Consider the following 288,358-nt stretch of genomic DNA (forward strand, 5'->3'; position numbering starts at 1 on the left):
CTCACACCTTTATATTATTGGTTTTTTGAAATTCCAAATTCCATACATATTTGATAACTGCAAAGGAAAACCAACTTTACTTACCAGACACAAGAAAACGTCAAAAATACAATAATATACTTAGTGGAAGCTCTATAAGTGTTGTTATTATTAGTTAAGTATCGCAATAGGATGAACAGTACATTTACCTTACACTTTCTAGAAGAACGTAAGTTTTGCGAAGACTTCCTTATAGGTACTGCTATTCCAAAATATATTTACCGGTAAATGTAACATAATAGTGACATTATGTTATAACTTTACTAGACTTTTTATTCTGAGACCATTTTTTTTAAGTAATTGTATACTGTCTTATAAGGGCTGGTTAGGCTAGGCTTCACCCTGCATCAAACCCAGTTACAATCATGTAGGTAGCTAATTTAGTTTGAGTTTGCGACATTTTGAGGTTGGAAATACCTATTTTGTTTAGTAAATGCCAGTCCCTGTGCAACTTTGGGATTTATTTTATGTACATTCATTGTATATTGGCCAATTTAGCCATTGGCTAATAATGTAAGTACTTAGGTCATTTATGTAAGTTTTCATAGAAAAACTCTCTCTTTGGATGATACATTTGAGTGATGGAACTGAAAGTGCTTGCATTGCACTAGTCACTCAACAAACACATTGAATAATTTCCGCGAAGAAAAACTACCTCTGTAAGTACCTAAGTCTATACCTAACTATTACCTACTCCTACTGTACCTAAGTGTTAATGTTCTATTTGTATGTGCTGTTTTTTTGTGTCAAACATAATATTATTCGTATTTAGGTACCTACATCGTAAAAATAACCAGAGAACAACAAAGTTTGTGAGTCTCTGAGCCCGCACATTTTTTGTCATCCCCTAATCTGGGGAGGAGTGGAAATATTTTGAAAGCAAGTTATTTATGGAGTGCGAGGCTTCGGCGACGACAGATGACCTCCACGATGTTGCAATACTTGTAGTCTATTCTACACATGTTTTAGACTTAACCAACGATAGTTTTTTTCTCAATCCATGAACAAAAAACAATCAATGATATATGAAAATCGGCTTCATATTTTTTGACGGAATTCATTTTACCGAAGTTGTGAGTGAACTGAACTAGGAACGTTGCATTTTGTGTGGTTTAATGGTAGTATACCTTTTCTCCTTTAAGTACCTACCACCTCCCTAATTATCGTGAAAATATAAGTCAATAAATATTTGTCATTACGGTAAATTGTAGATTACTACAAGAAGACAACATAAAAAAGTTTTAAAATGGCTTAGTTATAAACTCGTAACCAAATTGAGTTTTATCAGTTGTATGCATAAAATAAAAAAATAGTTTTGAAATTACCTCATTTGAAATACTAATAAATAAATTAAATATGTGGGGTAAAATATCAACAACCAATACCCGAGTACAAATATCTGTCTTCTGCCCCAGTCGGGAATCGAACCAGGGACCTTCGGCATAGCAGTCAGGGTCACTAACCACTACACCATTCGGTCGTCAAATATACTTACCTGCGACCAAGCAACCGGCTGATTCACCGAAAGTACCTATTAAGTACCTACAGAAAATACATAAAATCGACCCAAAATATCCAATCAAATCACCTCAAAAACGCCAAGCTTCCAAAAAGACAAAAATACCCGAAAAATCTTTATCGTCCATTCCACCTCTAAGCTAACCAATGATTTAGTTCCATATGAAATTAAGTTAAAAAAGCCCGTAATAAAAGTAATAAAGGCTGGCTGGTAATTATGATTATATTGCGTAGCCATGTTGGTTGGGCCACGCCCAGCGGTCGATACAAGTTGATGATTTGACGGACATTTTGGCGGGAATCCGGTAAAAAAGTTTGCGGCATTTTGAGGTTGGACATAATTTTGTTTAGTGATGCCAGCCTCCTTTAGGATTTCTTTTTTTAATGACAGTAAGCAGTAGAGCGATCCGGAAAAAACGCAGCACATTCTATTCGATAGTCTATTCGAAAGTGCTGTCAACCTGTCAACAACAAAATGGCGGTGTATAGATTTGCGAAAGTTTGACAGCTATCATTCCATAGGTCATTGTCAGAATAATATTATGTACTCTGTGGTCATTCTTTTCGAAACTCATTCGAAAGGTAAAAAGTGTTCGAAAGTGCTGTCAAGTTGACAATAGTCGCACTCGCATTCGATTCTATTCGTTAGCTCGAATTTTCATGATACGGGTACAGGAATATTAGCCACATTCTATTTAGTGAGGAAAATATGTTTTTTATAAGTACCTACTGACTTTTTCAATATAAGACGTGACGTGAAGAAAAATATGCTTAGTACAAAGAATAAACTATTTAGGTAAATTAACTTGACTGCATATTGGAAACATTTATAAATTTCCATTACGAGTATTTCACTAGGTGTCTGTAATGCTGCAGTCTAAATGACAGTCACAAAATTAAATTTTAGCGATGTCAAACTATAGATTTTAATGTTTCTTACAGATTCAAATGTAAACAAAGAATTTCAGGTTATGACAGCTCTAAAATTCGAATTTGTGACTCGACATCAATACCTAGGTACTTATAATTAATTACAAATGAAACAGCAAGCACACACATCAAGGCGTTAAACCGCAACTTAACCAGGTATTTGTTACAAAGCTACAATACTGCTTAAAAAAACCACAGACAACTGATCGCTCTATAATTGACATGTCATCCGCCGCCATAGAGCTTCCTTTCTTCTTTTTTTTATCCTCATCCAGGGCACTCATTTTGACCATTGTTACGGGGCTTAGTCAAATAATGCCAGAGGAATTAATATAATAATTTTGGATGTTTTAAAGGTGATTGATTGTGATGATTCAGCAATATCGCGCTTGAAGACGACACTTGGTTGAGCCCGCTGCCACATCACGCGTGGCTTTGAAAAAATAGGTCTACTCATAAAATCTTTGTCTATTGGAGAAGTTTTTTCGCAAGTGATTCGAGTAAATTCGCAATAATGTCCTATGTTTTTGGGAGGCCGGTTGTAAAGTTAGTTAACGTAAGGCTTGGCCAGACTTGAACTGCATAATATGTCATGCAGTTTGTACCTTACCTTAAATCATGTCACCATTTGATTATTACAACTTGTTATTTTGTAGATAGATAGAGACCTAGTAAATCGTGGCATCGGAAGTTTCTAAATAATATCTTTTATGTTTTTTAATGACCAGATTGCTGTCCATGGCTCTATTTCCTGACATTGTCGATGGACTACATGACAAGTGAATCTAGATAACACTGAACAAATCAAAGCGTCCATATTACGAATACTTCACATTCCACTCCCCATACGTGTTATCGAAGATCAAAACGTGTCGAGACGCCATCTTGGAAATGATCTATGGTCTGCGTTATGACGACCGAATCTTGTAGTGGTTAGAGAATCTTGCTTTGCCGAAGTCCCGGGTTCGATTCCTGGTCGGGGCAGATATTTGTTTAAAGACAGATAAATATTATTATGTACTCCGGTATTGATAGTTAATTAATAATGTATACAGGGTGTTGCAAAAAGGGCTTAGTATACACTTTTTGCAACATTCTGTATAATTTGTAAGATATACCAACTGTCCGATACACATATTACAGGCTCTGCCTAGCTTGGGGTCTGATAGCCGTGTGTGAGATCCCCACATCTTCAGTGCATCTAGGCTTTGTCACCGTGGATTTGATTACCCAGTCAGAATAACTTTAGTCGGGGACTGACCAAGGTGTGCTCTGGCAGACGTATTTAAAGTACTTACAGATGATGCGTCTAGGTTCCATTGGTGCACGCCGCTAAATTTCAGAAGCCTCCGTCTTGCGACGGACAACATAGAAAGTCGTTATTCTTAGCATCATCAAACATTTCAACCCCAAAAACAATACTTAATATTGCAAATCGCACACAAAATTGTAGACTACCGTCGCTTTGACCACACCTTCATGATCTGTGGGTCTCTTTAGTTTTTTTTTCGACCATAGACAGGCCATAGACAGCATAGAGCAGTGATGGAGATGGATGGACTTGCTTTTGGCGCGTGTCGGTCGATCAACATGCGTTATCTCTGAATTTGGACTAGGAAATCGTGAGAATGTTTTATTGTATACTTACTTATGTAGTTATAAATGTGAGCTGAATTGTTACTACAAAAAAACTTTAACGGGAGTTTTGACACAGTAGGTATTTGACGGATGCATCAGGTATTTGACGGTCCTCTATCAGCAGTTAAACATCTGTTTTACGTGTACCTAGTTTTAGTCGTTTAAGCATCCACCTATCGGTATCGGATCTTTGTTCTAGACTTTCTAGAGCTAGAGAAAAGGGTGGCTGTCTCACCTTATGTTACGCGATATATTATATCTTTAGGGTCTACCTGTTGATGGGCTCCACTAGAAACCTTACATAGGTACTATACTAGCTAGTCACCTACTAGTAGGTACATCAGCTATTGTGATAACTTATTATAAAGTTATATAAGTAGGTACTTACCTAGTTACAACGTTTGTGATAAATACTCATGATGAATGACTTTTATGATTTTACGTTAGGTTTGAAACAAGTAAACAGTTTAAAATCAATCATTTGATCGTTTACACTACACTCAGGAGAAAATATTATAAGTATTCTGGTGATAAGAAGTTAACAAGATCTTAGTACAGGAGTTTATGTGACGTTTAATCACAAATTACGTCGGAAAATACGGCTAAAGTCTAGGCTCAAAGCAGTATTTTAAACTTTACGACATCAAGGTATTCTGAGAGCCAAGGAAGCGATATAAGCCGATTTCGTAATAACTAAGGGTATAATTTCGCAATAATAATAAGATACTGAGACGAGCGAAAGCTGCGGCCATGACACCGGCCGACGCCGCATGTGGCATTCAAATGAACGAGAAAAAACACCTCCGCACATGACGCTCTGGATGAAGATTCCCTCCAAAACACGACGATCTCACGCTGCGTTCAGAAAAAAAAACTATTTCTCAACCTTCCCGTTCCTTTTTCAAATACCACTTTTTTTCTTGCCCATTGTCAAAAAGCAAAGGTCTAAAACTCTACAGAGGCTTTATTAACAAGATTTTTGAATATTCTATTGTCGCTAACACTTTCTATGTTCGAAATTCAAAGTTTTTTTTCCTTCGCCCAGTTTGGGCATTTCGCTTGAGTTATAGCCGGCCAGTGCAGTGAAGAGGTCGTATTCAGATGTTTTTTTGTTCGGCGCAGTTTTGATGTGGGTGAGCCGGGCGCGTGTATAATTGCTATCAGGTAGTTTGGTTCAGAATCTGTAATATATGGATAATTAAAGGAGGGTTTAAAGTGGAATTTTTGTCAAAGTTTATCGTCGTTTTGATTGAGTTTACGAGTAGGTCGTTGCGTTGATCGGGACGACCGTGAAATGGCATCTGTGGTCGTGGGGCGGTAGCTTTATGTCCACATTTAATATTCAACAGGTATCTAGTTTCATTATCGACCGTATAAGCTCGATTTGTCTTGCTAGATTATAGAATCGTAGAAACGGATCGTTATTATGTGAAGATCGTAAAAGTGAAATAGTAGGTATACCGGTGTATGGGGCATGAGGATCTTTAATACGTTTTTTAAAGGCGCATTAGAATTAGGTGCGATTAAATGGATATTAAAACAGTTGTATATTTGACTGCAAATCGACTTTTGAAGTTTTATTGTAAATTTATCGATTATTAAAAATATCGGAAGTTAAAAATATCACTGTTAGTCATTAATTTGTTGTAGGGTTTTGTGTTTCAGTTTACGATCGTGTGGAGCCTATTGTAATAACATCATGTCGTGTCGTCTATTATGGATGGTTTACAATGTAAAGTCTCATGTAAACTTTACATGAGACTGCTAATGTCCATGATGGTACATTTAGGTAAGCGAGTACCTAGTTGTCTGGTGGACTAGTACGGGTTTGCCAATTTACAAAAACGAAAAACGTTTCCATTTCCTTCCGTCATCGGCGTACAACATCTGTCAAAAGTCGATAGTTTCCGAGATATTCGAGAAATCGTAAACTTTTATAGTTTTCGACTAACTATGAAACCTGCAGGTACTAGACGTACTGAATATGAAAAGTTAGAAGTAACAGTTTACACTTTGTAGTTGGTTAACGAATTAAGCTTATCCCAAACTGTGCAATATCGATAAATATAAATTAATATTCAATACACCCACCTACAAAAAATATTATAATAATATATTATATTACAAAATACATGCCAAATGACAATTCTGTGGTCATTAAACCGGACATTTTGTCGCCGAGGCTGCCCCCTCCTGGGCCGAAGGTATTCTGAATTCTTACAACACAGAACAACGAACTATAGGAGATGTGAATTGTCCTGCCTTTGTTCGCCAATAGTTTTTCTACCCGAGCGCGACCCATGAGCTGCAAATTATTTTTTATTTTTATTTATTTAATTATTTATTGCACAAATATAAGGAATTAATGTACAAAAAGAGGGCATAATGCTTAGAGCATTTTCTATCAGCTAACCTACACGTTATCACTGTGGAAACGCTGAGTTGCCGGTTATACGGTTAATACGGTTATAGGCTCCCTATCGCGAACTTGTTTAGACCATTTTCTAATTCAAATTATATTTAATTTGACGCTAATTAGGTACTTCGTAAAAGTTACTTCGTTTTATCTTCGCGATAGCGGCCCTGGGGGCCTCTAGATAACTTAGAACGATGAATCATTTAATTACGCAGTTATTCCGACTTGTTATTTTTCAAAGTAAGTAAAACGCAAGCATATGAAATGTACACTGAAGAAATTCCATCTCGAATCGTACATGGCGAGGCCATATAAGCTATAAATCGCATTCAAAACATATACATCACTTCTCCTGTAACCGTTGTCCACATGGCGATATCGAAGTTTCAATAACTTCTTCTTTCTGTATTCCTTTTTGTCCAGCAATTTGCTTTTCGCTTAATTATGTTGGGGATTAAAAGGAGGACTGACAAATTCATCTTTAAATTACGCATACCCGAAGTTAATTTAAAAGAAATGGACGTCAAATAACTTTGAAGTTTTAGTACATTTTATATCTTTCGCTGAAATTACTTTTTAATTGTTTTTATGTTTACAACTTTGTGCTCAGAAATGCTGAATTATTCAACTACAAATGTACAACTAAAGTATAGTTAATTCAAGATTTACTAAGTTAGCGATTAATATTTCGAGTATGTAAATAATATCTACTTTTAATAGAAAAATATAATTATTTAACAGATTATTACCATAAAATACCTAAGCATCAAATGTAGGTTGTGCAAACGAATGGCGTATTGTTTAGTGACCATGACTACTGAGCCGAAGGTCCCGGGTTCGATTCCCGGCTGGGGCAGATATTTGTTTAAACACAGATATTTGTTCTCGGGTCTTGGATGTGCCCGTAAAATGGCAATAGGCCCGCCCCCTATTACATTGGGACTAACATAAACACTGGCGAAAAGTGGGTGCAACAATGCACCTCTGCCTACCCCGCAACCGCAAGGGAGTACATTAGTACAAGGTGTGAGTGTTTATATCTTATATGTTTATATGTAGGTACATTACTAGAATATGTACTAGTGTACCTACTTATAAGAATTATGCTTATACTATGGCGTGTTAGTTTTAGAAGTTCATAAGTAATTTGAAAAAAAAACCGTGGAACGGAAAAACCTATTAGAACTCCTGATATGAAATATTTTCATAAACTCACGAGTAATGAAAAACGTGGAAAAAATATGGAACAATGACAGGTGGAAATTTTTCATAAGTAATTATATTTATTTAGGGCTGATTTTTCTATGGTCAGATAAACGTTATCTGAGGAATAACATTATTGCTGTCACTGTCTAATACAAATATTCAGATGTGACAGCATCAGAACTATTCCTCAGATAACGTTTATCTGACCATTGAAAAATCAGCCCTTAGATATTATGATGGTTAACTTTTTACGCAGTTCCGAAATCTATTTCGTTAAAATTAAACAGGTGTGTAAAGCTACCGTTTGGGTGTTAAAAAGTGACTGGCTGGTGCCTGTCAAATTTGATATTCGAATTAGTGTTCAGACGATTTGATGGCCTGCAGGCTACCAACCACGATTAGATTACTGTTGGAATATTTTTGTTACTGAATTAGTTTTTTTCTTCGGTGTCACAACGTAATCGTATGTATTCTATGTATACAAACAAACAACATTCATAAAAAATATTATCCTTAAATAATATAAGTAGCTTTTTACTATGGGGAATAAAGTATTTTTCACTAATTTCCATACTTCTTTCAGTAGTTTTTTTTTTCATTCATTTCCAGACGTCTTTCAGTCGATCAGCTATTCAGGAAGCATTATGAGAGCTGAGTCACCCTCTTTGTCGGCTTACTATACCAATTCTACACCACCCTGTAGATATTAAATACTTGAACAAGTTGAATACAGGATGTCTTCATTGAACACAATGCTCACTTAAATCTTAAATCTTCGGAGCAGAAATTAAGTAAGTAATTTGTCTTCTGAAGATGGTCATAACCGTCCACCTTTCGGCATCGTATGCAACGGACGCATCGCATTCAGTATTCTTTGCATAGAAAATTAGAAATTCACTCAAGTTTGGCCTCCACTTGATAGGCGTTGCCTAGATATTTCTGAAACGGTTTGGTCGCTTACCTTTAATTGTCCTATATTTGCGGGGGAATAATACACCTAAGGCAACTGTTTTTTTATGAAAACGGTAGTTTCTGTTTTAATTTTGGCGAATTTATTGAACGCAATTTAAGACACGTACCGAGACGTAGGTACAAAATGCAGACTTGACGTTTATCGACACCTCTATTAGGCGGACCCTGTCTGGGTGAAATAAACGTATCGTCTGATCAACTATATTGCACAATATTGACAATTGTGCAATATAATTCATCGTCTAGGGTTAATATTGAAGATTGCGCAAACGTCATTTGGATTAAAAACTTATTGCACAATAAATATCTTGCACAATATTATTGTAAGTCTAGGGTCCGCCTCACGTACAGAGAGGTAGGAGAGGACGTTTATCGAGACCTCTTTTAGAAGAAGACGTGGTTAAACGGTGGCACTGTCCAACAACAACTAGGTACCTATTGCCGTATACCTACTTTATTCTATAGTTTCTGAAATATCGAGCCCTATATGACAGCTGTCAAATCCATACATTAAATTTGTTCATTTTCAAGAGAAACCAAATCAGACCTTAACTAGATATAAGGATCTGTCAATGAAACGTCTTAAGGCGTATGCTATTTTTATGCCTTACAAAGCACAAAATAAGTACTTACTTCAGTATTCATATATTTTACCAATTGATTTTATTTACTATTTATTTCATAACTTAGTTTTGTGATCTTTGAAGTTAAATGTACTTATATACAAGACAGATTACGAGTTGGTCATCATTTCCCTGCCGCTGCAAGCCTACAGCCTCAGCGGCGGCGGCGGCGGCGCGGCGCGGGCGAGGCGGGGGCGAGGGGCGCTCGCGACGACACACGGCGCACTCGCTATCTCAATCTCCAACTCGCTGTCTCAATGTTGTCTTACATCTTTATCATATCAACCTTTCGTTTTAATAACATACTCTCTGTTTGTCCACTGATCCCCACATCCTCTGTTTGCGCGCGGTCGCTAAACGGTAGCTCAAATATATGACATACGGCTCTATCTTATCTGTGGCCACTTTGTAACATATGCTGCTACACGGCGCCTAATGCATTCAACTCGAAATTGTTAAAAAGGTAAACAGTTTCGCCCTAAAACCGTAATCCATTTGCGCGGACGCCGCGCAAACACAGCGTGCGCTGTTTTCTGCGCTATTTAATTATAAATCTCGGAATAATGATAGCGAACATTAATTAGAGTATAGACAATGAGTTTCAGAACGCTTCCCGGCCGGACAGCTCGCTAATTTCGCGCCCTTTCACCTGTCAATCAGACGTCACGGGCTGCGTAAACGCCGCGCGGAATGGAAATTAGCAGTTGCGAAAACGATTGCAAATTGCCATGCGAATCTGTGGGACTTAACTGCGGAGCCGGGCACAGGGAAAAGGGAAATAAACGCTATGATTTAGTCCGTTGTTGCGCAGTTGAAGAAGATGCTGAAATTACGTTGGTAATTAGCTGTTAAAATGGCGGCTTTGAGAGTTTTGGCGCGGTCATCTGTCACGGTGACAGCGGATGCGCGGGCGTCGCGGTGAGCAGTTTACTGCAACAGTCGTACATCCATCTCACGTCGCATTACTCAGGTGGGATTAATATCGTAAATGATACAATTACGTGGACAATTTGGCTTAATGTCAACTGGAGAGTGGAACGGACTTGGTGAAAAGAGATAAATCCTGAATAGCGACGCATGCGCCTGCGCAGTCCGCGTGCTCGCACGGACGATCGTGTTTTGTATTATTTTGTTACCCGTTGGTAATAATTTTATGCATGGCTTCATGACTTGGGAAACATTTTCATTAAAGAAATCTAGTTTCAGTCTTAGATCAATTTTAAGATGCTTTGACCAACGACTAATATATCTTTCACATAGTCCTTAAATCGAGATCAGACCTAATTTTGTTACCTACATTACCTTAAATAAAATAAAAACTTACTTCGAGTTAATTTCAGGAAATGTATAATACCCATATTTATGTATACTTACATGAAGTCGATTTTTTTTATTATTTCTCTGAAAATATCCAATATGATATTTATCTGAATATCTTCAATGATGGGAAATTTATGCTAAACACGACCGTAACGTGAAAGACATAAACATAGTGAACGGTCAAAGAAGTAAACGGTATCACGAAAAATATATATTTTTCATCACTCATGCTCTGAAAGCAGGTGGCCTGAAAAGATAAATGAAAATAGCTGTTTTTAGGCCCGGGGAAAATTGATTCTTGTATGTAAAATGCCATGAATTTAAAGTAGGTAAACCCTTCTTAAGCCAAGCACCCGATGATATTTACCTTGTAATGGAGGTGAGGGTTTTCACAACATAGACGGTACAATTGGCGGCCTTATTTCTAATAGTTTGCTTACATCAAGTCTAGCTTCTTCTTCTTTCTTTCGACGGGTGAACACACTAATTTTTTATCAGACGACACTTTATATCATATTTGTGACAGTCTAGGGTATAACACATAATTTTAAGCGATATCATAAAAGTAGGACTCTATAAAAAAAGGCAGTTGTTTCATTAACTTAATTCAAAAACTATCTCTCGTCCGGTCCCATAAAACTTCAAACAGATCATGTTATTAACACAAGTTTTACGAGCGACAACTAGATCTGATTTCAAATTAAATTAAATCATTTATAAAATTAAAATTACGAGGACTTTTACTGGGACTATAAAAAGAGTTTTATGTTTTGTCCAATGATAAGACTTGATAAGTAATTTAGTGTAATCACGTTATTAAACTGTTTAATTGGTTCAATTTCATTTTATGGCTTTGTATCCGCAGTGAAGAGATATTAATTCGTATATCATTTGTATATCTACTTTAGGGGGAAAGTCAAAGTCAAAGTCATAAATTTTTATTCATCGTACAAATATAAAATTTTCTGATGAACGTCAATTTTTACAAATTACTCTCCGTTCGGATAAGGGGGGGCTCTTTCTGTCTAAGGAGAAGAACGGAGGCAAGAAACTCCTGAGCCATCTTTTCAAAAAAAGACTTAAAACTAGTTGGTATACAATACATATAAGCTTAATAATAATTATTATAATAATATATGAGCAGAGCTAACTACTTATCACAGCCATGCATTAACGGAGACCGAGGCGATTTTTATTATGTTGTATTATAACATAAGACAGTTGTAACAAATACCTAGCATATTTCTCTGCTCTCCTATCGATTAAATATTCTACAGCATTTTCACTTCGGATACCTATGGAACACAACCCTCGCAAGAGTCGCAAGCTCTATAGAAATATTTACAAATTATTTTGCATTTAAGGCTGCCCATAAAATCATCCTGTACATAAGTATTTACCAATAACATTGCTTTAACACTTGTAATGTCGTCAGCGGTAGCTTCAATGTGTAGCATAATGTCCGACACAGTATCCCGACATACTCCTGATTACTCGATGTGTTCATTGTGACAACATTTAGCACTTTCGGCGCAGGACCGTGTGGTGTGACCTGTCACATACTGATAATGATAACAAGGTTTAGTCGAGTGGCTATTTAGGCAGTAGGTACATAATAAAAATATAGTGTATATTGATATTTACCTTACTTAAAGGCCTTGTTTCACAATGTCTAGTTAGTAGCTACCTGTAGGATAAAATGCTGTCACTGTCAAAAAAATAATAGGTACCTAACCGAGAGTGACAGCATGTATTTTATCCTACAGGTCATCTTTGAATATTTTTTGCATTTGACAACCATGGATCATGGATCTCAGAGTTATCTAAATAAATATTAAGTACTTAATTAGTATAGCAATCTAAAATATTTTTTTAAACTTTTCAGTTCATTGTGCGAATCTGCGTCTTTTAGGTATATTTCAATGATTGTTGAAAACTCACGCTCGGATTGTAATCCCTACATAGTTGCAATATACTTACTTACTTATAGTCCTGTTACTCCCCTGTGGAGCTTAGGGCTACAGACATTCTTCGCCACGCTTCCCTATCTTGAGCCGCCTCCTTCACTTGGGCCCACGATAGACCTGCCCTCTTCATTTCCGCCTCCACGGACCTTCTCCAGCTCTGTACGGGTCTACCTGGTCTCCTTCTTCCACCAGGCTGCCACTCGAAAGCAACTTGAGCATCGATACAGTCGTGTCTTCTCATTGTATGGCCGATCCATCTCCAGCGCCTCATTGCGATTTCTTTCCTCAATGTGGTTTGGTTACATTTTTTCCATAGGTCCACATTAGAAATCGTGTCCGGCCAGTATATGCGGAGAATCGTAGATAGTTGCAATATAGGTTCTCATTACCCGCGCACTGAAAGAAGGTAAGAATTCCCTGAAAAGTGGCTTGAAATCGCCGTTTCGCTAGTTCGCTAGTTTATCGAACAATATATAACTATAAAGCACAGTACAAATCATACACTTACGTACCTATTGGAGTATTATTTACTTGTAAAGTTTTCCCAGGATTTCGTCAACGTCAAAAAGTAACGAAAATACATTAAGACTATGCAAATGCAAAGCGTGTGAAGTGGACTTCTTGTGCGGTTAGGAATGTACCGTGGCAATTATTGGGAATATGCATACATAGGAATTCCAAATTTATGGTCCTGAAGGCATGATAGGTAGGTAATATGTCTGCCTTTCTTCTCATTTCGAAGTACTTACCTATTGTACAGTGAAAAAATATAAACAGGGCAGTACCTACATAAGTATTATGATATTAAATAATAAATTGCAGCTACAAATTCTTAGGACAGTATTTTATATTCTTGTAAATTTTTTAGTAAAAAAAATGAACAAATATTTTTAACTAGGATAAGTCATACCTACAAAGCATGAGTCATTTCTTCTAATTTCCCTGAAACCTGTAGCTGTAAATTTCATAGTAACTACCAAGGCTGCAGTTTCTATATTTCCCACCCAATCCTAACTAATATTATAAATGCGAAAGTAACTGCTGTATGTTACTCTTTCACGCCAAAACTACTGAACTGATTTGAATGAAATCTGGTATACATACGGTCTAGACCCTAGGAAAGAACATAGGCTACTTTTTATCGCGGTATTCCCATGGGGAAACTTTTTAAGGCGAAGTGAAGCTCGCGGGAACAGCTAGTATTGTATAATTTTGTTGATCCAACAAATTACAAAATAAAATTCGTTATAGGTACCACCAACTTAATAAAAAGATCGAGATCGATTTTGTTTTATAATGAATCACTCTAGCTTTTCCCATGAACTTCACTTCGACTTATAAGTTTTTCTTCAACAAGTTTTTCATCTTAGGATATTATTACTTAGTAGGAATATCTAATTGTGAAGTATGATGTTATTAGGTACCTACTTACTTAGATACAATAGTTAGGTATCTCGCCCTACGTATTCTTATTGTAACTTAAACACATTAATAGAATACCAGCATTACCAGCATATTACATTGTTGCAATCAGTCTAGATACTGTTATCAGCAGTTAAATAGACCTAGGCCTAGGTAACTGATAGGCTGGTCTAGGTTTAACTAGCTCTTCAATGTTGCATGCGTCAATATTTAGTTTTCACCAAAGTCCCGTTTCTGCTAAGTAGGAAATTATTATTTAGAACTAGCTGTTCCCGCGAGCTTCGCTTCGCTTTAAAAAGTTTTCCCGTGTGAATTCTGGGATAAAAAGTAGCTTATGTTCTTTCTCAGGGGCTAGACCATATGTAAGTATACCAAATTTCATTCAAATCCGTTCAGTAGTTTTGGCGTGAAAGAGTAACAGTCAGACAGACACAGTTACTTTCGCATTTATAATATGTATTAGTTATGATAGGCTGCATAAATCTCATTTTCCATATTCCAAATTTAACTTTTGACATGGCCAAAAAAAACACATTCACGTTACGTCACGAGCAATGAAAAACTTGCAATCCAGTGATACATACCTAATATAGAAAGGATTAATAGTGTACATAGCTCAGTATCATAGACAAAATATGTACCTATATAAGTACTTATATATGTACATATTTTGGCGTAGTATACCATAATCGATTGACATAAGGAACTTACAGCCGAATTGAAATGCGATCTAAGTAATTGTACGGTCATGTGCAGAGAAACCTGACCCCCCTCTCATAGTAATAATGCCTCTGAGAGGGGTTAGATTTATCTGCCTTATACTGTACTCTTTTTATCCACAATGTTTCCATACTTATTCTGTGGGTTATCAGTTCATGGGTCAATCGAATGATCATCAAACGTTACCGACTCTCTGAAGGTTTCATACTTCGACGGTCGAATGGCGTAGTGGTTAGTGGCCCTGACTGCTATGCCGAAGATCCCGGGTTCGATTCCCGGCTGGGGCAGATATTTGTTTAACGACAGATATTTGTACTCGGGTCTTGGGTGTTGATATTTATATTTCATATGTATCTATCTATGTATTTGTGTAGATATATCAGCTGTCCGATACCCATAACACAGGCTCTGCCTAGCTTGGGGTCGGATGGCCGTGTGTGAGATGTCCCCACATATTTATTTATTTATTTTATTTATTCATACTACGAGCGCCTACCTCAACTTTTACAATAGGCTTGCTGCTCCAATTTACACGGGAGCTAGGCTGGCTGAGTTGAAATAAGGGGGATAAGCACAAAGGTTCCACTCGAGAGAGCCACGTACAGTAGCTTCACCCCCCTCAGAATAGAAAAGAACAGAATATTGTCACAACTTCTGACTGCACTTGCCACATGCGTGGTGTAAGCGGCAGGTTTTTGTTGTAAACTTGTGTATTTTATACTATGTTTTTTTGGAAAATAAACGATATAAATAAATAAATAAATATGCGTGTAGACGTGTCGGTTGCTGTGGCGATGCCGTTGCCGTGTCGAGGCGCTGATATGGATTAGCAGACTTGCCCCCTGTTTGTTTTCAAGGTTTTTTGTTTGCCGCGTTGTCTGTGGTAAAGGAAAACTGTTATCTAGTAAATATGTATGCGATAGCCTAAATACTAGGTATATACGTGCCTACAAGCGTTTGAGAACGTTAAGGTAGTAAGAGTGAATAAACGTCAACTTTTTCGCCATAACCGAGTAATATTATAGAGTCTAAAAATTATGAATGTATGGGTGTTTGTTACTCTTTCACGGGAAAACGGCTGAACCATTTTTTATGAAATTAATTTGGCATGTAATAAGATGACGCCCTGGATTATTAACATATACCTTTGCTACTTCTTATCCTGGTATTCTCATGGGTGAACGAGAGAAGCCGAACCTTTTAGCTCGAGGGAAACTAGTACAATCTATAAGCACTAAGTAAGTTCTTTAATTTCTATCCAAAACTTGTGAAGATTGCCTTATAATGTGAACTCCCTTCCTAAGCTTGGGCCATTCCCATCACGCTGGTCCACTAAAGATTGATTCATCATCATAATTGCATCTACTGTCGGACATGAGCCTCTTGTAGATAGGAAAATTATAAAATTATTCCGTACGAATATAGTCTACGAAGTCATAAAGAGCAGTTACCTGTGTAGGCATAGGTTTCGAGAGCTTGTTTTGACAACGATTTTCGTATTCATAATACACTCACGGGCAATAAAATAGTTCCACTCACAAAATTCCGACACCAAACGACCCCAATTTTATCAAAGATTTAATTTAAAATTTTAACATACTATTCCCGTGTTTAGTTGATAATATCCTGACGCTCTGTTAAATTTACTTGTATGTTACTGAAGGATTCATTAAGCTAGCATTTTCCATTTAGGAGTAATGGTTATTTTCTCAGTGGAACCTTTTCATTGCCCGTGAGTGTAGTATTGAATTTGACTCAAATTTCTTCGTAAATGTTATTTCGTTTTGACTTCGCGATATGGTCCATGAACAACTACGTCGATGCTGTGACGTCAATTTTTTTGTGTATGAAAGTGACTTATTTATTTTCAGGTAAGTACTTACTTCATTTATTTAATCTGACTACTTATTGAAATATATTTCCTTAGACGATAAAATTAAACATTGTATCACATGCCTCATTAAAGATAGCTAACTCTCAAAATAGCGGATAAACATCAGTAGCCCGCCCACATCAACAAAAACATAATTCTTGATTTATAGCCATCTATCCCGACACACCTAATAAATCCATCAAACCTGCACATTAGGACGTGTTAATTTACCATCATAAATCTAACTCAGATTTACGTTATATGCCACGTAAGGCCCGCCATGATGTTAGCCTTCCAAATTCGAAAGTTCGACAAGCAAACGAGGCTGTCAAGTGACACATGTCAGTGTAACTGGCCGGCTAACATCTTTGCCATAAACAAGCCCTGAAAAAACATTCAGCTCTCAAAATAGAATTCGAATTCCCGCGCTTAATTGCACCTCGGCCAATGAGGAGGTAGGGCGAGTGAGCGAGTAATTTGAATTTTAGAACAGGATGGAGCGGCAAGGAGCGTTGGCCACGCCCCTTTAACAACATGGCGTATATTTTGATTGGCGGGCTTTTGTCGGTGGCCGCCTCGCGCGGTGACGTATCGAAGGCGCGGGAAAGCGAAGGGAAATGTCTCCGAGACTGACTATTGGCGGCCAGTGAGAAAAGTGCGGAAACTTCTTGTTATGTTTGTCTTTTTTATGACTATGCTGTTTAATGATTAGGTATTTATTTAAGTAATTGGTTTATATTCTCGTTATTTAGCGGTTATGAATACACGACTGATAAGTAGGTAAGAACTTATTAGAATCTACGTCGAAAATGTTTCAGCGTAAATGCCTGATTACACCCTTGCAAAGAGGTATTAAAGTCCTAAGGTCCATAAAATAAGGTATAACCAATTACTCCAATGACAACATTATATTTTTTCAGTTTTACCTGTAGTCCCGGCCATACATAGGTATAGGTACCTTTTATACAGGGTGTTTCCAAAGTGGTACCTATAGTAAGCCAAAAGGGGATGACTCAGGGTGTCATTCTGTACGACTTATATTCTACATAGGTACAGTGCTCCAAAATTGATAATGCGCATAGAAATCTTTGACAGATCGGTGGTTTTCGATTATGTGACACATGATATTGACTCCTATTTCTTTCGAACAAGGTGCAAAATGCAAGTGTTTTTTTAAGGCTCTTACGATTTAATGATTTGGGTGTGAAGATCTGCATGTGCATTATTAATTTTGGACAAGTGTACCTACGTTGTGCAGTTTTCTCAAAATAAAATATGTAATTTTCTTACTTAGAGTTAGAACCCTACTTAATTTATTGTTAATATCTAAAAAATTAATGATGCAGATAGGCCTTGAAATTACCTACTACAAAACAAGTACCTACTGTACACGGATACAGTCGATGATTTATAATGAATTCAAAATTAATACATTCGAAAACTCTTGAAATAAAATAATTAAGTACTTGATCCTTTTTGCAGGATCCGTACATATTAAAACGGTAAAAGGTTGATTGTAACCTGTGGACCTTCAGCAAAGTACGTAGGTATATTTATCTGCCTAGTAAATCCATGCCGTTAAGAAAAAACGTGCTACCTAAGTAAATTTTTAAAAACAATTATTTCACCAAAATTTATTATTCAATTATTAACTTTAATATTCAGAGAATATTATAAATACGCCTATTTTACGCCGTCCTTCAGGGCTTCAGGAATACTTTTCAACATATAATAATTTATATTCTTTTCTTCTCATCGAGTCTGGTGACAAGTCCAATCCAACCAAACCCTAAATTTATAAGAAGAAGGCTTCCTAGCCTTCTTGCCTTTCTTTCTTCTTTTTTGAAATGAAATTTTCCTTCTATGTGCAAAATACCCACTTGTAGGTAGATAGATATAGAGAAAGGACAAATTTAATGGGTCCACGGAGGGGAACTACGTAGTTCCCCTCCGTGGACCCATTAAATTACTTACTACTGTAAGTACTTATAAATACCTTAAATCTTTACTCAAATGAATAATTACTCCCTGTCTTATATTAACGACTAGCTGTTCCCGCGCGCTTCGCTTCGCCCTAAATAGTTTTCCCGTGGGAATTCCGGGATAAAAGTAGCCCCTGTTCTTTTCCAGGGTCTAGACCGTATGTATACCAAATTTCATTCAAATCGGTTCACTAGTTTTGGCGTGAAAGAGTAACAGACAGACAGACAGACAGACAGACAGACAGACAGACAGACACAGTTACTTTCGCATTTATAATATTATATAGTTAGGAGGATATACAAACGAGATGGTGTGTCACTTACATGTCCGTATTTTGTTTACTGTGAATCTATTTAAAGCTCAACCTAATGGCAACCATTGTACTTACCAATTTATTTATTTCTTGTAATTAATAAAAGTCTTCTGACTTAACTAATTTAAAAATTTAAAATAAGAGCTGTGTTACCTAGAGTGGGGTGTCATTTGACCAAGACGTTTTTTTATGCACTGACATATGACTCTTCAACTTGTTCGTATATTATGTATAGTTAATCTAAGCTTCTGTATACTTAGATTACTTAGTAGGTAGGTATAAAACAAACAGCAGCCTCAGAGCAATGAGCGGTCCTCATGTACTGAGAGTGTGATTTGCTCTTCGTACTTACACAGGCACTGATAGAGGTTCTCAATATTTCTGAAGGCACCAATTTTAAGGAATAGAATAGAATAGAATACTACTTTATTGTCTTAAAAACAATTTACACAAATAACAATTTACAATATAACGCAATAGGCGGCCTTATCGCTAAAAGCGATCTCTTCCAGGCAACCTTTGGGTGGAGGAGGACGACTTGCACAAACATATTAAATATAGATTTAAGCCATAAATGAGAATGGCCTAATCTGACCCGCTTTGCAGCCACTAACCAAACCTATTTCTATTCAATAATAAATGTGTTCTTAATACCTAAGGGTTTTTTTTAGCAAAAACTAAACCACTTTAAAACAAAAAATACTTTGCTTGAGGGAAACATCTAGAACTATGTAGTAGACTTGATCTTTCAGCACCTATCTATATCTTCGTTCTCCCATGCCTCACAATAATAAAATTTACACCAGGATAACTGTAGTCATGGGCTACACATCAATCTATCAAATCATCAATGGCTGCTCTGGCGGGTCCTGGCGCCTTAGAGAAATGGCCATTCTCCAATAACTGTCGAAAGAACTAAGATTTTTGTCTTCAGAATCGCAACACTCTGTTCTCGGGACCACCTCATTCATACACTACAACGGAAAACCTCTCCGTTATCATCCAGTGCGCTAGAGGGCCTCCCACGCTATAATTATGTATTGATACATTAGCCAGTTTGTATATAGCTTCATAGAGCCTTGTCTAGCAGTCTTCCATCAGCTTGTCTTGTGTGTAGGTAGGTATGGCAGCCAACCGTACCGTCATTGTCTACGTATACACAATGGTTTCTGTACTATACATAGGTCTGAAGAACTGACTGTAGGGAACCTAGGCATACTTATTAATAGGGTTTCATATGAGGTGCAAACGCCATTTACTAAGACTTCAATTCACATAATCTTCACAATATTTATTACCCAGACGGCGCAAATTATCTGTCCATTTACATAAAAGTCTATTTGAAATTCATAGCGATTACTTGGAGTATTCGCAATTAGCTAGCTGGTCAGCGGAGTTAATAATTACTAACATATGTACGGAGCCACCTGCTGAGGACCCGTAGGATTGGGATCCACTGGACTGTAAGGTTTGACCCAAGGTATGTCAGGAAATATTACACTTCCCAATCTCTTAAATTGGTAGAAAAAACTTCCGAATCAGCAATTTCATTAAAAACATATTGAGTTAGTATGAAGGTTGCTAGATGGTTAATGTAACTCGGTCCTGAGGGGTGACCCAGATGGTGGCAAGGCAAGTCTATATCGATTCTGAAGGTATAAAAATATAAGTCATTTTAGTAAGGTTATAAACTATAACTTTGGACAGTGGAAAATGAGATTTACGGATTCCCTTCATTGGATTCAAATCGATGATTTTTTCAAGGTTTTGACAGCACTAAAATAAAAAGTTGTGCCTTTATTTAGATTCCGATAAGTATGCCTATTAGAAAATTGTGGCTGAGACTGTCTTTTGTTGTGAACACGGCCTATGAATTATGAATTAAGTAAGTACTTACATTTTATTTTATTCTTAAATGAACTAGGCCCAACCTGCGGTCCAGATGGGCCATCGTATCCCGATGGGGTGTTGGCGATGTGGCAATATATCTCTTTCGTGTCGAACCCCGTAAATGCTCCTGTTTTGACAGTTGCCGCCGCCATTTTGAAACTGCGGGGGGCGGGGTGTGTGTGGTCTGAAAGTCAAAGAAATTGTACTTTTAATTTATTTGTTTTGTAAATTGTTATGATTCAAACAAAGATAACTTATTCAGAAAATATTTTAATCAGAATAATGTTAAACAAATGCAATGGTTGGTAAATAGAACTTGAGTAGATATACTTAAAGATAAAAAAATGTATACTTAACATATATCACACGATTATACCTATAATATTTCAAACACAAAGTTGCAATTCTATAAAACTTTACCAGAGTACGTATCTAGTAGAACTAGAAGGATGAGGACAGAGAGTCACTCCGGGAGGACACAAATCAGCACGCAGATTTGCTATCCCCAAGTTTCGTATTGCTGCACAGCTGCTACAGAATATAATATTTCGATAAGTACTTAGTGCATTTTCATGAGTGTTATATTTATAATTATATTATTCGGTTTAGTTATGCTTGCATTTCAAAGTAATGCACACATCACACAGTTTACTTATGACGTGTTTGTGACAGAATTTATTTTGCATTATTTTTAATTATGCATTAAAATAATCCCTTTTCTTATTTCATTTTAAGTACTTACTTACATTTTATAATAATTAAGTAGGTACCTACCTTAGTATTTAAGTACCTACCTATTATATCAGACAGAATATGTCACATACTTTCTACTTACTTAATCGCACAGAAAACAACAAAGATATTATTACATACAAGTTGCAACCTACAAGTTGAGTTGAATCAAAAATAAAACAGAACACTAGTTTTTAATCATGCCAAAACGGCAACAACTTCATCGAAAATGCATTCACGTACTAAAACAACAACACTACGTCCAACGCTGTATTCTTAACACTTTACTTACCAAAAGCACGAGCAAACCCAGCGATGTACAACGAGCTAACCGGTACAATCACCAACGAGATCGAAAGTAAACGTCTCATAGTAGCGCAGTACTATCACTTGAATGAAAGGTGTAGTATTCTCTGCACTGGTATAAAACAGTTGTGAAGATCAGATTCAACATCAGTCAGCAAGCAGTCGTCAAACCACACAGTGTCAACATGATCGCTTTCGTAAGTTGCAATGCTTGCTATAAATTTATCCCGTTTCCCGCCATCAAAAAAGTTTGCAGATTCCCGCGTATACTCAAAAGTTTTCAGCCTTTTTTGATCAGTATTCTGCAGTCAATACTTTTTTTTCATTTGGGCAAGTGGCCAGTGACTTATAAAATTATGAAAAAAAACTTTGTTGTTATGCTCTGTTTCATTATTTAACATGTGATGTCATTTGGTGCAGTGATGCAAGTTTGGTTTACAAACTTCCGACTTTAGTGGTGCACTGGTGAAGGGCATTGCCACTTTCTGATACTTTTAAAAACACCTACTTACATAAATTGGTTCAATACCGCTCTTTTGCTCTCGAATACCTTTACTTAATAAAAATTATGATCCAGTTAAAGTACCTACCGACTTTTACCTTTCCTTTGCCTTTGCATTTGTGTAAAGTTATTGCAACTCCTAATCCATAACCCTAAAAAAATCCTTTCTTATTCCAAGCCCATGTAAACCATAGACAAAACATCAAAAAAGGTCCACTCTTATTCCGCGCTCCAGCCAAACCGTCATAGACAACTTTTTCTTTTTTTCTCCAGAAGGCAACAACGCTCCTGATGCTGGCAGCCGTCACAGCCGGGGCGCCCTCCGGCGGCGGATGGGAGCCCGAGAACCATTCCCACAGCGAGCACTCCCGCCCGTACCACTACACCGTGGTGAAGCAGATCGGGGTGCCCATCCCGCACCCGGTGGCCGTGTCGGTGCCGCAGTACGTGAAGGTGCCCATCCCGCAGCCGTACCCGGTTCATGTGACGGTGGAGCAGCCGATACATGTGCCCGTTTACAAGGTGAGTTATGAAGATGAAGATTGTAGGCATTCTGCGGATTCGTTATCGTCAATAAAAATCACAGCGCCGTAATTATGTACAATCGCGATATAGTGACGTTTATCTACGTCAAACCCTTGTAGCGACAGCTGAACGCACAATTTTATTTAAGTACTTACAGTCTAATCTTTATTTTTGAATATTATTTAAAATTATATATACGCAGTCGTAAAAACGAATTATGAATTTAAAAATTATAATAATAATACGAGGGGACATCTCCTAGGTACCTATAGTACCTACCTACTTGCTATTTTCATGTTACTGTGGAGGCCGACGTCTTACTACCAGTTTCAATAACTCTATCTACCGATGACTGGTAGTTACTTTCATAGGATTTTGACAGGTTGTAACTTTTAATGTGTCAAAATAGTATGAAAGTAACTACCAGTCATCGGTAGATACTAGATAGAGTTATTGAAACTGGCAGTTATTCTACGTCAAATCGTAAAAGTAATCGTTATCTATTAGCTGTTAGCTTGGGGTCGGAAGGCTGTGTGAAAATAGCTGTATACTGTTCTTATTAAATACTTTAAATTACTTTATCTGTGATGCCTTTAAACCATCTGTCTTCTTTTTCTATCATTGAAAATCTGTTACTTTGTGTTAGTTTCTTTGTTATCCCTTTCAAACTTTTCTTCTGTATTGAACTCTAGTTGTGAAAAACTAGGTTAAAGAAGTAGTAAAGTGCCACAAACTTTTCTGTTCCGGTGACAGCTCACATAAATGTGTAAAATTTCTTAATTCTATAAGATTTTATGTTTGCACGTGTTGTTAATTCGCTCTTGCGGTGTTAATAAACCCATCTAATCTTTTACAATATACAATTCATTAGTAAGTAATGAGATATGGATCAATTTAGTTCACTTTCACCGGAACAGATAAGTTTGTCGCACTATAACAACATGTTTCACAGAGTCTACTCTACAGTAGTAACTATGAATATTCTCGTGCGCAAAAAGCATCAATGTCAATAAAACGCGTGAGAAAATGCAATGGCCACGTGTTTTCCACGATCACAGCACAAACAACCGTGACTGAATGACTCAACGAGTGGAGTAACCAGATCACATTGTCTGTGTGACATAATAATAAATAAAAAAACATAATTGCACCGATATTGACGCAATGCTACTGGCCGCTGAGAAAGTAAAAGTGACAGTCAGTGGAGCGAAAGACGAAGCACCTTTTTACCAACCCATCGTATTTCCCACTTTATTAATTAACTCGCTTTCTCCTAAAGGTTTCAATCAAGGAAACTCCTTCATTTAAAAAAAAACCTTAAATCTAATTTTAAATGTGTTTTGTTGCAGGTCGTACCCCAAATAGTTGAGAAGCCTGTACCGTACACAGTAGAAAAGCCAGTCCCGTATGAGGTAGAGAAGCCCTACCCAGTGGAAGTGGAAAAGAAGGTTGAGGTCCCCATCCCCAAGCCCTACCCAGTCCACGTGCCCGTCTACAAACACATCTACCACCATAAGGGAAAGTACTAAGTAGGTTAATAGGCTTCCAAATTTAAAATTTTAAAAAGAAATGGGGCAGTCAGTGAAAAAGAAATAGCTTATTCTGTAAGCAGCATGCTTTTTCTAGCGACCAGTACTTTTGAATATCGAATAGCCTCGATCGAATGTAAATACAAATTAGGGTTTTAGTATTTTTTGCACCAGTTCTGTGCCGGATGTCAAATAAATGTGATATTTATTGTGTGTTATGCAATAATGTGAATGTGTGTGTCGTTGACTGCGACTGTTGTTGACTATATTTTGTTATTATTGTTGTTGTTGATTGTTGTTTAGGTTTTTAATAAAATATACAATTTTATTGTTTTTCTGTGTCTTTTTCCATCTCACCTCAGTCTCCTCAGACGACTTAAATGATAAAATCATCATGTCATACAATTTATCATTATCAGCATAAGTAATGTAATTTAAATATGTAATGTCAGATATCTGCGTGGCAACGGCAACCCATACCCTTACGTGCAATACCAAAAAATCGAATTACTAAAATGCTTACGCATGACTACGAACCACCGCGCACCGGTTCCTAAGTACTTAACTTGACCATAATGACGGTACTTAGACAAGATCTCTTCCTGTTCTTACAGACATTCACCAGGAAGCAACATCATAGATGCACTCTGGACCGGTGTGGTCACACGTCGTAATCGTGCGACTAATAGGGCCATTATAGTGAAGTAGGATTAGGAAGTATAATGTGAAAATGAAAATAAATACCTGGGTCATTATACAGCATAGGTATAATGAAAATAAATAGGTACCTTGGGTACAATACAGGATGTTGCAAAACTGGCATAGCGAGCCGGAAAATAGTAAGTATATCGGGAGGTCATTCGGAACAACTTTTGATCACCGACTTTTCCAAAATTCACGAATAAAACCTACCTAGGTAGGTATACTTAACCGACCTAATCAACATTTGCTAAGCCCCGACCTAATCAACATTTGCTAAGCCTTGCAACAGGCAGCGGTCAGCTCAGAATCTCAAAGTATGACATTGTCCGCTATTGACATTCATCGTTGACTCACCGACGAACTCCTAACAGAACCACTGAGTCCCTCAACGCTAACTTTGCAACACAAACGCAGAAAAACATTACCAGGGCCAGATTTTTTCTTTGCAATTGCTGACACTGACGTGTTACATACACATCATCATCATTACAGACTATAGCAGTCCACTGCTGGACAATATAGGCATCTCCTAAAGCCAGAGATAATGTCAACCACCTACTTAAAGCACGGCACTGGATGCGATCTATATAGATTTCCGCATCCAATAGAAAGACGTAACACTACGTTCTCGTCTTTCTACGAGTATTTTTCATTCATACATATAGGGCTTCCAGGAAAAAAAACTACTTTTTAACCGACTTCAAAAAAGGAGGAGGTGTTCACCGATCATAACCGTTGCAAATCTAGCGTCAACAGACTCTATCAGCAGTATACTATACAGATACACAGCACACAAGCACTTTCCCGCCACGGGTTCAAACACCGCGGTCGCCGACCTCGCATCTCGAGCTGGTGCGGCGGCGCCATCGCTGTGCACCGCGTGCATTGCTGGCTCACAGTGAAAGGCTACAGGCCAGGTATTCGAACAGCCCGCATTGGATGCAGTGAAATCATTTTGAGTCGCGTTAGTTGCTTTGATTGCAGTTGTAACAGTAACGGTGGACCGCGTGCATTGCTGGCTCACAGTGTAGGCTACACGCCAAGTGTTGAAACAGCCTGCCTTGGATAGCGCAGCTGCAGTTGGATAGGTTTTGAGTCGTTAAGTATTGGAGGTTTTATGAAGGATCGAATTTACAATAAGCTACCGTACCACCACAATGCTGTCTAAAGGATTGTTGATCGCTAATGTTCGGTGGTGGTAACCCCACTAATGATGATGACCATTGTGGCAAACATAAGTTCTTGAGTAGAGACCCCGAACAGGAAAGCGCAACGTGAGACGCCCCCCGGACAGTCCAGTAGTTAGGTACATATCAGACATGTGACCACAGGCTTCGCCACAGAGAAGAAATGAAGTTAACACCTAGGACACTGAATATTGATGGGTACTCTGAGCTCTGTGGTGGCACCTACATTTCAGAATTATCCCCCGCATTGTAACCACACGTAGAAATTGAAATGCAGATCGCATTCGTGGTCTTGTTATCTTGTAATTAGATCCGTTGCGGTAACATTTAGAGAACTTTCAACGAAATGCGAACTTTCATTGAGAAAATACGATAAATTTATCAAATCATCTTGCATTTTATAGCATGGAATTTTATACGTGACCTTCCCGTTGCCAAAAACAGGTAGTAAGTCAATGTCCCTGACATTTATTATTACGAGTCACTTTCATTATGGGACTAATTATACAATCGCAACAATGAAAGGTTATTAACCTGCCTACGGGTTCACTGATAAATTTACACCCTGGATCCTTACTCATAATCCTCATGGGAAACCGATGATATCACACCACACATCACAAGAAAACCAGATCAAAAACTCAAAATAAGAACAAACACAAATAATCATAATTCCATAACCGATCCGATTGGTTCCATCTCAGCGCGCATCTCTCCGGGCGTTCAAATTTTAAACTTTTTGCTACTTTTTTCTTTTATTTTGTTTTTTTTCTCGTATGGCAACACACGCACCTGCCAGCCCCCCGCGGTGACCCGCCAGACCCGAGTCTTTCATGTCGACGGATTAATGCCGGGTTTTCTGACTATTTTTGTTTAAAAAAACTCCGAGGATAAGCCGCGATAATGTGATTTAAAAGCCAGCTCGATATAATTCTTATAATTGCTGTTATAAATTAAGCAGATCGTATACGGTGGGCTTAAATTACTGTGAAATGTAAACGTTACATTACCTTCGATATAATAAGCATGCCTACCTACATAAAAAACTAAGCAAACGTGAACCCTTTCATTATTATTTATTTATTTATTGGCATCACACAACAGGTACATAACACAACATGCTATAAAAATATATAAATTCATATATTATGATTATTATTAGTTTGCTTAATCAATATATTATGATTATCAATCGCTCTACAGGTTGCAAAAGTAGATGTATAGTGAGGTGAAATTCAGCTTTTCATTATGAACCACTTTTATTTTATTTAGTTAATGTGTTTGTAAAGTCTAAATAAAACATTGTAGACACTTTGGACAATAGAAAACGTTTTCTGCTGCTGCAGTTATCCTATATTATACAGTACGAGATTTTGACGTAGATCTTTTTAAAACTAGAGTCACTTAAGACCCAAGAGGAAGCTTGAAAGCATAAATGTAACTTACTTAGGTACATACACTGTAATGAAATGCACTGGACTTATAATAATAATTTTATTACTAATATACTTCCCAACTTACTATTCAATATCTCTACTCTAGTCATAATATTAAAAGCAATTTCTAAACGCAATTTACAACGTTTTAACTGATTTTACGCGGCAAACGAAACGTGCACTGCACAATATTCTGGATTATTTCCCGCGTATTCAAAACAAACATGGACGCTGAAATTACAATCATAATCAACTGAAATGTGTTTTCTGCTGAAGTTTTTAGTGCAATTTTGCAGTAACTCGGGCTAATTACGTCAAACTCTTGTAATGTAAGTATTTAATTATAATTTTTATGACCTAACCTGGATAACCATGCAACAACCTACCTAACCAACATTTTACTGCCTACCGTGTCCTAAGGAAATTGGTACCTGCCTGTCTTATAAAAGTGTTCAATAAATGGTCATAAATACCATGGCTGGTTCAGATGTCATCAACCAGCTCCACATAGGTAACTCAAGAAGGTCTTGCCACAAATAAATAATACGGCTGGGTACAGACAGAAAAAGAGATAAATTCTCGACCCCACCGCAAACAGTTTTATCTGTTTTTAAAGAGTCACCATTATGAAATATTGAATAGATTGGATAGAATTTCAATAATGCCATATCTAACCCGTATCTATCCAACAGTCAGTGTTTATCCAAATAGCTAACAAACACAACACAAAAAGTTTATGTACAAAACACATAGTAGGTACAGGATGTTAAAAAATATATTTCTGTTTCATAGAAAGTACATTATTCGTGTGATTTCTTATTATGAATCATAATTTATTCGAATTTCCAAAATTCTTGTAATTGTAGAATAATGAGCTGAGTTACCCCCTTTTGGCTGACGAAGTAAGCATACAATTTTCAAAAAATCCTATACACACCCACATAAATAAACTAAAAATAATCGAACCCACAAACCATTCGATCCCTCCACAACTCACACACCGGTGTTGCCACATAAATAAGGGAGTAAGTACTCACAGCAATTTTAATTACCCTTACACTAGTCGCGGGGGCGGGGCCTGACGACAGGAGCGCCGACAATTTGCATTTACTACCATTACTCTGTACACCGACAGTATAGTAGCAACCAACCATTGACCCTTGATTTCAGCAGCTGCTGAACAAAACCTGACTTTAAGCCTTTGTTATACAGACGCTTCAGTAGGTCGAAGGTATTGGTTCAAGGGGCCAGGTAAAGTGGATGAGCGGGCAGGCCGCACGCAAGGGTTGAAAAATGGGCCGGATCGCTATCTGCCACCTGTGAGACCAGTATTAATCGGATGTTAGGCGATTAGCCGCGGACGAGAACAAAAACAAAAGGTTTTCCTTCTGGTTTGGTGCCGAAATACGACTGGGAAACAGGGTTATTTATAAGATTGATGTGTTGGTCATTCTGAAATACTTAAGTAAGTAAGTAAGTACTCTTTTCTACGAGAGAAAAAATAAGATTTAACTACCCAATCCATCCATACTAAAAAGTTGCGTGAATTTGCAAAAGTCGTAGAACAAGGTTTTTAGAACAACCCCCTGAGTCACTCCCATTCGGCTTACTATACATTCCATTTTTGTAACATCCTGTACCTATATGTTAAGCTACCTCTTGGACAATTTACCCACCTCTTAAAAACCTTGCACCTTCAAATGGCGCTCTTCGAACGATTTTCTTCAAGTCCGATGTTAAAAACAAGAATAACTGACTGAAAAACAGTCTGAAATCTAAAATGCTAATTTAAGGAAATAATATTATGATCCAAACGTAATTTCTAACGCGAGCCACCCCTCCGCTTAGGTATAAGCTAAACACGTGAAAAGGGGCTGTGGCAGACATTTTGATTAAAGTTATCATTCTAGACAATCTAGCCACGCTCGCCGACGACTAAAAGGTTAAAATCCATTTAAATCAACTCGCTTTTATAATCCGGATTTATGTGCTGAAATTATTGTCATGAACGTATCGCATAAAAATATATATGAATGAATGAATCAAGGTAATATTAAGTTAGGTAGGTATAAAAATAGGGATGCTTTACGTTACACATGTCTCTGTCTGTTCCATCTTAGCTGAATCAAGCGGATGAACCGATTTTGATTAATTTTTATTAATATGTAGTTAATCGTTTAAAAAAATCAATGATAAAATGTCCGCCGAGTATAACAAGTCCCGAAAGCAATGGCTGCGGAGAACATTCCAGAGAGAATATCTCAATCAGTACCCGTCTATTTATCAAGAGGCGGCCATCAGTCGAGGGCGTCCCGCGGCTAGGAATTTCGTGAACTGGCGGTCAAGTGCGAAGTCGCGGGAAATAACTGGTGCTTGCCTTGTTAGGGTTCTATAGCTAATGTAATAGAAAAGTTCTAGGGACTAGAACTAGATAATTGTATATAATTATCGAAGAACTATTACCGAAGTACTTCAGGTCTAACTAGGTAGTTAGACCTGAAGTGATTAGACATTAATACCTATTTAGACCAGATTTTTGTACACTTTGGTGGATTAGAAAAACTTGATTTTTATACATAATATTAGCGTAGACAAAAAAAAAGGTGTCTATTAGATATATTATCTTCATGATTAGCCCGTATTCATCAACTGCTGGACAGAGGACTCTAGAGTCCCAATACTCTATCATCGGCCTTCCTCATCCAGCCGCTTCCTGTAAGTTCGTCGGTCCAACGTTCTGGAGGCCTCCCACGATAATGTTGCCTGTCCATGGTCTCCACTCGTAAACTTGTTTACCCTTTCTCCCTTCAAATGATCAAAAGTGACGGTAAAGCCAGAACTAGACCCAAGAACGATCAAATGCGAACGGAAGAGTCAGACCTAGACACTATTTCATTGAACACTCACATCACAATGCAACATTAATCAACGAAAAATCTAATAAATCCATCACAAGGTTCTAAAACTGTGGTGACAACGCCGCATAGAGCGGCAGACAGCTAAACTACCGAACGCATTCTTCTAAACAAGGGAACATTAGTCAAACTGTCGAATAGCACCGCCAAACCGTCGATGACTCATCTATAATCCTGTCAGACGAATCGGCAGCCGACGAATTAAAAAATTGCTTTAAAAGTGACAGTAAGGGGGATTTTGATGTATTTTGACAGGGTGTCAATAGTGGAGACGTTGATCAACTGTTCCTTGTCAGTTTTGATAATGATGTTGGTGATTTGTTTGTAAATTTATCATTGCGTGAGCTAGCTGGTAATGGAGGGTTGGTTCAGGTGAGATAATACATTGAGATTTAGATGTAAGAAGTAGGTTACTTTAGGTTTATCATCAAGTAATATTGTGTGTTTTAATTGGTAAAATAAACAACGAGGTAGTTATATTTTCATTTCAACATTGTTAATAGATCAAGTAAATACAAAAATTAGCTACCATAGTAAATTAAAATAAAACGCCTAGAGACTTTATAATGATAGGTGACCTAGGTAATAAATTGTGAGGTAGTTTTATATGAAACTTCTCCTAATTCGACCTTTTTAAAATGTCACATTACCATATAACACATTATTAATTACTTCAATAAGGCTGGCCAGTTGTAAGTTTTTATTTTTAACTTTCCGTAAGGTTGTTGCACCTGCAATTTTCAGCGCTCCCTCCATTACTCTTTTTAATTAGCTTGCAATTTTTTTCGCATCAGGCAACCCCGTTGGTTGGATAACCCTTATTTACTTATAGCGCCCATTATTATATTTTTACATACCTAGGTAGGTACTTACAAAACTTCAAAATTACGTCGTTAGGGTTGTGTTAAAATTGTTTGATGTTATAGTGACTAATTTCTTGGAACTTTTGGCCGCCTTTAAAATAATTATTGCTAGGCATGTCCTAGGTATAGATTACGCCCTAGGCTTTGGCCCTCTGGGTCTTAGGGAAATCAGACAGTTAGGTATTTACCCCAGTAACAAAAATAATTTAAATATCGGCCCGCATGTACTAAACTCTTAGGATAACTTCCCCTGACCGTGCCGTCTCTATTCAAAACAAACGATCATTTTGAATGCTCAGCATCTTTTTTCAAAACCGCCCTTTTTTCAAAAACTTTAAATTAGGAACACAGCTTTATCTGCGAGCGACATCTAGCGGGGCTGCAGTAAATTACGTTGAAATCTGGACCGCGTTCCTCATTGTATGCAGATTTGGCGCATCTTTGAAAGAAAGGAGGTTTTGCATACAGTGCAGTCACTGCAAAGAGTCCACATGCTTCGACTCACGAGGATTCATCAAAGTCACGTGACCAACAAAGTTTCTATGGAACATTTCCGGGCTTAGATATAAACATGCTGCACACGTAGATTTCGGCTTAGTATACCCTTTTTGCAACACTCTGTAGATAAAAACTGTTTAAGAAAGAGCTGCTGGACCTGCTGGTTATATGGTGTGGCGACAAGTTACGTGGAATGAGCTGTAGGGTCCTCCCGTCTACATTCATCCTGTGGTATCTGGTTGTCGTAAAGACTTTGGAGACAGTAAATAATAGGAGGATGTGACCCTTCACGATGGAAGGACAGCAGCTCTCGAAATAAAACAGAGAAGGCTCTGAAGTCTGAAATAAGCCCTGAAGGTATTTTGCCTACTATTGTAAAAAAAAAATTATAACAGTTAGTACTTAATTAATTCATCATTTAATCATCAGTATTTAGAAATTTCCTGAAAAAAACTATTACCTTACAAAGTCACGGTGTAACGTTTCTATTCTATTCTCTGTAGGGGTGCACCTGGCTCTCTCGAGTGGAACCTTTGTGCATATCCCCAAGGTCTAAACTGCCTCTAGCTTGGACCATTTCCCCACCACGCTGGTCCACTGCGGGTTGGTGGGTTCACGTACGTACATATCTAGATGTGCTAAATCTAGATATGCAGGTTTCCTCACGATGTTTTCCTTCACCGTAAGAGCGATGGTATATACCTTGTACTTAAATTCAAAGAACTCATTGGTACTTACATGTCAGCGCCGGGATTCGAACCCGCATCTCTGGCGTGCTAAGCGGTCGCTTACCCGACTGAGCTACCACCGCTCTTGTCGTAACGTTTCAAATGTCGTGGAAAATATAACCCCCTTTCGACTTATTAAAATTATGATTTTGTACATATCCTGGTACGTATTGTAACTATATATAATTATTTTTAAAAAGAATATGTAGGTATATTACATGAGCAGTCATATAAAACGTATATACCTAAGTACTTAAATTAAAGGTATCATAATTGTCACCAGAAATATAATAAATCACAAGAATCTCTTTTTATTGTAATCGATTATGAGATCGTTTAATGAGATGCATTAAGTATCAGGTTCGATTCCCGTCCCGGCCCATCTGTCATCATTACGGCCTCAATTATATTAGTATCTACTCGTATTTTATTATTATGCACGGCCACAGAAAAATAATAATATCTTTATGGTGGGTTCCGATGTTTATAAGTACATAATACATAAGTACTTATTGAATTAAAAGCTTTACGATTAGAAGATTTGATAGTTTGCGTGAAATATTTAAAAACGTTTTTAAAGCACCAAATTTAACCTATGAACCACTATTTCTATTCTACACAAATACATAATAACTACACTTAAGTACCCATCTACTACACAAATAATTAGTATAAATTGCACAAATTAAGCTCGTTAAAATATCAAAACAGGCATTATTTATTTACATCGCAACTTACTGAAATTAGGTTGATGTTTTCAACAAGCCTGCCAGTTAGACACCGCGGTAATCTTACTCTTAATTGTAATATTTAAATGAAATAAGTACATAAGTAGGTATATAGCATAGAAGTAATAAACTAACGTTACTTTATGGTATACTTATATAGGTACATTACACAGTCCGACAATATTATAAACGAGATAATTTTAGCTATTTGATACTTACGATATTTTTGTCATTTTTCAATGTTGGTAAGTATCTACTTATGTTATTTTTAAATTAGTGATTAGTGATCTATCTAATACCAGACCCAGTTCTGCTCATGTAGGTACTATTTAGCGACTATGTTATCTGTTAGTTTGTTACTCCCAGAGCCATTTTACAGACCAGAATTTTATAAGACTACAATAAGTAACCTAGACATTTTACAGCCCGCCAAAGCCAGCATTCAGCGAACCTCTTGGATTTCCTTATCGCGAATGCGTAAACGATCGGTCGGCCCGCCAATCCAAAAGAAGAACAAGTGTGAGTGATACTGAAATCACATAAATACTAGCATCTGACTAAACCGGGCCGCATTATGCAGTCTGTCCAAAGACATCCTCTTATTTGTGTCCGAAACGCGTTCGGAAGACCTAAAGCGTCCCCGGTTGATGTATGGGCTCGACACACGCCGACTTTTATATTCAGAACGGCATTCAAATGAGACTTCATTGTCTATGGACGACGGGCTAGCGGGTGCTGCTAACTGGCACGGTTATGAAAGACAAAATCCTGGGCCAGGCATTGCTGACAGGTACATTTTCTGAATATTTCTTAGAATGGAAATCATCCAAGATGGTTCAACCGATCGATCATCTCATAACAGCTCCCGTACCACCACCGCACATTAGCAATCATCCCATAAGCCGCACATTAGATTAACAATCAGCAATCCATAAGCAGCACCTGGTAATATAATTATTATAACTACTTGGGACTGGTTGTCCTAAGCTGAAATTATACCTAATATAAAAAGCCTTCTACCTCCCCTCTAAAGTATAGAGAGTAGAAGTTGAAGAGTGTTGAGTCTACAATCTTGAACGAAGAGCTACTAAGTACCCGGTGTTGTGGTAGTCATAGAATACAGAAAATAATAGAGCAAGCAACTTTAATTACCAACACACTGACTGAAAGCAGTTTAAGATCGGCAGATCTTTGGCAATGCGGCTGAGTCTACAATCTTGAACGAAGAGCTACTAAGTACCCGGTGTTGTGGTAGTCATAGAATACAGAAAATAATAGAGCAAGCAACTTTAATTACCAACACACTGACTGAAAGCAGTTTAAGATCGGCAGATCTTTGGCAATGCGGCTGATAAAGTTAGCTACAGTAAAGATATCTGAGTAATGAGCTGGCCATTGTGATGCCAACAATAGCCAACTGTTGGCCATTGTTTCTGTTATTGAAAATGATAGCTGATAGTGTGGCGTGCTGTCAAATTCATCGCGAGACGGCTTTGAACCGTCTAGTTTCGCGGCTCGGCTGTCGCGTGCGTACAATGTGACAATGGGACACGATTATTATTTCCACTACGGTACGGTAAGTCTACTTAACTGTAGTAAGTATAACATGGTATAAACCACGAGATCGAGTTAATTAGTTGAGCATGTCATAATATTATAGTTACCGTGTTACTTAAATTTTAGAAAATAAAGGATCAAGATTAAGTACCTAATCTAATCTATCGGTAATTGATGGTTTTATTAACTTTTTATTTCTTTGCTGGATTGCGCGTAACTCTGATTCTCAGAAGTCTTAGGGTGGCTTGCACAACAAAGTTAATCAAAATTAAATCTATGACCTCTTGCTCTGACATTATACTGTCAGAGCAAGAGACAAACTATTTACTTTGTTATGCAAGTGACCCTAGGAACAGTGTCGTTTCTCTCATATAGCTAAAATCCTAAACATCGTCCATTATCTTCTGTTTAATTAGAAACAGCAACTGTGAAACATTAGTCCAATTAAATTTCACGGCCAAACGAGGGCCAAACATGAGCATTCCTAATTCGAATTGAGTCATCGTCCGAATCTATTTTATCAATGGACGTAAATAACGGCTGGCCGCCGCCATTTGCATAAACGTTAACGCAAGATGGACGACGTTCCCACAAAAAACAATGTACAATTCTTTTTGTTCGCGCCTGACAAATGTACAACATTAAGCGGCCGAAATTTAATTAACAAGTGATTATTCCGAACCGCTGACCGCTCTGTCGTTCGTTGCAATGATTTTCGGGAGCCAGCGTGAGGTTCCGTCTGTAAATTATTGTTCAAAATGCTTTAGGCAAGTTAGACTTTCAAAAAAAGATAAATACGAGCTTTTTGCACAAGCTTCTAGCCGTTGTCAGGGCATTCCTGAGGAAATTGTTATCTGTTATCTTTCACCCCTATAACGTTAGTTACAGTTTCGTCTGCAAGGGAATATGCACAAGGTTTCGATTCGAACTCAAAGAAGACTGTGATCCCCATCCCGAAAGGGTAGATTCACCTAGTCAGAAATAGCACCACCCACCTTAGGAAAGGAGCCACCACCTGCAGTATATTTGGGTATTGCCGTGGACCAGCAATTAACATTAGCTGTGATATCCACATAACGTTATGGATCTACAAGGCTACATCCATAGAGTTTATGAATTCCTACAAATATATTTTAATACTAACTAAATGGAGTGTCAGTGCAAAATAAACGTCTCGACAAGTAACACCCGTCTTCTACCAGTGAGCTCTTATTTTGAATTAATTCTACTACTAGGTACTACTAAGTACTTACTACTTTGGTTTGTGACTTTATTCATGGTTGTCATAAGGTTGAACTTAAAACGGTGTGGCAGTAAAGAAAATGCGGACAGTTTTTGGCTTTGTTTTTGTATGTGGCTCACCATCTAGTTCGTATATTGTTAATCAAAGTATTCCTACAAGACAGACTGTCGCGGCGCGGCCCCCGCTGCGCTTACAAATGTGGCCGATACATCACGCCGATGATATCTCTTTCAATTTAAATTAAAAAACCAGCACCGCCGGCGAATTAATGAAGCAAAGGTGTAAAAGTACGAGTGGATCGTAGATAAAGCGTGGGGTCATTGCTTATTAGTGGAAGTTGTGTAGTAGGCAAAGTTATGTCAGTAGGTATAGAGTACCTAGATACTTACATGCAATAGTACATAAGTAATAATTGTGTGTATTCGTTTATCAATTATTTTCCCACAACCTTTTATTATCATTACCATCACATCAGTCTGGCTTTATGCTACATTCCTTCTCTGTCTCAGCAGTCCGTCTGTGGAATGATCTCCCTGAGTCTATCAGGAAGGCTCCCAGTCGTGCACTTTTTAAATCCTTAGTTCGGTCTCATTACCTCAACAAGTTATGATATAATTAATTACAGCCTTTTCATGTACCTCTGTTTTAGTGTTTAATATTTATATATATGTGTATGTATAAGTAGTATAAGTATATATAAATGTATTATTATATATTATTAGAATGTTAGGTATAGGTTTATATAATTATTTTTTTTATATATGTAGGTATAATTATGGTAGTTTTTGTGTAGGTTTTTTTTGTGAGATTCATTGATTGATTGTGATTTTTGTTATTTTTTTGCACTTCCCTACTTTTGCTCCTGAACCTCCTGCAGGTTGACTGGTAGAGAATGCTCTTAGCATTAAGTCCACCTCATTGTACATCTACTTTTGTAAATTGTGCAATAAAAGCATAAATAAATAAATAAATAAAAATAGGGTTCGATAGCAGATAAAACATTACAATCCGCAAAATGCATGCAAGTAATTTGCCATAAAATAAAAAAATAAAGTTCCTACTGGAATTTATATTGTTCAAACTTAAAAAATCGGTTCAGCCGTTTGGGAGCTACACTACCGCAAACAGCATATTCTAAAACTTATAACGCCCCTCTGCATCTTGCGGGCCTTAATTCAGCGCCTTTGCTTTACAGAGAGGCAATAAGTTGCGTATTAGCTACCTAAATATATTTACAACATATGGGGCTAAATACTATCATGTAATCGCATCAGTCTAATCAGTAAACCTAATTTCGAAACGCATAATTAATAACAGTAACGATCTTCGACATCTAAAATACACGCCGCCTGTTCTCAGTTTGACTTGACTGACCCGGTCATACTTTGTGACGACAGGCATGGTGTGCACGAAATTTACGACGCCCTGGCGCGGGCACTTGAACATTCGTTGGATATTCCTAGCTGAAGGTGACCTGGAAATTCCTCACCTCATCTCAACCCGCCACTTGTGGCTGCGGCTGAATACCTGCGGGTGTATTGAATCATAACATTTTAAATTTTCCTATGCAACATGCCCTTGCATCATATTATACTGTGGCAACACTCAAATATCTGACACTGACAGTTATAGTGACAGCCCATTTTGGACATCTGTCAAACAAAAGTCAAAGTGTGGCTGGACTGGTGATCGTGCCGTGCAAAACAAAACGGGAATTATTGTAATAAGGCCCCCACCACCAGCTTTCACCATGGTGAGTCGCTTCCAACGTCATTCGTATACCTGGCGGTGTAACACGCACCTGCTTCGTGGGCCGCTTTCAGTTATAACAGTACTTTTTGACAGGGTACCGCGATGTTTGCGAGGGTCTCGTTCTACCCCACTCTCCTGTACAATGTTCTCATGGAGAAGGTCACAGCACGGAGGTGGTATGACCGGATGGATGACACCGTGATCCTGGGAGCCCTCCCGTTCCAGGGCATGACGAGACAGGTCAGTTTGTTTACGTTTTACTGACATACTTTCAGAAGTTTAGTTTTCCTGGTTTCTGAATGAAACTTAAGATGTTCTTGGGCTTTTTGGTTGTAAATTTGATTGGGATTACTGTATGTTTGAGTTGTTGAATGTGTAAGTTCATTTTGATTTGGTAGGATAGTTTTCAGGTTAATATGAATGGCTGAACAATAAATTCCTATATTTTAATATTATTTGATCTTTACCTAATTAAGCTTCAGTAACACAATATTATCTCGGAATGTATGAATGCAATGTTTGGTAATAGATAAATTAATTAGTTTCTAGTAGTCCCCATTAATGTCTCTAATTGTAATCATAATTGTGCTCTTATCACTGTACAGCACATTAAAATCCTAAGTATAACTATTATACAACAGTGCATGAAGCTAATTTGTAATTTATATTATTTTTAAGCAATTACAACTAATACACCACACCACACACCAAAAAAGTTGCCATATAAAAGCCAAGTGGGCAATGGAAGGCTGATGATGATCATGAGGAATTACTTTCTAGGCTATGCAAGGCTGATGTCTTTAGTTCAATAAAAACCCAACTTTTACGGAAGAAACAAGACGATAAAACCACACATTTAATACTAATTAAAACTTATGTAATTATTTCAGCTAATTGAAGAGGAGAACCTAAAAGGAGTGGTGTCAATGAACGAGACGTATGAACTGAAGGTGTTTTCAAATGATGCTGAGGTAAGAATTTTCATTCAGAAAGCACAAGCTCTATGCTTTTAAAAAAAATATATCTTTCCAAAAAGCAGCATTAAGAATCCTCAAAGTTCATTTATAAGATTTTCTTTAAAAGAAAAACATGCAGAAACCTTACTCTCGCGTTTGTAGTAAGAGTGAGATGTCAACCAAAGATATCAAATTATTTGCCCATAAACTAGTTGAAAACCTTGGCAGGAAACCCTAGTATGGAATAATTAAGAAAATTCCACTAGCTTCAAAACATGAGACATTATTTATCGCACAATCAATGGACAGCTATAAATAGAACTAATAACCATATCAATACAGCTCACAATGCTCACACTCAACAAACACTACGATCTGATAACCCAGAGTTATCTGCTGTGCTGTGTCTATGATCTATAGGTGATTGTATTTATTAATATTTAGTGGTAGAACATGTTTTGTTAGACAAACCTTTGTAGTTTTTACATAATGGAACATGACTATATTACTTATTAAACCTGGTTCATATAAGTCCTTTTGCCTTAAAAATATGAATGAATGAAAGGATAGAATAACAAACATTCTAACTATGGTTTACATTATCAATTTATGAGTACCTATCACTGAGTCACTAATTACCTCATTCACAGTCCTTTATTAGAAAGTACATAGAAAGAACAGTGCACTACATTAAGACTATACTTTCAATCTTCCTATGTAGAATTTTTACTAGACAACCTTTGGGTGGATTAGTGCATAAGTAGGGCACATCAATGGTGTCGCGCGGTCGCCTCACCCCACAACTTCGTTGGTACAGTAAGGGGCAGATAAACCTGACCCCCCTCAGAAGCATTGTTAGTATGAGAGGGGGGTCAGGTTTCTCTGCACCTGACCGTACCTAAAAAAGCCTCTTGCGCATTGGCCAAGTTACCAACTTACATGGTTCATAGTGTACAATTAAAGATACCTTTTTTCCACTAAATGTATTATATTTTTGTTGTTCAGAAATGGCGCGAGAACGGCGTGCAGTTCCTGCAGCTGGCCACGACCGACATCTTCGAGGCGCCCGACCAGGACAAGCTGTACGAGGGCGTGCGCTTCATCAACAGGTCAGCTGCTGACACTATGTTAATTTAATAACTTACCAGCTTCTACCCGCGGTTTCTTCTTCAGCCTATGTCTACCCACTGCACGGTGTAGGTAGTCCTCCTATGCTACGCCAATTCCCACGGTTCTCTGCCAGACTCATCCAGTTTGGTCCAGCCACTCAGCTAATGTCATCGGACCAACGGGTCAGTGGTGGCTGACCCACCGCATCGCAAGCGTTAAATACGCTGAAGAAATACAAATAAACTTTCCACAACTTTTGCGTTTATAATAGTAGAATTATTCTAATAGGCCCATTTTGACAGTTATAGAGGAACATAGAATAGAGACAAAGCCGCAACAGTTGTTAACATAACGATTGCCCCTTCTCCTCAGGTTCCTCCCCGCCTCATCCAAGCTGCCTTTACCGGCGGGCGCGGAGGCCCCCGCAGAGGCCGGCTCGGTGTACGTGCACTGCAAGGCAGGACGGACAAGGAGCGCCACGCTCGTCGGATGCTACCTTATGATGGTGAGGCAGATTATGGCATTAGAAACTTTTGACTTAGTCCAAGATTAGGCATCTTGTAATGAGCACCACAAAACGCTTGCTGGAGCTCATCAACATCAGAAAAAACAACACTATCCTGGACCTACCTGGTACTACATGGTAGTCACAAGAGTGTGGTAGCACTCTTCCAAAAAAAGCATTAAAATAAAACTGGATAAGTACTTGTTACTACCTTACGACCATCCATCACAATCAAGAAAGCAACATGGAGACACCCATGGCAATAAAGGGACATGGTGGTGCCAGTGCCAAAATAATTAACCTTCTTAGCGTTTCGTTGACAAACACTTGAGCTAGTCTACGATTTGTCAACATGGTGGTAGGATTATTCAGCTAGAATATCGTTAGTAGCTCATTGCTTGGGGTGCGCTGGACGTATAATTAACAATCTTTCTAGATTGGGACCTTTCCTGCACCGGAGCAATTAAGAAACTACCATGTCTATAAATTCCAGAAAAACGGCTGGTCTCCCAAGGAAGCAGTAGACTACATGCGGTCGCGGAGGCCCCACATCCTGCTGCACACCAAGCAGTGGGAGGCGCTCGCCATCTTCCACCAGAGACATGTGAATAAGTCCTAGTAGACTGTGAGACCCTGGTACTTAGGTAGAGAGTAGGTAATATGGCGTGGTGATACTATGAGTTAGGATAGATTTTTCAATGGTCAATAATCTTCCACTGCAATAAAATTTGCGACGTGGAAATCTGAATTTCAGTCTTGAACAGGCACTAGCGAGCAATGGAAAACTATTTCATTTCTCACGACGTACCTAAATGTATGTGAAATCTGTACACTACTACATCACTTTAGTGTATCAGAACGTTAGCTACCAAATGTTGTAATTAATTTTGATAAATTATTTATTAATATTATAATATGGAGCTATAAAATATAGGTTTAGTAAGTAAGCATTTAAACGAGGTGCTAATACCACTAGCAAACAGATGACTATACTTTTGACCGAGTGGATTTCAAGTTATACTAAGCAAACAAAATCAAGCTGTCTCATTACTATTTCCTACTCCTACTTCTGAAGATATAGTAACTACATTTTCATACACCAACAATACTTAGATATACCCTACTTTTTGTATTAGAATATCATTAAACATGTATTATTCCTATTTCTAATTTCTGTTATTTTCTATTATTTTTGAGTACATATTTACTTTGAGTACTTTCTACTATTTATATTTAGTTGATTGTTATCGTGATCAAGGTCAACAAAGTTTAATGTATAATATTGTTATATTCATTCGAATAATTGCAATTGATTTTAATGACATGTTACCTAATTTAAATATTAAATAACGAACTATGAAAGCAATAAATAGCTACATTTCATTACACACCTTGTTTTATTCGCAGCAAAGTTAAACACATTAATAACTGATTCATCATTTATTAAACTAGAAATAAATAAAATACAGATACATGATTTCGTGTAATTTCATGATGGTAGACTGATGCCAATTAATTAGTAAATAATACTAAAATTTAGGTTTTTTTTCACGACTGATGGCCGTTTTAAGTACCTGTTCAACTTCTCTTAATAATAATTCTATTTCCGATCGATATTAGCAGTAATATTTTATTTGTGCAGTCTGAGCAATACTTATCATTGTTTACATGAAGCTTTCATGTATGTGTAGATTTTACCAAATTCATCAATACATATATTTTATAAAAGTACCTAATAATTTTAATTTGGGCTAATGTACCATAATTCTATTACTGCTAATAAAGACCAAATGCCATAATTTACCCGCCCATCCAATCCATATGACTTAAAAAAACTTGATTATTTTTCAAAATTCATATCTAAAAAAAGAACTCAATAACTCAAGTTTCTCATCACATGAATTGGCTAAAGCGGCAATATTCATCGAGATAGTCTACCAAATATAAGAAATACCTTTAACTTTAGCAACGATTTAATAAACCTTTTAACAAAAGACTAAACCATTACCCAAACCAAGCTATCCCTTACATTTGTTAGACAAGGTTGCACCACTTTACGCTTTCTGCGACTTGACGGCCCACAGTTGAAGGAAGGTGTTAGCGAGGCCGACGTCGTGGCTGATGATGTAGAAGAGCCCTCCCAGGGTCGCGATGGAGATCAGGTAGACCAGAGCGATGGCCACTTTAGGGATGAAAGGACCAAAGATGGCGGCTCGGACGTAGTCCACTGCTATCGCTTCTAGGCCCCTGGAAGATGGGAATTGAGGTTTAATTGTGGGTATTGGTAAGGTGGTTTATAGTAACACATACATACATTAATACACTCACGACTGTAATCCCCGTGGCTCACAAGCGAGCCACCCACTTTTCGCAGCACATTTTGTACTCACGTGATAGGTTGCGAACCATATCGCCGTTTTGGGATAAGTGCTCATAGTACCTATTAAAATTATCGACAGTTCCAGTATCCTTTCTTCCTTGGATTGGCTTTAGAGTGGAAAAACTTTAAAAGTCCAGAAGAGGGCGTTGTCATAGAAGGCAGGATATTGGAAGTAAACGCTCTGTCAGTCAGTAAACTACAAAATGCATAGAAACAACCTACTGAAATTTAATGTTATTAAATCGTTTTGGTACTTAGATGCTTGAACCAGATCCATTTAGCTTTTAACGTAAAACACAAAGCTAACTACAATAAAATACCCTTTGAGAATAAACACATTTTATATTCATAAAGTTAAATACGGAACCCTAAAAACTCTGCAAAACGCACACAAAATCAACAGACGGGAGATTTCTTTTTCTTCTTATCGTCCTCTGAAGTGCCGCCAGCTCCTTCCCCTTCCATCCCTTTCCCATCAGCCCCATCCCCTCCCTTACCCCCTTCATCCACGGGTTCCTTCCTCATATTAGACCAGATCTTCCAGAAAGACGCACTGACGCCTATCCCATTGAAGATCAAGTAGAACAACCCGCCGAGGAGTAAAGCGGTGATTGCGTAGACAAAGACCATGGCCACTTTAGGGACGATGGGCCCGACGACGAGGACTCGTAAATATTCCACCACGCACGCCTGCAGGCCCCTGCGGAGTGGGAGGGGTTAGGGAGGGGATGGGGTAGTGGGTAGGTATATAGGGTAGGGGTTAATTGGGTAAAGGGATATGCAATGCTGGCGGATGGCCGACCAGCTAGTGATGGTGTTCAGGTGAGAATAGGTAAAGTGAGGTGAGGAATAGCTCAATATGACGTGAGGTTAGGGTAGGGATAGGTATTTGTTTGGTGTAAGGACTCCCTTGTAATCCCATGCGCAACTTGTTGTCCAGGCAGGCTACAAGTGGTTTCAGGCTTTAGGGTTAGGCACTGGCCATTCTCCGTAGTACAGCACACTATTGTAGCACTATTTTAGACTAATTTGTTCAGCAGCAGACCTGCAGCTTCCCTGATGATGATTCCATCTATGTATAAAGTTTCTGTACCTATAAACCTGTGAAAGACGCCAACATCACTATACTAACCAGAAGCTATGGGCCGTGATGAGGACAGCTACAATAGCATCAATGATCTTGCTGGGGAAGGCCAGGCCGAGGGGGATGAGTGGCAGCATGGCCACCGTCACCGACTTCTCGATGACCCACAGCTTGGCGTGGTCGGAGCCCTTCTCGGAGAGCCTCGGGGCTGATGTGCGGAATGATCGGACCTGGAATTTACAGATACAAGTATGTATATTATTAATGTGCTGGTCTTATTACTTAATTAGTATTTCAAGTTTTCAAACTAGTGCAGGGCTCTAGCAACCAATATAAAATGCCACTTTAGAACTATAAATAATTTATAATTTATTTAAATGGACAAGTCTGTTGGCTCTGCCATTTCCATGGCTGAATTATTAAACTTCCTCATCCAGCCTACAGTCACTAGTAGATGAAGGTTAAGGACAGGGTGTGCAGCACAGTACTAGTTATGAGAAGTTAGTTTAGCAGTAAACATTTCTTGGCTAATAAAGATGAAATACAGCAAAAAAATATTGCTAAATTATAGCATTACACTTATTGGAAATTAAAAATGAATTAACTTATAGTCCAATTATGTTTAGTAAATAATTAGATCTATCATTGCATAATAATTATTATTATACTGTTGTTAAGTAAATCTTTGGGCACACTTTCCTTGTTGTCTAACTCTTTGATATTTATAATCATTCCTTGTACTCAAATAGGTATATCTAGTTAAACAAACACTTAAAAATGTCTATTATTTAAACATGCCACAGTTACACTTACAGCATCCAGTAGAGGTGTGGTGGTGGTTTGTTTGAAGGCGGGTGCGGCGAGGGCTGTGGAGTTACCGAGGAGCCTCGGGGTCTGCGTGAGGGTCGCCTGCGACGCCATCCGCATCAGCTGCTGTGTGAACACACGGTTTGTGCATGCTGCGGGAAGATAGAAGTTGAGTTGTAGCGGGAAGAAGTTTTATAGTAATGAAAAGTGGAAGTAAGACCCAGTTCTACTATTTAAGTTATAAGACTGGTATTCATATGCTTATGCTTAGATTAACTGCTTAAAATGAGTTAAGTGAAGCACTTAGTAATTATAATAAACATAGAAGTCCTATGGAAATACCTACATAACCTTAATTTGATATTTGCTTATGTTATATATTCAAATTATACATATTTTTTGCATTCATATCTTCAAATATGGTTTGAATTTTCAGATAATTAGTGTATGTAATATATTGGTTCTGAATGGAATCTTTATATAAAAGAAAAATAAAGTATTACATAATATCAATAAAAACATTAAGGTTTTACAGCATACCTGAGTTTCTTAGGAACATGGAAAATGCCATGATTTACCGGCAAAAAATTGTTATCTAAATAAACCGTGTAGATTTAATATTATTCAACAAAACACGCAAAATGCGAGTTTATTCGGGAATATTGCAATTTTTGCAAAATTTACGATAAACGTCAAACACAACAATGACAGATATCATGTCAAGGCACTGTCTGTTTGACGGATCGAGATTTTTGTTGCCATAATAAAAAAATTACATATTTTTTAAGAGCAGGGTAGTATATATTTTTTTCATATGGCATCCCTAAAATTGAATGACAATTCATTTTCGTAAATTGTTTGAGGTTTTGTTTTCAATAAAATACAATACAAGAAAACTAGAGATAAAGCCCAGTGTATTTAAGGCAAAATAGCAAGTTAGAACCATGGCGACCACGCTCGAAGACAAGTCAATCTGGGAGGACGGTGAGGAGGCGCTCAGCGAGGAGGTGCTGCGGATGCCCACCGACGAGATCGTCTCGCGCACCCGGCTGCTCGACAACGAGATCAAGATCATGAAGAGTGAGGTGATGCGCATCTCCCACGAGCTGCAGGCCCAGAACGAGAAAATCAAGGAAAACACCGAGAAAATCAAAGTAAACAAAACCTTACCGTACCTGGTGTCAAACGTCATAGAACTGCTGGATGTAGACCCTCAGGAGGAAGAGGAAGATGGCGCCGTGGTGGACCTGGACTCGCAGCGGAAGGGCAAGTGCGCAGTCATCAAAACCTCCACACGACAGACCTACTTTTTGCCCGTCATTGGGCTGGTTGATGCAGAGAAGCTAAAGCCTGGAGACTTAGTTGGTGTGAACAAGGACTCATACCTGATCCTGGAGACTCTACCGGCGGAGTACGACGCCAGGGTGAAGGCTATGGAGGTGGATGAGAGGCCCACGGAACAGTATTCTGATATTGGAGGGCTGGACAAACAAATTCAGGTCAGTTTTCTATGACAGATCATCATATTGCTTACTATATATATTTTAAGATAATAAATTTGAATGTCTGCATCTCATAATAAGCTTCTTTGTTGTCATCAGGCTAGTTTAGATATCCTATCTATCTACAGGTTACTACAATGGATTTGTTTACAAACACAATAGTTATTCTCTAAGTTCTCTCATTTGCTATTGATCTTCACAAAACCCTTTTACCAATTCCAGGAGCTCATAGAAGCAGTAGTCCTACCAATGACTCACAAGGAGAAGTTTGTGAACCTCGGCATCCACCCACCCAAGGGGGTGCTTCTGTACGGGCCCCCCGGTACGGGCAAGACACTGCTGGCCCGAGCCTGCGCCGCTCAGACCAAGTCCACTTTCCTGAAGCTTGCTGGGCCTCAGCTGGTGCAGATGTTTATTGGTGAGTGTTTGAGTATGGCCTGATTGGTCTCATTAGTAGTTGATCTATGGCAGTTTTGTGTAGTGACAGTTACACTCATCTGTCCAGGGTTATGGAATATAAGCTTATACTTACGCTAGAATTTTTGAGGTAACTTGGCCAATGATCAGCAAAATATCATTTTGTAGATCAAAGAAATTTCATGTTTAAGTTTTGATGGCAATCAGCAGATCAAGTAAGTGGGTGTTACTTCAATAAGATCCACCTTTAAAGTATGTACTAGCATAGCACTCTGTAACCCGTATTCATAAATAGATTGTATGTAGAAACTTAAAAACTGTGTACCAAATAAATAAATGCTGCTTCTTAACTTTACAGGTGACGGTGCCAAGCTGGTCCGAGACGCGTTTGCCCTGGCCAAGGAGAAGGCTCCGGCCATCATCTTCATTGATGAGCTGGACGCCATCGGCACCAAGCGGTTCGACTCGGAGAAGGCCGGAGACAGGGAGGTGCAGAGGACCATGTTGGAGCTGCTCAACCAGCTTGATGGGTTCAGCTCTACTGCTGATATTAAGGTTGGTTGAAAAGCATATTTATTATCTTAATACCAGAAAGAGATAGCTTACAAAGCCTATAGCTGCCATACTTGGAATTAAAAGATAGGTTGCTAGCATTTTTGGATGATGATAAAGATGGTGACTAAAGATGCACGATTATCACTAACCATAATCGAATAATTCGATTATAGACATCATTCAAACTAATCGAATAACCAAGGGCAAGAATTAAACAGTCACGATCATGGGCTAAAAACGCATTTACAGTAATTTGAAATACCTTTACTCAGTACCTATTTCGCATGGTAACATGTTGAGTTGTGTGTTGGTTACTTCCAGCAGAAAGTTCCAATGAAAAATGACAGCTAGTTACTCAAAAACCTCTGTCTCACCCCTGCTTACAATGTATACTTTCAATCAAAAGTTCTAATGAAAAATCTACGCAAGTTACTAAAAGCACTGTCTCTCCCCTGCTCTCATGTCTGCAGGTTACTCAAAAAACTACCTCTTTCTGTCTACTTCCAGGTGATAGCGGCGACGAACCGCGTGGACATCCTGGACCCGGCGCTGCTGCGCTCCGGCCGGCTCGACCGCAAGATCGAGTTCCCGCACCCCAACGAGGAGGCGCGCGCGCGCATCATGCAGATACACTCGCGGTATGGAAGCTGACAGACAACTATTGTTATTACGCTGACAGATAGACTCATCATCACGACCCATCACGTCCCCCACTGCTGGGGAACGGGTCTCCTTCCTTCCAAGGAAGGGTTTTAGGCCTAGTCCACCACGCTGGCCTAGTGCAGGTTGCTTGACTGATTGCTATCAATAATTACCATTATTGAGCCAGATGGAGAAATCTACTCAAGGCCCTTTGTCCCTGCTGAGGGACGTCAGGATGGATGTATGTATGTATGTATGTATTGAGTTGTATTGACAGTCTCGAGGGCGTAAATCGCTTAGCATGTGGACTAAACTTCTGGCACATTAGCAATTTGAGGATGAATGAATCATTATGTAACATCTAGAACATTTATTTTTTATTATATATGTGCTTTCATACTTTGGTCTACAGGCCAGTACATAACTACTACATACATAATTATCTCATAAATTTGTCTGTAAACCGTTTTGTTAGCCAAATAAATAAATAAACATCGTCGTCATCATAGGAACTGTATCATCAACAGGCAACTGTAGCATGGAATGTTGGTTGACTGGATGAGGAAGTCAGATGACAGAGTGTTGTAGTTCTCATAGGGAGATCCGAATGCCCAGAAGTAGAATGCTTAATAGTGATGATAATATTTTTTATCATGAATGTAGAAAAAATTACATAGTTTCTTAAGCGATGTCGATGTCCCCTGCTCAATGCAATACAATCATCACTCTCTGTGCCTGCCTTCATCAAAAACTATGGTATCCTGAGCTTGTTTTCCTTACACGATATTCCTTCACGAGTATACTCAGCCACTCATGATTGATAGGTAACCCATACACTACCTAGCTAATTATGAATCTCCTCCACAGCAAAATGAACGTCAGCCCCGACGTAAACTTCGAAGAACTATCCCGTTCGACAGACGACTTCAACGGCGCGCAGTGCAAGGCGGTGTGCGTGGAGGCGGGCATGATCGCGCTGCGCCGCTCCGCCACCGCCGTCACGCACGAGGACTTCATGGACGCCATCTTGGAGGTGCAGGCCAAGAAGAAGGCCAACCTCTCGTATTATGCTTAGGTTTTGCGCGGCATTTTTGTATATTAACACTATTAAACGTTTATTTTAGGTTTTTTAACGGTGTTTTTTTTAGTTCTATTCTTTGTTGGGTCCTTGCAGTTGCAGACTGTATAGGGTGACATTGTATCAGTGAACTTACCGAGCTTCTATCAATCCGAGATAGATTTTTAATCTCACATATCTACTGAATACCCCAGAATAATAACACCCTCGCTTGTTCTGAGGTTACGAAAGTTATAAAAAAGGATATTGATTTGTCTATGGTAGGTAAAAAAAGGCTGTTAGCTATGGTTTAGCTTACGCAGTTACTCGGAATAATAACAGCATCATATATTTGTAATGAAATTCTCGGAGCGGTCCCGCTCTACACAGACTTCAACGGCGCGCAGAGCAAGGCGGTGTGCGTGGAGGCGGGCATGATCGCGCTGCGCCGCTCCGCCACCGCCGTCACGCACGAGGACTTCATGGACGCCATCCTGGAGGTGCAGGCCAAGAAGAAGGCCAACCTCTCGTATTATGCTTAGGTTTTGCGCGGCATTTTTGTATATTAACACGATTAAACGTTTATTTTTAACCGACTTCGAAAAAAGGAGGAGGTTCTCAATTCGTCGGGATCTTTTTTTTTTTTTTTTTATATATTTTTTTTTTATGTATGTTCACCGATTACTCCACCGTTTATGAACCGATTTTGAAAATTCTTTTTTTGTTGTATTGGGTTGAGCTCCCAGGTGGTCCCATTTTTTTTTCAGAATTTTATCTCACCCCTAAGGGTGGGTAAAGGGGTAAAAACAGGGTATGAATTTCCATTTTGGGCACATATTAACCGATTCTAATGAAATTAAGAACGTAAATATAGTTCTTATAACAAAAAAATATGATGGTGACCTTGAGCTGATCTGATGATGGAAACGGAAGGCAGTCAGGGGAACTCCTCAACGGTATATAGCAACTACTTCGTGTTTAGGCTTGAATGATTCGTATTGATTAGTAGGACTTTTTGGTATCATTTGCACCTTACTTTTGATTGAAAATTATTACAAATAAACTAAAAACTATTAAATAAAATAATAATTAAAAAAATTAAAAAACCGACTTCAAAAAACCACTAAAATGTAAGAAATTATTTAAGGTTTACACAAATTCTACTCGTATGAGACAGTACAAATATACCTAAGCAGGAACTGTTCTTTTTTGAAGTTGGTGCCATATTTCTTCAGATTACTTTGTCACCGCACCAACATCAAAAAAGAACAGTTCCTGCTTAGGTATATTTGTACTGTCTCATACGAGTAGAATTTGTGTAAACCTTAAATAATTTCTTACATTTTAGTGGTTTTTTGAAGTCGGTTTTTTTAGGTTTTTTATTGGTGTTTTCCTTTGTGTTGACCTTGGTTAGGTGTAATGATGCAGACTATAAATTATAGGATGACATTTTATCAGTGAACTTAGCGAGCTTCAATCAATCCGATATATCTACTGAATTACTCAGAATACTAACAATGTCGTTTATTCTGAGGTTTGCTATGGTTTCGCAATTCCTCAGAATAATAACAAGCTCGCTTATACCAAGGACTTTGTATATATTGCAAATCAATATGTTTTTTGATAACTTTTTTAGTAACCTCAGTGTATAAGGACTTTGTATATATGTCGCAGCCGGATCGTATAATCCGCCGTATTACATTACGGCTGGCCGCATTACAAAACAGGGCCGCTTTGTAATGCGGCGGTTCAACGTTTAGCCGGATTGAATATGGCTGAATGAAAATGCGCCGGATTGTATTCGACATCATACGTCATTCAATATGGCTGGCCGTTATGTAATACGGCGAGAGATAAGCGGCCGCTTTGAAAGATTTTAGTTTCGATTTGTTACACTCGTGGCAACAACAACAATAATGGCGTTGGATGCAGATATTTCATGATGATTAAACCGAAGAAATTGTGTTAAAATATGTTAGTAAGCAATGACGTCAAGAATATTTTTTTCGCGTAATTAAATAATTTCTATTCCTATTCCAATGCGGAACAGTAAAAAACGTACAAAAGTTACAACTCACCTTAAACAGCTAAAGTGACCATGGATTCTGCGGGTCGGCGGAATTCCACACAGTATTACTGGGTCAAAAAATATGACATAATGAATGTGGTTGGTGAAGATTATTTGATCTTAAAGAACAATAATTCGAAAGATCCTACAATCCAAGTTTTCAACAGTATTTTCATACTTTAATGGAAGTCCATAAAATTTATTTACTCTATTATGATTATTATAACCACAATAGAGTAAATCTATCTTATGGACTAGGTGGTAAAACTACCTAAACCACAGAATTCCTTGAGCTGTAATTTAATGCTTAGTATGGTCATGGTCACCCTAAAATTTCGGTAGTAGTACGATGCGGCTAAACGTGGGCCGCCGTATTGAAGAACGCATCGAAATGACAATCCGGCTAAACGTTGAACCGGCGCATTACAAAGCGGCCCTGTGTTGTAATGCGGCCAGCCGTAATGTAATACGGCGGATTCTACGATCCGGCTGCGACATATATACGAGATTGATTTGTCTATTATGGTAGCTAAAAAAATTGTCAGTCTCTAAGAATAATAACGGCATGGCATTTTCTTATGAAGTTCTCGGAGCGGTCCCGCTCTACACAGACTTCAACGGCGCGCAGTGCAAGGCGGTGTGCGTGGAGGCGGGCATGATCGCGCTGCGCCGCTCCGCCACCGCCGTCACGCACGAGGACTTCATGGACGCCATCCTGGAGGTGCAGGCCAAGAAGAAGGCCAACCTCTCGTATTATGCTTAGGTTTTGCGCGGCATTTTTGTATATTAACACGATTAAACGATTATTTTAGGTTTTTTATCGGTGTTTCTTTTAATTAGGTCCTTACTATAGGGATATAGGGTGACATTTTATCAGTGAACTTACCGAGCTACTGAATTACTCAGAATAATATCAACCTCGCTTATTCTGAGGTTATGGTAACTATCTTTTGCAATTCCTCAGAATAATAACGGCACCATAAAGAAAAAAAAACAGTTTGTCTATGCTATTTGCTTTGTCTATGGTAGCTTAAAAAAATGCTGCTTGGCTATGGTTTAGATGCGCAGTTCTTCAGAATAACAACGGCACCATAACCTTTTTTACCCGACTGCCGAAGGAGGAGGGTAATGTTTTTAATGAAGGTTTCGGAGCTGTCCCGCTCTATTTCAACAACAATCTAGGCCTAAGAATTATTATTCTAAGGCCTAGATAGGCTTTGTTTTTTTTCTGTTACAGACCAAATTTGACAATTTCATGTGACACTGACAGACGATGCCACAGAGTACTTTTTACAGAAGGGAGGATCTTTCAAAAATCTCAAAATTCTAGTGGTAAACAAGATCCTAATTTTATATTTTAAATGTGAAATTATTAGTGAATATAACTAACTTAATAAGTTCTGAGAACCTTACACCACGAGGGTATTCCTCCAGTGCTTTAATAGTAAGTATGCTTGATATTTTCTCGAAGGTTAATGTTGTTCGTCTGTCTATCGATTTGTTAATAATTTTAATATACTTACTTAACTGCGGTCCACTGCAGTGTACTATAATTTGGCTTATTGTGAACAAAGTGGCGCATTTAACATGCTATTTTAATTGTAACATTTACTAACATTGGTTGCTCATAACACTTAAAACTCTTACTTTCACGAACTTTTAAAATTTACCCGGCAGTTAAATGTCGTGGTTCTTTACACCTACCTACATAATTTATCACATCTGCAATATGTTTTTTTTATATATGTCACTATATATTACATAGTTAACTGTAAGTTCAAATTTTTATACCTTTTATACAAGGTTAGGTAGACCATTCTATATCTTAATTATTAACCTATATTAAGTATGATGTTAACTATATATTATTACTTATTGTGATAAGCCTGAAGGCCATGGAGGGTGAGGAGAGCTTCCACAGGAAACTAAAGGCTGAAGATATTCCTAAAGTCCATACAAAATGCAACAAAACCCGTCCAAACTCCAGGTAGACCAAGTCTACTAAGTATATTTTATTTAATGTATCTTTAATTATTAATATTTTTACATATTTACACAATATATTTGATATCACTTTTATTTCACTTGTAGATTTTACAAGCTACCTTGCTTACACTTTTTCAGATATATAATTATTGATTGCATTTTATTTCTGCTGTAATTTCATACTAAATCAGCTAATGCAATATCTGGAATTGGTTAGATTTAGGGCTCCTTGCACCAACATATTAAATCTAGATTTAGTGTCAAATGTTGATTTAAGAAACGTCATTCCATAAAAAAATTGACACTAAATCGAGATTTAACACATAATCTAGATTTAATATGTTGGTGCAAGTGGCCCTTAGTGTTTAATCTAAATACACGATTTACAATTAAAGTTCTGTATGCTGGCATTTTTTTACAATCAATTTAGTTTTTTTCATAATGTTCCTTATTTCTAAAGCCTGATTATTAGAATATTTTAAATATCATACTATTATATTTATTACTACACAAACATGGTAAACCTGAACTTTGACCATCAAAAAATATCATTCATTTTGCATATTTATGCACTAGCAGACTAGAATCTCTACAGGTAATTATAATTATTGTACTTGTGCTTATAATATCAATGGCATGGGCTGCATCCACCCACTTCTTCATGTTAATTGAGGTAACATTCAACACTGAGGCAGCTCCACCACAAAGCTTCACTGACAGCATTCTGAGAATGGCACCAAAAACTTAAGTCTAGTTTCAGGATTCTCTGATAGATCATTAACAACCCTGTTACATCATTTAGTTCTTGTCTTGACTCATGTGTCAACATCAACAACTACAATGTAACAGGGGTGTTGATAATCTAACAGATCATGGAAAAACTAGTCCTAGGGACATGTATAGTTAACAACCTGTTTGATACTGCTTTAAAATAAAGTAAAATGAAATAAAACATTTTATAAATCCGGTTAATACAATATTACACAAAATAATACACCCTAGGGTGGATTCTGTGAAAATGATGTCCAAGAATGTATTTTTTTTTTACCTATGGCAGAGTAAGTTAAGTTAAGTTACACCCTTGGTACTTTTATTTGTGATTTTTGTACAATAAAGAGTTAAATAAACTCATGCATAATATTATGTTTCCCAGAACCCAAGCTAGAGTGAATTTTCTTGGATAACAGATAGTTAAACAAAATGTAATACCTAAGTAGTAAAAAGCTTAAATCTGGTTAGTCTTATATCTACATCACAACCAGACCTACCTACATAAGTAAAGCACCAATTTGGAATTTGTCACGATTTCTATAATAAAATTAAAATAAAGAAATTGTGATTGACATTGTATAAAGTAGAACACTTCAAATGTTACCTAATCACTTGACGGTTGGTCTAATCTTCGATGCCCGCGTCAAACTAGTAGAATAGTTTTTATTAACATTATTTTTTCTCAATAATTCAATGGCTAATCATTAAAATCGATTCACCCACTCGATACCTCCTGTCTGCCCTAACTCTGCTAACCTCGTCACGATAAGTGACTCATGCACACCCCAGTACCAGTAGACAGTCGAAATCGATACGTTCCCCGCTCCCCGTCCGATTCGCATCGGATCCGACCCCACGGTCGACGTGCGGTGAATCGGCGCCGGGGGGTCACTCTCATCGACGAACGAACGAACGACTAAAGTCCCGCAATCGGCACGCTTAATACAACGTTTTCCGAAGCTTCGGAGTGTTACACGAACCACGGCTCCGTCTCGTAAAATGTCGTTGTATGTCGCGTGCCGATTACCGTGAAATTTTTTGTCAGTCGTCGAAATATACCTAACAGGCTTGTTTGGACAGCTCCAAAATGTATGGGATGACAGCTGGTGTCAAACCTAAATCATTAAAAATCTAAACAATAAGGGCGTCTTGCACAACAAAGTTAAATAAAATTAAATAGTCATAGATTTAATTTTATTTAACTTTGTTGTGCAAGACGCCTTAAGTAACTTTTGGTGATTCAAAAGTTCTTTTTTCTTTCAGCCGTTAAAAAATAAGCCAGATTATGTGTATTTTTATGTATTTCTACTAGTAAATCAAGAGTAAATATAGCAAATTTGTGTAGCTGTCCAAACTGGCCTATTATATTTCGACGACTGTAGTTCGTAAATTCATAGAGTGACCCGCCCTGGTACAGTCGCGTGCGCGCCGCGGCAGTGCTTACCCGACGCTCGCCCGCTCAACTACTCTGTACACTCGCGTAGAAAGTATTTGCGCGGTTTGTCGATCGTTTCGATGTGAAGTAAAGTTTACTTTATGTGATTAGTTTCCGGAGTTTGTTGGATTGTTTGTCTTAGTTCAATTGAGGAAATTATGGGGGTTTGCGAGTGAGTATTTCTTTCTGAACTGGGTTGTTTGAATTTAACTGTACTTATATTTTTGTTAGATTTTAAAACTCTTGCAAGAAATTTTATAATTAAATGCTTGCACTTACATACCGTGCGGATTTGTTACTTCATTTAATTTAATATGTTAAATAAAATTGATACCTTTATTCACTGAAACAACTAAATAAATATTAAGTATGTAATTTTATAACTTACCTAAATACAATATCGAAAGTGCACTACAACAGCCTTAAAATAGAGTCTACTTTAACACACGCAAAACGTTTAACCAAACGCACCGCAATGCAAAATGCGCCTTATTTCTAAAATATTACGATATCAATTCAACAGGACAACAAATGTCAACAATGAAAGATTTTATGTTTGAGCGAAAATAATGATTCCTCTTCTATTTTGGATCGCCACATGTTAAGTTAAATGCAATTAAATGTCTACTGGTTTGCTCTCGCGAATCTAAAAATAAATAAACTAATCGAACTTACAAGAATCTCCGACAATAGTTGAACCGATTTGGATGATTCACTGTCTAAAAAAAATCAGACGTATTCCAAAAAGTACTATTTGCACAACAAAGTTAATCAAAATTAAATCTATGACCTCTTGTCTTGCTCTGACATTATACTGTCAGAGCAAGAGACAAACTATTTAATTTTGATTAACTTTGTTGTGCAAGCCACCCTAAAGGTAGAGTAGGTGTGTATAGGGTATATAGGAAACGGAAGCATTTAGGTTTCAGGAAAATGTCGTTATATGTAGGACGTTACGAAGCGAAACGTTTTGGTCCTAATGGCATGTCCGGCGCAGATTTTCCCCGAACTCAACTGTTTCAAATAAACGTATGTATACGCGTTTAGGTACTTCTCTATTATAAATACTTTTGACTCTTCAACTTAAAACTAACCTACGAGTATGTACATAGATCAAAAGATAAAATATGTACCTACCTAAAGTCTCTTTTTTAATCTCAGATATTAAATTGACAGATTCTAAACACTTCATCAAAAGTCGATTGTTAATTCATGCACCTCAGAAGAAAATGATCAATATATTCCAGTAACTAAATGCCCATCCTCATAGCAACGCCACTTGTTTTAATCCATCAGGGATCGCCCTAGTATTAGGGCATGCAATACCGGAACTATTTTCAATACCGGTATTGAGTTCCGGTATTGCAACTCAATACCGGGATCCCGGTATTAATACCGGTATTAGATTTCCTTGTAATAAATGGCATATATTGTGATTAAAGGTCGTATACGTCAAAATAAAACGAGAAAAAGCAATGAAATTCAGTTTTTTGTAATAGATTTTTACGAGAATTGAGTATTAGAGTTTAAATTTTACAAAATTTATTATTTTTACATCCAGTGTCCGTTTACGCATGATCAACAGTAGATATCAAACGGCCGAAAACTGCATCAAACGGTTGGAAACAAGTGCGCTTTCACAGTACTTTGGAATACTATATCTTAATCGCTTTATTATAGCCTAAAAAAGTCCGATTCCGGTATTACTTCAATACCGGTATTAACTTTCAATACCGGTATTGAAAAAAGCGTGAATTTTGTGCCTAATACCGGTATTACGAATACCGGTATTGCGGTATTGCATGCCCTACCTAGTATTGACGAGGACACGTTTAATTTTTTTTTTGGGGACTTCTCACACACGGCCATACGACTCCAAGCTAGGCAGAACCTGTGATATGGGTGTCGGACAGCTGATATATCTACACAAATACATAGATAGATACATACTAAATATAAATATCAACACCCAAGACCCGAGTACAAATATCTGTCTTTTAAACAAATATGTGCCCCAGCCGGGAATCGAACCCGGGACCTTCGGCATAGCAGTCAGGGTCACTAACCACTACACTACACCATTCAGCCGCCCAATTTGATGTTCTCGGGATCCGTACTGGCCATATAAAGTCGCGAACTCTATTCTGCGAGTTTTCCAGTCTGGTAGACTCACAGAATAGAGTTCGTGACGGTGGTCAGCCCTTAAACGAGCAGGGTCCAGCAGAAGCGACTGCACAAACAAGCAGGCACCTAATGACAACAGCTCAACTCTTGAGCAAATGCTGGTCATTGAATTTTTTCCTAGACTCATTCATTTTCGGTAAGGTTGCACGGATAGACAGGATAGTAAGACGAAGTGTCTCTCCACACTTTCGTCTTCACCTAACGTAAACTCGGTCAACTTTGCGAATAGTGTAGCTGAAGCTTAACTTAATAATTGTGTTAAAAACCAACAAGTGCCCCACCCCAGTGCCCACAGGGCGTGTCTCGTGCAAAACAGCGCTAATGTATGTAAAATAATGCTAGCGTGACGTGCGTGTGCAACGATAATTAATACCAACTAGATGGAGTGTCAGTGCAAAAGAAACGTCTCGACAAATAACACCGCACTTCTACCACTGAGCTCTTATTTTGAAATAGTTCGGTTAGAATATTTGTGGCCTTATTCATTGGTACAATGGTTGTCATAAAACGGTTTGACAGTAAACCATAAATGCGGTACTTACATTGACAAAAGAATAAAGAGGACTTGGCATAAAAATCGGTACTTAAAAATATATCGTCGTCTCTTTTTAACTTATTGGTGTTATCGTACGTAAAAAAGGACAACAGTAGTTTTGTCTTTGCCTAAAATTACAACATTGCGATCGGTCGCCATGTTGATTGACCAAGATTGACATCCAAACACAAGGTACTTCAGCTGTCAAACAATTTGTTTGTTTACATTTTTCAAGAAAAAAGCCGCCATTTTAATTGACACCAAAGTTTAGGTAAGCGCATTTTTTTCGTTGATATGGCATGTCCTCTCTTTATTCTTTTGTCAATGGGTACTTACAGTTTTGTGCCTTGTTGTTATATTTGACCATCTTGTTCGTATATTGTTACTCTAAGGGACGGCCGCAATCGATAGCTGCATGTCTGATTTGTATACTATCGATGTCATAGTAACGCTGTTGTATTGTTTAGGGCTAATTTGTCGATAAATTTTATCTAACTGTTGAAAAATTTGATCCGTTAGGCTACCGGTTTTTATAACCATATTACGTGAGTCATACATGAGCTGAAGTTAGATTACGCGCGCACTTAGTTAATACTTAATACATAGGCCAAGAGTATACCTCTCGTTCTGTAAAAACTTTGAGAACTTTTTTATTGAGGTAGGTACTTACGTATTTGACTAGTCTTTCATTCCACCATTTAAGGCGAAGTAACTATTGATATATATGTATAACTATTGATTGAAGTTCAATAATGTTAAATGAATGAACAATCTGATGGTCGATCAACATATCCGACACACCTACTTCAACAATCAACTCGACCGCAATGTAAAACTTTGCTTATTTTGTTATGTATTTATATATAGATACATATTATAAAGGTACCTGTTAAAATCCACCACAAAAAAATGTTAGGTACATAAAATTTTAAATTAAACTATTTAAAATTGTTAAAACGTTGCGTCGCCTTAATAACAAAAAAATATATGGATACAACTTAGCACCAGCTAAGCTTAGTAAAATGGTTCAAGTAAGTAGGTACTTAAATCTACTCGTCACTTTTTATGCTCGAGCAGTTTCGTGATCGAATCATAACCCGCGACCAATCAATTTTTTTGTGATACTTTTATAACAAAAAGTGCTCACCGGGCTGGCCTGTTGCCGCCTTGTCAACCAAAATTGTCTACTTGATTGTACGTTCCTACTTACGGTAAGTACATTCCAGAATATCTAAGCAGGAGGCATGTTCAGTCATCAACAGCACCGATAAAAAAATAATCCTAATTTTTGCTTCACCGTAGTCGTAAAAAAATAATGTTAAAAATAATCAGAAATAAACAGTCTACCTACTATAGCAGTCCACTGCTGATCGTTTGCCACTCTCAAAGCACGCCACTGGATGCAATCTACAGCCTTCCGCATCCAATCCAAAAAATATATAAAAACTAGCTGTTCCCGCGCGCTTCGCTTCGCCCTAAATAGTTTTCCCGTGGGAATTCCGGGAAAACAAATTATGTTTATTATAAAACATAAGTAAATGAGAAGTCTTGGGTTCTTCTTGTATAATAGCGTAGTTTAATTAACTTTACACATTTTAGTATCGTTTACATTTTAGTTGCAAACAATCATTAACAATCGAACAATAGTAGCCTATATTTTTTCCCACGGTCTAGACCGTATTTATACCAAATTTCATTCAAATCCGTTCAGTAGTTTTGGCGTGAAAGAGTAACAGACAGACAGACAGACAGACAGACAGACAGACACAGTTACTTTCGCATTTATAATATTAGTAAGGATAGTAAGGATAAGAATTAACTAATAAAAAAACTGCATAACATAACAGCAATGGCGGCACTTCCGGTGTCAACGTCCGTCATGACGGCACAACTCCAAATCTATCATTCCTCATCATTCAGTCCAGAGCGTACTCGCGGACTGCATACTGATTCGCTGCCAAAAACTAATGCGAAGATTGCATTTACAGTAATGGTAAATCTACGGTTGGCTGTAGATTGGCTGAACCGATTTTGATCGGCCATCTCTGAGGATAATAATCTTCGTTAGCCGTACAGGGACCCTATTGCGAAGTCGAAACGAAGCAACATTTGAATTTGAATCCGGAAATCGTTCTCGAAACAAGATCGCAATAGGGGGCAGAAGCTTATAAAATGATATAAGTCCCTAAACTCCCCCAGTTCACTTTCTAAAGTAACTAAATAAAGTTCGATAGCAACAGCCATCAATAAATAACTAAACATGTAGGTAACCTTCTAAGGCTAGTTTAATCGATAGTTTGTCACGGTCATGTTTTACAAATGAACCAACTATGGTCAACTATTGATTGAAATAAATGTCCCAAATATAGAACTTTGGACAGCCAGCCCTCAGTTCCCACACTCGCAAGTGAAAAGGTAATAGCTTACATTTTACACCAAGGTTAATTTGTCTATAGGCCTCACCATAGACTAATTTCTATAGCCTCACTAAGTCTACAACCACTAAAATGTTATGTAAATGTACTTCAATGTTGCAGAAGGCGTCATTCCTAGCCTTTTCTGTTCATGAGTAATTTGGTGACGGCCGAATGGCGTAGTGGTTAGTGACCCTGACTACTGAGCCGAAGGACCCGGGTTCGATTCCCGGCTGGGGCAGATATTTGTTTAAACACAGATATTTGTTCTCGGGTCTTGGATGTGCCCGTAAAATGGCAATAGGCCCGCCCCCTATTACATTGGGACTAACATAACACTCGGGCGAAAACTCTGGAACTTTTTCATTGCTTGTGAGTTTATAAATCGTAGTAGGTTTATTCTTTCCCTGGCAAATGACAGACATTGCCATATTGCCTTCCACTTGACATGCCTTCGAAACTTTGGCTATAAATCTACTGTAAGTAGATCAGGCGATATAAAGCATCCAAGCCTCTTGAGTTTTAAACTACTTTCAGCACGATTTTAACTTATTTTGTGTTTGTATTATACCTAGTACAGTCGGCTTTATTAGTAGCTTTACACTTTTGTAAGTACCTTGTCAAACTATCTAACCGCTTATTCTTTCAAACAATGGTGGTTTGTGAGTTTGGCAAGGTACAAAAGTGCTAATGAAGTTGATCTTAACAGTCAGATTCATAAGTATAAATGCACATTAAATTTGTTGTTGCTGAAATTTTAAATCATCTCGCTTTGTCGATACTATTGATGCCAAAACTATAATATCGGTCGTACTACAATGTAGGTGAATCGCTATTATTTTATATTACATAATACATAAATACCTATATGGAAAGAAAATCCACTTTCCTCAGATCACATAAGCGATGGTAAAAAGCGTGGGTTGCAGCCGCAGTGAACGGGTCTTGTAGAAGAATCTGAGGGGTCACTACAGAAATCGAATGAACGGACGAACGAGAGATGTCATGCAATCGGCACGCTAAATACTTACAACGAGATCGTGGTTAGCGCAGCGCTCTGTACGTCTAGTACAGGTTTGATAATTCGTCGAAAACTATAACAGTTTCAGTTTTCTCACATACAAAGTGGGTTTCTAGCGGAAACTATCAGGTGACAGAAGAAAACCAAAACCTTTTTCGTTTACATAAATTGCAAAACTCGTAGCCTAGGCCCTAAAGTTTAGGACTTTAGGAAATACGAAATCGTTGCGATAACTACGACCCTATCTCGTTGCATTAACCGTGCCGATTGCGTGACAACTCTCGTTCGTTCGTTTTCCGATTTGTGTGGTGATCCTCCTCATCTATCTATATACGGTGGGTGTCCAGTTTAGTATGCGCCATTGACTGACCATATGTCGGCCACTTCATTATTGTTGATCTATAGCCGGTTCAAATCATGATGAAATGTTTAGCTACGGTCAGCTAATAACAAAGCAAAGTTAACAAATTCTCAATGACATTCTTACGATAAATTTTCTAAACAAAAAAAAAACACACACACAAAAAAACGCACTCACGCCTTGTACTAATGTACTCCCTTGTGGGGTAGGCAGAGGTGCATTGCTGCACCCACTTTTCGCCAGAGTGTATGTTAGTCCCAATGTAATAGGGGGCGGGCCTATTGCCATTTTACGGGCACATCCAAGACCCTCTCTCTTTCTCTCTCTCAGCCTTCTCTGTAGTCCACTGTTGGACATAGGCCTCTCCTAACGATCGCCACCCCAAGATCCGAGACCCGAGAACAAATATCTGCCCCAGCCGGGAATCGAACCCGGGACCATCGGCTCAGTAGTCAGGGTCACTAACCACTACGCCATTCGGTCGTCTTTTTCTAAATAATGTTAAACTCGTATTTTCACTTGAAATAAGATATTTCACAGCACTAAACATAATTTTAACGTGTGTCAATTTTAAGTGGTAAGAACGTCACTCGTTCCCATGGAAGTAATAATACAACAGGAATGCGCACTGCACCAAAAAAACGAGCCGACAGAGATAGTCAGCACGGAGCCCTCCATCTCTTTCAATTTTTGGTGACCATAATTTTAGGAAATTCATGAGACATCACTTCTAATCTATCATGTCGCGAATAGGTGTCGATGGTCTCAAAGTCACCTATTATTAGAATAATTCGATTGCAATGTAGGTACGAATGTATTTTGGCGATATGACAATTGAGTATACAAATTGGGTGAAGGTAAAATTTGTATAGATGTGTTGTTGCAGCGTAAACTGCAATGTAATATTGATAGATATTCCCAAGGTTTGAACTAGCAACAACAATCTGTCTTTTTACCAAATTCTACTAAGATGGACTGGTTTTAATTAGAGAGTTAGGATTGACATAAATAATAAGATGAGCGAAATCAAACAACACACATTTTTATAATAAGTAATATAAGTATAATACAATGTATCATTAAACGCAACTATGTACCTAAAACGTGTTTACTCTGTGGGTGTTCCGTTTACATACTCGTAGTCTAGTTGATGAAAATCATAAGATTTAAAAAAAAAATATCTCAACCTAGTTAAGTGCTTCCGCCGGTTTTAAGCTTGATAAATTATCTTATAATACTCATATCTATCACCAAAAAATTCAACAGCTCATAACTCTTTACCAGCCTTATAAGATAACAGCCACAATAATACCTAATGATACTTAGGTATAAAATAAAACAAAAAGTTGAATGAAACAGGTCCTAATTAATGGAAAGTGATTCAAAAGTACGAATGAATGGTCACCCTAACCATAACGTCTCTCACAACAGTATAAACGTCATCCGTCATCTTGACAACTTCGGTCTTGTCGTAAAGTATTTAGAAAAACTACCAATATTTTTTATGAAATTATTATTCTTACAAATACCAAATATTTCATTAAAATTACATGTTTATAATGATTTATTATAAATTTGTTTTTGAAAATGATATGATATACAGTAGTCTATGAGTTAATTTAATATTTTTTTTGCATAGCTCTCTTCGAAAAAATCTACTAAAGTTTACACAACTAAATCCTGGCAATTGTTAGAAAGAGAGGAAGGGCTCTGTGGTAACCCTCTCTATCGGCTCGCGGCCTCTTTCACTTCAAATATAAATCTTAAGGTTAATTCGTTAGGTCTATTTTTGTTTGCATCATTTTGGTGAGTGCGCATTCCTGTTGTATTATTACTTCCATGCTCGTTCCTTCTTAACGTCCAAACCTAAGCTACTCAAACTAATAGGGCACAAATTATTATTTCACTTCAAAATTTGCAATATATTCCACTGTATTTGCCAAGCTGTAGGACTGATGGCATGGCCGTTATGGCTGAAAAAAATGTCGTGTGACACGCCACAGAGCTTTGGAAGCATATAAATAACCTCTTATGGAGTCATGTGCATAAACGTTCTACCGACACTGCTCGCCGATTCCTCCATTCCATTCTCTTCATATTTATTTATAAGCTGTTATACCATTGATTTCGCCTTCGCACGAAGAGAGGTTAGAAAACGTATCAATGGAAACGACTTTGGTATGAATAAATCGCATTTTGATGCACGGTTCGATAACGCTATGCAGCCACACAAATGTTTATCTGAAAGTACCTTACGTATACTTACAATTCTTTTATTTTGTTTAAAAAAAGATTCAGCTGGTAGGGCTGGCTCTGGCAGTCATTCTGACCAACTTTTGGCTAGTCCTGTACCTGTACCTGTATTTTCATAAATCGATTTAACCCGCCAGTGCTCGCGTCAAATTTCGTGACACAAACAGTCGCATGTGGGTCTTTTAGACCCGAAAGTAAATTGATCTATTTTCTCGAAAAAAAAAGAAAATTTAGATATTATTGTACATCAAACGTAAGGTTAGTAATAAATCTATATTCAAATCAAAATTATTTATGAATTTATGGATAAAAAAATATGTTTTGACAGTTTCAAAAGTACTATGCTTCATGTTCTTATTTATCTACATAGGTACATAAATTACAGCTTATTTTTATTAATTTTATATTTATCAATAAAAAAAACTTAGTTTTATCTAAACTAATAACCATTCTTCTCAGTAACAAAAAAATAATTAACTTTTTATATAAAAAAATAATCAACAATCAGCCTTCAAAGTGAACATAAATTTACATACAAAATTACTTCTTCCTTGTATTGACTAAGTATATAATTAGGTATTTTCATCGGTATTTTCACATATTCGGATTACAATTAATGCATAAAAATGCCGTGTGATCTCTACAAAGATCGTCTAAAAGATTACGTGACATTTCTGAAAAGAAAAAATAATAAAATAAAAAAAAAATGAAAAAAATTATACTGACACAAAGCGTCGCTCATGGGTCGAAAAGACCCATACTCACTTTGAATGTCCATCCTGTCCAAGTGCCGCGGGCAATCTGGTCGGGGTGGGGAGTGCGGCTAGCCTATATGGTAACTTAAAGGTACTAGGCACGCCAATTAGTAATATCAAATATTTTAAAAGTTATCGAGGTATAAATAGAGTGCTGGGTCTTTTCGACCCACGCGCGACTATCCGCGGGTTAAAAGAGTTTTTTTTTTTTTTTTTTTTTTTTTTATTTGCTATCTGTACCCAAGCCCAAGGTAGTAAACTATTGCGAAAATAGCGCCACATCGAATGCAACGTTCTTTTGTCACGATCTATGCATCTCTGTCACAATCAGAGTCGATACTTACCAGCATGCTCTAATACACAATGTAAACTATGTTTAGATCTAGACATAGACTAATAATTGGTACATACCTACGATTAGTCTATAGTCTATGCCATAGCCTTACACCCGAATGTCTTTCCTTAGCTATAGCGACCTTTCCCCACATTATAAAAGTAGTTACATAAAAGTCACAGGAGCTTAAAATATACATAAATATTGCGCTGATCATTTTGCCAATAGCAATAGTTCTATGCAATATTCCACCTCAAGCTTTACACGGCTTGACTCCATGTGCCAATGGCGTGATGCGGCGGGTGAAACAAGCTCACTAAAGAGGGATATATACCTACGTCTCTTCAACTCCTCCTATCCAGGGTCTCGTCATCACGATCCTCAAGGAGTGCCACAACATTGCGCTCTGCTTTCCCCATCCAGCAGTCGCTACACGGGTTCATTATCGACGTTGCGTCGATAAAATCTTATAACGTTTTTAACCAATCACAGCGCTGTATTTATGGCGAACCACGATATAGTGACGTAAATCGACGTCGATAACGAACTCGTGTAGCGGCAGCAGCCAGCCACCTCAGCTTTCCACATCAAGCCGACCAAGCCATATGTCCTTCCAACTAACAAGCCCACTAACACATAGCTCCCGTGTTGCAGTCCACATGTATTACCAGACGCGCTGCCCGCGTCGACCTCGGGCGAGCCGGCTGCGGCTGAGGAGCCGGCGAGCATGAGCCATGCTGCGGACGAGCATCCAGGTGAGGTCATCATCAGGCATAGATATAATTCCTCTAAATGGGGCATAAGACTAGAAAATGTGAGCCCAGTCATCAGTCAACAAGGAAAGTATATGTAATATCGCTCATCACCATAACCTAAAATTCGTCTACTGCTGGACATAGCTGCTATGTGCCTAGGCCTCTCCCAAAGAGCGCCACAACAATCTCTCCTCCAAAAAACTCTTCCCTCATAAACCCCCGTCCTCAATTAATTTAATGCAGGACTACAATAACTTCATTCGTGGCTTAAATAAGCACCACAAACATAGTCCGTTAAAGCATAACATCTCCACTCTAACGCGCACTCAACCCCTCACTTAACCATTCATCTTCCCGCAGGCAAAGAAAATGAGGGGTCCATCAGTGACTGGATCACGGGCGGCCCGCTCGGCTCCAAGAATGCCGTCCTGCTGTTCAGAAGCTGCGTCTTGGCCCCCAAAGCCTCCGTGGAATCCGCCACCAAAACCGTAGCCGTCGGCCAGAGCAATGGCACATCCATACTGCTTAACAAAGCAAAGAACATGGCCAAAAGACTGGTTGCTGAACCCCACTCGTTCAACATGAGACCAAAGCATATAATGCACGATGTGATAGAAACGTTTGGGCCGAATAAGTATGCTAATCAGGCGTTTGTGGTGAAGCATGTGAGTGACAGTGACGTGCCTGAGACGGTGTCGGAGAACGAACAGGGCTGTGAGGTGCACAAGAGAGATATAGATGATGTGCTGAGTGATTTGGATAAGGTGACGCTGAAGAATAAGAACCTGAATATAGAGAATACGACGGCGAACATCAAACCGCCCGCTGACCCACCGCCGGCTAAAGGTAAGCAGTTTTTTTTAAATCTTTTATCGTGACCTAATGTATTGTCTAGATCGTTATTATCTGCCAGCACACGTCCATAACTAGACATATGTATGCCTCTTCCAAAGAGCCTTGCAACACTCTTTCATCTGCCTTCCTCATCCAACCGCTACTGGCTAACTGTGTAAAGTTGTCTGTAAGTCGGTTTGCCTGAACGTTTGTTAGATCTACCAAAACAGATCAGTCCACACAAACATGTTCCAACTACACCCACTACAAACTCCCCACTTCTGTTCCCCAGAAGTAACCAAAGAAGACAAGAAGAAGAAGCCCAAGAGCACAAAAAAGGACAAGAAGGCTCGGCCGCGGCCGCCGTCGCCGTCCGCGCAGAGCGACGAGTCCACCAGCCTGCTGCTGCGAAGCGTCGAGAGCATTAAGGTCTGGATAGCTTTGTTTTCATCATCAGCCCGTCATCTGCCTTAGCTGGACATATGCAGAAAGGAACTTTGCGCTTATGTCTGCATTAAATCTATGTCTGTCTCCTACAGTCAAAACAAGGCAACTATACATTTAAGATCGACATTAGATTAAAGTGACTTTCTGCAACTCAGTGATAGACCTCTCCCAAGGAGCGCCAAAGCACTCTGTCTTTGGCCTGTCTTATCCAGACAGTACCGGCCACCTGTCTAAAGTAGTCAATATTTATCGGTTGGTCTAAAATAGCACACGCTTTAGAAGACAGATCAGCTGGTTTAAATTAATATATCTGATGCAGCGTTTCTTCTTCGATTGACAATATAAAACGAAAACAATTTCCCTCCCCAGGTCCTAGAAAGCAGCAACATGCCAGCCCGCATCCTCAAGATGACGTACAAGCTGGTGAACACCGAGACCAAACTCCTGCACCGGCTGCTCCAAGCTCACGGGCTTTCTGAGGCGCCGCCCGACGCTCGAGGGGTTAACCTGCTGTGGTCGGGGCAGCACCCGAAGCCTGACGTGTTGAGGTCGCTGGCTCCGTACCAGAGGGTTAATCACTTTCCTAGGTAATGATGAAGACAGGTATCATTGTGATCAAACATTTTTTATTTACTTATATACACTTTATTGCACACAAAAAAATAAATTATCCGTAGTTGTCCACTGCTGGACAAAGGCCTCTCCCAATGAGCATCACAACAACACTCTGTCCTCGGCCGTCCGCATCCAGCCACTACGGGCTATCTGTCTAAAGTAGCCAGTTCAGCTGGCCGATGGCCCTCCACTCCTGAACTTTTTTATACCACTGGTCATTGGTTCTTCGGCATATGGCCGGCCCACCGCCACTTCTGCTGGCAGATTTTAAGACCTACGTCGGTTACTTTAGTTCCCTTACGAATTACCTCAATCCTAATCCAGAAAACCCCCGAGCATAACTCTTAGCCCCTTCTTCCTCTACGCGACTCTCAAGTGACGCGACTGCGACGCAACCCATGATCGCCTATAAAAACGGGTTTTCAACGCGTCGTTGACCCGTTAAATATATGCGACTAAGGTTTGCGGTTGCGTTGCTTGAGAGTCGCGTAGTGGGAGAAGGGGTCTAGACACACACAGACACACGGCAAACGTACAACCCCTCAGGTCGTACGAGCTGACGCGCAAGGACAAGCTGTTCAAGAACATCGGGCGCATGCAGTACGCGCGCGGCCTCAAGCACTTCGACTTCATCCCGCTCAGCTTCCTCATGCCCACCGAGTACAAGGTACAGTCGGAATTATTATTATTAATACATTTATTTTCAGATAACAAGATCCATAGTACATGCAATGTCAATGAAATTAAAATTATGTAACTGGAAAACCAAAATGGCGGCCATTTGCGCGCGAGTTGCGTGTACAAATACTCAATACTCAATTATTTATTACAACCATAAGTTTTACAGTTTTAAAATTTATTTCGCGTTTGTAATATTGGCGGGAAGAAAGATTGTTCTTTAATATTGTAGTAGTTACTCATTATCTTTTTGAACACTTAGGACCAAAGAACGTATACGCCAAGAAAGCTGGCCACCCTTTATTTATAAAAAAAATACTAACAGTTCAGTGCTATAAGTTTTTACATTAAATAAATAAATAAATAAATATGTGGGGACATCTCACACACGGCCATCCGACCCCAAGCTAGGCAGAACCTGTGTTATGGGTGTCGGACAGCTGATATATCTACACAAATACATAGATAGATAGATACTAAATATAATAAAATACATTGTTATGTTATGTTAAGTAATTTTATTATGTTAAGGCCCTGTTTTACAATGTCTGGTTAGTAGCTACCTGTGAGATAAAATACATGCTTTCACTTTCAGTAATTATTTTAGAGAGTGACATCATGTATTTTATCTCACAGGTTTAGCCACTAACCAAACATTGTGAAACAGGCCCTATGTCTAACTTGAGCATTAAATAACCAAAATATTTGAATTAATTCCAGGACCTACTGACTGCCCACTACCGCACGAAGGGCCCGTGGATCGTGAAGCCGGCCGCCAGCTCGCGCGGCCGCGGCATCTACATCGTGCAGACGGTACTGTACCACCTCATATATCATAACACATCTATTGTAGAGAGATTAAATACGTCTTCTTGTACGTGAGGCCGTGGGTTAACATCCTGGCCAGTACTAATGAATTACAACACTATGTGAATACAATAATTATACATACTTCATTTGCACCGAAAGGAAATAATACAAAAAACAACTTATAAACAAAAAAACAGTACAAAAGGCAGCCTTATTGCTTAAATTAATCTCTACCAGAAACCTTGATTATGTATCTAAATTTGGCACATTGATAATGTGTAAAACTATTAACCAGCAATGGAATTGAGAGGTGCAAAGGATGCCAGCTTGAGTTCTATTCTTCTTTACCCTACCTTATTGTACCAAACAATTATTTCACATTCACCAATCTAACCCCAACCCTTCTATTCCAGCCCGAACAAATACCCAAAGGCGAAAACGTGGTTGTCGCGAAATACATCGACAAACCACTACTCATAGGAGGGCACAAATGTGACCTCCGCCTGTACGTGTGTGTGACCTCTATTGACCCCCTGCTGATATACTTGTATGAAGAGGGCCTGGTCAGGTTCGCTACGGTCAAGTACGACACCAGCAACAAGAACCTATGGAACCCCTGCATGCATCTGTGCAATTACAGCATTAATAAGTACCATTCGGATTATATCAAGTGAGTGTAATTGATGTTGTTATTTAAATAAAATATACATATGGAATAATAAATTTTAACATCTTAATTCTTGACAAAATTTTGAAAAATCGTGATAAACAAAGTTTTGTCACAAAAAAAAATCAAAAGTCGTAGAACAAACATTGTTCACAATACCCCTGAGTCGCATCCTTTCGGCTTCTTATAACACATTTTCCACACCCTCAATAACAAACCATGCCATTTCTATTATCTAATTTGTAACTCCTGATCAAGCTTCTCTTCCATTTTGTCCCAGATGCGACGACCCCAACGCGGGTAACATCGGCCACAAGTGGACGCTGTCCGCGCTGCTGAGACACCTGCGCAAACAAGGTGACTATCGCAAACCTATCCTAACAATCGTCCTCAAACTTCCTCGTCTAGCCTCTATGGGCTATCTGGCCCCCTTTCCGCTTATTATACAATTTTTGTAACACCCTGCGTAATTGACATCTTTCAGTGTTAAATATTACCTATCTATCATCTTTCATTGATAAGAATATAGCCTAAGTCATGAAACAGTTGTTACGTGCAGTTGAAGTGCACGTGACGGCACTGCCTTTCACTATAAAAGACCGGAGCTCAGAGAGTGCGAGCTCATTCTGTCGGCAGCCGCCACAGAGGCAACATCTCTGCTCTGATCTGATAGAATACAATAGAAATATTTATTTGCTGAATATGGGTTTACAATATACACTATATAATTATTAAGTAACATTGATGTCGATTCTGAAGGCAAAAATTCTAATTTTAACGCTGTCAAATTAAAAAAAATGCTAGCATAAAATGTCATTTACGGAAACAATCATAGAGTCGAATTTTAAACAAAGAAATTAAGGTTTTGACAGCACTAAATTTAGAATTTATGCCTTCAGAATCGACATCATTATATACGTAAATTTATCGATCCTACGCAACAGAAGCCTTTTCATGGTCCTTCGAGCCGGACCCAAGTTGTATTTTCTTTTTAACGAGCTATCCCTAAACCTCGTATTCTTGCCCTCAGGTCGCGACACCCGGACTCTAATGGCGGCTATAGAAGAGCTGGTGGTGAAGAGCGTGCTGAGCTCCGCGGAGACCATCGCCGCCGCCGCGCGCCTGTTCCAGCCAAGCCCCGGGAACTGCTTCGGTAAATAGATAGTTATGTAGTACATAGTATTATGTGTTTATGGTGTAATGTTCGTTATACGTTGCTAGAGCTCATTAGCTTCCTCGCTATCACGTCCGGTGCATCGGTAACTAGACTACATCCGGCGTTGATTATATCGATTCGACGCTATAAAAACGCAATTTGGACACTGTAGGCCGCGCCGCGCCGTACCAAAAATGTCGTAGGCCACTGTCTCTCTCGCACACCAGAAGCGTAAAAAAAACTTACCAAATTATCATACGATGGAACGTAGAGTGAACTAATCCATCTAGCATAAAACGCTATAGGATGAATCGTTTACCTAGCTATGGTCCCGGTATTAAACGCTATAGGACAAAGCAAATACCCATCTATGGTCCCGGTATAGAACACTATAGCACTGGGTGGGTACTAGATACGTCTCCGCGGCGCCCCCTGGCGGCAGGTCGCGACACCGGGCGCTAATGGCGGCGGTAGAGGAGCTGGTGGTGAAGAGCGTGCTGAGCTCCGCGGAGACCATCGCCGCCGCCGCGCGCCTGTTCCAGCCGCACCCCGGAAACTGCTTCGGTACACACACTGTTATATAGTACACTAGCTGTTGCCCGTGAGCCTCTTACCCCAATCCCCATCCCCATCCCCATCCCCATCCCCATTTTGTACCCTAATTAAGTTGCAATTTGTTATTCCTATGATTCTTTGTTGGTGTGCATATAACGCGTATTCTATCTATCTAATTTGGATACTTCCGCAGTCTGCACCAAAGCTCCCTGTGCTCACTGAAGCAGAATAAATAAGAATTGATTATTTTGTTACAGAATTGTTCGGCTACGACATTCTAATAGACGAGATGCTGAAGCCGTGGCTGTTGGAAATCAACCTCTCTCCCAGGTAAATTGAAATTATTTATGCAGCTATATTTTATTATTGTGTATGTTTTTTTTTTACACGTCATGATCGAATCTTGGTTCTTCGTTGTGTCCGTTATGCTTAACATTTTTAAATAGCGCTTTCTTTACTAGATTGCGGATGAAAAATTGACTAGCGTGGTCTCTTTTTATTTGCTAAGATTGCTGGCCAAAATTTTTATGTACCCAGATTCTTTATTTTATTTCTGTGCTACCTTAACTCACATAATATCATAATTTCTCACCTGCAGCCTCGCGTGCGAGTCGCCTCTGGACGCGCGGGTGAAGTCGGCGCTGCTGGCGGACACGCTGACCCTGGTGGGGCTGCCGGCCCCCGCCCCCGCCCCCGACGCGCCCCCCCGAGCCACAGCTGTGAGTCACAGTATAACAGATACGGAGTGATATTAGGATGATATACTGTGTAACGTCACGTCTCGCTACAGAATCGAAGAAACTGCAGCATAAAAACGTGCTTGGAATTTTTTCGTTAAAAAAATTAAAGACTAAGGCTACGTCCGTGCAGGCAGAAGGTTTGCCTAGCGAGTCACCAAGTGAATACATAGCTCAGTAAAAGCTCTAGAATCTTCATGAACGGCAGCATTGATAAAATAATCGCTAAGCAAACTTCCTGCCTGCGGACGTAGCCCAATATCAGTATTTAGTACTTACCACAGCTCGAAAAGTGACTAGTCATCACAATACTAATTCTAACCTACTCCCGCAGTGCCGGCGCGCCCATTCCTCCGACACCGACGCCCCCCCGCGCTCCCCGCCCCGCCCCCGCTCGCCCCCGCACCCCGCGCGCCCCCCGCTAACGCGCGACGAGGCTCGAGTGGTGCGCACGGCGAGGGAACAACACGCGAGGAGGGGGGGGTATGTGCGCATATTCCCGAGTCAGACGTCGTGGCAGATGTACTCGCAGTATTTGGGTATGGTTTGAGTAATTTTGATAGCTTTATACAGGGTGTAAAAAAAGGTTATACTAAGCCGAAAGCTACATGTTCAGCATTTTGACATTCTGATTTAATTTTCGGGCTTAAATATAACATGGTAGAAAATGCTTTTAGCATTAAGTCCACCTTTTGTACACTTATATTTCATATTTGTGCAATAAAGTATCAAATAAATAAATACTTAAATAAATATAGCTTTCGGCTTAGAATACCCTTTTTGCAACACCCTGTAGATGATTTACGCCTGCTAGGTAATGTTAATTTTACTTTAACAAGACCTGTAACTAATAAATCCAAGATATTTAAGTTCCTGTTCTGTTCTCTCGATTCAAATTTAAAATAATTCAAATCAAATCAAATATATTTATTTGTAAATATGGGTGGTTACAATTACAACAATCCTTGGCATTAATGTGAAATTTCCGTCTACAAAAGACACTTTTCTTCAATCAACCACTGCTCACTGTCCACCTCTACTCTAACCCAACCTAACCCCAACAGACCCAGTCACCGGCATCCCCGTCTGCTCGACCTCCCCCAGCAATAAACCGGAGTGCGGCCCCCGACACAACTACAACCTGCTGCTGCACGCGCACGCGCTGCCGCCAGCAGCCCGCGCCGCCGAGCACGACAGGTAACTAGCCGTACTGGTGACTAGCCTTAATAGTCACTAGCCTTAATAGTCACTAGCCTTAATCGTAACTAGCCTTAATGGTAACTAGACGTACTGGTAACTAGAAAGAAAGAAAAACTTTATTTGACTAATACAACATGATTATAAACTAAGAAAGAGACTTAAACTTAACTTTAATTTATTTATGGATAGTTGTCTCAAGGATATGAAAGATGACGAAAGAGGTTTGCGAATAGGAGAGTTGCTTCTTAAGTGTTTGCTGTATGCTGACGATCAAGTCATACTTGCATCGTCGGTAGAACAGCTGCAACAACAAGTAACTCTCATGCATGAAAGTTTTAAAAGGAAAGGAATGAAAGTGAATGTTAATAAGACGAAAGTTATGGTGTTTGAAAGAGAGGAAGAGGTAACTGAATGTAAGATCATGATCGAGAACGAAAAAGTGGAGCAAGTGAATGAGTTTGTTTATTTAGGTAGTCTGTTTACGAGGGATGGGAAATGTGAGGGGGATATTGAAAGAAGAGTGAAAGCGGGAAATAAAGTAAATGGGGCCTTGCACTCTTTCATGAGGAGTCAAAACGTGTCTCAAAAGGCTCGTTTGGCTGTGCATGGGGGAGTGTTGGTCCCTACACTAATGTATGGAAGTTAAAGCTGGGTCTGGCAGAAGAAGAATGAAAGTAGGGTAAATGCTGTTGAGATGCGCTCTCTAAGAAGTATGTGTGGACTGAAACTGAATGATAGGATAAGGAATAGTGTTATAAGAGATCGAGTTGGAGTAAAAGAAGACGTAGTGACCAAAATTGAAAAGGGAATGTTGAGATGGTTTGGTCACATTGAAAGGATGGATGAAAGAAGATTGACGAAAGAAATTTATTGTGCGGAGATGTATGGTTGTGTCGGTAGAGGACGTCCTAGGCGAAAGTATGTCGACCAGATAGGCGACATACTCAAGAAGAGCCAAATTAGGAGTTTCCGAAACCGACGTGCGTGTATGAAGAGACTTATGAATGTGGAGGAAGCGAAAGAAGTATGTCAGGATCGTGGCACGTGGAGATCCATAGTCTCTGCCTACCCCTCTGGGAGACAGGCGTGAGCATATGTATGTATGTATGTATGTAAAGAGACTTAAACTTAAGACTTAAATTAACTAACTAACTATGGTAAAAACTACATAGAATAGGTAATATAATAAATTTGCTGTCGTCGCCAAAAAGGATGTCCAATCAGCTAATGCAGCGCCTTTGGCTAGCTCCAAGGACACTGCGCTTGTATTTCTATTGTACTGGTAATTCGCTGTACTGGTAAATAGATGTACTGGTAACTAGATGTACTGGTAACTAGCTGTACCGGTAACTAGCCGTACTGGTAACTAGCTGTACTCGTAATTAGCCTTACTCTGGTAAATAGGCTCATTTCTACTGCACTATCATGAACTCACGAGTTTTCTTTCGTATTTTGTATTTCACACTGAACATGTTGTGTCGATACTTGTTGGTTAAGTTGTTTACGAGGTAGCTATATTCCGTAATTTATTCATCTATAAACTCCCCAGATTACAACGCTACGAAACCGTCACCATTACATCAACCGCGCCGGCGATATCGCTGGGCTCGCCAACCCACCAGCCCGCGTGCGACCGACGCCGCGCCAAGCAAGTCGTCAAGCAGTGTCTGGAGGACGGGATGACGCTGTCGTGAGTACATAGCATATAGTACATCAAGTATATAGTAGGTTTTTTATTTCTGATTAATATTCTGCTTCACTGCCGCTGTTAGGTACATGTGTGACGACCGACTGGCTTATATGCTGAATGTCCCGAGTCCAATTCCCGGCCGGGCAGATATTTGTTTAAAAGGCAGATATTTCTAATAACCCCTCTTCGGTAGCATTGTCACTTGAGGGGTCAGGTTTCTTTGCTTTGTACTATAGGAGACATAATCGCTAATACCCGGTATTCACGAGGCTAGTCTTTCAAGCTAGGATAGCAACCTAGTGGTAGTAAGCTTGCAAGCTAGTTCGGTCAGCTGAATAAGTAGCTATACACTTTTGTACCTTGTCAAACTGACTACATAACAAACCAATCAATGTTTGAATAGACAGTTTGTGACTTTGACAAAGTACGAAAGTGTACAGCTACTTACAGTTCCCCAAAATTGATAATGCGCATAGAAATCTTCGCCATTGTTCGGCAACGGTCGCATTTCCCGAGCGCCAGAAAACGATATGTATTTAGAGTGGTTAAGTGCACTTTCTTCATGCATTTTTTTTTTAGTTTTATGTGTTTGGGGCTAAAAGAGATATTGATTTATCAGTAACGAAATTTGAGTCGATAATTCATAATATTGTCATAATATTAAAATTTACTTCAAAAATGTTACAGTACTGTTCAAATGTCTTACTCAAGCTGGTGTAAATATGGATGAAATAAAGTTTGAATAACACAAGGTTTATGTTAGAAGAAGAAATATGGATTTCAAACACAGGTTTACATTAAAATCTCAGTTCAAAAGTATCGCTGATCATTCACAATAATAATACAATTACAAACTTGGTCTTTTGGGTGTGGCTTTATTGGCAAAGTGAAGTCTATCAATGTGACGTATATTTTATTCTTAAATGTGCCTCATAATGTGGCGTCGTCAAAAATAATTAAAGTTGAAATTAAATTCACATTTGAAAAAAATAACAAGAACGTTGTGTAATTGCAGCTCTTTATAATTCCACAAAAGTAATATTGATCTTGACCTTGAGACCTTTGACTGATCGGTGACAGCCACCGACCGCCCAAATTGTTTTCGATTATGTGTCACATGATATTGACTACTATTTCTTTCGAACAAGGATCAAAATGCATTTGCTTTGTTTAAGGCTTAATGATTCAATGATTCGGGTGTTTCCGGGAATACGACAGTTTGCGAAGATTTGCATGCGCGTTATTAAGATGGGAGAACTGTATGTAGCTGACTGTACTTCTTCTTAGTACAAATGAAGATTGTTTTGTCTTCATAGGCCATTGCTAGCTTACTGAGGCTACTACACACAATGCCGGCGGCCTTAACACTAGCTAGACAAACTAGCCTCGTGTATCCCGGTGTTAAGAGCCACAGGCAACCTGTCTAACCCCTTATAATTAATTCTCTCCTCCGAGGTAGTCTGGAATAAATTACTCTTAGTAATAAGGCCGCCATTTGTACCATCTATGTTGTGCACTTCCTTTTGCAATTTCTGTTTGTGTGCAATAAAGAAGTATCTTTAACCCCGTGTCTGTCCACAGGCCAGTAGCAACCCGCCGCGCCTTCGGTCTCTTTCTCTCCCATTTGCTGCGGCGGCTGTCGGGCGGCGGCGGCGGCGGCGCGCAACACGCCGCGCTGTTGAGCCGCCTGCTGCGCCGCGCCGCACCACAAGGCTCGGTATGTACTTAGATATACAGAGTGTTGCAAAATTGGTATACGAAGCCAAGGAAACTCACAAAAAAAAATCCATAGTAAAAAGTCATGTGACCAACAAAGTTTCTATGGAAAATGTATTTTTTTTTCGCGAATTTTAAAATTCTGATTTCAGTTTCGGGCTTAGACATAACATGCTGCACATGTAGGTTACGGCTTAGTATACCCTTTTTGCAACACCCTGTAGAGGCTAGAGATGAATATTAGTATGAAATTGTGTAAATCTTCTACTGCATGTTTTACACTCGTAGTAGCGCCACCTCAAAATCCATCGTATGTTTCTATATACCATAGATTTTGAGGTGTTATCTAGGCCTATCGCCTTGGGTCTATTTAGTATCTCAGGGGGCAGAGGTGAGCAACAAAAGATAGGAACAGTTTCGGAAATATTCTACCGCTAGTTTTACACTCGTAGTAGCATCTTGCTTTCGGCCTCTTCCTCTCGCTCCTGCTGCGGCGGGGGCGCGCCACAAGCCGTATGTAGATAATAATATAGAGGCTTAAGAAGATTAGTAAGTGATTGAGGAAATCTTGTCCTGCATGTTTTACACTCGTAGTTGCGTATGTGTGTACGCGTCGCGCCTTCGGTGCGTCTATGCGCGCTGCTAAACCGCGCCGCGCCAGTTGCATCGTATTTAGATGCATAGGTAAAGAGGCCAGAGTTAGACAAAATTAAACAAGTTTTTGTATATTTTGTACTGCAAGTTTTACACTCGTCGTAGCGCTGCACCGAGTTGCACCGTATTTAGCGTACAGTCAAGTGCAATTAATCCTGATCCCCTATATAGCTATAACTACAACCCTCCCACATAGGCGCCACCTATGTAAAATAACCTTGAACTACATACACCTTGTTTCGTTACTAAGACTTCTGTATGTGTGTTAAAATATGGCGCTAAATATCGACTTTTATTAATTTAAGCGCCATCTTAAATCAAATATTGGAACTAGCTTCATAAAGTTCATGCCAGAATGTTAAAACCTGTGTTGTTCACTTTTAACTATTGCAAGCCAGCTCAGTGTGATACGAAGTGATAGCATTTTTCACCAGTTTTACTACTTGACGGTGTGGTGTAATCGTTAAGGTATTCGGCTTTCAATATGGAGGTTCAGAGTTCAAATCTCTGGGAGGTGTGACTTTTAAAATTTATTTTTATGTTTTACTTTGTTAATCATTATAGATAGGTTATTTTAGACTATCTTTATCAATATGAACAGGAAATAAAATAAAAACATAATATATAAGAAAAAGAACTTTATTTCACTAAACAAGTAAATATTATTAGTCTGTATGCAGAATAATTATGAACAAAAGTAAACAAATTCAAAAATTGTAGAATTACAACAATGAGAACCAACATGTTACTAAATTTCACAATTTACATCTCTTGTTGTTTTCTACAATTAAATTATAAATAAGCAACATTTTTATTACTAAGTAGTTACTTATAAATATGTAATCAATTATCTTAACAGTATGAACAAATAATTATCTTACTACTAAATAAATTTTACTCATTTTTAAACTGGGGACCCGTTAAATACCTACTAAACGTATAATAACATAGTTATAATGTTCCATTTCTTCTTTGCGAGTTGTGCTGTTATCGTGTAGAAGATATTTCTCACGCAATGCAAACAGCAACCATAATATCATCCTTAAAATTCTCAAATTAAATCTTGTCATGCGTTAGCTATTTTATAACAGTTCTTCAGGGCCCATTATAGGACATCCATCTTCGGTAACCTTTAAAAACAATAATTTGATCATGCCTTAATGAATATAATAATTGTGACATTATTACTATAGCGTAAAAAGTATATTATGATAATCTATAAGTAAAATAAATGAAAGCCAATAATATATAAAGTAACCAATAAAATTATAAAGAGAAAATACGAACCCAATGTTGTCCTGGCACTTAACTCAATTAATAATGATGACCTTGTTAATAAATTCGTTTGTCATCGTTACAAATCAATAATTTTGATTATATTATAGGTATAAATATAAATCAGATCAATCAGATGGAATTAACAAAACCCATCTCAATGCAACAAAACATTCTCTTCAAGTCTACAATTTCAAATGAGAAATAAATTCAAAATACCCTCTGCGCTTATAATATTTCATATTGTAAACAATTATCACTATTCACTACATAGACTATACTTTTGCTAATGAACCGCAACATATTCACTATTTTGCAAACGAGTTCAATAAGCTTCGTGGCGTAGCGGGCAAATGGTTGGTTTGCGAATAATTGGGCCGCGGGTTCGAGCCCAGATGAAAAACAAAAATAATTTAAATTTTGTATTTCATAATATTATTGTTCTATGAATTCGTTAGTTTGTGTAAATGATGGATATTATCTAAAATCTAAATGATGGATATAAATAGGAGAATAGTAAAATAGTTCTGTGTCTGTCTATAGACACGAGCACTACCGCAACATACGTCACACCGACAAATTGGCTTTGCGTAGTTTTAATTTCTATTTGAAATGCAGGGGGTCAGGTTTTTCTGCACCTGACTGTACATGTAAAAACAGTTAAGAGTTAACGAATTAAATCAGAAAGAGATTTCGAATCTTTTCTGCGAGAAGCACCGCCCCAAAATGCCTCGTATAAGAGTTAAGCTATAGCAAGAGTTCCGAAAAATTCTACGACTAGTTTTACATTCATAATAGCGCCGGGTCCTTGACTCGTCTTGCATTTGCTCTGTTCTTCTCTAGCCTGCTCTAGCAACGACTCTGAAATGCCATACGACAAATAAATTATTAAAAACTTAGCTGCTTACTGTAAAGCTCGCTCCATATTCTCTACAAGAGGTTTTATCTCGGGTCTCGATAAAACCATTTAGTACTAATACTACTGGCGAGCTCTGCTGAAAAGGGCCCTCTACACTCTCGTACTCGCTGCGTATCGTTTAGCTTTTTCGAGAGTCCGGAGTGCGCTTAAAACTGCGTACAGACCGGCCCAACGAACGCCCAATGATGGATATTTATCATACATAATACAGGGCAGATTGCAGCAACGAAGGTCAACGAAACCCATTCGTTGGCGTTCGTTTAGCCGGTCTGTACGCAGCTTAAGCTGAAAAATAACTGACATAACCCATCTCCCTCCCCCCACAGACGCAAGGCCCCACAGACAAGATGTGCGACAAGGACAAGTGCGCGCTCGTAGCGAAACAACTCAACGACTTCCTATACGACTACTACCGGGAGACGGACGGTCTGGTCGACAGCGGGGACCGGCAGGGGCGCGTGCCCGACATGCACGCCGCGCAGTTCCTGTGTGCCGCCAGGTGAGACCATAGACATCACAAATAGACACTTGTGTATTGGCAGCTCGATTCGATGGCAAGCAATCTATAATCTAGCGACATGAAAAAACGATTCCAACCCCTAGCGTCCAGTAGCAACAATAGACGGACACAAGGACGGATACGTGCCCGACATGCACACGGCGCAGGTCTTGTATGCTGCCAGGTGAGATATACGAGTACGATGCGTGATGAGAAACGTGTATTCTGGTTTCAAGGAACGGGCCAGTTAACTAAAGGCTTTGTCAAACAGAGCGTGTTACTAGCGTCAAATATGGTAAAATGCGTACTGCTTGCGCTGGCACTCTATTAAATTCCGCTCATGGGTTAAATTGTTGTTTAGTGGTGAGGTAGCCTTCCTTTCATCACTTCAAATCCACTTCTAACAAACCTTAAATCTTTTCCCCCGCAGCGAAGCGGACCTCGAAGAGATCTTGCTAATGGTCCTTCGGGCCAACGACTACGTGGTCCCGTGGCTGTCAGAGAACCGCCCCCTGGTGGTGGACCTGCCCCCCGCGCGCCTCGCCGCCCCCCCGCGCCGCGCGCTGCTTGCCTACCTCGCGCATCTAGCTCCTGTTGCTGCTAGGAGGTATAGGTTAGTGCAATGTGTATAAACAGTTCCGGAAACTGCCGATAGATGGCAGTGAAGCGAATTTAGAAGAATGTGTATGGAAATTACCGATAGATGGCAGTGAAGCTAAATACGCAGAGTATGTATGGAAGCTTTATTATAGTTACAATGGAGCCCTATATCGCGGTATTAGAAGAAAATACCACCTCGAGCACCTGGCGCCTGCCGCCGCTAGGAGGTACAGGTTAGTAGACCGGAAACTGCCGATAGATGGCAGTAAAGCGAAATACGCAGAATATGTACGAAAACTACCTATAGATGGCATTGAAGCGAATTAAGAAGAATATATACGAAAACTACCGATAGATGTCAGTAAAGCGAAATACGCCGTGTATGTATGGAAGATAGCCCACGTAGTCCAACGTCTGTCTGTCTATCAACAACTATTCCACGACTTACAGGATACCTAAACCTGCAGCCAACTTTAGTTCAATATCCGCGTAGCATCAGGATTCAGGATATACGAAATTATTAGCGTAAGTTTATTACAGCAGAAGGTGAGACGCGAAATCAACGCGCCGCTATCAAGCATACTGGTGCGCGCTAAATGCTCAAGACTCCATATCGCGGCCATCTTGCCATTTTACATTGTTCTCAAACTTAAACGACATCCTTTTCCGTCGTCGTCCTTCATCATCCAAATAACATAATATTTCCTCCTCAGGCCAGTGGCGGAGTCTAAAGAGACATCCATGGAGGACGCCCCCGCGCCCCCCGCAGCCCCCGCGCGCCGCCGCGCCCCCCCGCCGCAACGCCTCTAGCGGTCAGTAGCCGAACTAACACTAGATTTTATTATTGGTAGTATTAGTCCCTTTTGCATCGAAATATCTTTCAGCCCAAAGGTTGGAAGAAATTGCTTTAAACGATAAGTCCGCCATTTGTGCATGTTTTTTAGATTAAGTTTTTTGTAACTGTGTCAGTATTTTTTGTGTACTTACGAACAAAGAATCTCTTATCTTACTTATTACAGGCACATCTGTAAGATAATTTGTTCATTGAGGGCTTTGGGGGCGATGAAGAAGAAACCCATTTTAAACGTGGAGTCGTCTGTGTATTATGCAAGATAAAAAGTTTAAAATGAACATGAGACAGAGTTATAACCAAAACTCTAAACATGAATGATTTTTATTTTATTTTTATTTTATTATTATTAAGGAAACATACAGAGCAGATGGATGCATTAAAGTTAAATACATAAGTAGTACTTTTTCCAATAAAGTTTCCATTAATATTTAAAGACATTTTGGTTTTAAAAATCCACAATACACACTAAAAACTTAACACACACAAAAACATGGTTACACACAGCAATTATACTACAAAATTAACAGAAAAATTACAAAGGTCACAGAGACTATGCAAAATTGAAGATACTACAGGGCTCAATATAATAATCCTTATAAACCTATTCACAAAAGGTATTCATTAGGTATTTTTTAAATATACACATTTTAGTATGGAATGGATCAAGTTTGCAGAAGTTTTTATTAAAAGACGTACATGCACGTGATATAAATTATACATTATCAGCATACTTGGTTCGAGTTGAAGGTACATGGAATAACTTAGGTTTTCGACAAGTTACCCTAGGGCAGGGGTCGGCAACCTTTTGCTGTAGCAGGGCCACTTAAGTTGCCAGAGTTTCAGTGCGGGCCGCACTTATTTTTATATCTATAGGTTCGGGCATGTATTTCAAATAAAACGCATATATCTTCATACAGTCATGTCTATATTAAATTACTATACAGATAATAACTAAAACTAACAAATAATCATAAATTAAACATAAAAATAACAACTAGTGCGATTTTTGCTGCTGCATTTGACTTGCAAGTTTTTTAACATCTGCTTTCATTTTAGTAGTAGAAACGCGCAGTATCGCTTCTAAATGTTCATCCGTTAACCGCGAACAATTCTTATTTTTGCGGTAGTTGAGTACTGAAAAAGTCTGCTCACACAAATATGTACTACCAAACATAGTTATTATCTGCTGAGCAAACTTTTTCATTTCTTTGAAGTTTTCAGAGCTCAAACCTCCATAGAATTGTATCAAGTCTGTGCTTTCTTTAAATGCAGTTTTAAGTTGGCTATTACTTTGCAAATCTACAATATTCATTTGCAAGTAGCTTGGTACCTCACTAACATCAATTCCAAAAGGGTTTTGGAATATTTCCATGTTAAGGGAGCTCTTTTTAAAGTCGGTGAATCGATTTACAAACTCAGTTTGTAGTTGTGCTAACACGTTTCTCATTGTGATATTTTCCCACACAAAGTTATTTCCAGCTTCTTCCACGGCTTTCTTGCAATTGGGAAAATGGTCAAGCTTTATTCATCAATATGCTTGATAAACAGTTTCAGTTTCATCTCAAATGACTTGACATCTGAATACATGTCGCAAATCAATTTATTTTTTCCCTGCAAACGTTTGTTGAGCTGGTTCAGTTCCTTAGTCAAATCAGTTAAAAAACCAAGATCGATAATCCACTGTTTGTTAGTAAGCTCTTCCACTGGCTTTCCTTTCATCTCCATGAAGTTTCCAATTTCTTTTCTCAAATCAAAAAACCGTTCTAAAACGGCACCCCGACTCAGCCACCTCACTTCACAGTAGTAAACCACGTCACCATAATCAGCCTCCAGATCTTCCAAAAACTTTTGGAACTGACGGTGAGTGAGTCCATTTCTTCTTATATAATTAACAGTGGATGTTACAGTATCCATTTTTTCCTTCCAGGATATAACTTTGGAGCACAATGCCTCTTGATGGACAATACAGTGGAAAATCAATGGCACAGTAGATCCAGAATCTTTCACTTTGCTGATGATTCTCCCAACAACACCTTTGTTTTGACCGCTCATGTTCTTGCCTCCATCGGTAGTGACACTTGTTAACTTTTCCCAGCTTAATTGCAATGAGTTCAGAGCTTTTTCCACATGGTGAAATAAATCTTCTCGTGTAGTCGTACCTTTTAAACTGCACATTTTCACAAGCTCTTCGTAAACAGTAAAGTTTTCGTCAATGCCGCGTACAAATATGAGTAGCTGTGCTGTATCCGACACGTCCGTACTTTCATCCATCGCTAAAGAGAAGCAGTCAAAAGACTGCGCCTTGTCCCTGAGTTGTTCACACAAATTAGCACCCAAGTCTTCAGTACGTCGGGTGCAAGTTCTCGCAGAGAAACAAAGATTTTCAAATATTTTTTTTGCTCTGGGCATATTTCTTCTGCGATAGCTAAGGCACACTCTTTTACTAATTCACTATCGGTAAACGGACGTCCACTTTTTGCTAGAATCTCTGCTACCCTGTAACTGGCACGAACATTCGATTCGCTGTTGTCTGCCACAACTTTAAATATGTTTTGTTGACTTTGTAATGACGATTTCAAAGTGGAAATTTTTCTTTTTCGTATTTCTCCTTCAAGACAGTCAAATTTAGCTTTGTGCTCAGTGTCGTAATGTCGTTTCAGGTTATATTCCTTTACTGCAGAAATACTCTTTTGACAAATCAGGCATAACGGTTTTCCTTTAAACTCGATAAAAAAGTATAATTCTGTCCATAATTCGTTAAAAACTCTTTTTTCTTCTTCTATCTTCCTTTTCCTTGAAGCCATGTTTATATAATTATCCTGTAACAATAATGAACAAAATAAAATTCGTTGTAAAATTATATGTTATACTTAGTTAGCACCTGCAAATTCAACTCCATATTCATAACTAATAAAACATGACATACTCGTAACTAACCTCATGTCATGTTAACCGAACAATTACAGATTACAGAAGCAGTAAATAAAATAAAACAAATTCGCGAGTGCATATTATAAAGTACTTACCTCATACGTCGTGCGTGAGATGCTGAAGAATGGTGAAACGAGAAGCTAGCAACCAGATGAGACGTGAGTTTCCGGAGAATTTCCACAACCGAATGAGGCGAGAGCTGCACGCGCGGCTATTATTTCAACTAAAGCCGGTCGCTTTGAATTTTTCGCCGCCGCACACCTGCGTCTAATCAAAGACTGCCGCCGCCTATTGTCTCAAAGAAGCCGCCTGCCTGCCACCGACGGCCACGTGCGGCGGATAAACGCAAAATAATTTTCCAAGAATTGAATAAGTACAGCAAATATATGAAATAAGTAGTTAGGTACATTTTTATATTTTTATTACCCCCAGGTGGGAGCGAGCTTTCAAGAATCTTAACTATATGGCTTAGTATAATATGGCCTTTTGCTTTGGAATTTTTTCTTACGGACCTCAGGCTTGCGGGCCGCACTGAGTTAGTCCACGGGCCGCATGCGGCCCGCGGGCCGCCGGTTGCCGACCCCTGCCCTAGGGCATAAAATAGATAGGTACTTTAGAAAGCAAGTTTGGGGAGTCAATTTTATTATTAAGTAATTTGTTCATAAACATTTGATCAAGATAATTGCGCCTATTTTTAAGTGATACAAGTGAAATGGAGTTATCGGATTTGTGTTTGTTAGTATTTATTCTATAAAATAGGTGTTTAAGAAAAGTTTCTTGTATTTTTTCTAGTTTTCCCACATATACAGCGTACTGCGGGTTCCAAATAGTCGACGCATATTCAAGGAGAAGACGAACAAGACTATTGTAAAGAAGCAGCATGGTATCCGCTTTTTCGAATTCCTTACCAGTTCTTAATATAAATCCAAGCATTCGGAATGCTTTGTTAGTAATATAAGCTATATGTGAATCAAATCTTAGTTTGCTATCAAGGAGAACACCTAAATCTTTTACTTCATAGACTCTAAGAAGGACCTCATTATTAAGTTTATAATTGTAATTTATATGAGTCTTCTTTCTTGTGAAAGATATTATGGCACACTTCTGCGCGTTTAACCCTAGCTTATTATCTGTGCAGTAGGTACAAAGACGGTTTAGGTCTTCTTGTAGCGATATACAATCATCTACAGTCTTTACTATTTTAAATATTTTATTATCATCAGCGTAAAGTAAAAAAGAGCTATTTAAGAAAACGCATGATATGTCATTTATAAAAGCTATGAACAATAAAGGTCCCAAATGAGATCCCTGAGGGACGCCGGAAAACACTGGAACAAAGGATGATGTGAAACCTTTTACGGTGACTGCTTGTGATCGATTTCTAAGATATGAGTCAAGCCAACGCAAGAGGTCGCCGTGCACTCCGAACTCCAGCAGCTTCTGAACAAGTAAATTATGTGATACTCGATCAAACGCCTTGGAGTAATCAGTGTACACGGCGTCCACCTGGTGGCCAGAGTCAAGAGCATTGATCACAATATCAAGAAATTCGTTCAAATTGCTTTCTGTGGATTTTTTTGGCATAAAACCGTGCTGTTCTGGTATAATGTATGGACGGATATGTGGGAAAATTTCATCAAAAACAATTTTTTCAAACAACTTGCCTAACACAGATAATTTTGGTATAGGTCGGTAATCTTTAATATTATGTCTGTCCCCGAAGCGTCCGTAGTCGAGCGGGCCTCAGTGATCGTAACTGATCGCTGAGGTTAAGCAACAACTGACACGGTCAGCCATTGGATGGGTGACCAATTTCAAGTGGTGCTTTTCTGGACGCTTCCGTGCTTCGGACGGCACGTTAAGCCGTGGGTCCCGGTTGCTGCTTCGGTAGCAGTCGTTAAGCCTAGTCAGAGGCCTTCGGGCGGCTTAAAAACATCTGACAGTCGGGTTGCCCACTTACCCGACAACTCTCTCAGCACAAGCTTGCTTGTGTTGGGGTCCACCAACCCGCACTTGGCCAGCGTGGTGGACTAGGCCTAAACCCTTCCTTCATTGGAAGGAGACCCGTGCCCCAGCAGTGGGGACGTAATGGGTCGTGATGATTATGTCTGTCCCCAGATTTAAAGATAGGAACGACCAGGCACTTCTTCCATGAGTGAGGAAAAATGCCCATTTTTAAGGATAAATTAAATATTAAACATAAAGGAATCACAAGTGTCTTGGAACACTTCCTGATGAACACCGGATGAATACCGTCCGGACCATATGTTTATGCTCTTTAGGTAATTAAAAACTTTATGATGACTAAGAGTAATAGTACTTAGATTCAGGGGTGAAGAAATAGGTGGGGATCTGAATGTATGGTTAACTATGGGATCAGGTACAAACACTGATTGGAAATATTTGATGAATGATGATGATGTGACATAACTCACAAATTTCTAAACATGTCAATTTTATATTAAGATCTAACTTCGTTTCTCCAGAATCGACTACTTATTCGCAATAAAATATAAAAATAACTTATAAAATGTATTGTTGTTGCAGAAAGACGGCGAGACTGCGTGCTGATTGATCGACGGTCGCGTTAGCTAATGATCGCCAAAGATGAAGCCTTATCTTAAATTATAGTTATTATTATAGCTTTGCAATGTTTTCGTATTGCCTTTAATAGCAATACTTTCTTACATTCTTTATAGACAAACTGCTTAAATTTTAATCCAAAGACGTTTTATGTCCTATTTACCTCATGGCATTGACTGCCTTTAAATAAGTATAGATAGGTGTATGGCTTTGTCCGGCTGAACACATAGACGTAACGGAAGTATGGATTTGTATCCAAATAATACACAAAAGACCTAGGTATTTTAAATTGGCTAGTACTTAGACTACACGTTACGTTTTTTATCTATTAGTATAATCAGTACCTGTATGCTAAGGGGTGCTATAATTAGAGTTAATAGTAGATATTGCAATATCCCAATAGCTTGATCTGAGACACATGAAGTGCAACAGTTGTTTAACACATTTTAATGTATTTTGACCCATCTGTAACAGATATCAAGCTATATTTTAAATAATTCGAAATTTATGTGTATTTTTCTACTCAATAATTAATTCAAAGCAATAACGGTTTATAAAAAGGGTCTATAATTATCTCCATAGTATGCGGATATATTTTAAATCTATGATTATTATATCTAAGGTCATACATTTTCATGAATTTGATAATGTCCTCCTAGTCGAATTTGACCACGGCGACCAATTTCTTTTGAAAGCAGTCATATGATCATTATATCATAGGTCATAAAGTAATAACCGTAGGGTAGATTGATGACCTAGTCAAAGAGATACATCTCTGAAGTTTTAATAACCTATAAAGTAATACACTTAAACCTATGCCAAAGATGTGATTATCTTTGAGATTTAATGAAATAAGCCTGAACCAAACTCTAGACGAAAGGTTCCGTAATTTATAATTATAAGTTTGATACAGGACGAGCCAGGCAGATATTCCAGTTTAGAGTTTAAATCCGGCAGTGAGACACCATTATGCCTTTATTAATTTTCTCACTATGGAAGCCCCTGATTAAAGCAGTCTATTCTCAGAGGGGGGAAAGGGGAAGGCGCTGTCGAATGGAACATTTGTGACTATCCCTCATCTGTTGCAGTCCTATGGCACCCCAGAGGTGCAGAGGGTCTCCACTAACATCCGCCACTTCCGCCTATCTTCGGCTGTACTTTTGGCCTCGCTCCAGCTTAGTCCGGCGGCTCGCAGCTCGTTTTCGACGCTTCGGCGCCATGTTTGGACAGGGCGTCGACGGGAGCGCTTGCCATTTGGTGGCCTCCAGTCAAAAGCTATAGTTGCGGCATTCGTAGCTCCTCTTCGTAAAGTGTGCCCAATCCATCTCCACTTTCGTTTCGCAATTTCCTTGCCGATGGGAGATTGTCGGCACAGCTTCCATAGATCTTCGTTACGTATTGTCTTCGGCCAGAAAACGCGTAGGATCGACCTGAGGGACTTATTGACGCCCCCGAGATCCCCCAAGGTCTAAAAACTGCCTTATTACAAGGTTACCAATAACTTACCTATATCTTTCTTATTTAAAAAATCATATCTTCAATAAAACGCTTATTAGGTATTTAGGCAATATACGCGATCGGTCCTAACGTGGTGTCTTGAATTGACAGTAAGATAGGTAGATGCGAAATTCAATAAATTTTCATGAATTTGATAAACAAGAAAAATTAAAAGCCGCACATTTGCGCCATCTTATGTGAAATGTACTTAAATTAGCTTAATGCGGTAGTTAAATTATAATATATTATAGTAGGTAATAATAAATTAAGGTGATGCAAGCATGCTAGTCTGCAGGGTAGAACCCGAAAGCGAATGGTGAATATTTTATCAGAAATTCTATTTATTTAACATGTTTTTTTAATAATACACATAAGTAATATATTTTAAGAATGGGTGAATGTTAATGCAGCCTTAATTTAATGAAGCAAATGTCTTTTTCTATGACCATATCGATAAAAGCTAGCGCTGAAGTAAGTATGTATCTGTGTACTTCCTAGCTAGCTACATGCAATAAAACAAATTAGGTACAACGTCATATATATCTGGGTACAACGATTTTAACTTATTACAGTACAGTATTATGGCCGATGGCCTGGTACTTAAATGCACCAGTATTTTTAATTTTACGACTACCGTCCATTGCCAGTGTAACAAATGAATTGTACCTACTTAAATTTCTTGTTCCTTGTTTATTATATGAATTTAGCTTTTTAAATGGGCCGCAAAAGTATTCTTATTTTAGGATTATGTCAAAGGCAACGTAGCGTAGGATCTGATATTCAAGAAATATTTTTCATAGTAACTTTAGCAATGACAATAATTATATCGACACTCACCTTGTCGAAGTTTTATGTACTTACGTAAGATCTCTCCACTTTCAGGTCAGGCGCTGTCTTGAATATGACGATTACCCATGGAAGTAATAAGTACATACTTACGTACAAAAGTACTTATTACTTTCATGCGATTAACTTAGTTTGATTACTGAATTACCTAGATATCCTATAGTGACTCAGTCGCAGACCTGCAGGCCTTCATAGCCAATTATATTATATGCCTATCTATTTAGCACAAACGAGTCGCAGACCTTACCTGGTCTCCCATTGGTAATTAACTAAGCTTAGTTCAATATTTTTGTTACTTTTATTTTTACGATTGTTGAAGTGATCTATAGTCTAAAGTTACTCCTAACTGCCACCTTGTGAAAGCAATTAATTGATTGATTACTATAAATGAATAAGTTATCATTGTGAAATAATTTATTTTTAATACTTAATAAAAAATGGTTGTAAAATGCTTTGCTTGAGTACAAAGTGTATAATTTTATAAATATTCGTGAATCCATTGCAGCTAGACTTGTCTTAAAATGTGAAATAAACTATTTTCAATACTTATGCTGAAATTGGCTTTCTTATTTCTTCTTGCATTTATGCAAACCTGGGTATTACTATTCCAATAAATTATAAATTTAAAATCTACAGTTTGTCAAAGGGAAACCACAAGATAATATCAAACATCAGTGTATTTATTCTTCTTCATCGTGTAACATATTACAAAGCCGACAGGGCGGTAAGTATCTAGAAAAATAGACACATTCACGTTAAGTCTTCCATGAGGTTCCTTCTCTCTTCATCCAGGCAGCCAGTCCCTGCAGAACAAACACACGTTAGTAAACATGGCACAGAGCACGACATGGAGCTCACGATCAAAAGGTTGTTTTAGTGATGGCGAATTAATTTTTGGCGCAAACGATTCCTTGCAACATTAACTTTTATGTTATGATGACGCAAACTGTTACAACGAATGCCAAGTCAATGAGTGCCGTTTCGCAATAGATTGAATTTGATGTAAAAGCGTTTTTTTATATGGCTCCAATAATTTCCGTCCATTGAACGATTGAGAAGCATATCGAGTGCGCTACCGAGCGCGTTCAGTGACGAACGTGTGCCGAGGTGGCCGTACTTACGCTTGCTGCTGCCGTCTTCATGCTGGCGCCTAACTGAGACCGCTCTAGCGACGCGCCGCCGCTAGCCGCGACCTACTGATCTGAAAGGACTACACGCAACGGAGGCGGCACTTTCGCATGAAAGTTGACGCACGTTAGATATGTTATCACAGGGAGCACAGATTACAGAGCCGAGAGCGCCGTAGAGACGTGAGTGAGTGCGTACGAGCTGAGCGGTGGACATCGGGACGCCTACTGGAGGTGTCTACCTCACGCTTCGTCCGTAGCCGCAGTCTTGTGTAATAATCGTCCGCTTTCGCAGTAACCGTCTCTGTACTTTTGCACTTCGAAGTTTGCAATCCGATACGAATATGTTTGATGTCTGAGATTCCAGTCGCAAGCGTTCTTGACCGCAGCTCGTACGCATGTCGCATGGAACCTAGCACTCGTCCACTTGTTAAACACCGCGTGCTCTGTAATCCACGTTGTATTAATAATCTGAATTGGCTGATAGTAATGATCTGAGACGGGGCAGCGCCCGCCGGCGCCGGCTGCGGCTCGTGAAAGCAAGTCAGAACATAAATTAAACATGCAAGATAAAGGATAGCAGAGGGAAGAAAAACTAAAATGTATGGAAAGGAATTTAATTCAAAAGAATTAAAATAAATACAGCTTACTCATGATATTTTGTACCTTAACATTATCCTTAAGGAAGGGATATCACAATTTGCATTTAAATTATAATCTTTTAAAACAGTCCAAAAGTTGAATGTGGATGAAAAGAAATTTCAAAGTAATAGAAATAATTCTCATTTAATTAAAATTATCATGTGATTTACAAACTAATATTCACTCGCACGGACTTACATGATCTACAATCATCAGGTCGTGTTTATTGTTTACGCTTAGAGCCCTACAGAGAGAGCCTCCGCTCTGGCGAACGCAACGTGTGTCGAGCCGTGTCGCCGTGTGTGGCGGGCCGTGTCGCCGTCCGGAAGACTATCTGAGTTCTGTTTTGTTCATGTCATGTTACAACTACGTTAACGCTAGGAGCCGCCGAGGAGTCGCTAGTAGCGGCGAGGGCCCATGTCCCGCCCCCCGCGCGCCGCGCCGCCCGCCCCGCTGCCGGACAAACGCACTCTCACCCACCGCCCACCGCAGCATAGCGCACCGGGGTCTACACTCGTCACATCTTTATACACAACCTTGCATCGTGACCAATTAACTCTGTGACGAATGTACAACCCCGCACCGAGTGCCCCCCGCCCCTCCCCTGTGAGCCTCACAACAAACGTGCACAATTTCAGATCAACCGCAACGCACACTTGCAAATTTACATCCGATCAATGCGAGCCTGATGCCGTGTCGACGCTAGTTCACCGCCTCAGGGGGGCACTTCGAATGTTCTATGCTGAAGGTGGGCTGATAATATACACAGTAAAAAGGCACAGAAGATATAATTGAGTGATATCAAGTGAATTTCAGTATTTATTGTATTTTGCTTTCTAACAAGCAAGTTAATCCCACACAAGGCATTGTTTAGGAACTATTGTGTGAATAAAACGTATACTGTGAATGTTACTCTTACGTAATGGAAAACTTGCAGCAAACTGCCTCTTATTAGTCATTGATAGGTGCAGAAAAGTTATATGAGTCATTATTACAGATCATTATCTTGGTACATTGACCTCACGTTTTTGTACAGATTGAATGATTTAATTTATCAACAATATATGTAGATGATTTTAGATATTATAGTCTAATGAAATATTTTATTAGTACTTACAGTAGAAATGCTTTACATTGTGGGAAGAGATTGTCTTAAATAGAAATGATATTCATACATAACCATGTATGAATATCATGTATGTTTGTCATATGAATTAATGTATTTTTCCATTCAAAGACTGACAATGGATAATGGATAATAATCACATTCAATCCTTACAAGAAAGTGACATCAGTGCACTTATGTAACAATCTAACTAAACCCATGATTAAATGTATTGAACACAAGCAACAACTGGCAATCATTATGAGAACTATTGATAAATATGAATCCAATACACAGATTGCCAGTTGCTGTGGTGCATACTATGGACACTCACCGAGGCATGGGCGGGTACTGCTGGGCGTAGGGGTCGCGATCATAGCCGCCTGCTGCTGCTCCTCGCCTGCAAGTTTACAATCAGTTTTGAGCTATTTGTATATTGTGATACTGGCTGGACTTTTGGAAATGAGGTTCTTATGAGGATCCAAATGATGATGAAAAGATGTAGTAGTGAACTTACATGGGTGATCTCCGGCTGAACATGTCTCCGTTGCCCATGGGCGCGGCGCGGGGCGCGCGGTCGTAGCCGGAGGACATGGGCATGGGCGCGGGGCGCAGCGGCGCGCGGCGCTCCATGAGGTCGCGCTCGTCGGGGTACAGCGGCGCGGCGCGGCGGTCGTCGTACATCGGCGGCAGGTCGTCCAGCGGCGCCGCCGCGTAGCCGCGTCGCTCGTCCGCGTACATGGGCGCCGGCGCGCCGTACGGGTCCGCGCGCCCGCCGCGCTCCATCAGCGCGAAGCCGCGCCGGTCCTCGCCTCCGTAGCCGCCGTAGCGCTCGTCGGCGTAGCCGCCCATCTGCCGGTCCATGCCGCGGTCGTAGGGCGCCCCGCCGCCCATGCCGTTGCGCATCCCCATGCCGCCGCCCATGGGCGGGCCGCGCATGTCCCGCATCTGCCCCATGGGGCGCGAGTCCCGCATGTAGGGCGCCTCGCGCGCGCCGGGCGGGCCGCCGCGCATGGGCCCGGGCCCGCGCCGCTCGCCGCCGTTGCGCATGCCCCCGCGCATGCCGCCGCGCCCGCCGCCGCCGCCGCGGCCCCCGCGCTCCTTGATGCGGCCGCGCTCCACCGTGATGACGCCGCCGTTGAACGTGGTGTTGTGCAGAGCGCGGATGGCCGCCGCCGCCTGATCCTCGGTCTGCATGTGCACGAAGCCGCATCTGTTCATGATGTCGCACTCGGTGACGGCTCCGTACCGCTCGAACAGTTTGCGGAGCTCCTCCGGCTTCGAGCCTTGCGGCAGGCTGCCGATGAACACTTTTGTTTGCTGAAAAATAACGGATATCGTAAAATTTTTGCACATTATTTACGCATATTAAGTTAAATAAATAAGAAAGCGCAACTTACCGGAATCATTTTGAGGTTCTATCCAATTATTACACTTTATTACCACACAACCTGACTCAACGCGAAAGACGCTAAACTTTTCCTTCAAAATGGCCGGCGGCGCGGCGCGGCTGCGCAATAAACAAATGTCAAAAAATTCCACAGACTAAAAAAAAATGTTTTACCGGAAGTTTGTGCTGCCATATAGAAATATTATTTTAAGCCGTAGCATTATTTATTATTCTGAGATTTATGTCTTGCTTGTGATAAACCTACATAACAGCCACAGGGGTGGCCAACCAGTTGGTCTTGATCTTGAATGTTTACTGTTACTTATTTTTTCTTCTTCAGTTAGCTGGATTTTATTATACTTTTACAAGGTACAAAAGTATAGCTACAACTTATGAAAGCTAAAAATTAAGCTGACCGCAGGTACAATTCGTAAGGTTCTTGATTTGAACCCAGATTACAGAGATGTAATGACCGCTTCATTATCTGGTAGAGAATAAATATTAAAGGAAAACAAAAAAAGTAGGTACTTATATAATATTTATTCCAATATATTATAACATAAATAGGTATAAAATTATAGTTTAAATTAGGACTCTTTGGTACCTACTCTAAGTTTCCCTATAATAATGAGGTGCAACCTCTAATAGCCAATTTTTTTTAATAACCATTAGATCTCTCATGCAAGTCTTATCACCAGTGGTCTGCACACTTGCAAAGACCACCCATTTGGGTTGCTGTAGAGTGTACAGACAGCTGTCAGTACTGATGTGCAGCGCCGCGCCGCGCATGGACCGGTAGCTGCCGTCGATGGACAGATACGCCGCTTGAGGAAACAACCCCGACAGCACACACTTCATTATCCTCTCACACTTAGCTGTCCCCAAATCAGGGCCCTCAAAATGCTTATTTTCAATTAAAAACTTATTTTTGATCAACTTTTCTAAACTGCTTCTTATTTCGGAAGCCTTTTCCAGCACTCTATGGTTGAGGAACATCTTGCTGCACCAGTCTTTGCAGGCTTTTCTACTTCTTTTCTCATCTTTTATCGAGGATTTGAGCCTCAGATAGGAATCAAAGATGTTTAAATACATCAGTATGTCACCTTCAGCCACTTCAAAGTTATTTCTTCTGCACACTTTTGCTGCCATATTCATTTTGCCATTGTGACCTTTAACAAATACATTGTCAACTTGTAGCATGGATATTATGGTGAGTGCTTCATCTATGCAGCCATACTCCCCGCTGCTGCACAGGATCTTGGCCAGCATGGGCCTCATGGGCAGCTCCGCCATGTGCACGCCAAGCTCTTCAGTCAGACTGCCATCTTTGTCTATAGCATTTAGAGCAATCAAGGTTTCTAACCCGGCCAGCAAGGTCTTGGCTGGAGGTGCAGTGGGGAATGTGAATCTGAGTAAATTGTTTATTCCTAATGCCTTCAATTGTAGAAGAACTGCTGAAAGATCACTTCTGGCAACTTCTGGAGGAACACATGGTGGCAACCGGTCAAACTCCTCTTCAGTGTACAGCCGGTAGCAACTGCCCTTGTTGTTCCGGCCTGCACGGCCAGCTCTCTGGATAGCATTGTTCTTTGACACAGGACAAACAGTCAAACATTCCACTCCAATGGCTGGATCATAATATGGCAACTTGTGGAAGCCACAATCAATAACATAATTAATTCCAGATATAGTCACACTTGTTTCTGCTATGTTTGTAGCTAAAATAACTTTTCTTACATTCTTTTCTGCCATTTGAAAAACTTTTATCTGTCTGTACAAGGGTAAACTGCCGTACATGGGTAAAACAGACATTTCAGCAGCCTTGATTCCGCTTGCATAGGTGTTGCGGTATTTATTCTTTTCCTTATTATCTTCAGCATAAGTTTCCAATATTTCTAAAGCTGTCAGAATTTCTTCCTGTGATGTCAGAAAAGCAAGAATATCTCCAAATGGTTCATTTTCATGTATCTTTATAACTGTGTCAACTGTGGCCTTCACATAATCAGGCACAGGCTCCTCAGAATAAAACACTTCAATTGGATGTGTTCGTCCTTGCATTGACATAATAACTGAGGTGCTCGCTCCATCTTTTCTGCTCTTGTCTTTCAAGTCAAAGAAGTCTTTCAAGAACTCAGCATCCATGGTTGCAGAGGAGATGATAATCTTTAACTTCTTTCTCTTTTTAGCAATTTTCTTAAGTAGTCCCATAAGAACATCTGTCATTTGAGACCTCTCATGCACTTCATCGAGGATGATGCAGGAGTACTGCATGAGGAGCGGGTTGGCGAACATCTCCCGCAGCAGGACTCCTTCCGTCATGAAGACGATGCGTGTGTCGGGGGAGCGCAGCGCGTGCATGGCGGCGCAGCAGCCGACCTGCGCGCCGAGCGGCGTCCCGCGCTCCTGCGCCACGCGCGAGCCCAGCGCCAGCGCGGCGGCGGCGCGCGGCTGCGTCACGCACACGGCGTGCCCCACCTCGCACGCGTACTGCGGCACCTGCGTGGACTTGCCGCACCCCGTCTCCCCGACCAGCACCAGCGTCTGGTATCTCTCCAGCAGGTACAAGATGTGGTTCCTGTGCTGGAACACGGGCAGCCGCTGTCGCTGGGCGTCGAGGGGGAGGTGGTGGTAGCGGTTGTACACGAAGCTTGTCTTGGCGTCGGAGTCGCCGCTCAAAGCGGTGTCGGCGTTGGGGTTCACGAGCGTCTCCACAGCGCCCTCCCGGTTCCTGGCGGGGTACAGGGAGTCTTCTCCGGGTTTCACAAACTTTGGCCGCTCCCCTCCAAACATGGTTTGAATAAATAGTCTACAGACTGTAAAATTAAAAATAACAAACGTTTTATTTATTTATTTGATATTAAGAATTTGAGGTTATGTTATGACTTATGATTTTGAAGTCACTCAGTGACAAACAGCTTTTATGGCGTCCGTCAGACGCAACATACTCTGTTACCCCATTTACACTCTCGCACGAGCGGCGAGGCGAGCGACAAGGCGAGGGGCGAGGCGCGAGTGTGAACAGACGCTCGTGGCTCGCCTCCTCGCTCGCCTCGCCACTCGCGGCGCTCGCGTCCGGAGCGGTTTTTGGGGCACGAGTCAAAGGAGCTCGCGTCGCACGCGAGCGGGTGTTTACACTCTCGCGTCCGCTTCATTCTGGCTTCTACATCGTGCCGCGCAGGTTGTGTTCGTCGTCGTATAATTATAAGACGAAACATTTAATTTCATATTTATAAGTAAATATTTCAATAAAATAATAATAAAAAAAAAACACTAAAACGTAAGAAATAAAAGCAGTACTTACCTACTTAGATATATTAGTACTGTCACATAGAATAGGTCTAAACCTTAAATTATTTCTTACGTTTTAGTGGTTTTTTGAAGTCGTTTTTTTATCATTATTTTATTTTATTACTTATTTATACTTAGTTTATTTGCAATAATTGACAATCAAAATTAAGAAGCAAATGATACCTATAAGTCCTACTAGTCAGTAGTAAACACGAAGTAGTTGCTATATACCTACCGTTGAGGAGTTCCCTTGACTACCTTCCGTTTCCATCATCAGATCAGCTCAAGGTCACCATCATATTTTTTTTAATGTTAAAAATATAGGTAAGTACCTATGTACTTTCTAAATTTCATTAACTACAATCGGTTAATAGGTACCCAAAATGGAAATTCATAGCCTGTTTTTAACCCTTTACCCACCCTTGGAGGTGGAATCAAAATTTGAAAAAAATGGGATCTCAACCCAATACAAAAAAAAAAGAATTTTCAAAATCGGTCCATAAACGGCGAAGTAATCGGTGATCATACATAAATTCTTTATTGTTGCGGCTAAAACTTCGACGTCCTCCATCGTTGCTAGCTCAAAGACAACTGAACTCTGCACGAGAGTGTAAACACCCACTCGCGTCACACGCGAGTGGGTGTTTACATTCGCGCCTCCGCACGAGTGACGAGGCGAGCGAGGAGGCGAGGGCCGAGGCGAGAGTGTAAATGGGGTATGTGAATTTTTAAAAGCCTTATTCTGGAGGAAAAAATTCGCCTAAATGCCTTGCTTCAAACGAAAATCAAAATATCATATTTTAGGGCTAGGCTAGCCCATTGCCATCCTTCCAGAACCAAAACCAGATAAATCTTATATAGATCACTATCCTGCAAACTTGATGGTGGGTAGGTCCATAAATTAACCAACATCAACATCCTGTCCAGACGGCGCACCACCCGCTTGGTTGGTAGTACTTCTCTAACGAAAAAAGATAACACGTAAACATTAAATAACATATTTAATTATTAAAAGTGGTACAAAGACTTAAAGTACAACAAAATAACAATGACAAGGATTCGTGGAAAAGGATTTGTGGATTGGGGCAAAGAAAACCTGACCCTCTCAACTCAAAGTGACAATGCTATAAGTAGCGGTTTCTTTACCTGACTACCAGAGCATGTACACCACTATAATATACAAATAATACCAATGTCCACATTATTCCTGATCCTCACACACAGAACGTCGTTTTTTCTTTTTCTTCCCTTTTTTTCGCGGGCTTCTTTCGGATGACCCATTTTCACGCTCTGACTGTGGTTCTATCTCATTTTGCGACATTGTTCCTGATTCGTTTTCATAGCCTAAAAGCCTATTTATCTTATTTAGTTCCTTTTCACTTGGGGTATGTGCGGCTGAGTCATTTTCAGAGTCATGATGTTTTTTCTTTTTCTTCCCTTTTTTCCGCGGGTTTCTTTCGGGTGACCCATTCTCACACCCCGACTGTGGTTCTATCTCATTTTGCGACATCAGTTCTGGGTGGGATTCGTTTTCATAGCCTAAAAGCCTATCTATCTTACTTCGTTCCATTTTCCTTGGGGTGTGTGCGGCTGAGTCATTTTCAGAATCATGGCGTCTTTTTAGTTTCTTCCTTTTTGTGACTACTTCATTTTCGCGCTCGGATTGTCCTTCTTTATCTTTTTGTGTTATGGTTTCCGGGATGCACGAGTCGAACTCAAACTCCAAAAGCCTCTTATGGTTTTCTTTTTTTCTAACAACAGTTGCACCCGATTCATTTTCAGAGTCAACGCGTTGCTTCGACTTCTTTTTACTAGAACTATGTGTGAGCGACTTATCCTTGGAGTCAGAATAGTCTTCCATGTGATTATTTACTTTTGCAGGAGTATTTGCGGTTGTAGTAGGTTCGTTTTCGGATTCATGACGTCTTTTTGATTTCTTTTTCTTCTGGCTGCTGGCAACTGATTCTTCTTCAGACTTCTTCTGGCTGCTGGTGACTGATTCTTCTTCAGACTTTAAGTTTTCTATCGTTGGTGTGTCAAGTCTGACCATCCACGTTGTCTCATAATCACGAGCAGAAGTACTTTCTATTTCATTTACTTGTTTTTCCCTTGAGGTGTTGTTGATGGTTGGTTCATGCTCACGGTTTGGTGGTGGTTTTAATTTATTTTTTCCTGGGCTACGTGCTGTTGAGTCAATTTCGGTGTCGGAACGCCTTTTCAATTCCTTTTTCGTTGGGCTCCTAGTTACTGCTGACTCATCGTCATTATGTCGCTCCGTATCACGTTTCGGTGGGCTGCTTGCAGATGATTCCTCATCAGTTGAAGCCAAGAACATTTTGAACCTTTCTTCCTCAGAGCTCCGTCTTATCTTTATTTCTTTATAATTTTTCCTTGGGCTGCTAACAGACGTTCTACTTTCACAATCAGAAGCTGGCTCAACATGATTTTTATGTTTCTTTCTAGGACTGTTTACGGCTGATTCTTCATTATAATCAGAATTCTGTTCTACACTATTTTGTCGTGGTCTATCTGTGTCAGACCCGCGTTCTTTCTTATCTTTTTTTCTCGGGCTGAGTTCGGTAGACCCATTCTCACACACAGACCGACGCTTCATCTTTTTCGGCGAATCAGAAATAGGTTCAGATTTAAGTGAATTACCATCATTGTTATCCCCAGCGTTTCCATTTTCCTCATTTTCTTTTCCTTCCTCATCATCATCAGTGTCAGAGACCTCATTATCCTCCTCCTTGTCCCACTTCACTAGCTCATTCTTCTCGTTCAGCGTGAGTCTCCTCAACCTTTGGTCTCTTGTGTGTGTAGGGTCTGTGAGCTTCGCCACCAGCGCTCGGTGGAGATGCAGCTTGTGCAGCTTATGCTTGCGGAAGGTCCTCTCCGCTATCCGGTACAGGAACTCAGCGGTGCAGCCCCGGGGGAACTCTTTCACCAGCTCCTTCCACCGGATGTCTCTCCATGTTTTGTACTCATCTTGTTTCTGCTCCAACCTGCCAAAGGATTTTTATGGTGAGTTTTTTGCACTTAAAAATTTCTGAAGGATGTTATCAATAATAATAGGTTCAATATTCGCGAAATAATATTGCAAGCAGTGGCCGTGATGTTTGCCTTATACTATAATCTATATAATGATTGAAATCACTACTTACTTGTACAACAAATCCTCTCTTATCTGACTTAGTCTTAAACTGTGGTCTACAAATAATTGGACATGGAGTTTTCCATGCCAAAATACTTTTAAATTGGAAATGCCCTGATTCATTTCTTCGTCGATCTTAGCCCATACTTGGTGGTCTATGGTCTTGTCTCGCAATTGTTTGAGACTAAGACCAGAGTATTGAATGAGTTTATTGACTAACATTGTGGCCCTTTCTCGTGTCCATTTTTGTGGTTTCCTCGGCTCCTTTTTACCTGAAATTATATAGATACTTTATTTAGATACTTTATTTTTTTGCCATAGCTTATGGGATGTTTATGTTGGTATCCATACCTATTTCTATTCCTATTACTTGTTACTCAGGTTTTTTATAGATTAACTGGCTATTACACACAGGATTATATACTATATCCTATAGTCAGATATGCACATAAGAGCGAGGCCCCATTGCAGCGGTGCGTCGGCGCGTTGCGTTGTTTTCCATATATTTTTCAGGGTCATTCATCAGGCAGGACCAGAAGAAAGGAACCACTCACCTTTACTGAACTGTTCTATTTTAAGGTAAACAGTCCTGGGGTCCCGGTTCAGTACATAGGATGCAGTAACTGCCGCTGTTCTTGGCTCAAAATTGTAACAGATCATTACCACTTTCTCTTCAAGCTTTGTGTACGGGCCTTTTGATGAATATGCGTGTGTTACAATGAAATACTTGAAGACTTGAAGCAAACATCGCTGCAGGTTTTGTGCAAGGAAGGCGGTTACAAAATGACGGACTTTCTCATGAGGTGAATTGGGACTTTTGCTAGAACCTCTTGAATTTCTCCATTTGGCAAAGGATTTAGGTTGGTCTGGCACATCATACATCTGAAAAAAGATATTACATATTTGTGTAAGTGAAAAAATTTATACAAGCGTAAAAGACAGCTTACTATAATTTTGGCAAAATAGGTGTGTAGAAATGCTCCAATTTCTTGAATAATAAAAATAAAACCTAGATGTTGATTTTATGTGAATTACCTCAACAAACTTCTTCCAATTGTTGTCAATAGCCTCACCCTCAGCGGTGCTGATGATGCCCTTCCGGAACGGTTCTGGACTGCCCTCTTCATCCGGGTCGGCCTTCGGCAAGCGCGTGACACTGCCAGTCTTCTGGTACCATGGCCGTTCCCATGTTATTGTCATGTAGTCCAATTTGCTAATTAGTATCTGAAAAATGTAATATAATGTTTTTTTTTTTATTCAATTTAACAAACTTCACCAATTTCAACCGATACACTTCAATACTTTTACTGTTACTTGTGTTTGCTTTGCTTAAGCCTTAATAAGGCATGACAATAAAAAACACATTGGTTTTCACCCTTAAATCAAACCAAAGTTACTAGAGTTTCAAATAAGGCAGGAACTATTTTTCCCTTGCCCTATTAAAGGTTAAAATGTTTTTTATCTATAAAGACTCCCATCCCAGTACTTTTCCATATTTACTGACCTTTTAAGCCTTTCATAGACTACACCATTTATACATAAATCTATCATGGCTGATGTCCGCAGAACTACAAACACACATAATATTTCTGACTAAATGATGAAACATGCACCTCAATGAAATCCTTGTTGTCCTCTTGTTCCCTCTCCATGGAGGACTTGATCAGCAGCAGACTGTCCGGGTCACTCTCGTCCGCTTCTTCTATCAACTCCTCCAAATCCTTGTTCATTTTGGTTTAGCTGTAAAAAATTATTTAAAGAATATTGTAGCTTACCCAAGGATTCATTCAAGTAATGTTAGTCCCACTCAGGGATGCACGACCTTCTGAGAATAGAAACTGATACGAGGGGATTATTACCACAATATGAATTTATTTTTGTTTTACTGATAGGCAAATTATGTTTATTTTACAGATAAAAGTATTATTTAATGCTACTTGGTACTTGCCTGTTTTAATCCAGTGTAATATTGTACAATATCTAGAATATCGACTGAAATATATCTTAATGTACTTTAACAGTAAATAAGTCTGCTTATTAATATAAATAGAAACTGAAGGCATGAGAAACGTTGGAAAATGGTTGGAAATAACCTAAAAATTTGTAAATTTTTGTTTTGTTGCAATTTTTACTCTGTGAAATTTTGACGTTTGTTTTGTTTGCACAAGCCTCAGCACAAGCCAAGCACAGCACAACTCAGCACAAGCATGTTTCAAGGCGCCGACACATTAGCGGACGCGGCTGTCAGCCTCGACTGATAGTGTGCACGGTCTTTTGGGTCAGTTGGTGCCAGATCGCTCTCGGACGTAAGTCGCGGACGTAACCTTGGACTGACCTTCAGCTTTCAGACGTCCGAAAGTGATCTGGCACGAACTGACCCAAAAAGACCGTGCATACTAAGGCAGCTACAGCCGCTAATGTGTCGGCGCCTTGAAGATAATTTTAAACATTTTTTTTTTATTTCATAATCTGTGTGCCATAGGATGCGGAAGTCATAAGTACTTGCCGGAAATAATACTAAACTAAACTTTCAAAATAAAAACCGCCGCGCCTACAAAAGTGCTATCAAAACGGTAAATGACCTATTTTTTTCATTTAGGTAACTATCTCGATGTTTATGTGAAACAGCGTGTCGCACCAATGCCGTTGGGTGTAGCCTTGTGCGGTGTTGCCTTTAGCCGGCAATCGAACCCAGATCTCTCGGAGAAGTAAGAACCTACTGTTTAGGCACGTAAGGTTCAGTTTTGTTTAACGAGGATTGATGAAATAGAAATACGTCTTATAGGTGTCACTCTTTATTTGCTACTGAATTTGCTTATTACTTGGTACAGTTAAAAAGGTGTTCGACATTCCGCCCACCAAAACGAAATGTTTTCAACAAAATTCCTACGATATTAATGGACTGTAACATTATTTGAATCTAACATACTTAATCACTCTCAACTAAACCAAATTAAATACATGCAAATTACAAAAAATACTTTACATTAGAAAGCATTGAAAAACTACATAGTCCACCGCCCACCATGATCTAACAGTTTTCTGAATTAGGTAACAATATTAATTTAGATAAGGGCCTCTTCACTTCTGTTTGTCCCTTGCATTGTACAGTTACAACTCGAACTAGATTGTCTGCTCCGGGGTGGACATTTTTTATGAATCCTAGAAGCCATTTTGTAGGTGGTAAATCATCTTGTTTTATAACCACAATATCTCCGATTCTAGGCGCCGGTACTCTCTCTTGCCATTTGTATCTTTGCTGCAATGTGTTTAAATATTCATTTTGCCATCGACGCCAGAAATCTTGAGTCATTCTTTGAATTAATTGCCATCTGGTCAATAGGTTGACATTCTTGTCTTCATAGTTCATATCTGGGACAGTGATCATCAGGGGCTCTCCAATAAGAAAATGTCCAGGTGTGAGGGGTGTCAGGGTATCTAGTGTATTGTCCAGCTGACACAGAGGACGCGAATTCAGACATGCCTCTATCTGTGCCAGTAAAGTTGCCATCTCTTCGTAGGTCAACTTTGTATCACCATTCACTCTGGTAAGATGTCTTTTCGCTGACTGGACTCCGGCCTCCCAGAGTCCTCCGTAGTTTGGCATTCTCGGTGGTATGAAATGCCAAGTTGTGCCATCATTAGCCAGTAGTTCAGCGACTTGCGTACTCATGTTAGCCTTGCCCTCTTCGAACAGCACCTTCAACTCTTTAGCACTGCCGACAAAATTGGTCCCGTTGTCGCTCCATAGATGAGCGCAATGTCCTCGCCTCGCCACGAAACGACGGTATGCATTCATGAATCCTTGGGCTGTTAAGTCCGTAACAGCTTCTAGATGTATGGCTCGTGTTGCCATGCATACAAACAAGCATATGTATGCCTTCATGGTTTTCTGACCACGACCCTTTGACATTCTTATATGTACCGGACCAGCATAATCTACGCCACTGTTCAAAAATGCTCTGTGGGGGCGTACTCTTACTGCAGGCAGCTGTCCCATAAGCTGTTTTCTTACTTTAGCCTTGTCAATTATGCAGGTTTTGCAGCTACGTACGTGGTTTCTCACTGCTGCTTTCAAGCCAATAATCCAGTATCTACTGCGGATGTATGTCATCATCAATAGGTTGCCACCATGGAGTGTCTTGGGTCAATTCAGACGTACCACAACCACACGACAACCACAACCACACCACAACCACGCGGTGTGGTCGGGCGTATATTTTGTATTGACAATGAATAATCCAATTCACACGTGCCACATTTTGTCGTTGTTATCGACCACCTGTGTAATACGACCACATCGCAACCACATCGCAACCACAACGCAACCACATCGCAACGGCAACGCCGCCACGCGGCGGCGGCACCGCGGCCACCTCCTCTCCCTATTAAATGCACACGACGACGTGGTTACCACATCGCAATGACAGCGACAACGCAACCACATCGACATTTTGTCGCTGCCACAACGCAACTGCAAAAAGCCGCTGTCACACAATTCACACGTAACCACAGCTTGACCACATTTTGTCGCTGCGACGTGGTGTGGTTGTGGTACGTGTGAATTGACGCTTAATGTGTGATTCTCTCATTATCAGATTTGTAATGTGTACACCTTTGGGGATGATTATTGGGTGTTTAGCCGTTACTGCTATCTCAGCGTTTTGTAAACGTCCTCCAACTTTCATTATGCCATTCTTATCTAAGAACGGTGAAAGTGTGATCAACGAGCTCTTGTAATTCTAACCTTTCCCATCTTCTTTAGGTCTTTTCCATATACTTCATTCTGATAATATCTTATACATGCTTGCAATATATCTTCCATTTCATCTGCTGTTATGTTTACATCTTTGTTTTCCTTTCCCTTTGGCTTCGCAAATCTCTTACATAAAGCGAGCACTCTCTTCATTCTAGTTATATTGGAAAATCTTTCCCAAATTGGACTTTCTTCTTCGTGTGTCTTGTCTTGTCTTGTATAAAATGAACTCTTTTCTTCTAAATCTGTAGCAGGTACTGTATTTGTAACATATTCTATGTCGTTTGACTTTAGCCATTCAGGCCCGTTCCACCAAATTTTGTAATCAGGTAAGTCAGCTGCTCTGATACCACGACTAGCGATGTCTGCTGGATTTTCATTTGTTGTAATATGTCTCCATCTTTCATTGTCTATAATTCTTAGAATCTCTGCGACTCTATTCGCGACAAATGTTTTCCAGCGATTCGGATGAGCTTGGAGCCATGCTAGTACAACCATGGAATCGGTGTATGCAAATATGTTGCCATGTGACACTTCTAATAATTGTGACACATCAGCTATCTGTTCAGACAACATCACAGCAGCACATAGTTCCAATCTTGGAATTGACAGTTGTTTTATAGGAGCCACCTTCGTTCGGGATGCTATCATCGTGACATGTACGACGTCATGTTCATCAACCACTCTGAGGTAAGTTACTGCAGCATATGCTGAGCTGGATGCATCAGCGAACCCGTGGATCTGGACTTCTTTACAGCGAGGAGTTGTTTGCAGCCAACGTGGGATTTCGATCATTCGCAGGTCAGTAAGATCTTCTCTATATTTTAGCCATTCTTCACACAAGTCAACGGACAGTTCATCATCCCAACTGAGATTGCTAAGCCACAATCTTTGTATCATTATCTTGGCTGTGATGACGACTGGTGAAACCCAACCGAATGGATCAAATAGACGAGCAACATCTGAGAGGATGGATCTCTTCGTTATTGGATGGGGTGCATCAGGTAAGTTGACTGTGACATTGAAGTTGTCATTCTTTCTATCCCATGTCAGGCCAAGAATTCTTATAACCTTGTCAAGCTTTATTTCTATGGTATCTTTCGTATCATCTCCTTCTTTTAGAAATTTGAGTAATTCTTCTTCATTACTTGACCACTTCTGCATTATAAATCCTCCCTTGGTCAATATCTCTTTTATATTTTGGCACAACTGTTTTGCTTCTTCGACATCATCATGTCCTGTCATTAGATCATCCATGTAGAAGCAATTCTTTATAGCATTCGTCGCAGCTGTGTATTCTGGATGTTCATGACCTTCATCATCAGCTAGTTGGTTCAATGTACGTACTGCAAGGTATGGGGCTGCAGCCGTACCAAATGTGACTCTCGTGAGTTTGAAGCTTTCTATATCTTCATCAGGGTTGTCTCTCCACACAATGCATTGTAAATTTGTGAAATCATCTGCAGTCTTCACCATTCTGTACATTTTCACTATATCACCCACTACGCAAACCTTGTGTTTTCTCCAACTTATAATGAGGCTGCGCAGGTCAGGTTGTAATACTGGTCCAACCATCATGGTTTCATTCAACGATCGTCCATTGGATCCCTTAGCCGAGGCATCAAATACCACTCGGACCTTGGTTGTATCTTTATCATCTCTGATTACTGCGTGGTGTGGTAAGTATATTAGTTTGTTGTCTTCTTCATTTTCAATCTTTTTCATATGATTCATGTCAATATACTCATCTATCACTTTGTTGTATTGTTCTTTCAGGTTCTTGTTTCTCTCAAGTTTTCTTTCTAATTGTATAAATCTTTTGATTGCTTGTTGTTTTGTGTCTCCTACCGTTTGTATCGTTTCTTCTATTGTTTGTTTTAATGGTAGGTGCACAATGTATCTACCATCTTCATCTCTCTTTGTTGTATTTTTGTATATTGTTTCACACTCTTCTTCTTCTTTTGTCAGGATCTTCTTTTTGTTGTATAAGTCTGTTTCTATTTCCCAAAACTGTCTCAATAAATCATTGTTTTCTCTTACTAATAAACTTGTTATTTTGGGTTGCGTTTCTTGTGTATTGTTTGTTCTTCCTGACAATATCCACCCAAGACACGTCTTTTGTGCTATAAGTCCATCTTGTAATCTGACTAATCCTTCTTCTATGATGCTTGAAAATATGTCAGCACCGAGTAGTATGTCAATTTTACCCGGTACGTGGCATGTAGGATCAGCCAACTTCAGTGATTTCAGTTCAGGCCAGTTTATGTCAACTTTCTTTGCTGGGAGCGTAGATGATATAGTTTTCAGAACGTAGGCATCGACAGGAATGGGCATTTTGGATTCAGATAACACTGACAGACTAACTTTGTGCTTGAGTTCATGTTTTCTTTCTCCCACACCAGATACTGTGCCATTGATTTTTGTTTTCTTAAGTCCCAACAACTCTGAGGCTCGTGCTGTCACAAAGGAAGCCTCTGAACCTTGATCGATGAGCGCACGGAAGACGTGTGACTCTCCAGAACTTGATACCACGTCTATCAGTGCTGTAGCTAACAAAACTGTTCTGTTAGTTGTTTCTTCTCTTGAGTAGTGTGACGTAATGTTGTTATCTGTATCTTCTTGACTTTCAGTTGTCTCTGTTCTACTTGGTGTGTTGTTGTTTTCTATATTTGTTTTATTTTCTTTATGTAGCAGTGAGTGATGTTTTCTTCTACAAATTCTACAAGACGTTCTTTGTTTGCACCGGAACACAGTGTGGTTTGGAATGAGGCAGTTGAAGCACAAGTTACTTTTCTGTACGAATTGATGTCTATCTTCAACTGTCAGTTTAGAGAACTCTTTACAATTGTACAGGTAGTGGGTTCCGTTGCAGAAGGTACATGAAACTTGCGTGTTTGGTTTTATATTGTCGCAGCGAGCGTTACTCTCTTCTTTGTGATTTGTCATAACGTGGAATGATTTGTGTGGGGTCACTCTATCTTTTGTTGTTGTTTGTGACGTAGGAGCAATCATTTCTAATGTTCGGAATTTTGATTGAAGAAACTTTTGTAATTGATTCCATTTGGGGAGCTCATCAGTGTTTTCGTTATAAGCATGCTCCTCCCACTCTTTGTGTGTTTGCATGTCTAACTTCTGAACCACTAGAAATACTATCATCGGGTCCCAGGAGTCTGTTTTTACACTAAGGTTCTCAAGGCTATTTAAACACTCAGTGGTCGTATCCATCAGTGATTTGATATGGGGCGCAGACTGATTAACGATCTTCTTTTGATTAAATAATCGTTTAAGAAGTGATGTTGTTACTAATCTTTTGTTTCCGTAACGATCCTTCAGCATATCCCACGCTTGTTGATAGTTACTCTCGGTTATGTTGATGTGACGTAATAATGCTTCCGCTTCCCCCGATACACTAGTCTTCAAATAATGCAACTTCTGTACGTTAGATAAAGAAGTGCTGTTGTGTACGAGAGATGTAAACAAATCTTCAAAAGTCGGAAATTCATCATATTTGCCCGAGAAACACGGTATTTGTATTCTAGGTAACTTCACACAGGATAATGCTAAGTCCGAGGCGTCCATGGAGGGCTGCTCAGGTTGTCTCTTCAACAAGTCTAACAGGTCCGCCTTGATGCACAGGTAAAGATCTTCATATGTGAAATATTCTTCATTAAGGAAGTACGGTAATATGCCGCGTTGTTCCCGTGGTGTGATCTTCGTTAGACTTTGATTAGTCTCATTGAATGTCTTCTAATAATCTTCAATACATTGTAAACGCGCCTTAATGTATCCCTGAGTAAGTCTCGCCTTAGGACATTTCTTAAGGTTAGTCTGAGTTTTAGTTATCATAGCCGCAACATCCTCCAATGTAGTTAAATAACTCGCTTGTTCCGGAGTTGGAGGCATTTTTACTTATTTAATGCAAACACAACACTTTTAGAATAATATTCAACACGTTATAAACACGTAATGTAAATTGTTTTGATTAAAATAGCACAGTTTTATTCACTTGCAATGTCTCTTATCGCATTGGAATGCGGTCCTTTTGTTCTCGCTCGCCGGCCGTCTATTCAATTCGTCGTAAACAAAATATTAATCCGGTTCGATGTAGGCCATATGTTTAGGCACGTAAGGTTCAGTTTTGTTTAACGAGGATTGATGAAATAGAAATACGTCTTATAGGTGTCACTCTTTATTTGCTACTGAATTTGCTTATTACTTGGTACAGTTAAAAAGGTGTTCGACACCTACCTTGTGGAGAAGTAAGCAGATGATTCATGATTTTAGGTAGGTAAGTAGGTACCTGAAATTTCTAGCTACACCATCCGATGTTGTTCTTAGTTGCAGGACTTGCAGGATGGGAATAAAACTATTGAATCATAATTATTCACATTCATTTATTAATTAGGTAAGTAGGTACTTAAATAGTTATCTAATCTTAGTTACATCTAAACACGCACTCACGCCTTGTACTAATGTACTCCCTTGCGGGGTAGGCAGAGGTGCATTGCTGCACCCACTTTTCGCCAGAGTGTATGTTAGTCCCAATGTAATAGGGGGCGGGCCTATTGCCATTTTACGGGCACATCCAAGACCCGAGAACAAATATATAGTTACATCTAGCCTTATCTTATTGTAATAAATATGCATAGGTGAGTTTCTTCAAATTACTTTATACCTTTTTTATATTGTTATATCCTAACCCTTTATTTAAAAAAAAAACAAGATTTACCGCGGTCATTTACGAAAATGGATGAAAATCCATCCGAAAGGCACAGGACGAATGAAATAAGCTCCATCTAGCGGCGCCTCAGTGCAACAAACGTTATCTCAGCGTTTCTATAAACAGCGATGCATTATGTATAGCCCTAATAAACTTGGCCGCTTCAAAATGCACTAATGTCTTAATAAAATCGTGCACATTATAGTTCTTCATCGTGCCACAGTCGGCGCAGTCGCTGTGGAATATTTCGATGAGTTTTGCGGATATTTTCTCGGGGTTGTTGATGTGGATGGTCTTGGGAGAGATCCTCTTGGCCTTCCTGTAGAGGAGGTCTGTGGCGGTGGTGAGGTTGGAGGTGATCAGGTCGCTGGAGCGCCGCGCCTCCATGCGAGCCATGTTGCCCAACACGTAGCCTGGAAGATAAATTTAACGATTAATCGTCTTGGCACGCCACAGCTCAGCGCTACAGATACTTACACGCGTTTTTAATGGCCGTGTACTGGTAGCAGAAATTAATTTTCTTACTTTTGTCTATAAAATATATTGTTATAAGTACCTACTTGAGTTTGAAGTATCCATCAGTCTGTGATTGTCAGCATAGATCTCTATTTAGGACAGATTCTCTAACGTAAGAGTCTCGTAACTAGTATTTTTTATCAATTATTTTAGAACTAAATTAATCACCGGTTTATCTTTGTTTCAACAAACTCGGTCCAACCTCCAGTCATTTAAAAGTTATGCGCTCATTAGGCATGGTATGTTACAACTTTTATGGAAAATTAACTCACATGATTGACCTATTTATTTTGCTGTCTCTACTTAATTTAATAGTTGTGGGAGTTGTTGTGAATGTTTATTGAAATAATTTTGTTTGTTACTAACTTCTTTTTCAGATTTGTAGATAATTTTTGACAACTTTTTAAAGTAGTTTAAAGGATACGGTATGTATTCTCATCCTATCTAACTTAAATTACTGTATGGGTTAGTTCCAGCTGAAAATTGTAGCCCTTGACTAACAGTCATCATCACTGAGCAAGGTTTTTTAAAGTTTTCATCAACAAAAAACAGCAAATAAACTCACCCAAACTAGTGCAAATGACTCCCACAAACACCACGATAGCCAGACACAGTCGCTTGCTCACATGCGGCGAAGGGACGCTGGACATTCTTCTACCCTCCATCTTGGATTTACACACAAAAACACTGCTAATAACCACTAGTATTTACTAACAACTACAAAGCTTAATGAAACGTCTTTCCGTAGCACAGACGCGGATTTGTTGATGTATTCCGGTGGGAGGAAAACACAAGTGAGGGAAACGTGGGTCGTGTTATTTTTAGATAATAATGTGTCAACCGTCTAGGAATTTTTCGAGAGAATATGTTGTGTGGGCGGACCCTTTTTGTTGGGTTTGTGGCGGTCAGTTGTTTCACTCTTACCCTCAAATGGAGTCAGATGGGTGGCATACGTTTGACATTATAATTTTGATAACTATCTGTAACGCATAAAATATTTAAACGAAAGCCTACTAAACTAAATCAAGAGTTAAAGACTAACCCCGTTATTCATAGAGAAGTTACAAAACGTTTTAACTAATAAACTGTTTTGTCCCTCTCCAACAAAGAACAATTTGTTCTTTGACAGAGAGGGACAAAACAGTTTATTAGTTAAAACGTATTGTAACTTTTCTATGAATAAGGGGGTAAACTTGTATACGAAAACGAATAGAGCGATACTTTGTGGTATGTTCTCTCTTACAAGTTTTAATTTATTGCATTTCTGTGATTCAGCCAAATGTAGGTCAGCGTACCTACAAAGCGCAGTAAACAGGATCTACCAAAAATAAATCTTCATTCGCAAGAAAATTTCCTCTTATAAAAAAAGGTAGTAAGACTGGGTAACTACCACTACAGTGTGATATTAATAAAACAGAGATATTTATAAACTGCTATTTATTAAACATAATATAAAAATACAAATATTTCGTTAATTATTAAAATCTTATTGGGAAAAATATCGTAATAGTAGTATTAAATTCTTCATTTCTAAATTCAATAATTGCATTTGTCACGATTAATTACCTTATTTATTGTTTCATTTTAATAGTTAGGAATCTAAGTTTAAAAATATACAAATTAAATCTACTTGACATGCAATGGAGATCTGGTATCAGAACCGTTGTAAATATTTAATTAATAGATGTATCTATAGTATGATGGTGGGAATTGACCTCGTTTCAAGTCGACCACAAATAAAATTACACCCTAAAATGCTCTCCATTTATCTTAGTTTTTATTTTTTCACTAATGTAAGGCAATTTAAATAGGTCACTTTTGACAGATGTGATTTACGCAAACTTAGGGGAACATGACTGTAGCAAATTCTCAACCAGACACCTTCAGGGTTTCTACACACGTACCACAGCCACACCACGACCACAAACTTATTTCAACCATAAACCATAACTATTCCCCAATTTCAGACTAATTTAAACAAGATTCAAAAGTCGTGCGATGTAGAATCGGAGCCTTCCATTTTACTCTGTCAAATGTGACTTCTTTCACGAGCTCTACTCGACTATACATTTGTACTGTAATCTCTCCAGCTTCAATCTAAGACTAGGCACTAGACTACTAATTTATTAGTGTGCAGAGTCATTTAGTGACTACATCACTTGCTATTGGCTAATTCAGTAACTAACAGTTACAGTGTACTTACAGGTGTGTTAATTATCTAGCAGAGTATGGTGAAACTAGGCGTAAACGTGTCTTTAGCAAATAGCAAGTCACTAAATTACTCTCCACTCGACTAAATGACTAGCCTAGGCATAGTTATTATTCTGTGTCCTAGAGCTTCAACCCTCCAGTGGGTCTCACGCCTGCCCCATATTAAACAGCATCTTCAAGTCTTCAATGCTGAGCTTGCTGGCGCCGTTGTGCCGCGCGCCGGTCAGCACATTCTCGGCCACCTGAAGTTTCATCTCCTGCAGCTTGCGGATGCTCTGCTCGACCGTCTCCACGCACATGAACCTGGGGGTGGAGGGTGTTGTGAATTCATGTTGTAACCCTGAGGCGAAATGTTTATTTGTCTCTGGTGTCTTGTAAAAGTGCAAAAGTGGTATAAGCACACTTAAAGGGAGTCTGCTTAGGACCATTGCTAGAATGGAAACCACGGACAGGAAAACTTTAGGTACCTACCTTAGACGTAGACAACAGCCATACTACTGCCGGCAATAATACCAATAGAGCCAGGGCTCCTTCACGCGATACCTACCGACATGCAGTGTGTCTTCGAAGACAGAAGAGTGATTCAGAGTGGTTCGTTGTACAATATTAGTCATTCGGCTCGGTGTAGTCTACTACTTCAGCAGGTATACCTGTATATGAGCACGTGCTTGCGCTGCCCCACGCGGTATATTCGGTCCTGCGCCTGCTGCTCCAGCTGCGGGTTCCAGTGCGGGTCCAGCAGCAGCAGGTGGTTGGCGCCGCACAGGTTCAGACCGACGCCGCCGGCGCAGAGGGATAGGAGCATCACCTGCGGAGGGGATAGTGTGTAAAATGTTTGGTTGTGCGGGGTGTTCAAGCGATTAATAATCCATAGGTTTTGTGCTGATATTACGTTTATTTACAAAGAAAACTGAATATAATACAATTTATACAGATGCGTATCGTGACGAGTTCAGATTGAGAAGTGAAAATTTTACAGGCCTCTTTCAGAGGATTCTTTCAGTTCTTTTGTTTTAAGTTTCCGCCGACCGCCACCAGGCGGCGCGGCGGTCGCGGCGCTGCAGTCGCGAACATACCGCCGGCCTTGGAAGAACCTACTTCCAACATCTAGGTCGTAATCGTAGGTGAAGCCGTTGATGATGATGAAGAGGGCTCTGGCTGAAGAGGCAGTGGGCAGATCTTCGAGAAGGCGCGGCGTACCACGCCCGTGGCGGTGCGTATGTCTGCCACCCGAGCTACTCCGTCCGTGCCCGGGAACAGCTGCACGATTCTTCCCAGTCGCCATCTCAGCGGTGGAAGGTTGTCCTCTTTTATCAGCACCAGACTGTTCATCGTGAGTGTGTCGTGGTTGATTTTCCACTTGGTTCGTATTTGTAGCTCGGAGACGAATTCTTTTGACCATCGCCGCCAGAAGTGCTGACGAAGTTGTTCGACTCTGTCGTATCTGTTGAGCCGGTTGGTCACGGCTGCTGTCAGGTCCTCGGCTGGTGGGGCGGTCAGGGGGCGCCCGATGAGGAAGTGTCCCGGCGTCAGCGGTGAGAGGTCGTTCGCGTCGGCGGAGAGCGGTGACAGGGGGCGGGAATTTAGGACGGCCTCGATCTGCGCTAACACAGTACTAAATTCCTCAAACGTTAATCGAGCATCACCAACTATTCGCCTCAGGTGACTCTTGCAGGACTTTACTCCCACTTCCCACAAACTTCCAAAATGAGCAGAGTAAGGAAGGATAAAATGAAATTGTATACCCTGATTAGCCGAGTGATCAATGACCTTTCGTTTATTTTTCTCACAGAGTAAGGGAAATTGCGTTTCTACGCCTACAAAGTTTCTTCCGTTATCTGAAGTAATCGAAATTTGTTTACCGCGTTCACTATAGAACCGAATGAGCGCTAGAACATAATCATTTGTTGATAAACCGCTTACTAGCTCCAAATGAATCGCTCGCGTCGAAAGGCAAAAACGTAGCAAGTAGGCAGCTATACGTTGTTTAGTGAAGTCAAATAACTCATCATTAGGCTGCGTACTCACTAAGCTCGTCGTATTATTTGTCGGTTTCATTTCAGGCAGTGACTCGAAATGAACTTGATTCGTCTGACTAGCTGGCTGGCAATCTCCGAGAGATTCAACTGGTTCGTTTACTGGCATTCGTACTGAAAAACTACCACTAGCTTCCCGTATTGTCGTACTAGTAAATAGATCCTCGCATTTTTGTTCGTCTAATGTAAAACTCGGTTTACTGTTAGGTACTTCCTCAAGTTCCCAAAACTTACGTAACTGTGAATCAATCGTTTGAGTGAAGTTGCACTGAACTTGATAATTCATGCGCAAGTCAGTGTTTAGAATCGGCCCTGAAACTAACCATCCTAACTTAGAATCGATTAAGTAGGTACCGCTCGATAATCGTATTTTTCCTGATTCTATCAAATCCCAGAATAAATCAGAACCGATCAGCAACTCGACTTCTGAAGGAACGTGAAAACTAGGATCCGCTAATCGTATATTTTCAGGGATTCGTATATTTTGCACATCTACACGGGTAGATGGCAAGTGTGAGGTAATGCTAGAAAGTACAATACATCTTAAAGGTGTACTGTAATCCTGTACCTTTGATCGCATCGTTATATCGCATAAGTGATTCGTATTGGTGTGCTTGTTGCCTACACCTGTAACGTTTAGAGTGGACTGTATTAATTTCGTATTTAATCGTTTACTTAATTTCTCCGAAATGAAATTGTGTTCGCTGCCATTATCTAATAATGCACGGGCGGTGTGATACTCATTATTATCACCGGCGACTTCGACTAGCACGGTGGACAATAAAACCCGGTTTAACAGCTGATCGTTATACTCCGTATTTGTGTTGCTTGGTTGCGACCCTAGTGTGCTAGACAATGACACCGACTCTTGAACCTTGTCGGGTAACACGCGGGTACTGCTATCGTTTTGATTCGTATGAAGTAGACTGTTGTGTTTCTGTTGACACTGCCTGCATGGCCCGAATAAACAGTCTGCTACAGAGTGACCTGCCCGTAAACAGTTCACACATAATCCGTTTTGTTGCACAATTTTAGTTCTTTCACCTACTGCAATGTTAAGAAAGTACGAACACGTAAACAAAGGATGACTTTTGTTACACATTACGCAGCTCCGTGGTGAACGTTTATCTGTCGACTTATTTTTATTAGTGGAGACGTAACTGTGTACATAATTATTTTGTGAAGATCCTTTCTTTTCGTGAACTACTTTGCTTTCGGTTGTAACTTGTTTAACTGTGCTTTTTGAGTTAGATTGGTTCGCATTAACCATTTCTAAGAAGTCTGCCCTATTGCGAAGAAACGTCATTAAATCGTCTAACTTTAGTTTATTTGACTCCGAATTAGAAAGTAAGGTACCCTTGTGCTGTTCCCACTCTCGCTCTGAGCTCTCATCGAGTTTAGTAACAATCAGATATATTAATAACGTATCCCAATGGCTCGTGGGCTCATGCAAGGTTTGAAGTGCACGTAGGTTCCTTAACACCGTATCTATGAGCTTCCGTAACTGCCCAGGGGACTCCTTACTAACCGTGTGAATGTTAAACAGCGATTTAACATGATTGTGAACAAGTAGCCTATCGTTATGAAATCTCTTTTCGAGTAGCTCCCAAGCGTGCGTGTAATTATCCGCTGTAAACTCTAAAGCACTAATAACTTGAGAAGCGCTACCAGTTAGTGACGATTTTAAGTAGTGAAACTTCTGAATGCAATCTAAATCAGTGCGTTCATGAATCATCGTTACATATGAGTTTCGAAACTCAAGCCAGCGATCATAGCTACCGTCAAAGGAAGGGAGTTTAATGTCAGGCAATTTTATATTAGCGAATGGAGCGCATTTGGCACTAGAACTAGGCGATTCATCGTCAAGCAAGCATTTAGCAATAGCTATGAGATTAAAATATTGTTCTTCAAATGTCTCGCGGTAATCCAACTGCAACATAAGCTCATTCTCATCGGCTAATCCTTCTATATCGCTCTGAATAGCATTAAAACATTTATATGCATCCTCCATCGATTGAATTCTAACGCTAACTTCGGTTTTTTGTAATTTATCTAACGTACTATCTTTAAATTTTGTAACGTACTTTTCGAATATAGTTAATCTGCATTTTAACGTACCTCTCTGTTTCTTAAGGTCGCTAATACGTGGATTACAAGGTGACCTACTCCTACTACTAGTATCCTCTCTGCTCATTTTGTCAGTCTATAGAAGGCAAGAGTACTCACAGTTATCCTGTGCTGCGCGCGCCACGTGAGCCGAACAGCAGGGTCTCGTATACTGAAAATGAGTGCACAAGCTATGTTAACACAGATCTCTGGCAAAGGGCAAAGGAATATGTAGAAGGAATGTCTTGACCGTGTTCTCGACGCCGCGCTGACTGCGTGGAGACCGCCTCGAAGTGGTGGGATTCTCGCTCGCCTCAGTGGGACATCTGCTTCTCTCGTATATTTCTCGTTTCAGGATGCTCGTCCAGCGTATCTGGCGTCTGATCCGATGATTCTGACTCGTCGACTTCGTATTCGCCGCACGTACTACTGGATTCGTCGAAGTAGACGTGGCTCGATGACTTGCATATTGTATTTTCGAATTCTTCAATTTTCTTGTTTTATCCGGCTCCGGAGGTCCAAATTTATGTTCAAGCGATTAATAATCCATAGGTTTTGTGCTGATATTACGTTTATTTACAAAGAAAACTGAATATAATACAATTTATACAGATGCGTATCGTGACGAGTTCAGATTGAGAAGTGCAGGGGGGGGTCAGTGGCTTAATGGCTGAACTTTTAGTAGAAGGTAGTGCCATCTCTTTATATTACTCTTACTACCAAAAAAGATGTAAGATGGCGTTATGAACAAGACCCTAGAACAATAACAAGACACATAGATAAGTAGTATTTGAATGTTAACATTGTCATGATCTATGGCTTTTATGAAGAAATTGCGTGTCAGTGTCAGTTCAGTTGTCTTACAATGTCTCGCAAATAACATTTTTGTAATAAAAGCCTATACTCTCGGTATATCGTTATTTATAAATTTTATATACCTACAAATAAAAATAAACATGGTGTGTCAAGAAAAAGCATCTTTATCCGCAAAAAGTGTTTTTATGAAATTCTTGTGACCCGACAGATTCCATATGGATCCAGGTTCCATGTGGTTCCACGGGAACCGAGCTGAAATGGCGGCACTGGCAAAGTGCGATCGACATCTTCATATCCGCTGAAGATTAAAATACTATGTGTACCAAACTGATAAATGTCGTCAAATATTTGCCTCGCGAGGATAAATGATGCACTATTGGACGAAATGACTTTATCACCACAAGTGACAAGATTTGCTTCTCTTGGGAAACATAAACTAGCAAAACATGAATTGGTTTTCATGGTGAAAAGAATACACACACCCACTCGCATATTATTTTACAAGTGACATGAACAAAACTGAACTGAAACATTGTTATATGCGAGGTAATAAAGAATTATATAATAATTTGTTTTTTATTTATTGTTGCATGTAGGTAGGTACATAAATAGATTGAACTTAAATTTAGCTGATAAATGTAATAACTGTTGTGTGGTGTAACTACGTCAACGCAAATATGTCTTATATCTTTATAGATTGAAGTTAATAGCCGGATCCCCACCAGACGATCCAACGCGATCCGATCGCGCGATCCAAGGAATCTTACATATTAAACTTCTTGGATCGGGCGATCGGATCGCATTGGATCGTTTGGTGGAGATCCGGCTATTAACTTGTGATAACAATATCTATATATACAGGGTGTCCCAACAGGGCACCCTGTATGTATGTACAATGAGGTTGAGCAATATAAAGAGATGGCGTTGTAGGCTCAGTATGACGTATAGAGTATGACAAAAAACTCCTCCAGATGGCACTCTTTACACAATTGTTTATTTTTTCTCTATGGAGAAGTGAAAATTTTACAGGCCTCTTTCAGAGGATTCTTTCAGTTCTTTTGTTTTAAGTTTCCGCCGACCGCCACCAGGCGGCGCGGCGGTCGCGGCGCTGCAGTCGCGAACACGGGGTTTTTATATGCGAAATGGTTGAGGTTCTTTAGTGCTTTTTGCAACGCTAGAAAATTTGCAGAGAATTTGTTAAATAGGCAGCCGCCGGTCAGAGTGGAAATCTACACTTTGAGCCCCTTTTTACGGATCCCAGGACCTGAGGACCTGATAATGATGAAGTTATATATATTATATTTTTTCATAGCTGTTCCCGCGCGCTTCGCTTCGCCTTAAAAAGTTTTCCCGTGGGAATTCCGAGATAAAAAGTAGCCTATGTTCTTTCCCAGGGTCTAGACCGTATGTATACCAAATTTCATTCAAATCCGTTCAGTAGTTTTGGCGTGAAAGAGTAACAGACAGACAGACAGACAGACAGACAGACACAGTTACTTTCGCATTTATAATATTAGTTAGGATTAGTTTTTCTTAATTTTACTACCTTAAAGTTTTTAATGACAAAATTTACATCAATCTCAGAATTTCACATCTATCGTGTTCTTACGAACCACTTCTTGACCTTGGATATATCCTCACCTTGACCTTCGAATTGGGGTCATTGAGCTGCGTGATGAGCGCGGTCCGGGCCGAGACCGGCACGCTGCCGCTCAAGGTCACGCTCTGCACCTGCAGCTTGTCTAGCTCTTGTTCTACGAGACGCAGGACTGACGTCCACTGGGACACCACCACCGCTTTGTCGCCTGTTGGGGGAAGAATAGGTATGTTAAATAGGTTTATTTAGCGAACGAAAACCTAATGGTATAATTCAAAAGCTACCCTTTTTGGGCAGTCAGCCACTGACAATAAGCTGTCTGCACAATACTTTCAATGCCCTCTTGAATAGATCTTAAGTGTGTCACCGACGCTTAGAAGAAGTCGTAGAAGATCTTTATTTCCAAGCGTAGAATTAGTAGTTGAGGAGACGCTTCAAAATGTACTGTCTTGGCACTATATCTCAACTTGAGCGGACATCCGCAGCTTATACCTGTCACCCCGTTTTGTTTTCTTCTGAACCGAGCGTCGGTTTATATGACTTTTATATTCAAAGTGTTTGCTCTGGGTCGGTAGGGGAGCGGGGGGCTAGTTGTAACAATTTTTGGTTTCTTGGCTATGAAAACTTACTTGTTCAGTATTCAGGAAATCTTGCAATACTATTCCAATTAACAACTATGCATCTATCAATTTCAAAGAAAATTTTAATCAAAACTGTCAAGACTTTTTGTAAAAACGTTTTTGAAAAAAAACTGGCGGCTGTTACAACTTACCCCGTGATTGGGGCTAGTTGTAACGAGCTGGGGGCAAATTGTAACATTGGGAATTGAAAACCAGTTTTAGACTTTATAAAGATTAATTTGACATAAAAGACATCAGACACATAACATTTTAAATGTTCAATTTAATTGAAAAATATTACAAATTATCAAATAATATATTATGTTCTTCCTTTACTTAAACTAATTAGAAATTTAAGACTTACAGTCATGTATATCTTGACTAGTAGGACGAGGAATTTTAAACCAATCTGGTCCAGCTGTTTCATTTTCACACCATGAAGGAGGTATGTTTTTCGCTGTAATCATAATAGCACACTGTTGTGCTAACTTTCTGACTTCCAAAAGAAGCAATCCAAAGTAAATGTTAGAGCAAGTACTCAGTTATTTTGGCTTCTTGTTTCTCTTGAAAAACCAATCTGGGTTTGACATAGCCGACTGATAAAGATTTGTTTCTTTTTCCCATATCTATATAACGAAACATGACAAAAATTAAAAGATTTTGCGGCTTTTCAAGACTTTAGCAGATGCCAGTTCGTAAACATCTTGACTTTGGGTATAGCATGTGTAAATTTTCTTTTGTAGTGTCTCTCTAAAATAAAATTAAAGAACTTAAACGAAAAACTATTCAAAATACTAAAGGGGCCGTCCATTAATCACGTGAGGTCGTTTTTCTCATTTTTTGACCCCCCCCTCCCCCCTGGTGATATTTGGTGAGGTTTGGGACCAACCCCCCCTCCCCCCCCTGGATCACGTGTATTTTTTTTAAGTCTATGTAAAGGCAATTTTTGACTAGAAAAAATATAGGTCATACTACAAATCGTTAAAAAATTTGCGTCGTCCAAAATATTGGTTCAGAAATACCTAATTTCTGACAAAAAATTAATACACGTGATGTCTAACGAGAACCCACCCTCCCCCCTCGTGATGTTTCGTGAGGTTTTCAGTACCCCCTCCCCCCCCCCTTTGAGCCTCACGTGATTAATGGACGGCCCCAAAAGAAAAAATTTAAGTACTTACATCCGCGAAATTTCATAACTAATATACAGGGTGTTAACTAGAATGCGTTTGAGCGGGAAATGGGGGTTAGTATTAGTCTAACCAAGCACGTTTCTAAGAAAAAAAACATCAGAATCTCGAATATTTATGTTTAAAGTCTAAAGTAAAGTGGAAAGTTTTACCTTAATCAAAAACATGGTCACCCTACACAAACACATAACCAATGACGACCGAATGGCGTAGTGGTTAGTGGCCCTGACTGCTATGCCGAAGGTCCCGGGTTCGATTCCCGGCTGGGGCAGATATTTGTTTAAAGACAGATATTTGTACTCGGGTCTTGGGTGTTGATATTTATATTTAGTATCTATCTATCTATGTATTTGTGTAGATATATCAGCTGTCCGACACCCATAACACAGGTTCTGCCTAGCTTGGGGTCGGATGGCCGTGTGTGAGATGTCTCCACATATTTATTTATTTATTTATTTAATGAGACATTCGATTGCAAAAGAACACACACTGTAAATTTGTTATCAACTTCACTTTTCATAATTTATTTGATGTAACTATGATTGTAATTAATTACACAGTAGGTAATAACAATTATTAAATAAAATTGAAATTATTCATGGTGATTAATGACATACTAATCAACAATTAAACAGCTGATTGTCATAAAGTTTGATAGATCGTACAGAATATAATTTATGACTTTCTAGGAGCTCAGAACAATAATTAAACCTTTTTACTCAGAATAAGGTGAGCGTTTAGTATTGACCCTTGATACTCACCACATTTTATTTTTCTTTTATTACCTAAAGATGCGTACAGACCGGCCCATCGAACGCCCACCGATGGACATTTATCATACATAATACAGGGGCAGATTGAGCAACGAAGGTCAACAAAACCCGTTCGTTGGCGTTCGTTTGGCCGGTCTGTATGCAGCTAAAGATAAAAGACCACAATGCATAACAGGATGATAACAGGGTCTACTTCAATGACGAATTGGTTTACTTACACTCGCTCATCTCGATTTGTGTTGTGTACTTGCGATTGAGACGTCTTTGATGACGAATAGTACGGAAATCCTCATAATAAGTATGGCCTCACTTTAAATACCAGTAGAATAATAACAATCTCGCGTATCATAACCATCGAGTATTTATGATAGTCATTACCTTCTCTGTGGATCTAGTCTGTCAGTCAGTCATTGTTGTTTACTTGTTTACAATCATTTTTTACAATTATTACCTAAAAGGGAAAAGGTACCTACAATTCTATCTTTTGATTACCAAGCCTTGTTCCTCATCTCGTTTTATGTTGTGCTGTGCTGTGAATACGTGTGACCTATGTTATGAAGCATAAAATGAAACTGTTCTGTATTCATAAAAGATAATTGTGTATCAATAAAGTGATACTTATGGAGTAAAATGAAATGTCTACAATGGATTGGGTACTTTGAGTACCCAAAATCTCGGTAGGTACCTTGACGATGTGGCTCCAAGTGTGGTGCTGATGCACGCATACTTTTTTATTGACCTTGGCTTTGAATTTTTTGGCCTTGATCTTGGCTTTCAAGTTCATGGTCATTCTGTCAAACGTACCTAAACATGAATAGGGTGACTATGATATTTTAAAATGTACTAAATAAAACTGTTTTATGTTGGTCAGCTTAAAGCAAATAAAATACGTTTTTTAATGTCTTATCGTGTTCAGTATCATCAGCTGTATATACCATTTCCCGCTCCAACGCAATCAAGTTAACACCCTGTATACATAATGGGTAAGTTGTAACATATTACAACTAGCCCCGTAAAACTGTTACAACATACCCCATAGGATAGTTTTTTAAAATAATTTTTTTTTTAAAAAAACCGCTCAATTTTTATAAAATTAAAATGAATTATAATGAAACTAAACAAATTCTAAATATATTTTTATTAAACAAAAACTGCTAAGCAATATGAATTTAATGCTAGGCAATTTCGTATAAACAAAAAAAAGTCCGTTACCTGGCTATTTTGGAGCGCCTGCACAACACGGCTTCCTGTGTCGGACGGAGGGATGCTGACCACGCTTAGATGATACATTACGTATAAATAGTACATTGAGATGATAATCAAATGATTATTCTTCTATTAAGTAGGTAAAAAATGCTTGTTACTACTTGCCCCTGTTACAACTAGTGTTGCCACGAATAGTGAATTGGCCGAATACCGAATACCGAATATTCGGCGACGCTGCCGGCCGAAGCGCCGAATATTCGGCCGCCGAATATTCGGCGCTACAACCTGTTTTTTTGTTCCTGGAACTGTTTTGAAGAAGTCGCTACAGATTATATGAGAAATGCTAATTATAAGGAGGCAGAATGCTGTGGCAAACGAGTTGAATTTTTATTTGATAATAGTTCGCCTAGATCGGATGGCCGATCCTTACAAGTGGTGGTCAGCAAACAAAAAACAATACCCAAAACTTTTGAAATTTGCAAAAACTTATCTTTCTTCACCTGGAAGTAGCGTTTATAGTGAGAGGTTATTTTCTGAGGATGGTTACAATAAAAAGCGCAATAGTGGGCTACCAAAAAATGCTGAAATGCTCGTTTTTATCCAGCTCAACTTACTACTGATTAATTTTAAGTACTAAAATGTTGTGATTTGGAAATAAATATACAATTTTGATTAAAATAACAAGTAATTTTTTACATGATTTACTATTCGGTATTCGGCCCGAATAGTACGCACTATTCGGCCGAATACCGAATACTGAAAAAACTGGCCGAATAGGCCGAATACCGAATAGTTGCCGAATATTCGTGGCATCTCTAGTTACAACTAGCCCCCCGCTCCCCTACACTATTATCGGTATATTATATATTATCGGTATATTATATCTTGTTGATTTTACCTTTATTAACGAAGACCTTTTCCTGCAGCGTCTTCATGACGGCCTCTATCTTGGAGCTGCGCCTGGTGAGCTGGAACACGGGGTTGCCTGGAGACAGCACTGAGCGGATCGCCTCGGCCGCGGTTGTGCCCTCCAGATTGAACTCTGGCTCCGTTTCTTCGTCGGGGATCTTGTCCTGTGGGTAAATTGTGGAAAAGAATCAGTGTAGATGATCTGTGATGGTGAAGGTGAAGTTTAATAAGCGAAAAGGACGTCAAATGGACTAATAAAAAGTAAACAAGTTTATAAAACTCTGGTTGTCAACCAATTTTAAGTTTATCAATCATCTGCTGCTCGGCACGGGTTCGTTATCGACGTAGATAAACGACATATATCACGATTCACCATAAATACGGCTCTGTGATTGGTAGAACGCGCATTAAATGAGTTTGCGCCTGCAGAAACATTTATTTCTTTATAAATATTTTTGGTTGGCAGGAAATGTAACCAACTTAGCAAATTCACTCTTCTATAATAACACACACGTTTCAAGTCACGCACTACGCACATTACGCGCTATATTTTATAATCCACTAGCTGTTCCCGCGAGCTTAGCTTCGCCTTAAAAAGTTATCTATAGCCTATGTTCTTTCTCAGGGTCTAGACCGTATGTATACCAAATTTCATCCAAATCCGTTCAGTAGTTTTGGCGTGAAAGAGTAACAGACAGACAGACAGACAGACACAGTTACTTTCGAATTTATAATATTAGTTAGGATAACCCACCTTTTGTTCATCCAGCGTCAGCTTATTCAACTCCTTCAAGAGGTCTACTCCGGTATCTTCAGGGGGTCCCCCGGCGTCCTCCAGGTCCTCCCCGCCCAGCATGGAGGCGATGAGGCCGCAGTGGCAGCACACCTGCCGCAGCCGCAGTAGGAGCACCAGGATCTCGTGGGATTTCACGGGCTTTCCTCCTGGAACACGGTTGAAAGTAGATTAGAGCAGTATGGGATAAGCTTTCAGGGTTAATATAATGAACAGGGGATGCGGGCTCCTCCAAAACCAACTAATTGTGTGTCTCAAAATTAGTTTAATGATCAGCTACACAAATATTTCAATTATTCTGTCACCAGTAGAGCTGTGCACTACCTGAGGTATGCAAGCGGCGGAACGGCTGCTGCGCTCTGTCACTTCTCTATAGCTGTCTCTGTCACGCTCGTGGCGGCCTCGCCCCGCCCCTCGCCGCGCATGCCTCAGGGAGTGCACAGCACTAATGGTCACACTATAATCTTATTGTTACCTTGTAAGGCGACCATCTTCTTGTGCATGCGGTCGTAGGCGGCGTGTCCGAAGCCCCCGTCCGCCTGCTTCTCCGCCCGCTGCTGCAGGAACTGCGCGAACAGAGTCTTGGAGAACACCAGCACCTGGAGACAACACCTGGTTAGAACACGATATCGAGAGGATTGGAGAACTCCAGCACCTGGAGACAACACCTGGTTACAACTAGAACAGCCACATAAGAGCACATAACAGAGTGTATCAAGAGTCGCTGTTGTCGGATACGACGAAGAGGACATCATCCTCAGAACTAGTAGAAACTGTGGAGAGGATGCGAGGTATTTTCATAAAGGCTACAGTTACCGACATGTTCAGAAAGAAATAAACATCTACTTGACACACTGACAACAACAAATAATACAGAAAATAATACAAAACAAGCAATAGCACAATCGGTTGCGGACGCTGCGGTCCAGATCGTCAAAAAAGCACCAGCTCAGCATGTGCTGTGGACAATAAGACCACAGTGCTAGTTTGCAGTGCAGTTACACTATCTGCGCATACTAGCGTTGACTTAACATGCATTATTTTTCACATGTACATACCCTTGCTACACCTACCGAGTAGAGTGGCGAGACAGTATTCTCAGCAGCTCCTCGACAAATGAACGGATCGCAATTGACCGAGTGTTCGGCCGAGGACACTTCTCGGCCACTCTGCTCGGTCGCAACCCGTTTGATCAACTACGTGATATATTTATCGATCATAAACTACAGGCACTATAGCTTCAGCCAGACAACAGTGGGACATCAGGGATTCATGGAGCTAGTCGATGCAGCGAGCGTATAGCCGCAGTACTCTCACGGTAGGTGTCAGGGTAGTATGCTGACCTTCTGGTAGACGTTCATCTCTGGGGGCTGCAGGGTCACCGCCACCTGCACCTCGTCGCGCGCCGGCAGGCACTGCAGCTGGCCCATAGCCTGCAAACAACACACTCAAACTGAAAGGGCTTTACCACAAAACTTTATAAATCTGTCTAATTAATGCCCAGTTTCACCATACTCTGTTAGTTCATTACAAGGGATTAGTTGTTGAATTTTGACACATCTGTCAATAATTTTATATGGAGATGACGTACAATTGATGACATTACAATGTAACAGGGGTGTTATGTTAATGATCTAACAGACTATGGTGTAACATGGGCTTAGTGTTCAACACTTGTTAAACAATGTTTAAAGTTTTTGTGGTAGTACTGAAAGGCTTTTATTCATCGTACTTACATATATTTTTTTCTGATGAACGTATTTTTTTTTTACAAACTAACTGCACTTCGTTAGGAAAAGGGTTATTTGTCTTTGGAGAAGAAGGGTGACATGAAACTCTTGAGACTTCTTTTCAAAATACAAATTAAAAGTAGTACACACAGTAAAAACATACATGACTACATACATCTAGATGTGTATCCTAAGTGCATTGTACTTATTCCAAAACGGCGATATGGTTCGCAACCTATCGCAACAAATGTGCTGCAAAAAGTGGGTGGCTCGCTTGTGAACCACCTCTGACTACCCCTACGGGCATTAAACTCAAACTCAAACTCAAATTTTTTATTCATCGTACAAATATAAAATTTTCTGATGAACGTCAATTTTTACAAATTACTCTACAGTCGTGAGTGCATATATGTGTCGCAGGCATCTGGTTTAATCTCTTTTTTGATTGAACCACTAGCCCGTTCATTGGATGGCGCTATTCAGTCGTATGACTAAATGACAACTCGTCAAGTCAAGTCGTTGATTGTAACGTTCGACGTCTTGACTGAACGCCATTCAGCGAAGTCGTTGAATGTGATATATTATAGCAACTTTGTAATGTCTGGTTACGGTGAACATGACCAGACAAGAGTCAACAAAAATACTATGTTATACCCCATCCACACGCTCGGCGAACAATGGCAAACAGCAAACAGCAAACACTGACGTGTGGATGGGTGTTTGTCGTTGTTTGCCTGTTTGTGTTTGTGTTCGCCAGTGTTCGGCATCGGTGTCGGTTTTTCTTGCCAGATTTAAGGATGTTCGGCAAACAGTTCGCTACGTATCCACACGTCTGGCAGCGGTCAGTATGCGCGCTAGCATTGCGGGAGGCGGACGTATCAACTTGCTACACTTTTTCGTGTAAAGCGTAAAAATGTCTGATTGATCAGCACCTACGATTCTGTAATTTTTGGAGGCTTATCAAAATAAAAATATAAAACCAATTAAAGCCCAAATAAAGCAGTACATTGTACGATTTCTATGTATTTTTAACCGACTTCAAAAAAAGGAGGAGGTTCTTAATTCGTCGGGATTGTTTTTAATGTATGTTCACCGATTACTCCGCCGTTTATGAACCGATTTTGAAAATTCTTTTTTTGTTGTATTGGGTTGAGGTCCCAGGTGGTCCCATTTTTTTTTCAGAATTTTATCTCACCCCTAAGTGTGGGTAAAGGGGTAAAAACAGGGTATGAATTTCCATTTTGGACACATATTAACCGATTCTAATGAAATTAAGAACATAAATATAGTTCTTATAACAAAAAAATATGATGGTGACCTTGAGCTGATCTGATGATGGAAACGGAAGGCAGTCAAGGGAACTCCTCAACGGTATATAGCAACTACCTCGTGTTTAGGCTTGAATGATTCGTATTGATTAGTAGGACTTTTTGGTATCATTTGCATCTTACTTTTGATTAAAAATTATTGCAAATAAACTAAAAACTATAAAATAAAATAATAATTAAAAAGAAGAAGTCAGTATTTAATTTTTTTAATTATTATTATTATCCCACCATCGTCTTTGCTTTCTTCTTATTTTCCTTTTTTCTTTCTCTTGCTTTAATTTATATAATAAAAATATGTCAACCCGAAAGTAATAGCTCGTCGTCCGCCGTGTTTGCCGATTCGGAATGTTATGAGCGTTCGCCGAGCATGTGGATGGCTGTTTGTGTTCGGTGATTTTGGTTGGTGTTTGGGACTTTGTTTGCTGTTTGCCGTGTTTGTGACAAACAGCAAGCGTATGGATGGGGCTTTACAAAGCTCTTATCTCACAAATTAACTAAACAATAACAATAAACGTACCTTCATATTGTTGTTCATAATTATCCAGTTTCGCCACAATTTTTTCTTTGAAACTATCCGCCCGCGGCGTAATAATAGGTAAATCCATGTTGTCACACAATTTTAACACAAATAACGCACTTTAAAGTTAATTTTTTTGCAAACAACTAACAATATAGGTGCTTTTTCTTTCAGCTGCTAGATTAGACGCCATATTTTGTTTTATACACCACCTGACTGATTTTAAGTCAGCTAACTAGTTGGACGTTTTGTGACGCTTGTACAACGTTCGGCCTAGACATACAATTTAGTAGCGCCATCCAATGAACGGGCTACTGGTTCAATCAAAAAGTAGATTAAACCAGATGCCTGCGACATATACATATATAGACATACTTAATGATTTTTTTGTGTTTGTTATGGTGCTCATTTAAAGTAATATTCTAACATACCTGCAGTTGTTGCTTGCAGCGGCGCAGCATGACGCAGCGCATGATGGTGGCGAGCCGCTCCTGCCCGCCCGCGCTCTTGTTGTCGATCCACTTCTTCCACATCTGCAGGGGAAATTATCACGTTATTGCACGCAAACACTCTTGGGCCGGAGTCAATGGCAAGTAAATAGGGATGAAATCGGAGGCATTAAGGAGGTAAAAAACTTTTATAAAATGGAGAATGTCAATTAAAGTTAAATTACAGATGAACGATTAAATACTGTTACTTACGGATTCATAAACGCCGCTTACTGGTGAAGCGGCATTTTTGCGCATCTGAGAATGCCATAAACAAAAATTCGCAACGCAAGACTTCCGGAAGCACCATAGTCTGGTGGAAACCTAAGGAATCCTCACCGGCAACTCTTCAAACGGCGTCAGCTAGAAACTTCAGCAGCGCAAACACATCTAGATCCTTATTCTGCACGAGGGTGCCGGTGAGCGCCCAGCGCCGCGCCCCCCCAGGGTGCACACCGCCACTGACGTCGCCGACTTGTGGCCGCTTATTGAGGGATGCTTTATAATAGCATATATCTACTTTTATAATTATATACGCTACCGACTGTGGCCTTAAAGGCGCATCAAACATTAGATTGACAATCGAATTTATAATTGCCACGATTACCAACTGTTACTTTCGGAATGACAAGCAGCGTCGACTAGGTTTAGCGCATTGTAGAATGCCCTAGGCTAGATTTCGCGAAGCGAAAATAGCAGACACGTCCTAAAACTTGTACAAAACAAAAAATCCTCACCGGCAACTCATCAAAAGGAGTAAGCTTCAGAAACTTCAGCAGCGCAAAGACATCTAAATCCTTATTCTGCCCGGGGGTCCCGGGATGTTACATTACAGATAAACGATTACATACTGTTACTTACGGATTGATAAGCGCCGTTTACTGCAGTAGATTAGTGACGGCTATACCATTTTATTTTATTTTGCGTATCTAAGAATGCTATAACGAAAAATTCGCGAAGCGAAACTAGCGCATAAAAGCCCAAGCCTTATACAAAACACAAAAAATCCTCACCGGTAACTCATCAAACGGCGTCAGCTTCAGGAACTTCAGCAGCGCAAACACATCCAGGTCCTTATTCTGCACGGGGGTGCCGGTGAGCGCCCAGCGCCGCGCCCCCCGCAGGGTGCAGACGGCCACTGACGTCGCCGACTTGTGGTTGCGGACGATGTGCGCCTCGTCGAGGATGACCCGGCGCCAGCGCATGCGCAGTAGCACGCCGTTCTGGCGAGGGTGGGAGCAGGTTTTTTAGTCAGATAGTAAATCTTACTTATACTTGGGAGCGATGAAAATGTTCCATGGACATAGGGCTAAATTACATTTAACATCAGCGCATCAGAATAATACGTACTACTAAAAACGTAATTTTTTTATTAAAATTTTAATTATTATTTGTTTAATTCGTGAAACTTTTTCAAAGCTCGTGAGTGTATTATAATCATTACAACATAATAAATATTTTGAAAGTACAAATCGGTATTTGTTACTGTTTCACAGGAAAACGGCTTTGTATTTATAATTATATATTATATATTTATAATATGGCTATATGAAAACTGGTATGTAGGAAGCTTATAATTATGCTTTCTCTAATAAAATATAGGCTACTTTTTATCCCCAAACTTCCACAGGAAATCTTTTTAACACAAGCTACGCTAATGAAAACAGCTAGTAAACATACAAACATAAGTAACTCAAAACTTCTCACCTTCTCATTATCCTTCTGCAGTATATTATAAGTCGTCACCACCATGTCGAACCCGGCCAGGCGGCTGGGCTGCGTGTGCCTCTGTGCCCCGTGGTGCACGTGCACCGTCAGCGCGTGCGGGGCCACGTGGCGGGCCACCTCGCCCGCCCACTGCTGCAGGAGTGATGCACAGCATACCACGAGAGTGCCTCCATGGACCGCTGCATTCAAATATATACATATTACTAGAAGAGAGGGCCCACCGCTCAAGAAAATAGTACGCTTGCGCTGGCCCTAATTCTAATATATATCTGTGATAATTTGTTTGAATTAGGGCCAGCGCGCGGTACACATTGTCTTTAAGCAAAGCACATTTTGATCTTCCGCGCCGGATAGTTATAGTTCCCTTTCAGTCGGTTTGAATTCGCGCATGTTGGGTTGTAAATTGTACATATTTTTTTTAACAAAACCAAACACCACTCACCTTTACTGCTCCCCTTGCCCTTCCACCGGTCATCGTCTTCCTCGTCCTCGTCATCTTCATCATCATCGTCCAAGGTCTCCTTGTCGGTGAGCACGAGCGCGATCATCGTGATCGTCTTGCCGAGACCCATGTCGTCCGCTGACGGGGGGAAATAGGGGATGGTTAGGAAATATGGTATGATCAGTCGGACTAAGGCCAGATGAATGCATATTGTACTTACATACATGTTTTTATAATAAGTACCATAATAATGAGTAAAATGAAAATTATAACTAAGCTTTTCTGTTGTTTGTAAACTTATTAATGTCCGATACTTAAAATACAGCTACAGTACCACAACTGCCACATTTGCAATTAACTTTCCATAAGCCGCGTCACTCGCTTGATAAACATCTGTCAAATCCGTACAACTTACGTCAGATTTGACAGGCCAGCAACGACGCTGCTAAAGTATTGTTTATTGCTAATTTTTGGTGATGGTTCCAGCCTTTCGATACCTATCATACAGGCTCCGCTAGCTTGGGGTCGGATAGCCGTGTATGAGATGCCACTCACCGAGTATGCCGCCCCGGGGCTTCTGCTGCTCCCGCCACGCGAGCCAGGCCAGCGCGTGCGCCTGGTGCGGCATGAGCGTGGCCCGCAGCGAGGGCGGGGGCGGGCGGGAGGCGCTCTCGGGCGGGCGGGAGTCGAGGGCGGAATGCAGCGCGCGGAGACGGTCAAGGATTAAGTTGCGTTCGGCCATGTGGGTTGACATCGCTGTGGGAGGAGGTTAGGTTAATGTTTGGCTGGGATACGATAGGAATTAACTACCTACTATCCATTTTATTAAAAGAATGAAAATTATTATTTGGCTAAATCGATAAACAGAAAATAAACCAACAATCTGAAGCAAAGTACTCGTAACAACTTAAACCTTAATTAAACTTTGTAATTTCTTCAGGCCTACAGCTGCTAAAATCTGTCGAAAACTTAATTTCGTGTTTGTAAAGATTAGGTATGTTAAAATATTATAGCCAATCTTTATGGTGGCTAGAGAATAACGAGGACTAAGTGATGTGCTCGTTGGGTCTATAATTATTTGTAGTATAGGTAGATTAGGTAGACTATGATGATGAATCTGAAGTGGACCCACCTTGTTTCCCGAACAGTCGTGGCTGCACCTGGTTGCTGGCCTTCTGTATGTCGTCCCACGTGAGCCCCTGCTGCTCGAAGCCATCCTTGGCAATGTCCTGCGCCGTTGGGTTTTCTGCGAATTGTACATTACTTTCATTAGATGTGTAGTGTGAGTACTTACATTTTACCATATTTTAGTTTGCTTAGTTTTAAACCATAATCATAATAATTAAGCTAACCACTTCTTCAATTAGACTATTTCATTGTCTTTAGTTGTTTCTTCTCGTGCTCGGGAGTTTGTTCGAAGCAGCGCGATCGAACAGATCAGCACATTGCAATAACGCAATAACGAAATTACCTAGTTTGTATAAAATAAGTTCAGTGCACTTTATGCATGAAATTGTCTTTCTAGGCCAGTACACGTTTTACCACCGTCGAACTCACACCATTGTACTCATACTTATATCCTCCTTTTAACCCCTTTTTTGTAACCAGTTTTAACTTGTGTAACAGTGACAATATATCTACTTAAGAACCATAATTAAGTATATCATTAAATCTACCCCTTTTAACCATCACCAAAGAAAGTAGCTACGCGACGGGTGCTAACTTTCTTCAGTGGTGTTGTAAATCGATTTAAACGACTAAAGGTGGCAGCCTAGGCACTTCCAAAACTTTGCTGATAACTGGGTCATAAAGATTAATTCTTTCGTTTTGGAAATTAGAGCGATTAAAGGACCTTAAAAAAGTGGGTAAGTAAACGTGTCAACGACTCAATCTAGATCTGTTTCCAGAATCTTGATCTTCACCCCTCCGTCCTCGTGGGATGCAGGTCCAAGCTCTATCACTGACCTGGCTCCAGCACTGACCTGGCTGCAGCACTGACCTGGCTCCAGCACTGACCTGGCTCCAGCACTGACCTGGCTCCAGCACTGACCTGGCTCCAGCACTGACCTGGCTCCAGCACTGACCTGGCTCTAGCACTGACCTGGCTCCAGCACTGACCTGGCTCCAGCACTGACCTGGCTCCAGCACTGACCTGGCTCCAGCACTGACCTGGCTGCAGCACTGACCTGGCTCCAGCACTGACCTGGCTCCAGCACTGACCTGGCTGCAGCACTGACCTGGCTCCAGCACTGACCTGGCTCCAGCACTGCCCTGGCTCCAGCACTGACCTGGCTCCAGCACTGACCTGGCTCCAGCACTGACCTGGCTCCAGCACTGACCTGGCTCCAGCACTGACCTGGCTCCAGCACTGACCTGGCTCTAGCACTGACCTGGCTCCAGCACTGACCTGGCTCCAGCACTGACCTGGCTCCAGCACTGACCTGGCTCCAGCACTGACCTGGCTGCAGCACTGACCTGGCTCCAGCACTGACCTGGCTCCAGCACTGACCTGGCTGCAGCACTGACCTGGCTCCAGCACTGACCTGGCTCCAGCACTGCCCTGGCTCCAGCACTGACCTGGCTCCAGCACTGACCTGGCTCCAGCAGCATGTTGGCCACCTTGTCCCCCTGCCGCCGCGCCGCCTCCTCCAGAGCCGACAGACGCTCGATGATCTTCACCCCGCCGTCCGCGAGCGACTCCAGGTCCATGGTCTCTAGCAGGTACTGTGGAGGAAATGTTGCTGGTTAAAGTTTGGAAAATTTGTGCTGCCTAATGGCCTATTCTGTGTCATGAGTACTCATGAGGCCAGGGCCTGAATTGGAATGCAAGTCGGAGTACTACTCAGAGAAGGTATGTCTTATAAACACAATACATAAAGACCGATATATTTGTGCAAATAATAAAGTGATCCAGATCGCAGTTGAATGGAAGCGTACTTGAATAGGCAAGTTTTTCATCTCGGGTCTTGGATGATGGGCATTACACATTATTATAGCCAAGAGCCTGGCCTATATCATGTAGCTTCGGTCAAAATAGCATAGTACCTAATTCCATCAGTCCACAACAACACTTCAAAATATGTATTAATACCTAGTACGCTAAGTTAATATCCTGCTACTCACCCTAACATTCTTCAAATCCTCCTTCAGCCCATTCAGCTTAGCCAGTTCATTTTCCCGGACGTGTTTCTTGACATACACGACGCCCTGGCCGGGGTAGCTGGCGGGGGTCAGATACTGCCTCAGGGTGTTCTCTTTAGAACCCTTTGACGAACCGGGGTCCTCTGACTTTATACTAGAGATCCTTTTGGTAGATGAAGGCGATTTCTTCTCCGGTTTTGGCTGGAATGCGGAGGGTTGTTGGGTTAGTGATGTTGGAATGATAAATGGGTGACAAGTTATAGGGGTTGTAGACTCGTAGGAGCGGTAAACGAACATACCACGATTGGCAGTAGGGTTGTATGTAACTCATTTTACTAATTATCTTTCCGTATAATTGCTGTGTAAGAACGAATTCAGAACACAGTTTTTTCGATGCGATCGCGTGTGATGAAACTGACGTAACAACAAATAAACGGAAGTAATAAAACTTACGCTGACTTTTTCGAACTTGAGTGTAGCTTTCGGCATTTTTACAATTAAATATCGCACATGAAATCGATAAATATAACAACTATAGACTAAATAAATAAATATGGTCAATAAATTAAAACTCTTGGAAGTGCATTGATAAATAAATTTCTTTACAGTTGACTTTAAATAAAAATATATATTTCTACCCTCCTCTAATATATTATATTACGAAACGTTTCGTTATTGCAAACCAAAAGCATACGTGAATGAATTAGGTAAGTACACATGAGAATATGCTTTGGCTAGTGAAGTAATTAATAATGTTTTTTTTTATTTTAGGGATTTGAACCTTATTATAATAAAGCTACATGTCTGCAAGTAGACACTATGAAGTTATCTAAACACACATACAATGTGTCCCACAGCAATTATAAATATTATAATTAAGATAAATTCCCATATGCCTATTTATATATTTCCATGAGGCGTCGCCGTTGGACACCTTGTAGCATAATTAAATCAAAGATAGGCATAAATAATGGCAATACTAACCTCATCTTCGTCATCACTACTAAGCGCTATGATCTCTGGCTTACTGTCAATGATCGTTACCTCGTCATCATCATCAACTTTCTTCAACACCGCACTCTTTCCCACTCTACCGTAATCATGATCATTGAGCGTCAAATCTATAGATTCATTTTGAACAATAGACTTCTTTACTTTGGCCACAGTGTCTTGGGTCAAGTCAATCTGTTTTGTTTCATCAGCCTCCTTTACAGGACTACCAAAGGTAGAACATGATAGCTTGGAATCATCGAGTTCCTCTGCCTCTTCATCAGGTGGTTTGTTGGTGTTGTGAGGAGTGTGGTGCAGCGAGATGCCGGCATCAGGCAGGGAGTCGAGGCTCTGGATGGACCCGGCTATGCTGTTGCGAGACATGGTCTCCCGGGCCTCGGGGTTGTCTTGCAAGTTCAGACTGGTTGTGGAGCCGTTGATGGTGTCTGCGGATTTTCTGTTGCTCTGAAATAAAGTTTTAATAAGTAGTCATCAAATTATATCTTATTCCATTTTCAAATAGTTTTGATAGTGACTAAAAAATAAATACCTACGGGATATAAAGTGGGGTTGTTGTGATGTGTAACACCCGTTTCTCAAAGATCGCAGGACGCACCCGTGGAATGAATCTTGTCCACAGTAGCACAGGCAGTTGCGGCATACATAATAATGTACAAAAGAAATATTCAATTATGCAACATACTAATACAAACCTCATCAGACACTATGAAGTCGGAGTCAGAGTCATCACTGCCTTCGCGAGGAGCCACTCCCATGATGCTCATCCGCGTCGCTCTTGACATCACCATCTCATCTTCATCAGGACCATCGTCATCATCATCATCTTCATCAGGACCATCATCGTCATCATCATCTTCGTCAGCTTCTCCTGAACTTTCGTCAACTTTGGCTTTAGATTCATCATTGGGACCGTCGTCATCATCATCATCATCTATTTCAGCTTCTGCAGAACTTTCATCATCTTTGGCCTTAGAATCTTCTGATGCTACCGATTCATTGTCACTATCATTGGTTACTTTACTATCATCAGCATCATTCGTTACTTTGCTGTCATCAAGGGACATATTTGACATGTCTACAGGGTTTAAATTCTCCTTTCCATATGGACCAGGGTCAATTTTAGCTGGAGTGTCTTTTAAGCACATCTGTTTGGTATGCTTGTCATTCTCTATGATTATAGAGTTGTCAGTTTCTGAGTCGGTGAGGATCATTCGCTTCTTCACTCTGCGGATCAGTGGGGAGTCTGATGCGGTGCTGTTCAGAGACTTTTGTCTCAGTGGTGGTCTTCGTCTGGGGACTAATTCTGGTGATACTTCTTCTGAAATAAAGTAAATTGCATTATGGTCATGATAAAGGTATTGAGTTTGATTTCTGGTCAAGACAGATCCTACTAGCAACACTAAATTGTCATGCAAATGTATATTTATGGTAACAAGCTGCATGTCTTACCATCTTCATCAGAACTGGAGCTCAGGAGTACTTTGTTGGGAGATGATGGAGACTGTTTCCTAATGCTGCCTCTTTTGCTGGCATCTGGTGACAGAACATTTACTATCTTAAGATGAGCCATACAAAGTATAATTGCACACAATATCTTTTTTCTAATTACCTTTATTCTATGTTTAGCTAAATATCAACAAAAAATAATAAAAGAGCAAAGAAAATATTGTCAAATTACCATCATCACTGCTGCTGACCACATGGTGGCCGGCCGCATTACTCCTGCGAGCCACGGACTTGCTATTATCCATCTCTTGCTCGTCATAACTCTCTGTCTCCTCTAGAACCATAGAAAATAGAGATACATACTTTACATAAGAAATGTAGGGTAACTAGCCAATATTACAAATAAAGCAGCAATACAAGCAGCAGAGAAGTGAGAGGGAACCAGAGGGAAAGGGAGGGAGCAGAAGGAAGGGTTCTTTTGAGTGCAGCAGTAGCTTATTGCAGATACCTAGATGAAATTTATTATTAAAACTTCAATGAAATATTAAAAAGTAACAGTAAAAAAATGTTGTTACCTCCTGAACTAGATTCCTCAGACTCAGCCACGAAAACTGTTTGATTCTTTTTCGCGCTCGGGGGCACACTTTTCAGTATCCTGAAGGATTCGTCAGCTATAACACTGTCGTCGATAACCCCTTCGGAATCGGACCCCACCTTTCCGGTGTCATTACGGTACTCAAAGAAAGAACTCTCCATCTTATCAGATTATTTCACTAGTTTATTAACATTGATTCGTGAAATAAACAAATCGAAGTTTGATAAATGTGACCAAAACAAAACAAATTTCAAATTCTGATTTCGTTTAAACGTTTTGTTTTTGCTTTGCAGTATGATCATGGTATTTTCTTCTATTCTGCCCCCGTATTTTGTAACTTTTTAAGAGTTAGCAACCGGTGATAATTGGTATCAACTTAGAGACTTATTAACCGAAAACACCAAAAATCTTAGTGAAAGAAATATGCAAGAAGCCTACCAATATATCCTTACATTCAACATAAACGTTTGTGAAATCAGATAAGTCAGTAAAAAGTTATTAATTAATAATGCTCTAAGTTGTCAGCCATTTTATACCAACCAACCCCACTCGGAGTTACATAATACGGGGGCTGTGGTGGATTGTGGTGATGATGATAAGGTTGATGGTGATATTTTGATGATTATGTTTATTCAATTAATGATGAAATAACTCTTAAATAAGGAAAAAAACAAAAAATATTATCTGTAAATCACGATTTATAACTTTTGTTAAATTAATTATTTGATTAGACTAACAAAAACAAAACGCAAGAAACTATACTTTAATCTGTGATTTTTCAAAAAGTGACAGTTGTCAGATAGTATGGCCACAGAGTAGAAAACTAGAAACAAAACGCCAAAATGCAAACATAGCATCAACAACATATTTTTATTTGTTGTTTCTATTTATTCCAAAAAAACTAAATAGAGTTTGTGAATAATTTATCACAAAATAACATTGCTTTGTGCTGTAGATTATTTCAGTACTATCAAAATGACGGAAGTTCAGCTACAAGAGTTCAAACTCGATCCCGACTCCGAACTCAGATTTGAAGTCGAATCTAAGAACGAGAAAGTGGTTTTAGAGGTAAGAGGCCCCAGATTCATAATTAAACTTCTATTAAATACTATATTTGTTACCATAACAGCGTATATACTTAATTTTATGAAAGATAAAGGATGTTTTATTTTTATAGGTTAAGAGTGGTTACGCGGAGCTATTCGGCACGGAGCTGGTGAAGGGCAAGGCGTATGAGTTCCACACGGGCGCCAAGGTGGCGGTGTTCACGTGGCACGGCTGCACCGTGGAGCTGCGCGGCCGCACCGAGGTCAGCTACGTGGCCAAAGAGACACCTATGGTAAGAGAAGTCTGCTGCTACTTTTAACGTTAATTAGATTGTTATGAGATAAAGCACGTAATAAAATACTTTCTGTGTCTATACCAGTTTTGCAACGTACGTTTTTAACTAACTAACTCCTTATCTAAACCAAATAGACCCACCATATCTATATTTGATACAACAAATTTTCTATCCTCTCCATTTATGGTTCCAGGTAATATACCTGAATGTCCACGCGGCGCTGGAGCAGCAGCGGGTGGCGGCGGAGCAGGAGGGCACGCGCGGGCCGGTCACCATGGTGGTCGGGCCTGGCGACGTTGGCAAGTCCACGCTCGTGCGGATACTCCTCAACTATGCTGTGAGGATGGGAAGGAGGCCTATATATGTGGACTTGGATGTTGGACAAGGGTCTATTAGTGTTCCTGGGACTATTGGTAAGTGGTTTTGGTGTGTGAAATTAATGTAGTTATGGTTTAGTGTACATTGTATCACAGATATTTGAATAAGGCAAGATTATTTGTAAATATTTCAAGTAATGCGTTGTAACCTTGTTCAAATACTGTTTGCTACAGCTAATAGATTCATCATCCACAATAGGATATCTTACAAAACCTAACATCATAAACCTTTTCAACATACCCCCAGGTGCCCTCTTGGTGGAACGTCCAGCATCAATAGAGGAGGGCTTCAGCCAGCAGGCGCCGCTGGTGTACCACTTCGGACACAAGTCTCCCAATGACAACCTGCAACTCTACAACACCATCGTGTCCAGGCTCGCCGAGGTCATTACAGAGAGGATTGACTCTAATAAGAAAGGTATGGGTAGGAAGGATAAAATAATACATACCGTGTCTTTAAAAGCATGAAATCCAACTTTTTTTGTAACAAGATATCCCGATTTGCCAAAATACTTCACAAGAGGATACCTAATCTGCTTATAGTTCTTGTAATAGATAAATGTCCTCTCATCTATATCACCTCTCCAAAATCGACCAAACCTCTAAGACTGCATAGCTAAAAAAGTGCTGGAATGTTCATTAAAGCTCTGTTCAGCACATTCACATTTTGACACAGTCTGTTACTTATATTTTTCAGCGTCAACATCGGGAGTGATCATCAACACGTGCGGCTGGGTGAAGGGGCCCGGGTACAAGGTGTTGACACACGCAGCACAGGCCTTCGAGGTAAACACAATTCATTATTACCTTTATCATTAATTCCTAACTATTCTATGCTATCTAAAATCTGTGTGCATTCCAAAAAGAGTTTGCAACCTATCTCCAATATACTCATGTGTAGATAATTCTTATCCGGTAATATTACATTATGGCTAGTCGTATTACAAAGAGGCCCGGTTTTGTAATACGGCTAGCCGTATCGTAACAAGAAAAGTGGGTGATTCGCTTGTGGTTCTCCTCTGACAATCCCTTCGGAGATTTCTTATCTTCAAAACATATAACTTTACAAACAGCCCAATTTTGCACTTTTTGAAAGCATCAAAGCACTATCAGCTGATTATAATAATTTATTTGATTTCCAGGTGGACGTGATTCTAGTTCTAGACAACGAAAGATTGTACAACGAATTGAAGCGAGACATGCCCAAGTTTGTCAAAGTGGTCTACTTACCAAAGAGTGGTGGGGTGAGTATGTAATTATTCAAATTCATTCTTCTATGGCTGTTTTTAACAGCATGCGGATTTCATCACGCACGCGGGATTGCACGCCATTTTCCCGCGTCCCGCGTGCATTTCCCACGCGTTACAATGGACACTTGTATGAACGCGTTCGGCGCCATCCCGCGTGCGGGATTAAATCTGCATACTATTAGCCTAGTCACGATTAAAACTCAACGGTCATCGGTCATTGGGCAGGAGGTAGTCCCATCAATTTGCACTATGCGACAGCCACTAGCCACTGAGTAATTTTAATGATACTAGCGAGTAGTAGCGATTTTGTGCTATGGAAACTTAGTATAACAACTACAAAAATAAATATAGAGTCTTATACATTGTAGTATCTGAGTATAACTACGCCTTATGATACATAACACAACCTCGACCCTTATGTAATAATAATACACGCACTCACGCCTTGTACTAATGTACTCCCTTGCGGGGTAGGCAGAGGTGCATTGCTGCACCCACTTTTCGCCAGAGTGTTATGTTAGTCCCAATGTAATAGTGGGCGGGCCTATTGCCATTTTACGGGCACATCCAAGACCCGAGAACAAATATCTGTGTTTAAACAAATATCTGCCCCAGCCGGGAATCGAACCCGGGACCATCGGCTCAGTAGTCAGGATCACTAACCACTACGCCATTCGACCCTTATGTATTTATATACATAAAGCATCTATCTCCCCTTACTTACGTGTACTGTCGGCGGCAGGTGGTGGAGCGCACGGGCGGGCAGCGCGCGGAGGGCCGCGACGCCCGCGTCCGAGAGTACTTCTACGGCAAGCGCACGCCCTACTACCCGCACTCGTTTGATGTCAAGTTCAGCGATCTCAATATTTATAAGGTGAGTGGATGATGTTGTTATTGTTACTCTGTGTTAGTTTTTGGTAGGCTAGAAATAGAAGAAGTGGAAATATAGGAAGAAAATTAATCCTGTAATCCTCGTGGCCTTGAGATGGAGTTTTGTACATAATTAGGGGCCGTCCATTAATCACGTGAGGCTCAAAGGGGGGGGGGGGGGGGGAGGGGGTACTGAAAACCTCACGAAACATCACGAGGGGGGAGGGGGGGTTCTCGTTAGACATCACGTGTATAAATTTTTTGTCAAAAATTAGGTATTTCTGAACCGATATTTTGGACGGCCCAAAAATTTTAACGATTTGTAGTATGTATGACCTATACTTTTTTCTAGTCAAAAATTCCCTTTACATAGACTTCCAAATAATACACGTGATCCAGGGGGGGGGGAGGGGGGGTTGGTCCCAAACCTCACCAAATATCACCAGGGGGGAGGGGGGGTCAAAAAATGAGAAAAACGACCTCACGTGATTAATGGACGGCCCCTTATGTAAATTTTACCAGTTTATCAGTCTACCTGAAATTATTTTGTTTCTTTTACCAGCGCGTTTACAGCTTGTGTAAACTACTGTTATATGTATCTTTCACCTCCAAAACGTACAACAGAATCTTTGTAACTATAAAAAACCTTGTTTAAGCGTTTAGCATGTGTCTTAAGTTTTAATGGTAAGGGTAATGTTTAAATCATTTTGTGATCACATCTAAGGTGATCAGTGTCTTATATCTCTTTTTTTACATTACCAAGTCGCTAAGCCTAGTCAGAGGCCTTCGGGCAGCTTGAAAACATCTGACAGTCGGGTTGCCCACTTACCCGACAACTCTCTCAGCACAAGCTTGCTTTTGTTGGGGTCCACTAACCCGCACTAGGCCAGCGTGGTGGACTAGGCCTAAACCCTCATTGGAAGGAGACCCGTGCCCCAGCAGTGGGGACGTGATGGGTCGTGATGATGATGATTATTTGTCCCTCCCCAGGTGGGCGCGCCGTCGCTCCCCGACTCGTGCATGCCGCTCGGGATGCGCGCGTCGGACGCGCTGACGCGGCTGGTGGCCGTGTCGCCGTCGCCCGCGCTCGCGCACCGGCTGCTGGCCGTGTCGTTCGCCGCCGGCCCGGAGGACCATGTGCTGCACTCGAACTTAGCCGGGTTCCTTTGTGTGTGAGTAGAGTGTGTATGTTGTTTTTATAAATATGTGGTGACATGTCAGACATGGCCATCCGACCCTAGACTAGACAGAACCTGTGATATGGGTGTCCGACAGATAAAAGGCTAGTACGGGGCGCATTTAAGACGTGACAAAAGTTCTCCGTCGCGCTCGCTCTTCAGGCTGCGATGTGAGTGAGCGCGATGCAAAACTTATGTCACATCTTAAATGCGCCCTGTGCTACTAGCCCTGATATATCTACACAGATACATATTAAACAGATAAACGACAACAAAGCCAACCCAAGTACTCACCTCACGAGTGTTTGCACTTGGAGGGATTAGAACCCGCGGCCCCTAAGCTTCGGAAGCAGCATTACTACCGCCTAAGCTACGGTGCCGTCAAATTACATAATGCACATGACTGACTGTTTGTCTGTTATTTTAACAGACAAACAGTCAGTCAGTAAACCCGAACGGAAAAAGAGAGGTGTTATAAGTTTAACATGTCTGTGTGTGTGTAGTGTTTGTCTATCTGTGTATTTGGTAGCTATTTCTATTTCTTGATATTTAATTTAATTTTACCCCGAGTGTTCTTAGCTATATTTCATAAACATGGGTTGAACCATTTAAATTTTGGGGGTTGTTAACGTTGGTTAAGTTAGGTTATTTGTGTAAGTATAAAGAATATGTTATCTAAGATAACTTACCTTACATTACTCTAAAATACAAACTCGTTAAATAAAGCCTACAATATTGTTACATCACTATGAGAGATTTTCCACCATAGACAAACAACCATAGATTATAGATGAATTCATACTCAACAGCACTGCATTTTTTTTTAGCCGGCATCTAAATTATCTATGGTTGTTTGTCTATGGTTGAAAATCTCCCATTGTAATAACATGTGTGGCTTGTAATATCATTGAAATAAATGATTATTATTCTTATTCTCTGCTCCCCCAGCACGGCGGTGGACATGGAGCGGCAGACCATGACCGTGCTGTCCCCGCAGCCGCGGCCGCTGCCCAACACTGTACTTCTACTGTCAGAGATGCAGTACATGGACAACCACTAGACGTCGAGCACCTCCGCACAGCCGTTAGACCAAGGATTGCCGCTACACGCTGAGTTGCAGAAAGGAACTTTAAGCTAATGTCGGCATTAAATCTATGTCTGTCTCTTTCTGTCCGTATACTGTCAAAGCAAGGCAGGTATACATTTAAGGTCAGCATTAGCTAAAAGTTCCTTTCTGCAACTCAGTGACAGCCATTTAGAACAAGACAATAAGGACCTCTCCGCCTACAGCCGACGTCTGTTGCTCTAAATAAGACGTCCTCCAAGTCTACAGGTTGTTGCGAAAAGGCTCTACCGGGGACGAAAGTAACAGCGGGTAGAAAGTAACAAAGACTCTGTGGACTTCCCCAATAGCCTTAACGTCCCAAGCGACAGCTGGTAGTCAGCATGCGATGCCCCCCACGCATGATATCATTTTCCGTGCCCGTGCCGCGGTGCAAGGTTGTTTTAGTGAGCATTTCGTGATTTTACACACCCAAAGTAAGTTTTTTGGTGTTTATTCATTTAGTGTTTACGTAGAATTAAGATGCCAAGAACCATATGACTATTTGTTCATTGATTCATTATAAGATTGTCTGTAGCATGTCATAAATTGTTTTCGAATAACACGTGCTGTTTTAAAGTTATGTCGCCTGATATTTCAAAAATGGGGATGGGTACAAAAGTAACAGCTCGCGGCAGGACAAAAGTAACGAATAACTTACGTACAGTTCTCCCATATTAATAATGCGCATGCAAATCTTCGTAAACTGTCGTATTCCCGGAAACACCCGAATCAGTGCCTTAAACAAAGCACTTGCATTTTGATCCTTGTTCGAAAGAAATAGTAGTCAATATCATGTGACACATAATCGAAAACAATTTGGGCGGTCGGTGGCTGTCACCGATCAGTCAAGGGTCTCAAGGTCAAGATCAATATTACTTTTGTGGAATTATAAAGAGCTGCAATTACACATCGTTCTTGTTATTTTTTTCAAATGTGAATTTAATTTCAACTTTAATTATTTTTGACGATGCCATATTATGAGGCACATTTAAGAATAAAATATGCGTCACATTGATAGACTTCGCTTTGCCAATAAAGCCACACCCAAAAGACCAAGTTTGTAATTGTAATATTATTGTGAATGATCAGCGCTGTAAATACTTTTGAACTGAGATTTTAATGTAAACATTTTTATTAATGTGAAATAATCAGTGCTGTAAATACTTTTGAACTGAGATTTCAATTTTTTTATATAAACCTGTGTGTTTGAAATCCATTTCTCCTTATAATATAACCTTGTGTTATTCAAACCTTCTTTCATCCATCTTTACATCGCTTCAGTAAGACACTTGAAAAGTACCTACTGTAACATTTTCGAAGTAAATTTTAATATTATGGAATATTATGAATTATCGAATCAAATTTCGTTACTGATAAATCAATTATCTCTTTTAGCACCAATTACATAATTATACTAAAATTTCATGAAGAAAATGCACTTAACCACTCTAAATACATAATAGTTTTCTAACGCTCGGGAATACGACCGTTGCCGAACAATGACGAAGATTTCTATGTGCATTATCAATTTTGGGGAACTGTAAGTTTGCCATGTCACATTATAAATTTTTATTTTCTGTTGTTTTGATTAGATATTTGTGTCATAATATTGTATATTATGGCACAAATAAAACAACTTCTTATCAAATAGTCAGTTTAAATGATGGATCTCATTTACAGTTTATATTAAGAAGTTTTTTTTAGTTTTGTCAATAAGTCATAAGTTTTTTTTAGTTTCGATAGTTTTTTAAGAAGTTTTCTTAACTAAATAATTTTCTTGTTTTTTTGTTCTTTCTTTTGAATCGTATTTATAACATTGGGCAGAATTTATGGGTTGTTACTTTCGACCCATGCCTTGTTACTTTCATCCTGACTATGGGGTCGAAAGTAACGATTTCCCTTTTTTTTGAGGCTTTAGAAATGCTAAAATTCGAGATGTATTAAGTAAAGTAATAATGGATATTTGTAGACTATATACGAAAGTTTTATGTGACTATATTTATTTTATCGTAAATGTTATTAATTACGAGAAATCAGACAGAATCTACAAACTGTTACTTTTGTCCCCGGTCTCCCCTACTAAGCCGAAACCTCCATGTGCAGCATGGTATGTCTAAACCAGAAAATGAAATCAGAATTTCGAAATTCGCGAAAAATAGTCATTCTCCATAGTAAAAAGGCACGTGACCAACATAGTTTCTATGTAAAATGATACATTCATGCTGCACATGTAGGTTTCGGCTTAGTATAGCTTTTTTGCAACACCTGTATAAGGACCTCCGATGAGCAGAATCTGTCTAGGTTGCACCGCATGGTTATCGAAGTAGATAAACGTCACTATATGTAAAGCGATTCTAGATAAACACTGCACTGTGATTAGACGGGTTTGTCTACGTCGGTAATTATGCGGTGCAACCAGGTCTGGAGTGAAACGGTCTCTAATAGGTCTGTTGTCTCCTTATTTCTGATGGCTGGATGTTCTGCTATCAAATGTGAGCTATTTATGTGTTGGCGATTATGGTTTGGTCTTACTATAAAAAGGTAAATTACAGGTTGAATTAAACTGTTGACCCTTGTATGAAATTTTTGTTTTGTGGTAAGCCCAGCCTTCCAGTGCGAGCGTAGTGGACATAATTTATTTCGCTTTCACAGTGGAAGCCATGCATAAATAGTTTTACTCTCTATGTACAACTTAAGTGAGGGTGTAATTATAATTGCACAACAAAACTGATTGTATTGTATAATAGTTTGGGATATGGATGAAGTAGAGTGATTAATTCGTAAGATATTGTACATTTTTAGATTAGGTAGGATATGAAATGAATACAAACCGATTATTTTATGACTCATTCTGTTTTATTGTCTTAACATAATTCCTTGTAAGATTTAACTAAATTACTAAATAACAACTAAAAAAAATAACAGTAAGTATATAAATTTACAAGATATTTTAGTTCAACATATAATTTAATTCCATTTTAACTGTTTTCAGTTGAGTAAAATAAAATAAAATGTAATTGATAAAACCTTAAAAAAATTATTGAACTGAAAACCGTTAATTGCTATAACAGTCGGACTACATTCAAATGCTGCCAGGCAGTTACAGTTTTCGATACATACATTTCGTATATGGTGTAAATATGGTACTAAAAGAATAAATACATAAGTTGCAATAATCAAAGGCTACAATACTTATAAATTTCACGATTATGCATATTTTCTTTTGCTGATACATTGAAAGGGCTATTTTCTAAGTCACTTTAAACTACTGTCAGACTCAGTTAGTGCTGCGAAGTGGCAGTAGACTGGGGGTCACTCTCTAATCGACGAAACGAAACGGTGTGATCAAATTGCAAGGTCAAGGAAATTGGAATATGTGGAAAATTCAAATGACAGTTCTGCTAAAGGGACCTGTACAGGTGTATGGTACTAACAGTAGGAATTTGTGATATAATTAATAGGTTTTTATTTAAAGTAGTGCCTACAACTTCTAGTGCCTACAGAAATAGCGTGATTTGCTTTTAGCATTAAGTCCACCCTTTGTACACTTATTTATATATTTGTGCAATAAAGGATTAAATAAAATAAATAAATAAATAAAATAAATTGTGATCTAGTGCCTTTGTTTACCACATTCGACTTCTTAAGATAACCACTGTATATATGTATATGGTTAAAAAAAACGATTTATATTAGCAAATTAAATTATTCTTCAATGGAAGAAATTATTGGCAGATTTCCTAGCTATGTACAAGGCCAAAAAAATAGCATAGCAATACTAAACTAAGCCAGAAAAAACTTCTTCTCGTCTAGGTTCTTAGGATTATTACGCAGAACAAAATCCATAAAAAAATATTTTCAGGCCTTGTGAACGCACCATTTTCGTATTTGTATATTTATAAAATGTCACAAGATTTTATTTGGATCTATTCGATCGAAGGGTGTTTTTAATAATAACCCAACAGTTTTGCATACCTATAGGAGATTAGCAATTGACGGAGAAATAAAATTCTTTAAATATCAGTGGAAACTGACGGACGTACTACTAATCGACGCGTAAGCGGCTTAGGAATGACCTACAACCCTCGTCTCAACCAGGTAAGAGAATAATAGTAAACCCCGACCTCGCGTCTGCTAGCATACAGACTATTTACACGCACCCGAGTCTCGAAGCCGCCAAGCTGTAAGAATACTCCATGTACGGGACATTGAGCACGTAAGAAAAGAAAGCTCTTCGGGAAGTCCAGCTTAGGGCTATCAAGTTTAGACAGTTCCTGTATAAACAAAAAGTGTCTGGCATCACCAGAGATGGTGTCAAAATGACAGGCCGTAATCGAATTACAGTAGAATTATTTAAGTCTGCAAAGGCAGCCAACGATTTTATCAACCACGCAGCACTGACATCAAACAAATTAGAGGCTATTATCCTAACATACCATATGCTTCCACAGATAAAAATTGTCCTAAACAAACCAGGAAAAAAATTGATAAAAGTCATAATGTCACAGGACAGCATTTGAACAGCTGAGGCTGATGCTAACAGAGGAATTTCTCAAAGGGATATACAGACCTGAATGGCTTCCCACCTCACGAGAGAGTAGTTGGAGTTTGTCCTAAAGAAAGAGAAGGTAAAATTAAAGCGAGAATGTTTGGTTTCCTGACTTTACACAATAGAATGTATGTGGTATTAACCGAGGCACTAATTTCCGAACTCATGCAACCATATTTTCACGAGGTCACAATGACTGATGAGGCTGTGACGCTCACAAAGACGCAGATAAAATTCACCAAGGATTCAAAGAAGAAGGCTAGGAAAGTCTTTGGAAATATCCGTTACTCTAGTTTGGACTTTCAAAAATGGAACTCTAACATGAGGAAGGCTGACACTGAGGGAATTTTCCGGATGATCGACACTCTTTTTGGCTTACACAGTTGTATTTCCAGGACCTATGAGCTGTTTGAGAAGTCCTTCATCTATCTCGCCGATAGTTTTATCTTACCTGAAGTAGTAGGAGATAATTTTGCTAAATCTCCTGAAATTTAGCGAGAACATTTGGGTGGAATTGAAGGATTACGACAAAAAGGGTAGATGCTAACGAGCCAGGGGAAATCTATCGTCGTTGTTATCATCGTTGAGCCGCGACGAGTGTTCCACCACCGCACACACCTGCCGCCGAACAATCCCGCCGGCGGCGCCCCGCCCCCTCCTTACGAGCCGCCCGCCTCCATACACTACGTCGTGACCACCTGCGGCCGCGTAGTGCCCGTCATCGACCTCGGCAACTTGTTCATCTCACAGGCTACATGTCAGATGTGCTTTCTCTATTACTTGCACACTGAACTAGAACAATAAACATTATTCTCCCTAAGATGTGCACAGGTCTTCTTGTGGATGTGGACGTCTTGGTCAGTAAGAAAATACCTGATTAAGTATACATTAAGTATTCTATGGGAAAGACACTTGCTGTATACCGGCGCGTAACTATAAGGCGGCGACATTATTCAGAAATAGGTATACTGAAAACGTTCAAGTACCCTCATGAATATGCCACATCTATTAAGGAATCATTGTGGATTTTATTTGGATCTATTCGATCAAAGGGTGTTTTAATAATAGTTTTGCTATAGGAGATTAGCAATTGACGGAGAAATAAAATTCTTTAAATATCAGTGGAAACTGACGGACGTACTACTAATCGACGCGTAAGAGCCTTAGGAATGAACTACAACCCTCGTCTCAACCAGGTAAGAGAACAATTGTAATCCCCGACCTCGCGTCTGCTAGCATACAGACTATTTACACGCATCCGAGTCTCGACGCCGCCAAGCTGTAAGATAACTCCATGTATAGGACATTGTGCACGCAAGAAAAGAAAGCTCTTCGGGAAGACCAGCTTGGGGCTATCAAGTTTGGACAGTTCCTGTAAAAACAAAAAGTGTCTGGCATCACCAGAGAAGGTTTAAGTCTACAAAGGCAGCCAACGATTTCATCAACCACGAAGCACTGACATCAAACAAATTCAAGGCTATGATCCTAACATACCATATGCTTCCTCAGATAAAACTTGTCCTAAACAAACCGGGAAAAAATCGATCAAAGTCATAATGTCACAGGACAGGTCACACTTGGTCAGTAAGAAAATACCTGATGATACATTAAGTATTCTATGGGAAAGACACTTGCTGTATACCGGCGCGTAACTACAAGGCGGCGACATTATTCAGAAATAGGTATACTGAAAACGTTCAAGTACCCTCATGAATATGCCACATCTATTCAAGGAATCATTGTGGATTTACAGAGGAATCTCCTACATGACAAAGAGCTCTGGAAGTCATGCTTCCACGGATAAAAATTGTCCAGAACAAGCCAGGCAAAAATACCTACCAGTACTAATAACGATAGTTAACCAGTCACTCCTCCCCGCGACAGAGAATGCAACTCCACTAAGGCGCTTTACACGCACCCGAGTCTCAAAGCCGCCAAGCTGTAAGATTACTCCATGAACGGGACATTGTGCAAGTAAGAAAAGATTTATCTTCGGGAAGTCCAGCTTAGGGCTATCAAGTTTGGACAGTTCCTGTATAAACAAAAAGTGTCTGGCATCACCAGAAATGGTGTCAAAATGACAGGCCGTAATCGAATTGCAGTAGAAAACCACGTAACACTGACATGAAACAAATTGAAGGCTATGATCGTAACATACCTATGCTTCTACAGATAAAACTTGTCCTGAACAAACCAGGAAAAAATCGATTAAAGTCATAATGTCACAGGACAGCATTTCAACTGCTGAGGCTGATGCTAACGAGCCAGGGGAAATCCATCAAAGTCATAATGTCACGGGACAGCATTTCAATGACTTCCAAAAAGCAAGAAACTTCATGGCTCTTCTCTAAACAAATCTTACAAAAAGACAGTGTTCACTCCCCCGCTTCCCCGAAATGGCGGACATAATTCAGCAATAGGCATACTGAAGACGTTCAAGCAACCTCATGACTATGTCATACCAAGTCAGGGATTTACAGAAGAACCTCCTACATGAAAAACGGCTCATTCTATCATGAGTGGGTATTGTATGTATATGTATGAGTATTAATGACCAGAAGGTCAGTGAGAAAATCCTGTGAAAAGTGGTAGGTATTTACTATGAAATGGAAAAATGTTTGGAAATGCTGGGTCATAACACTCACCAGTATTATGAAATTGAAAAATGTTTGCATGCGCGCTTGTTTATATATTTAATTCTTTCCTCCATATGACTAATGGCCTATTCATTATATGATCGGAAATTGACTAAGGAAAACGGCTGACACTATTCAGAAATATAATAGGTGTACTACTTATTGAAAGTGTCCTAGTACCCTCATGAATATGCCACACCTATTTTCAGGGAATCGTCAGGGATTTACAGAAGAACCTCCTACATGACAAAGGACTCATTCCATTATGGGGAAATTATTAATGACCAGAAGGTCAGTGAGAAATGGCATATTCTTGTATAAATTTTAACCTCGAACAGCGCTTCACGCAAAAATAATCTATTGTAATCATCAATTAAAGTCAATACACGCACATAAGTGAAGACTAAGCTGTTTTAATTGAACCTGACCAAAGGATCCCGACCAATATAGCCGCCGTTACAGATATAACTTTATTATATTAGACAATTTATTCAACACGCTAAATGCGAGCATGCTGACCTTTTTGCCAAATGGCAAAATTTATACATCCATAAAGCCGATACTACTGTACCATCAATTACAAATTTTATTAAGGCTATAAATATGAATTTTTGTCTGGTAAATATAAATTGGATGCCATGTTGACCAGAAATTTGAATCAGGACCCATTAGAGAATTTGTTCGGGAACATCAGGAGTTATGGGGCTAGAAATGTAGCACCGAACTCAGTTGCATTTGAGAGGGCACATAAAGCACTCATCTTAAACAACTACAGCACGCCGCACTGAAGAGGGGCTAACTGCGATGAAGACGTGAATGAGTGTCTGCAAACCTTAGAATTTTTCATAAAGGAAAAAATAGAAGCCCCTGAATCCCCTGATGTTATCGATCGATTGGAACAAGAAAGAAATTTCAATAAAGAGGGTCTTAAGAAATGTTTAACTAACGTTATAAAAATTTACAACAATGCAGAAAAAATGTATGGGAGAACAGAGCATCCAATGAAAACAATACATTTATAAAAGCAAAATAATACCAAAACAAAAAGTGGCTTTGCTATCGTAATTGACAACATTTCAAATAAAATGCTCACCGATTTTATTTTATTTTCGACGAGATATCACAAATTTAGATGACCCGTATTTTTTTATTTCTTAATATTTCTATGTTTTAATATATTTTTTTGATTTCAAAGTTCAAAATATTTTTAGTATGAGTGACGTCACGTCGAGGCTTGGGATAAAAATATTTTCGTTGCCTGCCTAACCTAAAAAAAAAAAGTTGGATGACATTAACTTGACATGAACAAGGACCAATCAGCTTCGACTTCAACTTTATTTTGTGGCAAGGACCAATCACGTACTTCCGTCATTGACAAGGACACATAAAAGTGACAGACATTTGAGTGATGTTTGTCATTGTCATTGTCAAAGTGACATAACATGTTTTTTTGTTGTTTATGTTTTAGAAGTAAAAGCCCGTTTAATTATTATGCCACATCGTGGTGTCACGAATGATAATTTAGATTTTTATGTTTTTCTCTGAAATAAATCAAAAGAAAAATCGGAAAGATTTTTTTTTGTGAATATTAGAGCCATATCTCTAAATGGTTTTCGAATTTCAACTGTATAAAATTTTGAAATGTTGTCAATTAGGAAATAGAAAAATATTTTGAGGAAATACAAACAATAGCCGTGTCATTCCTAAAGAGCAACATGTCAAAAAAAATATAAAGCATGACATTATTGCGTTTGTTGAGATATTTGTAGACTTGTCTTTTAAATGTACAAAACATAAAAAGAATTACAAAAGGGTTTTTTTTAAACACAACTATAAATGTTTTAATATATAGTTGGTGTAGATCGGTGAATCGTATTTTAAGCGGTAAAATTACATATAATGGTGATGACGAGACAAAACTTGCTGCCCAATCATATTTTAATAAATACCGGCATTACAAGAATAAAAAAAACTGTAGAATATGTTGACTTTATGGGTTTAAGGGTCAGTTTAGTGACTGAGTTAAAAACAGGCTAAATTACTTCAAAATCCATAAATATTTAGGTGCTTCATATACTATAGGTAGGTATGAATATAGCATGCATTAGTTTCTGCCTCTCCGAGCGAGGCACAGCGACCATCCTGCTCGGGCAGGACAGCTGCTGCTCACACACGCATTCAAGTCGGGCGCGCGCAGACAGCCTGTGGCGTCACTCACCACGCTCGGGTGGGAGCCACACGGCGCGTAGTGCCGGCCGCCGGCTGTGCAGCGCGTTCACCACCTCAAAGAAGAGTCCATAGAAGCGATGATGATGGACAACTTCGCACTCGACTCGCTGTGCGTCGAGAAGAATAGGTCTTACACGGAGGCCGAGCGACGCGCGCTTACACAGTTACAAGAAAACACGCGCGCACTACCGGCGGGAGGCTACGAGACATGCCTCCTGTGGAAAGAAGATGACACTCGGCCACCCGACAACTACTGAAGTACATTGAAACGTCTCGAGTTACTCGAAAAGAAGCTCGACAAAAATGAACAAATGAAGACGAGGTACAACGCGCAGATGAAGGTGCTGCTCGACAGCGGCTACGCAGAGGTGGCGCCGCGCGAGAAAAATGAGAAGAAGACCTGGTACCTGCCTCACTTCGCCATCATCAACCCACACATCAAGAAAGCTGAGAATCTTCCACGACGCATTAACTTGTAAAAGATTATGTAAACTCCGCTAACCATGTCTTTGGAGACCACAAAAATTGTGCTTCTTATTATTGTAAGCCTGAGAAATATGTTGGTGATACAAGTTTGGCGCCCGACCGCCAATCTTGTGGAATATAGACAGATATTCAGCAGTATCTTATAATTTTATCATCAAATACCGAAAGTCTTATTTTTGTCCTTACCAATAATACAGTACAGCAATATAATTGCTAAATTTATCGGAGGCAAAAAGTAAATTACATGAGAAGAGGTTCATATCAGGTTACTGGAAGGCATCAATGCATATTTGGCATTTGGGCAGGAGAGAACATACCTTTGAAAGTTAAATATATTCAATAAGATGATGAGTTTTGGAAATTGAAAATAGAGCCCAAATTGATTTTATTTTATGAGAAATGTTTATTGCCTGAAATAATAGATCCACATCACATGCGTGGTATGCCTATAAGAATCATACAACTTTCCGCAGATAACAAAGAAAATATGGTACAGTAAAGAAATTTGCCTTGACCAAAGATACTATGTTTGTGGCTGGGTCCTAAAAAAATGTTTAACTATCGTTACAAAAAATTGTCAACAATGCAGAAAAAAAATATTGGACAACAGAGCATCCAATGAAAAAATACATTTATAAAAGCAAAATAATATATATATGAGACTGTTGCTAATGGCGGCAAAGGAGACACAGAAGTCAGTAGTGCCACCACCTTCCATTGACACATCAACCAATTATGTCATGAGCGTGGATTGGGGTATCAGATGGCTTAACCTAGGTGTTTCCAGTGCACCACGGACCTGCTTAGTTGTCTAAGTGGGAGGGGAGGTGAACCCCTACGTGGCGCGTCCCAGGTGGCGGATAGGGAGCCTCGGCTCTCTGCTACTACTACGCTCGTACTAGTCGCAGTGAGCCGAGGTTGAGTTTAACTCTCGCGGACCAAACACCAAGGAGGAGGAGGTTTTGAATCATGGAGGTACAAAAAATAGATAGTATTGTACCCCAGGAGGGTCCCGTAACTGGAGAATCCCTCCCCGAGCCAAGCGGCTCGGGCTGCCCCTCGTATTCTGGGGGGGGCAATTTGCACCTTCATGATTTGAAACAAAAAACAGCGAACGATAATTATACACGTAACGAAAACGAATTTGCGCGCCCATTGGAGCGCTCGTCTCAGCGCAGAGACAGTGTCGGGTCGGACACGTCGTCGGTGGTGTCATTTATCTCAATGACATCATCGGACGTCGTGTCTAAACGGCCCAGGAAAAGGGGGAACCCGGGAGCCAATAACAGCCCGCCGGGTTCAAAACGCCGAGTGCTAAGGCGCTCGGTTAGGGATGGAAGTGGGGAGGACGATGAGATTCTTGGCCAATCTCTCACCCCCTCCAACACCGCGTGTTTTGAAACTATACAAGGCCAGAACGCACCCATAGTGTACTAGCACTGTATAGTTTCAAGTGAAAAATAATAATATTTCACTTGAAAATATACACGATTTGTGCGTACTAATCGCGTATACTTTCAAGTTGGGATTTACTGAATCGTTCTTGAAAATATACATTGCTATTACGCACATTGCTTGATTGGCGTACTATTGTCGCATATAATTTACACCTACATGCTGATTCTGATTTACTTAACTATTTCGGTAATTGTACATGACTACAATTTACTTGTTCTGCCTGTCATACCTATAGAATGTTAATAAATAACAAGTAAGAATACTAATACCTTATTATTTGTATGAATTAAGAGTAATACCTACTACACTCACGAGCAATGAAAAAGTTCCAGTGACGATAGCTCCTGAACGGAAAAGACTAGCTTAATGGCGCCGTCGGAAATATTAAAGTACATTTAACAGCGTATCAAAATATTATTATAACCAACTAAAAACGTAAATATTGATCAAATCCTAAATTAAATGTTTAAAAAAATTGGGGTCCTTTGGTGTTGACTTTTTGCTATTTGGACTTATTCATTGCTCGTGAGTGTAGTAGGTATTACCCTATAAACCTATTACAGATATATTTTTCATCAAGTTTTGAATTCACCGTAATTGTCTTTTATGAATTGTTCTACACCCTCTTCTGAGATAATTTTTACTATTTAAAACAGTTCTACAGTTTAATTTAAATCAATTTACTTCTTAACTGTACGATGTAATGTAAACAAAAAACACGTTACGAAAACAATGCCAAGTGCGGAATGATAATGCAATGTTTAGAAAGCAATAGACTTAGGTATTACTATTTCGCATGAAAGAAAGAGAGAGCAACAATTCAGAAGGGCAACCTGGTAACTAATCACGTATAGTTTCAAGTGCTCGCATAGCCGCTTGGCACTTGAAAATATACACGATTAGTACGCAGTGGTAACTGCTGCAGTATATTTTCAAGCCATAATTTTGACCCAACTTACTTGAAAATATACGCGATTAGTGCGTAATGGCTTTGTATACTTTCAAGTAAATCATGGCACAATTTTAATTTGAAAATATACGCGAGCAGTCCCACCCTCTGCGTTCTGGCCTTGTATAGTTTCAAAACACGCTCCAACACCAGGGCGAAGGCCTCACTACCAAAGGTGGATGACCTGTTGGCAGAAATGCAGGGACGACCGACAGCTGATCTGAATGCTTTTATTGCAGCTCAGCTGTCCACTGTCGAAGGGGTTGCCGACAGGTCGAGAAATTTGAAGGGCACCTTCGTCCACAGTCTTCGCCTTGCCGCGAGACAGGTGCAGGCCGCCACCACAGAGCTGGTTGAACGCACGGTGTCGGGCCGGAACGAGGAGAGGCTGGAGCGGGAGAACGCAGAGCTGCGCTCTCAGGTAGCCGCCCTCAGTTCGAGGCTGGAGGACTTGGCCAAGGAGGTGGCAACTCTCCGGCAGACTCAGGACCATGTCACAGAGCCGGTTTCGCCTGCCAGGCCTTCCCCCGAACCTTCGGGAGATTGGGAGCGGCGCCTGATGGAGCGCATTGGGAGCTTGATGGACAAGAAACTGGCGGCAGTTGCGTCCATTGCTTCCGCTCCAAAGACCCCACCTCGTGCCGGCTCCACACCGTCAGCCGGGCACAATAGGCCAGCAGTTGGGGCAGTCCCAGGGACACAGCCCAGGCCTGAGGCCAAAAAAAGGAAGAGGAAGAGGAAGAAGGGGGTCGTGGAGACACCAGCTCCGGTGGCTCGGTCACAACCAGTGCCTTCTTCTGCTACTCCGGCAGCGGGAGGAAGCACCTGGGCCACCGTAGTGAGCAGGAAAGCCCAGAAGCCGAAAGTAGCAGTCACTGCATCGCAGCGGCCGGCACAGACGAAGAAGGTGGTTCCGGCGAAGCCTCCCTCAACGGCAGCTATTGCCGTCACAATTCGGGAGGGCGCAGACGTCACATACGCTGCTGTCATGGCAGCAGCGAAGGAGCGTGTGCGCCTGAGTGACTGCGGCATTAGCACCGTCCGCATGAAGCGAGCCGTGACTGGGGGCCTCGTCCTAGAGGTTTCTGGCGCAGAATGCTCCAAGACGGGTGAGGTGCGCGTCATGGATCTGGATGAGGCAATCTCGCCTGTTCAGTTGGCTGCGGCGATTGCGAATGCGGGAGAGTGCCAGGCTGCCGACATCAAGGTGGGCGAGATCCGACAAGCACGGTCGGGTTTGAATTCGGCGTGGGTCCGGTGTCCGCTCTCTGCGGTGCGCAAGCTGGCAGCAGCGAAGCGCATCCGCGTGGGGTGGGCATCGGCAAGAGTTGAGGTCCTGGCGGCCAGACCAATGCAGTGCTACCGCTGCCTCGAGACTGGCCACGTCCGCCGCCAGTGCCCCAACTCTGCTGACAGAAGCGACAGATGCTACACTTGTGGGGAGACCGGTCATCGCGCAAACCAGTGCAGGGCGGATAGGCCGAAATGCCCTCTTTGTGCCGACCTCGGTAGGCCATCAGACCACCGGCTGGGCAGCAAGAGGTGCACTCCTCCAAAGGGCCGTAAAAAGAAGCCGCAGGCTTTGCCTGCCAATCCCCGAGCCGATGAACCGGCCCCAGCCAGCTTGCCGGTTCCAACGGGCAACACGGGCCCGAGGGAGGCAATGGAGGTTTCCCATTCGCAGCCATAAACTTGTTGCAAGGCAACCTGAATCACTGCCGAAAGTCACAGGACTTGTTCCTGCATACTCTGGCGGAGCGTTCGGTTGCCATGGCAGTCGCGTCGGATCCTTACCGAGTGCCAAATCACCCCCGATGGTTCGGCGATACCGGAGGATTCGTCGCCGTTTATTGGTGCGGTGGATCGGGTGACCCCCCGTGCACTCTCCTCGAGCGGGGCTTGCGCTTTGTGGCGGTTCAGCTGGGCCCTATGGCGGTAGTGGGCTGTTACCTGTCCCCCAACAGTCCCCGTGCAGAGTATGAGTCTCACCTGGATGCGGTAGCGCTGTGTGTTCGCAGATGCTTGCCTCGCCCCGTGCTTGTCCTGGGCGATTTCAACGCCCACTCTAAAGCCTGGGGCGGGGAGGCAGACGACGCTAAGGGAGACTCAGTGCTGGAATGGGCTGCTGGGCTCACCTACGGCTCTTGAACCGGGGGTCCGTGCCCACGTGCGTGCGGTGGCAGGGGGAGTCGATCGTGGATCTTTCATGGGCAACTCCTCCTGCTGCACGTCTTGTGTCTGGATGGAGGGTGGCTGAGGAGATGGTAACCCTGTCGGACCATCGACACGTCGTGTTTGAGGTGAACCTCCGGCCAGCTGGCCATACCATCCGCACGGACACTGCACAACGCCGCTGGGCATTAAAATCGCTGGACCGGGATAGCCTAGTTGCTGCTGCAACGGTAGCGTCATGGGCGGGAAGACCGGCCGAAGGCGTCAGCGTAGAAGAGGAGGCCAATTGGTTCCGGGAAACGATGACGTCCATCTGTGACGCGTCGATGCCCCGGGCCAAGCCATCCACGCGCAGAGGGGCGTACTGGTGGTCAGAGGAAATTGCGCAGCTGCACGCGGTTTGTCTCCGCAGTCGACGCCAGTACACCCGAGCACGGAGAAGACGCCAGGCAACGGAGGCCGAAAAGAGTACCGCCTATGACGCCTATCGGGAGGCCAAAAACGCGCTTCGTTTCGCGATTGCAGACGCGAAGGCTCGGTCCTGGAAGGAGCTCCTGGAGGGTCTCAACAGGGATCCATGGGGCCGACCGTACAAATCAGTACTGGGCAGGCTGCGTCCGTGGGTCCCTCCGTTGACCGAAACCCTGGAACCCGCTCTGGTAGAGACGGTGGTCAGCACACTGTTTCCCAGGGGCCAGGAAGGTCAACAAGACCCTCTCCCGTTAGACCCGACCACGTGGTCTGATGAGTTAGGAGTGAAGGATCCGGAGCTGGAACGAGCAGTCAGGCGTCTCGGAGCGCGGAACACCGCTCCCGGCCCCGATGGCATACCAGGACGTGTGTGGGTGCTGGCGCTCAGGGCTGGTTTATTCAGACAGTTCATCTGTCTGCTGAACCGCTGCCTGAGTGACGGCGAGTTCCCCACCGACTGGAAGGAGGCCACGCTGGTGCTCCTGAAGAAAGAAGGCAGGCCCGCAGACTCTCCCTCTGCGTACCGACCCATCTGTCTGCTGGACGAGGCTGGCAAGCTCTTTGAGCGAGTCATCGCCGATCGCATCCAGGCACACCTGAGACGGGATGGTCCCGACCTTTGGGATAGTCAGTACGGCTTCCGGATTGCGCGATCGACAGTGGATGCGATACTTCGCGTTCGCTCACTGTCGGAGCAGGCTGTGAACCAAGGGGGAGTTGCGCTGGCTATTAGCCTAGACATAGTTAATGCGTTCAACTCCATCCCTTGGGGAACCATTAGGGAGGCTCTTGTGTACCACCAACTGCCTTCCTACCTGCAGCGAATAATCGGGTCATACCTGTCGAACAGGTATATCAAGTACCCGGGCAGAGAGGGTATGTTTTCGCGGAGGGATGTCAGTTGCGGAGTTCCACAGGGGTCGGTGTTGGGCCCTCTTCTGTGGAACTTGGCATACGATGCGGTCCTGCGAGTTGAGCTCCCAGATGGTGTTAGCACAGTGTGTTACGCCGACGACACACTGGTAGTTGCTAACGGGGCCTCCTTCGAGGAGGCTATACCAAGGGCGGAAGATGCTGTGGCCAGAGTGATTGGCAAGATCCACCAGCTGGGTCTCAAAACAGCGCCCCACAAGACCGAGGCGCTGTGGTTCCACAAACTGCCTAGGAGCAGGGAACCACCTGACCTAGCGGTGCAAGTTGGTGATGCTCGTATCGCCATAGGACGGCATATGCGCTACCTCGGCCTAGTCCTGGATAGTCGCTGGTCATTCGAGGAACACTTCAAAAGGTTAGCCCCCCGGATACAAAAAGTAGCTAGTGCTTTGCACGGGCTGCTTCCGAATCTGGGGGGTCCTCGCGAAGGAGTCCGCCGCCTCTATACGGGAGTCGTGCGATCCATGGCCCTCTACGGAGCACCTGTCTGGTCGAAGAGACTGACGGGTGTCCGACGCAACCGAGCACTGCTCAACAGCGTCCAACGTAAGATGGCCATCCGCGTTGTTCGCGGATATCGCACGATATCGTACGATGCGGCGACTTTGTTGGGTCGCTTTCCGCCACTCGACATCTTGGCGGAAATGGACGCTCGAGTGTACCAGCGACTACACAATGTGGAAGTTGCCGATGCGGAGCCGGCATCAGCCGTCCGGCGATACGAGCACCAGGTCGCTCTGGAGCACTGGCGGGAGCGGTTGGAGGAGCCGAGAAGTTGCCGGCAGCGAGCTGTCGCAGCCGTACTTCCGTGCTTCGACGCATGGATGCAACGACCGGGCAACCTCACGTATCGTCTGACGCAGGTGCTGACCGGGCACGGTTGCTTCGGTGAGTACCTGCACCGGATAGGGCGTGAGGTTGCACCGTCGTGTCACCACTGTGAAGGCAGCCTGGACTCCGCGCAGCACACACTTGCAGTGTGCCCAGCGTGGGAGTCCGAAAGGCAGATCCTGTCTAACAGGATCGAGCCGGATCTGTCACTGCCCTCAGTGGTGGCAGCCATGACTCGAGGCAAGGAGTGTTGGAAGGCCGTGGTCTCGTTCTGTGAGACCGTCATGGTCCAGAAAGAGGCCGCAGAGCGAGATCGGGAGAGGGCCGATCCAGCTCGGAGGCGACGGCGAAGGGCTCAGGCCAGGTGAGCCCGTCGCGTCCCTGTAGCCCGGGAGTAAGAATAAGGTTACGGTATCTCCTGCCCGTCGTAGAAGGCGACCAAAAGGAGGTTAGGGGCTGTGGGCGGTGAGGACGGGGGTCCGAGCCGCCGCATAATAGCGGCCCCGGGAAGAGCGGCTGTGCATGTGGCCATGTACAGCCGCGCAGGCTGCGAAGAAGTTGGGAGACCTTGAGTCTCCCGGAGAAGAGCTGCGGCACAGTGCGAGGTGACTCCGGTGCGTTCCCCTGGAGATCCCGGAGCACCTACCTGCACTGATGGTGGCCACCGAGGGGGTTTTAGTGGGTAAAAATCCCACATATCCCGCCTTCCTCCCCCGAGGTCGGTGGGAATCTTTCTGAAGATTTCCCCCTCGTAAAAAAAAAAAAAAGGTGTTTCCAGTGCAAGCTTATGGGATGTAGCAAGGACAATAATGGGCTACACACCAGCAATATGGACAACTATAGATAGCTGGATGGGACCTGGAGAGGCAATAACAGTGGCTGCCACGAAATCATCTAAGAAGGAGAAGGAATTTGAAGGGGGAGCTGCAATCTACTCTGACCTTTGGTGGATGGTGGTGGCCTACGAGATATTCTGTAACTGGTGGACCGGCAACATGTTTAGGCTACTTATGGTAACAACCTCTGTGGCACTGACATGGTTCTTGTGGCAGAAGATTGGCAAACGAGAATGGATAGGTAGAGGACATGCCGTAACAATCACGAACACAAGAGCTGGCTTCATGATGGTTTTCGGACAGGGACCCGTAGGCCTGAGGTTGTTGGTGTTGAAGGTTTGCACAGCTGGAGCATGGTTGTGCCTGCTGATAACGCACCAAAATAACTGGACGGCTCTAGCGTGCATGAGTTTGTGTTACTTCATGCAGAGTGAAAGGGCATCAACAGTAATGCTTGGCATTGCTAGCTTCAACCCTCCAATGGTTTTCAGCGGACTTAGGAACACCAGACCGCTTACAGAAAGCCTGGTCCAGTCAATGACTGACGCCTACACACCGGGGACTCGTGAACATGACCCAGGATAACATTATAGCCACATTAGATTAATAGATTAAGTTTAACTTAGTTAGATTAGTTTAAGTAAAAGGGCTGTCGGAGTAGAGGTTAACTGCCTCTGTGGTCTAGTGGTAGAAGCTTAGCTTCATGGCCCAGAGGTCCCGGGTTCGATTCCCGGGTGGGACCATCAATTTGTGTTTCTAAATTGTGGTTCTAAGTTTGGTTAGGACATAGAAGGCTGATCACCTGATGTCCGAAACAGTGAAACGATCCATGCTGTCGGATGGGCATGTAAAGCAGTCGGTCCTGCGCCTAGCTCTCTCCAGTCGTGTCGGTCAATCCGTCCCATTGGGCTATGAGAGTGATGGAACAGAGAGTGCTCCTGTGTACTGCGCACACACTTGGGCACTATAATCTACTCCTGCGTAGATGGCTGATCTCAAATGAGATTGGCCGCCGTAGTCGAAATTCGGCTAGGAGGACATTTTTCATTTTAATAGTTTAAAGGACTCCTTAAGAGACCAGGGCAGACCTGCCACTTCTTTGTGGTACCGACAGTGCCTGGGCAAAGATAACCTTAACATGGTTAGACCTAGTGCACCCACTTCACTTAATTGTGCGGGGGAAAATCACTGGTAGCCTCTCACCAAGGTTCAGATCGAGAGGATTGCGCAGGAAATACCCTGACTTGCGGAATTAGTAGAAGGGTTAAGGCTCCGGGCAATAGGAGCACGAAGAAATGCTAAGATTGATCTATTTTTCTCATTTTCAGATACTTCGCCGCATACTGGCTAGCATACGGAAAAGGGACCACGTCCGCCGAGTGATGACGCTGACGACGAGGGATTGTGATATGCGACCGTCCAACATAAACGCAATACAAAACGGGTTGTACGAATGTTGTCCAGATAATTTTGTTGATGGAAATGAGGTCCAATCCTCAGAGAAAAACGTTGAAGTTGTCCTAACGGCTAAAACTATATTGCCAAAGCAAGTAGGTATGACGAAAATACCATTTATCATTACTCATATTCACCCATTATTCATACCCATCGAATTGAAAATCAAGTCGATGGGTATGAATAAAGCTCACATAACCTTTGGAAACAAGACAGATGCTGAAAATTTATTGGTAGCGAGGTACAGGTACAACTAAAATACAAATGCTAATTCATTGATGATGTTAACTATACATATGGTATTGTGAAAAGTTACGGTCAGAAGCCGACCAAAACCCATGTAATATAATATAAGCGAAATTTTGGTAGTTATGACAATCCACAAATAATTGTAAAATGTTATGTCGAATAAACAACATTTTAATTTAACTTTGTTCCATAAGGAAATTACGAGGAACTCGGAAAATCAAATAGTTATTCTCCATATTATAACTTAGACTATGTATCTACCCTGCGACTTGTGAAAATGGCTGACATTATTCAGAAATAGGTATACTAAAGAAGTACAAGTACCCTCATGAATATCCCATGCCTATTCAGGGGATCGTCAGGGTATTTACAGAAGAACCTCCTACATGACAAAGGGCTCATTCCATTATGGGGGGTTTATTCATAACCAGAAGGTCAGCGAGAAATGCAGTCAATAATGGAACTCCTGAGTGATCTTCCAGTATCTGGACCTAGGGGATGACGATTTATATTATTGTCTGCATTTGTCTCCATATGACCAAGGGCCCACTCCGCTATGGAGAGCCGATATTGAGGGATGCCTCAAGTAGGACCTAATGGAATCAGATCACTTTCGTCGTGTAAAAATTTAAAAAGAGATTGTTTTTTATCCATATAACTCCGGCTACGTTTCGCCTGGGAATTGACTTGTGAAAATGGCTGACATTATTCAGAAATAGGTATACTGAAAACGTTCAAGTACCCTCATGAATATGCCACACCTATAGTCAGGGAATCGTCAGGGATTTACAGAAGAACCTCCTACATGACAAAGGGCTCATTCCATTATGCGGAAGTTATTAATGACCAGAAGGTCAGTGAGAAATCCTGTCAGTTTTTAGTTTTAAATGATGGTCCAAAGATAATGACCAGGAAGCGGAACAAACTTGATAAACAGTCAGTTCATCTCCATATAACTATTTTACCTACAACTTGTTAAAATGGTTGACATTATTCAGAAATAGGTATACTGAAAACGTTCAAGTACCCTCATGAATATGCCACACCTATAGTCAGGGAATCGTCAGGGATTTACAGAAGAACCTCCTACATGACAAAGGGCTCATTCCATTGAGATTGTCGGATGCGGCCGCTACAGTAGGAATCGTAGGGCAAATGTACCAATTTCGTGATAAATCTTCACTGCAGAAACCAGTGGAAGGGTAAAATATGTTTAACATGACAAACTACCGAATGATCAACAGTAGGTATCATCGTCAGAAACGGGAAGGGGAATCATTTTCGACTAAGTACAATCGCGATGAAATTTCGTATAAAAATCGTCGATAAATACGACATGACCTCAGCTGCGACATCTAGTGCTGAGGGGAATATTAGTACCTATATTAATTATTCTCAAAATGGTCGGTATGGGAATGACCAGGGGAATTGGAACTACATCAAATTCGAGCTTAGTTCGAAATGCAAACAAATTGAAAATCGGAACTGGGAATAAATATAAATTCGGTCAGGTGACCTATTAGGACAAAATTCAGAGTCGTATATCAGCAATTGCTTGCTTGTCTTTGAATATTTTTCCATATGACTAAGGGCCCATTCCGTATAGGGATATAAATGGAATTTAATAATTGTTCAAATATGCGTACTTAGAATACATTAAGAAATTGTTACTTAGTAAGTACTTCAAGGAATCGTAAAGACAATTTCGGTTATGAAATGTCCATGTGGGGAATTATGCTGAAATTAATAAATAAAAACTAGTTACCTGTTCAAGGACAAAATAATATCTTGGCCAAAGAGTCAAACTTTTGCCGTAAGTCAGACCAAGCATTGCAATACGAGTGGCAGACGAGCAGACGTAATACCCACAAGAAGATCCGTGTATACTGTATACCTCCCAGAAAGGTTGGTCTTCATATTCCACATTTATTAAAAGGAATCAAAAACAACTTACTAACCAAAAACAAAAAATACAAAATGAATGGAGAGGAAAATGGTGCATTTTTTGCACCGTAAACACAGTAAAGAGCTAAGAAAGGCAGTAACAACACAAAGTACAGCTTCAATCGCGCAAAAAAAACCAAACTGCTTCCCACCACAAAACCAGGAATATTTAGGCATAATTTGGGACATGCATTGCAAACCAACACAAAACCATAGACAGAGTGAAAAAACTACCAATAAGAAATTGTCTTGTTGGAACTAGCATAATTTGTAAACACAGGACTCATCAGTCTTTTGTTTTTCTATGGTTCTGTGGACAACTTTCACTGTCTGTTTTCGTTAAATAAAATTAATCTCAGTATTATACGTCCGACTTTTGAATTACATGCCTGTATTTCATCATGTCTCACTGTGCCTATAGGAAATTGTGCACCGGCAGATATGTCCATTGTCCAGCCCACTACCACTTCTGCATGCTTTGTCGTCTAGATGTGATCCCTTAGTTCATTTTATATATGATTCCATCCATTGGTGATACGATTCGCGACCATCTACTAACCGGGTGAGCCAATTTTTTTTATTAATAAGCGGGTGGCTCGCATTCCATCCATTTACTGAGAGTTAAAAAAAATAGTTTTGAATCTAATTGCAATTTTATGTAAGTATGTATTGTATGTTAAATTAACCATAAAATTCGGTAAATATTCAATTAAAAAATTAAATAAAAGGACTGTAACATGTGCCCGAGATTTATGCGTCACTTTTACACCAGTGTGTTCTACTATGAGCAAATGTTATCTTATTATTATTACCTACCGTCAGTCGGTTGCACCAAGTGTTAACTTAACTGCAGTTGTTTTATTCACAATACATTACGTTATTCGATAGCCATCTGTATTAACTATATCATGTCATGATTACTTCATGTGCACCAACACGCAAATAAAACCTAAAGCTAATCGTTCTGCACTTATAGCGCCATCTTCCGGCCAGTTAAATATATTTATGTAACAGGTGGCCTTAAAATTATATTGAAAACCGAGAGGAGTCACCCCCTTTCTTCAACTAACTTGTGACTAGCTTTTACAAAAGTTGACCTGTTAAATCTTAACAGCACAAATTGTCACCCCATTCCGGCGTAAAATACCGCTTTTGCATCCCTAAGCGTATTACAAAGATCCTGCCTCGCTAGCGCCACCTAGCGCTCAGTAGGTGCGTCGGTCCAGCGCGTTCCCTGCGCATTACGGATGGAGATATATGCTCACAGATATTATACCACTATGTATGTATTACTACATGATCCTGCCTCGCCAGCGCCACCTAGTGGTCAGTAGGTGCGTCGGTCGCCGGCCACTGTGCTGGCGGATGTAGACATAATGCACGTATACATAGGTGCCCATAGAATAACATTGTACCACTATGTATGTATATCAGATGGTCCTGTCTCGTACCACTATGCATGTACATATATTACAAAGATCCTGCCTCGCCAGCGCCACCTAGCGCTCAATTGGTGCGTCGGTCGCCGGCGGTGCGCGCGGGCGTGCGCTCGCCGGGCTCCGTGCGCGTGCTGTGCGCGTGCGCTTGCGCGTAGCGGATGGCGGCGCGCATCGCGTCTTGTACCTGCTGCTCGCAGTGGATCAGGCTCACCTACGGAGAGGGGGGATGTGATGTTAACAGTTTCAATAACTTTATCGATCGATAGCTGACAGTTACTTTCACAATATTTTGACAGAATGCTATTTTTTAAGTGTCAAAATCGTATATGGTAGTAACTATCAGCTATGGAAAGATAGAGTATTGAAACTGGGAGTAAGTTGCTAGTTGCTAATAATAATAAACCTAAATAAGAGAGCGGTGGTAGCTCAGTATTAGAGCGGTGTTAGCTCCGACTACCTATCACTCTAAAAAAGCAAAACAAAAATCGTTTAAACCGTTTGAGACCTACGTTACCACAGACAGATACACACACATTTACTCAGACTTACAGACACGTATAACACCAAAAATTTTAACAGTGGACAAAATAAAAAAGCAGAACTTACCCTTTTGGGCTCCATCTCTGCGTAGGTGTCGGTGTGGTCGCCGGGCCCGGGCGGGCGCAGCCGGGACTCGAACACGGGCAGCACGCAGCTCAACCACTTCGCCGCCGTGAACTGAGGCGTCACCATGCTCTGTGGACAAATTTATATTAGACTTACTTATTTTAATTTTATCTGTGACGTTCATGTCGCTAAGTCAATGTAGCCGACTTACTGAGTAATTTTAATTATGCTTCTAACTCTGAAATCGAGTCATGCCAGTCAGCTACTGATACTAATCTGACTGGCAAACAATTTCACCAGTAGATCTACTAGTCCACAGTGTTTGTTACCGTGGTCTACTACTAGAATAGACTCTAATACCGCCTACCTTTGTAAATTGTGCTCCATGGCGATCTACAACCGACCAGCCAAGCGTAGAAATTTATATCTATAAACGTACTTGATAAACCGTCTTAGAATTTTTAATGTACCTGATGATTCAAGAGCGCTCGCGACACAAGATTAGTCACGCCTTTCGCTCCGTGCTAGGTATTTAGTTTTATATTTTAGGTACCTACCTATCATACCTTAGTGTGCTATGTCCATTTAAGTAATGTCGCTAATGTTATTTATCTTTTTAATATTGTAATTTGCATGTTATACCTAGCTAAACTACATATATTGTTTTATAAGTTACTTCAGGCAGGCATAAATAAATAAAATCATACCTTAGGTACATTAGCAGCAGCGGCCAGGTCCCCGCCGGCGCAGGCGAGCAGCAGCGCGGGGCAGCGCGCGCGCCGCGCCGCCGCCACGGGCCCCGCCGCGCACAGGTACGCGGCCCGTAGGAAGTGCACTATGAACTTGCGCCCTGTGGACGCTAGTTGGGACTCGAGCTCTAGTAGTTCCGCTTCCGCTATGGCGCTGGAAGGAACAAAGAAATATTTTTTTTTTTAACCATGGTACCTATTTGGAGAGGTAGGTGAACTGTATTGAACCATTTGTCTGCAGATTCTGATAAAGACATAGTGTTAACAGACAGGTGGCAAGTAGGAAGTGTACTATGAATGTGTTGTGTACCCACTAGTACCCAGTGGAGGCTAGTTGAGATTCTAGCTCGAGCTTTTGTGTTTTATTTGACAAACGCACTTAAACTATTTAATAAAAGTTATTAATAATTTGAGGATACTAAAATCGAATTTTATTGTATTTATATTATTTATATGTTTATACTATTCCAAATTACCTGTGCTATAGTCCTTGCCGGCTTGAAAAGAAAAATGAGACATGAATATTTTATCACTTTTTCACCTAGTACAGTTGATGCACAATAGCAGATAACCATGTACCTACTTTACCCTAATGTTACTAAATTAAACCGTGTGTACCAACAATCTCTGTGAGTCTTGTTACTTGAATAAATGAATTTATAACCTCAATACTCACCTCTTCATTACCTATCCCTAGTCAGATACCAGTCTTTGTGTAATATAGCACGAGTTGTTTGATTTAGAGATGCTTATGACTGGTAAATTGTGGTTTTTTCCATAGAAAACTAAGGGTGGGTTGCATCAACATCCCGGTTATCGTAATAGTTAAGGTTAAACTTAGCAATGACAGAGTCGTTACAGTTAATATTTTACTGTAACGTGTTGCACCATCAAGTCGTCGGTCATTGTTAATGTTATTAGGGTTGCTATTCGTTTGAGACATAATTATCCCCAAAGTTATTGTGGGAATCGTTTTTATGTAAGGCAATACCAAATCTAGCTGTCGGACTGAAGCCGTCACAGAGTACATTGTAGCCGTCATTCTCTGTCAAAGCACTCAAAGTCAACATGTCATAGGAACTAAGTCTGTTGTTCCTCCAAATATTGACCAAAAGATTATCATCAATAAAACCCGCGACAAAGTAGACTCTAATAAGCCTTTAGTAAGAGCGGTGGTAGCTCAGTCGGGTAAGCGCCCGCTTCTCACGCCAGAGATGCGGGTCCGATCCCGGCGCTGACATGTACCAATGAGTTCTTTTAACATAAGTACAATGTATACCATCGCTCTTACGGTGAGGAAAACAACGTGAGGAAACCTGCATATCTAGATTTAGCACATCTAGATATGTGAACCCACCAACCCGCAGTGTACCAGCGTGGTAGAGAAATGGTCCAAGCTTTGGAAGGCAGTTTAGACCTTGGGGATATGCACAAAGGTTCCATTCGAGAGAGCCAGGTGCAGGTACTTACACCCCCAGAGAATAGAATAGAATAGAAGCCTTTATTATTAATTATCTTATTAATTAATTCTTAACAAGTTGAAATAAAAACTAACGATGTAATCTATTAAAATAATTATTTATTGACATCCTTCGATTATGCTCATCATTCCTGTTAACTGCATAGACAGGTTCCTCTTCATCAGATGATGAATCATCATAAAAAACCTAGCTGGTGGTACAGCACAGGGTCTCTATTTTGTTTACATAATATATTATGCAGCTATGCCGTAGCCACTATAATGGGCGGCACTCTTCTTAGTTCTGTCCTTATTTTCATTGATATATTTCTGTATTTGAGTGATTGCAAAATTTCTGAAAACAAGGTTATTCAATTAAAGAGTTACGTAGGTTACTTTGATATTAGATTGCTGCGCTGGACCGGCAACCGGCAGGTAGCCGGTAGTGGCTGGATAAGGAAGGCCGAGGGCACAGTGTTGTTTCGCTCCTTGGAAGAGCCCATAGCTAGAAGTGGACGCTTATTTGGTGGTGAAGATGATCATTACACCTACAACATAATAATAGGTGCACTTACTTCGTCGTTGGAGGCAGTAAGAAAGGTTCTAGTTTTAAAGCCAACACACGAGCCACATTTTTGAGACCTGGAACCTGCGAATCTATCAGTTCTCTGAAAGTACACCTTTCTCTTCATATTTCGTAAGTTCCGTACTTACTCCACCTCAATCTCAATTTCTGAGGAACTTGTTTCAAGCACTATTTCACGTAGAAGCGACATGATAAGAATTATTGAATATTAATATTTGTACGTAATACTGTTACTTTGAGGTTATACAACGGGTTTGACAGCTACCTGACTTTAACTTTAACAGTAACCGGCCAACATGGGGTGGTTATGGTTATCGTTAAAGTTATGACGTCATTTTAACCATAGTTGAATGGTGCAACCAATTTTTGGCTTAACCGATGCTTTGACAGACGATGTGACGTTTGTAATAGTTAAAGTTAAATGGTGCAACGCACCCTAAATACTATGAATTTGACATCTGTCTTAGAGCCCATGCTATATTTTACAAAGTACTTAGGTATAGTCATATCGTGAATACTCACTCGCTACGGACGCTGTCTATACATATGCGATGCGAAGGTCTATACTATAACATAATTATGCTCTGTCTACATATACTATTGCATATCATACTCACTCGAGCGACACCTCTCCATTATCCTTCGTCTCTCTCTCAAGCCGGTCCAGCGTATCCAGACACGTCCTGTAGCTTGCGTGCGGCGCGCCCGCGGTCCCACACAGGCTGGTCAGCCGCCGCCGGATGCCGTCGGCTTCTTCCTTCATGCGTGTAGGGGAGATCAGCTCGGTCACGTGCCGGATCTTGTCGGCTCGGATGAAGAGCTCGCGCGCCTGAGGGGTTAATGGGATTGATGTTAAAGTTAAGTTAAGTTAGTAAACTATAGCGGTGGCTTTGCACTACTTTGTTTCGTCTGTTAAAGTTTTCTCGTGGGAATTTAGAGATAAATAGATAAAACAGCTTATTAAGTATCTACCTATGTGTAAATGTTAATAAGTGCAGCTACGTTCCAAGATAATATCAGCCAGTTGTTAAAGCACGCTTATGTCGCTCATGTCATGAACGATTAGAGCACGTCCTTGCCGCAATAGACCAATAGCGATCGAGTACCATAGCAGGCACGAATCACATCGCTCAACCTTATCGCATCCTACCATACCCCACACCTCCAAGTAGACCTAAAATGCTTTAAGTATACTGTACAAAACCTTTCTACGTTGAGTGTCTAAAACGTGGCCTGCCAATTTCACGAAACAAAACGTCATAAAATAAACGTTTTGAAAAATTAAAATAATCCTTCTGCAGATAGGTTAAAGATCTAGAATCCAACGGTACCTCCTTAGCAGCGTCGCCGGTGATCGCATGGACGGCTGGCGTGTGGCTGCCGGCGCCCTTCACCAGCGTGATGCAGAACTCCTCAAGAACCCCTGTAGAGGGCAGGTGGGTGCCGCAGCATAATTCCCTAGGGAGGAAATGGACTGTTATTTATTTAAACAATGATTGGATGGTGTAGCGATTAGCACTAGTTAAATCGCAGGAGCTAGTAAGCTCTTGGTAGATAGATATTTTGTTTACAAACATATTTTTTAAACAGATCTTTTTGTGCGAAATACAGAGAGATTATTTGTGTACTGTCTACTGTGAGATTTCCGAGTGCTGAACTGTCAGACCTTATACTGATGCCATTGATGATCATTGGCTAAACTTCTTCTTAGCATGTCCGTGACAAACACCAGAGACAGACTATGATTTTCCACCATCGTGAAGGGATTAGCCAGTCAGATTAGCGTCAGTAGTAAGTATATATGGAACAGTTGATACACCATTTGAAGAGCTTCCATACATTGGCTAATGATGACAGTAACAACCACTGACCTGGACAGCAACCCCGGCCCGCTAGCCTCCAGCACCCGCAGCCCTGCGTCCGGGTACGTCTCCCCGGGCACCGTGGTGACATCTGTCACGTTTATGCTGTCCACTATGGACGTGGTGATGGGCACGTTGCTGGTTATTGTTTGTCTGGAAGGATTGTATGGTTAGTTGTTGTGATGTTGGAACTTAAACAAGTAGCTGAATCACTTTATGAAAATCGCATTTGCAGAGTAGTGATGTAATTCAAAATTGACATGATCCTTTAGGTCATATCTGTTGAGGAACTGACAAACTGCCTATGGGACTTTATGAAGAAATTTTAATCCCGTCTTGTGGGAGAGGCATATGTCCAGCAGACTGCGTTTGGCTAACATCTGCATATGACTTTATGTAAGTACTCACCTAACTAGTTCTTGAGCATCCAAAACAGCCTTTTGCGATAGTTTCTCTCCATAAACCGACAAATTCAATGTGCACCCTTTGTCAGTAACTTTCGATCCTATCGGACACACAACACTATTTGGCAGGGCTTTCCTAATCGCTGCATTCAACAGATGTACACCAGTATGGTTCCTCATTATATTTAGCCTTCTTTCAGTATCTAATACTAATCTCACTTCGCTTTCACAATTAACGGAATTATTTTTACTAGAAGTTAATTGAAAGGTGCCTTTGTGGAAAACAAAGTCTTTGATTTTGAAAACGGCTTCGACATTTAAAACTGTGTTTTCATTGATAAAAATAGTTCCTGTATCAGCTATTTGGCCGCCTTCTTCGCAGTAGAAATTCGTATCCTTTGTTACTAGGTAGTAGTGTTTGTTTTCGCATGGTTCAGTATTATCTATCCAATATCCATCTTCATTCAGAAATGCAACTAAATTGGTCTTCAATGGTTCGATGACAAGTTTTTTGTCTTCAACTGTGTAATCGTATTTGTATTGATCGTTGGTTCTTTCCACGCCATTTTGTTTTATCTTGTCTATGGCTTGTTCGAACATGGCGGCTTTCGAATCAGCTTGTTCTTTGAAAGAAGTTTTATGTCTACTTCTGTGTTGTGCTAGAAGTTGCTTGAATTTCTCTTTGTCAACTTGTAAATTGTTTAATTGGGCTATTCTATCTATGTGGTCTTCTTGGAAACCGTGCGTGTCGTACAATTTAAACACTAATTCCCCTGGTATTACTGTCGAATTCAGCTTGGCTACAGTCTGAAAATTAAATGCGATGTTTATTAAAAGTTATTAGTAGATTTTGATGAGTTTTCTTGCTACATAATTTATGGGAATGACTATACAAGTATACATATGACTGTAGGTAAGAATCATTGGTTTATATTATTAAACATCAAAATCAGCATTTAAAAAACTAACCTCCTTAAATTCCTTATATCCATTAGCAAAACCAGTTAGCTCAATATCACTCAAACTCTCCACCTCCGGATAAGCTTTAGCTAAATCCTTCCATTTCTTGGCCAATGTTGACCTCAACTTCTTAAACGATTCCTCCTCATACTGCAGTATCAGATGAGCATCTTTCCTCTTGGAGACCAGCTCTGGGTAGGTGGGCCCGAGGGTTTCAGCTACTACGTCGTATAGACGAGGCAGCATTGATGGGCATTTGAATACGTCGGAGGATATTCGAAGTGACTTGCGCAGGATTTGCTTGAGGTTTAGGCTGGAAATGAATTTTGTGATTAGGTGAAATGTAGGGTAAATGGTTTGGAGGTTAGGGAGTGTTTGTTTCAGTCAACAGTAGATACGTAATGTGATGAATGGCGTGGGCGGAAAGATCAACTGTATTCTTGTGAAGGTCTGCTATAACATTACAGTGCGTAGCATAAAGGCAAAAGATGTTGTGTCAGCTTTACCCAAGAGCTATAATCTAATTTCTATAAAACTTGAAAGTACCTCTCATAAACCTCACAGTGCCTACCTGGTAGCGGGGAAGGCTCCGTCCGCCAGACACACGGCGATCATGCGCGCGTGGTCGGCCAGCCGGCGGTAGGCGGTGCAGAGGGCTGCGTCCGCACCGTACCTACCCGCATAGGGGTCGACGTCTTTTGCGTTCTGTGGGAGAAGAGTAGGTAAACTTTAGAATAAGAAAAAACCGTTTAATATTATTATGCTACTACTAAGTGGTATGAATAGATCGGTGTCACAACCGAATTATTGCATCTGAAAAGTTGCATTAATTCAGTCACCCTGACTAACATTATTCATTGAAAAGAAGGACCTACCTAGTGGGGTCTGAAACTTTGATATCACCATTGACGTTGATGCCAATGTAAGTAGGTGATAAAAGGGCTGATGATGATGATGCCCTGACTAGGAACTGTACAGAATGTTGTAAAAGCTTCTTTTTCAATTATTGCGGGGTTTGTGTCGTGTGTGTCTATGTGTGTGCACTCACCAGCTGCACGGCGGCGACGAGGGGCGCGAGCAGGTCGCTCCGGTAGTTTTGTGTGTGTATGTGTGTGTGTTTGTGTGTATGTGTGTGTGTTTGTGTGTATGTGTGAGTGTGTGTGTGTGCAGTTGTGTGCGTGTGACTCACCAGCTGAACGGCGGCTATGAGCGGCGCGAGCAGGTCGCTCCGGTAGTTGTCGGGCGCCCGCTGCAGCAGCGAGGCCGCGCGCTCCAGCCCCAGCCCCGTGTCCACGTGCCGCGTGCGCAGAGGCCGGAGGCTGCCGTCTGCTTCTCTGCAGGATAGTGAGGTTTATGAAACAAAAACAGCGAGATGGGAAAATATTCCAGCCAGCCAGCCAAAGTCTCTCATCACAACTGCTCATAGTACATATACTGATCGCATGTTTGCAAAATCATAAAAAAAAGGTTCTAGCCAGTATCCTCCTAACTTAAGTCATGGGCTGTCAGCAAACGAGTATAGTCATTTTATCATGTTGATAAATCAGGCAGATTGAAAAAGCAGCTTTAACAGTTGGTTTCTCATTGCAACAATTCTGTACAATTGATTCTGTAGAGACTTGATTGAAAGTAGCCGTAATGTATCAAAATGATGATTCATGCTTTAGCTTATACATGCTAAACAATTAACACAAACCTGTTAAACTGTATGAACACAAGGTTCCATATCTCGGTGAAGGTTCCATCGGTGTTCACATGGTGTATCTCGGTGCAGGGGCCGCAGGGGCCCACTAGACCCATCTCCCAGAAGTTATCCTGAGCTCCTAGTGGCTTCAGGCGGTCTGATTGCACCCTGGGGGGTTACAATTAGTGGTAATTAATCTTATTCTATTCTATTCTATTCTATTCTCTGTGGGGGTGTAAGTACCTGCACCTGGCTCTCTCGAATGGAACCTTTGTGCATATCCCCAAGGTCTAAACTGCCTTCCTAAGCTTGGACCATTTCCCACCACGCTGGTCCAATGCGGGTTGGTGGGTTCACATATCTAGATTGATGTGCTAAATCTAGATATGCAGGTTTCCTCACGATGTTTTCCTTCACCGTAAGAGCGATGGTATACATTGTACTTAAATTCAGAAAAGAACTCATTGGTACATGTCAGCGCCGGGATTCGAACCCGCATCTCTTGATTGAGAAGCGGGCGCTCACCCGACTGAGCTACCACCGCTCTGGTAATTAATCTTATTACATCATAAATAATTTAAAGGTTTACTGCTAAAATTTCAACCACAGCCAATCAGTTATGTCAGGACTTTAAAACAGTCCTCTAAGCCCTAAATAAGCCATGAAATTCTCAGAATGAAGCAACCAGTATAGAAGCTAAACTTACCCAATACCTTTCCAAATGTCCCTGCACTCCTTGTCCTCAGGCAGGCCGAGTGTGGGATCGCCACCAAAGTATGTGACCACCAGGTGTTCTGGCTTCAACCGGTATGGACCCAGGAGCAGGTCCCACGCCATCTGACAAGCTTCTTTCTACAACAAAGGAAATGTTGTAAAGGTCAGGGAAGACGTACAGTGAGTTTCATTTGGTTATGGTTTCTGGTTATGCGTGCAAGATTAGAGACTCCTCAAGTGATGTGTCAGTTAATTTATCAACTGGCTACATAAAAATATAGTCAAAATTTTGTAGGCAGATTAAAGCTGATCTACATAACTAGAAACTTTATTCATCACAACAACAAAACCAGTCAAGTTCTACTGTTTTGCATATTAATAAGAAAATAAGAGATATAAAATGACATACCTTGTAATAGTCACCAAAGGACCAGTTGCCAAGCATTTCAAAGAAGGTGTGATGATGGCCATCAGTGCCGACCACATCCAGGTCATTGTGCTTGCCGCCCACACGGATGCACTTCTGGGAGTTCACTGCCCTGGGGCATGCAGGCTGCACTTGGTCCAGGAATATACCTTTGAACTGGAAATAGTATGGTGGTTGGATTTAATAAGCCAAAGCTGTTAAAAGTAGAGGAGTAGTAGGTGCTAAGTAATAAAAATAATTAAAGGTTTTTATTGAGGTTATAAATTTTACTTGCAATTGACATAACAAGAGAAATTGCAAAAGAAAACCAACCATGCAGTTACAGAATAATAGCAGCCATTGAATAAAGTATTGATTCCTTACTTAATTATGTAAGTCACTACAAATTTTACAAACTTTTTGTTAACAAGCTTACATTGAACTTCAAAGACCCTGTTTTATCCAAAGGACTTCAGGGAACACCCAAGTTCAAGGACAAAGGGACAACAGGTAGCCAATAAAAGGCTGACTTTGGACCAATTTTAAAGTCAAGGGTAACAAATTAGTTTACTTGTCTCACCTGATTCATGCCAGCATTAACAAATGGGACAGTGGGGTCGCAAAGCGGCACGACGGAGCTGGATTTAACGAACTTATGGCCATGACTATCTTTGAAATAATCAATAAAAGTACTACGTATGAAACTACTGGATGTGTAAAGCCGGGTCGAAGCACTGCTGATAGTCTTGCTTCTAACCGGTATTCGGAACATTATGAACAAATTTAAGCTCACTATTCACTGTTTAAGTTGTTGTTGGATATCTGGGATCTATCAGTAAAAAATAAAACTCAAGAAAAGTAGAGAACGGAAAATTAAATGAAATGAAAAAAAACCACGCAGCCGCAACGCGCAACAGTTTTATTGATTTTCAATTTTTTTATGCTACTCTGTGCAAATTCTGACAGGGCAGACAAAGGTTACGGCGCATTTTCCTACGCAACAAGGCTTAGCTCACAGATTGCCGTTCATTTTGACAGTTTTGTATATTGACATTTATTATCAATCACTGTAAATTTTCGAGAAAATATTATTTTCAATTATTTACAGAAAAAGTACACAAAACGCTATCGAAACATCACGAATTAATGAATTGAGTTTGCCTGCAACTTACGTGTATATTTCAGGTTGGTTAAGAGTGTTGGAAAATCTTAACTTGGCTGTTAGTTCAAAATTCTTGCGCAGAAGTGATACACAAATTCGCGTAGGGACACGTAAGTCTTAACGCTACCGGTGCTGAGATACTGACCAAGCTTGTATTCTTTAATAGATTAGTTACGACGGAAATGCGACTGAAATTGTTAGTTTTACTGCTGTGTGTGGCTTTCTCTGTGGCCGAAATACTCGGGCCTGATGCTGCTCAGAGTGAGTCGAAGACTGAGGAAGAAGAAGACGATGACGACCCTCTAGTCACCACGAAGAAGGACATAGACGCCGACGAGTACCTCAAGAACTTGAACAAAGTGGTCTCAGAACAAATTAAACAATTTAATGAGTATGTGGGGACTAGGGAGCCACTTGATAAAGGTAAATTTCATAATAATTAATTAGTGAATTAATCTACTAACAAAATAGCACTAGGAATTTATTACAGGCATTCAATTATAAATAGCATTTTTATGGAGGTTTTATTCTGTAATACAAAAACTAACCATCCTTTATGAAATCTATTGGTCTACTTAACTTTTTTTGGAACAAAAAATATTATATCAGTAATTCCATAGAAAAAAGAACAAAAAACCCATACCAAATCAGTACAAAACTACAAAACCAGCATTTCAACTCAAATTTCATACTTTAGTAACTAATTCAAACATGTAACACAACATTCCAGACTCATTGAGTACGGAGGAGTACCTGGAGAAGTCTGCCAAGATCCTGGAGCAGATGAAGGAGCGCATGGACCAGCAGGCCGGCTGGGTGGACACCATGCTCGACCTCAAGGAACCCAGCCTCAAGGTACAGTGGGAAATGGGTTCTTTGAAAAGTTTATTAGAAAGAGTCTAAAGCTACTCAGAAAGTAGTCCAACACTTAGTTCTTTATACATACATTGCAGATTTTAAAAACTTAACATGTATGACTACTAATGTACTAAGAATAAAAAATCTGTTTAGTACTAATTCCATGTATGACTACTAGAAATGAAGGTACAGGCTAGAAATAGTTCAATTTTTTTATTCATTTTATAAAGGCAACTTTACTATAAGTACCATCAAAGTAATTCAGATTCTTGAATTATTTATTGTAACAATAGTCTCAGATGATACAGAGTTGTTCTCAACAGGGTCTGGACAGCCTGCAGCCAGCTCCCGAGGAGCAGCCAGAGCTTACACCTGAGGAGCAAGAAGGTAATAGTTTCCTTTTAAGTTAGAACTGTAAACAAGACATTTAATATGGTTATGGTTAAGAGTAACTCTATTAACAACTTTTTCATGGTTGAAACACAATTTTTTGTATAATATAAATTAATCAAAACATAGAAGAAGTTGTAATAGCTGAGGAGTGTACTCGAACAACTCTTTATGTTACATCTTTGTAATGAAGGAAAAATTATATTATTGCAGCACTTTAAATAGCATATGTATAGCAATAGTAGCATTGTGTGAGCACACTCCTCAGTTTTTGTATTTTTAATTATAAAACAGTTTTATTTCTCATTAGACCTATATACATGTTCATTTGGCGATCTTGCCTTTATACCCTTTTAAAAGATTTTCGTATCCCCAATGTGAAATGATGGTAGAGTAATATTATTTTTTTCCACAAATAATTGTAAAATTCTTCGAATAAACCATATTTCATTTCATTTCCATCCCCAGCGGCGGCGCTCTACTCAGCGGGCATGTCGCTCCTCAACCGCCGTTCCAGCGACGTCACCGCGGCCATCGCGCTGATCCAGCAAGCGGCGGCGCGCGGCTCCGCCCCCGCCCGCCTCGCCCTGGCCTGGGCGCGCGTGTACGGGGAAGGAGGTGCTGTGGACGTGGAGACCGCGAGGAGAGAGTTTGAGGAGCTGGTGAAGGAGGGGCATGCTGATGCGCATTCTGTGAGTAGCTTTTGTTTAATGCGCTTGAAGTATCTCGCTCGACGCTCTTAAATCTGGAAGCTGATATATATATATTTTTTTTTTTTTGTAATGTTATCTGCAATCAACCCCTTGGTTATAAGCAGATGAGTTGTCCATAAACTCACTGTATTGAAGTAGTCCTTCATCAAGGAAAACTTCATTTGTTTATTAGTGTTAGGGGTGGACTGTATTTGAAAGTCTTCTTCAGTTTTCTTAGTTGTTTATTGTTCCGCTTCTGTTTTCTGAATGACAAATTTTCATACAAATTGGGCCTATATATATAGTCAGAATTAGTCACGCAAGCGATACCTGTCTGAGTGAGATACCTAACTCTAATTTACCTACCAATGAAATCAAAGTATTTACATCTTACAAACTATGATTACGAAACTATTATGTACATGCTATTTCTAAGCTAAACTTAATCTAATCTTCTTAGCCTAGGTATTTTCGTCGTGAACATTCTCCCGCCGTCGCTATCTTGCGATTCTATTGGCAGCACGACGATCCTCTTCGTTGGTCGACGCAGCACGTGCCCGTTGCTCGTAGTGATGTCGACGACTCGCACGATGTTGTCCTTCCCTGGGTAGACAGCTGTGACTCGTCCTCGGGGCCAGGTGTTGCGCGGGTTGTTGGAGTCGCACACGATGACCAGGTCGCCGATCTTCGGTTGGCTGCCTGTGTTGTGTGGCTCCCGCCGGTGTTGGAGTAGCGGTAGGTACTCCTGCATCCACCTCTGCCCCCTGTTGAGCTTGCCTCCAGTGCTGTCGTGCTCTCCTGCTCTCGTGCATTCTTCCACGTGTGTCCGAGCGACACGACGGCGCAGCTCTCCTTTTCCTCGCCGGTCTTGGGTACTGGTTCCTTGTTCTCCGTGGCCCGGGTGTTCTTCAGAATGCCGCAGGAACTCGGGCCCGTTGAACCAGCGGTGTTGCGCGTCGAAGTCGTGCGGCGTGGCTCGAGTTGCGTCGTCGGCGACATTTTCAGCGGTAGGTACCCATCTCCACTCGCTTTTCTTCGTTGACTCTTCTATTTCAGCGAGCCTGTGAGCGACGAAGGTCTTGAATGTGCGTGGCTCAGCACGTATCCACGCCAGCACCGTCCGTGAGTCGCTCCAGAACACTCTTCTCGTGATGTCTTCATAATCGTGTTCTGATCGAGTTGTGTTCGAGATGCGAGTCCCGAGTACCGCAGCCTGTAGTTCCAGCCGCGGTATCGACGTAGGCTTGATTGGTGCCACTCTGCTCTTCGCCATGGCTAGTGTGATCTTCACGCTGCCGTCTGCTCGTTGTATTCTCCAGTAGGCGGCTGCGACATATGCCTCTTCACTTGCATCGACGAATGTGTGTAGTTCTCGCGTAGCAGTCGGCTCGTAGTCGTAGCACCTCGGAATTCGTAGCTTTCGTAGCGCTCGTAGGTTGGACAGCCAGTTGTGCCATCTGCTCTGTAGTTCCTCGGGGATAGGGTCGTCCCAGCTGGTCCCGTAGCGCCATGAGTCTTGCATTATTCTCTTGGCCGGCGTAGTCACGGGCGAGATCCAGCCGAGCGGGTCGTAGAGCGACATGATCACGCTGAGTGCTTCTCTCTTCGACGGCGGACGGTCCCCTCGTAGCACCTCAGCCGGCGTCTTATGAGTGTTAAGACGAAAGCCGAGATTGTCTTCGTGTACGTGCCACATGAGGCCGAGTGTCTTCTCTATTTCGCTCCCGCCGATGTCGATCGTAGCTGTCTCGGCGTCGGTGACGAGATCGCGTAGTACTCGTCGCTCGTTCGATGCCCATCCGCGTAGTTCGAAGCCCGCTTGTCGATGTATCTCGTTGACTGTCTTCGTGACGTGCTGGGCCTCCTCCACCGACGTGAAGCTTTGCAGGTAGTCGTCCATGTAGTGGTTCTTCTCGATTGCTCGGACGGCCTCGGGGTGCGTGTCGGCGAAGTCTCTGGCGTTTCTGTTCTTGATGAAGAGTGCTGTGCACGGTGATGATGATGCGCCGAAGATGACGGACGTCATGCGGTACTCGTCTGGTGTACCCTCCCGCCGGTTGCCGCGCCAGAGGAAGCGCAGCGCGTCTCGGTCGCACTCCTTGATGCGTATCTGCATGAACATCTCTTTGATGTCCGCGCTGACTGCGTAGGGGTGCTGCCTGAACCGCATGACCACCCCAGGGAGTGACTGAAGCAGGTCGGGGCCGGTCAGCAGCATGTCGTTCAAGCTGCGTCCATGTGACTTCGCTGCGGCGTCGTGCACCAGTCGTATCTTCTTCTTCTCGGGGTTGCAGACGGCGAAGTGCGGCAGGTACCACGTTCTGTCTTGCGTCGGGAGTGTGGTGGCGGGCTCGGCGTATCCGGACTTCAGCATATTCTCCATGCGCTCTTCATACTTCTTCTTGAGTTCTGGGTCACGGTCGAGCTTGCGTTCGAGGCTGCAGAGTCGTTTCAGTGCGTCTTGACGGTTGTTAGGTATTTTCTCATTTTCTTGTTTCCATAGCAACCGAGTTTCGAAGCGACCATCGGGCAGCCGGCGACTTTCCTCTTCCAGTTTCCTCGTGGCTTGCTCTTCTGGATCTGTCGTCGGTTTTCTTGCTTCGATGCCCAGGGACTCCAGCTCGAAGTAGTGCTTCATCATTTTCTCCATTGATTCTTCAGCGCTCGTGACGTGTCCGCAGAAGTTGATTGGTTTGCTCTGTGTGGTGCGGCAGCCGTGCAGTACCCAGCCGAGCTGTGTGCGAGATGCCACAGGCTGGTCGCGGCGGCCGTCTCGGACTTCCCTCGAGACAATTAAGTCCCAGTTGTCCTGGCCGATGAGCAGCTTCGGCGATGCCCCCTCGTAGGCGAGTTCTTCTTGGATGTCGCTCAGGTGGCTGCAGTCGTCGACTTCTTCTTTCTTCACCGTCTGAGTGATGAAGTCGAGCTTCTCGACTGTGCGTGCGTCTTCAAGCTTGAACTCTTCTTGTGCGTGCTTGCCCCGTATGGTGAAGTCGACTTTCTTGCTCTTCGAGTGTCGAACTTCTTTGCCGCTGACTCCTTGCACCCACATCGGATCAGTGGGTCCGTCGAGGCCGAGAGTGTTGGCCACGTCTGCGTCGATGATCGTGATGGTGCTTCCCTCGTCGAACAGTGCGTAGGTTTCTATACTGGAGTGAGGGCCAGTAAGTACCACGGGCGCTATTTTCAAGTAAGCGCGGCGGCGCTCGCTCTTGTTCGCTGCGACGGTCGGCTTCTCTGTCGTGGACGCGGTGACTTCTTCGTGCTTCTCTTCTTTCTTCGCGGCTTCATGATGTAGGAGCTTGTGGTGGCGCAGGTTGCAGCCGGAGACACCGCAGGGCTTCGCTTTGCACGTGAAGCGGCGATGTGTGCTACGTAGGCAGCGGAAGCACATCTTGTTCTGCTTCGCTGTTTCCCAGCGCTCGTCAGTCGTCTTCTCGTTGAACTTCGTGCATTCAGGTAACTTGTGAGCCTGTTTGCACATAGGGCAGCCGTCCTCTTCTTCCTTGTGTGTGTTCTCGGCGGCGTAGGTACGTTCCGTCTTCTTTTTCGCAGCTTTCTCCCTCGCACTCACGGGTGTAGGTGCGCTGTTGTTGATCTGCTCGAGCGCGGCGTATGGGCCGCACTTGTCCGCTTCGTGGTTCAGGTAGGTGGACAGCTTCTTCAAGTTCGCTTCTTCTCCATGTTGCGTGAAGTTGTACTCGTACCATTTGTCACGAAGAATCGGTGTGAGCTTCTCTATTGCAGTGCGCTCGATCTCCGGGTTGTAGAGGAAGTGCGGTTTCTTCAGTGCTTCGATCGTAGCTACGATGTTGGCCAGCTTGCTTGCGAAGATGCACAGGTCGCGTGGGCTCTCAGCTAGCTTCGGTAGTTTCTTCACTTTGTCGAGCTCGTTGAGTATGAGTGCTTCTGGCCGCCCGAACCGTCGTTCCAAGCCCTGTATAATGACGACAGGGTTCGGATCGCTGATAAGTAGACAGCTGACGGCGTCGAGGGCGGCCCCACGCAGGCTTTTTCTCAGGCGGGCGACGTTTTCTATCTTCGTGAAGTACTTCTCGGTTTCATGGTAGGCCGCACGAAACGGTAGCCACTCGCTGCTGTTTCCGTTGAACGTAGGTAGATCTTGAATGTACCGTGGCGGCTCTCTGTAGCCGCCACCGCTCAGCACACTCTTGAATAGTGCGGCGAGCTGCGTGACGTCTTCACTCGACGACTTTTCTTGTTGGCGCTCGGGAGGCGCGCGCTCTTCATGCTGCGGCGCCTCGACGACCTGTGGTGGTTCCGTAGGTATCCACGGGGTGGGAGGGGCCTGTGTCTGGCCCCTCACGGGGGACGAGCCTCTTGCATGGCCCGCTGTGAGAGCGAGAGCAGGGGGCGGGGGCTTAGAGGATTGCTCCTGCACCCACTGCTCGATGCGCTCGCTCTTGTCGACGATGTCTTCGTCTTCCTCGTCGGACGAGTCCTCCGCTTGTATCCGCATGAGCTTCACCTTCGCTAGTTCGGCGGCGGCTTGTGCTTCCTTCTGTTGCGCCTCGGCCAACCGCTCCTTAGCCTCCAATTCCGCGAGGAATCTCTTGCGGGAGGCTTTGGAGTGATGTGACCGGGGCCGTAAGGTAGCTGGCTGCGATGTGACTTGACGCACCACAGTGACCACGCTCGTTTCCTGAGGTGGCGGCGTCGCAGGGCGCTCTGATCCGGTAGCGCTTGCGTTCGCTGCCGACGTGGTCGTGGCGGATGTCTCAGTCGCACCGCTTCCCGTAGTCGTAGTCGTCGTCGCGGTGTTGCTTGTGCAGACCGTGCTTGATTCGGCGGTACTGGACTCTTCCTTCCGGCTACTGTGGCTTCTAGTAACCGGCATGGTCGTTCTTTATTCCCGTTTTCGACACTTCGATAGACCAATGTTCAGTAGGTCTGCCAATTTCTTTCTTCTTATCCGGCTTCTCGAAGGTTCGATGTCTTCTGATCCGTCTCGTAGGACCAATGTTAGGGGTGGACTGTATTTGAAAGTCTTCTTCAGTTTTCTTAGTTGTTTATTGTTCCGCTTCTGTTTTCTGAATGACAAATTTTCATACAAATTGGGCCTATATATATAGTCAGAATTAGTCACGCAAGCGATACCTGTCTGAGTGAGATACCTAACTCTAATTTACCTACCAATGAAATCAAAGTATTTACATCTTACAAACTATGATTACGAAACTATTATGTACATGCTATTTCTAAGCTAAACTTAATCTAATCTTCTTAGCCTAGGTATTTTCGTCGTGAACAATTAGGCTACTGCCTTTCTTTTATATTTAATATGCATCGTCGTTTTAGGCGCTTTGTGTAGCTTGGCTGGAGAAGTTGTGTAGCCAGTGGGTTTGGATGGTTCACTAGCCGATCCTTGTATGACTTTTCAAATCTCTTTATTTCCTCTTTCACTGTAGTCATTTGAAGATTATCATGCAGCTCATTTGTAGTCAAAAACCAGGGTGCATTTGACACACTCTTTAGGATAGCATTTTGGGCTCGTTGTATGATGTTGATATTGGATATTGAAGCAGAGCCCCACAGCTGTATCCCATAGGTCCATATCGGCTTGATGATAGTGTTATACACAAGGAGTTTATTATCCAAGGACAGCTTAGAGTTCTTGCCAAGTAGCCAGTATAGGCTTTTAAATTTTTTGTTCACCTCATCCCTTTTGGCTTTTATGTGTTTATTCCATAGTAGCTTACGGTCCAGTTGCATTCCTAGGTATTTAACACTATCTTTGTGAGGAAGTATCTGGTTTCCAAGAGAGACTGGTGGGCAGTTTTCTTTTCGAAGAGTGAAAGTTATGTGAGTGGATTTGGACGCGCTTGCACTAATCCTCCATGTTTTAAGCCACAGGTCAATACTGTCCAGTGCTTCTTGCAGTTTTTCTGATGCAACAATGGGGTCTCGGTCACTCGCTAACAGGGCAGTGTCATCTGCAAATGTTGCTGTAGTGACTCCAGGTGTTTCAGGCAGATCAGCTGTGTAAATTGTGTAGAGCACGGGGCCAAGTACTGATCCTTGGGGAACACCGGCTTTTAGTTCGTAGAATCCTGACGTGCAATCAGACTCTCTAACCTGGAACAATCTATCTGACAGGTAAGATTCCAGGAGGCCAAAAAAGTTATGTGGAAGCATCCCAACAAACAAAAAATACTCTCATAGTGGCTTATAATGCCAAAAATAATTTACTTATAAAAGCCGTATTATCGCTAATAAGCGTGCGTTTGGGCACAAAATACAAGGACAATAACCTCAAAGCCCTCTTATAATTGTTTTATTGTTAGCTTATTTTTCTTATACGTGCTTTATTATAGCAAGCAACAAGAGAGTCAAACTAATAAAAGCAAAAGGATTGCCCATAGAAAGCCAATAAACTTGTAAGAGACATGTTGAAAAGCGTTAATAAAGCCAACCAACCTTATACGTGTTTTATTATGGCGAGCAACAAGGGAGTAAAATTTATAGCGGTAAGATAAATTCTATTAGATAGCTAATCAGTGTATGAGATTCTACAGTAATGTTTTCCTGAGTGATTTTTGACAGTTTGACAGCGTCAACAAGTATTATAAAGACAGATGACAAGAACCAAGTACTTATAATTAATTTAATTTATTTTTTAGAGAGTATTATATTCTGCTCATTTATGTGAAAACTGTTTGGGAATTCAAACGTATGGTAAAATGAGGTACAAAAAGTGTAATTATATCAACGGGCCCTTGAATTTGAGTAGTTTTACGGTAAAAATGTGAATAATTATTGAGTCATGTTTCTTTATAACGCTTTTACAAGGGTAACAGCAGTCGCACATCGTCTATAAGAAATCTATAAGATTATAAGCTCTGTAATGGCAACACTTGTTTCATAAGCTATCGCCATTTTATCTATCGTTAGGGTTCCTTTGACGCAAGTATTATGCCTACCGTAGCTATATTAATAATTATTAGCTATACTTATTACTTTTTAGGTAGTATTGCAATGGTCATCAGAAATACATTATACTTTACTTTATTACTTTTTTTTCAGATTTTTTAATAATGCCGTACAAAATAGTAAAAACATTCGAAAAGGGGAAATCAAAACTATCTGCAGTTCCAAGCAATTGGGAAATCGGAGACCACACAATCATCATCAGAGGGCCCTTAAAACACCCTTTTGTAAACATTGAATCAGCCCTCGTATTGATTAATGCTTCTACTGATAATCACCAACATGGTGACTGAAAAAAAAACGTGATTCTCAAATATTTGTTTTATTTGATTTTCCTTCATAGATTCCCACCACGTTGAGTACATAAATATTTCGATACATTTTTAATTTCTGACAGAATAGGGAATATGCAAGAGGTTCAAATAAAGGTCAAATATTATTTATAATAAACTTTGTTATTTCATAACTACGCCTCCATCAATATTTTTGATTATAATTTATTTTTGAGCAAGTAAATGAAGTTGAAAAGTACAAAAAAACTTCGGTAAATTCTAACTTCAGAGAAACGTCACCCATTTTCTTAGGGCGGATGTGACGTCAAAATTCTTTATATATCAATCTCAGAATAATAACTTCTTTGTGTTTACGGCGGAAGTTAAATAAATGTCAAGTGTAAACAAGGAAATGTTAATGTCACCGAGTGTTTGTGATGCTCGTTGTGATCAGATACGATGGATCATATAAAAATTCTTCCAATAGATCCTAGCCTCCTATAACCTCTCCACTTCTTGTTTGATATGCTTGTTTGTTTGCAAAGTTTAGGACTTTTTATATTTTTTGTTGGTAGTGTATGGGCTGCCACTAGTTGTTCTTTTGTAATGAGGCGTAAACAGCCATTCGCTAGTCAACGAGCCACTCAAATATGCTCCATATTGCAACACAATAAAATTAAATTTGTATTGTAAGTATTATGACATGAACATGACACAAGTTGCTCTTTCTACTTTTAGGTTATAATGGCAGTCGTTAGTATATTTCAAAAGTTGTTATTTTTTTCTAAATTAAGTTATGGAAGAATTCTCGTAATCAGAAGAACTGGACACATTAAATTTATTACGCAGTATGAACGAGTAAACTGTCTGCTGCGGAAAAGTTTTTATTATAAATAAAAGATAATATGTATGTTATACGTTATTATTTTTGTAGAATTAAATTCGGGGATAATCATGTAGCATGTGAAAGAAAACATCGTGAAGAAACCTCAATATTTAGATTAAGCACATTTAGATATGTGAACCCACCAATCCGCAGTGGACCAGCGTGGTGGGAAATGGTCCAAGCTTAGGAAGAGGGTTTAGACCTTTGAGATATGCACAATGGTTCCATTCAAGAGAGCCAGGTGCAGGTTCTTACACCCCCACAGATAATAGAAAAGAATGACCCACTAACCCTAGCCTCTCTTACTGAGAACCAAAGTTACAGTAAGTACTTACATACAATACAAATATTACTTTATATTCATATTGCCATAATAGCGTAATATTGTGTACAAAGGTCCTCTGGTTTGCGCGATCCCATTTCAAAAGAGCTTCTAGTAACTATTTACGAGCTCCCATTACAAAACAGCCACTGGTCACACTTTATTACCATTACAAAACAGCCACTCATCACACTTTATACACTTCCTTTTTCGTTTGTTACCATGACAACATTGGTTTGTTGAAAATACAAAAGTACTCTGTGATTACTTGATTAGGTAAAAAATCTATGCCGACTGACGGGACTCATTATTCTGAGCCGTGAAATTAAAAGATTATGACGTCACACCAGCCCGCCATCCTGACGGGAATTTCAAAGTGGTCGTGATGGTTGTAATTTTTTAACTTTCTTTAAAATACCTTAAATTACTTATTTTGGCGTTGAATTTTTTTTTACTATAATAAAGCGATGTAAAACTATCCAATAAAAGTATTAAAAATTTTTATGCATATTCCCTATTAGCCAAAGTTGATATCCCCATGAATATCCAAATCCATCTCATTCAATAATATCTAGTTCACTACCGCTAAGTACTGTTATAATCTTCCTCACTGATTAGACATAGTCATGTTCCATAAAATCATTTACGGGACCATCTAGTGATTTGTTGGTATCAGCTTGGTAATTTTGTGGCATTATACTCGTAGCAGTAGAAGTGGTGGGTATCTTTTAATATGACCATCTAGAGAATAATACATTTTTAATAGCTATGTAAGTGAATATGGATTGCTTTCATTCTTATAAAGATCATATAAAATGCTGTGAATTGTTTGTTGGGTAGACATTATATAAAATGCTTCTATGAGGTTAAAAGTATCATAGTTACCTTATGCATTACTATTATAAGAACAATTAGCCAAATAAATAGCTTTTATATGGCTTTTGAATATTATATGGCTTAAAAGCATTGTAAATGCTCTTACAAGTATAACACATTTTCAATCCTTATTGTAACCATGTAATTTGGACTTGTTATGGTTAACCCAACCAAATTATAAGAATAAAGGTAATATTAGCCAAATCTTCTTATGTCATGCGATTATAAGGAATATTGTTATAATGAAAGCTATTTTAAAACAACTATAAGAGATTAGACCTTATACATATAATTTTATAAGAGTAGATTGTTTGTTGGGATCATCTTTATTTTGCATAGCAAGCCCTTGTGCCACACTCTATCGAATGCTTGCTGGATATCTAGGAATGCAGACGAACAATATTCCCTTTGCTCTAGTGATTTCCTTATTTTGTCACACACTCGATGCACTTGTTCCACCGTAGAGTGGCGTTGGCGAAAACCAAATTGATGCTCCGGGACAATTTTTCCTTCTAGTATTGGTCTTATTCTAGATAGTATCAGCTTTTCCAGGAGTTTAGACATAATAGGCAGCAGGCTTATAGGTCTGTATGATGCAGCTTGATCTTCTGGTTTTCCATATTTGTGTATCATAATGATTTGAGATACTTTCCAGTGCTTAGGGAAGTATTCCAAATAGAATATTCTGTTGAATAGCACTGTCAAGAATACAATGGCCTTTTTAGGCAGCTCTAGAAGGACTTTTTTGTCAATGAGGTCGTAACCTGGTGCTTTCCCGTTTTCCAGTCTCCGTATTTCTTTCCTTACTTCGGAGGGAGTAGCTGACTTGACTGGTAGCTCGAGTTGGAATTCATGGCTCAGTGTTTCATTTATGATGCGATCGTCATGACTGGGGTCCGGCCGATTTGGTACGAACACTGCAGCGAGGTGTGCAGCGAATGCGTCTGCCTTCTGTTTGGAGGTTCTCGCCCACTGGTTTAGTTCATCCCGTATCGGTGGTTTCACATTATGAGGTTTATTGTAGTTTTTGGTGGCTTTCCATAGAGAATAGTTTGTATCTGCCTTCGCTGTTAATGATTCTAGTTTTGATTGGAATGTTTTGTTTTCTAGTTCTGTAATATGTTCTTTTAGCTCACGACTCATTTTGTTAAAGGCGGTTTTGTCGTCTGGATGTCGGCTGTTATGCCATATTCTGCGAAGACGTCTTTTTTCAAGAATCATATTTTTTATTAACGCCGATAGATTTTTGGACTGTTTGTGTACTCTTTCAGTAAAGTGAGTAAATCGCCAGCATGCATTTTGGATAAGGTTGGTTATGTATCTTGTCGCTACTTCTATTTCATCACTGTTTTTGAGTTTCATTTTGAGATTTATGTTTTCTTCTATGTAGTTTCGAAAACCGTCCCAGTCTGTCTTTTCATTGTATAGTATTTCAGCAAACTTGCGGTTGGTTATGGGTGTGTTTAATGTAAGAATTACTGGCGTGTGATTAGATGAACCATCTAGGCTTGATTCTGGTTGAAGGTGTAACGTGGACAAGCCGCGAATTACAAAAAAATCAATGAGATCTGGTCGCTTATTGGGGTCTGTTGGCCAGTGAGTTGGTTCGTTTGATGACAGTGTAGTTAATTTTAAACTGTCAATAGATTTTTTGAGTTCTCTCCCTCGAGTTGTTATCAGTCTAGATCCCCAGTGAGTGTGTTTCGCGTTCCAGTCACCTCCAGCTATGAAGCGAGGGCCGAGGGTAGTAAGATAATCTTTAAACCTCGATTCATCGATTTTGTGCTTGGGAGGGCAATATACAGAAGATACATTGAGATATCCGCCTCTCTGTTGAATAGCAACAGTACTAGCCTGTATTTGTTCCGTGCAGAATGACGGCAATGGGTAGTGCTTGATGCATGACTTTATTAGGACAGCTGTACCACCATGTGCTGTTCCATCTGGATGGTTTGTATGGTAAACATTAAATCTCGGTATGGAAAAGATAGTATTTTCTTTAAAGTGAGTTTCAGAGATCAGCAATATGTCAATATGGTTAACGTTTATAAATGCCTCCACTTCTGATTTATTTGGTGTGAGGCCATTTATGTTCCATGTGGCAATTTTTAGAGCACTCATTTTGTCATTTGTTGGACGAGCGTGGCTATAAGACCGACTAGGGTACTTATCTGTTGAAGGAGGGCATCAATCTTTTCAGATTGTTTAGCGATGAGTTCATGTAACAGGTTTGATGTTTTGATGTCTTCAGTTTCGACAGGTCTGCCTTTAACACAGTCCGAGTATTTTTTCTTATGGGTGCTGGGTGGTTGGTCTTCAAGTTTTGAGCCTGATTCAGTTGTAGGATGATTGTCTTCATGATATTCGCGTCTATTAGTTGTCATTGCTGGTGGCTTTACAAATTCAGCAAGAGCTGGTTGATTGGGCTTTTTTAGTCTTCTTTTGATAATTTCTTGGTAAACAGAACATCCCTTAAAGTTCGCCGGGTGGTCACCTAAGCATAAGGCGCATGTTGCTGGTGTGTTCCGGTCCTGTTTTGTACACTCTGATGTTTTGTGATTCTGAGCGCACTTGACACAGCGGTATGGCCTAAGACAGTTATTTTTACTATGGCCGTACTGCTGGCAGCGCTTGCACTGAACTACAGTATTTTGTTTTCTTGGTTGTTCTATGGACACTACTGTTCGGGGCCCAGTGCCCTGCTGATGTGGTATCCTAGTATTCCTAGTGTCCTATCGAGGGAGTCCTGGGGTTCCAGTAATGAGAGAGTGGACTGTATTTTTATGATGGTGTATTCTGGTTCACAGTAAGAGCCGCGTTACAATATTTCGGATAAGTAGATGTGTTCTGTATGAGATCCAAAAGGTAAGAGAGCGAATTTTGAATGGTTTTGAGTGAAGTTATACAAAATGAATGAATGTTACAATGCGATACAAATTGAATGAAGTAAATAGTTGAATGAATGATTATTATGAATGATTATGATGACGCGGTGCTCGAACATGCTCCCCGGGTTGAACGCTGTGTTCAAGAAGTTGGCAGCGGGCAGATGTTGTTGTAGGCTCGCTGTATGGTGCCCTTCTTGGTGAGGACGTCGACGACCCTTGTGATGCCATCAGTGCCCCGGTGGACCTTGATGATGCGTCCCAGTGGCCAGAGTAGTGGTGGCATCGTTCTGTCCTTTACTAGGACCAGCGTCCCTTCCATCAACTGCTCTGGAGAAGACCGGTGCCATTTGGTTTTCTGCTGTAGCAAAGACAAGTACTCGTTAGAGAACCGGTTCCAAAAATGTTGTCGTATCTGCTCAACCCGCTGGTATCTTGGCAGCAGCTTTATGTTTGCATCTGTGACCTGCGGATGAGGAACTGACATGAGAGACCGTCCAATGAGGAAGTGAGCGGGGGTAAGGGCTGTGAAGTCATTGGAGGGATCTGAAGGGAGCGGTGTTAGGGGACGAGAGTTTAAAATAGCCTCTATTTGACTTAAGCAAGTTGACATCTCCTCATATGTCAAGTGAGCTAGACCTAGAACTCGTCTCAAGTGGAATTTTACTGATTTGACAGCTGCCTCCCACAATCCTCCGAAATGAGGTGTATATGGTGGGATGAAGTTAAATTTGATACCGTCATCAGCAAGTTGGCCAGAGATATCATCAGAGGTATCTCTTAAAAAGCGTTGTAATTCGTTAGAAGCGCCAACAAAGCTGGTTCCCTGGTCGGAGTTCTAGGTCTAGCTCACTGCTGATGTGGTATGTATTGTATATGTAGCGTATGTCCTTCACACATTTGTTATTTTTGCTGGGCTCTAGGTTTACGAAAAACGTAGAAGTTGGTTTTTTATCTTGGCCTACACGGGCATTGATGACAGGGCCTCGCACCTTGTTCCCAGTTTTTTCAAGTTCTTCCACAATTGCATCATGTGGGGTAGAATGATGAAGATTTTTTATTACTATTCTGAAGCACTTTTCTTCCTTTCTTGTGAATGTATGTCCGATAAGGTTGTTAGCTCGGACCACTGACATGAGGTTTTTGTAGGTTTCGACTGTGTTACAGGTTACTCGCAGCTGGTTCTTAGTGATTGTCTTAAGGTTGAAGTCACTTCTGGATATTACAGATTCTATCAGGTCAGACAATTTTCTGATATCATCTATACCATATAGTATGAGTGGAGGTGGTCGGCTTTCCCTCATTGGGTTAGGTTTTACACCTGCGGCTACTTCCTTAGCATCAACAGGCAAATCAGTAAACCTATTACTTGTAGGTGTTGTTGGTGGTGAAACGGAATGTGAGATTCTCTTTCGCTTTGTTGTTCTCAATGGCGGTACTCTTTGCCATTCAGGTTGCTGAGTGGGTATTTCTTGTACATCATTATCCATATCTTCAGTTGATAGCAGTCCTTGAGAGATTCCTGACATTTGTACTTCCATAGATTTAGCTGCATTGTCTTTAGGCATAGTAGTGGAATCACTCAAGGTTCTGTTTTGTGTATTTTTCAACAAACTTGGATGAAATACTTGTTGCACAAGTTTCCTATGAGAAGGTCTGATAGGGGGGTCCCCATCTGCATCCCCCGGGCCCCCTGCACACGACATTTCATTTTTTTTTTTTATTAGTGAGATTTAATGTTTTGGTAGATTTTTATTTTTCTAGGTTGGCAACATTATTTTATTTTTATTAAAAAATGTAGGGTAGATTGACAGAATTAAATGTGGGTAGAAAATTAATTTGGCACTGTTAGATGTCACTCGCGAAATTATTTCACTGTATTTTTGTCGAAAAACAATGATTCACTCGCGGATAACAATATCAGATGGTTTCCAAATGTTTATTTCCACTTTCACACTATTTACAGATCAAAATATAGCTTTTTGACACAAAAAACTGAAATAAAATGCACGCGCAAGATTGCTTGTGATGACAGTTGACAGACGAATCGAAAATAGCTTTTGTTTAATGCGCTTGAAGTATCTCGCTCGACGCTCTTAAATCTGGAAGCTGATATATGTATGCTGATTTAAGATGATATGTATTTGGACCGAAGGACCAATAATTGGTGGGTAAACTACATTTCTAGAGAAATTAGCGTAACAAAGCGTTGCGTAACGAAACGTAGCGTAACGAAACATACTATAGCAGGGACACCCTCCAGCCCGTCGCAGCTTAAAAACAAACCCGCTACTATGTAGTACATAGGTTCAGACTGACGTCACCGCCCGCTACTATGTAGTACATAGGTGACGGCCGCCATCGCGCTGCTCCAGCAGGCGGCTGGCGCTGGCCTGGGCGCGCGTGCACGGCGAGGGCGGTGCTGTGGACGTGGAGACGGCGAGGAGGGAGTTTGAGGAGCTGGTCAAGGAGGGACATGCTGATGCACACTCAGTTAGTAAGATAGCATTTGTTTTGCTCTTAAAATGCCATCCTGATAAATACCGAAGGACTGATAATTGCTGAGTAAACTAGGTTTATAGAGGAAGTAGCGTATTGAACCGTTGCGTAACACAGCGTAACAAAACGTTGCGTAAGAAAGCTTTCTATAGCACGGGACGCTCTCCAGCCCGCTACACCTTAGACACGCACCCGCTAGTATCTACATAGTTGGTAGGTAAACTAGATTTCTATAGGTAGTAACGTAACAAAGCGTTACGTAACGTATCGTAACAAAACGTTGCGTAATACAGCGTAAGAAAGCATACTATAGCGTGGGATGCTCTCCACCCCACTCCACCTTTGACACGCCCCCGCTAGTACCTACATGGTGTAGTCTGGGCGGCTGGCGCTGGCCTGGGCGCGCGTGTACGGGGAAGGAGGTGCTGTGGACGTGGAGGCGGCGAGGAGGGAGTTTGAGGAGCTGGTGAAGGAGGGACATGCTGATGCACACTCGGTTAGTAGTTTAAAGTATCTCGCTCGACGATCTTAAAATGTGCAGGTTGATATATGCCGAAGGACCGATATTTTGGTGTATCAAACCAGTTTTCTAATGGATACCGTGAGTGCCAAAAGCGTCTACCAGCTGAAGTGGCAGTGAGCTGACCATCACATCCTACTAATATTATAAATGCGAAAGTTTGGGAGTATGTGTTTGTGTTTGTCACTTCTTCACGTCACAACGGCTGAGCCGATTTAAATGAAATTTGGTATGGAGTTAGCTGACATTCTGTATAACACATAGGCCTTCTATCCCGGAATTCCCACGGGAAAACTTTTTAAGCCGAACTGAAGCACGCGGCAACAGTTGGGATGCCATATTTCCTATGACAAATTCCGTTTCAATAATTCTTTCTTTTCCCGCAGGGCCTCGGGTTCATGTACGCCACCGGCACCGGGGTCCCGGTGTCCCAAGCTCGCGCGCTCGTGCACTACACCGCGGGCGCGCTGGCCGGCAGCACCTACTCGCAGGTACACTAGTTGTTGTATCTACAGGGTGTTCATGTACGCCACCGCCACGGTCTATGAAAGATGACCGAAAAATAATGTCTAGAGTAGCAATGTCATATTATTATTACATATTTGACTTATATGGCAAATATAAATTCATTTGTCATGCTTTTGTCTGATACTTATTTAAAGCAAATAAGGTAGCGCCAGAAATTGAAAAAAAAAACACAACTAACTTTTGTTTAAAACCGTTTTTCTTAAAACTGAATGCAGAAATCTATAGCATTCAGAACTTGTTTAAAAAACCGCAAAAAGTGTAGTTCCTATTAGATATGAAATTAATTTCCAGATTTACAGTAATTTCTCTGCTATGTTCTTGCTCCCTTTACCTCCAGATTACTGCCAATGGTGCCGTCACTAAGATCATAGTATACAAACAGTGCACTTATTTCCGATTGTTTCCCGCTAGATGGCGCTGGCGTACCGCTACTGGGCGGGGCACACGCTGCGCGCGAGCTGCCACGACGCGCTCACCCTGTATATGAAGGTCGCCGCTAAAGGTAAACTAAATCCACAGACTAACCCTCTTGTTCATAGAAAAATTACAGGACGTTTTAGTTCTTGAACTGTTTTGTCCCTAAATTGTTCTTTGACAGTTCAAAAGATAAAACGTCCTATAACTTTACTTTTCTATGAATAAGGGGGGTAATGTATAATACCTATTTGAGGCCATTTATATTCCGTGTTGTAAGTTTCATTTGCATTTCTATTTCTTTGCTTTGAACATTTCTGTAAATAGACTCGGTCATAAATTATGTAATCACACCGCGCAAGAGACCTGTCGGTAGATAAAATAATTTCTGAGTCAAAGGCATATCGGAACTCTTGATTACACTTGAATTTTTAAGTGTAACCAGTTTTACAATGGGGAAGAAAACCAAGTGAAACTTTGGCAGTACTATCGAGTGTGTCTTTCAGGTTCTGACCAATTATATTGCTGGGGAGAAAAAATTTCGACTGATCCAACCAATTGGAACTGGGGAATCAGGCACAGTCGCTTAAGGCGCCATCTGTAATTAGCTTTAAGTTTAATTTTGCACTTTTGTTATGAATCTAGTACCTGCTTATAGTTATTGTAATTGGTCTGTCTCCAGTGGCGAGCTCAGTAAGCCTAAGCGGCGGCCCGGCCATCCAGCGAGTTCGACTTCTCGAGGAGGCGGAGGGGGGCGCGGGGGGCACCCTCGACACCGACCTCATCGAGTACTACCAGCTGCTGGCGGAGAAGGGAGACGTGCAGGCGCAGGTATGAGACAACAACACTAGGGGGCACGCGGGGGCACGGGGGGGCACGCTGGACACCGACCTCATCGAGTACTACCAGCTGCTGGCGGAGAAGGGAGACGTGCAGGCGCAGGTATGAGACAACAACACTAGGGGGGCACGCGGGGGCACGGGGGGGCACGCTGGACACCGACCTCATCGAGTACTACCAGCTGCTGGCGGAGAAGGGAGACGTGCAGGCGCAGGTATGAGACAACAACACTAGGGGGGCACGCGGGGGCACGGGGGGGCACGCTGGACACCGACCTCATCGAGTACTACCAGCTGCTGGCGGAGAAGGGAGACGTGCAGGCGCAGGTATGAGACAACAACACTAGGGGGGCACACGGGGGCACGGGGGGGCACGCTGGACACCGACCTCATCGAGTACTACCAGCTGCTGGCGGAGAAGGGAGACGTGCAGGCGCAGGTATGAGACAACAACACTAGAGATGTATGTACAGTCAGCTGCATAAGTAGCTATACACTTTTGTACCGTATCAAAACTACCTACTAAACAAAACGTTAATGTTTGAATGAATGAATAGGCAGTTAGTGAGTTTGACAAGGTTCAAAAGTGTATAGCTACTTATGCAGCTGACTGTACGTATGAGAGAGACAAGAGACAACTGTAGCGTAGTGATGTCACCCTTCAGTATTTTTGCAGTCTTTTCATTTACACAAAAGTCCGTTTTGTGAAGTTATCGTATTAAATTTAAAACATTTTTATTCTTAGCTTTGGATTCCGTATACTGTGTAGCGATTACAAGATTTTCGAACCTCCGTTTACCTTGCTTATCGTTAACTGTCAAAATGTAAGGCAAATTTGTTAGTTCCAAAAGTGACTACGTTGGCGCTTATTTTTCCATATTATTATGTTTGTGTATTATCGAAAATAGTATTGAATTGCCACGTTAGCCCGTGATAGGCCCTCTATAATTTGTCAAGTCATACAACTGGTTCTTTCATCATCATCATCAGCCAACAATCACTCGGTCCTCGGCCTTCCTCATCCAACTACTACCCGCCACCCGCCTAAGGTCGTCAGTCCAGCGGGCAGGAGGGCGTCCCACGCTGCGTTTGCCTGTTCGTGTTCTCCACTCGAGAACTCGTCTACCCCAACGGTTATCGGTTCTTCGGCAGATATGACCAGCCCACTGCCACTTCAGCTTGCATATTTTGACAGCTATGTCGGTAACCTTAGTCCTCTGACGGATAACCTCATTTCTGATACGATCCATCAGGGAAACGCCAAGCACTGGTTCTTTAAATACCTTTATTTCTTGCTCCCCAGGTCGGCCTAGGCCAACTCCACTTCCAAGGCGGGCGCGGGGTCACTCTCGACGCGAGCAAGGCGCTCCACTACTTCCAACACGCGGCCGCCGCCGGCAACGCCGTCGCACACGCCTTCCTCGGCAAGGTACAGTGTCATATTCGAAAGCTATTAAATGGCTGTTAGATGATTAAGTGATAAACACGGGAACACCCAAATATTCCGAAAAACTTTTTTCCGAATTTGATAACCCCGAATATGTAATTTACGAAAAATTGCAATACCGATTTTTTTAAATACCGAATTATAATATTCACGAAAATTATAATTTCGAATATTATAATCACGAATATTGTTATTACGATTGTTAAATATACGAATGTTAAAAAATACGATTACTTTAATATACGAAAAATAAAATACCGATTTATTATTATCACGAAAAAGTCAAATCCCGATCGGAAATATGATAATTCGTGATTTTGACAAAAAAACATAAACTTCTTTAAACATTAGAACCAAAACCAAAAGATAGGTGCGACGACGAGCAAAGCGAGGAGGAGCGTGTTAGGTGCACATAGATATCGAAAAACAAAGCGGAGCGCAGCGAAGCGGAGCGGAGCGTTTCAAATATAGAGCAAAACAATTGCTAGGATTTTTATGGTGTTTAAACTTAAAAACCTTAGGACCTAAACCTAAAGATAGGTGCGACGACGAGCAAAGCGAGGAGGAGCGTGTTAGGTGCACATAGATATCGAAAAACAAAGCGGAGCGCAGCGAAGCGGAGCGGAGCGTTTCAAATTTAGAGCAAAACAATTGCTAGGATTTTTATGGTGTTTAAACTTAAAAACCTTAGGACCTAAACCTAAAGATAGGTGCGACGACGAGCAAAGCGAGGAGGAGCGTGTTAGGTGCACATAGATATCGAAAAACAAAGCGGAGCGCAGCGAAGCGGAGCGGAGCGTTTCAAATTTAGAGCAAAACAATTGCTAGGATTTTTATGGTGTTTAAACTTAAAAACCTTAGGACCTAAACCTAAAGATAGGTGCGACGACGAGCAAAGCGAGGAGGAGCGTGTTAGGTGCACATAGATATCGAAAAAAAAGCGGAGCGTTTCACATAATATAGCTTAAAAAATATTGTTTTTATACGCATTATGCTGCATTATTCATATAACCATTTCTTGTTAACTAAGAAACATTCGGGAATTTGTATTTTCGGAATATTAAAACTTCGGGATTCGTAATTTTAACAATTCGATATAATAAAAAATCGTACTTTTCAAACATCGTAATAATAATATTCGGAAAATTGACTTTCGTCATTTTAATAAATGTGTTGTTTGAAATTTCGTTTATAAACAATTCGTGATTTTCGTTATTCGGAAACTTAAAATTCGGGATTGTGAATTATTCGGAACTATGAAATTCGAAATTTTAAAAATCGTTATTTTCATATTCGTAAAAAAGTAATTCGGAATAATGTAGTGTACCCGATAAACACGTTAAGATGGAAATAGGTTTTCCAATCCGAATAGAATGAAATAAATATAAAGTATTACCTTGTGGATGGTCTTTTTAACTAAAGTATAATGGAAAACAATCTCAGTCACGTATGCCTAACTCACCATCTTATTCCAGATCTACCTAGAGGGTGGTGACGGCATCAAGGCAGACAACGAGACGGCGCTCAGGTACTTCAAGAAGGCGGCGGAACTCAACAACCCGGTGGGGCAGAGCGGCCTCGGGATCATGTACTTACAGGTACTATACATTAGACATGCCAAGGAACGCTAAATATTCTGTTTTTAGTATAGATACCTAGTTATAACGCTGACGGCTGTAGGCACATAGGTGAAAGCAAAAGATGGCGACGGATGTGGCCTAAAAGCGAAAATTATTGGTATTCAGCGGTTTTTGTTTTGACAGAATAAGAGTACGCACGTCCGAATCACTGTTTCAATGCTCCTCGTTAATTTATAAATGAACTTACTATCACTTCTGCATAGCGATCACGAGTGTTGTCCACTTCGATAGTAATTCGATAGGCAAGTCACTGGAATTTGGATGCGTTCTATTAGTTTCTAACGTTACCGACAGGGGCGCTGATCAAGACGTCATACAAATTATCGACTTGAGTCGCCAGTATTCGTGATCGCTATGCAGGAATCATTCAGTAATTATTATCATATTTTATTTATAAATTCGTGCAGGGTCGCGGAGTACCCAAGGACCCGTCAGCAGCCTTCAAGTACTTCACGATGGCGGCCAATCAGGGCTGGGTGGAGGGGCAGCTGCACCTCGGATTCATGTACTTTGGTGAGAACCCTCATCATCATCAGATATCTTTCTTAAAAATGCCACAACCATGGTCCCGCTGCTTATAGCGGCAGCGTTTATCATGAAGCGGGGGCTTTATCCATTAAGATTCAGAGTTTGAGACCTTCATGTGATATCCCTAACTCATGCTAACTCTTTTTCGGATTACTTCGTTATTTATACGATCCAACTAGCTTACTTACTTAGCTACTAGGAAGCTTTTATAAATCAAGAGTTTCTAGTACTTAATTGTATACTAGAAAATTCTGATTTACAGAAAACTTATCTACGGAGAGAATAAGGTGATATTTAATTATTTATGTACTTATGATTTCCCATCAGGCGGCATCGGAGTCCGGCGCGACTTCAAGCAGGCCAACAAGTACTTCTCCCTCGCATCTCAATCCGGCCACGTGCTGGCGTTCTACCACCTGGCACACATGCACGCGCAGGGGCTGGGCGTGGCGCGCTCCTGCACCACCGCCGTCGAGGTATGGAATGGAAGGGAAAGGAGAATGGCCATTTCTCTATGGCGCCATGACCCAGAGCGGCCATTGATGAAACATACACTGATGTGTAGTCCGTGACTACAGCATATACTGGTATTAATTTTATTATTATGAGACATGGGAGAACGAAGATATAGGTGCTGAAAGATCAAGTCTTTCTACTGTACTAGATGTTACCCTCGAGCTAAAAATTGATTTTAAAAGTGTTTCCGTGGGAATTCCTGGCTAAAAAGTATTTTATGTTACTTCGGGATAACGGGAACTTGAATAGAATGAAATAATTTTTGAAATTGGTCTCTTTATAAAAATAGGTTTCTGAGTGTGAAATGTGCAAAAAAAATTATGATATTATTTGCATAAATAAAATCATGTAATACATTTTGTGATGCGCTATGAATTGGGAATCCCATGATTTAGATTATAAAACTTATTTGTGCGTGTACCATTCAGCAAAATCTTATTTAACGAAAAAAATATATTTAATTAATTTACTTTTGAACCCTAATATCTCAAGAACCCCATGGTTTAGATTTTTTTAAATATTTTTCCCTGATAATAGACATTTTTATCAATAACTTAAAATAGGTTTGGTGAGTGGCTGCTAACTTATGCAAAGCGGGTCAGGTTTCGCCATTCTTCTTTTAATACCAACGGTAAAGAGGGGTGTTATAAGTTCAACGAGGCTGCTTATCTGTCTGTGGTAGAGTAGCTTCCGAACGGATTTTAGTTTTGTTTTTTAGGGTGATTTATAAGTATATTTTATCAAAATCGGCTCATGCGTTCAAAAGTTTTCTCTTTTAGTGTTACCTCTTTTTCTTCAGCCTGTGTAGACTAAATAGAATTTAAATTTTCATACCATGGAAACTAACACTGTCCACCAATCTGTGTTAGACCAGCGTGGTGGTCTGGACCTAAAACCTTTCCTTCATTGGAAAGAGACCCGAGCCCGAGCAAACGAGCCCGACTTTGTTGTGATGATACCATGAAAACTACCCTTTATACTCATATGGATTTTTAGTGTTACCTCTTCTTTTGCAGCCTATTTAAATTAATTCATGTTTCCATTTTCATACCATGGAACTACCCTATTCACTCGTATCACCCCCCACAGTTGTTCAAGAACGTGTGCGAGCGCGGCCAGTGGGGCGCCCGGCTGATGGCGGCGCACGGCGCGTGGCGGGCGCGGGACGCCCTCTCTTCCTTCCACCAGTACCTGGCGCTGGCGGAGCAGGGCTACGAGGCTGCGCAGACTAACGCCGCTTATCTGTTGGATAATGGTATGTTTGTTATTGATGCTGCTATGTATTTAGCTAAGCTAGATAATAATATGTGAACCTGTCAACCCGCTGCGGACCAGCGTGGTGGGAAATAGTCCAAATCCAAGATTAGGGAGAGAGTTTAGCCAGGTGCAGGTGTAAGTACACCCTCACAGAGAATAGAATAGAATTGCTGATATTGATTTAAGATTACCAAGATTGCAGCAGACGACGACGTGTCACAACGCCACTACACTATATTAGTTTCTATGGGCGAAATCCCGTAGAAATACATAAAAATCTATAAACTATCATTGAGGGCCTATGGAAGGCCAATATACAAATTGTTCCATAGTCCATAGTTCATGGTCATGACGATGACGCCAAATGCTTCAATTCAACGTTCAAACCCCGTCACATTTAAATCTAAACCCCCCTCTTCTCTCTTCCAGGCGAAGTGACCCACTTCCCGGAGCCGGAGCGCTGGCGGCGCGCGCTTCAACTGTGGTCCCGCGCGGCGGCGCAGGGCTACTCGCCCGCCAGGGTCAAGCTCGGTGACTACCACTACTACGGACTGGGCACTGTGGCGGATCTGGAGGCCGCCGCGCACCACTACAGGTGTGTCTGTCTGTCTGTCTGTCGCTAGCTGTGTGTGTCTACCACCACTACGGACTGGGCACTGTGGCGGATCTGGAGGCCGCCGCGCACCACTACAGGTGTGTCTGTCTGTCTGTCTGTCACTACAGTCGTCGAAATATAATAGGCCCGTTTGGACAGCTACACAAATACATAAAAAGACACATAGAAGCAAAGTGACTACGGGTGGATGAAAGTAACCCCCTTTCAGCTCACTATACCACTACCGATTTTGCAACACTCCTGTTCAAATAAGTTATTTTACCAAAGCTTTTAGCTGCATTCAGCCGAAGCTATAGCTAGACAAAGTTTCATTTTCCCACATTTTCTTCTTCAAGTTTGCGAATCCGAACTCTGCTTTGTCTATCAGAAGCAACCACATTACTAATTCCTCTGAATTCCCCACCAACAGGATAGCCTCCGAACAACAGCACAACGCGCAAGCGACCTTCAACCTGGGCTACATGCACTCCCTAGGGCTAGGACTCACTCGGGACCTGCATCTCGCCAAGCGGTGCTTTGACCTGGCGGCGGATACTGCCCCGGACGCTCGCCTGCCGTCGGCGCTGGCGTTGGCGGCGTTGGGGACCGCTACTACGCTTTACTCGGCGCATAAGGTGAGTTCGATGTTGAGGGATTTTTAAAGATTAGGGGAGTAAGTAGAGATTTTATTCGAAATAATTGACAACATTTCAAATAAAATGCTCACCGATTTTATTTTATTTTCAACGAGATATCACAAATTTAGATGACCCGTATTTTTTTATTTCTTAATATTTCTATGTTTTAATATATTTTTTTAATTTCAAAGTTCAAAATATTTATAATATGAGTGACGTCACGTCGAGGCTTGGGATAAAAATATTTTCGTTGCCTACCTAACCTAAAAAAAAAAAGTTGGATGACATTAACTTGACATGAACAAGGACCAATCAACTTCAACTTCAACTTTATTTTGTGGCAAGAACCAATCACGAACTTTCGTCATTGACAAGGACACATAAAAGTGACAGACATTTGAGTGATGTTTGTCATTGTCAAAGTGACATAACATGTTTTTTTGTTGTTCATGTTTTAGAAGTAAAAGCGCGTTTAATTATTATGCCACATCGTGATGTCACGAATGATAATTTAGATTTTTATGTTTTTCTCTGAAATAAATCAATAGAAAAATCGGAAACATTTTTTTTTGTGAATATTAGAGCCATATCTCTAAATGGTTTTCGAATTTCAACTGTATAAAATTTTGAAATGTTGTCAATTATGCGATATTTAGTGTAGTAGAGGAGAACAAGTTATTTTATACAGTGGAATCGAATAGAAGGGGACATAGGCTGCTTTTATTTCGCTATTCCGTCGGGAACCACGATAAACGCAACCAGTAAAAGTCTATTGAAAAAAAAAAATCTTTCTACGATTATTTTATACAGTGGAATAGAATCGAATTGACCTTTAACTTTGTCAAAAAATAAAATTTATCATGCTTCCTATATTGTTGTTTCAAGCGCACTAAGTAACTAAGAGCGCGTTGTGCTTAGCTTTAATTAATTTATGGTCATCCTGAAATCTGCATTGTCCTTTTGTCCTGTAGTACCAGTGCAGTAGGCCGATTATCTGGTCCTATACAGGAAAAACAATTAACGTTTTCATAACCAATACACCCATACAAACCTTTCAAAAGACAGCCCACCGTAAGTAATAATCCATCAGAACCTCTTGCAGAGCCCACTCGGAGTGATGTTCCTGTCTGGAGACAGCCTGTTCCTGTCCAACTGGGACCTGTACCTCATCACGGCGCTGCTCGGCGCGCTGGGCGTGGTGGTCTACCTGCGCCGCCCGCAGCCCGCACAGTGAGGGGGGAGGGAAGTTGTTCCAGCATTTGGCCGGCCGCGTAGTTGAAACTGTTGTGGAATGCTTGACGTTTTTTGTTGTGATTATTTATTGTTTCTATAACCATCATGTCACATACTTACATAGTTTATTATGATTCGTAAAAAATGGTATTTGGTTTTATCTATTTTTAAAACATTATGTCAAGCGTTTCATAGTGAGAATTTCATCAGCAAATATTGAAGGAGGTTAGGGTACAGACAATGTTTGTTGGTTATTTTCATCGTTTGTTTTTTGTTACATCGTCTTATTTTTGAAATATTGTACGTCCGACTTTATAGTTTAATTGACTGAATTTAAATTTCTTATATTTTTTGCACATATTTTTTTCTTTCTATTCACTTGTATCTCTAAACTAACTACTGTTTCTAGGAACTACCTATTATTAGTAAGATCATAAAATATTTTTTGGCATGAGTTTAAAAGCATTGTGTGATAATTGATTTCATCGTAATACATAAGTAAGTAAATGGAAGAGATTATACCAAATTTGCAGTTGGTATTAAATTTAAAAGTTTGATATAACTTTTCCACATAATTATATACAAAAGAATAATTTATTATATTTCCTTCTTTTATAACATACAACAAATGATATCAGATCGATTCCTTGTTCTGTATAATATTCAAAAGCATCAAAATGAATGATACGTAGTTTATTTCACATGTAAATAAATGTCGAAAGTTTTTATATATTTATAGAGTAAATGTTAGTTACTGAACGTTGTAAATATACACTTAATAAACGTATTCATTTAAGACACACAAGAGTATTATTTTATAACCCTTCAAAAAACGGGTAAAAGGCTGGGTCACTAGCGTTTCCGTGATGTATATGAAAAAAACTTATTTAATTATTCCTTCATTTATTTTCGTATTCCACTAACGATTACATACCTACTTAGATTAATTCATTTTATTTACAATACAAAAACTTAATGTAGTTAGGTAATTTATACCACAAAGCTCTTTTTCGTTCGCTGTATTTATATGTTTACAACTTTTCAATAGGAAATACCTAATTAATATGAAATCTAGTGGTTCAGCGGTACTCAAATGAAGGACAACTGTGCTTCTGAAGCAAAAAGTATCTTTATCTTTTCATGGTGCAAAGCGGAGTCACTTTATCCTACGAAAAACTAAGTTCCAAACTGGTGCTGCGCTAACCACAACTCTATATCTTTACAATAAAAGTACCGATTACGTGACAGCTCACGTTTGTTCGTTTTTGGTGAAGCTAAAGTGAACCCTCTGCATCTCTCTCTAAACATTTCCCTCTCTCTCCAGCTGCTCTATCTTCCTGTTGATGTCGTCAGCCGTGAACGTGTAGTCGATGGCCGCCTCGTTCTTAATGTCGTCCTGGTACACGTCCCGGCCTCGCCCCTGTGATAATAATAAGCATTGCATTAAAACACACGCCATGTTCTTTACTAGTTGACCATAATAGGGGCTATATTTATGAACGAATGATAAGATAGGTTTTGGAATGCATCCTTGCCGCAATAGGCTAATAGCGACCGAGCATAGCACGAACCAAATGGCGTCGCCGAAAAACTATAAGAATGCTGCGGATCAGGTAACGTGATTCCTATAATTTATACTTAGCCTAATTTGTGGCGAATTGAAGACCTAAGAACTAATGTCTACCAGGACCCCAATTCTCGACCACTAGTCTTTAATGTCTACTGTCAGTGGCGCGACGTAACGCCTTGTAAATAGTAACCATTTTGCAATGAATTCTAACACTAGACATTAAAGACTAGTGGTCGAGAATTGGGGTCCAGGAATCCAACCGGCCCGGTAAAAATGACATGAACAATGACATCATGATCATCTGAAATCCTCAATATCCTTCCAAACGCTAACCGCTCACCCAGAACATGGCGTACTCGGGCGCCAGCGCCTGCAGCGCGGCCAGGCGGTCCTCCAGCTCCTTCAGCCGCCGGTACACGTCCCGGCCCACCGGCGCCAGCTGCAGGCGCCGCTCCAGCGCCAGCACCCGCGGCGCTATGCCGGGGGGGAGGGAGGGGTCGGTGTCTAGTCTGGGTGGGGTGGGGAGGGGCGGCCGGGAGATTTGGGGGCCCCACTCGTTGTGGACTTTGTGGACTGTGGAATAACAAAATATGAATACAGGAAGTCGTCACAATGAAAGAAATAAAAATGGCGTCTGGCGAATGATAAAGCGGAGATTCAGAGCGCGTTCTTGCTGAAAATCGGTCGTGGGTCATAACGCGGTCTTAGGGTTGACACATTAGGTACACCTGGACCTCCAAAGGAACATAAAGAGTGTCAGTTTCTGGTCAAGTTACATGCTGAATGCTAAAGTATGAGAAAACATGTAGGTAAATTCATAAAAGAATAGGTAGGTAGATTTATCTCATACTAATGGCCTACGCACACCACTGGCAGTCAAGTTTCGTGATATAACCATGCAGGACGACATGGCTAGGGATTTTAATTTTTACTAATGGATTTTCAATACTATACTTTAAAAGAAAAAAAAACATTTCCGTTTTTCTGTAACATTACGGTAAAATATCCATTAGAAAAAAATAACATATGCTAGGTAACTACAGTAAGGATCCTACGTTTGAAAACTTCATAGATTCTTACTCTTGAGATGTCCCTTGCAGTCCTTCCGCCGCATCAGCACGGAGCGCACTCTTGCACACCCCTCCTCGGCGGGGTCTCCGGGGGCGGCGGGGGCTGCGGGGGTGGTCCCGGGCACGGGGGCGGGGGTGAAGTCCAGGATGTTGCTGATGTTCACCTGGAGACGGGGGGGTTTGTAGTTAGGTAGAATGTTGAGTAGGTATGTCAAGTTAAAATTGTATAGCGCTTATAGGAGATAGGTGATGATAATAGTCAGACCAAATAGTTTTTCATCGAGAGCTTCCAAAGTTAGAGCTATTGTCTATTTTTTTCAGTAATATATATGTAGGTATACCTAACTACTTCAGCAAATACCGTTAATTAACAGTTTAAAATCCCACAAGTGTCGTATTTCGTAATTTTTTATGCATGACAAAATGATGAAAACACAAGTGTAGGTTGTTAGTTCCACTTCGCTTAACATTCTGATTACATTGCGCCAACACAAATAAGTAAGTTCCTGTAGTGGAGTTGTTGTTTAAATGCCAGCCTTACGTCGCACGAAATAAGGGCGATATACTTACAGTGTTACTATTTAGCCATAGTCACTTCTAACTGTACCAAATAAGTAGTAACTTGCTTATTTTATATCGACACCTGTTTCCGGTATGTAGTAGTAGGTTGTTTAAGTGTGATGTTTGATGAACAAAATTTAGCATAGTAGGTAAGGAATTTGACACTCATCTTTACACTCCTACCTTTGAATAAACCAGTGTGGAAATGGAATCCTATGCTGTGGTAGATAGGCCTGACAATACTCCATCTCATTATACTTACCTAATAGCATGGTTTTTAATAGCGCTGTTTATCATAAACGGGAAAATTACATTTAATTTAGCAGACCATTCAAGCACAAGGGCATTTTTTTTTTGTCAGGAGTAGGATAAGGTTTGATAGGTGACCACTAGAGGCGCATCATTCTATGCAAACTTACACTATACGTGATGGTAGTTTTGGTTTCAGATAATAGGATATCTACACGAAATAGTAGGATAACTATATTTATTTACCTGTTCTCGTTTCCTCTCGATAAAGTTCTGTATCCTTTTCTGTAGCTCCTCATTGGACACGGTGATCTGAATCAGACTCTTGTCTATGGTTTCTTTCTCTATTCTTGGTTCCGCTCTTCCGTCACCAGATGGCTCTGTCTTTATTCGAGCTTGTTTCGGCTTGGATTCTGAGGTGTCACCTACAAGATGGGTTAATGTTTTAGGAATGATACACACGACACGGTGGGTAGCGGTTTTTGTACTATGTCAAATTTAATAGGAACTGACAATGTTTGGATGAATGTATAGGCAGTTTGTGAATTTGACAAGGTACAAAAGTATTTTGCTACTTATACAGCTGACTGTACATTCCTGGCCATGTTTTATAATATTTGCTTCGGTATGGGATCTATCAAACATACCTCTTTTCAATTGTGTAAGGCTCAGCTTTTAAAATACCTACTATCTACAATTCAACAGCCATAAACATATACTGTACTACCACAAAATACTTTAAACACTGTTTAACATAAGTGTATAACAAATGTAGTGTTTGACAAATTCCGTAGGCGTTTGACAGTGAAACATCTGTTAAATACTGTCTAAGTTTTTGTGGTAAGGCCCATAGTAATTATATTATGGAGGACATCGAGATTACTCAGTAGTTTAGTTCAAATTATACTTTTAGGCTAGTCCTCTAATGGCTGAGATATGTGACCTCCGACATGGAATTATTACATCTGATAACGCACTCATTATAAATAGAATAGTTCAAAGGTCGAGTTATGGGTCCTTTACATGAAACTTCGAATGTAATAATTATGCAACATCAGGCATAATATGCTATGGAGCATTTTTGTAGTGTGGGTCTGTACCACGTCTGTACTTAGGTATGCATGTTGGTGTGTATAAAAATAATTTAAATAAAATGTTACACCTAAGTAAATTAGGTTTACACACTTGTTATCATATCATTATCCATGGTATTATACGAGTATATGATAATGATTTTTCCAGTCAATATATTGAGTTTTATATGCATTTTAACATCTGTTTATATACTATGAACACTGTACGGATTTTTTAAAATACATGACAACACATGATTGGGAATGAAAAACTGCAAAACTAGTAATATATCAATTTATTAAAATACGTAATAATGATAACACTATGTATATATCTACTTTACAGTCATATATTTTTACTACCCACAGCCCTAAATCAACATAACATTTAATATTACATTTAATATACTTATTTACTTTTAAAGTATTGATTTATAATATGTTTATATTGCAAATATATGTAACTACATATCAATAAAAACAATATAATGCACAGGCAAGAATATAACAGAAAAATAACTGCTCCAAAAAACTAACTAGTGCAACTTTAGTTACACAAGTACTTTTCTTTTAGTTACCTACAGTATATACCTACCAACACAAACATCAATTTTGCATTTCCCATGTTATTATGCATTGTTTAATAGCATTTGTGATTGAGCTAACTAATTTAAACCCAACAATATATCGTTCAATCTACCTACTTCAACAAATGGTCCAACCTCCGAAACCTTGTCTGAACTTTCCTCCTGACCTTTGTGGATCAAAAGATAGTTACTTTCTCCACACATTTTAAATGCACAGAGTTAAAAACCATACGTATAAAGAAACAATATTAAAATGGCGTCTATTACAAAAATGAAACTAAGTAGGAGTGAGACAGCATGATACGTTCACAATTTTACAGATTATTTCATTATACGTACGAGTTATGTGCTCGAGATTTGCATATGGGACAGATAACTAGGTAATTCTTTAGAAGAATGCGTCCAAACAGCCTCCCCGAAAAAGCGGATCAGTCTAATACTTACCCTGATTATACCTACCGATACTATCTCGCCACTTTACTCGGTAGGCGCAATCAGGGTATTACCTCAAACTCCCAACAACCAAGCATAGACTAGCAGCCATTACTCTTAACATTAGAACTGGCCCACGCACATTCCTTGTTCTCCTTCCACACGGCCGGCTGGTCGGAGTAGACCTCCTTCTTCCAGATGGCCACGGAGGCCTTGAGGGTGTCGATGCAGTGCGCGACCGCCGCCAGCGACTCCTGCCGGTGCGGGCTGCTGATGGCGATGACCACTGACGCCTCCCGCGCGGGAACTATGCCGAGCCTACAATTTGAGGTTAGGTTTAGGGCGTGATGCGTGGGAGAGCAGGTTAAAGTTTGCAGCGGTATTAAAGGTTTTGTAGGAATTGTAGGGTGCCTATGTCGGTCTGAAAGGTCTAATTTATCTGAGTTTATAAATATTGGGAGTGAAAGAAGGACAGCGATACGGCACATGACCTATCACGTGAGAACAAAATGTACTGCGAAAAGTGGGTGACTGAGCATGTATGAAAGAAGGTCAAACAATAATACTAGTATAATGAGCAATTATTAATGATACAAATAGATAAAATTATAAAAATAATGTCATTTAAATACTAATTACTTGTAGGTGGTAAATAAGTTGTCCCACAAGTTGGAAACATCTTATGAAAAGCATTGCCACCATAGGGATTTATAAATGTCAAATAAACTCCCATATCATGAAATAAATACACAAAAATAAAACTTGGAAGCCTGCTAGGCAAAACGGATGTCAGCAATTTTACACTATGCAAGCATAAATTGTACCTACAAGTGTATGTGTATGAGTACTACCTATGTAGTATTATTGTTAACAAGGTCAATGAGAGCTGTAATGTATAATCTGAGTGAATATGTGAGTTAATATCATGTTTGTACATCTACAATCAGATGATGATAATGATAACCCCCCAATATGTATGATATAATGTAGATATCTACTGTACCTATGATATTACTCTTGTTGTATAAAATTTCTAAATATTCTTTATATGTTTAGGTTGAGGACTGTTTCATAGCATTCTAAAATATTCTTTCTAACCACATTAATGGACAAGTCATATCTAACCCTGCAATTTAGAATCTTGAATAAAATACCTGTGATAGATGGCAATGCCATGCACACTGCTCCATTTTCCTCTTATTTCTTCACATATTGATTTCAAAGCCTTCAGTGCCATCGGCTCGTAGGCTTCATATTCCAACTTGGTCACCTGGAAATATAACCATACCATAAAATACTTTTCTATACTTTGCCATGCAGCAAAAACAATACTTAATTTACTAAATTATGTTATCCATCTTCATGATTTTTTGGGCTAAGCTGATTTTTTGATATTATGTATTATTGCATTATATCAACAAACTTCCGTAGTCGTAGGAAGCGTCCGTAGTCGAGCGGGCCTCAGTGATCGTAACTGATCGCTGAGGTTAAGCAACAACTGACACGGTCAGCCATTGGATGGGTGACCAATTTCAAGTGGTGCTTTTCTGGACGCTTCCGTGCTTCGGACGGCACGTTAAGCCGTGGGTCCCGGTTGCTGCTTCGGCAGCAGTCGTTAAGCCTAGTCAGAGGCCTTCGGGCGGCTTGAAAACATCTGACAGTCGGGTTGCCCACTTACCCGACAACTCTCTCAGCACAAGCTTGCTTGTGTTGGGGTACACCAACCCGCACTTGGCCAGCGTGGTGGACTAGGCCTAAAACCCTTCCTTCACTGGAAGGAGACCCGTGCCCCAGCAGTGGGGACGTAATGGGTCGTGATGATGATCAACAAACTTTAAAATATGGGTAAATCTCAGCTTGAAAATCACTCTCTGTCTCAACATTTTGCACAAATACAGTAAATAAGTGTGTGTTCAATTATATCAGTTACTGATAACTCTTATCACAATGTTGTTTCTTTAACAACTCTTAATTTCATTGACAAAGCCCTGACATGATGTAACTTTATTAAAACATACGGACACTTAAATTATATAAGAATTTACAAACAAACCTGTTTCCCTTCAAAGTTGTCTCGAGTGGTGCCAATAAATAATGAAACTGCCCCACAGCTATCATCAATCACTAGGTTACTTATTTCTTCTACGCTTAATTTGTCTACTGTTAACTTCAAGTGGTCCATGTTGACTCTAGTTTTAGATTGAATGATAAATTATTTTATCCTCCACTGAGCGGTGGGATTACAGCTATGCTATCTCTTTCTCTCACTTCTATGTCCTGGGTATCATCACAGATTTCTTCGTTTTTCGCTAATAGAATATTGTTTCTTATTGCTTGTAAGTTAAAGCTCTCAGTAATGATAGTTAGTAGCTGGTTGTAGCTCAGCTTCTCCGGGAGACGCACTGAAGCTTCACGAACTCCTGCTAGGTCTTTAGACTGAGCAAAGAATAAGATCTTTACAGTGACTTCATGCCCAATTTCCATAATTCATTCTGAAAGAAATAAACATTATCTTTTAAAGAACACTGGTTTCAGTTGTAGATAGAAAAATGCAATTCGGCTAGTTAACATTTTTTTAAGAGCGTTTCTATGAAATTTTTTCAATTTATTTATTTTCCAATTACCGGACTGAACGTATGGAAAGATAAAACACCGACGATAATATTCTGTACTTAAGTGTGAAAAAATTGTTTTAGTTAAAGCACGCAAACTTGGAGACCCACGACCAATGCCTACAGCTACCGCGATCAACTGAACTGAGCTGAGACTGCGGCCAAAGGTTATTAGACTGCCATTTATATAGGAAAAAAACAATTCAAAGATGGTATAGGTTATGATAGCCTTGTAAACAACAGAGTTTGTGAGTTGAAAATTACTTTGAATATATAAAACGTAACAAATATATGAAAGTCAGCGTTAAATTTTCATAGATACAGTTATTATTACTCACATTTACCCTTGAAATTAATTAGATTATTTTAGTTTTGTTTATTTAGCATTTATTTTCTTGATCTTAATTGACATTTTATCAAGTGTCAATTTCAACTTACGACGGTGAGAATCAAATTACTTTATCTAACCTGTGGACGGCTATGCTATTGCTACCCCGTTATTATTCTAAGAAACGAATAGTGCGATGGACTGTGTCTTCTCGTTATTACATTACTCTGAGGAGAAGAACTACCATCCCAGTTGTCTATTCGTATTTGAAATATTCGTCAAACGTATTTCCGTATTTGCCTACATGTTTGGTATCTTAAGTACTTAGATCCAATAATAAATACGAATAGCCATAGCGTGCGTAGCCTGCATAAGCTTTTAGCAAGGACTTTGTATGCTTTTACTGTAATATAAAAGAAAACAGAAGCGAAGCTCGCGGGAATATTAAATACTAGCTGTTCCCGCGCACTTCGCTTCGCGCTTCGTGGGAATTCCGGGATAAAAAGTAGCCTATGTTCTTTCCCAGGGTCTAGACCGTATGTATACCAAATTTAATTAAAATCCGTTCAGTAGTTTTGGCGTGAAAGAGTAACAGACAGACAGACACAGTTACTTTCGCATTTATAATATTAGTTAGGATGTACCTATCTATCTATGTATTTGTGTAAATATATCAGCTATCCGATACCCATATTACAGGCTCTGCGGCTCTGCCTAGTTTGGGGTCGGATGTCCGCGTGTGAGGTGTCCCCACATAATAATATTATTGTTATAATGTTTTAAAAAACCTCAGAACAATGAAGCTACACACTGCTACGCAACAGGTCCGTACACAGAACCATTATGGACCCAATAAAGTGACAGACATCAAACTTCAACTTCAAAAAAATTTACCGGACGGATTTCAAACGGTTTCTCCTGCGCCAGAGTGTTTGTATTTCAGTTCAAGTTTCAACTGTTTTTTGGCAAGATTCCCTTGTCTTAGGCGCGCGCGCTTGTAACCATAGAATGAACGTCGCACCGAGTTCAGCACAAATAGGATAAAAATAGACCTTCACAGTGAGTTGCGTGTTCTTTACCGATACCGACATTTTTGATTTGAAATGACATACATACATTAGCGACGCTGCGCTGCGAACGCATTAGAAATCTAAGTGAAACTATAAACTGAAATCGGTTAAGTGTAAACATTGGACTTATTTTTTGTTTGTATCTGTCTTCAGATTGACGTTGATTGAAGATAACAGTGGAACGGAGTCGTCTGCCCTGACTGGATTTATGGCGTGACATGAAACATTAATTAGTGTATTGTGGTGCAGTGTTCTGTGAACTAAACCTGCGCGATGGCTCATCACGCAGAGCCGATGGACATCGACGACGAGGGTGAGTTTGACAACAAGGAGAACAGTTTCCATCACAACAATGTGGCCCGAGCCACCGAGAAGGGATACGAGGAGCTGGACGTCTCCGAACTCAACATGAAACTGAGGTACTCCTTCACTCCAGCTTCTTCTCCTATGTCTAAGAGCTACACGGCCAACTGTTTAGATAATAAAAGTTTAGAATCCGATGATTTGAACAACACCGCAATTGAAAACAACCTGAGCCAGTCATTCAATTCTACCATAACCAAAGGTGACACTTTTGTAAAATCTCCCAAGTCACTCCCTCTTCAGGCACTGCCTTCAGAGCACTTTGCTGATGGCACCAGGAACTCATCCATTCTGAGGCCCTTAGATGGAACAGTGACTGTGGAAAATTATGATAATAATGTAACAGTGACTGTCACCGGTGCACATGACAGTGATGAGAACATCTCACTGCCAAGCACATCATCCTCGCCACCCTGTACTCCTGAAGCTACCACTCCAATCAAAGATGTCCCCAAGCCGGGTGGCTCTCCAATATTGAGGGGCATCAAAAATGTCTTGAATATGTTCCGGCCATCTCAAAGTCCAATACCAAATGACGAATTAGATGGAATTAATGTTGCTCAAGAAATCTTAAGCCCTACTGAAGAGTCTGACACCTCTATGAATGTGAAACCTGAGTCAGTCCTGGCATCTACTCCATTAGCGTCTAATATAAGACAAAAAGAAAAAAGTAGTCCTATGAAGGAAAGTTTAGTTTTTAATGATGATTTAGAGAAAGAGCTGCGATGGAAAGATGAGACAACTATAATATTCAGCAAGGAAAAGATACCAATACACAAGCTGTTCTTTCAAGAAACAAGGCCTTCTACTTCTCCTGATAATAGCAATGCAACTTTTAGCTCAGGGCAAGATTCTATGGCTGCTGAAGTTGATGGCAACATGAATACAAGTGTAGAACCTATGGATATATCACAAAACGATTCTGTTTTGAAAGACAAAACCATGACAGACACACACACTGCTGCAGGCCTACCTCCATCTGTTAATGAACTCAAAGACATTACAATGGGTACTGACAAGGATGAAAGTGTATTTTTAGACTGTGAAACAACATTTTCCATGAGTGAATCTCAACTTTTAAATGCCACTGAAGATAATGTGCCTATTGATAAAATTACCAATACTGAGGAATTAGAAAACTCTAATAGTATAGCTAATGTTAGCAATCTTACAGTAACCAATGTCAAGTTAGATGGAGATTCAACAAAGTTAGAAGATACTATGTCACTTAAGTCAGCACTTGGTGACACTCCAAAGAAACCTTTTACAGTTGCAGAATACATTGTTGCTAATAAGCCTGTAACATCTGAAGATTTGTCTCTTGAAAGCACACAAACAAAATTACTAAGTCTTGAAGATACTCTTCAACATAAATCTTTGATACTTGCAGAAGATGAACGAACAAAGGATAGTGAGCATCAAGATACAAATGCTCAGACTAATATTGTAGATGAAACTGTGAATGTTAAGGAGTTAAGTACTGATAGAATAGTAGGTAATATACCCGATTTGTTAAGCAATACTATTGTCTGTCCCAATGACCTTCCGACTTTACCATCAGATGATGAATTTGATGATGCTCAAGCTAAAATAGATACTAACAATATTCTAGAAAGTTCTAAGTTACAAGTAAACATGACCAACGATAATGATTCTACTCCAATAGTGCCTAATGTATCTGACAAACACCAAAATAATGTGAATTCTGAACATGCTATCGAAAAAATTACACATAGTGATATTATAGTAATAGAAGATCATAGTGCGTCTGTTTGCATGTCTAAGGAAATCAATAAAACTCAGGATGGTTTAGAAAAAGCAGAAGAAATTACCTCTGCTTTGAGTCAAGCTGAAATAAGTTATCAAACCCCTTCAAAAGATAATGGAAATAATGAAGAGTCTTTAAATAGCACAGTAGATGTTATTAGTAATATTTCAGATGTTATTGCTGAAATGTCAGATTCTAAGAAAGATGATTATGATTTCACTACTAGCCAGCACATTAATGATGATGGTAAACCAAAGGATGTAGTAGTTAAAGATGCACTTTCTAGAAATAATGATATTGAAATAATTATGAACTGCGAAGCACTTAATGTGACGACAGAGAGTGAAACACTACTAAATATGCAAAAACAGCAACCAACTGAACATAATATTTTAGAAAACGTGAAAGTCGCAGATCACAATATCAGTAAAATTGTAGAAGACAATGAAAAATGCCATATGAACAATACACAAGTAATAATAGATGATAGTAATCTATGCGCTGATGGGCCAGTAAGTGTAAGTAAAGAAATACTAAATTTGAATGAAGTTAAAGTTACACCAGCAGAAAGTATTAAGCCAGTATCTGAAACAGGACCTGATGTCGAAAATCTAGAGGAAGAATTGATTATATCTGAAACTAATAGTCCTTATGTTTCACTGAGTGCGCAGAACGATACTGTTTCAATGGTAGATAATAAGTTTGAAGACATTACGATTGCGGAAAAAAATGAAAGTCCCTATGGTTCACTCGGTGTTAAAAACGCTACCGTTTCAATGGTAGAAAATAAGTTCGAAGACATTGCTATTTCTGAAAAAATAGAGATGCCTTATGTTTCACTCAGTGCACAGAATGAAACTGACTCCACAGATATTCAAGGGTCCACACATATTAAGATTGAAGATATTACAGTTTCTGAAAAAGAAGAAACATCATCATCACCTCCCATTTGTTCCAAAGGACACAGCATGGATGTTCAAGATAAGCTTCAAGATGCGTTAGAACATAAGCAATTTGAAAATAAATCTATGTTAGATGAGGCTAACAGATCCTCATCGCCTCCTATATGTTCCAAAGGATATAATATAAACTTTGATGAAATAGAAAATCCGTTTGCTTCTAAAACAAAAATTAGGTTGTCTCCGCCGCCTGGCGTAAATCTAGATCAAACTTTCGAGTCCACAAACAAACCAGGTGTTAACACATGTCAACAAAAACTTAATTTTTCTTCTGACGACCCTGAACCTGTAGAAGTGATAAGTACTGTGGAACCTAGCCAAGCAGATATAACTGAATCTGAGGAAAAAATATGCAGTAACATTGTTATGAAAAACATACTGCCTGAAGTTGAGAATAATACAAAAGAACCCGTTATAAATGTTGAGAAGTCTGCTGAAACTGAAGTACAACTTAATTCACAAAAAATAAATGAAAGTACTTCAGACAATGCAGTTGAGCAAGATAACCTGTCTAATAATTTACAAGACGTTAATAGCACTATTTCGATAAGTGATCCAACTACGAGTCACCATACACAAAAAGCTGACACAAATGAGAAAATCGAGGAAGAAGAAACGAATTTTGTCAAAGAAACTGAAAGTTTATCTCTAGCGTCCTCATTGGACCTAGTTGCTAAAAATACGTCTTCATCAGAACAATCTGCATATTACTCTGCTGGTGCTTCCTCTAGTGAAACTACAGAGCAGGCATCTATATACGCCTTACCTGACTTTGATGACAATAACGTGGATCCATTTGTGACTAGTAGCAAAATGAGAAGTTCCCCTATTACCGTATCCGATGACAATCCATTTGTTACAAAAAACAAAATGGCGTCATCACCAGTTACTTCTTATATCCACGAAAATACAGAATCAGCTACTAAAGACTCTACCCATACCGTGGACGTGAAACCGAGCATAGAGTTTAAATCGCCCACTGATGAATTCAACCTGAGTATGCAGAAAGACATAACCCAGAACATGAATAGTTCAGCATGCTCTGAAAGTTCAAAGGCTACTGAAGAAAAAGATACAACAGTTCGAGAAGTACACACTGAAGATGAGGAAACGATGGAGGGACCCTTTATCGAAGCACACCTTGAAAGTGATATCGGCAAAAGTTGTGATATTGAATCTGAGAAAGTAGAACTTAATGACTTTACCGACTTGCCAGTACAGGAATCTGACGAAAACTTTGAGGGTGGAGAAATGTTTATTGACGCCGACGCATTCGATTTCCTCATGAATCAAAATAAAAGTAGCGAGGTGGCTGATAATGGAAAAGAAAGTCTTTTCTTGAAATTTGACCCTCTATTTGCCAAAAGAGTTAATTCAGATGGAATTGTGGATGCATTGAGCAAAATTAAAAGGAGGCAGAGCACGCCTAAGAAAATGCGGCCGCCGCCACCACCTCAAGACTTGATGTATCTCGATAAATCACCAACCCCTGGACCATCAAATGTTGTGTTTGCTGGAGCAGATTTACCATCAGACAGAATAGAAGATTGCAATGTCACTGTCCAAAAGCCAACAATGGCGGTCCCTCCAGCCGTAAACCCAGAGGTGACACCAAGAAAGAAAGCGACCACTCCAACTAGAACTACCAATAGGCTATCCATGAACTTTACGTCACCTGCAATGGCAGTTATTGATAAATTACTATCATTAAGTGGTTCGCATTCTCCTGATAACCGCGACAACGCCTTGCCGCAGATGGCCAGAGAGCACCAAGAATCGGATCGAGCGCTTATGCAGCTGAGGGAACTTTTAGCGGAAAAAGAATTGAATGTTCATCACTTAAGATGCGAGAGCAAGGAGCTGAAAGAAAGACTCGGTGTTCTTGAAACACAGATGACTACTCTGGAGAAAGCTAATGAGAAACGACTTGAAAACATTAAGGATTTGAATGAAAAATTAGCTGAAAAGAACCAAATAAACAAAAACATGTCAGCTGTTGTCGAAGAGTATGAAAAGACCATAGCAGGCTTAATTGCAGGTATTGAGGATGACAAAAAGCGACATGCAGAAGAAAGAATGCTTCTCATTAAAGACAGGGACGAGCAAACCGCGCACCTGGCCAGCATGGAGAACGCTTTCAGTGATCTCCACAGCAAATACGAGAAGTGCAAGCAAATTATTCTGTCTTACAAAGCTAAAGAAGACACTTACAGGAACTCAATCAAGGAATTCGAGGAGAATCTCTTAAAAATGCAGAACAATTACGAATTGTTGAAGCAGCACGCCACTTCGAAATTAAACCACGCCAATACCGAGCTGGAGAAAATAAACAGGAGTCATGAGTCGGAAGTGTTGAAATTGAACGCTATGATCAAACGTAAGGACTTGCACATTAGCTCTCTCGAGGAGACATTGGCTCAGAAAACGAAAGCCAACGAGGAGTTGACCGCCATTTGCGATGAACTAATTAACAAAGTAGGCTGAACTAATTTTAGATTCAATCTTACGTACATACAAACCTACACCTACATTACATTTGTCTGTACCCTGTGATTTAAACTTGAGATAACGGTATTGACATAATATTCGTATTTCAGTGGCTGTTGGCTTTTGCGCGTATTTTGTGATAGGCGGCATTAAGTTTGAGTCACTGGTATCCTCTATTAGCTAACATTAAATCGTGTGTGCCAAACTCATGTTTCATTTTCATACCTATAAAACATGTTTACTACCTACTACAACTAGGGTCCTAGTAAAATTTAAGACTGTTTCAAATTGTGATAATTTTTCCGATAATCATGTAAGATCAGTCGATTTGGTTATTGTGTGATGGAGACTGTAACATTTTTGTTTTTTTCTGTTATGCTGGACATAATAAAAGAAACATGTCAAGCATATTTTTAACATAACTACATCAATAATTTTAGCTGTATGTATATTTTTGCATTCATGTTACATTTGTTTCGAAATATTTAGGTCTCAAAACAGTTAGTAAGACGTGGTAAAAACTCAATATTTACGACTATTTTCTAAAAAAAAATCGGACATACTCATATTTTTATAGATATATTGTTCCTCAGAGTGCCTCAATAAGTCAGTTTTTATATTTAGGAAATTAGCATGACATTAACATTAATGTTTTAGTTGTAACGTTTAAAGATGATGTAGGTTCTAGATTAAGTATTTTAGAATAAAATAAATAGGATTAAACCTATTTTTGTAAATTTTAGTCACTATTTTTTGTGGTTTTTAATTTTATACTATACGTTTGAAACTTCTGGACTAATAATGTGATTATGTTAAAGTATAAGTACGTGACATTATTTCTGTAAACTTATTTTTGTTCTCATTTCATTTTAAAAGTAATTAAATACACACGGGTTGTTAAATCAACTATTTTTGTATCATAATAGTGGCAGATTTATATTTTAGTTAATAAAGTTATTGACATAAAATTCTAATGATGTTTAATTTATTGAAGTCCTCCGTCAGGTTTATTATTGACAACTCCATTCTAGATCATTCGTTTCATCTCGCCTCTCCGGTGGAGACCTTTATCTTTTGTGTAGATTGATTCAAATGAAGATCGATGCACCGCCCAAAGCGAAGCTATCCATACACCTACTATACAATCTACAACTTATACTTTTAGTTTTTACTTATTCTTCACCAACATCGTTCAAGTCGGCGATATCGTAAACCCATTTCTCACACAGTGTCTGAAAGGGTGGCGGGCTGGCAGTGCACATTCAAAAATGCAATCGCAAGCATCGCCAACCCGCCACCTCGCCATGACATAAACTAGCGCGTTGCCATGGCAACCAGCGACAAACACTGCCAGACGCTTTGCGTCAAAAGTGCCAAAACAGACGCGGACACCAACGAATATGCCGCGATGTACGACGCGACCGTCCCGGTGCTGAACGCGAGGGAGGTGGAGAGCCCCCCGGAGTCCGGAGACGAGGTGCTGGTCGCCGCCATGGCCAAGTTCACGCCCCCCGCGCGCCCCGCCGGCCCCGCCAGGCACGACTTCGACTCCGACAGCGAGAGCGACTCCGAACCAGAGAAATTCTTGAACAACGCCACTGACGAAGACTTGGTAAGACGTTGTTATTCTGTGGTAAGACGAGCCGGTGAGAGGCGCCCGTTCAGCCGTGACCAAGTAAAATGAGGGTGCTACTTGTGACTAGAGATGTAGGTACCTATAGTTTCGTCGATATCGAGACGAGTTGCGTAACTGCGCAGTAGCACGGCTGGATGTTTGAACTGTAAATGAATGCGCGCCAGCCGGCAGCTATTAAAAGAACAATGCAATGAATTCTTCCTAATCGGTCGAGCTATCTAAAGCCCGTTTCATCATCGTGATTAGGCATGGCTAAAGGCTGAACTGGTCCATTTAATTTCATTTCACGGACGATTTATTCAGGAAATACCTCTTCCGAAGGGCTTCTAACTTGTTGGATAGCGATGTCTATCGAAATACTCGATGGCAATCAATCAATACTAAATATAACCCCGCATGTGCCAATCTTATTGGCAGTCTGCCTTCTACTTGCACTAGATGCTTCCTATCAGGAGGTATCACCATAAACTAAATTTAGTTGACGGGGAAGATAAACAAACTCTTTAATTCCGTCGGTTTCGGGTAATGACCCTGCGTCTATTTTAGTCACCAGACAGGAAGTCACCGCGGGGTCGGGAGCCCAAAACTGAAATGAGCAGACAAAGCTCGAAGGATGGCGCGAAGAGTCTGTCCAAACAAGCGAGTCAGCAGATGGATTCGTCAGATAATTCTGGTGAGTTCACTCGGTTATTTTTATTGACACATATTTGAGATGAATAGAGTTACTTATAAGTCATTTCCGCAAACTTCATGAAATCAGATTCGTCAGGAATTCTGAAGATAGGCATAGCATTAGATAAGGCCACAGAAAAAAAAGTTCAGTCTTCTCGCAATAAAATACAGTTTGTTGAACTGGCCGCCCGGCGACTAATGTAAAATTGTAAAGATTAAATTACTCGGATGCGTGTGAATATGAAATCACGCGTGCAACATACGGTCTCGCCATTGACCGTTACATTCGAATTGATTCATGAAAGTACCGTGTATTTATATGTATTAGGATGACTTTGCAATAATGGTCACGATACTCTACAGTATGGTAGAAGACTTATCATGTATAGGAGTTAGATGCTTGCAGCGTGCTTGAATCGAACCTATTTCGTACGCCGTAAGATATAATTTAAAACTACAAATTGCGGTCAAATAGTCTCCTTTTTACCTATGTACAGTATGAATAGCCGTAGCAGATATCATTATACCGTCAGTTAATATACCTATAGGTAGCTATTACGAGTACGATATGATCCACTTATGACAGTTAAATGCGTCTTCATCCGAAGCCCACGCCAATTACCTTGACCACGCGCGGTTGAAGATGTTTTATTTTAAGTGCCCTGGATACTGAAATAAATTATTATACTTAGATTATGGCAGGTGGTTGGCAAATCTGGCTCTTCTTGTTTATGTTTTAAAGGATTGTACTAAACTACCTATTAGGTATAGTAGTTATTCCCAATATTCATGTAGGTAGGTATCCCAGCGGTCATTAGCTCTTCATCCAACTGATATCAGCAAGCAGATCTGAAGAGCTATCGTCACCGCTGTGAAATAATTGGCCAGTCGGATTAGCATTAGGATACCTAGGCTTTCTCTTCCTCTCCTCCTCTTTGAAACCCTCAGGACCAATCACGTCCCCACTGCTGGGGCCCGTGTCTTCCAATAAACGAAGGGTTTTAGGCCTAGTCCACCACGCGTGCCTACTGCGTGACTCTGCAACCTTACAAAGACAACAATGCTACCAGCAACCCGCACTAGGCCAGCGTGGTGCACGAGGCCTAAATCCCTTCCTTCATTGGAAGCAGACCCGTGATCCAGCAGTGGGGACGTGATGGGTCCTGAAGGTTTTAAAGAAAAGAGGAAGAGAAGGACCTCAGAGAAAGCCTGGGTACCCTGCTGACTGGGTACCCAGTGTACTCTGCCTAGCCAATTATTTTGCAACGGTGATGATGATGGGTCCCCAAATCTGCTTGATTATCAGTTAGCCAATCATATTGACTGAAGAGTTGATGACCGCTGAGTGGTGATGAATGCTTCCAGACTCCGACGACAACTCGCTGGAGGCTGCGCGCGTGCCGGCGCTGCCGAGCGGGCGGCGGCGCGCGGTGGCCGTGCCGGCGGAGGGGGCCTACGACCCGCAGCAGTACCAGGGGCTGAAGGTGCCTGCTGACATGGAGAATGTGTTCCAGTATATCATGAAGTGAGTTTTTTTTTAGCGCTTTATCGGTGGTGTTATTCTGCCACAGCAGGCACAAAAAGGTAATACAAATACAAATACAAATACAAATACAAATACAAATACAAATACAAATACAAATACAAATACAAATACAAATACAAATACAAATACAAATACAAATACAAATACAAATACAAATACAAATACAAATACAAATACAAATACAAATACAAATACAAATATCTTTATTGATAGCCAAAACATTGAAACAATCTTATAATATCCCTAACCCCTACACTAGGATTCCCTGTGTCGTAGGGATTAGTCTCTTTCGTCTTATGCTATACAATAAAAAAAAATAATTATAAATTAAGAATGAAGGTTAGTAGTAACACAGTATTTATACATTTTTGCGACAAGACAATTCACATCTCTGAGTCCTCTTAGACTCGGTTTCACCATTGAAGAGTAACACAATTCCTAATAGAGAGAGAATAGCCTTATTATTTATTGTAAAAGCGGGCCTTATAATAGTAGTTATAGGTTGAAAAGCCGAGACCAGAATTTTATGGATGTAGAACTCCTTGGAAGATGCATAATATCATGGCCAGCTGTGGATGATTACAGGCCACATACACATATATAAATTAATATTATCAATGGATCTTATCGTTGCTTTATCAAAACTGGCTAAGCCGTTTTTTGTTTGTGTTGTTTTATGCAAGTATAGGTAGATACATATCACTAAAGGCAGATAAACGTTTCTCGAAACAGAAATGGGAAGTGCGTTCTCGAAACGCAAACATCAAAGAATGTGAAGAGGTTTGGAAACATTAAGGATGTCCCTAATACCGAAATAGCCGATGTGACCGAAACAGAGACACTTTCACATGCGAGTAAAGATTAATGGGGAGAGGGTGGGAACCTCATCATGTAATTAATGAATACCTATCTCGCTAATTGGGGAAACCTGGTAGTTCGTATGTGCTAGCTCTTGTTTTATTGTTTCCGGAAAGTTGGTGCTAACAATAGGATCAGTGTGAGTTTTGTAACGATAACTGAAAGTTACCTACTGGCGGGTACTGTCGTAAAACAAATGAAGGAAGGGGGCATATTGCCGTATGCAGGCGATAGTTTTTATAGTTTCCGTAAATGTCTATAAGCAGGTACATGGTACAGTCAATCTATAAAGTAGGAAATGGTTCCTAACTAATTATTTAAGCCGGTATTTAATCGATGTATTGATCTGTTAGAATATAGATTAGCAATCGTTATTCAATTTTAAATACGCAGGTACTCTAAGTAAATTACTGACAATAAATAAAAATCTTTCCAATAAAAAACTTTCATTACCTACTTATTTTGTAATGGACTTCGTAGAATATAGCTGGCGTTATTCTTAAATATCAATGCCTATCTTGTGGTCACTATGATGAAGTCCGCGGTAGACTATTATGTTTCGTTTGTTTTAGTTGCGGCTCACATTTCTGGACCTGTTTCTTATCTTATTGTAATTATCCTGTGGTGTGCGACGAGTGGCATGCCGACACAAGTCGCTGCCCTAATGACCTATAAATATTTACATTAAAGAACTAACTAAGCTATACAAGTTTAGATACCTAGGTTATTGTTAGGAATATATAGGTAGCATTGATTAATCAGGCATTTACCTTACTTGGGCTTATACTTTTTAGATGAGTCAGGGTTATTCGATATCTGAAATCACCATCTGCTAAGAAATCTAGGAATTCCCACGGAGAATAATGCTTGAGACGGAGTTAAGCGGCTGACCCACTCAATCTCCGATAACCTTTTTCACTTGTTTGGCAAATTCTTTAACGATATTTGTGTTGTGTTTCCAGATACACCCCTCAGAAGATCGACATAGAGTTCAAATTGCAACCGTTTGTGCCTGACTACGTGCCGGCGGTCGGGGACCCCGATGCCTTCATAAAGGTATCATCATCATCATCAGCAGACTACAATTATCCACTGTCGAATATAGGCCTGAGCGCCACACCACTCTGTCAACGGTCTTCTCCATCCTTCCACCGGCTACTAATACTGTTGGTCCCACGGGCCTGTTCATGGACACATCTCTTGTATAGTTTCTCTGCTCCGAGGTAGTCTGGAAGAAATTACTCTTAGTAATAAGGCCGCCATTTGTACCGTCTATATTGTACATTTCCTTGTGTAATTTATGTTTGTGTGTGCAATAAAGAATTATCTATCTATCTATCTCTGTACAATATTCACGAAAATATACAAAATGCATACCTAATATTTAATTGTTAGCCATATAAATAAATATTCATTGAATTGTGTCTTCAAATATGTTTTTCTAACTTGCAGGTGACCACGCCGGCGTGCAACGCGCGCGGTAAAGACCTGGCCGAGAACGTGCTAGAACACATCGATAACTTGGGTAAGATTAAGTACTTAAATTATACTCCTGCAACGTTCATTTTGGCCATATAACTCTAACAAAACATATAATTCAACTTATACGAGCGTTGTTGCGCTGCCGGTTCGAACGGCGTAATGTGGCAGGCGTGTAAGCTCGTATGCTGAAACCAGGGGCGTATTTAAAGATTGCGCGCCCTGGGCTCCTGTAGTTTTCCGCCCCATCAAGGAATGAAAGATAACAAAAAGAGCAGACAGTGTAGATTACATACCGACCTACATAATATGTATAAGAAAATTGTGGTGATTTGCATAGATAATGATATCACACACACACACACACACGCACCCACGCCTTGTACTAATGTACCCCCTTGCGGGGTAGGCAGAGGTGCATTGCTGCACCCACTTTTCGCCAGAGTGTTATGTTAGTCCCAATGTAATAGGGGGCGGGCCTATTGCCATTTTACGGGCACATCCAAGACCCGAGAACAAATATCTGTGTTTAAACAAATATCTGCCCCAGCCGGGAATCGAACCCGGGACCATCGGCTCAGTAGTCAGGGTCACTAACCACTACGCCATTCGGTCGTCCGTCGATAATGATATCCTCCGAACAAAAAAAAGATTCTTCTGGATTGTACTCGTCTATCCAGAAAAATCTTTTTAGAATGTTTAGAAATAAACTTGGGCAGGGCAACTGAGTGAGGCAATTTTTTTTTTTAGATTTCCTTAAAAAAATACGGAGGCGGAAAAAAATAGACTATTCCACCGGTTCAGAAAAGAACAATAGCCGGCCTCATACTTAAAAAAATCCAGCACTGCTCGTAACGAAAATACCTCGGAGTGACCCTGGATAGATCCCTCACGTACAAAACCCACTGCCAAAACACCAAGAAGAAAGTCAGCTCCCGAAACAACGGTTTACGTCTACCAGCTGGGCGCCTCACCGCAAGTTCTACGAACAAGCAGCCTAGCACTCTGCTTCTCAGCTGCTGAATTTGCCTGCCCCATATGGGCAAGATTCCCATTCCTCAGAGCCTAAAGACAAGTCTTCAACCAGTGCGTCCTGCCAGTGATGACGTATGGTGCAGAGACGTGGATACTGACGGTAGGACTGGTCCACCGATTTAAAGTCGCTTAGCGTGCTATGAAGAGAGCTATGCTTGGGGTTTCTCTGATGGATGGTCAGAAATGAGGTTATCCGCCGTCAGAGGACTAAGGTTACATACATAGCTGTCAAAATATGCAAGCTGAAGTGGCAGTGGGCTGGTCATATCTGCCGAAGAACCGATAACCGTTGGGGTAGACGAGTTCTCGAGTGAAGACCACGAACAGGCAAACGCAGCGTGGGACGCTCTCCTGCCCGCTGGACTTAGGCGGGTAGAACCGGTAGTGGTTGGATGAGGAAGGCCGAGGACCGAGTGTTGTGGCACTCCTTGGGAGAGGCCTATGTCCAGCAGTGGATGATTATTGGCTGATGATGATGATGATATGGGCAAGATCCGCGCATGCTAGAGAAGTAGATTTTGCTCATAACGACACAGTTCGTATAGTAACGGGATGCCTCAAACCGACACCGCTCTACAAAGTCTACTCTCTGGCTGGAATAGCACCCCCTAGCATACGGCAAAAAGTGGCATGTTCTGTTGAAAAAGCCAAAAAAGAATGCTACTCCAGACATCCATTTTACTCACATACTGCCGCACCTTCCCGCCTTAATTGCCGCAAAGCGTTTCTAAATAGTGAGGTGTCCTTAATGATGAAAACCCACAAAACGAAAAGCTAAGGCCCTGGGAGGAAAAAACAGCCCCAGGATCCTTTCATACGTTTTGAGGAAAAACTTGCTCCCGGTAACAGTCTCCCCTGGCACATTTGGAAGACTCTAAATCGGTTGCGAGCAGAGCTAGGCTGCTGCAAGGACAATCTTTGCAAGTGGGGCTACACCGTTGGTACGCCTATGCGACTGTGGTAACGCCCCCTGGAGCATTTACTCTCCTGTCCCTTGTGACAATCCACCTGCACTCGGGAAGACTTACTCCAGCCCAACCAGAATGCTATCAAAGTTGCTTCTTTTGGTCTGGCTGGAAGCATTTAAAAATTCGCATGTTTTCTGACACAAAAGAAGAAGTCTAGAGTACTTACCGACCTACATAAATGTATAAGAACATTGTGGTGATAGATTTGCATAGATAGATAATGATATCTTCCGAACGAAAAAAAAGATCTTTAGGGATAGACGAGTTTACATGAGAACGTTTAGAAATAAATTTGTGCAGGGCGACTGAGTGAGGCAAGAAAATAATCTTCAAAAGATTTCCTTCAAAAAAATACCGAGGCGGAAAAAAAATTGACTATTCCACCGGTTCAGAAAAGAACAAAGGCCGGCTTTCATACTTTAAATCATATTTCTTAAGACATGAAATCAACATGTGAAAAGATGTCTCAGGACCGTTCTAGGCGTATGTCCTAAAATATTTTTATATACTTTTTTAATCCTCCAACCTGAAGCCCAAGGGCGGCCTGCCGGCCGCCCCTGGGCCGCCCTTCGCCGCCTGCCGCCCCGGGCTGTAGCCCTTTTAGCCCTAGGGTAAATACGCCCCTGGCTGAAACGACCGTATGTTGATGTTGTTGCAGTCCTATGGCACCTAAGACTTGAAGAGGGTCTCCACTATACTACCGAAAAATACGCTATTCTGAAACCACTCTAAACAATAGGGTTTAATTTTAACTAAAAACTGTTTGCTTGCCTATCGCATTGGAGTAGCTGTAATGATAGGTTTTAAGTTATTAAATAAATAAATAAAAATAATCTGTCTATCCCAAGGTCTGTCGCTGGTGGACGAGCCGGCGGCGCGGCAAAGCGACGCGGCGCTGCTGCAGCTGCAGCTGCGCGCGCTGTCCAAGACCTCCAGCGCGAGGCCCGTCACCGTGGTATGTACCATGGGGGGGACGATATATGCCCGGCTCACCCTACACACGGGGACGGCCGACATACACCCGGCTCACCCTACACTGGGCAGTCAGTTGGGAGTATAGACCACTCGCGCCCGGCTGACCTTAAACTGGGTAGCCTGTGGGAAGTATAGATCACACACGCCCGGCTGACCCTAAACTGGGCAGCCTGTGGGTAGTATAGACTATAGACCACATACGCCCGTCTGATTATACACTGGGCCGCTTGTAGGCAGTATAGACCACACATGTCAATGTCAGACCTTAGACTAGGCAACCTACGGGTGTCAGGCAGCTGATACACATGGATATGGACAATCGTGATGATAGTGATCATCAATCAGAGCCCGCAAAGGTCCACTGCTGGAGATAGGCGATATTCTGTGTAGGAGTTATTGTAAATTCATTCGGAGTATGATTGCCAGATAACATGTCGGTTCTTAGTGAAATATACCTCTAGGAACGTAGATAGATACTAACACGCATGGAAATTTTTAAATTTTTTTTTTTTTGTTTACCCAGTTTCCGAGGTGCGTTATCTAGCTACCTAAAATAGCCGGTTTCGCTTTCGCCTACCAGCACATTAGTATAATCAATAATCTATTTACCTTGTTATTATTCAGCCGGGCGCCGCAACAAGCGCGCAGGGAACGCTAGGATCGTGCGATTCCCGCAGCATTTATTAAATACTAATTTAGACACTTCTTGGCAACAACAATAACATTGCTAAGTACAATGTTATATACAATTTACAATGCAGGGGCATGTCTAGATAGATTTTTTAGTGGCTAGATATCAATTTTTAATTTCTTATATTAACAGAATCGACACATCTAATAGTTTTTATAGTTTCGGATATAATAAAAGGGCTAGATTAGGGTTTTGTCAACCTGTTTCTTAACTGGAGATTAAGAAACAGGTAATATGTAATTAAGTATGTGCTCGGGGAGGCTCCTTTCGAGAACTTCAACAATCTTTTACATTTTTTTTGCATTTTCGTTGGGTATTGTGGGCACATCTTGATGTAATATGGGTATAAGACCGCTATTATATCAACGCATTCACATTGGTTTAAGTATGTATGCTTTGTATAGTATAACCATAGACTACCTATACCTATTGTATATTTTATAGGCCTACACTACATCGCAAATCAGCTGTTTCACTTATAATTCACTTGTTTCTCAGATGACGAAGAAGATCGACGACGCGGAGAGGAACCCCAAGGCCATCGACCGGTGGATCCGCGACGTGAGCGAGCTGCACCTCGCCAAGCCCGCGCCCACCGTCACCTACACCGTGTGAGTACACACGCAATCACGGAGGGCCGAAAGTGGTGATTTGTCGATAGCAGCTCGTAGGATATGTAAGAATACAGTGGATGTAGAGGCCCAGAGATGTAGCCCATGTCACATTGCTTTTGTTCATGTATCTGCTGTTGGCTGAAAGAAACAAGCAGATTATACAGAGTATTTAAGTGACACAGTAAAAAATACTAAGTTAACTGGACTCTATCTATTCAATCTTATTATATCTTGTAGAAGATGTATGTACCCTTGTACAGTCCCCTGTGTCAAACCATAAATCTGTCTGGAACTATACTTATACAGTGTTTTTCCTACGGTTCTTCATATTCTGGCCGAAGTTTTATGATAGTTTCCACTGGGGGCGCCACTTTGTATGCACAAAAGTGCACTATTATATTTTTCCAGAACTATCCAAAACTATGCTACAGCTAGATAATATATACCTTCCTCTTAACTTACCTAACCCTCTTATTACTATTCCAGAAAGATGCCCGACATAGACAGCCTGATGCAAGAGTGGCCAGAGACAATGGAGGAAACACTAAACGACGTCGGATTCCCTCCAGCCGACCTCGACTGCTCTCTGTCCCAATACGCCGACCTGGTCTGTGGTCTGCTGGACATCCCGGTGGCTGGAGACACGCTGAACGACAGGATCCAGGCGCTGCATATGCTGTTCAGTCTGTACTCGGCGGTCAAAGCGTCGCAGCTGTACGCTGAGAGGGAGAAAGAGAAGGCGGAGAATTTATAGTTCAGGGAGTTGAAAGGGTTTTGATACACTGAGGGTGGGGAGGTTGGTGGATTTATCGTCGTGGTGCTGTGTGACGTCTCATATCGGTTAGGTGAACAGGCCTTAAGCTATGTAAGATGTAGATTACGCAGAGATCTAGAAGTATAGCTGAAGTTCTGAGGCTGTATTCGGCGCGATTAACGCGGAAAATTATACAGCCTAAGATGTTAGATGGCCATTTAAGTATACTTTTAAGTGAATAATAAAGTGTATGTTTATATTTTCTTTTGTTTTTACTGTTTATGAAGCCTTTGACCAAAATCCTAACTGTCTGTTACTCTTTCACGCCAAAACTACTGAACAGATTTGAATGAAATTTGGTGTGCATATGGTCTAGACCCTGAGAAAGAACATAGGCTACTTTTTATCCCGGAATTCCCATGGGAAAACTTTTTAAGGCAAAGCGAAGCTCGCGGGAACAGCTATATATAATAAACCAACTTTTGTAAGTACCTTTTTCAAATTAAAAACAACGTGAATTACTTTGGCAAATCTTATATTAAACATTAAAATTCATATAGGTCTACACAAAATATACAATTTCAACAAATTTCGTCCCCGTTGCTCAAAATAATACTAGCCTCTTACAGAAACTAACACAGAGTTTCACTAATATACGTTTACCATTTTTATGACTAACAAAAATCGTAATTCAGAACTTTCCCACATATTATTTATCAATACATGTATAACATTGTACAATTTAGGGCTTGTTTCGCAATGTCCTATTAATTTGTTTTCATTTTATTAGGAAATATCCAATAAATGGTATTATATCATTGTGTGTGCCTTAAATGAAAGTTTGTTTTTCAATCAAATACACGCAAAAATCGTCTAGTTGCATAGTCATGAAACTTGTCTTAGGTTTATAAAAACACTGTCATATTTACCTGGACGGCCACATTTTGGGGTTATACCACTCTTTTCTAAATAAATAAACGGTCACAAGAAATGTTTACAGGAAAGAAGACATATTTAGGGCCTGTTCCACAATGTCTGGTTAGTGGCTACCTGTCGGATAAAATACATGCTGTCACTCTCTGTCATTATTTTTTAGACAGTGACAGTATGTATTTTATCCGACAGGTAACCACTAACCAGACATTGTGGAACAGGCCCTCAGTTATGTATTTTAATTTGAAACATCGAAATACATTTTAAAGATCAATTGAATAGAATAGTTAGGTATATCTCCTTTTAAATAGCTATGAAGCCGTTTTTATTTTTCCCAAAGTCAAGTTGAAAGTAAGTAACAGATTGAATGAAGCAGGTAGGGAATAGTTCTACATTTTCACAGGATGAGAATGGTTACAAACGATTATGAGATCTAGAGCATTACAACTAGGGTACTAAATACATTGGAAGACTACTCGGGACAGAAATATATTTACAAAAACCTTAGGGACAAATTATACGGACTCGAGAATTTTAAGGATACTTACCGCCCGATTCTGAAAGACTTTTAAAAAATAGCCTTAGATTTAAAATATTTATAAGGGCCTTACCACAAAAACTTAGGACAGTTTTAACAGATGTTTAGCGCTTTCAAACGCCTAGAAAATTGACAAATTTAGTTTTAAACATTTGTTAATCAATGTTTAATATTTGTGGCAAAAAAATGTTTTAAATCTTAGATTATTTTATAAAATTCTTTCGTTAACTGGCTGTTAGTGGTTGTTAGTATATTTTTATATTATGCAGTTGAGCGCTAATTTTAACTACAATATTTGAAAAGGTTATTGCATAGTAAGTGTCTTTTTATTGTTTATTAATTGAAGTAACTACAGTCTACATTGAGATAAGAAAGTGTCATACACTGTAAGTTATCGTAATATTCATGTACTAAAATCTATATTTACACAAAACACACTCATCATCCATATCACAGTCTATTACCACAATTCACATAATTATGTTTTTGCACCCAAAAAATACATATAGTTATACAAAGGTAAATAAAACATCTAAATAAATAAAACGTTATCGGGATAAGGACCCACAAACATCTGATTCGTCAGTTTGATTATGGAATAACTAAATAAAAATATAAAACCAAAAAGCTAACTATCACATATCACACTCATTTGGTACGATGTGCTAAGGGTCCATTAATTGTTACGAAACATATCTGTGCCAAGCGATGTCCACGTCTGACACAACGTGATAGAGTAGAGTTCGACGTGGCCGAGCTCCAATGTCGTTATAGTGTAGGTTTTTTTCTCACACATACCTTTTTTTTACTTACAAGTTGTTAACGAAGCGACAAATAAAGTTAGCCTCTTTTTAGTGCCTGAGTATTTTAACAGAACACATAATTTTTAAGCATTTGAAATTATATCCATATTTGATTGAGGTAACAAAATATCAAACAGTACACATTTACCGTGATACTAGTTACTCTATCGATTCATAACGCTGCCCAACCTCATAATACAGTGTTCCTGTCGTCACGTCACTTACAACTATTTTTTCTTGGAAGGCTATTCCCTCCACAACACAACCGAATACTAATGTTCACACTACTGTGACTAAGTGCAAAATCCTCTCTTTACCCCACGCAACCCAAAAAGTCTCACTCGAGAAGTCTTTCGAAAACCGAACTTCACTTCCAAACTGAGTCCAAAATCGATTCGAAAATTCACTTCCGCACACATTACACTTGACCCTACCATCCGTCGCTAGCTCCCTCTAGTGGTAGTGGAACAGGTTGAAGAGTCGTCGGTTGAGGAAGGGCGGCTGCTTCAGCTCCGACAGCGGCTCCTCGTCGTTCCTGATGCAGAAGTAGCTGCTGATCATGCTGCGGCAGATCGGGCACTTGTCCAGTTTCGCTGTAACGGGAGATAGATGGCGTTAGTGTCTGTTGTAAAAGATCGATTTTCTTTTTTTTTTAAATAATAGTGGTGCAATAAAATTCAGTGTTCTGTCAAAAGCTTTTGCCTGATAATCGCACTCATTATCAACCTAATTAAACTAACCAATTTTATCAACCTAATGGGTTTTATTTACCTTAACCTTTCAACTCTTGCTTGCATTTTAATTAGAATATTCATATGTCTAACCCAACCTAAAGGTGAGTTACCATAAACCTACCAAGAGATATCAAAACAATAAGATAATCGTTTATTTAGAGGTCACAAACAGATACAATCATGTTATGATCATGGCCCTTAATACGTGACCTAACTTTATATCATTTATCCTGTCCTTATACGCAATGTATACTATGTCACAGATAGTATGGATTTTCCCGTGTAAAAACCTGGCTAAGACCTTTGGCACTCAGCGTGAAGAGTAAAACCTAGATGTGTGAACATACCAACCAGCAGTGGACTAGGGTGGTGAGTAATGGAAGGACTTTCTATTGTATAGAGGTATGCCGGAAGGTTTTTCGTTTGAACCTAGTACATGAATTCCTCACAAAGTTCCAATACCTACAGTTCGATAGCAGCGAGAGAGAGAGCGTAGCTTTTTATGATGTAGGAGTAGGTTTGTTGTATATTTTATTCAAGGTATTGTACACATCTAAAGAGTATTCAACGGACTGAGAGCTTAGATCATAACAAAACTACACTTCCAATATTTACTTGAAATTAATTGAATTTTATGCCTAGTGCTGCAAAAGGTCAGATAGCAAAGTAGATAGATCTTACCATAAAATTATAAACTTATCACGTGATTTGCCTCACGTGTATGATTCAATCTCAGTAACAGTAATGACAAAACTTAAATAAAATAATTGGGGTTAACAGGTGTTATGTCAGACGTAATTGCTGGTTAGTTGTTATCACACTATCTCTGTTACGCTCACTTAAGTGCCATGTTGTTGTCATGTATTTTAATTGTTTAAGGGTTTTCGCAGATTTACAGTACAGTGCACAGTACGTACCAAACCTGCTTTTACTGAAATCGTCACAAAAAATTGTTAATATCTTGGCGTTCCTAACTGTTTAGGTTCAAAAATATTACCTTGTTATCAATCACATCTCCGAAAGGGTTGAGGAAAGGGGAGTTTTTAGGGGATATTTGTGAGAGGGCTATGCCCAAAGTTAATTGATGGGTTTGTGCTCTGCTAGGTAGATGCTTATGCAGCAGTTAGCGTATACATATGAGATAATTACTTTGCAATATATTAACGAAAAAAAACTGTATAAAAGTTCCTTACATACATTGAAGTGTGACTTAAGAGTAGAGTATAGCACTTGCTCGTCCATACAAAAAGAGAAAACGTTTTACTACCCCTAAATATTATCCAATCTCCATGATTTTTTAATATGTTATTGACACAAGGAATAACTAGGTTTATAGGTTTTCCTTTTTTCAAAATTTTCTATAGATTCAAACTTATAGGCACCTCAAATAAAGTTTTTTTTGTCATTGCGACTTTGTTGAATTAAGCCGTTTGTGGATCAATAACAACGTATTTAAAAAAAAAAAGCGAAACCTATAAACCTAGAATATATTAAGCTGAAGCGATTGACACTAAAATCAAAGAGATTGGTTGATATTTAGTTAGTGTAAAACGTTTTCTCCCAAAACCAGAATTTCATCAAGAAAAGTACCTATTGTCAGTCCCGAGCTGCAGTGCTCTCTATCGCACGATTGAGGGTCGGGGGGGGAAGCAAAGCACACGTACGATAGGGATGTCCATAGTGAAGTCGATAGTAGAGATGGGATCCCGCCTGCGTTATCGATATCTATAGATATACAGGATGTCCCATGTTAAATTGCACATCCGAATCATAGTGACACAACTCGTCATTCTAAACATCTTTTGTTTTAAGACTTTTGATTGTTTGCGAATTTTATTTTTGCTAATTCATATAAACTTTGTTGGCTATGAGATTTTTTACTATAGACATAGACAGTAGATTTTTTTTCACGAATTTACAAAAGTCGTAAAACAAAAGTTGTTTAGAATAACAAATTAAGTCACTATAATTTGGATGTGCACTTTAATTTGGGACACCCTGTATATAAAAAGATGTGAATAGGAAAAGTTTAAAGTACTGGTAGGTTTTCAAGCAAAAAAATGACTAGTGACTATATTATATTTAATCCTCACTCAACATGGATAAGGTTACTTAGGAAATTTTATTTACACACATCTAAACTAACATAGTTACTTACATACTATAAATTGACTTGAGGCCACAAAAGCAAATAATAAAATGTATTCTATGATATAATTACTTAGGTAAGTATACTAAGACATCATCAGCCAATAATCATCCACTGCTGGACATAGGCCTCTCCCAAGGAGCGCCACAACACTCGGTCCTCGGCCTTCCTCATCCAACCACTACCCGCCACCCGCCTAAGGTCGTCAGTCCAGCGGGCAGGAGGGCGTCCCACGCTGCGTTTGCCTGTTCGTGGTCTCCACTCGAAAACTCGTCTACCCCAACGGTTATCGGTTCTTCGGCAGATATGACCAGCCCACTGCCACTTCAGCTTGCATATTTTGACAGCTATGTCGGTAACCTTAGTCCTCTGACGGATAACCTCATTTCTGATACGATCCATCAGAGAAACCCCAAGCATAGCTCTCTCCATAGCACGCTGAGCGACTTTAAATCGGTGGACCAGTCCTACCGTCAGTGTCCACGTCTCTGCACCATACGTCATCACTGGCAGGACGCACTGGTTGAAGACTTTGGTCTTAAGGCTCTGAGGAATGGCCGAGGAGAATATGTGACGAAGTTTCCCGAATGCAGCCCAACCCAGTTGGATGCGCCTTGCAGCCTCCTTGTCGAAGTTGCTTCTGCCTAGCCGAATAGTCTGCCTGAGGTAGACATATTCTTGCACAACTTCGATTGTTGCCTCACCAACGGCGACCGGCTCCGGTTTGATGTGAGCATTGTACATGACTTTCGTCTTGTCCAAGTTCATGCCGAGGCCAACACGTCGGGAAGCAGCATTTAGGCCACTTAGCATCCAGCTGAGTTCCTGCAGAGATTCTGCCATAATAACGATGTCGTCCGCGAAGCGGAGGTGTGACATTTACTCGCCATTTATACATATGCCATGTCCTTTCCAGTCCAACGTCTTAAAGACATCTTCCAATGCATTGGTGAACAGTTTCGGAGATATCACATTCCCCTGTCTCACTCCACGTTGCAGTTTGATAGGTCTTGTCTTGTGGTCCTGTACTTGGACAGTCATAGTAGCGGCATTGTACAGACATCTCAACACCTCGATATAGCGCCAATCGATTTGGCATCTCTGCAAGGATTCCAAAACTGCCCAGGTCTCGATGGAGTCGAAGGCTATTTCATAGTCCACAAAGGCTAGACACAGAGGCTGATTATACTCTTCGGTCTTCTGTATAATCTGCCTTACTGTGTGGATGTGGTCTATTGTACTAAAGCCTTTTCGAAACCCAGCCTGCTCTGGGGGCTGAAACTCGTCTAACTTTTGGGCAAGACGGTTCGTGATAACCCTTGAGAACAGCTTGTATACATGGCTTAAAAGCGAGATCGGTCTATAGTTCTTCAGAAGGGTTTTGTCACCCTTCTTAAAGAACAATACCACGACGCTCTCAGACCATGCCTCCGGTGTAATGCCATTGTGAAGAACCGAATTGAAGAGCCTCTGGAGCTGTTCGAGGATTGCAATACCTCCAGCTTTCAGAAGCTCTGTAGTAATTCCGTCTTCACCCGGAGCCTTGTTGTTTTTAAGCTGCTCAAGGACTATCCTAATCTCGCCTATGTCGACGTCAGGGATGTCGTCAGTGTAGTGGCGTATTAGTGGCGCTCTGGAATCGGTGAGCTGAGCCACAGACTTCTGCGCGTGTGAAGCATAAAGTTGTCCGTATAAACGTTCGATTTCGGCAAGAACCTCCGGCTTAGAGACAACGATATTACCATCTGCAGACCTCAACTTCGTCAAGTGGCCTCTCCCAAGTTGCTGAACGAAGACTTTTGACCCCCGATTTTGCTCAATTGCTGCTTCTATGGCGCGTGTGTTGGAGCGACGGAGATCTCTTCGAATCAGCTTCTTTATACGCTTGTTGAGTACCCGTAGTTCTGACGAAGTGTCACCTGCCGACGGAAATTCGCGTCTCTGCCTCATAAGCTCGAGTGTCTCGCTTGAAAGTTTAGACTCCTTGCTTTTGCTTCTCATGCTAAAAGAAATAAATACTAAGACAACTTACTCAACATCTATAAACAGCCCCGAAACTTTGTTAGTAGGTACTTACAGTCTCTACTGCTCCCAATTCTCGACTACGCTGACGTAAGCTATCTTGACCTCACTGAAGAGCTACTCAACAGACTCGAACGTCTCCAGAACTTATGTATCCGATTTATTTTTGGATTACGTAAGTATGATCACATTTCAGAGTATCGTGCTCAATTGAAGTGGCTCCCAATTCGCCTTCGCCGGAAAACCCACATTCTCAACATGTTATTCAATGTTTTGAATAACCCTACTTCCCCCCAATATCTCCGATCTAAGTTTTCATTCCTATGTTCCCACGGCCGAGCGTTGAGATCTACAGAGAACAAGATGTTGAGTGTGCCTGACCGCAACGCTGCTTCTTACAGTGACTCGTTCGCTGTGAAGGCGGCGTGTTTGTGGAACACCTTGCCCGTAGACGTGCGACTTTCACCTTCACTTGCTACCTTTAAAAAGAGCGTAAAGGATCACTATTATAAAACCTTAGGTTGGTAAATAATATGTATTATATTATATAGTTATATATGTATTTATATAAATATAGCGGATATATATTAAGTCTATTTTGTCATTTAGGTATTATGTGTATTTGTATTATTATTATTTATGTAAGTTAAATAGGTAGTTAGTTTGTATTTTTCGTTTTTATCTTAGATATGTTTTAGTTTAGGTTCTTTCAACATTGTTTTTGTATAGCTTTTTATTGTATTAAAGGAGTTTAAAAACTTTAGTTTTCCACCAAACAAAGGTTGGTTGGAAGAAATTGCTTCTTGGCAATAAGCCCGCCTCTGTATATACTTACTACTTTTAAGTCCATTTTTTTAACTGTTTTTATTATTATACGATAAAGTGTTTATAAATAAATAAATACTTATAAACTTATATTTTTACAAAACTATCATAATGTTTTTTTTAGATTCACTGCATATATAGATCTAAATAACCTTACATACAAAATGATAGTCCAAGTACCGACAAAAGGTCTATTTTCCAATCATCAAAAATCCATTTTATGTACTTACCTACTAACTCGTTACTAGGTTGGTAATTACCTACATAATAAAATACTTACTCACATGAAATTATCACTAATTACTTATACTTCTTTCTATTTATCTTCAATAATTTCAAGTTTTGCTCACAAGGTCACAAGTCACAACTCACAATCACAACACAGAAATAATAATATGAAGGTAAGACGAAGACACTCCGTGTTTGGTCGCAATTTATCGCCAACCGGCGCGGCGGCGCGGTGGCGCGGTGGCGGCGGTGGCGGCGCGGCATCGGCAGTGTCCATCGATGTGTGCGTGACGCTACTTGCATGTGTGTGTGCGGTGCCCGGCGCGGGCGAGTGCACGAGCGACAGCAATACTTTTCCTAAATACCTATTTCGCTAGGATCGCGAAGCTATACTCTCCTCTTAATAGATTGACGTCGTAAATCTTCATAGGTATCATCATCATAAACTGTTGTTTTTTACCAATTAGTATTTCTATTGTAAAAGATTTATGCATATCTTTGACCCGGCCTTGACATTTGTTTTTTTACTAGTACGTTAGTAAAAACATTAAACCATAAAGGGGTTTTTATGCAACGAGGTCAAAAGTGAACAATGACTTTGTTATAATTAAAATTAAACGTCTGTGTACGCAGGCTGTGACAACTATGGTTTAACCAATTGTTAAATACTGCTATTATAAGATAAAAGATATAATTACCTACTAATTATTGATGTTATGATAAGTACCTAGTTTTCATCTTGGAACCATGGGACCTTTGGAAGGAGTAATAGGGCAGAAGCCAGCATGCAAACCTTTGGCAAAATTATCTAAAGTTTACCTTAAATTCTCAAATCAAATCAATAATGTTGTGAAGTCGACGAAAAACTTAACAGTTAATTGTCAATAGACGACCGAATGGCGTAGTGGTTAGTGACTCTGACTACTGAGCCGATGGTCCCGGGTTTGATTCCCGGCTGGGGCAGATATTTGTTTAAACACAGATATTTGTTCTCGGGTCTTGGATGTGCCCGTAAAATGGCAATAGGCCCGCCCCCTATTACATTGGGACTAAAATAACACTCTGGCGAAAAGTGGGTGCAGCAATGCCTAAACACCTCTGCCTACCCCGCAAGGGAGTACATTAGTACAAGGCGTGAGTGCGTGTTTTTTTTTTTAATTTTCAATACTTTGTCATAATATTACTGTACCATCATTACACAAAGGCCCTGTCACTAAGGAGAAGAAATAGCAAAATAAACTCCTTAAGCCCCTTTTAAATATGCACGACAATTCACATGCATCAACGGAAAACTAAGATGATCTCAGCCATAATTTTATTGTAAGGGCGTAGCCTTAATCAAAGCGCTTGGCATTGGTAAAGGTCGCGCTTAAAATTCTGGAAGTGTCCTACACTGCGTATGCGACGCACCTAGCATTGTTATAAGTCTCTTTAGAATCATATAGTACTTGGAACTGAATTTTCTAGATGCTTTTTTGCCAATAATTTGTTTTTATACAGTAAACTGCTACAACTTGTCCTATTGTATACAAAATTTACTATATATTGAACGCTTACAGAAACTTGACCACACTAATTTTGATATATCGTCAAAAACCTAACCAGTTACGATAGTTTATTGTGATAGTTCTTAGTATTAACATTGTCATCACCGTCAGTTAAGCGAGCAAGGATCAACTTATTGACCAGTGTGAAGTTGGCAGCCTAAAGTTAGCAGCCTAAGTGTAGGCGACCAAATTATGAAGGTTACGATTTGTACCACACATATTATTCAAAATTAAGGCTAATTTCATATTACTAATAAATACAAATGTATTAAATAATTAAAATTTAAAACATCGAATGACCAAACCGCAAAATAAAAAGCAAAATATTTTTTTAAAAATCTATTCCCCATAAGTGGATGACGTTTCAACCACGAAGGAGTCGGAAAGCCACGACCAGACCTAGTTTAAATCGAAGGCTGGTTAAGTAACACCACCTGAAAGAAGTTTCATCAACATTGAAAGAGGATTACAGGTGTCAGTAAGAAGAAGAATGCTGAAATCTGGGGAAAAAATACATATTTCACAAAGTTTTTTAAAAATTTCAGCCGAAAATGCTGATAAGAACAATACGTCTGCTGGTTTATATGATCGGCAATGATGATTACTGAAAACCGTTTTCAGGATTTTCAGCTCACATGAGTACCTCTTCAATTATAGGTAAATAGGTATTTAGCGGCCCAAGTCAAAATAATACACTCATACCCTCAGATACCCTAGAAGCAGGTGGAAAGCCACGACCAGACCTAGTTTAAATCGAAGGTTGGTTAAATACCAACAGCTGAAAGAAGTTTCATCAACATTGAAAGAGGATTATAGGTGTCAGTAAGAGGAAGAATGCTGAATTCTGGGGAAAAAATACATATTTCACAAAGTTTCTTAAAATTTTCAGCTGATAACGCGCATAAAACCAATACGTCTGTTGGTTTATATGATCGGCAATGATGATCACTGAAAACCATTTTCAGGATTTTCAGCTCACATGAGTACCTCTTCAGTTATAGGTAAATAGGTATTTAGCGGCCTAAGTCGAAATATTACACTCATACCCTCAGATACCCAAGAAGCAGGTGGAAAGCCACGACCAGACCTAGTTTAAATCGAAGGTTGGTTATGTACCAACAGCTGAAAGAAGTTTCATTAACATTGAAAGAGGATTACAGGTGCCTGTAAGAAGAAGAATGCTGAATTCTGGGGAAAAAATAGACATTTCCCAAAGTTTATTGAGATTTTAGGTGGAAATCCTCATCAATCCCCTAGAAGCAGGTGGAAAGCCACGACTAGACCTAGTTTAAATCGAAGGTTGGTTAATAACCAACAGCTGAAAGAAGTTTCATCAACATTGAAAGAGGATTACAGGTTCCTGTAAGAAGATGAATGCTGAATTCCGGGAAAAAAATACACATTTAATAAAGTTTATTGACATTTTAGATGGAAACCCTCATGGATCCCCTAGAAGTAGTTGGAAAGCCACAACCAGACCTAGTTTAAATCAAAGGCTGGTTAAGTACCAACAGCTGAAAGAAGTTTCATCAACATTGAAAGAGGATTACAGGTGTCAGTAAGAAGAAGAATGCTGAAATCTGGGGAAAAAATGCATATTTCAGAAAGTTTTTTAAAATTTTCAGCTGAAAATGCTGATAAGACCACAACGTCTGCTAGTTTTTATGATCGGCACTGATGATTGCTGAAAACCGTTTTCAGGATTTTCAGCTCACATGAGTACCTCTTCAGTTATAGGTAAATAGGTATTTAGCGGCCTAAGTCGAAATATTACTTTTATACCCTCAGATACCCAAGAAGCAGGTGGAAAGCCACGACCAGACCTAGTCTCAATCGAAGGGTGGTTATGTACAAACAGCTGAAAGAAGTTTCATCAACATTGAAAGAGGATAACAGGTGTCAGTAAGAGGAAGAATGCTGAATTCTGGGGAAAAAATACATATTTCACAAAGTTTTTTAAAATTTTCAGCTGAAAATGCAGATAAAACCAATACGTCTGCTGGTTTATATAATCGGCAATGATGATCACTGAAAACCATTTTCAGGATTTTCAGCTCACATGAGTACCTCTTCAGTTATAGGTAAATAGGTATTTAGCGGCCTAAGTCGAAATATTACACTCATACCCTCAGATACCCAAGAAGCAGGTGGAAAGCCACAACCAGACCTAGTTTAAATCGAAGGTTGGTTATGTACCAACAGCTGAAAGAAGTTTCATTAACATTGAAAGAGGATTACAGGTGCCTGTATGAAGAAGAATGCTGAATTCTGGGGAAAAAATAGACATTTCCCAAAGTTTATTGAGATTTTAGGTGGAAATCCTCATCAATCCCCTAGAAGCAGGTGGAAAGCCACGACTAGACCTAGTTTAAATCGAAGGTTGGTTAATAACCAACAGCTGAAAGAAGTTTCATCAACATTGAAAGAGGATTACAGGTTCCTGTAAGAAGATGAATGCTGAATTCCGGGAAAAAAAATACACATTTAATAAAGTTTATTGACATTTTAGATGGAAACCCTCATGGATTCCCTAGAAGTAGTTGGAAAGCCACAACCAGACCTAGTTTAAATCAAAGGCTGGTTAAGTACCAACAGCTGAAAGAAGTTTCATCAACATTGAAAGAGGATTACAGGTATCAGTATGAAGAAGAATGCTGAAATCTGGGGAAAAAATACATATTTCAGAAAGTTTTTTAAAATTATCACCTGAAAATGCTGATAAGACCACAACGTCTGCTAGTTTTTATGATCGGCACTGATGATTGCTGAAAACTATTTTCAGGATTTTCAGCTCACATGAGTACCTCTTCAGTTATAGGTAAATAGGTATTTAGCGGCCTAAGTCGAAATATTACTTTTATACCCTCAGATACCCAAGAAGCAGGTGGAAAGCCACGACCAGACCTAGTCTCAATCGAAAGTTGGTTATGTACAAACAGCTGAAAGAAGTTTCATCAACATTGAAAGAGGATTACAGGTGTCAGTAAGTGGAAGAATGCTGAATTCTGGGGAAAAAATACATATTTCACAAAGTTTTTTAAAATTTTCAGCTGAAAATGCAGATTAAACCAATACGTCTGCTGGTTTATATGATCGGCAATGATGATCACTGAAAACCATTTTCAGGATTTTCAGCTCACATGAGTACCTCTTCAGTTATAGGTAAATAGGTATTTAGCGGCCTAAGTCAAAATGTTACACTCATACCCTCAGATACCCAAGAAGCAGGTGGAAAGCCACGACCAGACCTAGTTTAAATCGAAGGTTGGTTATGTACCAACAGCTGAAAGAAGTTTCATTAACATTGAAAGAGGATTACAGGTGCCTGTAAGAAGAAGAATGCTGAGTTCTGGGGAAAAAATAGACATTTCCCAAAGTTTATTGAGATTTTAGGTGGAAATCCTCATCAATCCCCTAGATTCAGGTGGAAAGCCACGACTAGACCTAGTTTAAATCGAAGGTTGGTTAATAACCAACAGCTGAAAGAAGTTTCATCAACATTGAAAGAGGATTACAGGTTCCTGTAAGAAGATGAATGCTGAATTCCGGGAAAAAAAATACACATTTAATAAAGTTTATTGACATTTTAGATGGAAACCCTCATGGGTCCCCTAGAAGTTGTTGGAAAGCCACAACCAGACCTAGTTTAAATCAAAGGCAGGTAAAGTACCAACAGCTGAAAGAAGTTTCATCAACATTGAAAGAGGATTACAGGTGTCAGTAAGAAGAAGAATGCTGAAATCTGGGGAAAAAATACATATTTCAGAAAGTTTTTTAAAATTTTCAGCTGAAAATGCTGATAAGACCACAACGTCTGCTAGTTTTTATGATCGGCACTGATGATTGCTGAAAACCATTTTCAGGATTTTCAGCTCACATGAGTACCTCTTCAGTTATAGGTAAATAGGTATTTAGCGGCCTAAGTCGAAATATTACTTTTATACCCTCAGATACCCAAGAAGCAGGTGGAAAGTCACGACCAGACCTAGTCACAATCGAAGGTTGGTTATGTACAAACAGCTGAAAGAAGTTTCATCAACATTGAAAGAGGATTACAGGTGTCAGTAAGTGGAAGAATGCTGAAATCTGGGGAAAAAATACATATTTCACAAAGTTTTTTAAAATTTTCAGCTGAAAATGCAGATAAAACCAAAACGTCTGCTGGTTTTTATGATCGGCACTGATGATTGCTGAAAACCATTTTCAGGATTTTCAGCTCACATGAGTACCTCTTCAGTTATAGGTAAATAGGTATTTAGCGGCCTAAGTCGAAATATTACTTTTATACCCTCAGATACCCAAGAAGCAGGTGGAAAGCCACGACCAGACCTAGTCACAATCGAAGGTTGGTTATGTACAAACAGCTGAAAGAAGTTTCATCAACATTGAAAGAGGATTACAGGTGTCAGTAAGTGGAAGAATGCTGAATTCTGGGGAAAAAATACATATTTCACAAAGTTTTTTAAAATTTTCAGCTGAAAATGCAGATAAAACCAAAACGTCTGCTGGTTTATATGATCGGCAATGATGATCACTGAAAACCATTTTCAGGATTTTCAGCTCACATGAGTACCTCTTCAGTTATAGGTAAATAGGTATTTAGCGGCCTAAGTCGAAATATTACACTCATACCCTCAGATACCCAAGAAGCAGGTGGAAAGCCACGACCAGACCTAGTTTAAATCGAAGGTTGGTTGCGTACCAACAGCTGAAAGAAGTTCCATTAACATTGAAAGAGGATTACAGGTGCCTGTAAGAAGAAGAATGCTGAATTCTGGGGAAAAAATAGACATTTCCCAAAGTTTATTGAGATTTTAGGTGGAAATCCTCATCAATCCCCTAGAAGCAGGTGGAAAGCCACGACTAGACCTAGTTTAAATCGAAGGTTGGTTAATAACCAACAGCTGAAAGAAGTTTCATCAACATTGAAAGAGGATTACAGGTTCCTGTAAGATGATGAATGCTGAATTCCGGGAAAAAAAATACACATTTAATAAAGTTTATTGACATTTTAGATGGAAACCCTCATGGATCCCCTAGAAGTAGTTGGAAAGCCACAACCAGACCTAGTTTAAATCAAAGGCTGGTTAAGTACCAACAGCTGAAAGAAGTTTCATCAACATTGAAAGAGGATTACAGGTGTCAGTAAGAAGAAGAATGCTGAAATCTGGGGAAAAAATACATATTTCAGAAAGTTTTTTAAAATTTTCAGCTGAAAATGCTGATAAGACCACAACGTCTGCTAGTTTTTATGATCGGCACTGATGATTGCTGAAAACCATTTTCAGGATTTTCAGCTCACATGAGTACCTCTTCAGTTATAGGTAAATAGGTATTTAGCGGCCTTAGTCGAAATATTACTTTTATACCCTCAGATACCCAAGAAGCAGGTGGAAAGCCACGACCAGACCTAGTCACAATCGAAGGTTGGTTATGTACAAACAGCTGAAAGAAGTTTCATCAACATTGAAAGAGGATTACAGGTGTCAGTAAGTGGAAGAATGCTGAATTCTGGGGAAAAAATACATATTTCACAAAGTTTTTTAAAATTTTCAGCTGAAAATGCAGATAAAACCAAAACGTCTGCTGGTTTATATGATCGGCAATGATGATCACTGAAAACCATTTTCAGGATTTTCAGCTCACATGAGTACCTCTTCAGTTATAGGTAAATAGGTATTTAGCGGCCTAAGTCGAAATATTACACTCATACCCTCAGATACCCAAGAAGCAGGTGGAAAGCCACGACCAGACCTAGTTTAAATCGAAGGTTGGTTGTGTACCAACAGCTGAAAGAAGTTTCATTAACATTGAAAGAGGATTACAGGTGCCTGTAAGAAGAAGAATGCTGAATTCTGGGGAAAAAATAGACATTTCCCAAAGTTTATTGAGATTTTAGGTGGAAATCCTCATCAATCCCCTAGAAGCAGGTGGAAAGCCACGACTAGACCTAGTTTAAATCGAAGGTTGGTTAATAACCAACAGCTGAAAGAAGTTTCATCAACATTGAAAGAGGATTACAGGTTCCTGTAAGAAGATGAATGCTGAATTCCGGGAAAAAAAATACACATTTAATAAAGTTTATTGACATTTTAGATGGAAACCCTCATGGATCCCCGAGAAGTAGTTGGAAAGCCACAACCAGACCTAGTTTAAATCAAAGGCTGGTTAAGTACCAACAGCTGAAAGAAGTTTCATCAACATTGAAAGAGGATTACAGGTGTCAGTAAGAAGAAGAATGCTGAAATCTGGGGAAAAAATACATATTTCAGAAAGTTTTTTAAAATTTTCAGCTGAAAATGCTGATAAGACCACAACGTCTGCTAGTTTTTATGATCGGCACTGATGATTGCTATAAACCATTTTCAGGATTTTCAGCTCACATGAGTACCTCTTCAGTTATAGGTAAATAGGTATTTAGCGGCCTAAGTCGAAATATTACTTTTATACCCTCAGATACCCAAGAAGCAGGTGGAAAGCCACGACCAGACCTAGTCACAATCGAAGGTTGGTTATGTACAAACAGCTGAAAGAAGTTTCATCAACATTGAAAGAGGATTACAGGTGTCAGTAAGTGGAAGAATGCTGAATTCTGGGGAAAAAATACATATTTCACAAAGTTTTTTAAAATTTTCAGCTGAAAATGCAGATAAAACCAAAACGTCTGCTGGTTTATATGATCGGCAATGATGATCACTGAAAACCATTTTCAGGATTTTCAGCTCACATGAGTACCTCTTCAGTTATAGGTAAATAGGTATTTAGCGGCCTAAGTCAAAATGTTACACTCATACCCTCAGATACCCAAGTAGCAGGTGGAAAGCCACGACCAGACCTAGTTTAAATTGAAGGTTGGTTATGTACCAACAGCTGAAAGAAGTTTCATTAACATTGAAAGAGGATTACAGGTGCCTGTAAGAAGAAGAATGCTGAATTCTGGGGAAAAAATAGACATTTCCCAAAGTTTATTGAGATTTTAGGTGGAAATCCTCATCAATCCCCTAGAAGCAGGTGGAAAGCCACGACTAGACCTAGTTTAAATCGAAGGTTGGTTAATAACCAACAGCTGAAAGAAGTTTCATCAACATTGAAAGAGGATTACAGGTTCCTGTAAGAAGATGAATGCTGAATTCCGGGAAAAAAAATACACATTTAATAAAGTTTATTGACATTTTAGATGGAAACCCTCATGGATCCCCTAGAAGTAGTTGGAAAGCCACAACCAGACCTAGTTTAAATCAAAGGCTGGTTAAGTACCAACAGCTGAAAGAAGTTTCATCAACATTGAAAGAGGATTACAGGTGTCAGTAAGAAGAAGAATGCTGAAATCTGGGGAAAAAATACATATTTCAGAAAGTTTTTTAAAATTTTCAGCTGAAAATGCTGATAAGACCACAACGTCTGCTAGTTTTTATGATCGGCACTGATGATTGCTGAAAACCATTTTCAGGATTTTCAGCTCACATGAGTACCTCTTCAGTTATAGGTAAATAGGTATTTAGCGGCCTAAGTCGAAATATTACTTTTATACCCTCAGATACCCAAGAAGCAGGTGGAAAGCCACGACCAGACCTAGTCACAATCGAAGGTTGGTTATGTACAAACAGCTGAAAGAAGTTTCATCAACATTGAAAGAGGATTACAGGTGTCAGTAAGTGGAAGAATGCTGAATTCTGGGGAAAAAATACATATTTCACAAAGTTTTTTAAAATTTTCAGCTGAAAATGCAGATAAAACCAAAACGTCTGCTGGTTTATATGATCGGCAATGATGATCACTGAAAACCATTTTCAGGATTTTCAGCTCACATGAGTACCTCTTCAGTTATAGGTAAATAGGTATTTAGCGGCCTAAGTCGAAATATTACACTCATACCCTCAGATACCCAAGAAGCAGGTGGAAAGCCACGACCAGACCTAGTTTAAATCGAAGGTTGGTTAATAACCAACAGCTGAAAGAAGTTTCATCAACATTGAAAGAGGATTACAGGTTCCTGTAAGAAGATGAATGCTGAATTCCGGGAAAAAAAATACACATTTAATAAAGTTTATTGACATTTTAGATGGAAACCCTCATGGATCCCCTAGAAGTAGTTGGAAAGCCACAACTAGACCTAGTTTAAATCGAAGGTTGGTTAATAACCAACAGCTGAAAGAAGTTTCATCAACATTGAAAGAGGATTACAGGTTCCTGTAAGAAGATGAATGCTGAATTCCGGGAAAAAAAATACACATTTAATAAAGTTTATTGACATTTTAGATGGAAACCCTCATGGATCCCCTAGAAGTAGTTGGAAAGCCACAACCAGCTGGGTGATTTTCTATCTCGGGTGTCATGGACTCGCGATTTCCAACCGTATAAATCTATGATGGGTTTCTGACCATCTTTTGGCATCGGCTATCTCGGTCATGATCACTAAACGAATAGTGGGTATGAGATTTATCGATACACTAGAGGTTGCAAAATTTTTGTGAAAATATTCTGTGATTTGGTTAGCCGACTAAATGAAAACTTCATTTCACTTCAAACTACGACTACTGTATTTATCAAATCTTTAATTTGCCGCATTATTTAGAAAAATGGCGATACTGGAAGCTATTGTCAAATGATTGTCAAAACAAACTACAAGGAACCATCCAAAACAGAGATTGATTTTGGTGTGTGTTTTTAAATAATTACCTGAATCCTGTGTTTTAATTGTTCATTATATCTAAGGTAAGTACATAATTAACGTATTACTATTAAAATTTTATATTAGTCATACACAGAACGAAATATGGGAAATTTTTACAAAGTCGTGAAAAATGAACATTTATTGTTCTTAATAAAAGCATTGAGATCAATGATTTCTAGTACGATACGCTAGTAATATAAGTCGATGATTGAGATCTAACACTTGGTACTGGGAACTCAGTTATTAAAAGTAGATTGATCACTGAGCCATTAAATAATCTTCACATTTGTGCAGGTTGTGCTTGTTAGTAATATTTTTGTGAGGCATATCATGTGCCAAGAAAAAAGATTGAATAGGACATTAATATTGTATTTTATTTCCAGGATGGCGCCTTTAAGAAAAGTCTCAGATCGACAAATGGACATTTTGTTGGAGTTCGTTGAAAGACATAAAGAGCTTGCTGTTGGCCGGTACCCTCCCGGCCCATTAGGCATACAACCAGCACGTTGGCTATGGGACAGTGCAGCATTACAATTATATGAATTATATTCAATAGGGTCTGGAGTTACAAAAACTGGTCAAAAATTCTGATGGGCATTCACATGTAAAGTGGCAATGTGCAATCATAACTTAAACAAGGTTAAAGTAGAAAAAATATTTTAATAATGATTATAGTAAGACTGGTAGAAGCAAAATGTGATAGGAAGTTATGTGATTTAAAATCAAAAATAAAAGCCATTAATATAAATTGTGTTTTTTATTACTAAATTATACATATACAGCAAAAATCAGCCTATCAGAGTCAGGTTATTTTAGTTCCTTGAAATTCACAGCCTCTGGACAAGGTTGGTCCTCATTCGCCCTGCATCTGCATCAGCAGCACCATAAGCCACGTTACCAATATGCTGCACCCAAATGTTACCAGCAGCAGGTAAGATGTCGTCACTGGTATATTGTGTGCATTTGCTATATTGTGTAGTACACAACAGTCATTTACTGCACACGGTGTGCCAGCAAACATCTCCAGGGTGTTTTAAGGGCCCCAATGCACCGCTCCACAGTATTTCTGACACGGCAGTGTAGATCAGTGTACTGTTCTTCTGGGGATCCTACAGCTGCATTGAGGATAGGTGTTAATATCCATGGCCGTAGAGCATAACCAGAGTCCCCTGAAACCAATTTTAAAACAACAGTTAGGTACCTATACTTACTGAAAAAAAACAAATACCTACTGAAATAATTTCCTTCTAAATAATTACTTACTAATTATGGAAGACCAAAAATTTGCAAGATTCACAAAACAAACATCAAAGAAATATTATTTTGTTCAAGACAGTTCAAGATCATAAGAACAAGAAGACTTCAGCGTCACAATTTAAAAAAAAAACGTTATTTTCTACATTCTATGGTGACTCTATGGTTTAAAAGCTACTATTTACTAGTTGCTCAAGACAAGACGGTTGGCCAACCCAAATTAGTACTTATGATTCCAACTATCCGATACAAAATACCAACCTCGGGTTTCGATAAAATATTCGCATACAAAATTTTAACAAGATGGCGGCCGGTGGGTATTGAAGCCCATACCAACTATGACGTCATTATTCGACCCCAACCGAACATACACAATACGAATAGTGTCAAAATTTGCTTTTTGACAGTAAGATCACGGTGAAGAGAGTTATCAACGAGATAGAAAATAGCCCAGCAGACCTAGTTTAAATCAAAGGCTGGTTAAGTAGCAACAGCTGAAAGAAGTTTCATCAACATTGAAAGAGGATTACAGGTGTCAGTATGAAGAAGAATGCTGAAATCTGGGGAAAAAATACATATTTCAGAAAGTTTTTTCAAATTTTCAGCTGAAAATGCTGATAAGACCACAACGTCTGCTAGTTTTTATGATCGGCACTGATGATTGCTGAAAACTTTGGGAAATGTCTATTTTTTCCCCAGAATTCAGCTTTCATCTTCTTACAGAAACCTGTAATCCTCTTTCAATGTGGATTAAACTTCTTTCAGCTGTTGGTACTTAATCAACCTTCGATTTAAACTAGGTCTGGTCGTGGCTTTCCACCTGCTTCTAGGGTATCTGAGGGTATGAGTGTAATATTTCGACTTAGGCCGCTAAATACCTATTTACCTATAACTGAAGAGGTACTCATGTGAGCTGAAAATCCTGAAAATGGTTTTCAGTGATCATCATTGCCGATCATATAAACCAGCAGACGTATTGGTTTTGTGCGCGTTATCAGCTGAAAATTTTAAAAAACTTTGTGAAATATGTATTTTTTCCCCAGAATTCAGCATTCTTCCTCTTACTGACACCTGTAATCCTCTTTCAATGTTGATGAAACTTCTTTCAGCTGTTTTTACATAACCACCCTTCGATTGAGACTAGGTCTGGTCGTGGCTTTCCACCTGCTTCTAGGGTATCTGAGGGTATAAAAGTAATATTTCGACTTAGGCCGCTAAATACCTATTTACCTATAACTGAAGAGGTACTCATGTGAGCTGAAAATCCTGAAAATGGTTTTCAGCAATCATCAGTGCCGATCATAAAAACTAGCAGACGTTGTGGTCTTATCAGCATTTTCAGCTAAAAATTTTAAAAAACTTTCTGAAATATGCATTTTTTCCCCAGATTTCAGCATTCTTCTTCTTACTGACACTTGTAATCCTCTTTCAATGTTGATGAAACTTCTTTCAGCTGTTGGTACTTAACCAGCCTTTGATTTAAACTAGGTCTGGTTGTGGCTTTCCAATTACTTCTAGGGGATTCATGAGGGTTTCCATCTAAAATGTCAATAAACTTTATTAAATGTGTATTTTTTTTTCCCGGAATTCAGCATTCATCTTCTTACAGGAACCTGTAATCCTCTTTCAATGTTGATGAAACTTCTTTCAGCTGTTGGTTATTAACCAACCTTCGATTTAAACTAGGTCTAGTCGTGGCTTTCCACCTGCTTCTAGGGGATTGATGAGGATTTCCACCTAAAATCTCAATAAACTTTGGGAAATGTCTATTTTTTCCCCAGAATTCAGCATTCTTTTTCTTACAGGCACCTGTAATCCTCTTTCAATGTTAATGAAACTTCTTTCAGCTGTTGGTACATAACCAACCTTCGATTTAAACTAGGTCTGGTCGTGGCTTTCCACCTGCTTCTTGGGTATCTGAGGGTATGAGTGTAATATTTCGACTTAGGCTGCTAAATACCTATTTACCTATAACTGGAAAGGTACTCATGTGAGCTGAAAATCCTGAAAATGGTTTTTAGAAATTATTAGTGCCGATCATATTAACCAGCAGACGTTGTGGTTTTGTGCGCGTTTTCAGCTGAAAATTTTAAAAAACTTTGTGAAATATGTATTTTTTCCCCAGAATTCAGCATTCTTCCTCTTACTGACACCTGTAATCCTCTTTCAATGTTGATGAAACTTCTTTCAGCTGTTGGTACTTAACCAACCTTCGATTTAAACTAGGTCTGGTCGTGGCTTTCCACCTGCTTCTAGGGTATCTGAGGGTATGAGTGTATTATTTTGACTTGGGCCGCTAAATACCTTTTTACCTATAACTGAAGAGGTACTCATGTGAGCTGAAAATCCTGAAAACGGTTTTCAGTAATCATCATTGCCGATCATATAAACCAGCAGACGTATTGTTCTTATCAGCATTTTCGGCTGAAATTTTTAAAAAACTTTGTGAAATATGTATTTTTTCCCCAGATTTCAGCATTCTTCTTCTTACTGACACCTGTAATCCTCTTTCAATGTTGATGAAACTTCTTTCAGGTGGTGTTACTTAACCAGCCTTCGATTTAAACTAGGTCTGGTCGTGGCTTTCCGACTCCTTCGTGGTTGAAACGTCATCCACTTATGGGGAATAGATTTTTAAAAAATTATTTTGCTTTTTATTTTGCGGTTTGGTCATTCGATGTTTTAAATTTTAATTATTTAATACATTTGTATTTATTAGTAATATGAAATTAGCCTTAATTTTGAATAATATGTGTGGTACAAATCGTAACCTTCTTAATTTGGTCGCCTACACTTAGGCTGCTAACTTTAGGCTGCCAACTTCACACTGGTAACTTATTGTAAGGTCATGGGGCTCCATCACATACTCTGTCCTCATCCTTCCTCAGTTAGCCACGGTCTAGCCGGGGGCGTCCCACTACCAAGGCCTAGTAATTTCTACCACATACTACGTAGATATTTATCATGTTGTTTATATTTTAATTTGTGAATTGAGGCTCAAATCAGATTTATTGACGCCATGAATGAGTTTTATCAATGTTTTATTTATACTGCGCAATTATTGCTGCAACTATATATGTATTTGAATTAATAGAACATTATCATGAAACATACTTATAAGGTTATCCGATTAAAATACCTAAACAAAATACAATATGAACTGAAAACTGTTCCTAAATTGTCAATATTTCGTCTCGATCACTGATAACATCTCACCCTGTACCTACAGCTAAAGGTCGAAGTCATTGACTTGTATCTCCACACATTACTATTCACCTAACGCAAGAGTACAAGGTTACTACCGATTAGTATTCGGATCACATCAAAATGCATCGAATCTATAATCGCTCACGATGTTGCATACAAACGAGAGAATAGCTTTGATTGAGTGGTATGTGTTAATTGAATGGGGAATATATTAATAAATGTGTTGATTGTGTTCAACAATATTGCACTCATATGACACATAACCTGTCAAGTGTAATATAAAGGCCATTGCATAATGGTCCATTGCATTCCTTAAGCTTGGATCATTTCCTATCACGCTCGCTGGTCCACTGCGGTTTGGTGGGTTCACATAATACTCATCCAGATGGATGTGTTATATGTTTGTTTCATACATCAGAAGGAATTTTGCATCGCACTCGCTCTCGAAGCCGCGCGGTGTGAATCGCATCGTCCGCAATCTACCCTGATTACCTACCGAGTAGAGTGGCCGAGACAGTTTCCTCGGCCGAGCACTCGGTCAAATTGCTAGGCGTTCATTGGTCGAGGATACTGTCTCGGCCATTCTACTCGGTAGGACTAATCAGGGTATATTGGAGATTCTGTATGCGACAGACACAATCTCTACCAGGCAACAGTCGGACACAACTCACGCAGACAGTCCTCGCAGAGACACGCGTGGCGGCACGGCAGCAGCGCGCGGGACAGCGGCCGCGAGGTGCACACGCAACACACGGCGTCGTCCGACACGCGCGCCGCGTAGCCGTCGCAGCCTTCCCCGGACACGTATAGGCGCTGAAATGTAGATAAAAAGAGATTTATTTTTAATTATTTATTTGGAAAATCAACAGCGTTACAATGGTACAGATACAAGGTAAAACAGTAGGTATAACAAAAGAAAGATATGTTAGAATGAAGTAGGTATTAGGTACTTGATTTTGAGATATACGAAAGGAGCATTCTTGAGTGACGGACGTATGTAACAGCAGTTCCTTCCTAAGTGATGCTAATCTAACTGGCTTGCTTTTATCATGGTGACACTAATGAATACGGATAGAGCTATCTAGGGTTGAGGTGGGATGTCTCTGAAGGAACGCATCATGTTTAGGTAATTTTTCAGTGTACTAACATTACCGACATAATGTACGTTTCAATCTGTAATTTGGAGAGACCCAATGAATTGGGGATTGAAGAGCCGAAGGAAACGGTGGACAGTCGGCCGCTAATATGATGCTATGGATGGTGTGACGATTCTTGCAAGAGTACTATGTCCAGCAATAGAAATTTATCGGCTGATGATGAATGAGGATAATCCATAGGTAATCTAAATTTCTAGACAAGTAAACCATTCTAACATCTTAACAATACCCTGCACGCTTTAACTGTCTCAATAGCCCACATTCCAATATTTACCAATACCTACACATTATAATCCGTTCTCACGTGTTCGACACAAATCATTCCAGACCGATAGCCTTGCGTGACCCCTCCATCTGTGGGGTCACTCTATATGACGAAATACTAAGTTTCAGAACGCTGCTGCGCGAGCCACGACTCTATCTCGTTGTAAAACGGACCGATTGCACAAAATCTCCCCGTTCGTTTGTTTTTCGTCAGTATAAAGTAACCCTCCTGTAGCAACTAGCAACTCACTGCAATAGCACGACTCGTGATCGTCGCTTGAGCAATAATGTGTAACGAATGTGGCTGCTAACTTCGAAACTGTACTATTGATTGATAGATCTGAGATGAGACTGGATGAAGGGAAAGGAAATGATGAGCGAGCATTGTCAGCAGTTTATGACTCAAGAAAATACCATCATCTTAATTATACCTATCTGCTGTATTCTCCGTAGAAAGTCTTAGTTTTGAACACTATAATAACTCTCTCATCCTCCTTGGAGGGTTTTGGAAGGCTCTTGATTATAAGTTGGCTACCTTAGACCTTAGATAGTTTCCAGCTAAATGGTTCTTAGGCCTGGGTCTCCTATTTTATGCTATATGCGGCGTCCGAATTTGACGTAAACGTTTCGATCAACTTCCTACGGCCTACCTACGGCGTCTACGCGCCAACGTCGGCGTGTGAGAGAGACCGCATCAGTACATTTCTATAGTGAGCATCGTGACGCGGCCTACGGCGTGACGCTGGACGCGACCTACGGCGTAAATAGGAGACCCAGGCCTAAATCCTTGCTTGTAGTATTGCTTCTTGATCACTTTTATCACCGACGCAACGTCAAGTACCTATGTAATTATATATCAAAACGTTATCGAGCTGATGAAAGTTGGATAAAGAGACCAGACTTAGAGACAGCCAACCTTCAAATGTAACCGACATTGACCGACATAATATTTAGACACGTTTGATTAGACCGGTTGTTGCCATTCGAACACACACACACTTATGGGAGGAAAGAGGTGAAGTTTAGAAGATAACTGACAGTATCGATCTTGAGTGATGGAGATGACCTTCAAAGTACATGATAGATTCACAGACAGAGTACCTAACAGGTACGTTATTGGCTGATGATGTGGTGGCTATACCTTTCTTCTTAATTCATTTATCCATCATTTACCCGTTGCAAAGTTAGCGTTCTCGGGCTCTAAATATTTCTTTTCATCCTTTAAATATAATGTTCCGTAAATAGGAGAAACAGTTAGGAAATGCAAAGATGCCATTGCAATGCGTCGCGCGGTAACCGGTTCGAATCTGTGTCACTCACGTGAGGACTCGGGCTAACTTTAGAACGTATAATCGTTATTGTTTACCAACGATATTATAATACGAACCAGATGGAGTGTCAGTGCAAAATAAACGCCTCGACTAATAACACCCCACTTCCACCACTGAGCTCTTTTATTTTGAACTAGCTGTTCCCGCGCGCTTCGCTTCGCCTTAAAAAGTTTTCCCGTGGGAATTCCGGGATAAAAAGTAGCCTATGTTCTATCCCAGGGTCTAGACCGTATGTATACCAAATTTCATTCAAATCCGTTCAGTAGTTTTGGCGTGAAAGAGTAACAGACAGACAGACAGACAGACAGACAGACACAGTTACTTTCGCATTTATAATATTAGTTAGGATTAGTTCGGTTAGAAGATATGTGACTTTATTCATTGGTGCCATGGTTGTCATTAGGTTGAACTTAAAACAACAGTAATTAAAATGCGGTCAGTTTTTTGCATGGTTTTTGTACGTGACAAACCATTTCAAGGAGCGGCAAAACGCTCTATCTTCATTCACCGGCTACATGTAAAACCACCTTAACATAATATATACCAACTGACTTACCTACTTATGCTAAAAAGGTGAGCAAGAGTAACACGGTAAATTTGAAAGTTAATAACTTTTTTTTATAAACAAATAGAAACGTCTTTACACTGTTTTTACGGTAAGTACATTAAAATTTGACCTACTGGTCATTGTCATGGATCATTAAACTCCACTCGTAGTACGCACTAGGCCACAGTTTAATGTAAACAAGGTAAAGTGGCTACCGAATCTAATTAACTTTGAATGGACTTGAAAATCTATGTGACTTGATAACGGTATAATACCAGTTAGTAAAATTTTATAAGGGAATGGATTCAGAATAATGGCTAATAGTCACCTTTACTAGGAATAGAGTTGATACTTATAAAAGTTACTGAGAGATCATCGTAACAAATGGCCAAGAAATAGTTTTAAATACTAACCTAGCACCAACAATTTGTATCGACAAAGCTTTTAGAAGCCCAACAAAACATCTCTCTAACTCTCTATTTTCCATCAACGGAAACAATATCTTTTGTTAATAAGAACAAGAGCGGAAATGAGACAAAGGAGCTATTCCCAGTGACACACACACTTACAGACATGTCACATCCGGCGAGAGGAAATGGGACGTATAATACTCACTTTGTCACAAAGCGACAAAGCTTTTTCGACATAGCGTTGTAGTCGAGATAAGGTTTGTAACCTTTGGAGGGCTGATGAAGCACGGAAATAAGGAAGTAAATAAGTTGAAAGGTGACTTGCCGGTGAGTCACTCTCGTGTCCCCTGCGGCTTGCAGTCACGAACTTGTGCTTTATGCACTTAACATAACTTTATTATAGAGGGTGTTACAAAAGTCATATAGCAAGCCTGGGTGATATATTTTGTACAACTTTTGTTTCATCTTGCATTTTCAATTTCTAATGTCGTAGAACAAAATTGATTTCCTGAGTCACTTTATTTCGGTACTTACCTACCATTTTTAAACATCCTGTATAAACGCCCATCCTTTGTCAAAAACAGTCTGCCTCGACCGGGACTTGAACCCGGGACCTTCGGCGTTCTCGCCAGTTTAATAACCTTTGCAGTTGTTACTTGAGAAACAATGGATCTCATTTTTAAAAGTCAAGCGGAACGTGTAAATAAATCATGAAGTGATTTACACATATTATTATAGCCTGCCTCTGTTTAGGCTTTTATTTATTTATTAATTAATTTATTATTATTTACTTTTACGATTGCAGTAAGGAAATGCAGGCCTGCGATTGTTAGATTAAACAACTGAGCTATACTATTTACTATACAAGTATATTGGACTCAAGCAAGAAGATGTAACATAAAACTGGATATAGTTAATCTTATAAGACAAAGGATTCAACAGATTTAACCAGAAGAACAAAGTAACTTAAAAGGTTATATGCAATGAAATATACAGGCTGTTGCCAAAGTATAGTAAGCTGAATTTCCAAAAGTCGTAGAACAAAAGTTGTTCAGCGTGACTCTCTGACTCACCCCTACTGAAGACTGTCATCGCGCTTCTTGGGAGACACCAGCACAGCATATTTATACTGATGATGATGATGATGAAGACTCACCTTCAAACAGGAGAGGTTCCCATTGGCCTGCTTCAGGTACTGCGCGATGACGCCGCTGGGCAGCGAGCACTGCTCGTCCTGGATGTGGATCACGCTCACCAGCGCCACCTGTGGGGGACAATAAATGTTGGTTAAGCTTGAAGATCTCTTTAGTTACTAAAGACTGTACTAAAGTTAAGTAAAATCTGTGACCTGTTTGAGCTTAGTTCAAGACTTTTATCAGTAAGGCCCGGGTCTCCTATTTACGCCGCAGTTCGTCACGCCGTAGGCCGCGTCACGATGCTCACTATAGAAATGTACTGATGCGGTCTCCCTCACACGCCGACGTTGGCGCGTAGATGTAGTGAGCATCGTGACGCGGCCTACGGCGAGACGCTGGACGCGATCTACGGCGCGTAATAGGAGACCCGGGCCTAAATAATTCGAGTCTACGTTGGCTTTTATAGGTACATGAGGATAGAACCTATGTAGTAAAAGTGTGCATGCTGAGTTATACGAATGGTACATGTGTGTAAACTTAGGTCCCCAGCGCAGCGCTAGTAAAATATATGGAAATTCGAAGCTGCCTATATAGTGCGTGGTTGCTATACAACGTTACATGTTTTACTAGCTGCCGCAACCCTGGCTGTGCAACCAGGGTGCCTTAGCTACACTAGTGTACAACTGTGCACACTTAGCTACACCAGTACTAGCTAACTCACCGTATCATCAGGCCGCAGATGGTCATTATCACGCAGGTCCCTCGCCAGGATCACCACCAGCGGGTAGCAGCTCCGGGGCGGGCCGCCCAGCGTCAGCGGAGGGTTGCTGAGGCTCAGCTGCCTCTCCTCGTGAGGGCCGCTTCTGTGGGACACCGGGGGCGGAGTTAGTAAGGAGAGCCTACGGAAAGGAGTCTATTGAAAGTTCTGTTGCACAAGTGGTATGGTATGCCTAAATGGGGTGAACCTGGAGGTCGCTTTGAACAAGTTTTCTCGAGGAGTTTTGGAAATTAGTGAAAGCCATGTATAATTGAAGTAAAAACTTTGAAAGTCGTAATCTTAGGGTTTAGTGGGAGTCTTAATACAGAAAAGTGAATAGGGTAAAAAAAATGTAACTCCTATTAGTCCCCCTGAATGAAGCTAATCTCTGATTTTTAATTGGAAAGAATTCTGACATTTTATAAGTGATGCTACTAAAAAAGTTCTTTACCGAAAAAATGAAAAATTGCGATCCATTTCTGGGCAATAATTTTTTCTTAATATTTTTATACAAAAAGATAAATCTAAATATTTACTTGCTCAAGTAAACTAATACAAAAATAACAAATATTTCAATATATTAGCTGTTCCCGCGAGCTTCGCTTCGCCTTAATAAGTTTTCCTGTGGGAATTCCGCGATAAAAAGTAACATATGTGTTAATCCAGGGTGTCAGCTAACTTCATTCCAAATTTCATTAAAATCGGTTCAGCCGTTTTGACGTGAAGAAATAACAAACATACACACATACATACATACATACATACACATATACACTTACAAACTTTCGCATTTATAATATGAAGTAGGATCACGACTCACGAACCATGTATCGAATTAATTTTAATTGCTTTATTTTATTCTTTAGCATGGCATCACTTCCTACTAAATTCAGGGATAATAAACCTTTTTAATCAATTTCAAAAAAAGATTGCCTATTCGGTAAGTACATATAATATGTTCGGTATGTATGTAAGATTATTGGAACTGCACCATATTGACATATGACAATATACGAGTATTAGGGCTAATAAACAAATATTCAAAATTTTATAAATGTTTATGTACCTATGTACGTTTATATGCTTGTTGGTATGTATGTTTGTCCACGCATATCTCCGAAACGATTGATCCGATTGTCACTATTCTTTTTGAGGGTTCCGTACCTCAAAAGGAAAAAAAGGAACCCTTATAAGATCACACTTTGTTGTCACCACCTTTTTTCTCGGAAACGGGTAAAGATATCAAGCTGATATTTCGTATAGATGTACATAATTATGATGAAATTAAAAGGAAAACTACCTCAGGTAATTAAGTATACTTGTACGGAACACTCACTGCGCGAGTCCAACTGGCTCAGTCGGGTAAGCGCCCGCTTCTCAAGCAAGAGATGCGGGTTCGAATCTCGGCGCTGACATGTAGGTAACAATGAGTTCTTTGAATTTAAGTACAATGTATATTATGTATACCATCGCTCTTACGGAGAAGGAAAACATCTGTGATCATATGTGAACCCACCAACACCGCAGTGGACCAGCGTGGTGGGAAATGGTCCAAGCTTAGGAAGGCAGTATGGAGATGCTGGAGGCGGGTTCCGCTCATCTGGCATAATCTTTATTGACCAAAACTCATTTCGCATAACTCGTATGGTCTAAACTTTTTTGTTCGAACCATCACTTTGCCAAGACTTATGTGGCATAAGGCTCGTTTCGTCTAAAACTCTTTAGACACAATCTTTAAACACCTAAGTTTCGTTTGCTCAAATTTATGTTCGTCTATACCTATGTATAATCTTGTTTCTCCTAATGTTATCTTAATAAATAATATATTAAGTATGTAGTAAATGTACAAATTGTGGTATTTTTCTCCTACATCCCGAAAATCACGATATTGTATGATAAAAAAATCGAAAGTTAACGACCAATATAATTATTACAAACCCCATGAGATCGAAGCCTAAAAATAGGTGCGACGACGAGCAAAGCGAGGAGGAGCGTGTTAGGTGCACATGTTCATCAAAACCAAAGCGGAGCGCAGCGAAGCGGAGCGGAGCGTTTTCCAAACAGCGGAAACAATACAAGGCACCAGTTTGCGCTATGTAGGGAGACGCTCCGTCAAAGTTAAAGCCAAACGAATATTATTACTTTGTATAAACCTATGCCATAGCATTATTAGGCTATTCAAGATTTGGCCATACCATTATTAGGCTAAACAATGTTATGCGAAATAACTTTTTACTAAACGAGATTTATGCCATACGATTTTCGGCGTAACGAGACTTTGACCAAACGTTACTATGCAATACGAGATTAGGCAAAAAAATCTTATGCCAAAAAAGGTAGAATCTCTTTTTTTTTACCTCTATTCAAATACGAACGCAACATCGCCCTGACATCGGCGCGGCTACCGTTTCAAAAATAATTACTAGTTGTTTTTAGATATATTTTCTACGACAGTGATAATTATATAAGATAATTGAGATTATCTTTAATTGTATTTTTCACTGTTTGTAATATATTTAGGTAGGTACGGTAATTATTTCTCACCGTAGGTAAATCCCCTTTTAATTTGGAGCGCCGCACTTAATAAAATGGATACAGGGACTAAAAAAAATATATTATAGTCTCAGATGTCCAGACTCGTATTGAAAAAGTGCCCAGCCCAAAAAGGTTTGTGATCTCTGATTTGTCTAAAATTGATAACTGTCAGAATTCCGTAAGATTACTAATAACAGATAAATGTCAGAAGTAAACTGTTTTTAATCAAAGATGGCTAGGAAAGCACTGGATAAGCCACTTCACAGATATAGATATACCTTCTTTCGAATTTTAGTCCATCCTTCTTGGAGTTTCGTACACGGAAAATTTATTATTAATGGAAAATGGGCGAATACCTAAGTGAAAACGTTTCAAGGTCTCTTAACCTTTTAGGTACCTTGACGACAGAGTTATCCTTAAGAACCGCTGCCAGGAATTATCTTAGGAAAATTTATCGACGATAGTAGTACACTACTTACAGTCTTACCCCCTTATTCATAAAAAAGTTACTGAACGGATTAACTATTGAACTGTTCTGTCCCTCTCTGACAGAGAACAATTTGTTCTTTGACAGAGAGTGACAAAACAGTTCAATAGCTAATTCGTCCAGTAACTTTTTTATGAATAAGGGGGAACATTCTAAATGTACTTAAGTATTTATCGAAAATTTTACTTTAACGTACATATTTGCGTTTTCCTCTGTCATCTGTATACATTTTCTACCACCTTTTTGATTATCTCTTTTTCATATTCTTTTTTTATTTTTTATTTCTATTACATATTTTATATTTTTTATATTCAGATAAACGATAAAACTAACTACTTACTACTAGCAAGTTAGAGTGCTAGCTTTACTAGTAATTTCGTTCAGATCTTGAGCACGCATATGCCACAGATACTGCAGCTCACTCCACCGTACTTACACTACGTATGTCCTTGAAGGTTAGACGTTACGACAACTTAGGTCGGTAAAAGGTACTTAGGACCTGAGTGTTTCATACCTGCCTAAGTCATTGCAAAATGCGTGGCGTTACAACGCTGAGATATACGAGCTTCATTTTGGAATTAATTTATTTAGACACAGTACCTTATTTGGGTAAACTTATCTAAGCATGAACTTAAGTCTTGCTCAACCAGGATTCTGTAAATTACAGAGCATCATACATAACTCAAGTTCCGCTTAAGTTGACATTCTCAACAATCGGCAGTTAGTGCTCTGGTTAAAACTATTGTTATAGGCTATACAAAACTCACAAAACAATATATTTAGACAATAATAAGCCTAGAATAATTCATTAATTATTCATCCAGCCACTACCGGCTACTATTGTTTAAAGTCATAGCTCCAGCGGGTTTGAGGGCGTCGCACTGTTTTCCATTCGTGTCTTGTTTATTTACAAACAAGTTCTGTTATGTTTGCGGATTCAAATTTTCCGGTAGTAAATGTATTCAGTGATACGTAAATTTACGTAATATACTCCTAAAGTATTTACATATACAGGAAGTATAGGAGTATGTAATAGGAACCTGACGTTATTTATTTGTATTGGATTAGCAAATTTAATTGTTTTGTAGCTACTTAGTTAGTTTGTAAATAGGGTAATTTATGTGGTCGTTGTGAATGAATTAGTTTAACGAGTTGGGATGGTTTTCAAAAACAAAAAAAACTATTTTCATCATGTTTTTTAAAAACGTGGCTGGCTATTTAATCTGTCTATATGGGGAAAAAACTTTTCAGCATTGGACGATTATTCGCTAATAATTATTTTTTTGTCAAACCTATCTCCATCAACATAACAACTGCTATAACTTGTATTGTATCGTACGAGCTACAAAGTTTATTTGTACAGGTGTAAAGAACTTTAGTTTTTGCGAGTAAACAAATACAATGCTAACATGAATCACCAGTTTGGACACTTCTTAGTTTTTATTGTAGGTATTCAATACTCAACACATACATGTATTGTACTTATATTCTTATTTACTTTAGTTTACTACCAATCAAGGGTTGGCTGGAAGAAGTTGCTTTTGACCAATAAGTCCGCCTTTGTGTACTTACTATGTTTAACCTTATCCTAATACTAACTAATATTATAAATGCGAAAGTAACTGTATCTGTCTGTCTGTTACTCTTTCACGCCAAAACTACTGAACGGATTTTGATGAAATTTGGTATACATATGGTCTAGACCCTGAGAAAGAACATAGGCTACTTTTTATCCCGGAATTCCCACGGGAAAACTTTTTAAGGCGAAGCGAAGCTCGCGGGAACAGCTAGTTTTATAATAACTGTGTTTGGTATACAGTAAAATGTAAATAAATAAGTAGTAAGTATTGAATACAATACTCGAAATGCCCTCACTAAAAGCACCGTTCCATATTATATTTTAAACAACAATGCCGAAAGTCAAAATCAATGACCCGTGAGCACGATCAATATGAGCACAATGAAATCGGTAATGCATTTATATTAAGGTGTTTCCTCACGGCGAACATTTAAGCTGTACCTACTGGTACTGGAAGAAAAACTACCTTATACCTTGGAAGATTTAAGCTAGCCTCTCCCGAGGGCCCTATCTATCTTTCCACCCTTTAGGTAGCGACAGCTCAATCCATAGCTACCTGAAAAACTGCAGCGTCCTGATATAGAGAAAGAGCCCACCCTTATCCGAACGGAGTGTAGTTTGTAAAAATTGACGGTCATCAGAAAAATTTATATTTATACGATGAATAAAAACATTTGGCTTTGACTTATAATTTCTCCCAAGTTTATTTTGACCACCTACACATTTATTCATAAAATATGTATATATATCGAGGTCAATGGTGATAAGCCTAATGCAAGCCATTGTGTTCGGTTGAGAAATTGTGAAAATTAAATTATTGTATTCAAATGAAGTACTTATATAAAAATTAAGCACGTCATGTTGGGTTTTTATTAAAAGCCACTAGTTTATCAAGATTAGCCTCGATTTAATAGTCGCATATAAATCGATACACAGTGATACACATGAAGTAAGAGATGACGGCCAACACATAGAGTACATGGTATTTTCCTTTTTCTTGACTATGGCTTTTCGTTTACAATTCCAACACTAGGCCTTAAACAAAAATCATATCAATAGGCAAAAGAAAATTAGCACAATTCTAGGCCTCAAACAAAATATCATAACTTATATAGGTATATAAAACTAAAACATAACTTTAACACTGACTAACGGAGTACAAATAAATAATATCACAAAAAAACATATAACTATGAAATCAAGTGAATCAGTTTTAAGTAGTTTAGACACAAACTTATAATGCTTCTCTGAAGTTAATGGCTTCGTTAACACGTCCGCCAACATTTCCTCAGTAGGAAGGTAACTTAAATCAATAACCTTCTTACTTATCAACTCTTTAACATAATGGTGCCTTATATCTATATGTTTGGTACGCGAGTGTGTTACAACATTCTTACAGATTTTCTGTGCTGATTGATTATCGTTAAACAAATCTATTTTGTACACAATACCAGTACATTCTTTAAGAAATGTTTGCAAGAACAGAGCCTCCTTGCAGGAGTCAGAGACCGCCATGTACTCAGCTTCAGTACTAGAAAGCGCTACAGTCCGTTGCTTTCGGCTTTCCCACGAAATAACTGAACTACCAAGACTAAAAACATACCCAGTATATGACCGACGATCCATCTGATCTCCTCCCCAATCAGCATCTGTAAAACCAGTAATTTTCAAATCGTCACCCTTTTGAAATAGTAGACTGTAATGTATTGTTCCTTTTAAATATCTCAGCACCCTTTTCGCTGCTTTCCAGTGAGTTTCACCAAAACAGTTATTGAACTGGCTTAGATAGCTGATGCTATGAGTAATATCCGGCCTGGAACATACTGACAGGTACATTAAACACCCAATAAGGCTCCTATAATCATATTTACATGCCGAATTCTCTTCCTTTTTAAGTTGAATTCCAACTTCCATAGGAGTCTTAGCTGGTTTGCATTCTGCCATATGCAGTTTATCTAAAACTTTCTTTATGTAGCTGGACTGATCCAAAGTATAGCTTCCATCAGGAAATCTGGCAATTTTCATACCTAGAACCTGATGAGCCGGTCCCAAATCATGCATCACGAACTCTTTCATCAGCCCTTCCTTAATAACTTTCTTTTTCTCAGAATTTTCAGAGCTAAAGATCATGATGTCATCCACATACAGCGCTACGATTATTACTTCATCATCAGTATTATGAATATACACCGATTGCTCAGAAGATAGTCTACTAAATTGCAATTTATTGATGAAAACATCATTAATGCGTTCATACCATGCTTTCGCCGCCTGTTTTAAGCCATAAATTGCTTTGTTCAGCTTATATACTTTCCTGACCTTTTCATCTTGACCTCCACCTTGGATGAAACCTTCAGGTTGCTCCATATATACAGTTTCGGTTAGTAACCCGTGCAAAAATGCAGTTTTTACATCTAGGTGCTCTATAACTAAATCATATTGAGCAGCTAATGCTAACAGTATTCTAACTGTTGAGTAGCGAACCACAGGTGCAAATGTTTCATTGTAGTCAATTCCGTATCTTTGTGTATAACCCTTCGCCACCAGACGAGCTTTATACTTTAACAATTTTCCATTTAGGTCTCTCTTTTTGCTGAATATCCATTTACATTTTACTGGTTTTTGCCCTGAAGGCAGATCAACCAGTGTCCAGCATTCATTAACTATGAAAGAGTTATACTCGTCTTGTATAGCTTCCTTCCAATGTTTAGACTCGCAGCCACCCAGAGCCTCTTCTATTGTCTTTGGTATATCTTCGTCTTCTGTAACCGCTGTAAACCCAGCATACCCATCCGTATCAGCATCTTCAAAATCAAGCGAGTCCTCCGAATCCATGCTTGAACATCCTGGAATATATGTAGGGTCCGAAGAGTGGTTATCCGAATTCACAGATTCTACTGATGAATCCAGACTGAACATGGTTTGTCTCCGAGGATTCACTGTGTCATCAGGTAACAACTGATCCATCTCGACGACGTCTGGCTGACATAATGATGTCTCAGAAGCTTCCGTCGACGACTGTGTTGGATCAGGTTGTGTAGTACTATCTAAGTTATCAGATGAATCTATAATTAACAAATCATCATGCTCTTTACTGTTATCATCATTGGACACTACTTTATCCAAAAACGTACTTTCCATGAATGTGACGTGCCTGGCTTTAAAACATTTCTTTGGAAAAGCAGGATCTACCAGTCTATACCCTTTACTATTCTCACAGTACCCTACAAAAATATACCTTTTGCATCTAGGGTCCAATTTCCTTGCTTTCTCATCAATGGCATATGCTACACAACCAAATACACGTAAGTGTGCTACATTCACCTTTTTGGATGTCCATTTTTCTTCAGGTGTTGTTCCCATGACCGCTCTGGTTGGTGTATAGTTCTTGAGTACGGCAGCCGTGTTCGCCGCCTCCGCCCAGTACTGTTTCTCCAACCCAGCCTCCTGGAGCATGCAGCGGGCTTTATCCATTATGGTGCGATTAGCCCGCTCTGCCACACCATTCTGTTGACTACAATGTGGGACAGTAGTTTGATGTTTTATCCCATTGCTCTTCAGATACTCCTGAAATTGATTAGACATGTACTCGCCACCATTGTCACTTCTCAAGGTTTTGATTTTTCTATCTGTTTCATTTTCTACAAGCGCTCTGAATAGTTTAAATTTCTCAAAGACCTCGCTCTTTCTATCCATGAAGTAGATGAATGTTTTCCTCGAGAAATCATCAATGAACGTAACAAAGTACCTTTTCCCACTAAAAGATGGTACCTGCATAGGTCCACATACATCTGTATGTACCAACCCTAGTTTGACATTAGACCTACTATGACTTTTCTTAGGGAATGGAAGTCTGGCCTGTTTACCTTCTATACAAGCTACACATGGATTAAAAGTAGTATTTGGATAATCCATACCTGTGACCAGCCCATTTTTCATTAGCTTCATACTCCTGGCATTCAGGTGCCCAAGTCGCTTATGCCACAACTCGTGATCAATGCCCTGCGCAGACACCAGCGCAGACACCTCCGGAACCTCGCTAGACTCTCCAGTCACCAACTCCTTCTTAATGCCCTGCTCAGAAACTAGTGCAGGCATCTCCAGAACCTCGCTAGACTGTTCAGTCGCCAACCCCTCACATGCTGAGTTCATGGCAATCCCTGACTTAACTACATCAAGCTCATAAACCCCATTAACACCAGTACCAGTGGCAATAACTTCACCTTCATCAATTATTTTACATAAATTCTTATCAAAAACTACACTAAACCCTTTTCTATTTAACTCACTAACAGAAAGTAGATTTGCTGATAGTTTAGGAATATAGTGGACTTCACTTACAGTCTTCAAACCAGTCTTTAATAATACTTTTACTTTGCCGATACCCTCAGTTAGTAACTTCTCTCCATTGGCAACATTTACTTCCAGCTTCTTGCTGCATTGCAGTTCTTGCATAATTTGCTTGTTATTGCACATGTGATGAGTCGCCCCTGAGTCGATGTACCATACGTCGTTCTGAACTTTCACCGACAAAGCCGTCAGTAGCGAGTTTTCTTTTCCACTACTTCGTCTTCCTCCCGCCTTAGGCTCGATGACTTCATCATTGGGGCAGTCCTTCTTCACGTGACCGGGCTTCTTACAACGAAAGCACCTCACTGTCCAAGGTCTCTTTACCGCCAGTGCATTCATTTCACCTTCCTTTACATCGCGCCGATGCTGCTCCTGCAGAAGTTTACTCCTGACTGTCTCGCTTGTCAGCTTCGTATTGGAGTTCTCCAGCGCCATAATTAGTGGGTCGAAGTCCGTAGATAGCCCGCTCAGCATGATTATTGCAAGGAACTCATCCTCTATTGCTGAGCCTATATCCGACAGCTGCTGCCCGAGCTCCGTAATATATGATAGGTAGCTCTGCATACCATCTCTGTCCTGTAACTTCACACCAAACAGCGACCTCAATAGCCCGAGTCTTCTACACAGCCCCTTGTCCTCATATGCACGCTGGAGGTTGCTCCAGGCCTCATAAGGCGTCTTTGCATTGCGTACATGTTGCAACGCAGACGGACCTACTGACAGACATATTTTTGCCATCGCCTTTTGCTTCTTCCTCTCATCCTTACAACTGTCCTCACCTTCGATACAGTCATGAAGATCCTCGTGCATGAGGAGCATTTTCAGCATAAATTTCCACTGGTTGTAGTCTTCCATCCCTTTTAGTTTCTCTACAGGGAGACCAATTGAACTAGAACTCGCCATTATTGCTGTTTGTATTTGTAAAACTGTTTGACAACCGGCCTTTTAATTAAAATTTTTAGTGGTAGTATTTTCCAAAAATATTTATTGTAGGACACGCGCCAAGCTGTCCTGGGCCCATAACCTGTTGGGTTTTTATTAAAAGCCACTAGTTTATCAAGATTAGCCTCGATTTAATAGTCGCATATAAATCGATACACAGTGATACACATGAAGTAAGAGATGACGGCCAACACATAGAGTACATGGTATTTTCCTTTTTCTTGACTATGGCTTTTCGTTTACAATTCCAACACGTCAAGGTTTTTGTTATTTATTTAAAATTTTAAATGAAAGCTACAATAAAAGACAAAACGGATAAGTATATTATTATAAGCAACTTTCATATCATAGGTATCGACTGTCTCTAATTTGTGGTAAAATTTGAGTTTCATGGATATCTATTAACCCTGATCTAACATTACGAGTAAATGGCGAAAGGGGCGGACATTTTAACAATAATACAACACAAACTTGTTAAGAAAGTGCAGCAACAAGGATTTACAAACACTAATTTCTATTCGCCGTCCCTCGCTAACACACGACTCGGGCAGAATTTGCATGATAAATGCGCAGAGAATACAGACGAAAGTGATCCAGCGTCAATAGCCTCAGAACCTCCTCAGAACCTAAAGGAAAGTTGAATGTCAATGCTATTGGAAAACTAAGATGGCCGACGGTTAGCTTTAGAAATGGAAAGTAACGTGTTTAGACGCCGAGCGTAATTGCTTGTGGGCTTTGGGGAGCTGTATTTGGCCCGAGTCTTATTAGGATGAAGATGTAAAACAATCGAAAACATATTCTGTGTACCTACACGATAGTTACGTCATTGCCTCAATTTCTCAAGCTTAGTGAAAATGAAATTTCTAAGAACCACTTGTAAACACAAAGGTCTCTGAAGATTACTGGCAATAAATGTACACGTTGAAATTACTGCTTATTGCAGTCTCTTTTCTCGTAATTTGGAACCAAAAATGTTGCTTCCAGTATACCAGCCTTCTCATATTTTCTTCTTAGTGTGTCGGTGAGAGCTGGTCTAGGGTTTATCAACGTTGTCAGTCATTGACTGCCTGGGTACTTTGGACGTATATACAGTTGAAAGACCTCTCTGGGAGGCTCCATTCATGCAGCTTTCCTTTTTCAGTTCAAATTGCAGCTACCTCCTAACTATGTTTAAACTCTCTCTTCCATCCAAAGGTTGTCTGGAAGAGATTGGTATAAGCAATAGGGCAGCCTTTTGTCTCTGTTTTTCATTTAAGTATAGGTACTTTTCATATTTCTATGTTTCTGGTGCAAATAAAGAGTATTGTATTGTATCACAGAGACCTTCACACGCGCTTCAGCGCACTGTTGACGCCACGCTGCAGTGGACACCTGCAGTATGAGCACACTGACCTGACGAACTGCCTCGAGGCGAGGATGTCGGGCAGCGAGCCCCACAGCGTGGCGTGCAGGTCCCGCGCCGGCGCGCCCCACCACGCCGCGTGCCAGTAGCGCACTGTTGAAGATACGCTGCAGGGGACACCTGCAGTATGAGCACACTGACCTGACGAACTGCCTCGAGGCGAGGATGTCGGGCAGCGAGCCCCACAGCGTGGCGTGCAGGTCCCGCGCCGGCGCGCCCCACCACGCCGCGTGCCAGTAGCGCACTGTTGAAGATACGCTGCAGGGGACACCTGCAGTATGAGCACACTGACCTGACGAACTGCCTCGAGGCGAGGATGTCGGGCAGCGAGCCCCACAGCGTGGCGTGCAGGTCCCGCGCCGGCGCGCCCCACCACGCCGCGTGCCAGTAGCGCACTGTTGAAGATACGCTGCAGTGGACACCTGCAACAAGAGGAGACATGGTTGAAGACCAGGGTATAAGTCTGACATGTCTGTAAAATGAGCGGCCTACTTCTGACACCTGGGACAAGAGGAAACATGGTTGAAGACTGTGGCATGTGTGTATCACGTGAGCGTGAGCGGTCTATTTCTGCCACAAATGTTGAAAAGGATCCCTAAAGCATCTATCAGAAGTGGGATAATGGAGTCGGTACAAGCATGGCAAAAACCGATTACCAGTTAGCAGATACCAGGGTAAAGGAGCTATCAAGTGGAGACCACGAACAGGCAACTCTAGAGTGAGATGCTTTCCGGCCCGCTGGACTGACGACCTTGGATAGGTAGCCGATAGTGGCTGAATAAGGAATACGGACAGTATTGTTCTTGGCATAAGCCCATGTCTAGCAGCGGTCGATTACGGGCTGATGATGATGATCCTGACACCGACTGATGGGTGTGATGTTTACTCCTGCATCTTATATGTCACAAAGATGGTGAACACATTAAGCAAAAATAATAGAACGTGATATCATCGCTGACTGGAATATGAATTAAATTTTACAACTGTGTTGTATTTACGTCCTACTTTTGCAAATGATTTTAATTACAAGATCGTAAATCAAAATGACCATAACGTGTAATAATAGCGTTTTTAAAAGCGGAAAGTCTAGCTGATCAAATTGTGTATTCAAACACAAAATTCTTTGGCTCAGAAATCCCGGGACAATATTTGTGCAAAACAAACGAGTGCAAGAATTTCCTTATTTGTGGACACACAGGGTCCTGCGAGTGTTGGTTCAGTGAATCATTGATTATATTGTGTATTATAAACACAAAAATGTGTTTCTGCCTCTGCAGTGTGACTACGTTGGGCCGAAAGGTAATTGCAATATATTACTGTATTATTTTTGAAGACATGACATGACATGTAAGTGAAAAATCTTTATGGGTCTTTAAAATTCGCTTTAGTTACAGTCTTTAACAAACAATTTATATCGTCACGAAACTAAAGCCAGAAGATGTGCAGTTGCTAATGGAATCGCAACATCTTAGGTAAGGTATTGTCTTTTATTTGACGAGATACATAGAGATAGGTTGTAGATAGAACGGTAGCATCGGCTGCTTCCGTATAACCTTATCAACAAAACGAATCTCGCGGTCAAAAGCTAGTAATTCCACATTTATAATCTGTAATACTCGTAAATGTACATAACTACATACCATTAATGCTTTCAGCAAATAATATGCAGATTTATTTTAATCCCAAGTGGCGATTAATTCCACAAGTCGATTGCTAGTACATATTAATATTTACGTGTGTTTACACTTTTGAGTGTTTACCGCTATCAACTGTGGGTAGCGGAGGGTGTTGACACTGGTGACGGCAATGCTAAGGCCACTCCATACATGGGGGTCACTCCAAATTGCAAAAAAGTAAGTTTTGGAGAGCTGCTGAGCTAATAATTTAGATTAGATTGACAATATACAAACAAGATCAGTGTCAGTGCGAACGATGACAAATAACACCCACTTCTACCAGCTAAAACTGAGCACTAATTTTCAATGAATTCGTTTCGAAGATTTGTGACTTTAGCCATCGGTTGTTATTATGTTGTTATTGGTTGTTTTTGAATGTGCATCTTGTTCGTACATATCGTTAATCTAAGGCTAACAGCGACGCTCTTGTTGTTCTAAATATAAATAAATGTTTTTTTAAACGAGCCGCTTGAAAGCTCTCGTTCGATCGTTTTGTTGTCAAGCTGGAATCGCCCCCCAGTGCGTGCGATTAATTCGCATGTAAAGATTCGTCCGCGAATAAATGTGGGCAGATAAAGATAAGTGTGGGTGTTAATATAAACATTCATGAACATAATACACTCACGGGCAATGAAAAGGTTCCACTTAGAAAAACACAAAATTATGCCTAAACGGAAAAGGCTAGGTTAATGACGCATCCTGCAATATTGAAGAACATTTAATAGAGCATCAGGATATTGCAAACTGAAAACGGTAATATTTTGATCAAATTTTAAATGAAATATTGAAAACGTAGGGTTATTTGGTGTCGATATTTTGTGAGTGGAACTTTTTCATTGCCCGTGAGTGTATTATGTAAATAGAGTGTAGGTAGATGAAAGTCTCTTTCTTAACTTCTGCCAAAACAGCAACCAGGACCCTATTTACAAAATTTTACGACCTAACTTAATAATAATAACATTATGATTCAAACAGTTTTGTCTGTAAGGTGTAGGGAAGGAACCTAACATTTACTGCCCCACGCCACTAGTTTACGACTGATAGTTTTATTTGTAGCAACAACCTATAAAAAACACATAAACTATGATTCTTGTGTCGTTTGTTTACAAAATATCATAACCACAATGTCATAATAACACGGCGAGCCACGTGATTGATAGAGTTTCATTACTCGCGCACTTAGATTAACAATATTCGAATAAGATGGTGAGTCAGATACAAAAACTAAGCAAACTGTCCGCATTGTGGTTACTGTCAAACCGTTTTAAGGTTAACCAATAATCATCGTACCAAAGAATAAAGTTACAAATCTTCATCATATACATATACTCTGTCCATCTTATTTATGGTTTTTTGACGTTTGCTTATGTCTTTTCGTAATTCATAATATGTAAGGGATTTCGAATGTCAAAAAACCAATAATAAAATAGACAGAGTATATAACCGAACTAACCCAAGATAAGAGCTCAGTGGTAGATTAAGTAGGGTGTTGTTTGTCGAGACGTTTCTTTTGAACTGATACTCCATCTAGTTCGTATATTGTTAATCTAAGCTCGCGCGGCATATCATTACCACGCCATGATGCGTGCTTGATCATCAAGTCATCACAAATTCACGGCGGTTGCACATGTTGTACTTGTAACTAATCATTTGATGCTCTGATGTTATAATGATCAACCTTTCGTTAATCAACCCTTATTCCAATACCGTCACTATACAACATTGTAACGGGCCTACCCAGTTCCTCACTTCCACTAGCTTAAGTTGAAAATTACAGATATTAACTACGTCATCCGCTGAAGTATCTTTTAATAAGATTTTTAATGTAATGAGTTTTAATACAAACTTTTATAAATGCTTGAACGCTCAAGTACCCAATATTTTTTTTTACAAGGATACTCAATTTGAAACACCGCTCTAAAACTTTTGCAGAGTGAAGAAATAAATTCAAAAAGTTAGTATCACGATCTATGTTTCCAACCGCCCATGCTAAGCCCGAGAGCATAGCATGACCTAATACCGGCAACTAGTTATAGTAGTTTGCAATAGAAACCAGCAATCATGTAAACAAATATGGCGGACTGACATTGACAGCGTATTGTTTATGCCCATAGTGATGTTATAGTGTTCTAATTAGATTAAATATATAAGCCATAGACTATAAAATAAAACTGATTATATATAAATAAAGTGTTTATGTTTATTAAAACAAATTTAAATCTTCGTCTTCGTCATCATCACTATCAGAAGTCGCCGGTGACCGTAATTATAAATGGAACCACTGTGTCATCGCTTGCCGTGTCTAAAATGCCGTCGAGCTTTTTCATTACTTCCTCTTCCTTTTTTTGTTTTGGTTAATTATATTAAGCTCTTGAAAAATTTTTTTTATTGTATTCAAATAATATTAAATTAAAATAATTTATTGAATTAAAAATAAAAGATAACTTCAGATTACGAACAACACTAAGGGTGGCTGTTACGAACTTCTATTTAAATACTACATAAATTCATTTAGCTAATTTCGTTTAATGCACTAAACAATTTTATCCTAAACATGTTTAGCTTCATAATTCACCATGGTCTTTTGATTACTATTTAGTTAAATGCGTTTATCATCCTGCGATTTGTTATTTACGTTCAGTTCCACATCTTTTAATGAGAGACTTCATATTTTTTATTGAACATTCGAAACGACTCAGCGTAAAACGGAGTCAATCTATCAATTTCAAACATAGAGAAAATAACACTACTTATTTCAAAACAAAACTTATTTCGGCTTTCACCGCGTGGTGGTGTTTGTATTTATTTGTTGTTGTGATTTCAAAGTAAAATGAATAGTCAAGCAACTTCTTCTCGTGTTCGTGCCCCTAATTTTACAAGGGAAGAACAAGATTTATTGTGCAATGTATTGGAACCATACTTGCACATTATAGAGAGCAAAAAAACGTTGTTCCTGAATGGTATCAGGAGATTTAATGTATACTTTATACAATAATGCTATTGCATGAGTAACTCTATGAATGATTCTGCAAGCTGTTGGTTCTTCCACACCTATCACATCTCCACAAGTAATTAACTGACTGCCAGTTGCATAATATCGGAGTGTGCATAACAACTGGTTCATTGGAGTAACTGCATTATTTCTGTAACAATAATTATAGGTATAAATAAAAGTATAAGATAATTATGTAGTCAGATAACTTTATTATTTCAATACCTTAGCTACTTACCGGGTAGAAATAAATTCAAGATGATGTTGAATTTCTTGTAGTAGAAGCGATACAGTTTAGCGAGCGGTGGTAGCTCAGTCGGGTAAGCGCCCGCTTCTCACGCCAGAGATGCGGTTTCAAATCCCGGCGCTGCCATGTACCAATGAGTTCTTTTAACTTAAGTACAATGTATATCATCGCTCTTACGGTGAAGGAAAACATCGTGAGGAAACCTGCATATCTAGATCTAGCACATCTAGATATGTGAACCCACCAACCCGCAGTGGACCAGGGTGGTGGGAAATGGTCCAAGCTTAGGAAGGCAGTTTAGACCTTGGGGATATGCACAAAGGTTCCACTCGAGAGAGCCAGGTGCAGGTACTTACACCCCCACAGAGAATATAATAGAATAGAATAGCGATACAGTTTGTTTTGTCAAACGAAATCTCATAACAATTTTTTTATCCGGTACTGTCTCAAATAAGTTAGTTCTTTCTGCAATATAGCGTAATGAGCGAGGTCTATTCATATAGAGAACTAATTCTTCATCATCATCATCAAACAAAATATCCCACAAATCCATTATTTATTAGATAACCTCAACATAACCTCTGAACAATGACCTCTGAATCTCTCACAGACAACAACTAGACATTACTGAGGAAAAATGCTAGAAATGGAAAAGTTCTCTTGACAGCCGGTCGGTCAGCTGTTCGCCGCGACTGACGCCATGACAAGCGTAAATGTGTTTAGTAAAGTTAAATAGCCATTTGACCGCATTTAGGTTTAACAGATTACTAATCATATTTAAGTCGTGGTAAAAGATGTTTTACGAAATTTTATTTCAAATTGTGTTTAAATAAAAAGTTAAATACATTTATCACTTTGATAAAAGCCACCCTAACTTTTCAATGACTTATAGAGTTCGATGAGTAAAAAACTAAGATGACAGCTTGTCAAATACTTGGAAATTTTTACGTTGCAAATGTTTTAACAAATTTAACTTATAAATACAAGTTAAATCGTGTTGAAGATAATGTGAAAACAATGGTGCGTTCGTTGAAATCAGACTATGTTCATAATTGATCGTCAAATGTATATGATTACGGAGTAATCGTGACAATTTGGTTTGTTTACATGATTGCTGGTTTCTATTGCAAACTACTATACTTTCAGGAAGTGGGAGGAGACTACTTTTTTCAATAAGTCCGCTTGTTTACCGGTTCGTTAGCGAGGCGGATGAAGTTTTTTATGAAGCCGCTTTGTCATACAAATTTGTGTGTATTGTTACTTTTATTTTCGCTATTCCTTTACCGAAGTGTTTTCATTAGTGACCACTTGTTATGTTGATGTGATATGATGAGTAAAATATCTTGGTTTTTTGGTTTGGTAGTTTTTTGGGCTTCCTCAATGGGGCACTGGGATTTCCTCATTAACATTATGTTGTTTTTTAGGTAAACGGGAAATGGCAGGTGTGACTTCCGAAGTTCCGAGTCATGGCTGATCTCATAAATAAGTACCTACCAACATCGTCGTAGTTACATTTTCATTGGTTTAATTTTTTTTTTAATCGAAGCACTTGGAATGCTGTGCTAGCGCATGCAAACACATTTATTATTTATATTTTGAGTTTTATTGCAGTGTAAAAACATTTACAGCTGTTAGTAAATTTCACAGTATGTAACTACATAAAATGCATATAATACTCAATGATATCAAGATTTAATACTAAGCTACCGCTCGCCGCTAGGTGCAAAACAGTTTGGCTTCTTTTAAAATAAATATAACGATGTCGATGTCGGTATTAGCAAAAGCGATAAAAACCACGCGTGCCGAAATTTGTATAGGAATTATTATTTTTGACACTGATATTGAACATAATTGATATAACTAAATATCGAGCAACAGTGCTTTGTAATAGTCCAGCCATGTCAATGTCAGAAATTACAAAACACTGTTGCTGATGATGATGAAGAATAAACTTTTTTTGGTGTTACATATTGTGTTTAATTTGCAAAGTTAGATTTTAATCGGACTCTACCTGTAGGAAAATTTACATTTTTTTATCAGTGTACGCTATTCATGCTATGTAAATATTCCAAATGTTAAAATAATACCATCCCAGTTGTGCGACAGATCTGGAAACATCTGTGGGACGACGACCTTATTTCGAGAATGTCGCACAGTAAACACACACCGAGGAGCGAGGGCTTCCAGTGCACATGCACCGGGATTGTGGTGTACCGAACGCGGTGATAACCCTTCTGAAACGTTGCAACATACAGGGTGTTCTAAAAGTGGTAGGTATACTAAGCCGAAGGGGTTGATTCAGGGGGTCATTCTGAAAAACTATCGTTCCACCTACAAAGTTTGGAAATTCGCGAAAACACTAAAAAAAATGATTTTATTTCTATACAAAGCGAATTTTCAAGTCATAAAACAAGGGTTGTTCATAATAATGATCCCCTGAGACAAACTTTCCGGCTTAGTAAACTTTTTTTAACAGCCTGTAGGTATATTATACAATGATTAACTAAGGTACGCTTTTCGTCCGGGTTCGATAAATAAATCTCGGTTGTTTCACGTGTGGCCCGCACGATAACAAGGCAAGTTGTTGTTCCATTGCTGTGGCCTAATATTTTAAATTGCCAACTGCGACAACGTTTATTAATATAAATTGGGTTTCCTGCTTATTTTTGTTACTGTAAGTATATTTGTAGATGCCACATCTATGTTATCAGACAAATCATACGTTAATGTGTAAAGTAGGAAGGTACATACTTATTACTAATTCAATACCTATAAGTTAAATATGTTTTCACACGCAAACAGTGGCAGGTAAGCTGGACCTGGGGATCTATCGCAAAGTCGAAACGAAGTAATATTATTATTTACGAAATTCGATCGATTCGAATTCAATCCAATTCGAATCCGAAAACCGTTGTCAAAACAATTTCGCGATAGGGGGACTGATTTTGATATTTTTTCAAGATCAAGAGATCGATTGCGCCTTCTAATTTGAGAAAACATAGCAATTTTTATTCCCAGTATTTTCAAACCTTTTGAGGTCAGAGGCAGTCAGAGACCATCTTGAGTAATACAAAAATGCAATTACTTCTTCGTATTAGCTCGTCCCGCTCCCACTGCAATGCGGCAGTGGACTATTAAGCCTCAAGGCTCGCTCCAAATTTTGTATATTATATACTCTCACGAGCAATGAAAAAGTTCCAGTGAGAAAAGCACCAAATTATCAATTTGTAATATTTGTACAATAAAGAATTAAATTAATAAATTAAAATTACTCCTAAACAGAAAGGGATATATGATGCTGTCTGCAATATCAATCAGAATATTACCAACTAAGAAAGTAAATATTTTATATATCAAAAGCAATCATAGCAAGCTCATCTCTGGAGCGGTGGTAGCTCAGTCGGGTAAGCGCCCGCTTCTCACGTCGAATCCCGGCGCTGACATGTACCAATGAGTTATTTTAACTTAAGTACAATGTATACCATCGCTCTTACGGTGAAGGAAAACATCGTGAGGAAACCTGCATATCTAGATCTAGCACATCTAGATATGTGAACCCACCAACCCGCAGTGGACCAGCGTGGTGGGAAATGGTCCAAGCTTAGGAAGGCAGTTTAGACCTTGGGGATATGCACATTGCACAAAGGTTCCATTTGAGAGAGCCAGGTACAGGTACTTACACCCCCACTGAGAATAGAATAGAAGCTTATCTCTGGAAGAAGAGCACCCTCAAAGCACTACTTGTATGACGTTAATGTCCGATCAAGCACCACAGTATATCACTGGGTCACGATAACCGAGTGTTTGCGTGTGCCATTTGTATCCCACTTCAGCCCACGTCTGTGCAAACACCGACCGAATAACCGTTTGAATAAATATGTACTGTTGACACGCGTGTGTTGTTTGCTGAATTATTGCAATTTGTGGGTTTCGATAGATGGACAGTGTGCGAATCACGAATATTGTCGACTCTAGTCGATAGTATTTTGATATGCGGTCCACTGAAGGTTGTATGCGTTTTATTAGTTTCTAAATTTACCGAAAGGGGCGCTCATCAAGATGTCATACAAATTGCTAACGAAAAGAGTCGTCAATATTCGTGATTGGCACACATTTTGAGGATAGCGTCCGCAGGCTATGATCCAACAAGCGTAGAAGGTACTTCGGAGCCCTAAGACCTTACTACTAGGTATTAGGAAGTAGGTTCTAAAAGTTTTAATTATCATGACTATTGCCCTGGCACTTTTTAGAAGAGTGGCTTTTAAACAAGAGATATTATTTTCAAAAAAGCTGCTTTAAGCCTCGCACAGGCATACACAGTAGCGAAAGAAAACACCATTGTATCGCCTCCTTGAAGAAGCCCCAGATCTTAAAAAAGGGAAACCCTATAATATTTTATGGCAAATTCATAGTTTTCCTCATTCACTGCCAACGATCAAGATTACGCACGTAAACACGAAGATACTAATTATCGCACTATTATGTCACTACATCACACTTTTTTTTTCCCAATCATATTTGAAATATTTTCCTTAACATCACTTTGAAAAAACGATTGTGAATTGGGGGTAAATCAGCATACTTACTTATCTTTTACATACCTACTTGAATTTGCACAAAAGTTAACTGGTGTGTAAACAAGAACTCTTTAAAAGAACAGTAACATACATAGGTACTCAAATTACATTCTACAGAAGAAACCAACATTTGGGACAATGAACAATGGCATATCGCAAGACGCTGTCACATTCACACCAGAGTCCCGCGTTCATTACCCGACACGCTGATGAATGGAAACTAGTGGCAACAAAAACGGTTTATCAATTTATAGTAGCATTACAGCCTGAGGTGATACTGATTACAATGTAATTATGAAATGGTTACATTTTCTCTATTTTTATTGGAATTAGGTGACAAGTCCTAGACGAGTTCTAGTTTGTCACCGACACGCTAAGCCGAATGGACTTCGAAAATGAAGATAGATTGACTTGTACGATGTTTGTCCTAGACGTTAACCGATTTTGATGTAGTTTTCAGGTATTTGTTATTAATGAACCAGTGCTAGGGCATGGGCATGAGCTTGCTGTTGCAAATAACGGTTGTACTCGTATTGTGCTCAGAGATCAAAGGTTGACAAATCATCTTGAACTTATGCTTACAATATGGTGCAAATCGAGGAAAATCTTCTTCTTTTTCATAATGGCCGACAAACTGTGTGACCGCTACTGAATGGACATTTTGAGGCTGGAAACAACCAGTGACCCGTCGATTCCCGGACTAATTAATGACAATTGAAATCAATTATGTCCCGGTCGATAACACGATACGGCGACGAGACATTCAAGAAATTGGGAAAATTTCTTCAATTGTATCTATATTACAAGGATTCACCATACTTTAATCTTACATTTGACGTATACCTATTGGATTTGAATCGAACCTTCGAATCAAGTGTAAGGCTGTTTTAACGTGATGAAATCCGCTTGATCTTAAAAACAGCACTCGGCCGTTTTTAATTTAATTGATTGCGATCGCTACACTGCGGGCGCTACACAGGTTCATTATCGACGTCGATGAACTATTTTAATGCGCGTTCCACCAATCACAGCGTTCTATTTATGGCGAATCGCGATCAATCTACGTTTATCTACATCGATAACAAGCCCGTGTAGCGGCAGCTATGTGTTCTTTATTTCCAACGCTTCTTATTTTAACCGACTTCGAAAGAAACGAGGTTCTCTATTCGTCTGTATGTGTACTGTCATAACTCACCGTCATACCCGACGGGCTTGTCCTCCAGCAGCTTGCAGGTGAAGGGGATGTGCACGCGCTGCATCAGCAGGCGCGGCGGCTGCACGCCCCGCGGCCGCGGCGAGCGGGCCCCGAGCCCACGATGCCGGCACCACCGTGTGCTAGCTCTGTACCCTACTGTACCTACACTCGGGCCCTACTGTACCTACCGATTATGTAGATGACAAGGACTCATCATGCGTTTTTGGATTCGAATGACCCTTTGAATTAAGTGCCATATTGTTTGCGATCGCTACCGACATCGATAAACTCGTTCCCTTAACACAATGTCGTAATTGTAGTGAATCGCGATATAGTGACGTTTATCTACGTCGATAACGAAGACCAATTACAGCGCTGTATTTATGGCGAATCGTGATATAGTGACATTTATCTACGTCGATAACGAAGCCGTATAGCGTTCCATCAATCTCAGCGCTGTATTTATGGCGAATATCGATATAGTGACGTTTATCTATGTCGATAAACTCGATAAAGCACGTTCCACAAATCGCAGCGCTGTATTTATGGCGAATCGCGATAAAACTAGATTTATCTGCGTCGATAACGAACGCGTGTAGCGGCAGCTATGTCTTCTTCATTGCCAACGCTTCTCATTTAAACCGACTTCAAAATTAAGGAGGTTCTCAATTCGTCTGCATGTATATTCCGTCTCAACTCACCGTCGTACCCGACGGGCTTGTCCTCGAGCAGCTTGAAGGTGAAGGGGATGTGCACGCGCTGCATCAGCAGACGCGGCGGCTGCACGCCCCGCGGCCACGGCTCCCGGGCTCCCTCACCCACTATGCCGATCACCTCCATGTTCCTGTGGAGAAAGAGGGATAGCATGAGAGATGAATGGGGAGAGAGAGAGATGGGTGGTTGTTGCAGGGTTACGGATGGAGTCTACTATGCCTATCACCTCCATGTTCCTGTGGGAGAGGGATGGCGTGAGAGATGAGCTGAGAGAAAGATAGGAAGAGAGAGAGATGTGTAGTTGTTACAGGGTTACGGGTGGAGAGGAGATTCTGCTGACGGACATCATCATTGTGGAGGGGTTGCAATCCGGTCCGGCCGATTCAGTAATCCGGCGGATCCGGTATGTGTCAGCCGGATTAAAGATTGTACAGAACTACCACCCGTATTCATCATCATCAAAATTCAGCAAAGAGGGTCTTTTTTTTGCACTGCTCCAGCGGTGTTAACATACATGCGGAGTACGAGTGGGCATCGATTCAGCTCTGGAGGGTTACTCTATACTGACGAAAAAGGAACGAACGAGAGCTGTCTTGCAATCAGCACGTTTAATACAACATAAGCTCGCGCAGCATTTTTCAGTCATAAAGAGTGACTCCCAGGATCACTCGTTCTGAGATCACAGTCGTGAGCATATCATGAGCTCAATTGCATTGTATTATGTTTTACTATTAAACAGTGTCGTCATACTGAAAACTACGTTACAGTTACATGAATACACGCACGCAGCTTTACTATCACAGCTGAAAGACAAACACGAGGATGACATTGAAACTCAACTGAAAGCGTAAACAAGTCTATCTAAATACCTTAGGAATTCAATAATTTCAGATTCATCTAGTGTCCATTTTATTAAGATAGAATAAATCCTGCCAATCTTTAGCCAGCAGCGTCTTCCACTGCTGGATATAGTCCTATCCCAAGTCCCGAAAAGCTGGCCTTCCTTATCCAACAACTACCGACCTGCCGTCGTCGTCGGTCGAAGGCGTCCCACGCTAAGCTAACTGGCTAACCTCATCGTCCACGCACAATCTAATAGATCTCAACTAAATATTATTCATAAGCTTCATCATGAAAACAGGTTGTTGATACGATCTAGATCTTCCAGTCATAAATTTAGATCTAAACTCTTTTCCAACATAAATAAGGTGGGTTCATTTTCACCTTGGTTTATTTATCGGAGCTGAAAAGGTCTTGGACGGGGGCCAACGTACCTGCCATCGTCGTCTTAAAGTGACTCATTTAATTGATACAATGACTGAAACCTGTAGAACATTGAACAATACTTGAAACCAACGACACCTGAGTAAAATGTTTTTGTTAGTTGTGATGTTTTTTTATCTTGCTGATTTATATCTTTTTAGCGTATTTCAGCCATAATTTTAGTCAACGATATGTGACTAAAAGTGTAGCTGAAATAGGGTTTGTCACCTTGGCAAAAGGATCACCCAATAATACTGTCAGCTAAATGACCAGGGTGCTATGGACATAGAAAGATGCAGAATTGATACATGAGTTAGGGGACTCCTTTCAAGCACCCCCTGCATAAATAAATATGGGGATTTATTTGTAATATTAAGTAAACTAAAACATATACATATATTAATATTATAGTCTACTATGGACACTCCCAGATCCCAGGCTGGCACCCTTTAAAATGCATGTCCAAAAGATTTGTAGGAAAAATAAATTACACCATACAAAAATACAGTTTTTGACTACCTGTGATTTATTCTCCAATATTGGCAGTGTACTGGCAGGATGAAGAAGGATGTACAAAAAGTGTTATGCTGCTCTTTGACAGAGGCCTATGTCCATCAGTGAATGTAACATAAGGACTGATGATGATGACAATCACACATAGCTGTAAGAAATTACTTACATAGCTACAAAATGCATTAGTAACTCTCACATAGTATAATGCCTACTATAGACAAGTCAAGGGCATATAACGCCAGTAAAGTAATCCATATACATATTTCATAGAATTACACAACTGATATTTAAAATCTCCAATGTCAAGAGTGGTCTTGTGCAACATGTTTTAGTTACTAATAAAAAGCATTTCAATGCTAATTTTATTCAAAAATTCATGTTATTAGCAGTAAATAACTAAATAATACAAAAACAAGAAAAACTGTATGTCAGTTTACTCATAAAATGATATTTTTAGAATTAATTCTTTTAAAATAAATATGAAGGCACTAATGAAATAGACATACTGGATTAAATTGCATTTATTTTTGATACTTACATTAAACTTGATACTGTAAGAATTTATGAATTTAAAATGCTTTACTCATGTAGATTTAGTTTTCAACATAATATTAAAGTTTACAATTTTAATATTATTATTGATTCTATGTTTTTTACATGAGAGACTAATCCAAGTGCACTTTCACTAGTGTTATATTTGTATTTTATAATTGTACTATAATTTATTATAAAACAATAATATGAAATATTTCAGTAGTACAGTACCTACCAATAGATATTTATTTTAACACACATTACACACATAGGTCATTTAGGTCATACAGGCATTTCTCAATCAATACAATTAAAACCCTATTAAGAATGCAATGAGGACTGGTTTTATAACTTGCTTTGATGAATGTGCTCTAATAATAAAACTAGCATTCAGAACAATATTATCATTATTAGGGTTCCATAGACGAATTTCGAAAATAAATAAACCTTTATAGTTTTGGTTATGGCTTTGTGTCTGTCCTTGTGCATGTCACTATAACACTTTATTCCAAATAAGCTAAGCAATATTAAAAAACCCCAACTTTTGAAGCTGATTGTTATTTAAAATATGGCTAAGAACACTTGGGGAAACATTGCCTATGACCCAAATAAACAAATGCTGTTTGGGAGCTATGTTACCACAGACAGATAACCACATACATTCACAATACCTTCAACTTATAACACTCCTATTTTTCTGTAGGGTATCTATTAGGACTAAGTAGTTGAAACGATGTTGACGACGTTGATGGGTAGATATCACCATTATGATGGGTATAATATACAATGTGTGGGGTAGATGTCATCACATCATAACCCATCATGTCCCCACTGCTGGGGCACAGTTCTGCTTCCAATGAAGAAAGGGCTTTAGGCCTAGTCCACCACGCTGGTCACCATGCATCTAGCATTGAAGACTAATTTCAGCACAGGTATGTGTAGCCTATGTGAGCACAGCTTCACTTTTTAATTTAATAGCTGATGAATTTAGCATTTTAGATAAGGTTTAACTAAAGTAACAATTGATATAACATAGCTGTTATTTCAATCATAAAAATAGACTTTATCAGGTATTTTTATTCATTTTATTTACTAGTTAAAAGGTTATGGCAAATTATTCAATAAGAATTTAATAAAAAGTACTGTTTAATATTATATGCATTTGATTAAATAAAAAATCCTTTCAATGCGGTTGTCTGGAAGAGATTACTTTTAGTAATAAGGCCGCCAATTGTACTATTTATTTTCTTTTCTTTGTTTGTGGAACTGTTTCTTTTGTGTGCAATAAAGAGTATTTTATCTATATCTTTAAATATATTATAACAGTGCATAGCAACAGCAGCTTCATCCACCATCAATTAACCCATAAACTAAACTGTAATCAAACTGCGAGCAAAGAATATTAACTCATCCAAGGAATGTTAAAGCTAAAGATTGCATCCAGTGACGTGCCTTGGGAGAGGCCGTATCCAGCCGTGGACTGCTATAGGCTGATGATGATAGTGAAGGAATGTTTGATCAGTCCATAGGTTAATCTTCAGTGGATGAACAGTACATGCCAACATCATGAGAATTTGTAAAGGTTTCACAAGGCAAATTACTGAAATCATCACAAAATTGGTAATAACAATGTGATACTTGTTATCTTAGAGATAAGCTTATCACTTACTCAATAACACTAAATGGACTTGCTAATAATGAAATAATCATTTTATATTGCCTTTATTGCTTATGATCTTTATCATTATGTGCAATAACAGTCCTTAAACATCACAGAACACATCAACAACACTAGCTTTTGGACAGATGATTCCAGAAAATTTCACCCAACATTTTTGGTGCTAGACAGTTCTAGTTGGAATCTATTAGGACATTACCTGAGGAATATGACCAGCACAATGAACAGGGACACGAGGGCCGCTATCATGATGAAGATGTTCGGCAAGTCTGCCAGGGTCACCCCATAGGACCCCATCTTGCACTCACTCACTAATCACTCAACTTAGAAAACAACTCTTGGTGTAAGAGTGTATCTAAATATCAGTTCACATTTCGGACTGTTATCACGACCTTGCAAAGCGATCTATTTTGCAAATCCAAAAGAGATATTTCAACACAAAAAGCCAATTTTGCACGATTGCACCTTCTCACGTCCACAGCTGTGGATATCGGGACGACACTAAAGAATTAATGAAATAATTTATTCAGTGTTTTCATTTTGGGGCGCGTGGCACAATAACAAAAACAGTATCGTCGATTTAGCCGAAATTTAACAAACAAACCGAGCGCACGATAGCGAAGAACCACAACATTCGCTTTTATTTGACAGAATAAATTTTATCACAACAACACAATCGACACGACCGGCCGACATAGTGATGTGCACACAACTGACCATAGACAACAGCTGTCACTTGAGTTGAGTCGAGCTGAGAATCGATACTTGATTCGATCATTCAGTCAGTTATCATTAGAAGACAAGTCAATCCAGTATAATAATAATAATAAATAATAAATAAAATTTATTTTCAAATCAGTGTGTACATACAGTTTTCTAATTATGTTACTTAATTTAGTAGCTACACGTTATTGCACACAAAACAATTATGAGACCCTACTCCCTAATAAAGGGCATAGCCCTGTAGTTTTAGGATAAGTAGTGATTGCTCAACCCTTAACTGGTGACTTAGGTAGCTAAAACAAATTACCTAGTTTAATAAGTTACTTAAATTTAAATTTAACGTAGATTTAAAAAGTAAATCATACAGAAAAAGAAAAAGAAAAACAGACTATATGAATGTGTGTGTGTGCGTGTGTGAGTGTGTGTGTGTGTGTGTGTGTGTGGTGTGTGTGTGTGTGTGTGTGTGTGTGTGGTGTATGTGAGTGTGTGTGTGAGTGTGTGTGTGTGTGTGTGTGTGTATAATGATGCCTGCACCTGCATAGAGTATTGAAAATATACAATGAAATATTTTATATTCTTAGCACACTGGTTTTAAAGACGACTCAATGAAGTCGTAATCCTTCGTTAGTAGCCATATCTTAACCTTATGTTTGCACTCAAAATTGTTTAATTCATACATTTTGAGATGCTTGTTTACATGATTATATATAAAAGGACCGAGAAAGGGGAAGAAACACTCACTGAATTTAGTATTAAACTTTTTTTGATCACATACAATATCAGATCTACGTTTCAGCGTTATATTTTTGTCAAAAGGTGTGATTTCATGTTGAAGCCGAATTGTTTCCAAAAGAAATAGTTTTCTTACTGTCAAAACTTTGAGGGAATCATAAAGGAGTGCGGTAGGAAAACGATAAGGTTTATGATCTATGACTTTCAATAACGCCCTTTGTGAAATTTCCAAATTGAGGAAGAGAGTCTTATGAGTTCCACCCCAGGACGTTATGCAATAAGTAAGCACACTCTCCCCGAGGGCATAATATACTCTTATCAGTGAGTCAATATTCATAATTTGCCTCAAGTTTTTAAAAATATAAATCAGCTTCCTAATTCTTCCGCATAGGTGTTCAATGTGTGACCTGTAAGAGAGATTGTGATCTATAATGACTCCCAGATATTTGATTATAGAACATCTTTCCAAACTAGCACAGGGACATGTACCATTAGTGGAACAATTTGGAGCATGGATAATTAGTTGATGCAGTAACTCCGGTTGTGTAGAGTTTCTTATTGAAAAGGTAATATATTTAGTTTTGCTGGCATTTACGGTAAGGACATTTTTAGATAGCCAGTGCGAAACCTTATTTAACCCTAACTGTGCAGATTCAAAAGTGTCTTGCCATGTATCCCCTGCAAATAATAATGCGGTATCATCTGCGTAAGCAATTAGTCTACCACCCATTTCCAGAGAACATAATTCGTTTAAATAGACGAGAAACAACGTCGGACCAAGAATACTTCCCTGTGGTACTCCATAACAAATCGGTAAATCTCTACTTACATGCTGACCGATCTTGACACACTGGGTTCTACATGAGAGATAATCAGAGAAAAGTTTCAGAGGAATCCCTCGTATACCAGAGTTGTTTAGCTTATCCACAAGTAGTGGCACAGAGACAGTGTCAAATGCCTTGGCAAGATCCAGGAAGATTGCAATCGGTTTTTTATGATCATCTAGTTTCCCAAAGTATTTGTATTAGTATTCAATCAAAGTAGGTATAACTTATATTATAATGTGAGTTTTAGCAATATTTATAATGAGTAACTATGTAGGTACCTATGGTTTTCGGTAAAAGTATTGATATACCATAAATAGGGTTGGGGGGTGTGTGATGGGAGTTTTCAGAGGTACAATACCCATGAGACATGACAAAGAGTTTTTTTATTCAAAACTACTTATACTTATGTTGAGTTTTTTTTAGTTTATAAGTACTTACTAAGTCCGCTCATAGATTTAACGTAGTTGGGCGACCGTGCAGATCGCGGTATTTTATTTATTTATTAAAGTGTAGGTACATATTTTATTTTGGTTTTACAGTTAATTTGATACAAAACTGTTATGGTTTGATCTCAGCTTATGTTCTTATATTTTGTATAAATTTGTAGTAGGGTCGTTGAAAACAACTAAATAAACGATTATTCTTTATAATTATATAACGAGTTTCATTGTAATAATAATTATGGTTCCTATTATGCTAGAAAATAGAGTTAATTAAATTTTTTAGACCTTAAAATGCGAAAAGTGAAAAAATACTTGCCTTGATAATATTTTTAATATCCTTAGCCCTTTCACATACTTATCTTAAATTTTCTGGGCTTGCATAAATGAACAAACTACACTCAATCACATTATTGTTACGAACTACTTACACTGAGGACACTTTTACTGTTCTCGATTAACTTAGAAGGAGCAACACTATACAATACACACATGCTCGACGTAGAATGTGACAGTTAGTACGAAACGTCCCGAGTCTGAGGGAGATATAACAGAGATATAATATATCTAAGTTATTATTCAGAGACCTACGTCCTCAGAATAATAACAGCCTCGCTTCGCTACTTTTTTTAAAAGTGTTTCAGGAATACTTCTACTACATCCCCCAGCGGCGTGGCGGCGGTGGCAGTATAGGTAGGTTAGGTACTTGGCTAGCCCAGAAATCCAAGCATAGTTAGCATAGCCACCAATGCACGCAGTAGACGACTGCTGGGCAGTCCTATTCCCAGGAGCGCCCATGGAAGTAACGTACCTACGTTAGTACTGCTTATGGGTTGTTGGTTGCTAATGAATGACATGACTGTGTCGGTGGTGGTATACCTTTGGTGG

General features: G+C 40.2%; 21 protein-coding genes and 1 long non-coding RNA gene across 32 annotated transcripts; 9 read left to right on the plus strand and 13 right to left on the minus strand.

Moving 5' to 3' along the window:
* Positions 1 to 21,972: 21,972 nt before the first annotated feature.
* On the plus strand, positions 21,973 to 24,757 carry LOC105395520 (proline-rich protein 4). The gene is made up of 3 exons (XM_011567472.3): positions 21,973 to 22,065; positions 22,644 to 22,892; positions 24,245 to 24,757. Exons 1-3 carry the CDS (start codon positions 22,054 to 22,056, stop codon positions 24,422 to 24,424), a joined length of 441 nt encoding a protein of 146 aa, XP_011565774.3. The 5' UTR covers positions 21,973 to 22,053; the 3' UTR covers positions 24,425 to 24,757.
* A 13,135-nt stretch (positions 24,758 to 37,892) lies between these two features.
* LOC105396224 (phosphatidylglycerophosphatase and protein-tyrosine phosphatase 1) lies at positions 37,893 to 41,245 on the plus strand. Its single transcript, XM_048630282.1, has 6 exons — positions 37,893 to 38,034; positions 38,127 to 38,273; positions 38,924 to 39,004; positions 39,995 to 40,098; positions 40,472 to 40,604; positions 41,098 to 41,245. Exons 1-6 carry the CDS (start codon positions 38,032 to 38,034, stop codon positions 41,221 to 41,223), a joined length of 594 nt encoding a protein of 197 aa, XP_048486239.1. The 5' UTR covers positions 37,893 to 38,031; the 3' UTR covers positions 41,224 to 41,245.
* Positions 41,246 to 42,029: 784 nt separating this feature from the next.
* LOC105395521 (succinate dehydrogenase [ubiquinone] cytochrome b small subunit, mitochondrial) lies at positions 42,030 to 45,594 on the minus strand. Of its 2 annotated transcripts, none has more exons than XM_038107495.2 (4): positions 45,416 to 45,591; positions 44,882 to 45,027; positions 44,117 to 44,298; positions 42,030 to 42,851 (listed from the first exon to the last, which is right to left on the minus strand). In XM_038107495.2, exons 1-4 carry the CDS (start codon positions 45,444 to 45,446, stop codon positions 42,659 to 42,661), a joined length of 552 nt encoding a protein of 183 aa, XP_037963423.2. In that variant the 5' UTR covers positions 45,447 to 45,591; the 3' UTR covers positions 42,030 to 42,658. The 2 variants fall into 2 exon arrangements, with proteins under 2 accessions (XP_037963423.2, XP_037963422.2); XM_038107494.2 differs by lacking the exon at positions 42,030 to 42,851 and adding an exon at positions 43,307 to 43,684 and having other exon boundaries at positions 45,416 to 45,594.
* Positions 45,595 to 45,742: 148 nt separating this feature from the next.
* LOC105396225 (26S proteasome regulatory subunit 6A-B) lies at positions 45,743 to 49,637 on the plus strand. Of its 2 annotated transcripts, XM_048630242.1 has the most exons (6): positions 45,743 to 46,374; positions 46,600 to 46,795; positions 47,153 to 47,349; positions 47,857 to 47,987; positions 48,859 to 48,937; positions 49,462 to 49,637. In XM_048630242.1, the coding sequence occupies exons 1-6, from the start codon at positions 45,820 to 45,822 to the stop codon at positions 49,588 to 49,590; spliced, it is 1,287 nt and encodes a 428-aa protein (XP_048486199.1). In that variant the 5' UTR covers positions 45,743 to 45,819; the 3' UTR covers positions 49,591 to 49,637. The 2 variants fall into 2 exon arrangements, with proteins under 2 accessions (XP_048486199.1, XP_037963479.1); XM_038107551.2 differs by lacking the exon at positions 49,462 to 49,637 and having other exon boundaries at positions 48,859 to 49,124.
* A 2,761-nt stretch (positions 49,638 to 52,398) lies between these two features.
* LOC105395526 (tubulin polyglutamylase TTLL5) lies at positions 52,399 to 81,782 on the plus strand. Its single transcript, XM_048630376.1, has 20 exons — positions 52,399 to 52,560; positions 53,002 to 53,103; positions 65,820 to 65,920; positions 66,281 to 66,766; positions 67,047 to 67,183; positions 67,571 to 67,788; positions 68,363 to 68,483; positions 69,215 to 69,307; positions 69,718 to 69,974; positions 70,252 to 70,328; positions 71,002 to 71,124; positions 71,940 to 72,012; positions 72,281 to 72,401; positions 72,754 to 72,958; positions 73,484 to 73,616; positions 75,169 to 75,309; positions 76,891 to 77,015; positions 80,177 to 80,372; positions 80,803 to 80,985; positions 81,686 to 81,782. The coding sequence occupies exons 2-20, from the start codon at positions 53,012 to 53,014 to the stop codon at positions 81,780 to 81,782; spliced, it is 2,979 nt and encodes a 992-aa protein (XP_048486333.1). The 5' UTR covers positions 52,399 to 52,560; positions 53,002 to 53,011.
* Positions 81,783 to 82,731: 949 nt separating this feature from the next.
* LOC125490548 (general transcription factor II-I repeat domain-containing protein 2A-like) lies at positions 82,732 to 85,341 on the minus strand. Its single transcript, XM_048630065.1, has one exon. It carries the CDS (start codon positions 84,232 to 84,234, stop codon positions 83,347 to 83,349), a length of 888 nt encoding a protein of 295 aa, XP_048486022.1. The 5' UTR covers positions 84,235 to 85,341; the 3' UTR covers positions 82,732 to 83,346.
* A 5,000-nt stretch (positions 85,342 to 90,341) lies between these two features.
* On the minus strand, positions 90,342 to 94,113 carry LOC105395523 (RNA-binding protein 4.1). 2 transcript variants are annotated; one of them, XM_038107705.2, is made up of 4 exons: positions 93,957 to 94,113; positions 93,074 to 93,876; positions 92,891 to 92,956; positions 90,342 to 90,485 (listed from the first exon to the last, which is right to left on the minus strand). In XM_038107705.2, exons 1-4 carry the CDS (start codon positions 93,963 to 93,965, stop codon positions 90,467 to 90,469), a joined length of 897 nt encoding a protein of 298 aa, XP_037963633.1. In that variant the 5' UTR covers positions 93,966 to 94,113; the 3' UTR covers positions 90,342 to 90,466. The 2 variants fall into 2 exon arrangements, with proteins under 2 accessions (XP_037963633.1, XP_037963632.1); XM_038107704.2 differs by lacking the exon at positions 90,342 to 90,485 and adding an exon at positions 91,413 to 91,904.
* A 355-nt stretch (positions 94,114 to 94,468) lies between these two features.
* On the minus strand, positions 94,469 to 96,877 carry LOC105387355 (probable ATP-dependent RNA helicase DHX35). Its single transcript, XM_038107703.2, has one exon. The coding sequence runs from the start codon at positions 96,734 to 96,736 to the stop codon at positions 94,556 to 94,558; it is 2,181 nt and encodes a 726-aa protein (XP_037963631.2). The 5' UTR covers positions 96,737 to 96,877; the 3' UTR covers positions 94,469 to 94,555.
* A 1,343-nt stretch (positions 96,878 to 98,220) lies between these two features.
* LOC105387356 (neurofilament heavy polypeptide) lies at positions 98,221 to 109,408 on the minus strand. 2 transcript variants are annotated; one of them, XM_048630206.1, is made up of 6 exons: positions 109,390 to 109,408; positions 101,999 to 102,125; positions 101,421 to 101,609; positions 100,940 to 101,267; positions 100,396 to 100,657; positions 98,221 to 100,236 (listed from the first exon to the last, which is right to left on the minus strand). In XM_048630206.1, the coding sequence occupies exons 2-6, from the start codon at positions 102,113 to 102,115 to the stop codon at positions 98,436 to 98,438; spliced, it is 2,697 nt and encodes an 898-aa protein (XP_048486163.1). In that variant the 5' UTR covers positions 102,116 to 102,125; positions 109,390 to 109,408; the 3' UTR covers positions 98,221 to 98,435. The 2 variants fall into 2 exon arrangements, with proteins under 2 accessions (XP_048486163.1, XP_011556370.3); XM_011558068.3 differs by lacking the exon at positions 109,390 to 109,408 and adding an exon at positions 102,334 to 102,463.
* Positions 103,417 to 104,298, minus strand: LOC125490598. Its single transcript, XM_048630377.1, has one exon. The coding sequence runs from the start codon at positions 104,296 to 104,298 to the stop codon at positions 103,417 to 103,419; it is 882 nt and encodes a 293-aa protein (XP_048486334.1).
* LOC119690459 lies at positions 105,109 to 108,153 on the minus strand. The gene has a single exon (XM_038105537.2). The coding sequence runs from the start codon at positions 108,151 to 108,153 to the stop codon at positions 105,109 to 105,111; it is 3,045 nt and encodes a 1,014-aa protein (XP_037961465.2).
* A 346-nt stretch (positions 109,409 to 109,754) lies between the features above and the next one.
* LOC105387357 lies at positions 109,755 to 111,284 on the minus strand. Its single transcript, XM_038107702.2, has 2 exons — positions 110,943 to 111,284; positions 109,755 to 110,274 (listed from the first exon to the last, which is right to left on the minus strand). The coding sequence occupies exons 1-2, from the start codon at positions 111,040 to 111,042 to the stop codon at positions 109,964 to 109,966; spliced, it is 411 nt and encodes a 136-aa protein (XP_037963630.2). The 5' UTR covers positions 111,043 to 111,284; the 3' UTR covers positions 109,755 to 109,963.
* A 1,041-nt stretch (positions 111,285 to 112,325) lies between these two features.
* LOC105387370 (transcription termination factor 2) lies at positions 112,326 to 137,321 on the minus strand. Of its 2 annotated transcripts, none has more exons than XM_048630257.1 (20): positions 137,038 to 137,321; positions 136,695 to 136,796; positions 136,466 to 136,549; positions 135,709 to 136,331; positions 134,990 to 135,460; positions 133,988 to 134,206; positions 133,459 to 133,588; positions 131,997 to 132,110; positions 131,420 to 131,620; positions 130,865 to 131,002; positions 130,402 to 130,601; positions 129,708 to 129,917; positions 128,638 to 128,739; positions 125,975 to 126,064; positions 125,107 to 125,230; positions 124,593 to 124,780; positions 123,828 to 124,002; positions 119,188 to 119,351; positions 113,239 to 113,396; positions 112,326 to 112,891 (listed from the first exon to the last, which is right to left on the minus strand). In XM_048630257.1, the coding sequence occupies exons 1-20, from the start codon at positions 137,216 to 137,218 to the stop codon at positions 112,735 to 112,737; spliced, it is 3,831 nt and encodes a 1,276-aa protein (XP_048486214.1). In that variant the 5' UTR covers positions 137,219 to 137,321; the 3' UTR covers positions 112,326 to 112,734. The 2 variants fall into 2 exon arrangements, with proteins under 2 accessions (XP_048486214.1, XP_048486213.1); XM_048630256.1 differs by having other exon boundaries at positions 135,709 to 136,334.
* A 559-nt stretch (positions 137,322 to 137,880) lies between these two features.
* Positions 137,881 to 143,326, plus strand: LOC105387358 (protein CLP1 homolog). The gene is made up of 9 exons (XM_048630359.1): positions 137,881 to 138,125; positions 138,235 to 138,396; positions 138,593 to 138,812; positions 139,024 to 139,194; positions 139,474 to 139,562; positions 139,919 to 140,020; positions 140,769 to 140,900; positions 141,887 to 142,068; positions 143,023 to 143,326. Exons 1-9 carry the CDS (start codon positions 138,033 to 138,035, stop codon positions 143,132 to 143,134), a joined length of 1,263 nt encoding a protein of 420 aa, XP_048486316.1. The 5' UTR covers positions 137,881 to 138,032; the 3' UTR covers positions 143,135 to 143,326.
* Positions 143,327 to 161,784: 18,458 nt separating this feature from the next.
* On the minus strand, positions 161,785 to 176,186 carry LOC105387372 (alanine--tRNA ligase, mitochondrial). The gene is made up of 14 exons (XM_048630328.1): positions 175,827 to 176,186; positions 175,250 to 175,423; positions 174,833 to 174,978; positions 174,139 to 174,294; positions 173,632 to 173,776; positions 173,014 to 173,147; positions 172,452 to 172,755; positions 171,487 to 172,289; positions 171,088 to 171,231; positions 170,548 to 170,674; positions 169,834 to 170,045; positions 167,130 to 167,325; positions 166,423 to 166,551; positions 161,785 to 166,027 (listed from the first exon to the last, which is right to left on the minus strand). The coding sequence occupies exons 1-14, from the start codon at positions 176,016 to 176,018 to the stop codon at positions 165,884 to 165,886; spliced, it is 3,006 nt and encodes a 1,001-aa protein (XP_048486285.1). The 5' UTR covers positions 176,019 to 176,186; the 3' UTR covers positions 161,785 to 165,883.
* A 104-nt stretch (positions 176,187 to 176,290) lies between these two features.
* LOC105387276 (protein sel-1 homolog 1) lies at positions 176,291 to 203,357 on the plus strand. 3 transcript variants are annotated; one of them, XM_048630326.1, is made up of 16 exons: positions 176,291 to 176,831; positions 177,139 to 177,263; positions 177,590 to 177,653; positions 178,125 to 178,233; positions 193,418 to 193,532; positions 193,943 to 194,047; positions 194,496 to 194,586; positions 195,181 to 195,329; positions 196,641 to 196,766; positions 198,260 to 198,382; positions 198,832 to 198,937; positions 199,280 to 199,428; positions 200,558 to 200,723; positions 201,155 to 201,320; positions 201,751 to 201,955; positions 203,049 to 203,357. In XM_048630326.1, the coding sequence occupies exons 1-16, from the start codon at positions 176,591 to 176,593 to the stop codon at positions 203,190 to 203,192; spliced, it is 2,184 nt and encodes a 727-aa protein (XP_048486283.1). In that variant the 5' UTR covers positions 176,291 to 176,590; the 3' UTR covers positions 203,193 to 203,357. The 3 variants fall into 3 exon arrangements, with proteins under 3 accessions (XP_048486283.1, XP_048486284.1, XP_048486282.1); XM_048630327.1 differs by having other exon boundaries at positions 203,061 to 203,357; XM_048630325.1 differs by lacking the exon at positions 193,418 to 193,532 and having other exon boundaries at positions 178,125 to 178,348.
* A 758-nt stretch (positions 203,358 to 204,115) lies between these two features.
* LOC105387361 (molybdopterin synthase catalytic subunit) lies at positions 204,116 to 210,917 on the minus strand. 2 transcript variants are annotated; one of them, XM_048630306.1, is made up of 8 exons: positions 210,566 to 210,606; positions 210,092 to 210,155; positions 209,888 to 210,003; positions 208,876 to 209,051; positions 206,888 to 207,066; positions 205,842 to 205,995; positions 205,102 to 205,334; positions 204,116 to 204,611 (listed from the first exon to the last, which is right to left on the minus strand). In XM_048630306.1, exons 2-8 carry the CDS (start codon positions 210,095 to 210,097, stop codon positions 204,492 to 204,494), a joined length of 984 nt encoding a protein of 327 aa, XP_048486263.1. In that variant the 5' UTR covers positions 210,098 to 210,155; positions 210,566 to 210,606; the 3' UTR covers positions 204,116 to 204,491. The 2 variants fall into 2 exon arrangements, with proteins under 2 accessions (XP_048486263.1, XP_048486262.1); XM_048630305.1 differs by lacking the exons at positions 210,092 to 210,155; positions 210,566 to 210,606 and adding an exon at positions 210,787 to 210,917 and having other exon boundaries at positions 204,304 to 204,611.
* Positions 210,918 to 210,950: 33 nt separating this feature from the next.
* On the minus strand, positions 210,951 to 211,803 carry LOC125490583 (molybdopterin synthase sulfur carrier subunit-like). 3 transcript variants are annotated; one of them, XM_048630307.1, is made up of 2 exons: positions 211,684 to 211,803; positions 210,951 to 211,225 (listed from the first exon to the last, which is right to left on the minus strand). In XM_048630307.1, exon 2 carries the CDS (start codon positions 211,215 to 211,217, stop codon positions 210,951 to 210,953), a length of 267 nt encoding a protein of 88 aa, XP_048486264.1. In that variant the 5' UTR covers positions 211,218 to 211,225; positions 211,684 to 211,803. The 3 variants fall into 3 exon arrangements, with proteins under 3 accessions (XP_048486264.1, XP_048486266.1, XP_048486265.1); XM_048630309.1 differs by having other exon boundaries at positions 211,690 to 211,768; XM_048630308.1 differs by lacking the exon at positions 211,684 to 211,803 and adding an exon at positions 211,358 to 211,514.
* A 752-nt stretch (positions 211,804 to 212,555) lies between these two features.
* LOC105387362 lies at positions 212,556 to 219,294 on the plus strand. The gene is made up of 2 exons (XM_011558078.3): positions 212,556 to 212,732; positions 212,897 to 219,294. The coding sequence occupies exon 2, from the start codon at positions 213,017 to 213,019 to the stop codon at positions 218,315 to 218,317; it is 5,301 nt and encodes a 1,766-aa protein (XP_011556380.3). The 5' UTR covers positions 212,556 to 212,732; positions 212,897 to 213,016; the 3' UTR covers positions 218,318 to 219,294.
* A 44-nt stretch (positions 219,295 to 219,338) lies between these two features.
* LOC105387363 (intraflagellar transport protein 46 homolog) lies at positions 219,339 to 229,811 on the plus strand. Its single transcript, XM_048630204.1, has 8 exons — positions 219,339 to 219,932; positions 220,503 to 220,629; positions 221,994 to 222,153; positions 223,995 to 224,088; positions 224,485 to 224,557; positions 227,363 to 227,469; positions 228,679 to 228,791; positions 229,281 to 229,811. Exons 1-8 carry the CDS (start codon positions 219,648 to 219,650, stop codon positions 229,546 to 229,548), a joined length of 1,227 nt encoding a protein of 408 aa, XP_048486161.1. The 5' UTR covers positions 219,339 to 219,647; the 3' UTR covers positions 229,549 to 229,811.
* Positions 229,812 to 230,816: 1,005 nt separating this feature from the next.
* LOC105387278 (cell growth regulator with RING finger domain protein 1) lies at positions 230,817 to 285,473 on the minus strand. Its single transcript, XM_048630094.1, has 8 exons — positions 284,948 to 285,473; positions 280,748 to 280,890; positions 269,657 to 269,781; positions 269,223 to 269,233; positions 258,029 to 258,170; positions 257,328 to 257,435; positions 253,134 to 253,275; positions 230,817 to 232,415 (listed from the first exon to the last, which is right to left on the minus strand). The coding sequence occupies exons 1-8, from the start codon at positions 285,043 to 285,045 to the stop codon at positions 232,276 to 232,278; spliced, it is 909 nt and encodes a 302-aa protein (XP_048486051.1). The 5' UTR covers positions 285,046 to 285,473; the 3' UTR covers positions 230,817 to 232,275.
* On the plus strand, positions 247,638 to 248,749 carry LOC125490551. Its single transcript, XR_007267740.1, has 2 exons — positions 247,638 to 248,042; positions 248,385 to 248,749. It is a non-coding gene; the product is annotated as an uncharacterized LOC125490551 (long non-coding RNA).
* Positions 285,474 to 288,358: the final 2,885 nt, after the last annotated feature.

Source organism: Plutella xylostella, chromosome 25, assembly GCF_932276165.1.
Source record: "Plutella xylostella chromosome 25, ilPluXylo3.1, whole genome shotgun sequence".
NCBI lineage: Eukaryota > Metazoa > Arthropoda > Insecta > Lepidoptera > Plutellidae > Plutella > Plutella xylostella.

Bases quoted from the DNA above. Each gene is read 5' to 3' on its own strand.
- LOC105395520 (XM_011567472.3), top strand. The intron at 22,893-24,244 runs GTGAGTTATGAA...GTTTTGTTGCAG, and splicing joins TACATGTGCCCGTTTACAAG to GTCGTACCCCAAATAGTTGA.
- LOC105396224 (XM_048630282.1), top strand. The intron at 38,274-38,923 runs GTCAGTTTGTTT...TAATTATTTCAG, and splicing joins TCCAGGGCATGACGAGACAG to CTAATTGAAGAGGAGAACCT. The intron at 40,099-40,471 runs GTCAGCTGCTGA...CCTTCTCCTCAG, and splicing joins GGCGTGCGCTTCATCAACAG to GTTCCTCCCCGCCTCATCCA.
- LOC105395521 (XM_038107494.2), bottom strand. From the start codon at position 45,446: ATGGCATTTTCCATGTTCCTAAGAAACTCAG. The intron at 45,028-45,415 runs GTATGCTGTAAA...ATCTTCCCGCAG, and splicing joins CATGTTCCTAAGAAACTCAG to CATGCACAAACCGTGTGTTC. The intron at 43,685-44,116 runs GTTAGTATAGTG...CCCACTCCGCAG, and splicing joins ATCACGGCCCATAGCTTCTG to GGGCCTGCAGGCGTGCGTGG.
- LOC105396225 (XM_048630242.1), top strand. From the start codon at position 45,820: ATGGCGACCACGCTCGAAGACAAGTCAATCTGGGAGGACGGTGAGGAG. The intron at 46,796-47,152 runs GTGAGTGTTTGA...TTAACTTTACAG, and splicing joins GCTGGTGCAGATGTTTATTG to GTGACGGTGCCAAGCTGGTC. The intron at 47,988-48,858 runs GTATGGAAGCTG...TCTCCTCCACAG, and splicing joins ATCATGCAGATACACTCGCG to CAAAATGAACGTCAGCCCCG.
- LOC105395526 (XM_048630376.1), top strand. From the start codon at position 53,012: ATGGAGGGTGAGGAGAGCTTCCACAGGAAACTAAAGGCTGAAGATATT. The intron at 71,125-71,939 runs GTAAATAGATAG...ATTTTGTTACAG, and splicing joins AAGCCCCGGGAACTGCTTCG to AATTGTTCGGCTACGACATT. The intron at 77,016-80,176 runs CACAAGGCTCGG...AATAACTGACAT, and splicing joins CCTGCTGCGCCGCGCCGCAC to AACCCATCTCCCTCCCCCCA.
- LOC125490548 (XM_048630065.1), bottom strand. From the start codon at position 84,234: ATGCCCAGAGCAAAAAAAATATTTGAAAATCTTTGTTTCTCTGCGAGA.
- LOC105395523 (XM_038107704.2), bottom strand. The intron at 92,957-93,073 runs GTAAGTTCACTA...GTAAACTTGCAG, and splicing joins TTCAGCCGGAGATCACCCAT to GCGAGGAGCAGCAGCAGGCG. The intron at 91,905-92,890 runs GTGAGTGTCCAT...TTTGTCCGGCAG, and splicing joins CAGTACCCGCCCATGCCTCG to CGGGGCGGGCGGCGCGGCGC.
- LOC105387355 (XM_038107703.2), bottom strand. From the start codon at position 96,736: ATGTTTGGAGGGGAGCGGCCAAAGTTTGTGAAACCCGGAGAAGACTCC.
- LOC105387356 (XM_048630206.1), bottom strand. From the start codon at position 102,115: ATGAACAAGGATTTGGAGGAGTTGATAGAAGAAGCGGACGAGAGTGAC. The intron at 101,610-101,998 runs GTGCATGTTTCA...TACATTTTTCAG, and splicing joins ACAACAAGGATTTCATTGAG to ATACTAATTAGCAAATTGGA. The intron at 100,658-100,939 runs GTGAGTGGTTCC...ATATAATTTCAG, and splicing joins AATAGAACAGTTCAGTAAAG to GTAAAAAGGAGCCGAGGAAA.
- LOC125490598 (XM_048630377.1), bottom strand. From the start codon at position 104,298: ATGTCAAAGGGTCGTGGTCAGAAAACCATGAAGGCATACATATGCTTG.
- LOC119690459 (XM_038105537.2), bottom strand. From the start codon at position 108,153: ATGATTGCTCCTACGTCACAAACAACAACAAAAGATAGAGTGACCCCA.
- LOC105387357 (XM_038107702.2), bottom strand. From the start codon at position 111,042: ATGGAGGGTAGAAGAATGTCCAGCGTCCCTTCGCCGCATGTGAGCAAG. The intron at 110,275-110,942 runs GTGAGTTTATTT...TTTATCTTCCAG, and splicing joins AGTCATTTGCACTAGTTTGG to GCTACGTGTTGGGCAACATG.
- LOC105387370 (XM_048630256.1), bottom strand. From the start codon at position 137,218: ATGGAGAGTTCTTTCTTTGAGTACCGTAATGACACCGGAAAGGTGGGG. The intron at 135,461-135,708 runs GTTTGTATTAGT...ACTTTATTTCAG, and splicing joins ACTTCATAGTGTCTGATGAG to AGCAACAGAAAATCCGCAGA. The intron at 113,397-119,187 runs GTGAGGATATAT...TCCCCTCCGCAG, and splicing joins ACCCCAATTCGAAGGTCAAG to GTGATGCTCCTATCCCTCTG.
- LOC105387358 (XM_048630359.1), top strand. From the start codon at position 138,033: ATGACGGAAGTTCAGCTACAAGAGTTCAAACTCGATCCCGACTCCGAA. The intron at 138,397-138,592 runs GTAAGAGAAGTC...TTATGGTTCCAG, and splicing joins TGGCCAAAGAGACACCTATG to GTAATATACCTGAATGTCCA. The intron at 139,563-139,918 runs GTAAACACAATT...TTTGATTTCCAG, and splicing joins ACGCAGCACAGGCCTTCGAG to GTGGACGTGATTCTAGTTCT.
- LOC105387372 (XM_048630328.1), bottom strand. From the start codon at position 176,018: ATGTTCCGAATACCGGTTAGAAGCAAGACTATCAGCAGTGCTTCGACC. The intron at 171,232-171,486 runs GTGAGTACTTAC...CAATCCTTCCAG, and splicing joins GATGCTCAAGAACTAGTTAG to ACAAACAATAACCAGCAACG. The intron at 167,326-169,833 runs GTGAGTATGATA...TGTTCCTTCCAG, and splicing joins AATGGAGAGGTGTCGCTCGA to CGCCATAGCGGAAGCGGAAC.
- LOC105387276 (XM_048630325.1), top strand. From the start codon at position 176,591: ATGCGACTGAAATTGTTAGTTTTACTGCTGTGTGTGGCTTTCTCTGTG. The intron at 195,330-196,640 runs GTATGAGACAAC...CTTGCTCCCCAG, and splicing joins AGGGAGACGTGCAGGCGCAG to GTCGGCCTAGGCCAACTCCA. The intron at 199,429-200,557 runs GTATGGAATGGA...CACCCCCCACAG, and splicing joins CCTGCACCACCGCCGTCGAG to TTGTTCAAGAACGTGTGCGA.
- LOC105387361 (XM_048630305.1), bottom strand. From the start codon at position 210,915: ATGGACCACTTGAAGTTAACAGTAGACAAATTAAGCGTAGAAGAAATA. The intron at 210,004-210,786 runs GTTTGTTTGTAA...TTATATTTCCAG, and splicing joins ACAACTTTGAAGGGAAACAG to GTGACCAAGTTGGAATATGA. The intron at 209,052-209,887 runs GTATTTTATTCA...CTCAAATTGTAG, and splicing joins GGCATTGCCATCTATCACAG to GCTCGGCATAGTTCCCGCGC.
- LOC125490583 (XM_048630307.1), bottom strand. From the start codon at position 211,217: ATGGAAATTGGGCATGAAGTCACTGTAAAGATCTTATTCTTTGCTCAG.
- LOC105387362 (XM_011558078.3), top strand. From the start codon at position 213,017: ATGGCTCATCACGCAGAGCCGATGGACATCGACGACGAGGGTGAGTTT.
- LOC105387363 (XM_048630204.1), top strand. From the start codon at position 219,648: ATGGCAACCAGCGACAAACACTGCCAGACGCTTTGCGTCAAAAGTGCC. The intron at 227,470-228,678 runs GTATGTACCATG...CTTGTTTCTCAG, and splicing joins GCGCGAGGCCCGTCACCGTG to ATGACGAAGAAGATCGACGA. The intron at 228,792-229,280 runs GTGAGTACACAC...TTACTATTCCAG, and splicing joins CCCACCGTCACCTACACCGT to AAAGATGCCCGACATAGACA.
- LOC105387278 (XM_048630094.1), bottom strand. From the start codon at position 285,045: ATGGGGTCCTATGGGGTGACCCTGGCAGACTTGCCGAACATCTTCATC. The intron at 269,782-280,747 runs GTGAGTTGAGAC...CTCTTGTTGCAG, and splicing joins CAAGCCCGTCGGGTACGACG to GTGTCCACTGCAGCGTATCT. The intron at 257,436-258,028 runs GTGAGTTAGCTA...TGTCCCCCACAG, and splicing joins ATCTGCGGCCTGATGATACG to GTGGCGCTGGTGAGCGTGAT.